Source organism: Candoia aspera, chromosome 6, assembly GCF_035149785.1.
Source record: "Candoia aspera isolate rCanAsp1 chromosome 6, rCanAsp1.hap2, whole genome shotgun sequence".
NCBI lineage: Eukaryota > Metazoa > Chordata > Lepidosauria > Squamata > Boidae > Candoia > Candoia aspera.
This window is the reverse complement of record NC_086158.1, coordinates 4,026,176-4,264,880: the sequence shown is the minus strand read 5'-3', so window position 1 is coordinate 4,264,880 and position 238,705 is coordinate 4,026,176. Positions and strand designations below refer to the sequence as shown.

At 46.8% G+C, this 238,705-nt stretch overlaps 2 protein-coding genes across 3 annotated transcripts; both read right to left on the bottom strand.

The window, feature by feature from the left end:
• Positions 1-19,699: 19,699 nt before the first annotated feature.
• LOC134499844 (intestinal-type alkaline phosphatase-like) lies at positions 19,700-41,671 on the bottom strand. Its single transcript, XM_063306709.1, has 9 exons — positions 41,600-41,671; positions 23,914-23,970; positions 23,374-23,443; positions 22,375-22,509; positions 21,752-21,918; positions 21,632-21,656; positions 21,137-21,253; positions 20,179-20,220; positions 19,700-19,905 (listed from the first exon to the last, which is right to left on the bottom strand). Exons 1-9 carry the CDS (start codon positions 41,669-41,671, stop codon positions 19,700-19,702), a joined length of 891 nt encoding a protein of 296 aa, XP_063162779.1.
• A 992-nt stretch (positions 41,672-42,663) lies between these two features.
• On the bottom strand, positions 42,664-225,971 carry DIS3L2 (DIS3 like 3'-5' exoribonuclease 2). 2 transcript variants are annotated; one of them, XM_063306304.1, is made up of 22 exons: positions 225,898-225,967; positions 221,860-222,593; positions 204,469-204,621; positions 201,692-201,831; positions 195,472-195,525; positions 188,800-188,901; positions 158,772-158,982; positions 151,407-151,492; positions 150,466-150,713; positions 141,112-141,285; positions 126,396-126,475; positions 111,557-111,669; positions 100,237-100,344; positions 97,662-97,895; positions 77,491-77,570; positions 56,018-56,201; positions 55,251-55,337; positions 52,836-52,983; positions 51,034-51,164; positions 49,178-49,282; positions 45,757-45,858; positions 42,664-43,138 (listed from the first exon to the last, which is right to left on the bottom strand). In XM_063306304.1, exons 2-22 carry the CDS (start codon positions 222,572-222,574, stop codon positions 43,040-43,042), a joined length of 3,354 nt encoding a protein of 1,117 aa, XP_063162374.1. In that variant the 5' UTR covers positions 222,575-222,593; positions 225,898-225,967; the 3' UTR covers positions 42,664-43,039. The 2 variants fall into 2 exon arrangements, with proteins under 2 accessions (XP_063162374.1, XP_063162375.1); XM_063306305.1 differs by lacking the exon at positions 221,860-222,593 and having other exon boundaries at positions 225,898-225,971.
• Between the last annotated feature and the right edge of the window lie 12,734 nt (positions 225,972-238,705).

Genomic DNA, 238,705 nt, shown 5'->3' with positions numbered 1-238,705 from the left:
TGCCGCTGTTCACGAGCCCTTCTTGGTGCGGTTGCCCCTCCGCTCTCCTTCGGTTCCTGACGCCGTGGATGATGGGACATCCCACGGTTCCTCCGGGGTTCCGGGCGATCCGGGTGAGGATCCCTCCATCTCGTCGATGGTGGCCCACGTGCCTTGGGACTCACGGGTGGCGTTTGTCGTTGCTTCCCCCTCCGAACTCGATCCTGAGCTCTCCTGGACCTCGCGCCGTCGGGGCCTTGGGCATCTGCCGTTCTTGGGGATGGGAGTTCCGTTGCCGGTCACCGGGTAGCCGCCTCGCCGTGAGATGAAATCTTCCCTCACTAGCTTGGTTCCCTCACAGATTGGATCTGGACTGGTGCTAGTAGAAAAAAAAAAAATTGGATTCCCGTCTTTATGTCAGGGTAGCCTTACTTCGAGTAAGACATGGACTCACTTAGAGGGTCTAAGGTTTATTGAAGCAGAATGCATACAGAGAAAAAGACGGGAATGCGGGCGTGGTAGCAGGGTACCCCGTTTATACCCTGGTGGTGGACCTTGTCCTCCTCCACCCCCCATTGTTCCCCAAGCCGGGTCCGGATGGGTGACTTGAATTGGTATGGGTCTGATGATGGGCGATTCGGGTGATCTCCGATGGTTTCCTTTGTCTCTTTGCCTTCGTCCGGTGCAGGTGCGTCCCCCGGGGTAATGTGTGGGAGTTCCCCTGATCTGTTAATGGTTTCCATGTCCTGTCCAAGGTGCGCTTCTATTGTCCTGGTGATTGTTTTAGGAGTTTGGGTGCTTAAGGGATGATGTGTGTGTTTAAAGGATAATGGTTATCCCTTCCTCTTTCCTGATGGGCATGTTCCCCGTTGTGATGCACTTATGCCTTGCAACAGGGAACATGACACAGCCTCAGATGGAAGATGGAAACCCCAGAAAAGGAGGGGTGTGATAGAAGCACACAAACCTGGCCTGCTGCTGGTTTGCTGCTTTTAGCATAAAACAGGATCTCTTCATACATGCTTTGTAAAGAGAGCTGACACAATCTCAGTTAACCTGTTCATTTGTCAACCCAACGTGCCAAGCAAAGCAATTAGCTGGCCACAACCTTTGCTCAACAGACCAAGATTAAAATGTCAATATGCATGGTTTGAAGTTCTCTTGGGCTAAGAAGTCAAGGGTTGCACACACCCATTCAGGGATAGGCCAAGTCCCTGGAAATTCCCCAAATTCAGTTTCAAGAGACGATTTGACTTGTTGCTGGAATGCCCATAGAAGACCACAGAGAAATATCTTGAGTGCGATAGGGAGTCCTGGAGAACCGAGCATGGGAGAAAAACATGTAAATTTAATTTAATTAAATTAAATTTCAGACTTTCTAATGATATCACCCGGACTTTTTTCCCTACAGTTCTCTGCTGATAGTGGTTATGCTGTTGTTGAATTTGATCTGACCCTACTTGGCTTCCACGGTGAATTCAAAATGGCGACTGTCACCAATAAAGCCTTTCCCACCTTGGGGCCCTTTCCCACCCCAGGATGCCCTTCTCCAGCTGTTTCTGTCCACCCAGTAACATCTGGCAGGGTTGGCTCATTCCAGATCCTCTTGGCAAAGCCATGCCAACTTGCAAGACCTCAGAGACAGGGCTCTTCTCCAGCCATTCCTGGCCTTCAGCTGCAGTTCAGGATGCAGTTCAGGATGTCCAAAAAAAGGGAAGTTAAAGCGATGAAGAAAAGTGGGAATGAAGCTTTGTTTGCATGGCTGCGATTGTCATCTTGACTTGCCCCACCCTGTTGTGCTTTCAGAAAGCCTTGAAGGCCTGGGGTTTTCAGCAGGTCCAGAGGAAGGACAATCTGTGATCTGGCTCCCTGAGGGATGTTCTGGGTTTTTGTAACTGGGGGCCTTGTGCTTTTCCCAACATGAGTATTTTCATTATCACATTATCATTTACATGTTTCAGGGGTTTCTTTGATTCCTGGTTTAACCCTACTTTGTAATAAATGCCTATTCCACAAATATTCTCAGACTCATAAGGTAAAATAAGATCTAGTTTATTATAGAATAGAATGCAAGTACAAAGAAAGCTGAGAATGGGAAAAGCGCGCTTAAAATCAAACTAACCCCCCCCCCCCGATACAAATGAAGTCCCACCCCCCTGCAATCATCTCAAATTCACAATCCCAGGTGCTCCTAACGAGTTCTGCTGATCAGCGGGAAAAGACCTTGAACAGAGAAGATAACCCAAACACATTCCATCTTAACAAACACAGATAGAGAGCTTGGTGCAAGGTCCCTCAGCAGCTCCTTCTCAACCAGAAACGCGCGTCAGCGCCTTGGCATGTGAAATGTTACGATGTACAATGCACATTGAAACGGTGAACATGACATACCGCCCCCCCCCCCCAAAATGCTAAGCAGAAGGCTTGGAAGGGTAAGCTAAGTGAAAACGGTGCACCAAATCAGGAGCAGCAACGTGGTGAGCATGGACCCACTCAGGGTGGGGGAAGTGCTTCCAGCGAATGAGATATTGAAGAGTGCCTCGAAGCTTGCGAGAATCAAGAACCTCCTTGACTTCAAAGTGTTGCTGCCCGTCAATCATGACAGGAGCAGGAGGAGGAGGTTGGGGATGCCAGTTGGAAGATTGGTGGACAGGCTTGAGCAAACTGCAATGAAAAACAGGATGCAAATGTTTCAAATTATGAGGTAATTCCAACTGAACAGTTACAGGGTTGAAAAGGTCGTTGTTGGCGAAAGGACCTATGAATTTGGGAGCAAGCTTCTTGGAAGGCTGTGGTGATTTAATGAACTTGGTGGAAAGGTAAACCCGGTCACCAATTTTGAAAGTGTGCTGCAGGGAGCGGTGCTTATCCGCATGAAACTTGTAGGAAGCCTGGGCATCAGCTAATGCCTGTTTAATCACTGGCCAAGAATCAGCCAGCTGAACAGCCCAGTCCGCAGCAGAACAAGAGTGGGGAGGGGATTGTGGCAGCTCAGGGATGGGAACAAAGTCGTGCCCAGAAACCACTTGAAAAGGGGTCTGGCCAGTACTCTGATGGACAGCATTATTGTACGCCACTTCAGCGAAGGGCAGCAAATCAACCCAATTGTCCTGATGGTAGTTTATGTATGCTCTAAGGAATTGCTCAAGTGTAGAATTTAAAACCTCTGTAGATCCATCAGTCTAGGGATGCGAAGAGGTGGACAACGCCTGTTTGGTGCCAATCAATTTTAAAAATGATCTCCAGAATTGGGAAGTAAATTGTGTCCCGCGGTCGGTCACCAAATGGGAGGGGCATCCATGGGGACAGTAGACATGGACAAGAAGCAAACGGGCCAGTTGTTGGGCTGACGGGATGGAAGCACATGGAATGAAATGTGCTTGCTTAGAAAAAAAATCCTTAACAACCCAAATGACAGTTTTCCTCTGACTGGGAGGCAGATCAACAATAAAATCCATAGAAATTTCCTCCCAGGGGCGGGAGGGATTGGCCACCAGCTGTAAAAGCCCCTGTGGCTTACCTGGTTTCCATTTTGACATGGCACAAACAGGACAGGAAGCAACATAGTCTTTGACATCACGACGCAAAGTTGGCCACCAAAATTGGTGCCGAACCAAATGCAAGGTTTTTACGAAACCAAAGTGTCCAGCAAGCTTGTCATCATGAGAACGGTGTAAAACATCAGTCCTCCAAGCCTCAGGCACATACAAGCAGTGACCCACCCATGCCAGACCGTTCTCAAAATAAACTTTGTCTTTATTAGCCAGGACCCAAGGATCGGATCGCAGTGCCTGGAGGAAGTCCGATTGTAATTGACAAGGAACTTGAATCCGCCGCTGCCCAGCAGGGGCGGAAGGCGAAGCTGCCTGTGCACGGGTCCTGCTACGGGTGACAGCAACCAACCCTAGTTGAGGTTCAGTAAGAACAGTCCCCACTATGTCTGACACCTGCCCAGAGTCCTGAGGCATACGGGATAAAGCATCAGCCAAAAAGTTTTTCTTACCTGGAATGAACTTCAGTTGGAAGTTAAAACGACTGAAGAACTGAGCCCAGCGAATCTGTTTAGGACTGAGACGCCGGGGGGTGCGCAGGGCTTCCAAAGCAGCCTTTACAGCAAAAGCCTCTTTTTCCCAGACATGCTATCGCCGCTCAGTTTCTGAGAATTTCCGGGACAGATAGGCGCAAGGTTTCAAATGACCGTCAGAATCTTTTTGAAGCAAGATTGCCCCAATTGAAAAATCAGAAGCATCCACCTGGACCACAAAGGGGCGTTCAGGGTCAAGATGCAACAAAATAGGCTCAGCAGTGGAAAGGGGTTTTAATCGCTCGAACACAGCTTCGCATTCAGGACACCAATTAAGCACTGCCCCAGGATTGCGCGACCTTGCGCGTCTCCCCCAAACCCTTGGTGTGTAGCAAGTCAGTGAGAGGTAGCGCAATCTCAGCAAACCCCTGGATGAAATGGCGATAATAGTTACTGAACACAAAAAACTCTGTAGTTGCCACCGGGTGCGGGGCTGCTCCCAATTCAGGACCGCCTGAACTTTTTCAGGGTCCATTTCAATGCCTTTCTCAGACACTTGGTAGCCTAGGTAATCAAGGCACGTTTTATGGAATTCACATTTAGAGAGTTTAGCATAGAGTTTTGCCTCCCGAAGCTTGCTCAACACCTGTTTCAGAAGGCGCTCATGCTCCTCCAGTTTCAGTGTAAATGAGAACATTGGCTAAATAAACCAGGACCCCCTTAAACAAATGATCATGTAACGCTTCATTAATCAATTGCATGAAAACACCTGGGGCCCCAGCCAACCCAAAAGGTAGGACTTTGTACTGAAATGACCCCAATGGGCAATTGAAAGCCGTTTTCCACTCATCGCCAGCTCTAATGCGAATGCGAAAATACGCTTCATGAAGGTCGAGCTTGGAGAAAATTTTCCCCATTGACAAATGGGCTAACATGTCTTTCATGAGAGGCAGAGGATATTTGTTGCAAACCAAGACGGAATTTAACCCACGATAGTCCGTACAAAGTCGAAGCGTGCCATCCTTCTTTTTGAGGAAAAGTACAGGGGCCCCCACCGGAGAGTTAGCAGGTTCAATAAAGCCCCTTGACAGATTCTTGTCAATAAAGTCCCACAATGCGGCAAGCTCCTTCTGGGTCATCGGATAAATTTTTGGCTTGGGCAACTGAGCGTTGGGAAGCAGCTCTATTGCACAGTCAGTCTTTCGATGGGGGGGGGGGTAGCTGGTCCGCTTCCACTTCCCCAAAGACATCTGCAAAGTCCTGGTACAGGTCAGGCAAGCCCTCCAGATGTGGTGAGCTAGGGCGTGGCGTGGCGATCGCAGCCCTCCCTACCCCCACCGTTAAAGGTTTCTCCGGTGAAGGAGCTTGGTAAAAGCCATCCTCAAAAGTAACAGTCCGATGCGCCCAATTAATGTATGGGCTGCGCCAAGTCAACCAGGGGATTCCCAAAATCACCACTGGATTGCCAACTGGGGCCACAATGAATTTTAAAGCCTCCTTGTGGATGCCCATTTGCATTGCTACAGTTCCCGTGAAATGAGTTGCTGGTCCCCCACCCGCCATCGACCCATCTAACTGGGTGAAAACTAAGGGCTGCCAGAGCGGAAAACTAGGCAAATCCAGCACAGCGACCAGGTCAGGGTGGATGAGACACCTAGAACACCCCGAGTCAATGAGAGCCCAAACCTCAGTAGTTCTTGTGCGGGAGCCCAACTTCACTTTCACTGCTAAAATGGGGCAGTCAGCACTCACCATCTCGTCCTCATGCCCATCCTCTTCCACCTGCCTACAGGCGCTGTTTAAGGCAGGTGGCTGGCATTTCCCATCAGTTGCTCAGAGGCGGCTTGCACCTCGCCGGAGAAGTAGATCTCTTCCTCCTCATCCGCAGCTCCCTTGGCCGCTGTCATCCGTCGCGAGGGGGTTGGCGATTTGGTCGGTACCTTCAGTGCTCGATCTCCAGCTTTGGTCTTCGGGCAGTCTGCGGCGCGATGTCCGCCTTTCCCACACCGGATACACTGGCCACGCGTGAAACAGCACTGTCTCTCCTCATCCCACGTTCTGTAGCCCGATGGTGTAGCAGTTGCCCCTGGTCGGGGTCCTCGCATCGCGGCCGGAGGTCTTTCGTGCCTCCTGGCTTGCAGGTAGGTGCGCTGGGCATGCTCTGCTTTCCCAGCCAGACAGATCCAATCGTGCAGTGACTCCGGGTCATCTCTGCCCAGCGCCCATTTTAAGACGTCTCGATTGAGCCCATCCTTAAACCGATCAACTAAGTTTGATTGAGACCACTCGGGGACTTTGCCTGCCAAGGCTTTAAATTCCAGGGCATAGTCAGCCACTGACCTGGGACCCTGGATGAGATCCTTTAGCGCTTCTTTAGCCCTTGCCTTGGCCAGAGGATCTTCAAAAAATAGCTTTAAGCCTAGCAAAAAGTCCTCAAAAGACTCGAGCTCAGGGGCTTTAGCCTCGGTCAACTGGACATACCAATCCGCTGCTCTGCCTTTCAGCTTGGTGGCTACCGCCATTATCTTAGCCTTCTTGGAAGGGAAGCAGGGTTCGAATTGCTCCATGTAGCTCTTTGCATTTGTGAGGAAAAATGACAACTTGGTGGGGTCTCCATCAAATTTAACAGGAAAGTCCTTCACCACCCCTCCTGCTGGTGTGGAGCTGGTGGTGGGTTGGACGGGGGGACCCCACGTTACGGTAGTGGACCCTCTTCGGGGCGGAGAGGCATCCCAAAGTCATCCGCGGCCCCGCGTTGGAGGTGGTTCGGAGGGGAGGATGGGGGATGATTGATTGAAACCAGGGCTCCCATTGTATCTTGCCTGGCCGCTCACCGCCAAAGACAGGGTTTTCAACATACATTCCATCGATTCCAGCTTCACCTCCAACAGTCTCACCCTCTCAGGGGTGACAGATTCTTCCTGTCGGCGAACGCCGGTCTGTCTTCCCGTTGCTACTGCGGTAGATTCCACCTTGGGGGTCAGCAGGAAACGGAGCTTCCAGGATGCCTGGGACATCCCCGGCTGGGGTTCCCCCATCGTATCCCAGGTCATCTCCGGGGGGGAGCCAGTCGGTACTGGTTGTTCCGGCTATCCCCCCTCGCTAGATCCCCCCAGCTCAGGGCTGGAACTTGAACCCCTCAGGTAATAGGAAATTTCAGGGGGGAGGGGGCTCGGTTCTCTGCTCTGGATTGCTGATTCGGGTAACTGGTTAGTCGTCTCCTCAAGCCCCGCAGACGCTGGTTTCGACTCTGCCATCGCTAACTTCTTCCCTCGCAATAATTTTCTTGGTAGGAACTAGCGAGGTATATTAATGGATTCTCAGCTTTATGTAATAAATGCCTATTCCACAAATATTCTCAGACTCATAAGGTAAAATAAGATCTGGTTTATTATAGAATAGAATGCAAGTACAAAGGAAGCTGAGAATGATGAAAGCGCGCCAAAATCAAACTAAAAACCCCCCGATACAAGTGAAGTCCCACCCCCCTGCAATCGTCTCAAATTCACAATCCCAGGTGCTCCTAACGAGTTCTGCTGATCAACGGGAAAAAGACCTTGAACAGAGAAGATAACCCAAACACATTCCATCTAAATGAACACAGATGGAGAGCTTGGTGCAAGGTCCCTCAGCAGCTCCCTCCCAACCAGAAACGCGCGTCAGTGCCTTGGCCTGTGAAACATTACGATGTACAATGCACACTGAAACGGCGAACATGACACTTATTATAGTTCGTAAACAGCCTAGAGTTGCACAGGCTACAAATTTGATTAATTAAATATCTCACCCAGCCCTTCAGACTCTCTGTGATCGTGACGCTATCACTTTTCTCCTATTTGTATATGATGACTCCTGTAGGACAAGTGGGAGAATGTGTCATGTTCATCGTTCCAATGGTTTCCATCCATCGTAACGTTTCGCATGTCATGTTTCTGATCCGCGTCTATCATCTGCGGGGTGGGGAATTCCAGCCCTGCCAGGGTGTTATCTCTGTGCTGCCCTGAAGGAATGTGTGTTTGGGTTAGGACATGTATTCAAGGTTACTTTCCCAGGCAGATGTGTGACGCTTGCCAATGCTGGGAGGGGGTGGTTGCGATGTTGGGGTGGGGGGCAGGATCGGCTTGGAGGCGAGGGTTTTTAGTTTGTATTTGGCACGCTTTTGCTTATTCTCAGCTTTCTTCGTATTTGCATACTATCCTTTCAATAAATCAGTTTTATTCACTAATCCCTGGTGAGACTGACTTCGTTGGGATAAGGCAATCATTACATAAAGCTGAGAATCATCAAAAGATTTACCCCGCTAGCCCCTAGCCAGGTTACCTGTGACGGGGAGCGCTAGCGATGTCTGTACTACGAGAAGCCGAGTGGATTGAAGAGGAGCCGGACACCACGGCAGTGAGGGTGGCCCGGAGCGCCCGCGTGGAGAGGGCGGCATGCCGAGAACAGCTGGGTCTACAACCTGGCGAGCAGTTGGTAACGTCGGAAATGACGGGCACATCAGGGGCCGAATATAGAACGGGGGACGAGGACGAGGACTCCGCTGTAGGGGACGCCCAAGAGGTCCGGAAACCAGGACCTCCGTTGTCACCTACAGTGGTAGTGGTAACCAGTGCGGCCGAAGAATCGGTCACCCCCGCGCGAATGAGGGCTTTAGAGGAGAAGCTGGAGTCTTTGGCGGTGATGCTAAAGGAAAGCCGTAGGAAGTCGGGGTCGGCTGAGGGAAGACGAAAGGGCACTAGGGATCAGAGCGCCAACCCTGAGTCAGGGTTGGCGGCAGATTGGTACGTCCAGCTGTGTCAAGCAGAGGCCCCAGAGCTAGGAGACTTCGAGGAGTTCCTGTGGGTGCTAAAACAACACTTTGAGGACCCTCTGGCACAAGAAAGGGCGAAACGGGCTCTGAAGAATCTTGCCCAAGGGTCGCTTTCAGTGGCAGACTACACGTTAGAATTCAAAGCACTGGCCGGAAAAGTTGAGGATTGGTCCCAGTCTACCCTAGTAGAGCTGTTTAAAGATGGGCTAGAAACTGAGGTCCTTCGGTGGGCTCTGGGGCGTGATGACCCAAAGACTTTGTATGGGTGGATTCAACTAGCGGGCAGTGCTGAAAACGCTCTGGAAACCTTCGCACATCGCAAGGCGGTGAAGCAAGGCAAAACAAGCAAAAGCGCCCGCGCTCCGATCTCTTCAGGACAACCCAGCCAGCGTTCGTGGGAAGAGGAGAGGGAGCGTCGCTTTGCTAAGGGGCAATGTCTGCGCTGCGGGAAGGAAGGGCACCGAGCGGCAGCGTGCCCAAAAAGACGAGCCGAGGATCGCCCAGCTAAACCGGCTGGGAAATCGCCATCCCTACCAAGGAAGATGAAAGCCGCCCTGGCCGAGGCGGAACCTGAAGGCATCCCCTTCTTTGGAGAAGAGGGGACAGGAGACCGAGGAGCCGGCGGGAAACGCCAGCCACCTGCTTTGAAGGGCGCCGTGGGGCAGGTGGAAGAAGAAGATGGGCGCGACCATGTTTCGGCGAGTGGGGATTTCCCTACCCTGACCATTAGGGTGAAGTTGGGGTCCAGCACCCGAACTATAGAACTGTGGGCCATGATTGATTCGGGGTGTTCACGGTCCTTGATGCACCCCGACGTGGTTACTGCGTTGGGGTTACCCACGTTCCCTTTAAAGCGGCCGATGATTTTTACCCAGTTGGACGGGACCATGGCAGGGGGGAAACCAGTTACCCACTCTACCGGGATGGTTGCATTGCAAATGGGCAGCCATTGGGAAAAATTACCGTTTATTGTGGCACCGGTAGGGGGGCTTTTGGTCATCTTGGGGATGAAAGCCAGCTGGATGACCTTGGGCCAGTCCCTCTCGCTCAGCCCAGCCCACCTCACAGGGGTTTTGTTGTGGGGAAAATAGGAGGAGGAAGGAGTAATAGGCATGTTCCCCTCCTTGAGTTATTTATAAAAATAATAAAGGTGGGATAGAAAATAAATAAATAAATAAATAAAATTAGCTTGTTTCTTATATTTCACCTTTTTAAAAAAAAGTAATATGGAGTTTGTTATCAGAATCAGATCTGATTGGAGTGACATATAAGCCTGTAAATACATACAGGTAGTCCTTGCTTAACAACCATTCATTTAGTGACAGTCTGGACTTATGATGGTGTTGAAAAAACTGACTTACAACTGGTCTTCACACTTATGACCATTGCCACTTCCCCGCAGTCATGTGATCACATTGGGAGCTTGGCAACCAGTTCACATTTATGACCATCACAGCATCCCTTGGTCATGTAATCACCATTTTTGACCTTCCCAGCCAGCTTCTGGCAAGCAAAATCAATGGGGAACCGCATGATTCACCTAACAGCCATGTGGTTTATTTAACACTCCTGGTGATTCACTTAACGACCACCACAAAAAAGGTTGTAAAATTGGGTCAGATTTGCTTAATGACCACTTCACTTAGCAACCAAAATTCCAGTCCCAGTTGTGGTCATTAAGGGAAGACTACCCATAAATACATCCTGCAAGCCGATTAGGCAACTTCTGCATGACGTGGAGGTAATCTAAAACCTTACTGAGTGAAGGAATTCTCTGAAAAATGTTACCACATCAGCATCTGGGTAATAATCCTGTTTGCACTATTTAAAAGTTCACCTGAAAGTCAACCTAAATCTCCTAATTGGGAGTGGCTGATTCTCATCTCCAAGACAGACCATGAATCACCATCGCAGAACAGATGGGCAGTTTTGTAAACAGGGATTATCAGCGAGAAGCATGGTTTGGGGTCATGTAAACTTACCACAATCCACCTATGAAATCCTAGCCAAATGCATAGAGACTCACCCGCATCTCCAGCTGCCTTTGTAAGGCAACGGGATCCTCCTTTGCAGATTGACAGGGAAGAATTCATTCACAACCATGTCTTTTCTCCTTATGTAAGTGTGGCAGCAGTCCTGGAAACTTTTGAACTGGGTGGGAATCGTTTGCAGCACAATGCGTTATAAACTTTCTCCTCTTTGTTAAAACACGCAGCACAGAATCTGAGAGCTGTTTAAGGCATTCTGTGCAATTACTAACTTTCACCTACACTCTGCCACACTGCACTTTTCCTGGCTTGTTACAAACCTGTAGAATTATGAATAATCTAAACCAGGGTTTTTCAAACTTGGCAACTTTAAGATGCGTGGACTTCAGCTCCCAGAATGCCCATGCTGACTGGGGAATTCTGGGAGCTGAAGTCCACGCATCTTAAAGTTGCCAAGTTTGAAAAACACTGCTCTAAACTGTCCTTTTATGCAGGCATGTATAAATTTAAATCTCCTTTGGATGAAGGATTCCTGCTGACCTGAAAACAATATGGAAGTGCTTATTTCTTGTCTTCTTAAAAGTTTCTTCAGTTGGCTTGCTTCTCAACCAATGCAGCAGAAATCACAGCTGTGAGACTTCACAGCTTAGCTCAACTCCTCCACTTGACTTGGCTGAGAACTCTCAGACAGGGCTCAGGTAGAATAGTTGTGTTCTTTGCAGACAAAATAAGGCATCCCTCAAAGGAGTCAAAAAAGTCAACCATGGAAGCCACAACCCAACCAAAGGCCCATCCCTTTTTTACACCTGTTGCATCAGGTACAATAGCAAGGAATGCAACCAGTGAGGACATTGTGCATGCTTTCTATACAATAACATACCAGGAAACTAGACTTATTTCTTGTCATGCGCTGCCTACCTCTGAATAATTCTCAGACACTGGTTCTGTGGAACAGGCTCTGATTTATTCACAGTGTAGGTACAGTATAGGAAAAAAGCTGAGAGTGACAGGAGCGCGCTGGTGCGGGGTTTAAATACCCCGCGCCGGTCAGCGCCCCCTCACTCGCGGTTACGTCACCCCCCTTTGTCCAACACGTTGTCCTGCCGGTAGGTGAGGGGTTGCGAGGCCCCGCTGGCGTTCCGGGATCGCCCATCATCGGTTTCTCTATTCCTCCGTTGATTGCTGTCAGCTGGGCGATCTCCGTTGCGTTAGCGCTAACAGCTTGGGTGTGCCTCGCGATCCGTTTAGCCATTGTTTCTTGTCCTTCAGTCTTTGTGAGTTGATGGCTACTTATCTTGAGCCCCTTCCCCTGTTTCCTTGCTATTGTCATGTGTGCCATTGCGCTGATGTCTTCAGCTCAACGGCACTCATGACATACTGCCCCCTGTCCGAATAGTGCCCCCCCCCCGGTTTTCTGGTTTTTTTTTTTTTTTTCCAGGGGAGCTGTCAAAGTAACTTTTTTAAAATTCCCGCCAGAGTGTTCTTCGCCCCTCCCTTTGTTCCGCCCTCTGCCACGTGCTTTCCTAGGGTGTGTCCTTAGTGCGCATGCCCAGGTCACACCCTGGCGTGCGCATGCTCCGGCCACACCCTGTTAGTTTGGCTCAGTTCGGCGAGGAGAGAGGCATGGCTGGTCGGGTGCTTATCGGCTCCAGGTAGGGCCCTTCTTTTTTATTCAAAGTGCGTCGCCTTTGTTATGTGTGCTCCTGGGCGTTGCCCCCAGGATGCCCTGTTGACTTGCTTGCCACTCCCCCGTGGGCCCGGGGTGGGGGGAGGGTGCTGGCGAACGCTTGTTACTGCCTCGTGGGCCCGGGGCGGGGGGAGTGAGTCCCGGGGGGGGAGGTCCACCCAAGTCGCGGGCTTGGGGGGGCCCTTTCCCTTGGGGCACGGTAGGCGGGGGGGGCGCGGGGGAGGGGTTTTGCAGGTGACGGCTTGCTAGCCTTGGTTTTGGCTTGTCGGGGTATGCCCAGTGAAAAGCCCGGGTCAGGTCAGGCGCGTTAACGTTGTGCGCCGCCACCCATTCTGGGTGGGGGAAGTGTTTCCACCTGACCAAATAGTGTAAAGTTCCCCGTTGCCTGCGAGAGTCGAGTATGTCCCTTACGTCAAAGTGATGTTGCCCGTCGATCATCACCGGTGAGGGCTGTGGCATGCTTGGGTGCCATCGTGAGGTGGTTGCCGGTTTCAGGAGGCTGGTGTGGAACACCGGGTGGAGTCTCCGTAGGTTGTGTGGCAGGTCCAAGCGTATTGCCACCGGGTTCACTATTTGCGTGACTCGGAACGGCCCGATGTACTTAGGCCCCAGTTTTTTCGAGGGTTGGGGTGACTTTAGAAATTTGGTGGATAGGTAGACCATATCCCCCGCCTGGAACGTCGGTTGTTGGCGCCGGTGCTTGTCGGCCTGCTCTTTGTAGGCCGCCTGTGCATCCTTCAGCGCTGCCGTGATTATTGGCCACGATTCCGCAATCTTCCGTCCCCAGTTGCTAGCGTCCACCTGGGGTTCCGGGGGTTGTGGTAGCTCCGGTATGGGGACGAAGTCGCGCCCCGAGACTACCTCGAACGGAGTTTTCCCCGTGCTCGTGTGGACGGCGTTGTTGTATGCGACTTCGGCAAACGGGAGCAGTTCGGCCCAGTCGTCTTGATGATAGTTGGTGTATGAGCGTATGAATTGCTCTAGGGTGGCATTAAGGACCTCTGTGGCTCCGTCCGTCTGGGGGTGCCAGGCAGTGGATAGGGCCTGTTGGGTCCCCGTCAGCTTTAGGAAGGCCCGCCAGAATTTAGAGGTGAACTGTGTGCCCCTGTCGGTCACCACACGTGCGGGACATCCGTGTAACCTGTACATGTGGATGAGGAAGAGTTTGGCTAGTTGTTGTGCGGACGGGACCGACGTGCAGGGGATGAAGTGGGCCTGTTTCGAGAAGTAATCCTTCACCACCCAAATGGCTATTTTCTTCTGGCTGGGTGGGAGGTCCACTATAAAATCCATAGAGATTTCCTCCCATGGGCGGGAGGGTTCTGCCACCTGTTGTAATAGCCCCGCGGGTTTGCCTGGTGCCCGTTTGGCCCTAGCACACGTTGGGCAGGACGCTACGTATGCTTTCACGTCTCGTCTGAGCGCGGGCCACCAGAATTGACGCCTTGTTAGGTGTAGGGTCTTCAGGAACCCAAAGTGTCCCGCTTGCTTGGCGTCGTGTGACCTATGCAAGATCGCTTGGCGTTGCGAGTCCGGGACATAGATTCTGCCTTCCCCCCATGCCAGGTCCTGTGCCATCGTTACCTTGTCGGGGTTTGCCAGGAACCAGGGGTCGGTTTTGAGGGCGGCGGCGAGGTCCGTGCGTATTCCCCCTGGTAGTTGTGGTTGGCTTCGTCTGGTCGCAGGTTGTCCCGCCGTCGGCTGCGCCATAGAGTCGAGCTGCCTCTGAGCGCCGCTTTGGGTGGTCACGGCCATCCCCAGTTGCGAGGCGGATAGGACCGTCCCAATGGTGTCTGGGGCGGGTTCTTCGTACTGGGGCAGTCGGGAGAGGGCGTCGGCCAGGAAGTTCTTTTTGCCCGGCATGAACTTCAGCTGGAAATTAAAGCGGCTGAAGAATTGGGCCCATCGGACCTGTTTTGGGCTAAGGCGTCTGGGCGTTCGTAGGGCCTCGAGGTTCCGGTGGTCGGTCCAGACCTCGAATGGTTGGGTGGCTCCCTCGAGTAGGTGTCACCATGTTTCTAGCGCCGATTTTACCGCGAAGGCCTCTTTCTCCCAGACGTGCCATCGCCTTTCTGTCTCGGAAAATTTCCTCGACAGGTAGGCGCATGGTTTCAGGAGTCCCGTGGGGTCCTTTTGGAGTAGGATGGCCCCCAGGTAGAAGTCTGAGGCGTCGGCTTGGACCACGAACAGCCGTTCTGGGTCCGGGTGCGCGAGGATTGGCTCCGTGGTGAACAGCGCTTTCAGCTTGTTGAATGTGGTCTGGCACGCGGGAGTCCAATTCAATACTGTGCCCGGGTTCTTGGCGCGTCGGGTGTCCCCCACCCCTTTGGTTTTGAGGAGGTCCGTTAGGGGGAGGGCTATCTCTGCGAACCCCCGGGCGAATGACCTGTAAAAATTCGCGAAGCCGAGGAAGCTCTGGAGTTGGCGTCTGTTGCGGGGGCGTTCCCAGTTCAGCACCGCCTCGACTTTTGCGGGGTCCATTTCTATGCCGTCTCCGGAGATTCGGTACCCCAGGTAGTCTAGGCGCGCTTTATGAAATTCGCACTTTGTAGGTTTGGCATAGAGCTGTGCCCTTCTGAGCTTGTCGAGGACTTGCCTGACTAGGGTCACATGTTCTTTGTGCGTTTTAGTGTAGATAAGGATGTCGTCTATGTAGACAAGGACCCCTTTGAACAGGTGTTCATGCAGTACCTCATTGATGAGCTGCATAAACACCCCGGGGGCCCCCGCGAGTCCGAACGGCAGCACTTTGTACTGGAAGGCGCCTAGGGGGCAGTTGAACGCAGTCTTCCATTCGTCCCCCTCCCTGATTCGGATGCGGTAGTACGCCTCGCGAAGGTCCAATTTGGAAAAGACTTTGCCCGTGGACAGGTGGGCGAGCATGTCTTTCACCAGGGGTAAGGGGTATTTGTTGGACAGGGAAGCCGCGTTTAGGCCCCGGTAGTTGGTGCAGAGCCGTAGGGTGCCGTCTTTCTTCTCCCGGAATAAGACAGGGGCTCCAACCGGTGAGCATGCTGGCTCTATGAATCCCCTGTCTAGGTTTTTATCGATGAACTCCCGGAGGGTTGCCATCTCCTTCGGGGTCATCGAGTAGATCTTCGGTCTAGGTAAGGGGACGTCGGGCAGCAGGTCGATCCGGCAATCCGTCTTGCGGTGGGGGGGTAGTTGGTCAGCTTCCTCCTCTCCGAAGACCTCGGAGAAATCGGCGTATTGTTCCGGTAGGTCTGCTGTGGTAGCGGCGTTGTCCTGTGTAGTCGCCTCTGCTCGTCCCACAGTGGGGTTGGTTCTGCCCGCTGGAACTGGTGCCCGATACTTGCCGTCGCCAAATGTGAAGGTGCGGGTCTCCCAGTTGATGCGCGGGTTGTTTGTCGCGAGCCATGGCATTCCCAGGACTGCAATGGGCCGTCCGATGTGGGTGACGACGAACGATGTGCGTTCGGTGTGAGTGCCCATTTGCAGGGTGACCGGCTCGGTTTGCATCGTAGCTGGTTTCCCTCCCGCTGTAGAGCCGTCCAGCTGGTGGAATGCCAGCGGTGTGGGGAGGGGGAAGCAGCGGAGGTCGAGTTTGGCGACTAAGTCGGGGTGGATGAGGTTTTTTGAACATTTCCAGCAGGGTGGTCTCGGACCAGTCGCTGACCTTCCCCGCGAGGGCTTTGAACTTGAGGGCGTAGTCTGGGACAGTGCGTGTGCCCTGTTTAAGTCTTTGGAGTGCGCTCTTCGCCCTCACTTTGGCTAGTGGGTCTTCGAAGTAGCTTCTCATCTCCTTGATGAAGGCGGGGAAGTTGGCGAGGGCGGGGGAGCTGGACTCGTACAGTTGGACGTACCAGTCTGCCACCCGGTCTTGTAATTTGATCGCCACGGCAGTGATTTTGTCCGCTTCGGAGTCGTAGGACTGTCCGTGCCTCCCCATGAACTCCCTGGCGTTCGTGATAAAGAACGACAGTTTCGCGGGGTTCCCATCAAAGAAGATGGGGAAGTCCTTTGGGGCCCGGGCGTTTTGTGCGGCCCTTCCTCTCGCTTCCCGGCCTGTGGTGTCGTCCGCCTGGGCCGTCTGTTGACCTTCATTTGGCCCGTGGGGGTTCGGCGCTTCGCTCGGGGTGCGGACCTGTGCGGGGACGTCGTTGGGCGGCGCGGAGGGCATGAGCGACTGAAGCATGGTCCGGAGTTCCTCCAGTTGGGTCTGCATGGCCGCGAGACCAGCTCGTGCTTCCTCGTCCACGATCCGCGCCGCCGCTGGGGCCGGTTCTGTCGGTGTGTCGGCGGGGGTGGGTTGCCGGTGGGGTTCAGTCTCTCTCGGCCGTTGGTCCGCTTCCTCCGCCGTCTGCTGGGTGTCTCCATCGTCCTCCTCCGTGCTTACCGCCGTTGGGCTGTCGCTCCACGCCCGTTGCTGGGGTGCGATGTGGGGCGCGGGGTTCTCCGCTGGTTTCGGAAGGTATGTTGCTCCCTCCTGTGGTCGGGTTGCCTCCGTCGCCATCTCCCCTTGGGGTTGGAGCTGAGGCTCGGGTTGGGTCGGGTGGGCGTCCATGGCTCCGGGAGTCCGCGGTGCCTCTGGCCTCGGTCGGTCCTCCTCTGCTTCTTGCCGTGCGGCTCGCCCTCCTTGTCCGCGTCGCGCCGGCCTCATCTTCCTGGTCTTCTCGCCGTCTACTCCTCCCGCGGCTCGTTGTCGTCCGGTGGGGCTCGGCGAGGCTGAGTTTATGACTCTCAGCTTTATGTCATGCGCTGCCTACCTCTGAATAATTCTCAGACACTGGTTCTGTGGAACAGGCTCTGATTTATTCACAGTGTAGGTACAGTATAGGAAAAAAGCTGAGAGTGACAGGAGCACGCTGGTGCGGGGTTTAAATACCCCGCGCCGGTCAGCGCCCCCTCACTCGCGGTTACGTCACCCCCCTTTGTCCAACACGTTGTCCTGCCGGTAGGTGAGGGGTTGCGAGGCCCCGCTGGCGTTCCGGGATCGCCCATCATCGGTTTCTCTATTCCTCCGTTGATTGCTGTCAGCTGGACGATCTCCGTTGCGTTAGCGCTAACAGCTTGGGTGTGCCTCGCGATCCGTTTAGCCATTGTTTCTTGTCCTTCAGTCTTTGTGAGTTGATGGCTACTTATCTTGAGCCCCTTCCCCTGTTTCCTTGCTATTGTCATGTGTGCCATTGCGCTGATGTCTTCAGCTCAACGGCACTCATGACATTTCTAAACCCAACAGGCACGTTTATGTCATTGACCTGAAAATGCTAGATCCCCACACCGAGCAGCTGAAGATGATTTAAAGGCACAGGGTTACATTAAGCATAGGAATGCAAAATGATTTTCAGGGCCTCAATCCTCGATTCTCTTCCTTACTCGGTGCTTCATGCTGCCTGGCATCTTCCCTTATTTTAAGTATTTCTTCTGCCAGACTTCTGAATCAGTAGCATCTCTACAATCGATTTTTTGATGCAGAAAAGCACCATCCCTTTTAATCCCGGACAGCCTAACATACATACATACATACATGTTGTTGTTGTTTATTCATTTAGTCGCTTCCGACTCTTCGTGACTTCATGGACCAGCCCACGCCAGAGCTTCCTGTCGGCCGTCAGCACCCCCAGCTCCCCCAAGGACGAGTCCGTCACCTCTAGAATATCATCCATCCACCTTGCCCTTGGTCGGCCCCTCTTCCTTTTGCCCTCCACTCTCCCTAGCATCAGCATCTTCTCCAGGGTGTCCTGTCTTCTCATTATGTGGCCAAAGTATTTCAGTTTTGCCTTTAATATCATTCCCTCAAGTGAGCAGTCTGGCTTTATTTCCTGGAGGATGGACTGGTTTGATCTTCTCGCAGTCCAAGGCACTCTCAGAATTTTCCTCCAACACCACAGTTCAAAAGCATCGATCTTCCTTCTCTCAGCCTTCCTTATGGTCCAGCTCTCGCAGCCATATGTTACTATGGGGAACACCATTGCTTTAACTATGCGGGCCTTTGTTGTCAGTGTGATGTCTCTGCTCTTGACTATTTTATCGAGATTGGTCATTGCTCTTCTCCCAAGGATTAAACGTCTTCTGATTTCTGATTTCCTGACTGCAGTAATCTTCCCACCTAGAAATGCGAAGTCTTTCACTGCTTCTACATTTTCTCCCTCTATTTGCCAGTTATCAATCAAGCTGGTTGCCATAATCTTGGTTTTTTTGAGGTTTAGCTGCAAGCCAGCTTTTGCACTTTCTTCTTTCACCTTCATCATAAGGCTCCTCAGTTCCCCTTTGCTTTCAGCCATCAAAGTGGTATCATCTGCATATCTGAGATTGTTAATGTTTCTTCCAGCGATTTTAACTCCAGCCTTGGACTCCTCAAGCCCAGCATGTCGCATGATGTGTTCTGCGTACAAGTTGAATAGGTAGGGTGAGAGGATACAGCCCTGCCGTACTCCTTTCCCAATCTTAAACCAGTCCGTTGTTCCCTGGTCTGTTCTTACTGTTGCTACTTGGTCGTTATACAGATTATTCAGGAGGCAGACAAGATGACTTGGTATCCCCATACCACGAAGAACTTGCCACAATTTGTTATGGTCCACACAGTCAAAGGCTTTAGAATAGTCAATAAAACAGAAATAGATGTTTTTCTGAAACTCCCTGGCTTTTTCCATTATCCAGCGGATATTGGCAATTTGGTCTCTAGTTCCTCTGCCTTTTCTAAACCCAGCTTGTACATCTGGCAATTCTCGCTCCATGAATTGCTGAAGTCTGCCTTGCAGGATCTTGAGCGTTACCTTACTGGCATGTGAAATGAGTGCCACTGTTTGATAGTTTGAACATTCTTTATTGTTTCCCTTTTTTGGTATGGGGATATAAGTTGATTTTTTCCGATCTGATGGCCATTCTTGTGTTTTCCAAATTTGCTGGCATATAGCATGCATTACCTTGACAGCATCATCTTGCAAGATTTTGAACAGTTCAGCTGGGATGCCGTCGTCTCCTGCTGCCTTGTTATTAGCAATGCTTCTTAAGGCCCACTCAACCTCACTCTTCAGGATGTCTGGCTCTAGCTCACTGACCACACCATCAAAGCTATCCCCGATACATACATACATACATACATGCATATGCAAATAGAAACACAGAAGTAAAATCCAAGGGCCCCCTCCTTGCAGCTTCTGGGGGCGTCTGGAGAAGCCCTTTGGAGACCGGCAAGAGGTCCGTCTCTGCCAGTCACCCTCCCAGGAGGGAAAGAACTAACAGAAGTGCTAGGAGAGTGAGCGAGGGAGTCCCAGAGAAAGCGGGGCTGCTGGAACAGTAACCCAACAGATGACCCAACCCTCATGATACAGCTGGATGCATCTGGCAAACGCCATCACATGAGCAATGTAACTCTGCTCCTGGCGGCCATGAAAGAGATGAGCCATGGGACCCTGGGCCAGGATGGCTACCTCTTCACCGCTGTGAGTCTCTGTAATGGTATGTGGGAAAGACCTTGAGGGACAAGGAGAAGAGATGCTGCCTAGGGAACAGTCAGATAAGAGGGGGCACAACCCACAGCTGCATATTGGGTGGAGAAAGAGGCTCAGAAGGGACCCTCCCTGGCTTCTCAAACTGTAAAAGAGACAGCAGCAGGATTGTACTTTCAGACTTGCCAGGTTCTGTTAATGAAGCCTTGCAATAAAGTAGAATTAGCTCATCTGGTCATGTTTCCTGTCTGGTCCACATGGGAAGGCTCAGGGCTTGGAACTCAGGGGCAGGACTGTCTGTTGCCTGTAATCTTTGTCCTCTGGGGCCAAGAGGAAGAAGGTTGGTTGAGTGCAAGGGAGGTGAGAACAAGACTGCCCTGCATGGAATCGTGGAGTCACTGAATCATAGGGTTGGAATGCCCTTAGAGGTCTTGTAGTCCAAGTCCCTGCCCAGGGCAGATCCTCAGGCCATCCCAGACCAGTGACATCCAACCTTTGATTGAAACCCTCCAGTGAGGGAGCCCCCATGGCTCCAGGAGGCAGGCTGTTCCCCTGCTCCATAGCTCACTGCAGACAGTTGGATGCAACAAGCACAGCATGTCAAAAGTCCCTTTTCCTTTGCGATTTGAGGCACCTCCGGCACAGGAAAAGTGATACTAGCAGGGGCAAATCTGGGAAAAATTATGCTAGAGCTAAAGGCAGAGGAGCAGAGGCAGGGAAAACAGTTGGCACTACAAGTTGTTTTAGAACGCTGTTGCTTTCAAGGAGGGCACACGTACAGGAACAGAAACACATCTTCTTTATTCCATTTGGTTGATCCTAGCCAAACAGGTTCTACAGAGAATTTAAAGAAAGAACTGCTTTTCCTGCCCCTGCTCCTCCACCTTTAAAAAACATTGATAATCAACAGAACCTTTTTGAATGAAGTCAGAAGTAGAAATAGTATTCAACAGCCTTGATACAGAAGTAATTGTCCACTTCTGCTTACGTTGGGGGATAGATAGATGATAGATAGATATGGATGAAGGGATGAAATAACTAGCTTGTAACTAAGGCATTTAATTTCGCCATCCACTGGCTAGCATTCCTCTGAAATCACAATGGTGGCTTCACATAACCCTAGCCCTAAGAAGCCAAAGAAAAAAAATGTTTGGGACAAAACAGTTGGCCAATCCTAAGGCAAAGGGAGGAACATTGATAAAATCATCACAGCTTGAAGGTCACAGCCTCGCTCACCAAAGGCTTCTGAACTCGCATCCAGATGATGCCAATCCTCAAGGCTGCAGCTCGGCCCCTTCCCATAGAGGATGCTGGTGTAGGAAGCTTTGTCTGTTGCCTTTTTGGGTGCCAGTCCTGTTCACACATGCACACACACACACCAGGCAGTCCTAATGCCAACCTGACTGAATGAAATTGTGTTTAAGGCTGAATGAAAGCCACGTGACAAACTTGGCAAGTTGACTAAACAAAGAAACGTACATGGTATCCCCCTGGCTTTTTTCAAATGGAGAGTCTGTTAGGTCAGAAGCCATGTGTGATGGTGTGGTTTAGTAGAGGGGTTCAGGAGTGGGAGCACTTGGTGATGCCAGTTGGCCCCAACGGTTGCCTGAATGCAACAATGCCATAGATGTATGTAATTAGTTAAGTCTCCCCTGTCTTTTTGCCATTATAGTTTTTAACTGGTTTTTAACTGGTTGATGGGGGCTGCAGTCCAACATATCTGCAATCCACCTATCAAGCTGCTGCCTTGAGGGGTCTCCAAAACTCAGGTGACTAAGGATGGCTGAAAGATGGCCCAGTCACTGCGTCCTCGCCCAGCCACTCATCAAAAGTGCAGTTCCAGCATGGCCTATTGCCCCCAAAGGTGAAGATGTGTGAATGGTCAGCAGTAACTACAGACAGAGTGTCAGAGGCACTGGTCAGTCTGCTGGCCTGCTCAACTGCAAGGCCCATCATCACTGCCTCCACCACAGCTTGCTTCACTTTGCTGTTGTGATGTCTGTGGTCAGTCCTGCCTCATGGAAGGAAAGAACGAAAATGTAGGACACAATCCTAGGAAAGTTCCCTTCCACAAAAGGACATTGGTCTAGCTGACACAGAGGTGGCACACTTTCAGAGTGAGGAGTGCTTGGCACAGTGGAATCTCTTCCCAAGAAATTCATCCTGCGTAGCATCTAGGATCTCAGAAGAAGAGTCCCAGCCTAGCTTTTTCCCCTGAAGTGCTAGCTTTCTATGTGCAAGGCTGTTTGGGGTATAGGGTAGGATTATTTTAGTTGTACTTTGGGCCAACTGGTATTATCCAGGCCCAGATCTCTCTTTGGTGAGGAGACTCAAGAAGGAGACTACAAGAAGGTTCCTTCTTGTAGACAGGAGATGTTGTGGGGCCCTTCTGCAAGCAGCTTTCTGGACCTATTTCAGCTCCACTCTGCCTCTCCCAGGATGGAAGACAGGCCTCCCCATCCTTTGATACTCCTCTTCCACAAAGAGGAAGAAGCCCCTGGGATTCCTGCGGAGGGTCCGGATGGCCTTGTCCACCATCTCCACTATGGAGGGGTTTGTCTCTCGGTTCCAGCTGAGCTCATTCGCCGTGTCCTGGGGCTCAAAGAGGCATAGACAATGGGAGGAGATGGGCGAGGGCGTCACCAGGAGCACTTAGCGCCCTTCACTGTGGAGCATTGTTGACAGACCAGGCAGCAGAACAGAGCTGGCCCTGCCATGGGGCATATAGAGCCTTTCAGCTTGGGTAGCGGATTGGAGGCCACTACAGCCCCACCAACAATTGTGTGTTGTTTCTGTGGGGCTCCCCAAAGCCAGCTCCTCCAGTTATCCCCCTTCCTTGCTCTGGAGATGGGCCTTACTCCATATCTTCAAGCAGGACCTTCCCCAAGAACGAGGCACGAAGGGATGAGCAGATTCCTAAGCTGAGCCTTGTGCCACCTTGACTTTGCCCCAAACCACGTGGCAGAGTAATGGGCCCCTCAAATAGTGAGCCTGAAGAAGAACCCCATCCAGGAAGCAGAAGGTCCTCATTCTCTCACTCTTCCCATGCTGACCTCTTCCAAACGTGAGAAAAGCATGGAAGCCTCATTACCACCACCTCCCTGGTTGGCCAAGGATTTTCATCAGTGACTTGGACCTTTGGCAGATGATACAGCTGCTCCTATGTTAGAAGTAAACACCTGAAGCTGCCTTTCTCTTTCATCGTATTTCTAATTATGGACATTTCATGGAGGCACACTTGATTTCCCAACAGAAGACAAGGCCAGGGGCATCCACAAAGGGTCCAAAACAGTCAAGATGGTAGGTGCCACTGTGCAATCAAAGCCCTGCCTCTATTGTTTTTACACGTGTTGACTTTTTCGACCAGCCCCAGCCTCTCATCCTGTGGATGCTTTGAATGGGTTCCACTTTGCTGTGATCTAACAAGGTCATGTTTTCCAGAAGCTGGTCACCTCCATACGTCATGCTCTTACCCATGAGATAGTCAGTAGCGTTTTCATTCACAGCTGCCAGACCTGCTTTATTCCAGACCAACCAAGCATCCTAGAAAAAAATGGAGAAGTCCATAAACATCGCAAAAGGGGCAGCACAACTGCATGCACCCAACACATTCGTTGCATCTTTAATTCACACGTTAAATGTGTTGTGTGAACAGGGTTACGTAGGGGGACCCATCCCAAATATGAGTCAATATTTGAAATGGTCATCTATTAACCAGCGAGCAGTGTGAGGGACATGCAGAGAGACAACATTTACGCATCATGTTTAATCTAATTATTTTCTGGACTCACACAGTGTGTGGCATCATCCAAAGCTACAAGAGGCCTAATCAAAGTAAATTCTGTGTGCGTGTGGCACGCGCACATGCAAGCATTCAGGAACATTTCCAGCTCAAAACAGAGTGTTTTGCATTTTAAACAACTTCAGCAGACCCGAAATGGAGCATTTTGAATTAAGAACAATTCAGATTTGAATGGTCTGGCATGCTGTTCCTCAGGTCTCTGAACCCTCACCTGTTTGTCACTCAGCCACTTTTCAGTGAGGTCCAGGCCGTCCTTCCTGACTCCATTCTGCTTGGCATTTATTTATTTATTTATTTGTTTGTTTATTTATTTGTTTATTTATTTATTTATTTATTTATTTTTCAAATTTATATCACTGCCCATCTCCCCCAGACGGGGGACTCTGGGCGATTCTGGATCAGAGGTCTTCACAGAGATCACGTCCTTCCTTCCTCCGCCCAGAATTACCTGCCGATAGGTAAGCAGCACCAGATCCTCTCCCCAATGTTGGAACCTCTCCCTTACCTGGCTAGTGGGAGATGGCTAGTTCAGGCGCTCTGCCCATGTATATTGAAGGCCGCTTCTACGTGGAACTGGGATTTGCTTTGCACAGATTTATTTCTGCTTTTAGGAAAATGGAATCTATCTTAGCTATTAGCCTTGAAAGCTAAATGAAGTATCTCTGGGTATCCAGGCAGGAAGTACGATTACCAGCTGATGTGAGTGAGGAAATAGGGTTGGCATCAATATTTTGTTTGTATGCCAAGAGCAGATGCTGCACTCACCAAGTTGATCAATTTAATCTGTCGATATGTTCTTTTATTGGCAGAACGAAGCCTGCACCAACCGCCACTTACAGTTATGGTAAATGCAATGTTTCCAGATACGGAGACTTTCTTTGGCACTAATAAATCTTGAATACAGTTGTGCAAGGGGACAAAAAGGGAACTGTCTGGGGAGAAAAAAACCTACATGGATGCTTTGTTTGATCATTCAGATAATAAGTAAGCAACTCCAAGATTCACAGAATCCTTGGAGGGCAACCCCAATGTATCTCAAGGCGTCTGGTTCAGAAAGGCGATAATAAAGCAGAGCAAACTTGTTCCTTTTCCCTTCCTACAGTGAATTCATGAGTTTGCCTGGGTATTTCATCCTGGTTAAAGTAAAGTTGGTTCACCATTGCCTTCTTCCACAATTTATTTTCAACTTCACCATCTGGGCGGTAGTACCTCCTGCTGGTCTCCCATCCAGTCCAACTCTGTTTAGCTTTGATGAGCTGGGCTTGTCTAAAATGGTAAAGCCCTCTGTTAATCCTGCTTGACTCCAGATTGTTGTTGTTATTATTGACTTTGTAGACACATCTGTGGAGTTTTCTTAGCCAGAGAAGCTTTGGCACCGCTTTCTCCCAGACACTCATATTGACGATCTCACGTTCTCTGTTTTAGTTGGGTTTTATACATTTCTTATACTTTTTAATGTATTTATTGATTGTTTTTTAACCCTGTCGTATGTCACTTGGAAAAGTGAGCTGGGCGGCTAATAAATTGAGTAAATAAATAAACAAATAGTCAATCACACCAGAAGATGAATGCTATTGGTGTCAATGGGGCATGGCCTATCTGCTTGCAGAAGCATAAGAACTTTACAACAGTGCCCCTAGTGGTTATCTAGGGGACAGCAACAGGATGCAAAAGGCTAGAATTACGTTTAGGATTTGGATTAGGAAATCAGATATCAAGCCAAGGTCAGTTTCAGGATATCCCCTGAAAGTGGATTGTCATCTGGGGAGAGACATTTAATTTTCATGCATATTAAGTCAATCTGCAAGAGAGGTCTTTGGGGGAAATGGCCCTCTTCTCGTGTGTGATGTGCCTGAAATTTCTTGGACCGTGGGGACACGTTCAAAAGGATTTCAGCTCCAATGGCTGCACTCACACATCACACTTAACTAGTTACTGAATTCACCCACTGTTTGGGCTCGCACAATAGACAGAAATTGGCTGGGTTTGCAGCCAACATGGTAAACAATAAACGAAGTGAACAAAGGTTAACCCAAACCAGGTTTTTCATCCTGTGCAAAAACATCTGTGAGGTTGCTGTCTGATCTGGTCAAACAAGCTGTAGGAATGCAGCAGGCCTGTTCATGGAGGGGAGGTTTAGCAAGTCAAAATGGTGCATAATGTGGGAGTCTTCTGGGTTTCTCAGCTCCTGTTCAAGGAGCAGGTGGCAGCTGTGGCCATCAGTAGACACACAGAGATCAACCACATTTGCATACCATTCCAAAGAGACAGTAAAAACCTAGGAAGAAAAAAAAGACTTCAACATATCCCCTCCAGCAGCCACATGGAGAGAAACAGGGGTCAACACCGGACAAGCCATTTGGCAGAAGTCCCGGCTCTAATCACGGGGCCAGCAAGGAGGAAACCTCCCCTCCACCCACACTGGCAGGGCAAGCTTCTGCACACGTACAGACAGCACCCCCCACCCTCCCTGGCGCTGACGAGGTTACCTCGTTGGGCCATGCAACGTCTGCAAGGAACCCACCAAGCTCAGGGAGCACCAAGGACTCACAGTTCAAGCCAGAGCCACAGAGGTTCCCTTCTGTTGGAGTCACCCATGCCCTAGTCACCCCTTGACTTGGCTACTGCTATGCTATGCTAGTATGCTATGGGGCTGTCCTTGAAGACCACCCAGAGGCTTTAACTAGTCCAGAATGTGGCAGTGTGGGCAATGATGGGCATGCTGGCTAGGGAAATCTGGGATTGGAAGTCCACATAAGTTGCTCAGGATGGGAAAGCCTGGTCATTTTGTCAGAAATACTATTTATCTTGAAAGAACTGGTAATTGAGCTTGGTTTTTCCTCTTCCTTCTTCATCCCATTATTGCTTCAGGGTCATGTTACATGGATTATCATCTTGCAGGCAAAAGCTAGGTTTTCATCTCTGATTTTAACACACTATTCTGGAAACCATTTTTGACTGAAGACTTGAATTTTTAAAAAATGGGACTCAAAGAGAAAAGGGAAAGAATAAGATAGCAATTACTCGATGGAAAGAAGGGCAGAAGTCATAATTCTATGTACATTCCTTTTTTCATTTTTTTCCCCTTTTTCTTATTTTCTTTAGACTTTTTTCTTAATCTTTTACTTTTGTAGACTTTTATTGGACTGAATAATTCTAATAATAAAAAAAGAATGTTTAAAATTGGCTTAAGCTATGAAACAGATTGTGGGTAGCAGCTGGGACTGATGCAAGTTTAACTGCAAGATGCTGCAAAACTGAAACAGTGAATTGACTCTCAGATGCTGTTTCAGAGAACCTGGTTCAGAACCAGATCAATGACTCCTATAAAATTTTGCTTCGCAGTCCCTGATTCCCTAAAACAAATTTCCCCAACCTGTTGCACTCCAGGTGGTTTGGATTTCAGTTCCCACAATCCTCAACCAAAATAGATGATGAAAACTGTAAGGCAATTCATCTGAAGCCTGGCTTAGACCAAAAAATGGATTGAGTGAAAAGCTCCAAGGTGATTCCTTCTCAGGATGACCAAAGCAGCCTGCAGAGACACACCCTTTCTTGGGATACCCTCCCACCTTTGACAAGGCAGCACAGGGGGGGGGGGATTTTTCCATAGCTAGCACATTCCCTTCTCCAGAGTTTCCTGCCGGCTGGCCCTTGTAGATGTGGGCTGTGGAGAGGGTGGGCACCCCCATGACTTTATGCACAAGTGGGAGGGAGGGAGGGAGGGAGGAAGAAAAAGGGAGGGAGGGAAAGAGGGAAGGAAAGAAGGAGCAAGGAAGGGAAAGACAAAGGAAGGAAGGAAAAGAGGGAGAGAGGGAGGGAGGAAGGAAGGAAGGAAAGGAACAACAAAGGAAGGGGAGGGAGGGAGGGAAAGATGAAGGGAGGGAGGGAGGGAGGGAAAGAGAGGGAGGGAGGGAGGAAAGGAAGAAGACGGGACAGGAGAGGGAGGAAGGAAGATGAGAAAGGAAAGAAGGTAGTCATTGGTAATCATTTGATTACCAATATCTATTATCTATTATCTATTATTATCCATTATCTAATATCTGCTGTCTCCTGCCAACCTAGCAGTTCAAAAACATGCAAATGTGAGTAGATCAATAGGTACCGCTTCGGCGGGCAGGGTCATGCCGGCCACATGACCACGGAGGAAGTGTCTATGGACGAACGCCGGCTCTTCGGCTTTGAAACGGAGATGAGCACCGCCCCCTAGAGTCGGACACGGCTGGACTTAGTGTCAAGGGAAACCTTCACTTTTACCTTTTAATATCTACTGTATATCTATTAAAGTCTGCAGCAGAAATGATCATCGCCCCTTTGCTGCTCTGACGGCTTCTGTGTCACTGCCAAGAAAATGGCAGGGGGAATTCCCCAAAGTCCCCAAGAGCCGAGGCTCAAGCTGAGAACAGGTTTCCCTCTGGCAAAGATCGCCAGCACATGTGTGCAACGCCGGGAGCCTTCTGCAAGCTTTGTTTTATTCCCCCCAGGAACTGAGGGGGGCATCCGCGCACAGAGACCCCCTTCCCACAACAACCCTGTGAGGTGGGCTGGGCTGGGCTGGGCTGGGCCATATCACCCTGCGTGCTTCCACGTCTGAGGGTGAACGTGAACTTTTGCCCCCCACCCTATTCCAACATTCAGCGCTGGGGCGAGTGCCCCGTTTTCCTTGGCTGGGCTCGTGTGCCATTCCCAACCAGGATGTTTTGAAACGGCTTCACTGACTCCGATGCGGGTGGCTCCCCTCACACGCCGCTCGAAGCCACGAGTGTTGGCTGAAGAAGCACCCGACAGGGTGTGCGGTGCCTCCTGCCAAGCCAAAATCAAACAAAGCGCTTTCTGAGCCGGTGCAGAGTGTGAACCCAAAGCGGGCCTTTGTCCCCCTTTCCTTCATCACTGGATCACGTCTCTGGATGCTGCCCCACGCCTTGGACTTTTAAAAACAAACAGTTTCAGCCTTCGCCAGTCCTCCACTTCTCCCTGCCTCCGTTCCTCACGGCTCCAGCAACAGCGGGGCTGACCCAGAGGAGGAGGGCTCTGGCCCTGCTGTGCCTCAGTTTCCCATGGGGAGAAGCGCCAGCGCCGGGCTTTGCTTATGGCTCTAAAGGCCACAGGCCCGGACCCACGAGAAAATTTGGTTTCTGCCTGCAGCCCTTTTAGGAGGGGGCCTCAACAGCAGGGCCGTGGCCGCCATCTGGACTTTTTGACCCCCTCCCTGCAGCAACCCTGTTCTCTTTCTCAACAACTTGGTCTCCCTTGCACCCCCAAGACCAACAGCCCAAAGGCAGGCAGGACATTTTGGCCAGGGGTGCTGTGGAGTGAAGCGAAGGCTCCCACCCTCCCCGACTCTGGGAGAGATGACCAGCCTTAGCAAGGCTACGCAGCCCTCGCACTGCTTGCAAAATCTACTTTGCTCATGCTCAGAGTTGAGTTGTAGCAAGATGCTGCTGAGAACATCAAAGCCGGCAGCTGCGCCGGGGAGTGAAAATCAGCATGCAAAGAGTTGGTGGGGAGGAGGGAAGGCGTAGCTGGGGAAGGAAACCACCACCCCATTCTCTCTTCAGTGAGCAATGTTCAGTCAGTGGGAGCAGATAGATAAGATCGGGAGAACGGGCAGGACGCAGCCGAACTCTACTTGGTAGGGATTGGGGCCCCCACCCAGTCAAGGGAGCCCTTGATGCTCAGTCCCTTTTGATTACGAGCACAGAGATTCAATTAAATGGAAGGTTTGTGCATAACACCTCTGCGCATTGTGCAAGCTTTGCATGCTCTGTTCAGGGCCTGCATTTTTGACGGATTTGAAGAAGTCAAACGGGGGTCTTCGGCCCCCTGCTCTGTTTAAAGCAGCGTCTCTCAATCTCAGAGCCTTCAAGATGGAGGACTTCAACTCCCAGAATTCCCCAGCCAGCATGCCTTTAAAGCAGTGTTTCTCAACCTTGGCAGCTTTAAGATGTGTGGACTTCAACTCCCAGAATTCCATAATGAGCAAGTTCCATAATGAGCAGCCAGCACAGGCCCATGGAATCCTCCCAATTAATGTGTTTATTTGTCAAATGGCTAGCCTGCCTCTGGTTCTGGAGCACAAAGCAGCATATATGCATGCCCTCCTGCTTTTTGCCCCTCAAAACAACCCTGGGAGGTAGGCTGAACTGTGAGAGAGAGGGAGGGACAGGCCCAAAGCCCCCCAGGGAGCTGCTATGGCTGAGGTGGAACTTGAACCCAGGTCTCCTCATTCCTAGTCCAACCCCATCTTTGCTCCACCCTCCTAGGGTAGTCTGATCCAGACACTGCTGATGTTCTCATCTCAATAATCAGCAAGATGTCTAGAGGCCCAGGGCATTGGTGGCCCTGGACCCCTGGGCAGCTCAACTTTGCACATGGGCAGATGGCCCACTCTTGGCATGTTGCTGCCTGGAATTTTTATGTATGTATGTATGTATGCATTTATTTATTTATTTATTTTCTATCCCACCTTTATATTTTTTATAAGTAACTCAAGGTGGCAAACATACCTAATACTCCTTCCTCCTCCTGTTTTCCCCACAACAACAACCCTGTGAGGTGGGTTGGGCCAAGAGAGAGCGACTGGCCCAAGGTCACCCAGCCGGCTTTCATGCCTAAGGCGGGACTAGAACTCACGGTCCCCTGGTTTCTCACCCAGCTTCTTAACCACTAGACCAAACAGGCTCTGCCAGTTTAATATTAACAGTAATTTTAAAATTAATAGTAATTTTATTAAAGTGTACAATTGCAAAGATAAAAGACTAATACCAACTAGAAAAATATAAAAGAATAAAATGAGAGAAAGGGGGAAAAAATTAAAAAGTGCAAAAGGCAAAGGAAAAAAAGAGATACGATTATTAAAGAAAAAAGATATACGAAGAAATAACTTCTCCCTTCATCCTGACAAGTACAAACAATTTCAAAGGCTTATCACCTTCTCTAATACCGCAACGAAAGCCCTCTTCATCCCATGACTCATCTCTTATTTATAAACAAATTCTTAAAACCTCGTCATTTAATTCTAATCTGTCCAGGATTTTTACTAACCTGTGCCTGGGCAGTGAGAGGAATCCAATCTGCCAGGCTGGATTTGTCAAGAAAATTGCTGAATGCCGGCGGATGGGAAGGAGACTTGCTCAGTTCGCTTCCCTGGGGTGAAGACTGAAGCCACACGCAGCTGCGGGCACTTCCAGTTTGCAGATATGCCCACCAGAGTCAGTATTTCAGGGACCTTTAAGTCCTTCTCTGCTCTGTTCTAAGGAAACTTTAATGAATGAATGAAATAACGACTTTTACATTTTATGTTAATCGTAAATCCTTTGTTTATTTACTGATTAAATAATTGTTTATTTACTCTACTCTACTCCTCTATATGGGAATAGTTTTTCCTGGGGGTGGCTGGCGCCTTAGAGCTCTCCTCACTGAATTAGATCTTATCGCCACTTGGATTTTATACTTATTTTAATCTTCTATTTATATTTGGTAATTTTTATTTATATTTTTGTACGTTCACGGTTTTAATGTTAGCTTTATTGTAAACTGCCCAGAGTCCCTCTTTTCAGGGGAGACGGGCAGTGGTAAAATTTGAAAAATAAATAAACAAGCAAATAAAAAAGTTTTCCCACCTTTCTTTTTCTTTCATGTAGCTATTCATTCTGTACTTTAAATGTTTTAAACAGATAAATAATTAAAAAAAAAAAAAACACAGGTACAGCTTCAATTGCAACGTGGTGGCCAACTTTTTTGACCACGCCCTGTAGATCACTTAAATCATTAGTATCTCCTGCTTATTTTTAAATCCACTTAAAATCTATTTTAAAGTTATGATTTCTCTCTGTCTTTCACGCGCATGCATACACAATCGATTGATCGATAGGAACCCAGATAGTGAAAGAAAGCAGGTTAATTAGGACCTAACATTTTATTGACAGTCTTTGGGACTGCCCTTGGATGGAGTTGGGGTAAGAAGGAAAACACAACTTTTACACCAGGGCAGTGAAGGACAACTCAGGGCTTTCTCCCTCCTGGGCTGGGAAACTCAGGGAGACAACATCACACAGACGGACGTGGCATGAAAATGGGGTTGCTAAGATGTGTTTGCACAGAGGTTAGGTGCAAATGGGGAAGGAAAGGAGGGGGTGAGTCATCTTACCTAGGATCAGAAAACATCCCAAGCACGCTGAAGTCATTATGCATCCCTTTAAATAATTATATTTTGGATATCCTACAAAACCTCCCCTGTTGTGTTTTTCTTTCCTGCATCACATGAAGCAGCAGCCTGTACAATTCACACACTCAAAACTTCAAGCAGTAAAACACACTGGGATAAAATACAGAGAACCAAAAGAAACCAGCATTCCTGAGCCATGCGTTATTTTTAACAGAGGATATGTTCTGGAAATGCCCTCTGCACATTCTCAGAGGCATGTTTGCATTGGACCGTTACTGCAAACAGCAGCCACTTCATTGAATGAGGGAAAAACCCATCGTGTGCAGATCCTGTCTTGGATCCCTAAAAGCAGGCATGGGCTTCTGAAATGCAGTTGGCCAGGCCCGATGTCAGCATTGCGAGGTAGTCCAGACAGGAAGCCCACCCAGATGAACTAATTCTACTTTATTGTGAGCTTACATTAACAGAATCTTTCAAGTCTTGAAGTACATCTCTCCCCCTTCACCTTTATAGCCCAAGAAATGAGGGAGGGTCCCTTCTGAGACGTTTGCCATGCCCCATTCCTGCTGTGGGCTCAGCTGCCTCTAATCTGACCATTGCCTAGTCTGCGGCTCTTCCTCCTGTCTCCCAAGGTCATTCCCACATACCATGACATCCAGCCAGCAGCAACCTTGGCACTGGGGCTGGCTTCTGAAAACTAGTATATCAGCTTTCTAGCCTGTCACCCTCCAGATGGCTAGACTCCAATTACACTCATCCCCAACCAGTGGGATCAGTCAATATCCAGTCACTTTGAGAAAGACACACAAATGTGTCTGAATCCCTGCCCAATCCACTCAATTCCAGTCTTTGGGAGAGATTGCAACTCCATGGATGGACCTTCTATGCTTCTGTGAAGTAACACAGCTGGAAAGACCTCAGCACCACTTGCCCACCTATTCCATTATTCTCTAACCAGGTGCCCTCCAGATGTGTCGATTACAATTCCAATAGGCTAGTAGGGATTTTGGGAATTGTAGTTCAAACATCTCTTGCAGAAAGTATCCAGTTGGGGAAAGTTGACTTACTCAGCAGAAAATACTGGATTAGCGGATCAACTACTCTCCAATTCCTGTATATCCACAGCTGTGTTGGCTTCAGCTCCCAGAATTTCTGGCTAGCATGCTAACTGTGAATTCTGGGAGTTGTACTTCAACCCATCTAGAGGGCATTAGGTTTAAGGAAAGATGGATCCTTGGCTGGGAGTCCAAATAGCCAGTGTAGTCAAAGGAGTGCAGCCTAATCAATCATCAGATTCTGCTCTAATCCAGATTTTCTGGCAAAACAAATGGGGTTGGTTTAACGAGAGTTGGCAGCTGCTCACCTCCTGCCCTTTATCATAAATGGAGATGCCAAAGACCAATTACACCCCTTATTTATCACTGAGTAGGATGTCCACAGAAGTATCAGTGGTAGTTCTACTCCAGGGAAGGTCCCACGTTCTTCAGAGAGAAAAATCCCACGAAGATGAAGAACTGATCCCTAGAAAGCTAAACCTTGAAGTCACACTGAAATTATCTTTGCTGCTCGTCTGACATGTCTGTTAAATTCAGCCCCATCTGCTAAGTTCTTCCTCTGCAACTGCCTGGGCTGGCTCAGGTCGCAGAGGGTCATCCAGAGGCCTCCCATGGCCTCTTTGCTCCAAGGGAGAGATTGCATGGAGGCCTTGACTGTGCCTCTCTGCTATTTTTCTTGATAATAAAATAACCGGGAGTTGCCCATCCAAAAGGAAGTGGGCTGTGTATTACGGGGAGGAAAGAAAGCAGCAATGTCAGCTTGCTAGTCATCAGGACAAAATCCTGGTTAAGCCCATGGTGTATTTTTGCAGATAACCCAGCAAACTAAACAAGAACAGCCTAAGTCCCAGGATATGGTCTGCAGATATGTTGTTATGTTAGGCAGCAGCTCTGCAGAAATGAAGCCAGTCCAAGTCTGAACTTCCGATGGGAAGGAAATGATTTTTGAAAGAAGATTTTACACGTTTTTCTGAAGTGCTAGCAAAAGGCAAGACTTACTGCCAGTAGCCTGGAAAACTCCTAATGAGATCTGACAGGAAAGCCGGTCTCCTGGCACCCTCCATATAGGATGTAATTAATGATACCATCCATTACATTAGAGGCTCGGTGCCTGCGGCCGGAGTTCTATTCTTGATAGATCTGGATTCATTGCTGGCAGATAATCGCAGATGAACCAAGAACCATTTTGCATAGAAAACAGACTGGCTGAAAGCCTTTGCTATCAATTGGATCGCTGAGCATTTTTTTAGGAGTTCAGGCCCTGCTCTTTGTGCAACAGAAATTATCTGCAGGGAGCGGGATTGGAGACCTGGCCCGAGGCAATTTCAGACCAAGGATCCAAAAGGAGACATCATTTGAGGGAGCAAGAGATGTCTGAAAGGAGGTGGACAAAAAGTCACAGGGAGGGATGAGTTGTAAGGTGATTGTGCCAAGATCTGCCCTGGGACCATTGAAGCAGCAGTTGTAACGGCAGACCATTACGTCATCTCAGAGGCTTTTGAAGACCATCACGTAAGCCACAAGGTGTGTTTGTGTGTGTGTGTGTGTGTGTGTGTGGCTGGAGTCTTGGGTGATTGCCAGCTCATAGAAGAGGTTGGTGTTTCCATTCCAAGTCTTATAAAAGTTGGGGCAAGAATACAAAGACCATGGGATCACCATCATAGAATCAGAAAGTTGAAAGACCCCTTGGAGGTCTTCTAGTCCAATCTTCCATCAGGGCAGAACTTCTCAGAACTACCCCAGACAAATGGCTGTCCAATCTTTTCCTTAAGCCCTACAGTGATGGAGACCCCACAACTTCAGGAGCCAAGCAGCTCCACGGCTTGATAGCTCTCACAATCTGGAAATTCCTCATTAATTCGAGTTTGGATCTCCCTTTGTAAAGCTCCCACCTGTTGGTTCTTGTCCTACCCATGTGAGCAAAACTGGCTGGGGAATTCTGGGAGTTGAAGTCCACACATCTTGAAGCTGCCAAGGTTGAGAAACACTGCTATAGAGAATAAACCTACTCTCTTCCCTTGATAGCTTTTCATATCTCCCCTCTGCCTTCTCTTCTTTAGGCCAAAGACACCCACTTCATACCATTTCGCCTCCAATCCCATCTTTGCTGCTCTTGTCTGCACTGTTTCCAGTTTCTCAGCATCCTTTTTCCTCAGTAGTGACCAGAACTGGACACAGAATTCCAGATGTGGTCTGACCCGTAAAAACCAGGAGATGGTGAGTTTATCCATCCATCCATCCATCCATCCATCCATCCATCCATCCATCCATCCATCCATCCATCTATCTATCTATCTATCTATCTATCTATCTATCTATCTATCTATCTATCTATCTATCTAATTTATATAGCCACCCATCTCACTTTTACAAGTGACTCTCGGCAGCTTACAAGTTAAAACAGCAATAAATACCTAAAAACACTATAATAATGCACAATTAAAAACACTGAAACTATAAATATTACCAAGCTAAAACAAAAGGTGAAGGGATATTAATAGGAACGGAGCTGCCTTCACTGACTCACCTGTCCTCTGGAGTCCCCAGGCCTTTAATATTATTAAACAGCAACATCTGCCTATCCCAGGTCCTTGGGAAGGCCTCGATAGGTGGACAAAAATGCCAAATCCAGTCTAGACATCTGGCTGACTGTGCGATTAGCCATAATAATTCCCTGCAGCCTGTTGAGATATGGATCCAATTATTGAGACTTTCAAATCAGGGATCATTGACAATAACCTTGTCTATTTCCAGAGATTCCTAGAATTGGGAGCCTTGATAGCTCTAAAGGAAAAAGTCAACTTGCTATGCTGGACCGAGCAAGTTCAAAATTTAGCAACCACTTTTTGCTTTGCATCCCCCAGATGTTTCTGAATTTCAATTCCCAGCAGCCCTTACCAGCTGCTGAGGGATCCTGGCAGTTGCATTTCTGCACCATCTAGAACAGTGTTTTTCCATCTCAGCAACTTTCAGATGCATGGACTTCAACGCCCAGAATTCCCAGAAGTCTGGGAGTTAGTCCATACATTTGAAAGTTGCTGAGATGGAGAAACATTGATCTAGAAAGTCCCTGGTTCCACTCCTGGCCTTAACCCCAACATTGCTGAAAATTACTTTCCATGGTGGGCCAAATGGACCAATTCATGGCCACTTCATGAAGGTCCTGGCGATCAACGGCTCTTAGACTTGATGGCATGGGTCCACCTCTGAAGGCCATCTGCTGGGAGACCAGGGAGCTTCCTTGGGCAGTTGGTGGGCCACTATGGGACAGACTGCTGGACTAGATGGGCCAGGGGTCCCATCCAGCAGGGCACAGCCTAGATTCTTATGGTGCTAGTCTTAACAAAGCCCAATTCAATTAAAGAGCCCTTGCAGTTTTGTCTGACATTGTTCGAAGTCAGGCAAACATCTGCAGGCTTCAGTGCAGCTGAAGCTTACTCTGAGGTGGACTTTCATCCCTGCTAGAAACTTGGAGATTGCTTAGCACCTTCACTTAAGGACAGTGGCAGTAACAATGGTCAGATTTCCTGGTAGCATTTCCACATGAAACATTCAAGACAGCAAGAAGAGATTTAGAAGGGGCGATTTTAACAGTTTAGTTTCTGCCTCCAAAACCAAGCCCCTTGTTTGTTAAAGAAAGCAGTCCAGTCCTCCAGTAAGCAGACTCTTCAAGGGCCTGAATACTTAAAAAAAAAAATTGTCCAAAGTCAGCTTTGTTTCTGAGATTTTTGTTTCTTTGTTTCTCCATTCCACCTGGCCTGTGGGAGAAAGGGGTCCCAAGGTTTGGTTGTCTCCAATGGAACAGCTAGAATTTGAGGGGAAATGGTTCATAGCTAGAACCGTAGAATTGGAAAGGTCCTAAGAGGTCATCAAGTCCAGCCCCTGCACACTGCAGGATTCACAGCACCAACCCCGATAGATGACTGTCCAGCGTCTGCTGGAAAACCTCCAGCGAAGGGGAAGAAACCACTCCATGCACAAACCTACCCTACTGATTGGCAGCAGTTCTTCCTGTTGAGAAGTTCTTCCTAATGTCTCATCTGTATCTGCATCCTTAAAGTTTCACCCCGTCCGTTCAAGTCTTCCCCTCTGGAGCAAGCAAGAATACTGTAAGTCCGAACCCTCTTCCGATATTTGAAGACAGCTACCCTGTCCGCTCTCAACCTTCTCTCTGCAAGCGAAACATACCACGAATCTGCAGCTATAAATCTTATTTACTTAAAAAGAAATTTGCAAATAGAAGTTTTAAAAGCGTGCCAGTGTCCAGGCATTGAATCTTTGGGGATGTGAGTCACTCAGCAGCTCTTCTGGAGAGCATTCTTCTGATGTCAGGCCAAACCATGGTTTATTGTTAGGAGAGCACGTTGCTGTTGGCCTGGTCTCGGCTAAGACGCTTTCTCTCTCTCTGAAGCATGAAGGGAGGGAGATCTTCAAGTTGGAAGGGGCTGCTCAGGCCTCTGGGTCCAGCCTCCTACTCTGTGCCAGTCAAAGATGCCAACTGAAGGTTGGCTGGCAAGATGCAGGAAGATTTGCAAGGAGGGTGGAAAGTGGCAGCTCGCAATCGTGGCTTAGCCACAACATCTGTTAGCACCCCAGGCCAATCCTGCTACTTAGATGACCTCACAGCGTTGCTGCAAAAATAGGGACAAAGCTGTAATAACATTCATTGTCCTAACAGATCCTTTCCTTCTGTAGAAGTATCATTCCAGGTAGAAATGATACGGGCTTTTTAAAAATGTGTATTTTTTTCTTTTAAGACAATACATTTCTTCATACATGCGCGTGCACATGGGCAGAAGGTCCAAAAAACTCAGAATGGCGTCTGCAACTGATGGATGTAAAAAAGGAGCAGAGCTTCGATCCTGTGGTCACAGCTGCCATCTTGACTTTTCTGACCACCCTGTGTATACCCCTGGTGTTTGTGCTACGTTCCCGGTTTCTTTTTTGCCCCCTCCCTTCTTTTGCTTTGTTTTCTTCCTCATTCTCTTTCTTGCTTCTGTATTTTTTTAATTTTTATTCTGATATTTGCTGGCTTGATCCAAAAAGGAACAATTTAAAAAAATCTGTAGATACCCCACCTGGAGTTTGTTGGGATAACAAGCTGCAGTTTGGGGCTACATGCAGTTCCGGGCTGCAAGAGTGTGGCACGCTCAGTTGTAAAGAACCAGCTCACTTTTTCTCCTGGGCAGCTGACTACTGGCAACTACATTCATAACCTCAAGCTGGCGTTGCCATCACACTTGAAGCTGGTGGTGAAGGCTTCATGTCCTCTTCCTACAATTTCTCTCTCCGATGCCCCTTCGTGATAGAAAAGGATGTTAGGCTTGTTCCCTTGCTCCCAGCAAGAACTTTAACCAAGCGGGAGCCAAAACTTCTAAAGTTTGGGGGTGCAGTTTTAAGGGTTTATCTTCTCGTCGCATGTAAAGCTCGTCCTAAAGCAGGCAAGGAGTGCGCTTCAGCCGTCTGCCGATGAGATAAAATTATGTTCCCTTTTAGGTTGCTCAGCTGTGATGGCAACAGCATGCTAAGTGCCCAGGTTATTTGGGGACCCACCGCCTATCACCCATGGTTTCTGCCCTTCCAGTAAGATCAGGCAGAGTGGATATGATCCTTGCAATTAAACAATGTCATCAAGCATGTCTTCTGTCTGGAAGAGCATTCCCCTAGAGCAGTGTTTATCAACCGTGGCAACTTTAAGATGTGTGGACTTCAACTCCCAGAATTCCCCAGCCAGCACAGAATTGAAGTCCACACATCTTAAAGTTGCCACGGTTGATAAACACTGCCCTACAGATTTATGTGGCTCCCACCATGATGGTGCTTGAAGTCTTGAAAGGTGGATGTTCTTCCAGGCCCCGGGGTAGTGTGGTTGTTGTGGACCCCTGGTTGATTGTTTGAAGGGTCCAGATGCATTTGTTTTCCTTCTTATGGTTTCTCCTTTTCTAAGTGTAAGTTGCCCAGAGTCGCTCTGGAGTTGGGCTACCTCCAAATCAAATCAAATCAAATCAAATCAAAGTATAGATGCATAGGAACAAGGTGGCAGAGGCTATGCATATGGAGGATCTCTGGGCGACTCTCTGTAGATTACTAAGAGATTCTAGGGGCCCACTTTAACACAAGCAAATAAATGTGACTGGCCAGGCCTTCAAGTTGCTTATCGTAAAACAGGACGATTGAAGTGCTGCCAGCAGCAACAGGCAATTGGAGCATTTTGATAGGTAGTTGAAAGGTAAACGTGCAGTTGTGAATCTTACTTCATGGAGAACGGCAGATAGCCAGCTTGGCAGTCGGTTGCAGTTGGCTTCTGTCCAGTGGCACTGGGCCTTAGGGGCAAAAATGAAGTTAAAGTCCAGTGGCAAAGCAAAATTCTGATTTAGCTTCTGAGGTGGGCAGCGCCATCCAACCGGCCTGGACGCTGCCACTTAAGACTGATGGGTGTTGAAGTCCCATGATACCAGAAGGGCCGCAGGTTGTCCACCAATCCTCCCTTTCACGACCTTATTTTAAATTCATTGGCAGAAATGTGGGATGAAAAACAACATAACAAACCTACGTTTTCACCGGCACCTTTGAAGCCACTGCGGGGCTGGGTAAAGCTATTTGTAGACATTTTTTTAAAAATGAATGATGATACCTGCAATAACTAATAATGGCTGCCTGAGGCTGAAACCTGAAATTTTCTGCCTCATTTTGTCTCGTAGTAGGGCCAGTTTTGGAACGGAGATATGACAAGAGCGGGATTTTTCAGAAAAAATGCTGGTACTTCAAAACCCACCGTGTAAAACTGAAAAATAGGATTCTCCCCCCAAATTCTGCTTGGTTCCTTTCCTCTGGGTATTAGCTCTCTTAATATACGGCATTTATAGTCCCATTTTTTAAAGAGAACTCTCCATGTGATTCCAACCACCACAAAGAAATTGTCTCATGAAAAAAGGCAGAGAGGACGGGAGAATGGAGAAGGAAAGTTTTGCTTCATGTCAGAAAGTGATAGAGGGAAAGAGGGAGAGAAAAGCTTTCTTGCTTTCAATTGCTATCCTCAAATAACACCCCAAACTTGAATTCTTGGTGCCGAGGTATAAACGTTAGGCAGCCTTTCCGAAACTGATCCGCTCCAGATGTCCTGGATTACAGCTTTCCTGATCGTCTCCCAACTGGCTGAGGATGACTGGAAGTTAAATTCCAGCCACCTCCAGGACTAAAGGTTGGGGAGGCTGCCTAAGGCACGAAGGGGCTGCTAAAATGTTTGCTCCCCCCATCTTCCGCTCTCGTGCTGCAAAGCCGCTTAGTTGTCGAGGTGGGAAGAGGCCAGATGGGGATGGTGCTGCGTTTCTGCAGGACTGGCAATTATTCGATCAAATTATTACCCCTTGATTTTCCCCAGGCAAGTAATTATTATCAAGGATTATCACTGGCATCTGCAATAATCACCCCAGTGAGACCTGAGGGTTGGCAGTGAAGCCTCAGGGCCTCTCAAGACCATCTTGAGCCTTGGCTAAGAGTTGGCTTTTGCTGTTCCCAGAGAGACTAGCGAGGAATCTCAAGAGCAGGGGAAGGTAACAGGATGAGTGGATTTCACATGCTTGCATGCAGGCCAACTCTTTCCTAACTTGGCCTCAACAATGCACACTGCGTACGGCAAGGTAACTCAGGCTTCACATGCTGATGGTCAAATCTCTCCGTATCAGGCTGGAAAGATGCTTGTCTGAAATCCTGCAAGGCTCACAGATGCATCCAGAGCAGTGGGAGATGGCACAGTGGCGGCTCTGCTCAGGATAAGGCAGCTTTCAGGGATCCATGTGCAGAACAACTTTGCATCCATCCACCATGGCAAGGGAATCTCACAGCAATAGCATTCCCCTACCTCCACCCCACCATAAGGGTATGCGCACACAGGCACATCAGCCACCATCTAAACCAGCGTTTCTCAACCTTGGCAACGTTAAGATGGGTGGACTTCAACTCCCAGAATTCCCCAGCTGGGGAATTCTGGGAGTTGAAGTCCACCCATCTTAACGTTGCCAAGGTTGAGAAACGCTGATCTAGACAGACTTCAAGGTCACCGCTGTGACCATTAACTTCCTAAACTGCTTGAGATGAAGATGCCTTCTGACCGCTTCCTCCTCTTGTTCCAAACTAGCTCAGGTATTAAAAGGTTCCCTTGGCCCTCTGGTCAACCCAGATTTCTCACTCAGGGCACAAATGGGCAGGCTCAAATGATCCTCCTTCGGACACACTATGTGAAGACCCAGCTCTCTGCAGAAGGTCCTAATGCTGGGAAGGGTGGAAGGAAAGAAGATGAAGAGGCCGACCAGCAGCAAGGAGGATGGAATGAATTACAATGGCAGTGGGGAAGATCTGAAGGACCCAGCTCCCTTGAGAAGCCCATAATGCTGGGAAAGGTGGAAAGGGAAGAAGAGGATGACCAGCAGCAAGGTGGAGGGACTCAGTGACAGTGGTGATGGGGGCACTGTTGGAAGTCCTGAAGGACCAGGTTAGAGACAGGTCATCCTGGAGAAAACCCATGTGGTCGCTAAGGGTCAACAACTTGATGGCATATAATCAGTCAGTCAGTCTGCCCTCTGGAATGAGATGAGTGCTACCACACAGCCTTCACACCAGTCCACCCTTTCAGAAGGCTCAAGCGCTTTTTAGAGGGCTGGAAGTCCTACAAGTACCCCATAGAGAGGCCCCTTGTAGGTTGCAGTCTGGGCATCAGCACCTGGCCGAAGGGTTCCTGAGACGTTCATGACTACGGGAAGCTCGGAACCACAGAATCCCCCAATGCATCTCCTCCCTGCAACACCGACGACACTCAACTGCTATTCAACCCTGTCACAAGGGTACACTTCGTTGATGTTTCCTAAAGGAGCTGCTTAATTCAGCCATTCTGGCGCAATTCCCTGCCATCCCTCAAGAATTCCTACCCGCAACGCTTCCATTTCAAAGTCTGTGCTGCCAGCAAGGGAGATAAACTGAAATGGAATTGGGACATATAATCGAAAGATAAAGACGTTTCCCCCCACAGGCTGCCGTGTGAGAAACAGCACCTTCAGCTGATTTTAGAAGGATTCTGTCATGAGTAAGGATGGCGAGCAGGGGGCTCCCATCCAGACTGTTAAGCGCATGCGTAGCACTGAGGAATTAGGTAGCCATTCAAAGAGACACAGATCGGGCCCGCCTTAACCTTTGGGGTTTATATGGCTGGGTTTTTCCCACGCTTCTTCAGTTTGTTAGGATTCCTGTTATGTACAAGCAATAAAACATTAGAGACCAGTTCCTTGTCTCAGCGTGTTTCCTGGCAGTTAGGACAGATTCCAGGAAGTTACTTCCTTTGCTTTACTAGGGTATTTGGGTGAGAGTAAAGAGGGCTGAGTCCTCTGGCCACGTGTGGAGTCTCTCAAAGGCTCATGTGCCCGAACAACAGGTTGCAATAGCAAAATCCTGCTTAAGCAGCCACTTCGGGAGAAGCGGAGAAGTGGAACTAAAAAGGAAGGGCGCCGCTCCTTCACCAGATTTCAAGACTCCCTTTCCTGTTGCAATGGAGAAGGTTCCAGCAAAGCCAGTGGACCCAGGAGCCACGGATGAAAAGCCACACAAGGGGACACAACCCTCCATGACTGAGCAAGTGTTTATTACACAATGACAGAGTGCCCGACAGACCAGATACAACCACCGTGTCCCTCCCAGTCTTAGGCCACAAATTTTTAAAAAAAATCTAAAAAGATGGAAACCAAGATGGTTCACATTTCCAAAGGATTCATTACTCTTTGTTGGAAATGGCTGAGACCTGCCAACCAGCTTGAGTAAAAACCAAGGATGTCTGCAGTGAGACGGTCAAAAAAGTCAAGATGGCAGCTGCAGCCATGCGAGTGAAACCTCACCCTTTTTCACGTGCATTATGATGCTTGCAGGGCTGTGGCATCTTGACCTTTTTGACCCCCTTCCTGAGGACAGCCTTGTTAAGAACCCAGAGACAAAACAACCCCCGTCTGCAAAAATAACATGAAATGAAATAAAAAGTCTTTGTTCTTTTCCCAGGGAGTCAGTCAAGGATGCTGCCAGCAGAAGCGGCTTTGGGCGAGCAGGCAGGATTTGTCTCTGGACGCCGGGCCCGGTCATCCTCCACCACCGGGCCTCTTCAGCACCGCGCTGTACTTCGTGGGAACGTTGTCAGATCGCAGGACGACGTCCACCAAGGTGAAAATCGTAATGACCTTGAGCGGGAGATAAGCCGAGCAAATATTAGCTGGCCGATTTAACATTGGCTTGGATCTCCTGAAAGGCAACACCTGTCCGGTCTCAAAATTCTGCACCAAAAGGCATATCTATCGTTGCCTGGCTATATAACGAAACAGAGCCTTCCTGCTCTGGGGCAGTCTATCTCTAAACACCAAATTTAAGGGATCAAGAGAGGGTAGGCTTATGAGCCCTCTAAACCGTGAAATTCCCAGAGGGCCCCACGGACCTTGGTCTGAGCATTCCTGATGCAGTCTCATGTGTGCGCTAACTCCACAGAGCCCCAGTGGAGATGTGGGTAAGTGGATGATGGCCAGGGGCATGCCAGGGAAGGAATGCCTGTGCTTGCGCCAATGGATGTGGAGGGGATTCCCGAATGGTGGTGTTCTTCTCAGAGCTCCAAGGAGATCCTAACTCCATCAGTAGATACCCTGGCTATGGAAGTTGCCGCTGCCTCCTCTAAGCAGCTGCTGCCCCAGAATGGAACAGGTCAAATCAAGAGACAGGGCCAAAGGGTTAGGATGATGCTCCTGGCCATCCTTGGAGCTGATGGTTGCTGAGGGCCAAAGATCTATTGGCTAGAGCAGTGTTATTCAGCCGTGGCGGCTTTAAGATAGATATGTGGACTTCAACTCCCAGGATTCCCCAGCCAGCCATGCTGGCTGGGGAATTCTGGGAGTTGAAGTCCACATATCTTTAAGCTGCCAAGGTTGAGAAACACTGAAAATAAGCCTCTCTGTCCAGATGGAACCCCCTTCCCACCCCACAGTGGTGGCGGATGCCTGCTGGAGTTTGTTAGGGAGAACGGAAGATGCACAGAGAGGCTCCATCCATCTCAGGGCGCTGCTTTTCCAAAACTGATGTGTGGGGCTGACGCATGCTCAGGTGGGGCCATTTCTGACAGCCTGGCTGCCCCTGCCTGGGGAAAAAGGGAGAGGGGACACCGGCAGAAATGATTCCCACGACTCACTGCATCAGAGCCAAGGGCTTCCTGAGAAGATCAGGTGCAGGACAGGAACACAGGTGCTCCCTCTTGCAACTGGTCCCCAGCACCCTCCAAGGGGCACGATGGATGGGCCAAAGTCCATGTGGTTTTATATAAACAAGTTGCAGTTTTGGTTAATTATTTCTGATGCCTTTCCAAGCCAATGTCAACATTTGTCTTTTTTACAGCCACTTTACCCTGGGGTTAATGTGTTCACATCCCAAGGAAATTAGCCATGGAGGTGAGATGCATACACAGGGCAGGAGAATTGCCAGAGGAGGCCCCGTAACTGGTGCATCATGAAAGCCAAGCGCAGCCCAGCTGACCATCCCAAGGCTCACCTGGCTTCTGCCTGAGCTTAGCCCTGGACCAATGAAGAATGGATGAAAAGGCTCTGAACGTATGCAGAGTGCCTACAATCCTCACCCCCAAGCGGAGGGGAAAAGGCAGGGGAACACAAGGTGGCCCTCCTGGACCATGGCAATTCCCTCTCTGAAAAGGGCATGGGCAGATTTCCTCTGCTGAAATCAAGAAAGACAGCACTGCTAGATCAGGCCAAAGTCTGCTGCTTTTTCAACAGTGGCCAAGCGGTTGATTAACTGCCTTCGTCCACCGAGACAACCAGCCACCTCCACTGACACATTTTACAATATTGTCTTGGCCCCTTTTTACACACCACTAAAAATGTGGGCAAACGCCTGGGACCGGCCTCTGACTCTGCTTCCTCCCCCAGGGCTGTTCCAATCACTCAGTCGTCCAATTTGGCCTCGTCTTGCAGAGGGCAGTTGGTGCTGCTGAGCACTTGCCCAGTCCCTGGAGAGGTTACACAGAACCGAGGGGTGCCCATAATTAAGCCCCCCTCTGCTCCCAGCATCCCTCAGCCCCCTCTGCCAAGCACTTCAAAGCAATTAGCTAGGGCATCTCTGAGCTTGGCACCCAAATAGAATTTAATCAAGTCTGGCAAATGCAGAGTCTCCCCATGGTTCAGTTATTGAGTTAATGCACGCGGAGGAGACAGTGAGGCTCTGTTTAAAGCATCTTGGAAATCCAGGCTGGCAGGGGTAGAAATGCTAGAATTGGATCTGAGTGATGCCAGGGGAGGGGGGGGAGGCGGGCGGAGGAAACGGCAACACATGGTGGAGAGGTGCTGCGACAGCCCAGGAGATGTTGGCCTGCCTGAATGCATCAAACGTCACAATTAGTAACCTGGGGAGGGGAGGAGCAGGCAGCCTGTTAATTACATGGCGGGGAGCTGAATCAGGGGGCATCGCAAAGCGGGAGGGAGGGAGAAGTCACAGCTCTCGAGGGGATGCGAACCAGCTGGAAGGAGCCCTCCTGAACTGGGAAGAGGCTTCGAGGTCCTGGGCTGGAGAAGGGAGATGTCCCCATGGCAAGGCTCCAGAGCAGTGTTTCTCCACCTTAGCAACTTTAAGAAGCATGGACTTCAACTCCCAGAATTCCCCAGCCAGCCTTGCTGTCCTAGCTCTGCCAGCAGTCCTTGGCTAGAAAACACCATGGCCTGGCCCAGGACGAGGCGGGTCCAAGACAGCCAGCCAGCCAACAGCAGGGTGGCAGGGGGTGTGGGTGGAGAGAGGGCAGGGCAAGGGTCACCTGTCGCACAGCGTCCTGCTCTGGGCTCTCTGGCTCCCACACCAGGGACAGCTGCGGCTTCTTGCCCAGTTTTTGGAACTGGAACCCCACCAACGGCAAAGCCTGCAAAGGAACGGGGAGATCCAGTCAGGGGGACAGGATGCAGATGCACGCTGAGCTGGAGGACCCCACCAAATAGGAGATGCCCCTGCACACGTAGGGAAGGCCGACCGACCATATCCCCCCAAGTCCGCAAGGCTGGCCCACAGGATCGAAGGCCCTCAGGGTTCAGGTTCAAGGTAGCAACCATATCTTCTCTACAGGTAGTCCTCGACTTACGACCACAATCAGGACCAGAATGTCTGTCACTAACCAAGGTGGTCATTAAGTGAGTTGTGCCCAATTTTACGAATTTTTTGCTGCAGTCATTAGGCGAATCACATGGTTCTTAAGTGAATCCAGCTTCCCCCATTGACTATGCTTGGCAGAAGCCGGCTGGTAAGGTCGCAAATGGCGATCATGTGACCCTGGAACACTGCAACCATTGTAAATACTTGCCAGTTGCCAAGCGCCTTTTTGATCACATGGCCGCAGGGACACGGTGGCAGTCGTAAGTACGAGGAGCGGCCGTAGGTCACTATTTTTGGCACCATCTTAACTTCGAACAGTTGCTAAATGTATAGTCGGAAGTCGAGAACTATCCGTACTCTCTGTCTGCTGGCACTTAAGGCAGCAAATGCCAGTTTACATCAGAGCACATACCGACAGAACTGGCTGCGAAGGTGGATGAGGCCACAGCTGGCCCATGACCAGGACCTGGCTTCTCACAGTGGTCAGTCAGGAGCCTCTGGGGAGGAAGCTGGGAATGCGGGGTTCTTCCTGCACGCATCTCCTTGAGATCGGCACTCGCAGATAGACAGCCATCGCACATGGAGGCTGCACAGTTGAGCGCAACCCACATCACCTTCCCCACTCTGTGCCCCTCCTGCTTAGCCTTGGCCTTCAAAAGTAGTGTGTTTCTGCTGAAGGCCACAAACAGAGGTTACGGTTTGGCCAGCAGTCAGTCTCTGTCTGCCTTAAAAACAGGATGCTCCTTGGGGATTTCATCTCTTACTCACACATCACCCCAAGATCCCAAGCGGGCCCCGAGCGGCCCAGCTCTGCCCTCTGCCTGCCCGGCCCAAGCGATCCTTGGCAGCATTCCCAGTTTGGGGAGATGGCGATTCAGCAACCTCGACCAAAGGCTGGGTCTGGGAGGGAAGGGAACGTGGAGCGTCTCTGGTTTAAAAAGCAGAACTGAGTGTCTTCTGCGATCCCAGCAGGCGGGCAGAGGGAAGGTATGTAAGTGACCACCGGTCAGCCCTTTCAGAGGGTCTTCTGGAAAGGATGGCATCTTGTCCAGGCCCCAGCTCCTCCCCGCCTCCTGCCCAGCACTGCGACTGGATCGCCTTGGGACTGGCATGACCTGCCACCTGCTGCAGATGAAGGGCCCCTGGATGCCACCAAGTCCCGTTTCTGATGGTGGAAATCAAACCCAACGTCTCCCCGCTTCACCGTTTCGAGAGGCAGAAGTGCTTGCTCGGCTGCGTCTGCTCTGCTTTGACTACTGTGCTGGGAGGGGGTTGCCCCGTCCCCTGAAGGGGCAGAGGGAGGCCCAGCCGCTCCCTGGAAGGCAAAGGCCCGGCGTCCTCAGGCAGCGGTTGGAGACGGCAAAGGATGGATGGCGGCACACAGAACAAAGCAGGCAGCGTCCCTGCCTTCCCTCTCCTTGGAGAGGCTCCAGGAAACTGAGCCGCCCCGCCTGGCCCTGCGTGGCAAGAGACCTGCAGCTGTGATAGGGCAGAAGGACTCTGGTCTCTAGGGCATGTACAGAGCGCCCACTGCTCGGACCGCTTTACCCAGGGAGGAACTGGCAGGAGGATACAACTTTGAGGAAGGAAAGAGACATTCTGCACCAAGTGGGAAGAGAGGCCTGAAGGGCAGAAGGACAAGCTAGAGGGCACCCACAGGGGCAACAAGGCTTGATGTGGCACACCCAAAGCCTTCCTGTACAATCAGGAGCATGTGTGTGTGCGTGTGTGTGTGTGTGTGTGTGTGTCAAAAAAGTCAAGGTGAGGGCGCAACCACATCCTGGAAACCCGATCCCTTTTTACACATACCAAGGTACACATAAAAATGGGCAGGGCTTTCATTGGGTGGCCGTGGCTGCCACCTTGACTTCTGCAAAACAACCCCCCCCCAGACACACATACCCACTCTTGGTTGGACTCCCCTCCTTTTGTTTACATTTCCTGCACCCGATTCTTTTCTGGGAATCAGGGATGCAGCCGACCCACCACATTGGCGCTCCCTCTTGCGGTAAGGGAGAGGGTGCCACTGAGCACGAACGGAGTGCTCCTCCCAGGGCTTTCGTGCTCTGCCCGGGAACATGGCTGTCAAGAGGGCAGGGTGCTTCTCCTCTCGGATTAAAGGGAAGGTCTCTATCCTTGCTACGCTTAATTTCAGCCTGCCTGATTTAATTTAAGCCGGGCCAGAAATTGTCACGTGGAATCCCAATGCCTGGAGAAGGAACTCCTGTCAGAACCAGCCCTGGGTGGGCAGCGGGAGGAGAGGAAAATGGTTCCCTAGCCTGCAGACCTCATAAAGAGAAAGCAGGCAGGTTCTAACACCAAGGGCAGAATTCTGCAAATCCTCCATCCATTTCTCAGAGGAGAATTCTCAGAATTCTGGATTTCAACTTTGGGTGGAATTCGCATTGCCAGGACACAGAGTTTGCTAATGGTTCTCCTCGTGGGGAACGTTCGAACCGGGCCTGGGGCAGCCCACGCCAACAGCTGGGGTCCCTGGGGGCCTGGAAGGGCCCACAGTGACTGGAAGAGGAAGTCAGCCAAACAGCTGCCGCGGCCTTAGAAACTGCTCCTCGGCCCCAGGGACCCCAAACTGGGACTGGCAGCAGGTTAACAGGCAGATGGGCCGTTAAGTTGCTTCGTGGAAGCAAGAAGGCTCGCCGGGGAAATCAAGGCAGGATTCTTTCCATTCCCTTTACTGGAGGAGTGCGTGGGGTGGCCCTTTCTGCTCGCCCTTGTACTGCATCTCCTACCACATCTGCATCCATATTTGTGCACGTGTGTCCCAGGAAGTGCGGGGCGGGATTCCTGCGCTCCGCCCTCGGCTACGTAACTGGGGCTGAGAGAGGAGCAGTCATCGGCGCTCTGATCCGCTGCCCGGCTGCCTCTCCCATTCGGACATCTGATTTATTTATTCCTTGCAGCTGCCAGCCAAATCTTTCCTTTTCTCTTTTTCCCCAGCCTGCCCAATTTTGTCTCATTTGGCTCGCCTTCGGGGACCCTCCTTTCCAGTGCTGAGAAGGCTAAAAATGCAAACGGTTTCCCCAGCTAAAGCCCAGGCCCGCCTGGCCACCCTGGGAATCGCCCGGGCTCACGTTGCAATAGACGCGCTTTTGGACTCCAAACCGCAGCACAAGGACGTCAAAGGCCTCGCTGAGGACGCCCATCACCATGGCCTCCGACTCCAGGGGGCCACACTCCTGGAAGAGACAACGGGGGGGGGCAGGATGAGCAGAGGTGCCCCTTCGTCCCACACTCCAATCCAAGCCTGGTCCCCACCCAGCCCTGCTGTGCAAATGCTTGAGCAAAGCCTGGAGAGGAGATGGACCAGAGGCCCTGGCTTGGCCCAAGCTCTGATGAGTTGGGAGAGCAGATCCAGCAGATCTGTGGGGAAAAGGGGCAAGAACAGATCGCCAAAAGCCTTAGATCAGAGCTGGATGCCCCTTGCTCTTATCAATATTTGCACTGAAAAAATTCACAGGTCTTTTTTTCCCCAAGAGAAAAACCTTCCCTATTGCACATTTGGGGATCTAGGAGACCTTGTCGGTTCTGTGTTGCCCTAGGGCAGCATTTTTCAAACTTGGCAACTTTAAGAGGGGTGGACTTCAACTCCCAGAATTCCCCAGCCAGCTATGCTATGCTGGCTATGCAGCTATGCTATGCTGGCTGGGGAATTCTGGGAGTTGAAGTCCACCCCTCTTAAAGTTGCCAAGTTTGAAACACGCTGCCCTAGATCACTCATAGATCTAGGGAAAAAACATGTGACTTGAAGGTTATATACTCAGTCAAGCCAAAGTAGTCAAGGGGTGGATTCCAGGGTTTTTTATATGCAGAGCAGTCAGTCTGGACCCTTTTCCTTTGATTTCTGAGGCATGTGGGGATGGTCAGGGCACAACCCCTTTGGGGAATGAGGACCCGGAGCTTTGATCTCCAGCCTCTCCATCCAAGGAAGGCCAGACATCGTCTGATCGGGGTGCGTGGAGGAGAGTTTACCTTTCTGAAAATGGGTCTGGCCTCAGAGTCTCTTCTACCTGGGAAGCGGGAGAGGGCCTTCCCCACGTCATTCCCAACCTAAGGAATGCACTTCCCCAGGAGGTTGTGCTCAGTCCCTACTTTGGGGCAAAGCAGGAGTTCTCCCTCACTCACTGAAGGTCTTCAAACAAGGATGGCCAGTGATGCTCTAGCAGATCCCATACTGAGCAGCGGGTTGGAATAGATGACCTCTAAGGTCCCTTCCAACTTACAATTCTGTTTTATGCCTTTAAAAGAGCAGCAAAGATGCATCTCTTCTACCAAGCTTCTGCTAATTAACTGTTAAGTAATGACTGCACTGGCTTTAATTTATATCTCTGGATTTTAATGTTTTCCCCACTCTGTGCATTCTATTGATTGCAATAGCAGAGGATATACATAGCTCAGAGTTGAACTGTTAACATTCTTGGTGGTCTCTGAGCCTGCCCGTGAAATGTCTGCAAGAAGAAAGGCAAGCTCAGGGACCACTAAGAAAGAACCCAACAGACATAGAACCCATAGAGTCACTTGTTGAGATGGGCAGCTCTAGAAATCAATCAATCAATCAAGTAAATAAATAAATAAATATTGGTTACTAGTCACCTTCAGGGCATAAAACTGTAGAGAGCGAGCATATAGATCAGCGTTTCTCGATCTCAGCAGCTTGAAGACGGGTGGACTTCAACTCCCAGAATTCTCCAGCCAACACATGTGGACTTCAATTTCCACATGCTGGCTGGGGAATTCTGGGAGTTGAGGTCCACCCAGCTTCAAGTTGCTGAGATCGAGAAACCCTGATATAATCAACCGAACAAGTAAACGGGGGGTCCTCTTCCAGCAGACGGGTGCTCTGCAGACACAACGCCCAGCCGGTTTTCAAAGACCCCCCCACCACGCGTTCCGCTCCTCCTGTGCCACCAGCGGCCCCCGGGTGCCTGACCTTGATGAACACAGCGAAGAAGAGATCGACACTGAGCTCCTGCACCCGCTTCGAAGCCATCTTCCGGTCATTGCAGTGCTCTGCTTGCTTCTGGATGTCAGCCTTCTCCAAATGTGGGGCAGGGCCCAACCCTTGAAAAGACACACCCTCTGGTTGGAAGCAGCAAGGGGAAGACACCTGCCCCTCCGTTTCTGTGGGGTGGCAGGCACTGTACTGCAAACGAGCGCTTGCACAGCAGCGGGAAACCCAGCTGGTGGGACTGAGCTGCCCCATGGAAGGAAGGGCCTTTGTCATGTTCACTGTTTCAATGTGCCTGGTACATCGTAACACTTCACATGTCATTTACTGATTGCATGTTTGATTTACAGGGAAAGGAGGTTTCCATTGCCCGGACTGTTATCTCGGGGCTGAGGGAATGGAATGTGTTTGGGTTTTCTCAAATGTTCAAGGTTGCTTTCCCAGGATGGGTGAAGATGGTTACTGGCACCTGGGAGGGGGTGGTTGGAACGGCTAGGTGGGGGGAGGTGTTACGTTTTGAGCCGAGGGTTCTTAATTTGTATTTGGCGCGCTTTTGCTCATTCTCAGCTTTCTCTGTAGTTGCATACTAATCCTTCAATAAATCAGATTTCATAAAGTCACACTTGTGAGTCTGGTTCAATTAGGTTAGGCAACCATTACAGCCTTTGGGGGTGTGGGGGAGGAACCTAGGCTGAGTCTCCCCCATCCTACACTCTGAATTGGGACCTAAGCTGCAACTCGCGCCTTCCGTGCCCGGCGGCCCTCCTTAAACGTCACTTAAGACAGCTTTACCACAGTCCCAGAAGCCAATCCTCCAGTATGGAGAACGAGGACCAGCGACACGATGGATGTCTGTAACGTGTGTTTTCAAACTCAAGACACCTCAACTGGTCAACTGTTGATTGGCCAATATGGACCAATCACATCTGTTTAGCCCTGTACATGAAGTGGGTGGGCAGGAAAATAGGATTTGGGGGGGGGGGTTCTATTAAGCCAAATATTTTCCATTGCTTAATTTAACAAATAAACAACTGTTTGCATGGGCTTAATTTACACAGCCAATTCACCTTACAGAGTTATATTTAACCTCAGAGAGAACCAGCTTTACTTACACTAAGGTAACCCTCCATAGCAATGTTTCTCAACCCTGGCAGCTTGAAGATGTGTGGACTTCAACTCCCAGAATTCCCCAGCCAGCATGTGTGGCCTTCAACTCCCAGAATCCTGGGAGTTGAAGTCCATACATCTTCAAGCTGCCAAGGTTGAGAAACACTGCTCTGTACTCTGCTGCCAAGGGGCTGCAGGACCCAGAGATGCCCTGATTTCCACCCCACTGTCCTGGTAGAGATGGAAAATGAGCAGGAATGCGTGGAGGCCCCTCTAACTTGTCTGCAGGAGCACGGAGCTTGACAGTGCCAATTTTCTCTTTCATTTGTTCTGGGAGTTGTGGGGGTGGGGGAGGGAAAGAGGCCGGGAGCAGACCCTCCCAGCCCACTGTGCCCCCACAGAAAGGACCCGACGATCACGTCTTCTGCAGCGTAGGAAGGTGATTTGGCTCTCCCAAGCCAGCTCACTGTTGCATGTCTGCCTAGTATCTTACAATCTACCCAGCACCACCATCAGGATCTTTCTGGTCTTACCTGGCAGGAGAGGAGATCCAGTGCCCAAGTTTCTCTATGGGGGCTGCAGCCTGAGACCATCTGAAGGGCATCTGGTTGGGGAAGGACGCTCTATCCTTTCCTAGAGGGGGTCGGCCAGCCTGCCCTTCGTCCGGAGAAACTCACCCAGCGAAGCAGAGAGCAGCCGGTGCACCATGATGTCCGGAAAACGGCGGATGGGGGACGTGAAGTGGGTGTAGAGGGGCACGTTGAGGGCGTAGTGACGGAAGAGGGCCTCGTCCTCCAGCACACCGGTGCAGAAATAGACCGCCATCTGGAAGAAAGTGGGACAGATCAGAAGCCACGGGCAGCGAGGCTGGGAAGGAAGACGACAGCGTCTCTGGTCTGAATGGCTGGTGGTGCAAGAAGCTGCAAAGCTTTAGAAGAAGGGGTGGGGGGACAGGACACACGCTGAGTTCTCTCTCCTTCCTAAGGAATTAACGTTGTGGATCGGAGAAAAAAACAGCTCCCCTTTTTGAAAAAGGCCTCTGGCGGCCACCACCAACAGTTCCGGCTCTTTTCCACACTCACCTGGGGATAAACATTCCAGAAAACGCAGGACCCTTCGACTGACGGGCCGAGCCAGGAACGGAAGTTCCCCATTCCAACGTTAACGTTGGCCTCAAATGGCACAAACCAGGCTTTCTGTCTTGGTGGCAAGGGGCCGGTTTTTCTTCTCCGAACCCCTTCCGCAAACTAGGGATAAGGCTGACGTACCTCGCAGGGAGGTTGTGAGGAGGACTGACCTCAAAAATAAGTATTTGGAACACTTCCGAGTGCTGGGACAGCCCCGACTATTACCAGCGTTAAGGTGACCGGTGTTCCTCAAACAGGAGGAGGAGGAGGAAAATCAGGGTGGGCCTCAGCGAGCCCAGGCGACGGATGGAGCGAAGGGGCTGGCCAGGGCTGAACAGATGGGACTTCCATATCGGGCAGGACGAGAACTTCCGCCTCGGCCTCCGACGTCCACCCAACCGAGTCCAGAGTCCTGTTGACCTCTCTGAAAAGCTTGGCTTCTGTTTGGCAGAGTCGCCCTCCGCAGACGCGGGTGTTGGGAACACCAGGTCCTCCTCCATCTCCATGCAACATTGGCCACTGAGATTAAGGGATGCGCTCAGAGCTCTGAGCTTGTCCCCAGGGTATTCGGTTTAAAAATGGCCCATAAAGTTCAGCAGAGAGCGCTCAAACCCGACATAATCTCACAGGCTAACTTGGGGCTCTGGGTTTATGAGGTCCAAACCGCAGGGCTTGTGGCCTTTGAAAGAAAATAAAATACGCTACAGGTAGTCCTCACCTAACAACCATTTGTTTAGTGCTGGTTCAGACTTACGGCAGTGCTGAAAACAAACAACTTACAAACGGTATTCACACTTACGACCGTCATAGCGTCCCCACAATCATGTGATCGCAATTTGGACGCTTGGCAACCAGTTCACATTTATGACTGTCGCAGCATCCTGTGGTCATGTGATCGCCATTTTCAACCTTCCTGGCTGGCTTCTGGCAAGCAAAAATCAATGGGGAACCGCGTGACTCACTTAACAACCACATGGTTCGTTTAACCTCCACAGTGATTTGCTTAATGATCACTGCAAAAACAGTTTGTAAAATTGGGTCGGATTCACTGAATGACTGCTCTGCTTAGCGACTGAAATTCTGATCCCAATTGTGGTCATTAAGCAAGGACTACCTGTAAAGAAGTGTGTCTCTCTTAAATTAGAAGGGAGTGACCACATCACGCTGCCCACCTCGTCTGTATATCCTGCGGCTGATGTTCCTATCGGGGTGCGGGTGGCTGTGTCACATACCAGATTCCATGGTCTGAGTCCGTTCCTCTCTCAGTTTTGTCAGCTTTCAAGCGAAGGCGAACTGTTCCCTGACCCACTTGCACCCGGACCCAGGCCATCAGTGGAGGCCCTTTCTGGTGTGTTTCCCCCAGTGAGGGATAAGGCCGTTCCCCACCAGAGACTGGGACGGGGGCTCTTCCAGCCAAGGGGCCCACGTGGTGGACCACTCTCCACGAGGAGCCTTGCCCTGTGCCATCCTTCACCCAGAGTCGTTCACGGTTCCTGTGCATTTCCCTTGTGGCTTTGCTTTGTACTCACACTTTCGTTCCAGCTTCCCGCACTACAGAAATGACGGGAGGCACGCACATTTTTCAAAACAGAGAACCTCGCCTTTGTTGAAGAGGTAAAGTGATTCTCCATTGGCAGAATCTTCCAAGTCGGAAAGTACAATCTGCCTGCCGTCTCCTTTACAGCCCGAGAACCTAGGGAGGGTCCCTTCTGAGCCTCTTGCCCCACCCACTATGCAGCTGTGGGCCATGCCCTCTCTTATCTGACCGTTCCCTGGACAGCGTCTCTTCGCCCTGCCTCCCAAGGTCTTTCTCACATGGTGCCTCCTCCTGCCACTTAGCTCAGTGCTGCTCAGCTCTGCACCAACTGCAGCTGCTGAGTGGTCCTTAGAGGCAGTCCCCATGGCACGCATTGCTACAGCCCAACCGGGTGGGGATGGGCTACTTTCGTGGTAGCCCCTCCATACCTGCATCGGACGAGAGAACATGCTGATCAGCACCTCCCTCCTCGCTTCGGTGTACTGGTCATCCCCAAAGGTTTCATTCAGGCTTCTCTGGAGGAAAGAGAAAGAGACCCAGGAGTGAATGCCACTTGCCATTCCCCACCACCCCTCACGCTTTGTCCAAGCTCGCTAATCATGACCTCAACACGGGGCAAAAACAGGCAGCCTTTTTTGTGGCTGTTTCTCTGGCAGCCCAAAGTGGCAGGTTACATCTTGCAATAAGCCTACGAGATTGAAGGGGGAAAAGGCAGGGTGGGGTGGGGATCCAGGCCTGGGAAACCTTGTCACTGCTTATTTGCTAAATTTGTTTGCAGTGCCACCTTGCAAGACCTCAACACCCCCAAGAAGTGGAGCCACCAAATGAATTGGTTTTGGATCTGAAAGTGGTACAAATCTGGCTTCAGCCACAGGCTCACCAAGCGGCCTGGGGCAAGCCCTCTCCCCCTATTTGCCCCCCTGCATTAACCACAGCAAGGAAGTCAGACTTAGGGGTGAATTAAACGTCCTTGCATTCTCATGTTCAGGCAGGCAGAGAAAGAGATTCCCTCACTCCTTGCGTAAAGCTTCCTGCCGGCAGTCACTCCTTCACTTTCTTTAGCAGAGTGTGCGGGGTTCCCTACAGTGAAAAATTCTCATAAGCAAAAAAAGCCTTGCTGGATGCAGCGGCAGCCCACAGGACGACCCCCTTGGAAAAGCTGCTCTGCCCCCCGCCCGCTCGGGCCCTCACTCACGTGCAAGGCGCCAGCACTGCTGCAGTCAACCTCCAGGCCCATCTGGCCGCAAAACGCCATGAGGTCGTGCAGCATCTTGGTCTGGGGAGGGGGATGCCGGCGCAGCAGGGCTTTGGCGGGGAAGGAACGGTAAATCCGATGGGCGACCGCCATGTTTGCCAGCAGCATAAATTCTTCCACCAGCCTGGTGTGAGAAGAAAAAGAAAAGAACCGTTAGGCAGAGCAGACCACGCGGAAGGGCAGGGTGGGAGTGGGGAGAAACAACCACGTATTTATGATTATTTCAGGAATTGCCAAGAATACAGGGTGCATCCCAGGAAGTGCCTAGGCCTCAGAGCAGGGTTTCTCAACCTTAGTAACTTTGCTTGCTGGCTGGGGAACTCTGGGAGTTGAAGCCCACCCGTCTTTGCTAAGTTGCTACGGTTGAGAAACCCTGCCTTAGAGCCTTGGACTATGCTATGTTCCCTCTCCTGCCAAGCCATTTCTGCTCTGCCTCCTTGGATGTGATTATCTCCATGTTTCTGAACAGAAATTCCCATGCAGCACAATGCCCACAAGTTGTGTCTGTCCCGTCATCTCTCCTTTCTCCCTTTCCTCTGGAAGCCCTCTCTGGCGCAGGAATTGTGACATGCTGGACGGGCTGCAAAACATACTAAACTAGCTTCACACGAGCATGGGGCATTTGTGGATCAGCATGCTTTCCGGCAGGGCGTGGGAACTTGGCGGCCACGTTAAGACATTGTACGCTTTACCGGTTGACCTGTGGGGTGAAGATGGCCGGGTCTTGAAAGCCTGGGCTGGCTCTGCGTGTTGTGCGAACCCAGGCAACAATGATGCAGTGTGATGGGGAAAGCCATTCCTGGACAGATGCCGGTCCTACTCAGAAGCCTCTTTTGCTCAGGAGAACCCCGTAACTTCGGAGCTTCCCCAGAGACCGTGGCTTATGACGCTAGGAACCCCTACCTAGCATTACGAACACCCCACATTTGCCTTCTTTCTCATGGCAGAGTTCCTCCAAATCAGTGTTTCTCAATCTCAGTGACTTTAAGACCTGTGGACTTCAACTCCCAGAATTCCCCAGCCAGGGAATCGGCTATTCTAGTCCCAAGATTCTCCTATCACTTGCAACAGAATTCTATTTGGTATACTGTTTGCTCATATTTCACGGGTCTCACATCAAGAACGGATAATCCACCAGGTACCTTCACGCGAAGAGGAAGCCTTGAGGGAGGACTTTATTGAAAGCCGGTGTCCCTGAGTTAAGGTCTTCTGCTGGAGACGTTCAGACTGCATGGTCCAGGCACTCAAAAGTAGATCACTTTCAGATAACCAAACCAGCTCTTAACCGCTGCATTCTAGCTAGGTATTCTCCACACATTTCTCCGGCGCGTTCAGCATTTTCTTGACACAGAAAATGTCCTGAGGCTGATGCTATTCAATGGAACCACCACTGGGTGGCAGCATTGCTCCCTTTTTGGACCAACTCCTCTTCAAAGAATCCCACAAAACAGGGTCAAGTGAACCTGCTCCAGTTTCCAGCTGCATTAGACACTCCAAAGACTGATGGCAAACAAGGACACGTCTTTTTAGCTCATCTTGCTATGAGGATCCCCAAACTTTAGTGGCCCCTGAGCACATCTGGACTTTGGATAGCCTGTTGCAGGCACACTCACAAAATGACTGCCAAGGGGAAGGGGCTGCCTGTTCACAAGTTGACTGCTGTTAGAGGTGAAATGGTCATTTAGAACAGAGCTTCTCAACCCTGGTAGCTTTAAGGGCTGTGGACTGGGAGCTGAAGTCCACCCATCTTAAAGTTGCTCAGCTTGAGAAGCACTACCCCAGTGAAGGGGAGGCTACTGCTTCCAGAGTTCGTCTGTTGCATTGCTGAACAGCTCTGATCATGAGGACATTTTTCCTGGTGTTCATCCAAAATCTACTTCCTTTAATGTAAACTTGAAGAGAGAGTGTCCTGGGAAACCTTTGTCCCATAGCTGTGTTGGCTGTCCACAGCCCTCTGCAGACTAAGTGACAGCTTCTTCCCAGTTTTATCCCTTATCCTCCATACCACATCTAAGGCTTGGAGCTCCAACTTGCTGGAAAATGCTTCTCCAATAACAAGGTTTGGGATGTGGACGACCGCTAGATCCAGCTTGGATGCCCTGCTGATTCGGTAGATCCCGATATCTCGTCATTTCCATGTCCTGGGACGGGACGGGCATTCGGAGGGCCCGGATCCATCATAGCCCCTCCATCCCTGGACCATCGGAGACCAGCAGCAGCTGCTGGGAAGACTCAAGAACATCCCTGCCTGTCCGTGGCCCAGGGTAGAGGCCCCAAAGCTCTCTCAGTGGGAGAGAGAACAGGAGGGGTTAAGTCGGGAAACGGTGCTCGGTGTTTCCCCTCCTGTGCCCGGCAAGTGGGTGTGAGGAAGACAATATTTCATGGCAGGAGTGGGGAGGAGGAGGAAGGGAAAAAGCAGAGATGGAGAGAGCTGGGCCATCTGAAATCATCCTGAATGAATCCCTCGCATGCACCCAGGCTGCAGCTGCCATTTCCACCACTTCAGCCAAGCCAGACCTGGCACCCGGCATCCTGGGATCCCGCCGAGCAGCGAGACCTGAACTCAGTACTTTGGGGGAGCTGTGCAATGCTTCCAAGGTGTCAGTCAGACAGTGTTTCGTTTCTGTGTGTGTGCATGCGTGCGCACATGCTGGGCATTACAAAGGACTAAAAAGAGGACGCCATGGTTCTTTGACCTTTTTTTTATGACGCGGCCTGCGATTCAAATCCGGCAGACAAGGCATGCTGCAGGTCCCACCTCCCAGGGAATTACTTTTGGTGGTTCCAGGGAGATGGGCCTTCTCTGCCGTGGCCCCCACCTTGTGGGATCTTCTCCCCCCCAGAATTGAGGTTAGCCCTGTTGATGTTTTCCTACTAACGATTAAGACTGCTATTGTACCTAATCATTTTGGCCAGGTGAAGAGGTTGTATTTGATTGTCTCCTTTCACCTGCTTGATGCAAATCGCCTGGGGGGAGGAACCTGCCCGGACTTGTTTCTTACTTCCTCTTTTTTCTCTGTGCCGATATGTAGCCAAGCTAGGTAGCTCTCAATGAGAGCTAAGTCCTTTAAATATATTTTGCTTTTGTTTTGCTTTTTGTAAATAAATTATTTTTATAGAAATGCCTGGTGTGTGACTTTTCTGATCTCTCCTGGGCTAAAGGCTTTCCCAGCATTCTGCAACAAGCCCCCTCCTCCGCATTGCACAAGTCCCGCAAGACCAGGTTACACGATCAGGCCTGGGGGGTCCCGGGGGAGCATGACTGAACCCTCACCAGATGTGCAAGAGGATAGGCTGGCCTGGCAGGTGCGCAACTACACTGCGTGCACAATTATTAGGCAAGTTTTTGAGGATGAATTTCATTATTGAACCACGACAGTGCTCTCGGTCAATCCAAAATGTTAATAAACCTCAAACCTGAATATTTAAGAAAGTAAAAGTGAGGTTTTGGCTTTCTTAGGAGCATATCTATGTGTGCACAATTATTGGGCAACTATTAGTGTGCAGAATTATTATGCAACTAAATGAAAAACGAAAATTCCCCCATCTCACTCATTTATTTTCATCTGTTAAAGTGAGAATAATAAACAAACAACTCAAAATTTACAAATAAACATTTCTGACATTTCAAACAGAACATCAGTGACCAATATAGCCGCCCTTCTTTGCAAGAACAGTCATAAGCCTTCCATTCACGGAGTCTGTCAGTTTCTTGATCTGTTGGCGATCAACTTTTTGCGCAGCAGCAACCACAGCCTCCCAGACGCTGTTCAGAGAGGTGTACTGTTTTCCTTCACCATAAATCTCCCGTTTGAGAAGGGCCCACAAGTTCTCAACAGGGTTTAGGTCAGGTGAGGAAGGGGGCCATGTCATTATTCTTCCATCTTTGAGGCCTTGAATGGCTAGCCACGCAGTGGAGTACTTCGATGCATGCGATGGAGCATTGTCCTGCAGAAACATCATGGTCTTCTTGAAAGATGCAGACTTTTCCCTTACCACTGCTTGAAGAAAGCGTCTTCTAAAAACTGGCAGTAGGTTTGGGAGTTGATTTTGAGTCCATCTTCAACCCAAAAAGGTCCAACTAGCTCATCTTTAATAATACCAGCCCATGCCAGTACCCCACCTCCACCTTGCTGGCGTCTGAGTCGAAGTGGAGCTCTGTGCCCATTACTGATCCAGCCACGGGCCCATCCATCTGGTCCGTCAAGAGTCACTCTCATCTCATCGGTCCATAAAACCTTTGAAAAATCTGTCTCCGGATATTTCTTGGCCCAGTCTTGCTGTTTCAACTTATGTGACTTGTTCAGTGGTGGTCGAGTTCCAGCCCTGGCCATGTCTCTGAGCACTGAACACCTTGTATTTCTGGGCACTCCCAGTAGGTTGCAGTTCTGGAATATGACAGCACTGGAGGATAATGGGTTCCTGGCAGCTTCACATTTGAGTCTTCTCAAATCTTTGGCAGTTAATTTGCGTCTTTTTTTCTCAACACGTTCCTTGAGACCCTGTTGACTATTTGCAACAAAACGTTTGATGGTTCTGTGGTCACGCCCCAATATCTTAGCAATTTCAAGAGTGCTGCATCCCTCTGAAGGACTTTTTACAATTTTTGGCTTTTTTGGCCCATTTTGCCTGAGGAAAAGAAGCTGCCTAATAATTATGCGCACCTTGATATAGGGTGTGGATCTCCTTAGGCCACACCCTCCCTCATTACACAAATACATACCACCTGATACGCTTATATCCAATAAGCATGCAGGTTGATACCGCTCGGAGGTGGAAAATATGCATAAAAATGATGATATGGTCAAAATGCTCACTTGCCTAATAATTGTGCACACAGTGTAATGTCTTATAACAGTGTTTCTCAACCTCAGCAACTTTAAGGTGGGTGGACTTCAACTCCCAGAATTCCCCAGCCAGCCATGCTTGAAGTCCACCCATCTTAAAGTCGCTGAGGTTGAGAAGCACTGTCTTGGATACTTGACTCATACATTCTGTGAATCTCAGCTTTTGACTACAAGCTGGCTGTACATCCCCCACCCCAAATTCAACTTTGAGTTTGTTGCACAGTTAGCCCCTTCTCATCAAAGCGCAACACTTGGCTAGCCAGCCTTCTGCTGCAAAATCTTTGCACAATTGCCCTCTTTGCATGGAGGGAAATAATGGAAAGGGGGGGAAGGGCTCTTGGGATTATCAATTCGCTCTCCATTTGGGCCCGTTAATGCCAAAACTTGATAAAGAAGTTCAAGAGCTGATGGTTTCCCCTGCTAATGAAATCTTACGCAAGGGTGGAAAGCTGGCACAGTCAGCAAGAACTGTTGCTCCACACAGAAGGCTTATGGCACAAGGTGGGGACAGGAAAGGCTTTTTCCCACCACCTTCCCAGGAGAAAGAGAAGGCAGAAAAAGGCCAAGGAAGTCTTATGAAAATCAGCAGGTGTACAATCCACCCGGTCCTAGAGAGCTAAATACAGGTAGTCCTTGCTTAATGACCAAAATTGGGACCAGAATTTAAGTTCCTAAGTGACACGGTCATTAAGCGAATCCAGACCCAATTTTATGACCATTTCGTGGTGGTCATTAAACGAATCATGCAGTTCCCTATTGATTTTGTTTATCAGACGCCAGCTAGGGACGTCCAAAATGGCGATCACGTGACTGCAGGATGCTGCGACCATGGTAAATGCAAGATGGTTGTCAAGTGCCTGAACTGCAATCACAGGACTGCAGGGAACTGTGACAGTCGTAAGTGTCAGTTTTTTCAGCAGCTTCATAACTCCGGACAGTCACTAAACAAATGGTCATTAAGCGAGGACTACCTGTATCCTGTTCACTTCTCATTACCCTCAAATGATGCCAAGCATGTTGCAAGACACAGCAAGGAGAGACCCAAACTGGAGGATCTGCAGGAAGTTAGAAGCAACCACCACCTGGTCTCTGGTCAAACACATCCAGGGAAAGGGGGCTCTGCATCTCTCAGGGTCCTCAATTCTACTGGGCAACTGCTCTCCCGTTAAGAAGTCTATCCTAACATTCATCAGAATCTGCCTTCCTGTGACCTGATTCCATTATTCTGTGTCCTGTACTCTGGAATGGCAGAGAACAAAACTTGTCTTTTTTCCACTTTCAGGTATTTGAAGAGGGCCATCTTTCATATCCATCCGTTCTCTCTTCTCGGAGTTGCTCGAGTCTCTCTTCACAGTTTCACAGGACTTCATTTTCATCACTCTTGCTGCTCTCCTCTGAACCCGTTTCGGTTTGTCTGAATCCTCCTTTAAATGTGGAGCCCAGAATTTGACCCAGTATGCAAGGTGGGCCTGGTGAAAACAAAATAAAGTAGAACACTAACTTCCTGTGATTTGGAACTTATACTTTTGCTGATGCAACCTAAAATGGCATTTGCCTTTTTTGCAGTCACATCACACTGCTGGCTCATATTCAATTTGTAACCGGTTATCTTTCCAAGATCTTTTTTGCAAGTGGTATTTCCCACTCTATACCTGAGCACTTGATGTTGTTTCCTAAATGAAATCTATATTCATCTCTGTTAAATGTTGTTCCATTAGTTTTATCCCATTTCACTAACCTATCAAGATTATTTCTGCCTTCCTGTTTATTAACCATCTCATTCCAGTTTGTGTCATCTGCAAACTGGAAAAGCATTCCCTCAACATCTTTATCCAAATTATAAATAAAAATATTGAATAGTTCAGCATCCAGGGCTTGATCTTGTGTGTCCCTCTCATTACCTCTCTCCAGTGAGATGAGGAATCACTGAACAGCAATCTTTGACTATGATTTTTGAGTCAGCTATTATTCATTTAATTGTCCAACCCATACTTAAGTAGCTTGCTAAATCGGAATGCCACAGGGTAAAAATGCTTCACTGAAAACATTCCCACAATCTACTAAGGAAGTAATCCAATCAAAAAACGAGATTAAGGTTAGCCTGGAAAGATTAGTTCTTGACAAATCCATTCTGGCTTCCAGATGCTTTTTAATCAATTGTCTTATGACAGGGTTGATGTCAGACTAGTTAGCCTGCAAGTTCCTTCAAAGATTCCCCACTTTTTAAAGTCAGAGACAACATTTGCTCTCCAGCAGTCGTCTGTTACCCAACCATTTCTCAAGGGTTTCTCAGAGATCTTGCATAAATGTTCAGCAAATTCTTTCAATAGCCTAAGATGAATTCATCTGGTCCTAGAGATTTAAACTCATTCCAAGTAAAGAAATACTCCAAGTTAAGGTCATGCTTCTGGTGTATCGGTGTCAAGCACCAATCCTGACCCTTACAGCTTCTCAGTGGGACACATAATTTTTGGCTGGCAAAGACTGGTCCAGAATAAGGCTTGATCAGCTCTGCCTTTCCTTGTTACCCGTCAGCATTTTGCCCTATTCACTGAGCTGCTGGTAAGCAGATTCTTTTCTCTTCTTCTATTTTGAACGTGTCTAAATAAATGTTCCATTGTCCATTTACCAAGCTCAGCTCAGACCGACCTCTAGTTTTCATGACGCCCTCTCTTAGGCCATGTAGATGTCCTCCTCCTTGACCAGCTATTCCTCCTTTTACCTCATCGCTATGTCCTTCAGAAGTCGCAAGGCATGTGTTTGCTCAGTTTTTGTCCAAAAATCAAGAAGTTTTTCTTCTTAAAATCAAGAATTCCAGCATCCACTGGCCACCTTCTCCCAATGTTCCTGCTACTTCACATCTCCTCAAATAAGTCTTTCCTATTGATCAGGATGATCCTCTTAAGCCTTCCTCCATCCTTCGAAAGAGAAAGTTGTCGGCAAGACAGGTCCGGAATGTCCTGGAAGGACCATTGCTTGGCAGAGTTTGTCTCCCAACAGATGCTGGAGTAATTGAAGTCTTCCATCACAACAACTTCATGCCTCTCCTTCTCCTTCCTCTTCTCTTTCCTTCCCAACAAGGGTATTGTTATTATTCGTTCCTCCACTTAGGTTAGCTCCAACATTCTCTACAGCATTGCCAAACTCATTCACTTGGATTTCCAACCAGGAATGGATATTTTTAACTCCCTGACGATTTCTCTTCTCGTTCCACCACATCAACCGCTGAATCCATTCACGGGATTCATCCCACCGTAGCTCCAGTTCAGAGTAAGGAGATATTTTGCCCCAAGCAATGAAGTATTATTAAATCATTTACCACCTGCCTTTCCAGTGATTCAGCTGGTGGACAGGAAGAAAAATAGAAATGAATCTCATTGGCTCACAAAACCAAAAAAACTGCACCAGTAAAAAGAAATTAAACACGAAAGCCAATACATTTTGCACCCCCTCTGGTGGATTAATGGAGCAGAGACTCATGGCTGCTTCCGTTCTATTTATTAATATTATTAATTGTTACCGCAATGGAATTGCAAGGTCTGTTGACTCGTTGCCAAAGGCAAACACAGAGCCTGCACCCACCTGCTTATTTTCTGGGTTCACACAATACGCGGAGCCGTAAACTCACCAAATAGCCCAGGTTCGTGTAATATGCTAGGTCACAAGAAGTAAATCGAACTTAACCATAAGCAAGCTTGTGCTGCTTAGCTGCTAGATCTTTAGCTGATGTGGCAAAGCGTGCGACGCCAAGAACAAAGACAGCCTTCGATCGCCAGAAGGCTGTGCTTGGGAATCTGGGTGCCAGGACTGAATATTCTCAGACTGGGCAGCCCCTTCCTAATTATTATGCAGCGCAACCTTTCTTCTTTTCGTAAGTTAGGATCCGTGAGGGTGGATGCACGGTGGTTGCTGTTGCTGTTCTTATTTTGCTGCCGTTGTTAAACTATTTCGAATAAAAAAAAGCTTTAGCAGTCCGTTGCAAATTACCAAGAGATCCATCTGTGGATCCCAACCTACTTGAGCCTCCTGCTCCTCCCCAGGCCCACGGATGGCCCTTTGGCCTAGTGCTGGGAACAGAGTTGAGCACAAATTTAAGCCCAATCAAACTGGGTAAGCACAATTCAGCAACAGGACCAGGAAGGGAAGGCTAACGATGCCACTTGGGTCTTGAGGATGGTAACGCCATCCTTCCACCCTTTCTTTAACACGACTGAGGGCAACCAGGGAGAAAGAGATATGGACACCGTTCATATCACCACAAGGGCACTTCCATCATAGGAATGCATTTTTTTTTCCCAGAAGAAGAAATCCTTGGTGAAGCCTTTTCTTTCTTCTCCCTCTGCATCCCCCAGTGCTTTCCCGGTAATTCTGTAGCACAGTACAGCCTGCTGTACTGTAAGTAGTGTGACCACCTTTTCTTTTTCTGCATCTCATCCTCCTGACAAAAACAAACCCAGGATTCCCTGCCCTACATCTGATCACTGTTTGCCTTTTCGCCCAGCTAGCACTGCAGCCCATCCTCCATTCCTCATACCCACATGCAATTTCTAGCCCTCCATGTTGGATTCAGTCGCGCGCACGCATACAAGGACGTGATTCATAGGCTAGAAGAATCTCAACACAGTTGATACAAAAATTGGTTCCGATGCTCTCATAAGCATTTAGATCTGGGGAATGAGAAGGAATGCAGGCCCACATTGCTGGCATTCTCCCATCCTTATTTTGGATGTGTTTGGTTATGCCCAGAAGATGGGATGTACCAGATGCAGGCATTTGGCTGAAGATGGAAAGGTACAAGAAGTCCTTGACTTACAACCATTCGTTTAGCGACCATTTGAAGTTACAACAGTGCTGGGAAAAGTGATTTGTGATCAGTCCTCACACTTACAACCATCGCAGCCTCCCTGTGGTCACGTGATCAAAATTCGGGTGCTTGGCAACCAGCATGTATTTATGACGGCTGCAGCATCCAGGGGTCACATGATCGCCATTTGTGACCTTCCCAACCAGCTTCTGACAAGCAAAATCAATGGGGGAAGCCAAGATTTGCTTAACGATCACATGATTCACAACCACAGCAAACAAGGTAATAAAGTCAGGCACAGTCACCTGATGCCTCACTTAATGACTGCATTGCTTAGCGACTGAAGTTCCAGTCCCAACTGTGGTCATAAGTCGAGGACTACCTGTAACAGATATCAGCCTACCACGTAGACCAGACCGGGAAACCAACTCCGTAAGATGGCTAAAACTACTTTTATTGACTATAATACCAGATCTTGCAAGTCTGACTGTGCCGCACCTCCTCCCCTTCTTACACCCATGTGAATCAGGGAGGTACGTGAGCTGCTTCCTCATATTTTCTGCTTGTGGTGGACCTTTTTCCCCCCGCTGCTTTGGTAATAGATCTGGCATATCTCTGCCAAAGCCATCTTCCTTACTCTCTACAAAGGCCTCTATTTTTTATTTTGTGCAGGATTTTTAAAAAAAATATGTCCCAGACCTTAATGGTACCACACCCAATGCAACACGTGAGTAAATAAATAAAAGAGCTATTCTTAATCTGGCTTCAACTCTTTCCCGCGGCTTCCAGCATTACAGCCTTTTTCACCCAACAAACTGCTTTTGGAGGAGGTCAAAAGCCTTTTCCGTTCCTCTAGAAAAATGCCACTTGCCCACCGGATATTTTGACAAAGCCTTTTTCTCACTCCCAAGGTCTTCAATGAAATGAGCCAAGCCAACAAAGTGACCCACAACGCAGGCAGCAGATTCAGACTGATGTAATACCCAGCAAATGGAAGGGAAGGACCTGTCGGGAAACGGGTGACCGATTCAGGGGGCCTTGCCCCAAAGTGCCCCCTTTGGCATTGCGGAACACCCCTTTTCAGAACAGCTGTCGCCTCTCCAACGGGGCACCGGGGGCCTGCCTACGACCAGCTCTCGAAAGGCCGAATCCTTGGGATGAAAGGAGACGGTTGAAGCAAAGGACACAGAAAGAGAAAGCACCAGAGAGCACAGACACAAAGCGGCCTTCAGGAATGGGTTAGGAATCAAGCTGGCAATCAGGCCTGAAATTAAGATGAGTTAATGTCGGTTTCAGTTCCTCCTCAGGGCATTTAGGTTCTCTCCCCAGAAATAGTTATTTGCCCTTTGCCCGTCAGTGCCACCTTATGGGCTCAACCACCAGGCGAGTAGGTGGGGCATTTCGAGGTTCTTTCGCGGGAAAAGCGGGGCAGCACCTTGCTCCTTCCACCATTCTTCTCCCATGTGCAGTTCTTTCCATGCACACGGGAAGGGACACAGTTGAAAAATCACAACCCACCCTTTGGGCGGGGGGGAGAGAGAGAGAGAGAAAGGGAAAGATGGAGGAACAATTGTGAGCAGACTGGCTAAGATCCCTTGTCTGACCTGGGCTCTCAGGCACTCTTCCTTTAGGGCAGTGTTTCTCAACCTTGGCCACTTTAAGAGGTGTGGACTTCAACTCCCAGAATTCCCCAGCCATCCACGCTGGCTGGAGAATTCTGCAAGTTGAAATCCACACCTCTTAAAGTGGCCAAGTTTGAGAAACATTGCTTCACAGAAACAATCATGCAAAAAGTAATCACCCTTCTGCTGGACTTGCCTTTTCTATCAGTCCCAACTCCACATTCTCGAGCATCTTAGCCTGGCGGCCTCTTTGCCAGTGCCCGCAAAATGGGGAAAGAAACCCCAAGCAGGGGTCAGTGGGTCAGGCCCATCAGGCACAATGAAAGACACCACAATGCCTGAAAATCAGAAGTGTTAACAGGGGGTGCTTAATGCTGGAGTTAATTCCTTTCTTTCCTACCAATCTACAGGAGCGGTTGCTGCATCAGATTAAGGGTCCAGGCGTCCAGCGTCTGCCTGACAGCCAGATGTTTCCAGGTATCCCAAAAGCGGCAGATGCTGGCAACAGCCCAAGGCTTTCTCCCAGCATCTGGTTTTCAGGAATTACAGGGCTTCTGAATGAGGAAACTTCATCTTATCCCCCGTAAGCCGTGTTCAGAGATGGATCTCTTTTCCTCTGTGAATTTGTTGGACAATCCAAGATGCCCTTAGTAGTTATCATCATCTCTTGTGTCAGTAAGTTTTGTAATTTAATAATCATGCACTGGCACAATAATTATTTCCTTAATTCTGCATCGTAATAACGTTACGAAAGAAAAAGCCTTCATTTTCTCCACGCTATAATTTAATGAAGCCTCCACCACACAGCTGCATTCCGGCTTCCTTTCTCATTTTCAGCCCCCTGGAATAAAATGCTTCAGCTCTTCTCCTTATGAAAGGGGCACTAACTCTTTCATCAGACCTGATGACTAGCTGGGTTCTGCTTTCACCCCTGTGAGCCTTGTTAATCCAAAAGCCACCCCTATCGTTTTTTCCTTCCAGAAACTGAAAATGGTTAACAGCAAGCCAGCCAGCCAGCAAGCAACTACAGAACCACTAGCAACAGCAGCTAAAGCTTCAAAAGAACGGCCATGCTAAAAAAAAAAAAAATACAGATCCAACCATTCAAATACATCTCCAGAATTGGGTTGCACATGGAGAAAAAGAGGAGGGAGAGCTTTTATATCATTTCCGGAAGAAATGTAGATGTCCTTATGGCTTTTAGGGCTCAGCTGAAGTTCTCGGCCACGTCTTCAGCTGGCAAGTCAGGGGCTACAGAAAGTGTCCCCCTCTGCTGGCACTCCTAGAGCACGTTAGATGTGGGCCTGTAGCCTGACGTGGTAGAGTCCAGCTTTCTGGGCTTTTCAGTGGCACAGCCCTTGCCCAGCAAGGTGGTCCTGGCCAGCTGCTTATCAATTGGTGGTATGGACCAAGCCGGAAGGAGAAGAAGGTCCTGGATCCCTATAGGTCCTAAGACAAGTTAAGACACACCGTTAATGTTTAATGCTTAAATTCAGTTGGGTGGGGAGACGTAGAGACCCACTGTTAGTGGTGCTAACTCTCTCAGGTCTAGGGGCCCGGAGGATGTAGCAAGACCTCACCTCTACCTTTTTCTAAAGCTCTCGCCCAACTGTAAGGCTCAGCTGATTCCTCTGAGAGCAGGCTTCCAGAAAGACACTCCATCATCACGCTGAACCCCGTTTCCTCCTGAGACAGCCAGATGGCACGGGCCTAATGAATTCAGGCTGGGTGATGGGTGCACAGCATGGAGGGCGCATTGACCCCCTTCTTGAGCATGAAGCCCATTTAGATGCCTGCAAAGCTGTCGCTCTCCCCCGTAGCCAAGCTGCAGGAGCAGGAGATGAGTAATTATGTTCCACAGTTATTAAATGTTTCCTTGCTGGCCAATTTAGGAGCTAATCTTTGTGAAATGCTTAGCGGGTCCCTCAGCAGCCACATTTGTACAGCGGAGCCAGAACCAGGCTATTAAATCAGGATTTGCTACAGTGGGTATACTGTCGCATCCCGAGAGCTGTAATTTGCAACTCTCTCTTGGTGTTTACCTTAATGACCAGCAGTTACACAGACACACTCGTACACACACACACACACAGAGGGCACTGCAGCACCTTGTCTCCTACAGGAACAACAGGCCCGGGAAGCCACCCCACTGCAGATCTTAGGTGGAGCTCCCATCTTCTCATCACACACCAGGTCAACGTCCCAGGAGCCCCAGCAGCTGTCTTTTGGTCCTCAGACTACAGAACACTGCCACAGCTAAGCCGGAGTTCACTCCCTGCCAGAAACCATGGCCGCCAGGGGCCCAGGGATGCTCTGCCTACGTCTATAAAGCCCTCTGGTGATCCTCTTTGGTGCCAGCAATCTACCCCTTGAGAAACAGCTACACTGCAGGCAGACTACTGGGACCCATCTCTCTGCCCAACTGCCAAGCTCCACCACCCATCCTTGGCAAAGCACATCTCTGCTTCACAAGGAGCCAGATGCTGGTGTCCCACCTGCAGAACTGGAGGGCTGGCTGTGACCTTCATGCCACTTCCCCCCACCCCCCAAGTTTGTGCTGCTGAAATTCAGTGCAAAATAGCTAAGCAATTTTGCCCCCAGGGGTGGGGTGTGCCACCTCTACCTCTGATGAGGAGGCTCTGTCAGAAGACAGTGGCATCTAAGCAGTCAAGGAAGAGCTTCTCCTAAAGAGGACAGACCTGGAGAGGACAAATGGCTGGAATCCATGCCTCCTCCAGGTCCAGGAAAGTAAAACATCCTGGGAGTTTCAGGCCCACCTTCTGATTTCTTTCAGAATTGCTTGGAGTAGGGAGTTTTCCCTCAGCATCTCATGAAACCAGACCAAAAGACTAAGTCCTAAACCTCTTCTTCTGACCAGACTGTAGCTACTGAATTAAGAGAGACCTGGAGATCAACAAGGGACGATGCTCTCCGTAAGAGGCAACGAAGCTCAGAATTCCTCTCGTTTCCCTTGGCTTTTTCTCTGCAGCTACTTTAATCTCTTATGAGTGATTTTTTTATTACAGCAGTCAACCAGGATACTCGGTTTATTTGAAGGGTGGGAATGACAGAAGGCTTTCCATGCCCGTCCAGACTCTCAGAACTTAGCAAAAAAAAAGAGACTGCGGCATCTTCAGGAGGCTGGGGCCCCTCACCTCTCACACACTTGCCACTAGAGAAACCTCTGGTTGTGAAAATCCATCTTCTGCCTTTCTGTCTACCCCAGCATACAATTAATAAAGATTCCACAAAATAGAGATATGACTGCCTGCTTCCTTTGGCCTCCTTAAACCCCCTCATCCTTCCTGTGGTGGGGTGAGGGCAGTGGGGTGCCAGGACCTCGGTGGAGTGGGAGAACGCACCTCCCGGAGAATGCTGCAAACAAGTGGAGAACAAGGGCAAGAAAAACTCCAGGAAGGAAGATTTGGAGAGGACCTGGAGGGGGACACCCCTTCAAGGATCTTTCCTCCACGGGCAACGAATTCTAGCCAGCTACTTGAGATGATGTTCAGTGGCGTCATCTCCGCCAGGCCAAAAGGAAGCAGTCTAAAGATGTGTCTTTTAGCAAGATCTAATGCAGTGTTTCTCAACCTTGGCGAGTTTAAGATGGGTGGACTTCAACACCCAGAATTCCCCAGCCAGCAATGCTGGCTGGGGAATTCTGGGAGCTGAAGTCCACCCATCTTAAACTCGCCAAGGTTGAGATACACTGGTCTAATATGTTCATTTACACTTATGGGGAGGGACAGCCAAAACAGCTTGTAGATTGCTGGATCTTGGGTTCCACTCTGAGGGCTGAGGAGCCCTCTCTCATTGTCTGAAAGGTAAAATGAAGCTCTCCCCGCTGGGTGGGCTGCTAATTCAGCGGAGGCAAGAAGGGCGACGCACGGGAACTCCAGATGCAAACCTAGAGGGCCAGCTTGGGTCAGATCACAGCCAGAACAGCAGGGGCAACGTGTCCAGTGGGCCTGCACCTGCTGTGTCTTTATGCGTGTGGCCGTTGAAGCTCTTTCTCTAGGTGAGAATCTCCTTCTGCAGGGTGTGCGTGTCAGAAAGAGTACTACGGCAAAGTTTTGCAAAAGCAACAGCCAAACTTTTCCTCCCTGAAGCATATTTAAAAAGGCAAAATCGATTTTAGGTGGCCTCCACAGAAATAGAGGAAGGTTCCAGGCCTGTTCCACCGTGCGTTGATCAGACCCCACCTGGCTAACTGTGTCCAGATCTGGGCTCCACATGTTGTGAGGGAGAGGGACCAGCTCGAAGATTCAGAGAGAGTGGAACGGAAGCTTGCAGAAGGGCACAACGGGGCTCTTCAAGTATCCAATGGGATGTCCGGCAGAAGAAAGATCTGATCTGTCGTCCGTCGTTCCAGAGTGCAGGTTGCAAGGAGAGAGGTTCCTCAGTTCAGCAGCGGGAACAACGGCCGAGAGAGGCGTTGGGATCCCTTTGCTGGATGGTTGAACAAATGAAAAAGCAATCCGTGATGGCTTGAGAAAGCGCCTCCTTTGCAGGCAGAAGGTACCACGCCTGATCTGGAGCGCAGAGCTTCCCCTCTTAGGCAAACCTGCCCGGCTGCGTTCTGCTTCTTGTGTTTCAGGCTTGGCACAAGTCTTGTTAAGCTCATTGCTGCTGGTCTGGGGGAGGAAAATCCAAAAAGCTTCCTTTCTCTCCCTTTTTTTTTTTAAAGGGGAGAAGTCCTTGGGGCTGAGGACTCCCTAGCCGGACAGGCTGAATGGATCGACAAGGCTGACCCGTCCCAAGTCTGTCAGATGGCCTCCTTCAAGAGAAGGGGCTGCCGGTGTGGAAAGGGAGGTGCTTATCTACAAGTCTGGGGTGCCAGCTGTCCCACGCAGCCCGCAAAACTCCTTCAATCTCCCAAGCCCAGGGCTCAAAGACGCAGACAGCGAAGGGCCTGGGAGACCCCCGGGGGCTCTTAGAATCCTGAAAAATGTAGAAACGCATCTCAGGCCACCTCTTCTGCCTACAGGAGGAGCCGGTCACTTGGTGCCCTCCAGAACTTCAGAGGACAACTCCCTTAAGTCCAAACGGATGGTCTGAATCAGGTGGACATCTGGAGTTCATTAGTGTGGAGCACTGCAGCCCAACGGAGCCTCCTCTTCAAAGCCTAGATATTTTTGAATACCAAATATTGGAGAAACTCCACTCTGAGGGCTTTTCCTAGAAAAAAGGATACTGGACGAGGTAGGGTTTGGGGCGGGTCCAACAAGTGAGGTTTGGCTTCAAACGCACACCTCTCTCTTGGGCAAGTGAGCGTTACAGAGCTGCAGTCTGCGTTGAGTCCAGCCGATCGCCCACCACGCTCTGAGCCCGGGCTTAGCACAGTTGCCACTGTAGGCAGGGTGAACCCTGGCAGGGCAACGTCTGCTCAGCCTGGTGATACTTGGGAACTCCACCTCAGAGCTGTGATAGAGGGACTCGGAATGAGCCTTACTGGTTTGCGAGGAGGACGGCCGATGCTGTGGACAACCATGAAGCCATCTGACCCCTCCAGACCAGTACTGCTGGTGTGGCTGCTTATGCCTGGAGCTGGGGTTAATCAGAGGAGGGGGGGAAAAGAGGGGGATACTCTGCACACACTCAAGGATGTCAAGTCGTGGCTTCAGGAGAGCCGAAACCCCAGCAAAAGGCAAAGCCTCCGTCAACCCTACGATCCTTTGAAATCAAGCTGGGCTCCTGGTGACTTCACGTAGGTAGGTGTCTTGGCAACAAGATGGAAGCAGTTGGTTTTTGCTTTCTTCTGGGAAGTTTAACAGTCTAGCCCTCGGCCCTAGGGTTTCCTGGTGGTCTCCCATCCAAGGCCCAAACTTGCCTGAGCACGGCCAAGCTTGGCTAGGGGTTCCCATCTCGCTGGCCTAAGCCCCAATAAGCCCGTGCACCAATGAAATCCTGCCTAGCCGTATGCAGCAAGACTGTGCGGGATGGGATTTCCCGAAAGCGAAGACAAGTACAAGTGACAGCCTTGAAACGGGCGAGAGCAGGAATGCAGCTTTCGTACTCCTCTTGCTGGAAAGCTATTTTAAGGCAGTGTTTCTCAACCTTGGCCACTTTAAGACGTGTGGACTTCAACTCCCAGAATCCTCCAGCCCCCAAGTTTGAAAGTTTATAGACTTCAACTCCCAGAATTCCACAGCCAGCCATGCTGGCTGTGGAATTCTGGGAGTTGAAGTCCACACATCTGAAAGTGGCCAAGGTTGAGAAACCCTCTTTTAAGGTAAAAGCTGACGTGGCAATTGCTCTGTCTCATGGCATAAGCACAGGTTACATTATCTTGAATATTAAAAAAACAGGCACCCGTTACAGGAAAGCACAAAACCGCCACCCTGTGCCTTCTGTGGGGGACTCCTGGCCCCTCGCTGGAGCTGTGATGGAAGGGCATCTGTTCGTTGCCAGAAGTCTCCCTTGAGTCGAGCCTGACTCCTGCCGGCCTCAGCGGACTCTGCTCGTGGCTGCAGCAAGGAAAGCAGGCAGCTTTTCCGCACTTTCGCCTCCCTGCCAAGATTTCCAGGCTTTGTTCTGAAGAAGGTTAATTAGCAAGGGAACGCACAAACCCCTCTCTTCGCAGCAGCCGCAGCCGAAGTCTACCGAAAGTCTAAGCATGTCGCACCTGCCCCGGGTCCACAGGCTGCAGGGACAGGATCCACCCCACAAGTCAGAGGTCTGGGGGCGGATTGTCAAAAGAGTCAAGATGGCGGCCACAACCATGCGATGAAAGCCCCACCTCTTTTGACAAAAGGGGTGGGGTTTCTATGGCATGGTTGCGGCCGCCATCTTGACTCTTTTGACCCCCTTCCCTGTGGACCCCCCCAGCCACAAGTCTTAGAACAACAAACAGAAAATACACGCTTTCCTTCTAGGCTGCCAGAAGAGGAAAAACAAAGTGGAAGACACCCAAACAAGCCAGGGTTGTTTTGACTATAAGACTTAATAGCCACTGAAAGAAATCTTGGGTTAGTGCTCTGCACGCACGTAGGAATGCCAGACTCTCTGACTGCCTCCTTTGGTTGAGGGAGAACATGAGGGCTGGCGGGGAGCACAGGCATGGTGTCCGTGGAAGCCCCTCCATGAAAACGTTCCCAGTCCTGAAATCTGATGAATCCAGAGCCTAACACAAATTCCCCGTTGATGGAATCAAGGGAAACAAAAAGAAAATAGGAGCCTGCCTTTTTCTCCAGGCAGAATGCAGATGCTCAATAAAGCATCTGAATTTCTCCCTAAAATGTTCCCATCAGATGCAAATGTTTTCTCCAAGTTACAGTGGATTTTCTTGCCAGGCACCAGGCAAAACTGGAAACTACATGGTATGCCAACAACCTCAACACTTTTTCGTCTTCATCATCAACAACAACAATCACTATATTTGATTGATGCTTTTCCACTAAAACAATGTTTCTCAACCTCAGCAACTTTAAGATGTATGGACTTCAACTCCCAGCAGGGCTAGCTGGGGAATTCTGGGAGTTGAAGTCCACGCATCTTAAATTTGCTGAGGTTGAGAAACACCCCACTAGAAAGGCTCAACAATAAATACAGGTAAAACAAGAAAAGTTGTAAAAGGACCTAAACAGGGAAAGGCAACAGCCGCCCGATTAACATGGATTTCAGCAGCAAATCAGTTTAGAGGCTGGCAACTTCTCTGAATTAAAATGCCCTTGCTTGCCCCTGGAGCAACCTCAGTGCAAAAGCCCTCTGTTAATGGAAGCTGTTTCTAACTTTTTGAGATGCTGAGTGTGTGGAGTGCACCATCTCTTGGGAGTGTTTAAATGAGGGCAGTCTAAATTGTTCCCCCACTGCGCACTGCATTTCAACAAATGTCTAAAGCTGCAGGGAATGGGGGGCGGGGGGTTGGAATTGGCTGCTGTTGCCCCACATCACTGGAGCAGTCAGAAAGTCTTGCTGCTTCAAATCACCTTCTGTACGTCTCTGGGTGGGAAGGTGGAGCATCTAAATACTCTATTTGGATATAGCAGGAAACATTGGTTTTCCGGCTAGATGCGCAAACCTGCAGGCTTACGTGCGCCCCCTCCCTTTTTCATTTACAGACTGGCAGCATCCACTTTACCTTTTAAACAAAGCACTGTTTCCCATTCTGATCAAATTCAGATAACTGTGATTTAACCGAAGTTCAATTAGGGAACAATTCAGGGTCAGAAACAGTGGATGGGCCCTTCCTTTCTCTAGGTAGCTAGCTAGAAACAAATTACAGTTCCCGAGCCTAGAAGTTCAAAAACAAACAAACAAAAAACCTCAGACAGATTCCAATCTCTTCCTTGGAGTTATAAAAGGGAAGGAAGGAGAAGACGAGGAGTATCAGGGTTTAAAGTTTATGGACCTGGTTCAAATAGACACTAATTAATGACATTTTTCTGGGGGTTAGGAGATTTTGTCTTAAGTGAATTCAAGCAAAGCTGGGAGCCCAGGATGGTCCTAACACAAAGGGGAATGTGCCCCACAGTATTGAATCTCTGCTGCACCAGGGACCCACCAATATTTGAACCTCTTTGGAAAACACTGTAAACTTTGAATTAGTTTAGGTCAACTGAGAAATAACTGATTTCCTGCTCCCCCAGGGCTGCTGCCCATCTGCACAACTCCCTGAGAGGGCCTGGAATGAGAACATATCCATACGCAAAGGCACTTCAGCTCAATTTCTCCATTCTGTAAACTCTTCCAAAGCCTTTAGTATTAGGAACAGTAAATTAAAGAAACTGAATGCAGATTTGGCGCAGTGACTTGCGACTGGGGACTAAGGACCCCAGGAAGGGCAGGATGAGTTCATGCACTCCCCCTCCAGAAGTCAAGGACTTCCTTTGGGAATCCTTCTGGGTCTAACTTCATCTATCTATCTATCTATCTATCTATCTATCTATCTATCTATCTATCTATCTATCTATCTATCTATCTATCTAATTTATCACCACCCATCTCCCCCACAAGGAGGGACTCTTTGCTCATGAATATTCAAGGGGCAAGCTTCAAGCAGCTCATCTCTCCTACTAGTGCCAGGACATTGGCATGGATGAGTTTCTTGTCTCTATCTCTAAGAGAGAGGGCAATTCAGTCCATTGTAAGGGAGGGGGCGGGGACTAGATTTGCCAGGGGTAAAAGCTTTCATAATGTCTCACTTCCTTGGGCATAAAGGGCATGACACTCCTTAAGGTATGGTTAAATGGACTCACGTTCTTGAACGGCCTGCAGCTTTGTATGTATCTGGTGCCCCAGTTCATTGACTGCATTTAGAAAGCCTCCTCATCGCCCTTCTGTAACCTGGGGAAATGTTTTCTCAACCCTCTCCTAAATGACTGATGCTAACGAAACACGGCGTGGGTGCTCTGATAGGAAATGCAGAGCCGAGCTCCATTCTTGCTCTAAGCCTTGACCAGGCTAAGCTGGTTTTTGATAAACCAGTCTTATGCCCTGGGTCATCCTGACTGGGGACAGTGAACTTGCAAGCCCGTGGTGGAAAAGGGAACATTTTCTCTGCTGCAAGCTGCCTTTACCTTTTTGGCTCTGCCTTCAGCTTTGGCCGACTCCCAGCCTGGTCCAGATCACAGGATTCTTTCTTTCAAGAGGTCAAGAAAGATAGTCCAACATTTACTACGCCCTACCCATGTGAAAAGTCCTCCTGACTTTTGTCAGTCTAGGTCAGTGTTTCTCAACCTTGGGAACTTTAAGATGGGTGGAGTTCAACTCCCAGAATACCCCAGCCAGCCATGGATAGAGTTGAAGTCCACCCAACTTAAAGTTTCCAGGGCTGAGGAACACTGGTCTAGCTGATCTTCTTCAACCCTTGATGTCCATTTGCCTACAATGGAAGGCTGAAACACTGGATACTACCAGCCCAGCGTCAAATCCATGCTCAGTTGTGAAGCTCGCAGAGCCATCATTAGTCTGACCTATCTTGGAGGACTGTTCCTGCAAGACTGAACGGCTTCTGGGCAGGAGGTGGAACGCAAAGAAAGGGAAACGAGGCAAAACCCCTGCCTTTGTGTCTCATAAAAAAACGGCCACGCCCCTTTGGGGCTGAAGACTTCCAATTCCTCCCACTCCTTCCCCACAAGTGAGTGGGAAGAAGGGGACTCCTACCACATTTCCTGCAAGGGAACAATGTTTGGGCCTTACTTGTTGCTGTCCCGGTACTGATAGCTGTAACAGCCTTGTGGCATCCCGCTCTCCTTGTCCAAAGTAAACGAGAGTTTCAGCTGTAGGAGGAGGGGAGGGGAGGAAGAGAGAGGGGAAGAAAGAAAGAAAGAAAGAAAGAAAGAAAGAAAGAAAGAAAGAAAGAAAGAAAGAAAGAAAGAAAGAAACAAAACACATTTAGGCAATGTTCTCAACTGCAGCAGCAACCCAGAGAGGCTGACGGGAGCAGCCACTCTCACCAAAGCTGACACGCAACACCAAGGTCTGGAACATCACTCTAAGTTCCAAACCTCAAGAAGGAATCACATGCCCTGTAGGAAAAGCACTAGTTTTTTCCACTCTTTTGTTACGATAAAGTGTTTGTGGTTCTTCTGAAATGGCATGGGTCAGGACCGCTCCCCCCTACACACACACACACACACTGCAAACTCACCACCCACACATCAGCCCTGCACCAGATGAATGAATGGGCCCCGTGCCCTACAACCGCAGATGGAAAGGAAGATTCACCACGAAGCCACTGGCGATCTTGTGAACCTCTTTCTCAGAGGCCCTCCAGCAGATTTCTGGAGGGGAGAGGAGGAGAAGGCAACGGCCAAAGGAAAGGTGAAAACTTCTCCCTTTGGCATGGAGTTACCCAAGGAGACGCTGGAAGGTTTTTCCAGTTTGGCCCTGTGTTCAGCAAGGGGCTAAATATGATCTGGGGGGAAAAAAACGTGGGGAGTCAAGAATGGTGGCGGGGAGGAACTGGAGATGGATTATTTGCTGGAAATCCAAGAAAGGATTTAGAAAGAGTGTGTCAATTCCGATGTTATCCAGCAGCAGTTCATTTAAGGGAGGGAAAACTAATTTGGCTGTGCCGTCAAAAAAGGAAATCCAATACGGTTCTGGACAGATTGTGTTTTAAAACAGCCTTGTCCAACCTGGTGCTCTGCAGACGTGCTAGACCCTAAGTCCCACCCTCCCTAGCTGGCGTACTCATTCTGGGTGGTGGTGCTGGTCGAAGCGATGGCCAGTCGCACGGGGTGGGGGGCAAGGCTGTTGGAAAGAATCGTGCCAGGCTCAAACAGAAGCCCATTGCCGGCCTAGCTCTGATGAGAAGAAATGCCTTGGATCCAAATCCACAACTGAAAGGACAAGAACAGGATGGGCTGTAAAGGTGGGCGCTCAAACACACCTCTGATCTCAGGAGGGGGCAAACTACTCCCGATTCGTTGGCTAGGTCACCCAACAGCTGCAAGCAACTAGTCCCAACGGTTGAGCAGAGCAAGTGAGAAAAAGGAAAAGGGAAAAAAAGGTGGGGGGGCGGGGAGGCAGTGGAGAGGCAGCCCAGATTCCATAGCCCCAGGCAGAAAAATTTTTCCATGCCGAATACAATCCTTCACCCACCGGTGAGCAAGGACCAGGCTGGACAATTCCAGACCACACATCTGCATAAAAAGCTAGGATGAATGCTTCCCTACATTTGTGTCAAAAGGACCTGGGAGACGTGGATCCACTGGCACCATTTTTCTGTAAAAGGACATTTTTCTGCATGCAAGAACCCTTTCCCCTTTGGGGAACATGCTCAGTTATGGGATCCCAGGAAGTTCATCTGCAGTCAGGGGTGGTGCAGACCAGACTCAGGTTCCAGTGACTACCGGCCAGCCGAGGGCACAGGACTGGGGAAGGCTGCCCTAGAGAGGGAGAGACTATGATGCAGCAGCTCTGAGGAAAGGCTAGGCTGCATTGTTCGCCTGGGAGAAGAGGGAGGGGTGCTTAATTGAGTCGGTAGGGTGTTAATGAAGCCATAGTCTCATGAAGCCCACCTACAGCAAGTCGGAGTTTGTTCTAAACTTTCTTGGACCCTCAGAGGAGGGAGGAGAGACCTGACCTTTATGAACAAAGGATCACTACAGAGAGGCTGGCTTTCTTTGCAAACATTTCTACTTCTGAGCCCAAAAGAAAATTGCAAACTAAAATTAACAGCCTATTAAGGAGCAAAGGCTTTATTGAGCTGCTTTTTTATCGGTTGGCATTTTATGCAGCCCCCACGTTGGCTCATTAGATGCTGTGCCAATTCTTGGCTTCTCTGCGGGACATCAGACGGAAAGCAAGACAAGCCAGGCTCGCTGACTGAAATTAAAATGGCCAGATCCACTGCCACTGTGAAGCCTGAAGCAAAGGCAAGGGCGGGTCTGCGCTTGATTCATCCACGGGTGTACGTCAACTGGGACACACGCCCATCCTGGGATCACTGACCCAGGCACTGATCAGGTTGCAACCCTTCGCAGGCCAGCCAGGTGAAAATTGCTAAATGGCCAATCAGTCTGCAACGGCCGTGTTGTGCAACAACAGCGCTGGGATAAAGCAGGTCTGAATCCATGTACCAGATCTTTCTGACTGTTCGCTAAAGCTGCCACTTCAGGTATGGATGGGTGTGACCATTTCTACCTTCCGAGAAATCCAAGCCAGACTTGCAGCAGGAATCCAGCCCACCCTTTCCTAAAATGTCCTTTCTACAGCAGGCCGTGCATTCAGCCATAGGAGTTCTCACTTGCATTCAGAAGCCCTTCAGCCTGGAACGTATTATGCAAATACTAGGGTTTGAAAACAGAAAAGAACCCAGCATCATCTGGAAGGGCATGGGGTCAGGCCCAGCCACTGGCAGGGCTGGGGGCTGGGGTACAGACGAAGGGGACCGGTCGCCTGCTGCCAGAAGCGACCAAAGCATTAAGAGTGACGGCAATGAACAAACTCCGTCCCTGCAATTAATTCTTGGAAACTGAGGCCAATTCCAGACAGCCGTGCAGGGGGGTCACTGCTAGCACACAAAAGCAAAGCTCACACTTCTGCAGAATACAGAAAAGGCAGTGAGGCAAGAAAGTCCTAGTGGGAGGGAGGGAGAGACAACTGGCCAATCCATCACCCAGCTGCATTCTTTGCAGGAGTAGAATGCTGCACCCGGTCTCTGTGTTTCACCCATCGTTCTTTCTCGTTGGCTTCCGGCACAAAAGGACTGTTCTTTGTGCAAGGGGCTGGATTCTACTGGGAATGGAATTTGGGGAGGCTGCAGGGCTGGGGACAGAGAGCCTCAAATTCTGAAGAAGAGGGTCAATCAATGAAGATGGTGGTGAGGATGTGCCCTGGGAGGAGGACATCTGAGCCAGAGCTAATGGAGGGCTAATGGGGGCCTTTGACAGTGTCAGGAAGGCACTGAAGCTGGCTTGGCTTGGCTTGGCTTGGCTTGGGAAAGCTGTGGCACAAAAATTCATGCGCAAAATCATAGCCCCCAATTTTTAATTGCCCACCTGCCCACAAGCGGCCACCTCCGGCAACTCGTCCCTCCCCAGCTTTGTTTCAGTTGACACCAGCTTTGCCAGTCTGGCACCTCCCAGTCTTCTAACTGTATCCAGGCCACAACTCTACAGCTTCCCAGCCTAAATCTTTACAAGACTTCTATTGCTCACTGTGTAAATGGCCCAGCTGCTCCCCTGCTGAAATCCTGGCCAGTTCTCCCTCCCCCCAGATTATGGCGATCTCACCAAGCATGGTTTCAACCTGGTCTTCCAACGGGCTAGGGCTACTTTGAAGGGACAAGCCCAGGTTGGGGCATCAGCAAAAAGGGACTGCAAAGGACAGCAGGCATTGCAGATGTCCCAGGGATCCATTAGAGGGTATCAGGGGGTATCGTTCCTCAATGAGGAATGGCGGTTAGAAAAAAGTGAGGGGAAAGGGGAAAGAGCACCAGGGCAAAGATTGCTAATTAAGCTAAGCGGCCGATGAGTGGACTTTACACCGAAGAGGCTGCTTGGTGGGATGCTGAAAGTATCTGTTCGAAGGTGATGAGGTACGTTTGGCTGGAGGCGATGTGCCCTTGAATGTCTCCCAACTAGGAAACAGCAACCTAGGACCGGCTTCGTTGTGAAAGTCCACTGTCTAAAACTTTTCCATTCACACACTGTTACCTGAACTGTGATGCCTGGATTTGAAGGGAAGGCAGCCCCAAAGGGAAAGGACTACCTGGGAAACTGCAGAGGAAAATCTGCCTCTATCTCATGGAGTTCAAACAACAGGCTTTTGCAAGGCCCCCTCTGCTTCTTGCTATGTACTAAAGCAGTGTTTCTCAACCTTGGCCACTTTAAGACATGTGGACTTCAACTCCCAGAATTCCCCAGCCCCCAAGTTTGAAAGTTTATAGACTTCAACTCCCAGAATTCCACAGCCAGCCATGCTGGCTGTGGAATTCTGGGAGTTGAAGTCCACACATCTGAAAGTGACCAAGGTTGAGTAACACCATACTAAAGGGATATTTTAGTTGTTGGACCAAGTCCATTACTTAATAAATAACCTGAGGTTTGTGTGAGAAGCAGGGAATGGAGTGGTGTTTAGATAACGCTTTAGAGCAGCCTTTCTCAACTGGCATTTCATGGGTGCTGTGAGAGATTGTGATTGAAAAAAAAAAATAAACACTGCTTTTTGAACTCTGGGCACCACACAGGGCTAGCACTCGCAGTGGTGGGAATTTTTATGAGCTGTGACTTAGCTGCCAGCCTGCTGCTTTGCTGCTGTTACAAACGTTGTCAAACACGAATGGTGTAGAGTAGAGGTGACTTGTACAGGTAGTCCTCACTTAACCATTCGTTTAGTGACAGTTCGGACTTACGACGGTGCTGGAAAAAATGACTTGCAGCCAGTCCTCACTGTCACAGCGTCCACGCAGTCACATGATCACAGTTTGGGTGCTTGGCAAACGGCTCGCATTAATGATCACCGTAGTGTCCTGTGGTCACATGATTGCCATTTTTGACCTTCCCAGCCAGCTTCTGGCAGGCAAAATCAGTGGGGAACCGTGTGATTCGCTTAACCACATGGTTCACTTAACGCCATGGTGATTTGCTTAATGACCTTTTTGAGGCCATAAAAGTGGATCTGATTCGCTTAATGACAGGTTCACTTAGAAACTGAAATCCCAGTCCCAATTGTGGTCGTTAAGCAAGGACTACCTGTATTGTGAAATTGTGTGTGGGGGGGTTCTTTTTCACAATTTTGATGCAGGGGTTCCCTGAGCCCTGAAAATTATTTCAAGGGTGCCTCCAGCCTAAGAAGGTCAAGAAAGGCTGCTTTAGAGGGTTTAAAGCATTTTTAGCCTACTGTTTTCATTTCATTTTTAATTTTTAGCCGCCCAGTCCTGCATTTGAGATGGGCGGCCATACAAATTAAATAAATAAATAACCAATCATTCACAAGCAGAGCAATCTCTGTGGAAGGGAGCTACAGTTCAGAAAAGTTTACGCCTTCTAATAATATGTGTTAGTCTGAAAAGGTGCTGCCAGTCTCCTCCTGATTTTTGCCTCCCATAGACTAATAAGCATTTAATGTATCTCATTTTAATCATGCTTGGAAAAGTCTTGCCAGGGAGGCAGTATCACCGATACGCTACTGATAAGAGAATATGTCACGGTATCTTTTACGAGAACAGGTAATTTATAACTATTTTTCACAGGTAAGTATATCTGGAGGGCATCAGGTGGAGAACGGGTGATGCATGGCGTTAGGGGGAGGAGACCGAAATCCAGCTTTTCTCCTAGCAGGTCATGGGTCATCTTGACAGCTGAGAGTTGGGCAGGAGATGCAGCTCAGCAGCAGAGGCTTTCTTTTTTAAGTAGGTCAGGGGTAGCTCAGGACTGTCGGTTTCAAGTAATTCTAGAGGACTGTGGAGTCCTTGGTGCTCTCTGGGCTTGGTTGTTTGCCTGCAGATGCCTCATTACCCAACTAGGCAGCATCACAGTGCGAGGGAGTGTGAGGTTTGCTCCCTGTTTCTATACAGCAGCTCGCCCTGCCAGTGTTAGTGGAGGTGTGGTTTCCTCTTTGGTGGTCCCGTGATTAGAGCATTGCCTCTGCTTGAAAAAAAGAGCTTCTTTTACTGGCTCTCCCATTCCATCACTGCAGGTGGGAAGTCTCTGCCAGGCTGATGCAGCTCTTCTGGATATCATGTGGCTGAAAAGAGACAGCTTGGTTGGAAGGACCTCCTGCTTAGGGAGGATCCACATATGGTGGGGGGGGGGGAGAGGAGGAGCGAGGCAGGCAACAAGAAGAACTGCCTTGCCATCCTCTGTTCCTCTCAACCTGCTTCCTTGCCTGGTCAAAGCAGCCAACCATTGCCCCATACGAGGGCAGTGACTCTACTGATCTTGTTCCAGAGGAACACTGTGGGGGCAGCAGTTCTTCAAACCAAGATACCTTCCTCCCATCTCAAGGACAAGAGGGAAGCACATCGCTGGAACAGGGTGGATGAGTCCAAAGAGAAAACTCATATTAGTCAGTGACTCATTACTATGAGGAAATGAAAGAACTGTATGCTGTCCAGTCCCCTCAGCACATGAAGTGTGCTGTCTGCCAGGAGCAAGGATCAAAGAGTATCTGAACAGTAGCCAAGACTTACCAAGTCCGCTGACAATCGACTGCCTGCAAATATATGTATGTCATGTGGGGACAAATGTTCCTGCAAAGAACAGCTACAACCACATCACCATGGATTTTGTGAAAACCTTGGAAGGAAGCTCAAGGTTCCAGAGGCTTATTCCTATCCATCCTTCCCATCCATGAACGAAGGCCAGGAAGAGAAAGGAAAACATTGCAAGTCAATGACAGCTAAGGGAATGGAGTTAGCAGGAGAGATACAGTTTCTAAGACCAGATTCTGAATTATCTACATGATGGGCTGCTGCTATAAGATGCATGACAAGCTTGTTCAGCAAGGCTTGAAACTGAATCCTGGTGGCAGGAGGTAGAAATGAAAACCCTGAAGTTAAGAACTGTTCACTGTACAATGTGGAAGCATTGTTCAAAGTTCAAAAGCACCAGTACTCTTCCCATCTTGCTTCTTCAAAGTCCAACTTTCACTTCCATAGAGTGTCACAGGGAGTACCATGACTTGCAAGATTCTGATCTTCGCAGGCAGAGACACATCCCAGCTTCTGAATATCTTCTCCAAGGCCTTCATGGCTGCTCTACCAAGTGCTAATCCAGGGCTTATTTCTTGACTGCTGGTTCCTTGATGGTTGATCCTAAAAGGCAGAAGCTACCCACCGCTTTGATCTCTTCACTATCAGTTCTAAGGCTGGTTGTTCTACCTGGTGTCATTCATTTGGTCTTCTTTATATTTAATCTTAATGGACTCGAAGGAAACCCCCACCCCACCCCCCAAAAAAACCAACAAAAAAGTATATATTCTGGTGCATTATTCTGAATGCACTTCAGTCTCCAAGACAAGTGACTGGCATCCTAGGGCGCTGAAAGAACTAGCTGATGATTGGGCTGGACATTTTATGCATTATCTTTGAGAATTCCTGGAGAGTTGGTGAGGTACCGGATGACTACACTTATCTGATAGCTTCTTAAAGAGATAATGGCGATGCCGTAGATATAAAAGTATGGGCTCAGGAGTATGATGGCTAAGTAGGTATGTGTTGTTGTTAGTTGCCGTCGCCCTCCGCAATTCGGAGAGAGGTAGCAAGCGGTCTGCCACTAGAGTCAGTGCTGGGTCCTTCCATATTTTCATTAATGCCTTGGATGAAGAAGTGGAGGGAATGCTAGTTAAATCTGCAAATGACACATTAGTTGCAAGACTTAACCCTCCAAATAATTCTACTTTGGTCAGACCCTACCTGGAGTACCGTCTCCAGTTCGGGGCACCAGACTTTTAGGAAGGATTCACAAAAATCGGAACAGGTTCAGAAAACGGCAAGGGGGATGATCAGGGCCACTGGAAAGTCCTGTGAAGAAAATTTGAAGGAGCTGGGCATGTTTAGCCTCCAGAAAATCCAGCTGAGGTTCTGTCACACAGAAGAAGGTCCTGTTCTCGCCCCTTCCAGAATGCAGACCCAGAATAATGGGTGTTTGTTACAGGAAGGCAGATTCCAACTGAGGAGTAGAAAAGGTTTCCTAGGAGGAAGGGCAGGCTGGCATCGACACCAACAACCCAGTGGGGTGCCGGCCTTTCTTCTTTGGAGGTCTTCAAGCAGAGGCTCTGGGATGCTTTGTTTTGGAGCCCTCACTGAGCAGAGGGTTGGACTCAGTGGCCTGGGGGCCTCTTCTATCTCTAGGATCCCAGGTCCATCAAACGTTAGGTCTGATGAACCAGCATGGGGTAGTGATGGCTGTGTGGAAGACAGACGCCACCCACCCGCATCTCCCTGAGCAACTGGGGGCCAGGTCTCCTCCTCCTCAGCCAGTCCACCTCACAGGATTGTTGGGGGGGAAACGGAGGAGGTGGGAACGTTATCTACCACTGCCTTGAGCTTCGGGAGAAAAGAAGGCTATCCACCTGGGAAGCAAATAAATAATCGAAGGGCAAAGCCTCCTATCCAGAGCCCTGGAAGGCCCGGATGGGCCTGTGATCTGAGCAGAAGACAGCTTCCCGTGCCCTGGGCGCCTCCCTCCAAAGAAGGAAAGATCTTTGGATACTGGGAACCTGCAGCCAGAAACTGGAGATCGAAGCCCACTGGCCTGCTTCATGGCAAGGCGGCTCTGGATGGCAATTGGGGTGTGCGCTGCTGACTCGTTACATTTTTAAATTAAAACCATTCAAGCCCCACGCCTGTTTTCCATCTGACCCCTTCAGTGAAGAATGCTCTTCCCAAGACAAAGCGCTCTGTCACGGTAAGCTTGGCGCTCGCACACAGGATAAGCCTTCCACACTTGACAGAAATATAAGCATCTCTTTCCTAAAGGCATTCCAGCCTGGGCACCACGGAGCATCGCGAGAGCTCAGGGACAGGCGTATGTACACACACACACACACACACACACACGGTGCACACTCACCCCAAACGGGGCCGGGTGCAAGCCGGAGCGTGCAATCATTCCATCAAAGCTCAGCGTTGGGTTTTGCTTCCAAAGTCCTTAACATCTTGGCCCTGATTCGTTTTTTGAGGCAGATTTCCCACTTCTTGTGGCTGTGAAGGCAAGCTAAAAATACCGGCGGTGCAGAGGGGGGAGTAAGTGAGCAGAATTTCACTCAAAAGGGCTTTGATGCTCCTGCGTGTTTCTTTGTTGTGTTTTGTTTTGCCCCCAAGATTGGCAAAAGGAAGACATGGAAGAAACTGGTTTAGGGTGACTTTGCCCAAGTCGGCACCCTCTGGATATCCTGAACTGGAACCCTTGCCACCCCCACCTCCACGTAGGCTGGGGACGATTGGAACTGCAGTCCAACATTGGACAAGTGGGCCAGAAGGAGAAGCTTGGCTTAGAATATACTTCAGATCCCCAAATCCTACTTTTCGTGGGGTGAACTCTGGGTTTCCCTGGGGCAGAGGTCTGATTTCTTTTATAACCTCCTCTTTGACTTTATAATAACAATTATTTAAGCGGCAGCGGTCACGGTTTACAAGCAGGATCACGGCTCTTTTGCGCCAAGCCTTTTCCTTTTCCCTTTTTCTCCCCCCCCTTTTTTTTAAAAAAAGGTCTCCAAAATAAACGTGCTTTTAAAGCCACTTGCAAATTGAGAAACTTTGACGTCACCCTTTCTTTCACCTACCCCATCTCAACCACTACAAAGGAAGGGGGTGGGGGGAGTTCAGATGGAAAACCGGCAGCTGCCTGCTGAGGGTCAGCCAGAGGAGGGAATATTTATTAGGTAATCTCGACCGAAGCAGAAGCTTGTCTCTCAGATACAAGGCCCTGGGTTCAAGTTCCAGGATGGCGCCACGCCTTCTTGGAGTTTTCAAACTGTTGCCATGCGAGCCAATTGCCTGGGCGGCCTCGGGCCCCACTCAGCTTCTCCTCTGAGTTCTTCATTTGTTAATTGGGTCCACCAGTGAGCATTAACCACCTACTGCTTGTAAATCATGTTCAAGTGTGCCTGATGTTCAAATGACTAGCAAGAACCCTTCATCCCACTATGGGAAGAAGTAGCCAGAAGTAAACCAGGGGGCTTGCCAGTCGCTTGACTCTAAAAGCAATCGGTGTGGGCCAAGAAGTCCCTGTCTTTCTCCTGGCAGGTTCTGTCCATCCAGGGGACTTGAAGTGGGACAGGGAGCCTCCAGGCTGGTCACATGTCTTGTCAGAAGGAGTTTTTAAGCAGCAAAAACTAAGACCACATTTAACAGACACTCAAACTCTCAAAATGAGTTATTTATCCAAAAAAGTTTTTTTTCCCCCTTTAAAAAAGGAGGAGATTAAAGGGTTCTTGTAGCAGATTTTCCATCCATGATGTTTTCTTTTAAATTATCGACTTCATTCCCACCTCTTGCCCTGGAAAAGCTTTTGGGACGACATGCACAGGATGAGCAGAAGCTGCAGGGCAGTTTCATAATGCAGGCTGGGAGGGAAATGCTACTGTTGTCCTCCTCATTGCTGCGAACTCGACTGCTCTCTCTGAAGACAGACAGGGCTGTCAGAATAAAGACCACAGGGCTGGCAGGGCAAGTAAGCTCTGGGGTAGGTGCAGAAGACCAACCGAATCTGGTGATTCAGCTCAAGCAGGCCAAGAATTCATTATTAAGCAAATAGTCCACCAAAGTCTTTAGATGCAGTACCCACCTCTACATCTTGCACAGTAGATTCCAATTGTTTAGTTTCAGACGAAACCCTTTCAGCTGCATCCTGCTCCAACTTGGTTCCATGTCTAGCAAGGAAATCCTTGGCTTTAGGTATTGAAGTTAATCTAAATCTTGTTGGTAAGTAAAACTTACCCCTTTTAATTTTTCCCAATGGAGGGCAATCCTATTCTTTTTTCAGAACATCTGCACCTTTAATGAGACCAGCTTGTGGGGTTCAGAGACAGGGCTGCAGAAGCTCCAGCTTGGTAGAACCTCCACCATTCATGGAGGGAAGAGGACTCCGAGTCTTGGACGCGCTGCCAATCGAGCATGCAGGCCTCGGCGGCACTAAGTGATGGGACAAAGAAGGACAGTGCTCCCTGCTTGAGGTGTTCTTCCCACCAGCACATGGCCTCCGTGGGGAGAGTCCCCAAGTAGGGGCCCCATCTGACAGCCAGAGTGCACCAAGCCTTGTTCCCTTCCCCGCGGCCCCTCGACTTTCCAATGCTCTCCAGCCCGCCTGCCGCCCCGATAGAGCTGTGGCCTTGGAAGGAAGGAAGGAAGGAAGGAAGGAAGGAAGGAAGGAAGGAAAGAAGGAAGGAAGGAAGGAAGGAAGGAAGGGGGAAGAAAAGAGGGAGGGAAGCCTCATCCATCACTGACACGCTGTTTTCAAAAGGTCTGACATTCTGCAGTGGGAAAGACCACAGCCACGTGGAAGGAAGGGAGGGGCGGCCAACCGGGGCTCTCGGCTGCCAGGAGCCAGGGTAGAAGCTAGCAGAAGGCGGAGAAGGGGCTCTGGTTTGGGGGGGCCATGCTTCCCAGGAATCCCCTCCTGCCACCAGGATGCTCCTGCCCAATGGCTTTTGATAGCCGTGCCCTGATAGCCTTTCATTTGGCTTCAGACCAAGCTCTCAATGCAGAGCACCAGTCCGCTCTTCGGTGACCCAGGGGAATTTGAGACAGGATCCACTTTTGGGCCGACCTGGGAATTGGACTGTTTTAGGAGACGGTTCTTGTCATTGAAACATGAAGGGCCACACTGGCCCACCCAGTGACCGCAAACTCTGGGACAATTTTCCTCCCAGCTCCAAGCTCAGGAGAACACACTGCCATCTGGAGCAACTCGGAGCAACGCCGAAGTACAATTCAATGCCAGACCACCACCACCCCAATACTCCCCAGATCCAAGCTGGCACCAGAGGTGCACCAGAGGGAGTTCATGAACAACCGATTCAGCCATCAGGATTCTGTACAAGGACCCAAAAGCAGAGAACAGACACTGAAAGCAGCAACTCTGCAGTGCTCTCCAATGGGCTCCGTGCTGGTAGCCCGATGTTCCCTACTTCAACTAGCCAGTAGAAGTCAGTTCTAAGTTTTGAACTTACTTTTGATCTCCTCTTTGAAGAATGCTTTTCACAGCTTCCTACAAGAAATTAGGTGAGATCTGAGCCAAATAAAAAAGCCTGGTATCAAAGCAACTAGACCTGTATCCATCCATTCCTCTCTACCCTGAATTTGCTTCATTCCCCTTTTATCTCCAGATTGTCCAATTCCTTGTGTTGCAGAAGCTGAGCAGAATTCCACACCTGCAGAGGAAGCTGCCCACCGCATGCAACACCAATAACAATAACAACAACAACAACAATAAATTAAACTTGTATGCCTGCCCGACTCTCAATGGCTCTGGGCAGCTCACAACCATCAAACAACAATAAAATCAACAAAATCAATGAAACATAAAAGATAAAGATAAAAGATGACAAGCACAATGAAGCAAGGGGTCTCATTCTCCCTTGCCAAGGCCTGGGTGAAGACCCAAGTCTTCCCGACTCTGGTAATCGAAGGAATCTGGAGCACACCAACCCTGCAGGATCAAAGAGGATGGGGAGATTTTATTTTATTTACTTTTATTTATATTCCAAATATCATCACTGCCTACTTCACTCAAAGAGAAATGTTATGGGAGACAGGCTAACTAATTAAGTTGGGTAAAAACTGAGTGGCTGCATTCACCATCACATGCTAACCTTGGTTAATGTTAACTGTGCTTATTTTGGGAGGGGGGGAGCTTACCATGTTGTGGTTAGCTTAACTTACTCAATTGTGCAAGCCCATAAAATAGTTTAATTCAGGAACCAGGTTTCACGTGGTGCATGAATGTGGCCCATAGTAAACAGCAGTGGCCTTTGGCCTCTCTGTGAGTGGGAGGAGCTGGCGAGGGGAAAAGATGGCAGGCCATCCTCCATCTGAAGCACACTTTGAATTTTCAGCAAAAAAAAAGAAAAGAAAAATGCTGTCAGAAGTATGTGGAACACTCGTCCGAAGAGAAGGGAGTCTGATAACAATGGGAAAATTGGGTTGAATTCTTCTCCAAGCTCTATTCATGATGGAAAAAGCCATTTTTATCCTCTTCCACCCTGCCCACACCAGCGCCCACAAGGAGCAAGGAGTGATGAGTCACATCCACAGTCACTGAAGACCAGGAAAAAGTGGACCACGTCCTCTTTGTAGCTCCTTGCTCCATTTTTTCTTCAGCACAGCATGAAAATCCACCCAGACGGTGAATGCGGGCAATGGGGGCAGTGCCGCTGCCAATCCCAGTGTGTGTGTGTGTGTGTCTGTGTGTGCAAGGAGCCTCCCACCCCAAGACACCAGCTCCTGAGGACAACCCCCATGTTGTTCTGGAAGCAAAGACCAGGAGGATCATTCATTTAAAAAAAGAAAAAAGAAAAGAGCACCCATCTGGATGGGACTAAAGATAACACTGAGGCCTGTCTTTTAGGCACATTAATGGGGAGGGGGGCTGTTTTAAGATGGCAAAGCATTTCATCACAGGATTCCCCCACTCCTACCCACATGTTGAAGTGCTGAATGCCAGAACCAGGTTTTACTTCTGGCTTGTGGCACCTGGGCATTGCTGAAAAGGGGCGAGACGTTTGGGTGGCCAAATTATAAACCAATCCCAAAGCAGCCTTTGCTCACATGCTGATGGCTTCAAAAGGAGACTGCAACCATTCCTGGAGGAAAGGTCTGCAAATGGTTACTAACCTGGGTGCTGTGTCCAGCAGGGGGCTGCCCACCTTCATATACCGGGTGCCACAGGGAGCGATAATGGGGGAGGACAACTGCCTTTTCTCTCCTAGCCGTGGGTTCCTAGATGCATCTGGTGGACCACTGTGCAGACAGGAGGCTGGCCAGGTGGACCTGGGCCCTTCTCCAGCCCTCACACCCAGCCCACGCTGTCCAGCCGATCACCTATTCCACACTGGCTGCTGGGGGGAGGCTCCCATCATTATCACCCCTCCTAGAATTTTATTCTTCCTCCCTGGAAAAAGTGACAAGCATTCTTTAAAGAGAAGCAAATAAAGGAAGGCACAGGAAGAGAGGGGGAAAAAACTTGAGTTAAGGTGCTGAACCTGTTTCCTTCAGTGCAAAATAGAACTTGAACAATTCTGTCAAGGGCATGTGAGAAACCTGTGGTCCTGCAGGATGGGCTCCAGCTCCCAACTCTCTCCCAAGTCCCAACTCCAGATCCCAACTTTCCTCTGGATTGGCTGGGCCAGCTGGAACTGGAGGGAATCCTTGAAGTTCTGCAGTGCCTGGACGGCCACCGCTCTCGGATTAGGGCCAGCAGGTCAGAAGGCCAACTCTCCAACCAAAAGTCCCTTACAACGTTCCATCAGCTGCCCCTGAACGTGGCTGACCGACGTAGATGAACACGTCACAAACCAAGCTGCATTCTTTGCAATGGCCGCAAGGAAGATTCGAAAGCAGATGTTGACAAATAGTGCTGTCAATATTAGAGGGGATGTATTGGACTGATATGGGTTGCTGTCATTTTATATGAATTTTGCTAAAACCGATTGTTACAAATAAACGTACACACACACACAACTGCCCCTGAACACAGCTCATGTTTTCAGGCAGATGAACCAATCCCCCTGCCAATTCCTGATGCCACCAAATGCCACCAGCTGGGCTTTGGGATGTGACCCTGACTCTCAGGAGGAGCTATGTTCACAAGACTAAAAGTCAACCATGGCTACAGAGCGAAGAGGCACCTGGGCTTTACGCTGGACATCCCAATCCCGAGAGAGACGGGACCCTTTGAAAGAAGCACCCCTCCCAGCCTTTTTCCTCCTCACAAATGCGGTTGGACCCACTGCCCTTGCGCAGCTACACATCTGGGTTGTCCAAGGCCTAAGTTGTGGGGATGGGCAGAACTTTGCAGGTGCTGCAGGGAATTGGGAGTTCATCCCCTGATATTTGAAAACATACACACACGCAGGATGCCACCCTGCTTACTTGCCCCTTAATGCTTGGCCTTTCCCCCAGGGCCAAATCTTAGGCTTAGCCCTCCTTGGAACAGGGGCTGTTTAAAACGCTAGGCAAAAGCATGAAATTCTCTCTCAAGCGATATACAGACGAAGGCGTCCCTGTTGACTCAAGCAGCTGCTGAGCAGCACCGACTCCAGAAAGTAAAGTCTATCTTTCAGACTCCACCAACTTTGTTCCAAGCTCTGTATTTATTTGATGATAAATGGTGTTATTGTTATCTGCTTTGAGGAAGTGGGGGCACGTTTTGCATATCAGCCTGGGCTCTCCTGGGAGGAAGAACTGTGTAGCAATAAAAACAATGGCCCTGCATACCCTTGTCATAATCTAAAAAACAAGGGGCTTGAGAGGCAACCATAGGCATTAAAAACAAGCTGCGGATGAGGTTGCACGTGCTTTATCCAAATCCCACGTCTCTGTACAGTAAGAGGCCCTTCTATCTGCCCATTTACCGGCAGGTGAAACAATGCGAACTTTGGGACATGAGCCGTCGCTCGGCCACTTAAGGCGGCCCCCTGTTTCCTTCACTCAACAAGGGATGACTCAGGGTGACAAAAAGGAGGGGCTGATTGGCTGTACAGGGCCTGTGGCAGTTGATACTTGGAAGACCGGCAGGGCAGGAGCCAAGATCAGGCTGACAAAGGAGAACTGAAACAGCCAGGGGCGTCCCAGGGTTGTCTGCACCCAACTGGCAAGAAAAGGCTTGGGTGCGCCCGCAGGGCAACGGGTTCACCAAAATTGGCCACCATAGCTGGCTTGAAAAGGAATTCCTCCTAATTCTGCGGTTCACCTCTCCCCCAGCCCCGCAGCAGGCTGGGCTGCCTCCATTCTTAACAGCACCTCCAGGGCTTTCATGGACTGCAGCTTCTGGAGCTGCAGGCAAGTTGCAATAACTGGAGGACATCAAAGAACAAGGGTCTCCTAGTGTCTTCTCTTCCTCTTTTATGTAAGGATTGGGACAGCGTGGTGCTGTTGCGTGCCATACGATGCACAATGGCGCCGGAGAACATGGGGTTCTGTTCTGAGTCCCCCATCCCCTCGGCCTGATCCACTATTGCAATGTCATTCAAGCAGCATGGAGGTCTCCGTTCCCATTACTCCATCCTGCTGCAGTTATGAGACTAAATGTGCTTTTCAAAGTTTTCTTCTGCCGTAAGCTTGTTTCACCTATCGACGTGCCAAAGAAGAACGAAGGGAGCTCCAAAAGGGATGTCCCATCGAAATCCCTACAATTAATGGAGGGAGGGCAGGGCGTTCTGGGCCCCTGTAGCCCCTGGGACTGTGGCGCCCAGAGAGCTGTGAAAGTCAGCATCTGCCAGCAGCTTCACCTGCAGGGCTGGGAAAGGCCTTGGGGAATCCGACAGCAACAGTGGGTTCAGCCAATCGAGAGCTACCTGGAGCTAAGAACCAGCAAGCGTTCAACGTTGTAAGAATCATCACCCTCCGGTGCAGGAGTTAACTAGGCATTTTTTTTTTTTTTTGGCAATACCGAGCTCTTTCTTTCATTGGAGTTTTTTTTATGTACATATCAGCATTTGTACGTAAGCTCCTAAAAATGTACGGTCTTCACCAGAACCACCTGCGCTACTCTTCCACCCTAAGCAGATCCCTCGACTGTTACTTTGCTGCAGGTGGGAATCCTACTCCTTCATTTATTCATTTCACACACTGAAGATTAACTCACTGCTCCCGTGCAGTGGCCAACTTAGTCCCCGTATTTAAAAACACCAAACTGTTGGGGGGCGGGGTTGGTTCTGGCAAGAGGAGGACTTGCCGTTTAAAGTAAGAATACTTGGTGTCCTCGCTATAAAGAAATAGCTTTCTGCCCCAGCTCATTTAAAGTGATCCAGGAGAGGGTATTTATATGGAAGCCGAGCATCCTCAGCAGCACACCAATGCTCCAGCCAGAAGACCTGAAGCTGCTCACAACACCTGCGGGCTCTTCATTCCGAATCCCCACATATTCTGTGGGCATGGCATCTGAACAAGGTCTCCAAGGAGAACACAGCAAGTCTGCAAACTTCAGAGGAATGTTTCCTCGGCCATCCTTCTTTCGCCCTGCCATAAACGCTCGCTGTACTTTTTATAGCTTCCCAGAGCGAACCCCCCGTTAGCGCCCAAATCATCCCCAAGAAAAGCGTTCTTCGTGAAATCAATCTTGCGCAGACAGATTGGCTGGGAGGGCTTTTCAGAAGCCTCAGTGCCGTGACTAATGGAAAACAAGAGGGGCCCGGTAACTCAGACACCATGGATACAACAGTGCACGGTAGAGAAGGGAAGGGAAAAATAGCAAAGCTGTCTCCCTGCATGCATCTGGAAAGCCACCTTGTTTCTTGCATCTTTATCTGCTCAGTGGTGTGCGGGCAAGGAGGGGAACCAGCTTTTCCGTTCATTCCTGCATCATCAGTTAGCTGTGGGAGCAATGCACCCTCAGGTTAACCAGGCCGAAACATCGAAAGCAAGATTCAAGTCCTTGCGTTCAGAACTCCCTCATCCCCTCCTTCCGAATCACAGAAGGTGTTAAAAGGATCTTTTCTGCCTGGCTGCAGGGGCAACTTGCTGTGGAGACAGATGCAAGCCCTGATGTGCTTCTAGATGTGTTGGGACTGCCTGCCTGAAATGCCCTCCTAGCATGCCTGAATGGTTAAAGCCTCGCACCGCAGTCCGGTGGTGCAGCCTGGTCTGCACAAGAGGCGCCTTCCCATGGTGGCTGAGGACAAAGGAACCAGGAACCGTTGCAGTGATCTAGACAAGGAGATCTGGATGCACACATGGTCCAGACTAAAGCTGAAGCATCACTGAAAGGAAGCTTAAAGGCTCAGATGAAAAAGAACATATTTCCTGTTGAACATCTGCAGGTTCGTAGTTCCACTGGATCTTCCCACAGTACCTTCGGGTAAATTTTCAAGGAGGGAAGCTAATATCTTGTGAGAGAGGAGAGATACTAAAATCACGGAGAGAGCCCAAAGGAGAAACACCTCTAGAACCAGGCAATGCACCTCTACCTAGAATTAACGCCTACTGAATTCAAGGAAGTTCATTGCTTAATGGAAGGATGAACGATGAAGCTCAAGCTTAGGTATTTGGGATACATAAGGCAAAGGCAAGAGTCACTGGAGAAGTCCCCGAAAAATCAAAGGCAATTGAAAAAGAGGCTAACAGAAGACAGGGTGGCTAGATACCACCCCTGATGATACAAAAAGGAGCTTACACGCACTCAAAGAAGCTGTTACTGACAGACTATCTTGGCCAAATAATGTCCACCGGGTAACCAAGAGCTGGAAGGGACTGAGCAATGGAGCAACAATTCTCAGACTAGCCTATTTACAACTGCAGCCTTAGGTCCTTGCTGTACCAAAACGCCAGTAAAAATATTTACTTCCAAGGAAGTACATCAGCCAAACCTCTGAAAGGCACAAGCCCTTTTACTGATTTGGACTGAACGCAGACGCTTGATTATATGTCCCAGTCAACCACTAAAGCATTGCAAAGCAACTGCAAAGAGGGATCTGACGGTGTTCTTAAAACCATGCCAGAAGCACAAGGAAAGCTGCAAACGGTCAATACAAATCCATACTCGCTTAACTTAAGCCATGGAAGCCCAGTAATGACAAAAGCAATGCATTTTATTCCTTCCCCCAGTACTCCCAAGGGATGAGACAAGGGTTGCAGTGGGTTTTTTTGTTTTTTTTGGCACAACCCATGAACTGCTTCCTGCAAGATGAGAAATGGAGATCAGAGAGCTCCCAGACAGAGAAATTGGTCAGGAGGCCCTGATAAGATGCTTACCCACCTCGTAACAACAAAAGCATCCATAAAGATTAATGGCTGCGGTTAGCTCTGCTTGCCAACCTGACAGATTGCCCTCTTTTCAAAAGCTACTGCACCAGCCTCCATTTTCACACGGCCAGTTGCTTCGCAGAGATTTAATCCATCAAATCGTGGGACCAAAAACAACCTGGACGAACACTTTAGAAAAACAGGCTCGGAATGAAGATGGTACAAAAGGGAAGAAACACCGCTTGCTTCACCACAGTTAAAAGGCACTCTGGCCCTTTCCCACCCAAAATCTATCGTGCTTGAGGCTGATGGAGAGAGACTTCCAGCTAATGCAATTCCTCGAACAGCAGCCCCTCACCGCTTCCCTTATTTATTCAAAAGGAAGGTGGCTGGGTTCATCCAGGATTAAGCTAGTAGTATACTCAGCAGAAGTATTTACAATTTCTCCCTTTCCCTGTCAGAGGTTCCCTCAAGGTGCCTAGAATCACATGCCAAGAAAACCAGTTCAATAAAAATAAGAACATAAAGAAATATATAGAAATAAATGTTGGAAGAAAAAACACCTACCTGATAACATTTTAGTAAAGCCTGACTGAAAAAGGCGTCCAGGCCAGGGAGCAACAGAGCCATATTTAGGTTTCCTGGTATCTGAGTAACAATGAGAATCAAAACCCACTTCCTGGGACAAAGATTTCACAGCTCAGATATACCCAGAATAGACATCCGCTGCATTCCTACTTTAGAAGAGAACCCCTACCAGGTAATTCTTTAAGTGTGCTGTCCCTGAACCGCATATTCCTGTTTCTTGGTTATATTAACATCCATACATTGCTTATTGGCAGCCATGTATATTTATCTTGCATTTATTTTGTGTTTTAATGGTTTTAATTGTAATTGTTTTAACTGTTTCATGGTTTTATTGTTGTAAGCCGCCCAGAGTCACTTGCTGAGATGGGCGGCTATAGAAATTGAATGAGTGAGTGAGTGAATGAATGAATGAATGAATAAATAAAATTCACTGGAAGGCTGGACTCTACTCTCAATCCATCCTTTGCCACCTGTTCTTTGCTCCACCTGAGTTTCATTCCAGGTAGTCTCTTGATGGGTTTTTGAGCTGTGGATCACCATTGTTCCCACCCCAGAGACCACATCCCAGTCCTTCTCAGTGGCATCTTCTTCAGGTCAGCACCCAGATGGCCACAAAAGATAAACTAAATGCCTTTTAATGTATTGTGTGATACCATACTGGGATTTTAAATTGCAAGTGGCTTTGATTGGCTCTTGGCAGTAGCTAGAGAGGAATCTCTTACTGCCATGCTGCCAAGGCTGAGAGAGAATGCCTTGCCTGAAGTCCCCTTAGTCCAAGAATGAATGCCCCCCCTGGTGTCTTCAAAGGTCAACGTATCTGGCCCACATTCACCTTTCTGCAGGTTTGATTTTCAGAACCAAAATGGAAACTTGCTACCCCCGATCGAAGTACAATACTTATGCTCCTACTAAGGCCGGTTAAGCTGACCTGGTCCAAGCGAAGAGCCCCGTCCGTGAAGCGTTGCTGGCGCAGCCGCTTGGCAATCTGGTGGAGGTTGAGGACAGCCTGGTGAACTTCAACAATGGAGTGCCAGGGAGAGACAGGGGGGAGCTCCTCTGCTGCAAACAGCTTTTCTGGGTTTTCAATCATGCTTTGAGCATGGTCGTAGCTGAGCTTCGCGCAGGACTGGATCACGGTCCGCCCAAACCATTCATCGAGGATCTGGAACATAAAGACGAGAAAGAAGATACTATTGTCTCTGAACATGGAAGAGAAACCTCAAGGAGAAAAACAGTGTCCATTATTATGCCCAGAGAATTTTAAAGCAGCAGGACTTTCCTTACCTACCCACAGGGTCCTCCCATAAGAAAGAACAGGTGCTCCAGGCAATTCCTGGAGTTGACCACCTGGGGATTAGAGAGAGCAATCTTCTCAGGGAAAACCTAAAATTCGGTTTGCCCATCAGGGAAAACTGGTACCCAAAGCCGGCATTCCACAAAATGCCTGAGGCTCAAAGGTATGCAAAGGCAGGAGTCAAATGGGGCCGTGGGAAGCACCCTGTCTCCTGCCAGATGCTGCTGGATAGCCCAGAAGAGCACCAAGGGAGTTAGCTTCTCCCCAGTGACACAGCCATCCCGCCTAAAGGCTCTATTTCGCTTTCGGGGCAATAGCCATGTTCTGCGTCCTCAAGACCTTCCAAAGCCATCAGAACACAACCAATTGCTTGCACAAAATACATCATTCACATTTAACTGTTAAAATCCACCAGCCAAGGTGAGGATTAATACAGAGCATGCAGCACTACAATTAGGTGGAAAACCTTTACATAAAAATAAAGGTGATCCAGGACCCAGAAGAGAACATGGAACTGGCTCAGCAAGGGATCCCAGAACAGGGAAGGAAGATCCTCAGATGTCTTTCTTTGACTACAATTCCCATCTTCCCTTTGGCATGCTGGCACTTTAAGAAAGATAAACATAAAGGGTTTGCTGTAACAAGGTTACACAGAGCAGTTGTCCAGCGGAAGCCCTTCCCAGCCTTGCTGTCTGAAGCAGTAAAGTTCAGAAAAGAATGCACACAATTGTCCAAACCCAGAGAAAAAGGGGAAAACAGATGGTAGGAAAATGAAGGAGAGAAGATGGGAAATGAGAGACAGCAGAAAACTGCTCTTTGCCTATTGGAAATTTTTTGCCATCAGCCAGTGGGAGACATAGAATTAGCTAGCTAATGAGGAATACAGGTAGTCCTCTCTTAATGACCATTCATTTAGTGACAGTTCAGACTTTCAATGGTGCTGAAAAAAACAACTTGTGGCCGATCCTCACACGACCACAGCGTCTCCGCGGTCACATGATCACCATTTTCAACCTTCCCAGCCAGCTTCTGGCAAGCAAAATCCATGGGGAACTGCGTTGATTCGCTTAATGACCACGTGGCTTGCTTAGCACCTGCAGTGATTCACTCAACGGCTGCCACAAAAAGGTCGTAAAATTGGGTCAGATGTGCTTAATGACCGCTTCACTTAGCAACTGAATTCCAGTCCTAACTGTGGTCATTAAGGGAGGGCTACCTACAAACAGTTCATATTTTTTGCCCTGCATACACAGCAAGGCACTTTTTTGAGGTCCTAAACTTGCTCGGGAGTCAAAGTGAAGCATTATATAGTTGGAAGAGCTCTAACTGCCTGCAGCCATAGGCATACGTCAAGAAAGAAGACATCTGCCCTTGTGGCACGGCACATGAAAGGTCTCCATCCCCTCCCTCTCCTGTTCACCCTTCTAATTCCTGGTTGTTGGCAATAGCTGAGTTCTCATTAATCTTGCCCAGGTCATTACAGCCCAACAGATAACATCTCAGGCTATTAGAAGCATTAATGCTGCTGTTGTATATGGGAATGGATTCCACCAACGTCAAGGGGAATGTTAAGTCAGATGTATTACTGTCTGAGTACAGTCCTGGCCATAGTGGGGATTTCTGAGGAACAGCTGTTTTCCAGAACCAAGGCCAACCTTTCAGCAAACTCTAATTAAAAGGATTGTGCAATTTGCTTCCACCTCAACATGACCTCTGCAGAGGACTGAGTTCAGGCCAGGTAAACTGGTGGAGCAGCCATGACGGAGAGGGATTGAAAACACTCCAAAGGTATTGAAGAGAGCCATGATTCAGAGGGATTTAAAACCTTCTTCTGTGGAGTGAAGACCCATCGCTGCTAATTATGAAATCTATAAAACGGGAGGCCATCTCCCTTTGAAGAGTTGTTGCTGAGAAGGGACAACAAGGGGAAAAAGGCATCTGTCCTCATGCCCTGAAGCTAGATGAGACAAACTCTGGGTTTGGATGGAAGCATCCCACCCAGAAACCGGTTGACTTGGAACAGATGGTTCTGTGCAGAACAATGGTGCTTCCCAACGGGTAAGAACCAGGAAATCTTTGAGCCAAGTGCCTCTTTTGACATAGCCACTCCATCTTGCAGACTTGGTCCCTCTCTCTTCTGATTAATCAATCCATGGACCGTCAGGACACGATTATGCCCAGCTAGTATCACCAAGCAATTCCGGCTTACCTTGCCTTGTGGAGTCAGCTTCCAAATGACGGAGAAGGTGAGTCTATCTGTCATGGGATTAAGGCTGCAGAGTTCCTCACAGAGCAGTGGGGGAAGCATGGGGATCACCTGGGAAGCAAAGAAGCACATGGACATGTGGACCTGAGTTTCTGGGTCCAATTTCAGAAATCATCTCCCCGGCCAAAAGCGGGACTAGCTGAGATGAGAGGAAGGTATCTCCACCACGGTTGAGTTTGTGGTGGCCACTAGCTCAGCACTGCTCTGTTCAGTGGCTGGCGGAGACCTTGAAAAAGCTCTCCAAGGCCAAGGTGAGTCAAGAGGGAGATCCCCTTATAATCCGTCATTGCTACATCACAGTGGTGAAACAAGGAGTCCGACCACAAGCCAGCATCCGTGGACCATGCAAGCAAATAACCAGCATCGTTAGGCCTGAGAGGCAAAGGGCCAAAACCTAGATGTTACCCATGTGGCTTTTTCTCTAGTCGTTCTCTATTGGACTGTCTCTTCTGGAGGGAATCTGTCTGTCCCACTTATCAGCCCAGGAGAGATGCTCTGGATCAGGGTTTCTCAACCAGGGTTCCGCGGGAGGTCACTAGGGGTTCCCTGGGAGATCACCATTTATTTTAAAAATTATTTCAAATTCAGGCAACTTCACATTAAAGAGGTTCGTTTCCTTCTTTATTTTCAGCTTAAGAACACTGTTAATGAATATTTACAGGCCTACCCATGAAGCGAATATAATGATTTTGTAACTTCTGGCGTATGTTTGAGCCTGAACGTGCAGGGGTTCCCCAAGGCCTGGAAAATATTTCAAGTGTTCCTCCAGGGTCAAAAAGTTGAGAAAGGCTGCTCCGGGTCCTCCTTCCATGAAATGAAGGTGGGTGAGCCCAGAAGTCAGTCTTCTATAAAATATACCCCCATGGATTTTTGTAAAGCCACAGAGGCTTGGCTTTTCATTGGCATATTTGGAGCTCAAGCTCTTAACAGTGTCAGCCCTTTTTAACCCTTCGGGTGTACTGAATTTATGTCTTGTGATTCACGTTGTTTTTATTACCTTTACATTAGCTGCCCAGAGTCCTGGGAAACGAACGGGGGAAAATATTGCTATGGAAATAAACAATAAATACTCAGCTGCTCACAACTCACATACTGTAGCGTTTATAAACATGGCAGACGGTGGCAGCCTCACACTCAGTACTGTTGATTTGAACTGGAGAGTCCCAGGTTCAAGGCCCCTCTCGGCCACAGAAGCTCCCTGGGGGACTTTGGGCTAGTCGCTCCCTCTCAGCCCAGCCGACCTCACAGGATTGTTGTTGGGGGCAGGGAATGGAAAGAGGGAACACAATGTCTGTCTCCCTGCGCTCTTGAAGGAAAGGCAAGATATAAACCTAACAAATAATTAAGCCTCTGTGGTATAGCGGTTACGGCAGGGTTTCTCCACCAGGGTTCCGTGGCACCCTCGGGGTCCGCGAGCGGTCACAAGGGGCTCCCTGGGAGATCACAATGCATTTAAAAAATTATTTCAAATTTGGGCAACTTCACATTAAAGAGGTAAATTTCATTCTTTAGTTTAAGAACACTGTTCGTGCACCTATACAGGCCTGCACATGAAATGAATAGAATAATTTTGTAACTTCTGGCCTATTTTTGAGCGTGAATGGGCAGGGGTTCCCCGAGGCCTGAAAAGTATTTCAAGGGTTCCTCCAGGGTCAAGAGGTTGAGAAAGGCTGGGTTATGGTGTTGGACTGGCACAAGAGAACTGAAGTCTGAGGTCTCCCTCCACCACGGGCACATATCGTCGGCCTTCTCTCTCAACCCTTCCTTTTTAATTCTTCTTTCCCAGCCAGGCAGTGGCTGTGAACACCCCCAATAAAAGGTAAACAGATCCTCGGTGCTGGCAAGCAAAACTGCCCAAAGCAGACAGATATGGAACACCTTCTACATTTCTGGGCTTTACCCTGATTTTAGGGTTTATTCATTAATTTCCTTGCACTCAATGCAATTGGTGAGCGTGCCATCAGACAATAAACCCTTTTGCGGCCTATGCCAGGCAAAGCAAATCCAGCAGCCAAAATAACGAGTACAGGCTTGTTGGATATAACAGGTCCTGCTTTGTTTAGTTGGGCCATGGCTGTGCAATGCTCCGTGGAGAATGACGTTAAATCCTGTCCGCCACCTGCTTCCCTCCTCCACCAGCCACTTGTGAAGGGGGTTTTCCAGGTATTCCTGGATTTGCAGTCAAAAGGAAACCAAATAGGGATGCTTAAACATCTTGAGGTTACGGCCTCTCGGTTACACTGTTTGAAACATACATGGAAAGTGCTAAAGAGAGCCAGTTTGGCCTAGTGGTCAAGGCGCCGGGCTAGAAACCAGGAGGCTGTGAGTTCTAGTCCCGCCTTAGGCACGAAAGCCTGCTGGGTGACCTTGGGCCAGTTCCTCTCTCTCAGCCCAAGAGCCATTCAGGCGCGGTATGAGAGTTCTAGTCCCACCTTAGGCCTGAAAGCCAGCTGTGTCCTAACAGCCAGGAACCACGCTGAGACAAGGAGTAGGTCTCTAGTGTTTTATTACTGCTACATAACAGAGAATCCTAACAAACTGAAGAAGTGTGGGAAAACCCAGACATATAAACCCCAAAGACTAAGGCGGGCCCGATCTGTGTCTCTTTGAATGGCCACCTAATTCCTCAGTACTACGCATGCGCTTTACAGCCTGGATGGGAGCCCCCTGCTCGCCATCCTCACTCATGACAGCTGGGTGACCTTGGGCCGGTCCCTCTCTCTCAGCCCAAGAGCCAATCAGGCGTGGTATGAGAGTTCTAGTCCCGCCTTAGGCACGAAAGCCTGCTGGGTGACCTTGGGCCGGTCCCTCTCTCTCTCAGCCCAACCTACCTCACAGGGTTGTTGTTGTGGGGAAAATAGGAGGAGTATTTGGTATGTTCCCCCCCTTGAGTTATTTATAACAATAATAACTTGTTGTTATATGCCCCCGGAGGTGAGACAGGCCCCTTCACTCTCGGCCTTCCGGAAGAACTTGAAAACCTGGTTCTGCCGCCTTGCTTGGGGTGGGAGGGGCACCAGTTCTTCTTGCGGGTGGCTAGTACCATAGATCTCTCCCCAACAAATAAGATCTTCACCGCTTGGATTTCAAACCTATTTTATCTTATTTATTGTTTTATTGTATTGTAATTTATATGTTTTTAATTTTGATTTTATTGTAAGCCACCCAGAGTCCCCTTTTTGGGAGAGATGGGCAGTGATAGAAATTTGAAAAACAAACAAACAAACAAACAAACAAAGAATAAAGGCAGGATAGAAAATAAATAAATAAATAAATAAATAAATAATATATATATATATATATATATATATATATATATATATATATATATATATATTGCGACACGCCCTTGACTTGCAGCTAGAACTCAAAAGGAAGCCACACAACCAGTGTCAATGGGCCAGTTTAAATTTAAGACAAATCCTTGTTTTCTTTAAAAGGAGAAGGAGACCTGGAAGTAACTCAGTCCAATTCTTGCAACGGTGTCCTAGAAACACACCCCTTTGGTTTGAATGGTCGTGGGCACGTGTGTAAGACTGCAACTCAGAGGGCTACTTCTGCACAAGAGGAAGCACAGCATCTGGACTCTGACCCTTGTGAGGGAAGGCACCCTCCTCAAATATCCTAGAAAAAGAGGGGTCGGACTTTCAAAGGCTGCAGAACAAGTGGAAGTGCCATGGCCTCAAGAGTCTGCAAAGTGCACAGCTGCCCAAAGACCTGTAAGATGCTTAACTCTAAAGGTAACAGGCACGGAGGTATGGACATGGATCAGCTAAGAAACACGAAGCAGTTCGTAAAAAGGAAGCACAGCTGTGCCCTCTGATCTGCTCCGGCTTAGCCCCAGCTGTAAATGAAGGGATCTGTGGGTCAACACAACGCAAGGGCGTGAGGATGCACCAAAGCTTCTGCTGCTTTCGCTGGCTTTGGAAATCCCTCCCAGGGCACCTCCACTGGTCAAGGCTCGGGGGATGCTTGCCACCAGCAAATCACCATAACCCCAACCAGCCATTTTTATTTTTTACTTTTCAACAATTTTATTAAAGATTATATTATACGAATAGAACCTGCACAACTCCAAAGTAGAAAAACACATTAAAAAAAGAAAAAAAAGGAATCTGAAATGAAGAAAAGGGTGCAGATAAATAAAAAAGAGGAAAAGAGAGGAAAGAAAAAGAAAATATGTAGAGAAAGAAACCTCCCCCTTCGTCCCCAGCAAGTATAGTCAACATTAGCTACTTATTGCTATCTCTTAAAATACAACCAAACGTCTCTTTAATCTATACCTGCCCCCACTTTCTACAAACACTTCTCTAGTACTTCATCTCTCCATATTAAACAGCAAAACTCCAGTAAGGGTTCTTAGAAATAACAAGATAAATATTACAAATTGTGTCCATTACACCCAAGTCGAATCCCTCCTCTCCATTTAAACAAATCCCCTCTGTTTCCTTTCTTCAAATAATCGAAGTTCAATCCCACTTAAAAAAACAATTAAACATTACCAGAAACCACCGGAATTAAACATTACCAAAAGATGCCTATCATCAGCCAGTCCTGATCGAGAAACCATGAAGCTTCCGGTTTTACAACTAGTACAAACTGCTCTACGGCATAAAGAGAAGCCATTGCACAGGCCCTTTCACACAAACTTACCGACCTGCGTGACTGGGAAAAACACATGCATGCGAGTGGTGCGTCGAAGTTGTAAAACAGAGGGCAAACGCGACAGAGAAAAAGCTTTCCAAATTGTAAACCGCCCAGAGTCCCTCTCTTGGGGGAGATGGGCGGTGATTAAATTTGAATAATAAATAAATGAATGAATGAATAAGATGAATAAATGGGGGGAGGGCAAACATGCGTATGTTTTATATGTATCTCATGTAAAAAAGAACGGAAGTTTGATCATACAATTACGGCTGCCATCTTGACTTTATTCACCCTAGCAGACATTCCAGGGCAAAGATGCCAAGTGGTTTAGTTGGCATACTCTAAAGCAGTGTTTCTCAACCTTGGCAACTTTAAGATGTGTGGACTTCAACTCCCAGAATTCCCCAGCCAGCATGGAGACTTCTGGGAGTTGAAGTCTACACATCTTAAAGTTGCCACGGTTGAGAAACACGGCATTGAAGGCCTGAAGCGGCATTATCCATGCAGTATTTGCTCGCGTTCTGCCCATTATTTCTTGCTTCTCCTATGACTATTCCTCCTCCTGCTTTTTCCTCCGTTGTCAACACCCAGATTACAGACTCAAAGGTTCTGAATTGCTATTTCTGAATTGTAAGTTGCCTTGCTAATGCCCAAGCCGAAAGGGAAATTTCACTAAAAATGGAAACGAATACTCAACAGCGCACTTATTGCTGGCATATATGAATGCTCTCGCAGTAGCTGTCACTGTCATCATCTACGCCATCTTCAGCAAGTTTGGGCTGCAAAAGCCTAAAGATAATCAGTAATTTTTTTTAAAAAATCAATCATCCCATGTATAAGTCTTGGAAAGCGCCAATTTTCATCTTCACGCCAAGCCTTCATGGGAAAGCTCTTAAAATATTTAATCACGTTTGTGGCTTGGCATCCGATCCCCCGCTCATAAATCCACTCTAATTGCCTGGCAGAGGTTGGGAGAGAAGGCCTGGCTGTTGAGTCTCGACTGGGAAACAGAATCGCTTTCCATATGAATCAGCAGGGCTGCCTGAACTGGAAGGTCAGGAGGTACCGGAATGTGATAAGCTGGTTCCTTTTGATACAGAAGGCCGCCAGCTGTGTTGTTCCAGTGGCAAAGGAGCACGTTGACAATAGAAGCTCGGGCATAATTCACAGATGTCCTACGTGAGGCTGGCCATGCTTCAGCCCAACAATGGGAGGCTCTCCCGCTGGGAAGGGGCAATGCCCTTGCGGGGCAGGGGGTAAAAAGTCCTTCCACTTCAGTATCAGATAATCACATGGAGGCACACAGACCCAGCAGCAGCAGATGAAGAGAATATCCAGCCAAAGTCAAGAATGCTGCTGGAACACGATTTCAGCCCATCCAGTATAATGTATTAAGCGAAAGAGAGAAGAATGAAAGAGGGAAACCCCAGTGGCCAGATGGGGCATTCACTTAAACCAGGGTTTTTCAAACTTGGCGACTTTAAGATGTGTGGACTTCAACTCCCAGAATTCCCCAGCCAGCATGGAGACTTCTGGGAGTTGAAGTCTACACATCTTAAAAGTTGTCAAGTTTGAAAAACACCAGCTTAAACTGTCACCTGGTCACTTAGCTGTGGAGAGAAATTGAGATCTCCTTTTCAGAGAGAAAAGTGGGAAGACAGAAATGAGGAGGGGCCCATTTTGCCTGATGAAGAGTCTTTTGTGACTTTGCTTTGATTAAGACATCTATTACCTTAGCTGACATTTTGGAATTTGTCTTAATACCGGTCATGAAATCAGCTAAATTTGCATTGTATATGAAGTTTATACTTTTGAGGACTTCTGTGTCACCTTGGTTAAAAAAAAAGTTTATTTACATGTTTAAATGCTTAAATAAAACAGATCCAATATTGACAGACTGTATGGCTTTTGTGTGGGAAGCAGAAAGTCAATTTCCTTGGTGAAAAAAGGGGTTCTCGAAAAAGAAGGGCTTTGAGGGATCCATACAAGGAACTTCATAGACCACTTCAACCCAGAGTTCTCAATTGGGGCACAAATGACCAGGAATCAAGTTGTCCTGCTTTGGACAGATTATGCAAAGACCCGGCTCTCTGGGGAAGGCTCTGATGCTGGGAACGGTGGATGGAAAGAGAAGAAGGGGGAGGGGCTCAGTGACAGTGGCAAGGGGTGGAAGGCCTGAAGGACCAGGTTAGGGACAGACCATCCTTGAGAAAGTATATATGTGGTTGCTTGATATCACCCTGATGGCATATAATTCAACTAATTAGTAGAAGGAAGTGCTGATTTTATGACTATGGACATTATAAAATGTCACTGCAACTCCTGCACTAGAGAGTTTCATTTGTTCTCTGTCATCGTCTGAAGGATGAAGATATCCTACAAAAATAACCTCACAACGATTGGTTCTCATCCCAACCATCTTTTGAGAAAGCTTTCCGGGAGTTGTCCAGTAAACTTCCTAGCTGAGCAGGGATCTAAGTGCCGGCCCCTTCTGTTCAAAGGCATTTACTGCACTACACACGCTTTGGCCTCTAACTTACCCACAACCCCTTCTCTCGTAACACACTCATACACACACACTTGCACGCACACATACGCATAGATGTTGCTTTTCCCTATTTTGCTTCCAGGTCTTGGAGTAGTTCCGGGATAACAAGGCTTAGGAGAGCAGAATGCAGGGGAGTCCTGTGGGGTTTGGTGACCGCTGAGTTGAAACAGAGGCCAGCCAGGGGAGATCCACCATAACGGGGAATCACAGTGGGGAGGCCTGAAAGAAATCGATGAGGCTAAGGAACAGAATGCTTTCAAGGAAAATAAAAGCCAACATTTCCACTGAGTCCCACCAACAGTCTTGTTCCCATCGCTCAGCCTTGGCAGTCTGCCCATCCCTGCTCCGTTTGGGCTCATTCAGACTTCCAAGAAAGTCCTCCACCGGTGGAGCCAGGTTAGGAGTCTGATGGCTCCCAGGGCTTTGTGCCCTCGATTTGGGGAGGGTGGGAGGCTTGGGGGCTTAATCAAGGGGTGGCCTCGCCCATTGAAAGAGGCTCAAAGGAAGCAGGCAATCTGTTTATGAGCCAAGACTTTCGGCTCAAGGGCTTCCTTTCTTTCCCCCCACCTTTTTTTTTTGTATCAACACTTCCATGAATTCAGACTTCGATCACTTCTTTATTATTCAGCTTGACATTATCAAAATATCAACACCCTGACAACCTGCTGGTGTCAGAAGTGAACGTCTCAAGGCCCTTGGCCTCAAGACGAAGACGAGCTTCCAGTTCCAATCTTTGATCTCCATTATAAAAGACGCCCCGCAAAATATTACAGGGGATTTATGGCTGACCTTCCCCACTCCAACTATTTCACACCTAAAACAACACACAGGGATGAGCCAGAAGGGAGAAAATTGTTTAGGTTTGCCTGCTTTGTAGAATCCGATACACTCATTTTCAAGATTTGCACTTTCTCAAAACAAACCATTAGCCTTTTACACAACTACTCAGGCAGGCAATTCAAGAGAATTAATTATGCAAAGCTATTCAGTTTCCCTTCTGCCCCACACACACAGCACTGAGCCTTGCATAAGCCAGAAATTTAATGCTTCCCGTGTCTATCTTAGCTTTCTACATGGCTGTGGCCCCTTCTTACTTTCCCGAGAGACACGTTTGGGGATAGAATAAAATATTTACTTAGAGGAATACATGCATTAAAATGTGTTTTTAGAGGTACTTTTGCTTACTAATCATTCACTTTGGGGATGGGCAGTCTGCTTATTTACACTTTCCCCAAGGAACCGTGGGTTAGGATTTTGCTTAATAGTATGAAGCTCCTTTACTCTAGCCGGGGATTATAGGATTTGAAGTGCAACACATCCAGAGGGCACCAGGTCAAGAAGACACTGATAAACCATTGCTGTTGAACGGTTAGCTGCAGACTTAATTCATGCCTTGATTCTATCAGAGGATACCATACATTTCCCACATATATTTGCCTATGTTTCTTTCATATCAGTCTGACTTTAGTATAAGAAGTGAAGGCATTATAGTTCACCAACTGAAGGGGCTGCCACTTTAATCACCCTTAAATGCCAAGATCTTAAGCCATGCTAACTAGTTTCTCTGCCTGTTTTTGCTTAATGAAACTCTCCTGATAGCTAAACAAGCACAGCCCCCCTGCCACTGCTTGTCAAGGGTGGAAGGCAGAGCACCCCCTCCACCCCCAAAATAAGCAGTCGATCGGAGAAAGTAGCTGTGGAATATTGGAACAACTGCTTCAAAAAGAAGATCTGTCAATCAACAGGAAACAACAGCCAGTAATATTGGAACTCTGCAGCCTGGCAAGAGAAGGGAAGTGGGTGGGAGGGAGGGAGGAGGTCAACTTGGGAAAGAGAAAAAACTGCCAGAGCTTGTTAAGAGCCAGGAAGCATTCTGGAATACTGTTGGGGGGGGGTGTTGGGGGGTAAAACAGCCTCAAGGAGTCGCATCAAGTTTTAAGTCTGGCCTTCGGGATGAGAAAATGTGCTGGAAGAAAGTGGAGGCAGGGCACACATAAGAAGAGCCACAGGATACTCACCACGAGCAACTTAAATGTAGGAAGAAGAGAAGTGCATGAAGAGGTCGCCGGGGATGAGCCCTTATCCACCAGTAAAACACCAGAGATTTCAGCTCTGATGGGAAAATGTTACCAGGGGTCACCTTTCTGGATGGCAATAGTAACGGTGAAAGCATTTACAGGGAAGAATGTAGCCCCCACTGTATTTTTATCATGTGCATTCTTCTCTTCGTAGGCAAAAGTTATACTAAAAATCAAGGCTTTCGTTGCACAGAGTTTTTAGGTTGCATTCGAGAAATTTGCATTATAGTATTCGAGAGGTAAACGCAACAGGTCCTATAGAACTGCAAAAGGTTTTCTTAAAAGCTGACACCAACTTGAGCACACTTAATATTCTGGGAACTTAAAAAAAAAATTGAAAATGTTAAATTTTTATAAAAACGATGAAAAAACGATACTTCAGGTTGCTAACATGAACCACCTTCCTATAATGGCAATGACGGGAAGGCAATTTTTTTCTGAATGAGCGTATGGCATTATAACCTTCTTTGGCCCTGTGCCCACAACATATTTAATCCAGTCAGCCACTAAATCAGTCAAGTGTCTTCAGTGTAAGTATCTTCTGGGTCAAAAACATCCCAACTGGCACCCCATGAGGCCTTGCAGCAGCCAAGTATTGGCAAGGCTTCATGACATCACTAGCCCCCTATCCCATTGGTCAGCCAGAGAGCAGCAGGCGTGGCTTGTGCCCTCGCAAGCAGGCCAGGCTTTGACAGGGAGTTCTGAAACTGCCTGGTCCTCGTGAATGGCTGTGCTTACCTGGCTTCAAAGAGCAGTAAATTTGTCAGCCTTATCATAAAGTCATAAATTCAGTTCAAGTTTCATTCATGCAAAGGCAGCCTGACCAGCAGACAGTATTCATGGAAGGCACGAGAGAGAGAACCTGAGGACAAACTCAAGTCAAACTTCCAGGAAGTTGTGAATGATTTTCAAAGACTGACCCCATTCTCTTCTGAAATAGGAATCGCTGAGGTCTTCCAGGAACAGCATTCTTCCAGCGACCTCAATGAACCTGGCTGCTGCTTAATGCCAGCAGATGCTGCCCCTGCCTGAGCACTGCAGGCCTGATCAGGTCTGGCTCAAGTTCCTCCTGAGGAGCCCTGCCAGATCCAGCCCTCTCTTGGCATAGCTCAGCTCTTCTAGGCCATCTTTTAACCCAAAGACGGTTTCATTCTCAAAGGTTCAATGGCCAAGGCTACTGGTCAATGGCCAGGGCAAGGTCCAGGACAGGACGGTGGAGACAAAGGCCTCTTGAGATGCCTCCTCCTGTTCCTCTTCCATATCCCAGGACAGCTGTTGAGATCAGGCTGTGCCAAACCCCTTATTTACCCTGCTAAGTGTATTGTGGGAAAAGAGCCTTTCAATGGCATTTTTATGATGGAAGGGAAGGGAAATAAAATTGTAGAAGCGCAGGGTTGAACTGCTGGGCTCTCCGAGCTTGGTTGTTTTCCTGCAGATGTTTCACTACCAGGCTAGGCTGTATCATCAGTGCCAATAGATAAAAATACAGGGGCACTACTTAAAAATTGATAGGAAAAAGCAAATCTGTAGAGATAGTGCTTGCTGAGAAGGTTATCCTAATGCCACCAGCCAAGAGATAACTGCCTCTCTTCCTTTTCTTTATATATGAAAGGTACTAATGGCATTTAAACCTCTGGAGATCGTTCAACTTTCCTGAGAAAGGCCAGCTTTTCCAGCATGAAAGAAGGCAGAGGGAACACTGGGAGAGCACTGGAAGATTACAAATGAGTAGTAATGCCACGCAGTAAAACAGTGTTTTTCAAACTGGGCAACTTTAAGACGGGTGGACTTCAACTCCCAGAATTCCACAGCCAGTTGCCCAGTTTGAAAAACACTGTCATAAAAGAAGAGCAAATGATCCACAGCAAATCTTTAGCAGGGGGCAGCCTAATGTTGCTCTGGCCTGCCTGGATCATCCGCTCAGACCTTCAGACAACGTCCAAAAGAGCATGACTTTTGTTTGGCTTTGAGGCCTGAATCTCATTCTCACCTTTTGCACAAGATAAACACTTGTGGCTCTCTTGCTTGCTACTTCATCCAGGGCTGTTCCTTCCAGGACAAAGTAACTCACATCCGCAATATGAACACCAACTTCCAAGTTACCTGCAATGGCAAAGGGACCATTAGTTATGCTGGGTGGGGAATTCTGGGAGTCGAAGTCCACCCACCGTAAAGTTGCCCGGTTTGAGACACGATGCGTCAGGTCCTGCAACGCTGAGGATATACCTCCCTGTCTCCCGTTCCTCTGAGGCCGCGACTTGCACGTATAATAAAACGAAGGCATTGCGCTTCCACTTGAGGGTTGGAGGTCCTACAAGACTGCGGGTACATTTCAGGCAGCGCTCTGTCTGTTCAACATTCTGGCACAAACCCTTTAACGTCCTATAGCGCCCACACTGAACGGCAGCAGGTAAGGCCAATGAATTTCAGAATTAAGGCAGTCAACCAAAGCATTTCTGACTCTGGGTAGAGCCCTGGGCTTTGGGAAAGGAAACGGATCTGAAACGACATCTGCAGTTCAGCTGAGAGCATGGGGCTTTGCGGTGATGTGGATTCGAAGTGGAAATGGATTTGGGGTGTACCTGGACGTGCACATCACACCCACCAGCAGTTTCCTAAATCTGAAGTATCTTTTCCCGCAATCACATGGTCTGTCCAGGAAAATACGCAGCTTCTTCAAGGAGCTGCTAATAGGTGTGAAGAGCGTTGCCCCTGCACGCTCCAAATCACATTTTCCCCTTGGAATCTGGAGTTTGCTGCATAGCCCTATTGTCCAGCACAGCTGGGATAACGAAATTAATAGTCACTTTTTAATCTGAGCTGGTAAATAGCAATGAGGCCTCCCAGCAACGTCACAGATCAGTTGGGTGATTTTGATAGAATCTAAACAAATGGAAGGCAAGCCGGGTGCATCTAGCTGTCTTTCCTTAAAAGGACATCTGGATGCTAAAGAATTGCAGATGAGTTCAGTTGATCAATTCCTTAAAGAGAGAATCCAGGTGGTGGATATTTGGATGAAAACACCAAACTTTATTCTCACCGGAATGGGCAGCTGAGAGAATAACATGCAAGGCAAAAGAAGGAATATTTTTCTCCAGGGACATATTCTGTATTTATTTTTATTATCCAAATTTAATTCCCGCCCATCTCCCCCCAAAGAGGGACTCATTTACAGCACTGGAGAGGGGCAACTGCAGACCGGAAATCATATGGCCCACCTTTGAAAAGGTCCTGCAAGCCCAGGGCCTTGTTATCATCAGCTCAGAAAATCTCCATCGGGAAGGCTGGCCCGTCAAGGCTGGAACCAGGCAATAGGTCTTTAGAATAAACGTTTTAATATTACAAGCAGCATGAGCCAAACAGTCGCAAAAGGCTAGAAAAAACTATCTTCCTTTTTGAAGTCTGAATTCTAATACACTGACCCCACAGGACAAATATTGACGGAAGGAAAAGGAGACGGTCATTACATCATGGCATTAATCGCAGCCGAATCAGAGATGTGCCCTCTTACAGGCGTGAACTTTCTGTCCTTAGCAGAATGTTGACAAACCAAGAGAGATCCCGTTACACGAGATAATAAAACAGGGAAGCTGCCAGCCACAACGCCCTGCCCTGACCGGAGTTCATTAACCATTTACGCTCAGGATTCCCATCAGAGCTTCGAAAAGCAAGGGGCTGCCCAGGGCCTCCTCCCTCTTCCCTCCCCACTTGAACTTGTAAAAGCAACTCTGGTTAGTTACGTATATGGACTCCACGTGAAAAGGGACGGGGCTTCGATTCAGACCATGCTGAGATCCACCCTTCCCGAGCCAGGAGAATCGTACGATGCGGCCCAGAGTGTTTGGGGAACACGATCTAAACTTACTTTTTTTTCTTTGCTACACGTGCTGGGTAACACTTATTCTCAGAGCAAAGTCTACCTGTTTCTAAGATTTGGCTATCTTGGATGCATTAAATTTGAAAAGAGCTTCCTTAGAAGAGGGCAAATGTTGTTAAAATCCCCTGCAGGCTGAACTGGCCAATGCTGTCTCCCCATGGACCTAAGAAGAGAAGGACGGCGCGGCGCATCTGCCTTTCCATCTCTTTTGCAACTGGATAAACATTCACATGTTGTGTGGTGTGCACGTGTGTGTGTGTGTGTGTGTGCGTGTGTGTGTGCATGTGACGGATTCCTGACACTTTGCGCCTGCTCAGGACAGGTAGAAATACATCAAGGCCGTGCAAGGGGACTGTGGCCCCAGCAGTCACTCCAGGCACATGCAGTGGACACCCTGGTACCCAAAGCTACAGGAGCAGCCTGCACTTTCATGCCCAAAAGCAGACCTGTGGCAGCGGAAAGACTGTTTGCCAGACTCGGGAGCACGCGATGAAAGGAAGCAGAGCCAAGGAAAGGTATTTCAAAGAGCCAAAGGAAGGTATTTCACAGCCAACGCAAGCAAACTTCCTAGGCACACAGGCATCCCGCAGAAGCACAATCTGACTCGTTCAGGACCAGGGAGGCAAAGAGACCCTTCTGATTAAGAGTCTTCACCGCCCTCTTCTAGGTGAATCTAAGTGGCAGCAAATAGACTCAAGCTTGCCCTTGGTATTTCCCAGTGGTCAGTGAAATATTCAGTGTGATTCAAGGACAAAAGATGCTTTAATATTGCAGGAACATTTGCCATTCTCCTAGCGTGGAAGGCCATGCCTGATATCTGCACCATCCTCAGCATGAGATCCACCACCTTTCTCCTGGTTCAGTGGCATTGCTTGCATCCAGTCATTCACAATGACCACACTTTGGACCAGCATTCCGAAAGTGAGGAGTTCTTCCAGGTGTTTGGGACTATAATTCCAAGAGGCCAATACACCTGGAAGTCCTGTTAGGGAATGCTGGGCTAGTTTGCAAAGCCCAGGATGTCGACAAGAAAAACGTTCTGAGCAAAAAATTCAAGCACTAGGCCCGGTCTAGTCAATGAATGATGTGTAATTCAATTGGCGTTTCCAAGGTTGACTGGTAATCCAATCAGACTTATCTGACAAAGCTAATGTGAACTTTCTCAAGATAAAAAGCTTTCTTTCCTGCTCCATGCTTCAACCACATTCAATCTGAGAAGCCCTGCAAACCAGAGGAAAGGGCCAACCCAACCCAAGTACCTAAAATTTAGATTCCAAATGTAATACCCCGATGAAGTCGGATGTTGACTAGGCACGCTGCATCAATTCCAGGCCCAAATCAACTCGCCAATGTTATCTTTGTGAAAATAACAGATCTGGAGTGTAATGGGCTGTGAGAATGACCTTGGGAGACAGGAGGAAGAGCCGCAGCCTAGACAACAGTCTGATAAGAGAAATCAGGGTCCAAAGGAGGGGTGGGGATGGAGGAAGCATCTCTGAAGGGACCTTTCCTATTTCTCTGTAAAATAAGGACAGGGAGGGGGAAAGCACATTTGGTCTTGCAAGGTTCCGTTGCTGTAACCTTACAATAAAGGCAGTGTTAGTACTCATGGTTTTGGTGTCCTGTCTAGGCTACCTCGAAGGGTTGACATGAAGAAAGGAAGAGAAACATGCCACCCAAAATGCTACACACCCATGCATTTGATGCTACTTCTTCAATACGGTGCTCCTTCAGCAATTTTTTCCTGAGTACCTCCTTTTTCACAGCAATTGCAACACACACACACACACACACACACAGAGAAATGTTTCCAGAACACTGCCAATAATATACCACGTGTTGACTCACCCTACTTTACTCAGTGGACAAGGACTGAAGTTACAAATCACAACAATCTGTTTCTTCTTGGGTTTCATCCAATTACACAAAGGGTTTGCTGATATGGGTCTGATCCTTTTCAGGTTGGAGTGTGTAACTCCACGCCTATGTTACAACTGCATGAGGAGCGATTTATACAACACACCTATGAGAAGCGTTTTGAGCAAGCTGAGATTCCAGCTTCTCCACGGATTGCATCATCTCCCTGAAGAAAGCAGCCCAGAGAACTCCATTTTCTTTTATTACAGAAAAGAAAAAGATGAAGAGAGAAAGGAGGAGGGTTCTCTTACTCTGTTAGTACTCCGCAAAAATGCCAACACAGCAGCCTGAAGTTAGGGTTCCCTCTAAGAATTAAGAGACAGACTTTGGGTTAGGGTGAACAGCGTGAAAAGGAGGTGGGGATGAAAAGGAACACACCGGCATTAAATTCACATCCTTTTCCGGGCGAGAGAATAAAGCAGAAGGACAATTCTGTAAGAACAGGTTGGGCTTTGAGACACTACAGGGTGGAATACGCCCAGAAGTATGAAGCAGTGTTGGGGCTAATTCACCATTAGTACAGAGAATAACATTTTCATTAATCCTAACTATTTCTTATCACAGGAGGAGTTAATCTTCTGCTGCTGGCGGGCTAAAGGGTTAGGGGACAGAAGGTAGATTGGGATCAACTGATACATCTCTAGGTGTTTTGCAGTTCATCAACAAAGATTTTGACGTTCCCTGATATAGCAGGGTTATAACTGTAAAACTCTGTCTCTGCCCCAACATATTTGCTTACGCAGAACATGAAGAGTGGAGTTTTTTTGGCAAAAGCCCAGCTCTGGTACTGATTACAAATTCCTGGACCAAACACGTGCACAGGGGCGCCCTGTGCCTTCATCTTCAGTATCTGCCTTGCAGTGCGACCACAGTTTTGGTCCTGGCACCAGTTGCTGGACCTCAAGATTCTGCAGGCTTCAAGTCGTAACTCCCGAGCTTTTGAAACATATAACACTGAAGTTTTTGGGCAACAACTAGAGGAACACCTCAATTGTGCATAAGACTACAAGTATACACACTTCCTTTCACTTTCAATTAGCTCTCAGATCCAGAGGCAGATATTCTTTTTGTAATTACAGGAAAAAGAGCTGAATCACAGCTTCAAGAATTCTATTCCATCTTTTTTTTTCAGCCTGTCAGTCAAGACACAGATACAGGATGCTTCTGGAATTCCCCATGCCTGTCTCCTGCAGGGTACAGCATGTTTGGGAACCCCAACAGGTCGACCTTCCTTCTCCTTTTGAGAAATATCACTGCCCCTGTACCCATTGGGAAATGTTAGGGCTGACTAGGACTTCAAACTTTATCCATTTTCTAATTCACTGGCTTGGTTTGAAAAACTCAGGTTAGCCTCATCAGCCACTAGAAAACGCAAAAAAAATCACATCAGGCCGTTCGAATCCCAGGGTTGAAAATGACCCTTGAGGCCATCAAGTCCAACCCTCTGCTCCATGCAGGAATTAAAGCATCCGAACAGATGACTGTCTAGCCTCTTTTTGAACACATCTAAGAAAAGGAGCCCACCGTCTCTCTGTGACACACACAGAACTCTGGCTGGCAACCATTTTGGGCCATACTCTCATTCCTATATAAGGCTAGCAATTTATGAGAGCCACCATGAATCTATATGGACTTGGTGGCATAACCGATTTAATAAACAAATACATCTGATTTGGCTTGCCAGTATAAGAGGGTCAACAGCAACAACCAAGGTCTTTTATGCAAATCTCTCCGTTTCCATCTCAGAAGAGTTTTTTAAAGAAGAATTGTAGTCATATCCCAAGAGATAAGACTATATCGCAAGAGATATCACAGAAGAATTAAGAGAGGAATGAAAGGGGGGGGGTGTGCGCGCGCGTGCGCACTTGTGCACATTCACGTCTTGAAATCATTCCCCAACACCACCTTTTCTCTGTTGGAACAGAAAAATGGTAATCTATTTCAAAAGACAGATTATCAAGCTGGAAACCACCCATTACACCTAATACTTTGGAACTGATTGATGCTTGCCTCAATTTAGATATTTATTTATCTGCTCTGGGACTTGTACTGATGAAACAGAAAAAAGTGTGCTTATGGCATTGCACATCCTTTTTTTATACCCAGCATTTTATAGATGCTTTTCTCATTTAACTTTCTGGAAATGGGATAACAGGATTTGTGTTGTTCAGTTGCTGGAACAGACAAAGGGGGCTGTAACAGATTACTTTTAAATGTGCAAATCATTTCCCAACTGCTCCAAACATAGTGCATTTTCTTTATTATTTTAAGAGAACACTGCAGACAGTACAGAACAATCTTTATTGTGACCAAAGGCTGGTACATAATAAAAGTCAGTAGTATAAAGCAGGTTACATATATATATAAAGGAACAAACTGTAAAATTAACTGGGCATATCAAGAGGCCGGTTGTACATTTTTCACACCATGTAGCAGAATGTTTAGTATTTTAACTGCTCTATAGCCAATGAGTCAGTCCTCCAAGCAACTTACAAGGACAGTGGCAGGCTTACAATCTATATAGGATATGCAGCACAAGAGAGGAGGAGGGAAGAGGAAGGAGCCAAGCAGCTTATTTTACTGAGAAGGTAGGTAACCAAGTCACCCTGGGCGAGTTTCTGGAAAGAGGTAGCAACAACCAAGGCTAAGAGAGTCCCTTACGCACAAGCAACAGCACAGTTTAGTGAAAAATCACACTAGAACACACGCGGTGGAAGGAACGTCTCTCATCTCTCAGTGACCAATCTGGAACAACAGCTGTAGCGCTATTAGTAAGATACGGTTCATCTGTTTTGTCAGAAGTTACACAGTGGTCCAATGCCCTTAGGATCATCATGGTAGGAAGCTGGTGAAGTAACTGGATCTAGCTGGCTCTGCCTATGGGAGACCTTTGGGTCCAGCTGCAGAACCGCCCCCCCGACATCTCGCTAGCCATGATGGCTACGGCCCCCTCGTGCACAGTACATTAAAAGCTAGCATGTCATAGATAAGGATTTACAACTAGCTGTCTCCCCGAGCTGCTCATGTTCACCTGCTATCTTAAAAAGGCTGCTCTCTGCACTTAGGCTTAACGGTCCCACGAGCAAGCCACCCATACTTTCTGCCGAGGAAAAGTGGAAGCCTGCGAGCCACGTACGGTCAGCAAAATCGAGCAAGCCCATATAATTACTCATATTGCGTATTACTTGTTCTGAAGCATTGACCTCAGCTGAACAAGTCAGAGAAAAAGAGAAAAGAGCTACAGTACATCCAACATTTTGTTCAGCAGTTCCACTGTTGCCTTTGACTTCAAGTCTTGCTTACCCCCGACTTTCTAAATCCAGGGCCCTCAGGATCCATTCAACTACAATTCCCATCTTCCTAGCCGTGGCGGCTTAGCTTACCTTAGCCTATGGAAATTTAAGACCAGTCTGTCTGCTACCACTTGTTTTTATCTCTTCTTTTACTATTTTTGTTCAATCTTGTAGATGGAAACTGGATAAAAATTCTCAAAACCCATGAACACATGACTTGAGAGCTGTTGATTCTTTCTCCCACCAGCCAGTGAAAACAACAGCATCTTAGAAACCTGAATCTTGTACTCCAAATTATATTCTGAGTTGCCATGTAACTCCAACACAGCTCTGGCAGAGACTAATCCACTAGATATATTCAAACGAGGTCGTTCTCAATTGCCATGGACAGAGAGCTCTGTCTTCAGAGAGCTGAAGTCCTTGAGTCAACCATGCATACAGAATCAGATCCAGTCCATCCCATGCCTCAGCAGGCTAGCTATATCCATTTGTTTTTTCCATGGCCTGTAAACGCATCCCCAGTGATACTCAAGATTTGCAAACGACAGGTAGCAGGTCTCTAAGTGCACAGATTGAGAGAGCAAGCTGCTTAGGGAGGGATACTGTATTGTCCTGCCCTAGGTCAGGTTTAGGGGAAGTACAAAGGTGAATTCTTCCAAGGTCTAAATCCATGAAAAACGTTATTCGTGGGAAGAGAGACACATAGATGAGCAGTCAGTCAGTCAGTCCAGATATCAGAAGCCAAACCAGTCTGGATCCTATCCAGATTCCAGATAGTAAGAAAAGGACGCAACAGAGAGGATCCAGAGAGCAAAGAGTAAATATACCAGGAAGGTTTGTCAACTGCTCAAGGTTCAACATACAAAAGTAACCGCATGCACAAGTTACAAGCAATAGCCCATTTCATGAGTTAGTCTCAATCAGAGAGTTTTATATTAGAGACTACTGCTATTCCAGCCATACTCAGATGATGCTCGTTAACTTAACGCAGCCTCATGGCCATCCAGGTATGTGGATTACTCTCAAGTAGGCTTTCATTACAAGACCCTCTCCCTGGTAAGTGAGTACTGGTGCCTCTCTTCATGTGGGCAGGGTGGCTGAGTTCGATTCCAGTCCTGGGCACAGGTCCTGAACAAGGAAAGGTTGATTTGGAGCTTTGCTGGCTGGAGAATTCTGGGAGTTGAAGTCCACACATCTTCAAGTTGCCAAGGTTGAGAAACACTGGCTTAGACATTTTCTAAAGTTTTCTAATGGTAATAAGATTTACCAGGTGGTTCAAGCATTTGCAAAACTCCACCTCCAGAGCATCTCTTCCCCTTTCTGAAGGGAGCCAAGACCCTTGTGATGATTATAACTCATTTATTTTACTTCATCTTATGTACTCCTGCACACTTGGGCAGGATAGTGCCTGTAACCTGCTAATGCACACTCTGCACACCACCAGTACATCAGCATGGCTCCTTGATGCTCTGATGATTAGAAATGCTCTAGTTTTATGAAAAGCAGAACTGATGAATGGGTGTGTGGAGAGACAACCAAGACCAACATGTATGCATGAACGTAAGCCTTTTCTATCTGTTCATGGAGATCTTTAGTCCAGGTGAATAGCAGGATCAGACCCCCTAGAAAACCACCACGCAGTCGAAACAAAAAAGGGGAAAAACATTACACCCTTGAAAGACACATTTCACAAGTTTTCCATGATGTTTTGGAAGCTTTTCAAGCAGGTACTACACAGAGGAAGCCCCACCTCCATACATTATCAGATTAAAACTATTATGGGCTTACGTGTGGGCTGTATCTGCAGCAGCTCATAAATTAGGCCTCCAGACTCTTCAAATCCATTATGAAACAGCTCTTCCCATTGCAAAACTAGAGGGGTCCAGCCGTTCCAAATCCATGTGCCAGCAACAGCTTAAGCCTACGGAATAATTTACATATGGGACAGGCACGGCCTTTGAAGCCCCTCTGAAGAGCAGTTTCCACATGTAATGGCCAACTCGAGAGCACATGTTCAAAGTGACTAGGTAGAGCGCATGGCCTCGGAACAGCCAGCATGTCAGGTATCATGCTGCAAGCGCTGGAATGAGGGGAATGGCTTGATCCCAGGAGACTCATGCGGAACATCCAGTACCTGAAATTAGCCAGTTTTCTACTCTATAAATATTTCACCACCATATGAAACAAGCACACGGGGTGCTGTGTGGTTGTACAAAGCCGTAGTCCTCAGAATCTGAGTTACTTCAGAAATATGACGTGTTTCCAGAAAGTCAGATAGGAAAATTGCAGAATCACTTCCAAGACAAGAGACTGAGCGAGCCACATCTTAGTAAGATCAGGGGCAGGGTTAGGGAGAAGCCAGGCCAATAGCAGTGTAGTTGAGATCAAGGGCACACACAGACATGGCTGTAACATCAGGCTAGATCATCAAAATGAGGCCACTCCTTTCTGGATTAGCCCCTTTACCCAGATAGATATTGCTCAGATCACAAGCCCTTCTCTCTTGGATCATTAGCACAAAAATTACCAGTGAAAGAAGCCTGCAGCTCAGAAGAAAACAGATGCATGTTCCTGGTTACTGCTAGAACCTCTTTGGCTGCAATACCAGCTTTCTAATACTGACAGCTCTGTCATATCGGTCAGAGCCATGTGTGAACGAGGAAGGCTCAGGCATCTTGCCATAGGCACAATCTTCTTCTAGGCTTCCCAAAAGCCAACGTTCGTTGAAACTCCTGGACCACAAATCCCATCAAAATATCATAAGCACTGCCAGGGAGAGTGATTGTGGTCATTAACAACTCCAGAGGCCACCACGGCTGGTATCACTCGCTCTGAGCCCAGGACATAAAAATAACCAACTTCTCAGATCCAAACCCCACTCAGCTTCCAAATTCATCAACGCCCTCTCCAGGGAGAACAGCTTGGTCTTTTTCTTTCTATCCCACCTGCTGCTGTCTTCTTTCAACCCAGATTTCTCCTGCCTGTCAGGTTTTACAAGTCGCCTTGCTAGAGTTTGGCCTCAGCTTGGCCTCAGACCTCTTTCTCAATACAAGCCAGCAAAATTCAGACCCCCCCTCCCTGCCCCCCCCTCAAAATCCCACAAAGGCAAGCAGTTTAAAAAGTCATAGGCAAGAGACCACGATAGTTCTGTGAAGATCAAATTTCTCTCTGTCTCTCCCATACAAGGGGAGGGGAAGGGGGAAGCAACAGCTTCTTGCTAATGGATAGAACTTACAACAGGAGAACTTTCTGAACTTGGCTGATGTTATGAGCCTCCACTCAACACTAAGTCTCTCAGCCAAAGAGATGAAGGGAGAAAAGGCAATTTCTGGCAAATCACGCCACAAGCTGTTTTTATTACTATTCCATGCTCCATTCAAGAGGGCTAAATCTAGCAGGAAATTAATGCCCTGAATGTACAGAAATGGGAAGTGGCCTCCAACAGTCTTCGCAAATTAGAATTAAGGCGAGGACCAACAGGTAGAAACTGCAGAGAAGCAGATTTCGGTTAAACATTAGGAGGAAACATTTGCTGATGGGGAAAGCTGTCTAATGGAGAAGCAAAGTGCCACAGGAGATGATGAGCTCCCTTTCAGTAGGAGGACTGAAGCCCGGCATCCTATATCACATCTCTTCCACTGAGCACAGGATGGGATTTTAGCAGCCTTCTCCTACGAGGTATTCTTCAAATGCATGGGAATCCATGTTGGCAGGGAAAGTATGGGAAACCTTGCCCCACAACAGCTGAGAAACATGGGAGGGATAGCCCCCTCCCAAATCCAGAAGGCACAAGGTTAGCAGAACCTTTGGACATGAGATGGAGAATTATAGTCTACCGCAGTGTTTCTCAACCTTGGCAGCTTGAAGATGTGTGGACTTCAACTCCCAGAATTCCCCAGCCAACCTTGCTGGCTGGGGAATTCTGGGAATTGAAGTCCACACATCTTAAGGTTGCCAAGGTTGAGAAACACTGGGCTATCACCTCTGGAAAGCACCAGGTTGATGAAGGCTGGTGTGACTTGAAAAAGTCTTCTCAAACACTGCTATTGTAAAAACAGTCAGCTCATACATAGTGCATGTCCTTCAGTCATCAGAGATGCTTTAAGTTCCAGAGTATCAGATGTAAATCGGATATCTCTGGATGGAACACCATCATAATTTTTTATGCCTTTCTATTTGAGTGGTTCCTTTTGTGCTCCTTGGAAAAGAGGCCCAGTAGAGCCTTTTGTGGGGGAAGAAAGCCAGTTTTGATCCCACATAATATTGGTGCTGATGGAAACTCCTATCTGGTGACAGGGATGGGCATAAAAAAAAAAGGAAGAGCAAATGTAAGAGAACTCTGCCAGATCAGGACAAAAACTCATTAAGACCTGGAGCGAGTCTGTCCCATACCAGATGCCATTTGGATTCCTACCCAGTAGAGCTCAAAGATTCTGCTCTGCAATGTAATGAAGGGAGGATGAGCCTTCTAAATTTAACATGGACAGACTGGAGGTATCTTGACTCAACTTAAAGCCCATCTAAGATCATTGCCAGTAGCACACTATGTGGCAGCACACTCACCACTTAATTATATGGTGCTGTCCTGTCCAAAGCAGCGTTTCTCAACCTTGGCAACTTCAAGGTAGGCGGACTTCAATTCCCAGAATTCCCCAGCCAGTTCTGCTGGCTGGGGAATTCTGGGAGTTGAAGTCCACCTAACTGAAAGTAGCCAAGGTTGAGAAACGCTGGTCTAAGGGAAGCTTTGGGCCCACCCACCTTTTCTGGCCACACCCACTTTTGGACTGTGGCTCTCAGCGTGTCATTCAAGACCAGACGAGGCCCTCAGCCCAAAGGAGGGGCCTGAATAGATAAAGTATCACCTGTTTTTCTCATGAGCCTTTCTTAGGCTCATAAACGAGCTGTTCTCTCCTCCTCCTCCTCCCCCAAGGTGTGCTTTTTGGTCATTTGGACAAGAAAAAATTAGATAGGCAATAGTTGCAGTGGACTTTTAACCTGCCTCTGACCAAGCCTGTCCTCCTTGATGTGGCCGGCTTTCTGGCTCCTTATTTGACATCGCTCGGTGTTTGCTTTTTTGAAAGTCGTTTACAAGGTTGAGGGTTGGAAATCAAGGCTTACGGCAATCCGTCTTTGAAAAAGGGGCACGCTGGTCTCTCACAACTCGGCAGCTTCCTAAGACGTCCTTTGCAGTGAACGAAGGTTCAGCAAGGCTGCCTTAAGTGCATTAACTAGGCTTGCCAGAATCTAACTCAGGCACAACCTGATCCAATTTTGGCAAATTGCATAAATGACATTTCAAATTGAGAATAGAAAAAAAACAGCATAACGCAGTAAACCCCAACCAGAGACAGCCAAAGGCTGCATGTCATTCAAGAAAAATTCCTAACTACGTAGATGCGGGAATCTGCTTTCGATCTTCATGAGGTACTGGCGCCATCCTTTTTCAAGCGACAAAGCACAGGCCAGTTTCCAGAGCAACCTGGGGCTCAGACGGCCACCTGAGCAATCCAGTCATAACCCACAATGCTTCTGGGCCCTCCCCACCCTAACTGTTGCCCCTCCCTTGTAACATTTCACTCTCTGATAGAAGCATTCTGTAGTCCAACATCACTCGTGATTTATCTTCCTTCTGCCCGAGGTCCCAAACCATTTGGGGCCATTAAGCACATTTGTAACTCCAAGAATAAGTTACAGGCACTCCCCCAAAATGTCCACTATCTCATACGACCAGCACTGCAAAATCAAAAGCAGCCACTAGATGACAGCAAAGAGACACCGATAACTGAATCGTTGCTGCCAAGCAGTGGTCATCCTAAATCTTGCAGCCCTGAACTGCTCACTGCTGAGGTATCCAGAAAGCATCCATTTCCCAAAAGGCATTCCCCAGAAGCTTTGCTGGCTGGGGAATTCTGTGAGTTGAAGTCCGCACAGCTTGGAGTTGCCAAGGTTGAGGAATGCTGCTCTAAGAGATCAGCTGGGGCCAGAGCCATCCATGGGTCCTCTACAGGCCAGATGTTCCTGCTTCTTTCCTTGAAACCGTGGGGCTGAGAAGAGCTTCAGAGCAAGACAGGGATGCTTCTGATAGCCTAGATTTGGGGCTGGCAGCCCCTTCCACGTGCAGCGCCCTCAAGTCCTGTATACTAGAAAGCCTTTGCCCCCACATGAATGCGCAGGCTCCTGAGAGACCGACACTACAATATTCAATTAGAGATTCCACTCCCACGTCGATAGGTGGAGAGTCATTTGGTTTCGATTGGCCTGAAAAGAGAAACGGATCCCTCTCACCCATTACATCCAGTTTCACCTTCTGTTCACCATCTCTTGGGGCTGCAGAATAGCATCCATGTAGGCTACCGGCGGGATCCATGGGGGTTATCTTCCCAGCAGCACAATCTGGCTTGTTCTGCTTTTGTCTGAGCTATCTGTGTTATTTTAGCTTCTTCAAACCCTTCCTTCTTTTGCTGTGGAACAACTGGCAGGCAAGATGGAAAACAGGGCAGCGCTCTAGGAGATATCTTGGGAGAACTCTTGCACAGCAGGGGATCCCATGTACAGTGGGAGATCTCTTGTGCCAATATTCATTTATAGAGCATTTATGGCTTAGGGAGAACTGTAGTTTTCCTTATTCTTCTGCTTACTCTCCAAGTACTCCTTTGAGTGTGCACTCCCTAATTTTGAGGTGGGGTAGGGCTATCCTAGTTCCAACCAATAGGTATTCCATCACCTGAGCTTGCTGTTAGAAGAAAACATCATTGGTCTGTGATCAAGTGATGAACATCTTTATTTATCTGCAAAGCTTTATTTCTCTGCCCAAAGATGGGTCCCTTGGCAAGGATGAGAAAGCCCAGGGGTAACCTTCTAGAGTCTCATCCAAGCAGCTCCACTACTTCCATTTTTCCATTAATTTTTTGCTCAGAGAAAGCTCTCCTCTCCCAATCTTCTGTGGCAGCGGATCATCTTCATTAAGAAAGGCCCAATTACCTTCCTTAGGGATTTGTAACAATGCAGGGGTGGTGAGACAAAATGGCAGGTGAGCATTTGAGTTGATTAGTAAATAGTCTGGGTTTATTTCCTTTCCATAAGTGACTCAGCCCAAGGAGAAAAAAAAGAAAGTGCTTTTCCACGTGCTTGAACTTAAATCCCACTTCACAGACATCTACATTAGAACAGGAGGCCATCTCACCCTGAGCCAGACCTCCATTCCATCTTGGTGAAGATCATCTGCAACCGTCCAGGTTCAAACATGAGTCTTCACAGCCCTACCTGTAGGACTTTCTGCAAGGAAATCAGCACCTCTGACATGAAAATCAAGCTACTGTACTCCAGTCTTTTCCTCAAATAAAAAGCAAGGTTTTGATTTTCCTGATTCAGAAGGACACGAGAAGCTGAATTATTTGAGTATGGCAACTAGATATTGACCCACCAACTCAGTCCTGATTAAATTACAATTGATGCAATGAAAATTTTTAAATGTTATGATTCAGATGGTGGAGGACTCAGGATCAAATTTCCAATCACGTTGCTCTGCCCAGGCTGATAACCTTCTCCCTCCCTTGCACCCAGAGCCTTATAAAAAGGTGATGCTACAGACCAGACATGGGATATTCTACACACACTTGATTGACTATCCCCAGTTAAATGCCCCATTCAAAATCTCAGTTTCCAGGATAAACATCTTTCAAAAGAACATGGCAGCAGCTATACATGACCATAAGCAGAAACATTAAGGGATACCGTCATACCATCTGGGAGCGGCTTGCAAGACAGAGCATCATCAAGATCCTTGGCAGTTGATGGGTCAATGGTGAAGATGCATTCTCTCCTATCATAACAGAGGAGAAAAAGGAAAATTTAGTCAAGCAACAGCAACAACTGGGAGGAAGGCCCTGCTTTCTACAACATCCAAGAGACACAAAAAATATCATGAAGAAGAGATCTCTTAGTGGTCTCTCTACCTTGATGGCTACCTGGAACTGCAAGATGTAGAGGCAGCCTGCTGCAAAAAAAAATAGGGCTAATTTCTGGACCTATTTGTGAGACCTTGAGAAAACAGGATATGGCAAGAATCCTTCTGATCCAACATGGATCTTCTGATGAGATTTTAGGTGCCAGCCAGCAATACATGTAATTCAGTTTTTAATCACTGACCAGGACAGCTTTTGGCCATGCTATCTGGGAACTACAGGAGCTGAAATTTACACATCTGGAGGATTCTAGCCTGGGGAAGGTTCACTTAAAGATTGGTCAAGACACAACTGCTAACTGCGGCAGACACTGCAGATTTAAAAGCTCCCCTTCCTGGAACAAATTGGTCTCTTCCTTGCCTTCTCAGTCTTTATTATACAGTATTAAATGATTCAATCTGAAGTTGGCTCTATTAGTCTGAATAAACAGAGATGTCGCAAGCTCCAAAAAGCCTCCAAAATCAGGATCTGTGAACTGCAAACATATCATCTCCAGCCAGTTCCTGGGTCCTGTCAAATAGTGAATTGAAAAAAAAAACTTACTTCTACCCTGCTTTTCTAATCAATATTGACCGCATTTGATTCTTTGCCCTGGGCACTGAGGGATCCAGTAGCTACTGGGGCAGTTCAAAGAGTGGGAGGCCTGGATGTCCTTTTAATTTCACTTGCCAATCCTGCCTCCGCCTGGTTAAATGATCAAACCTGGGGAACAACAAGAGTCAAGGGGGACTCGGGGTCCCCTCCAGCAAATTCTAAGGCTCTGACACCTTGTTGACGTGAGATTTTGAGACCAGCTCTGAAAAGGAAGATGGTAAAACAAAGCTTCTCCCAAGAATTCGCTAGGAGGTTTTAAGCAGCCCTGCCTGTAGTAATCTGGGCTTTCCTGAAACATGGGCTGATCAGGATTACCAGATTCTGAGCATAAAGTACTTTGAACACTCAAAAGCAGTGAATAAACACCAGTATACCCTAATATATAATTTGTTTACATGTTTACCACAAGCACGGGGTTATCTGGGGCTTCCTTCTATTTTTTTATTGTTTTCTTTCAGTGTTGTTCTTTCCCTTTTCATTTCGCACAGCCTGACTTCCTTCGGCAGTTAGATACATAAAGAGAAATGGTTCCACTCCAGCCCTGCAGGGACAAACTGACTAGAGCTATAACCTACAAAGGATCCCGCTTCCATAAATGCGTACCCCTTCGATTAAAAGCCCATTAATGAATGGAATTTCAGAAGGGCAACGGCGCTCCAAGGAACACTCCTTACATAACACTTCAATTTACAGTCCTCGGTAGAAACGCGTCCATATGGGAACAACCCACACATCAGGCTTTCTGGGTAGCCTTAGGAGGCCAGATCAGGTCCCAGGTATGGCCGGGGTGGTCCAGAAGCCAATGCTGGGACTCCCTGTAGCTGGCTGGGTAGGCAATCTTTCGCTCTGGGCGCTCTTACGCTGAACCATTCTAAAGAGCTCCTTCCAAAATGAGAGGCCGCTGGGATTCTGTTTCAATGGAAGATGTCATGAGTAAGGATGGCGAGCAGGGGGCTCCCATCCAGACCGTCAAGCGCATGCATAGCACTGAGGAATTGGTCAGCCATTCAAAGAGACACAGATCGGGACCGCCTTAACCCTTGGGGGTTATATGTCTGGGTTTTCCCACGCTTCTTCAGTTTGTTAGGATTCCTGTTAAGTACTAGCAATAAATATTAGAGACCAGTTCCATGTCTCAGTGTGTTTCCTGGTTGTTAGGACAGATAAAGGTAAAGGTAAAGGTTTCCCTTGACGTAAAGTCCAGTCGTGTCCGACTCTAGGGGGCGGTGCTCATCTCCGTTTCAAAGCCTTAGAGCCGGCGTTGTCCATAGGACACTTCCGGGTCATGTGGCCAGCATGACTCACGGAACGCCGTTACCTTCCCGCCGAAGCGGTACCAATTAATCTACTCACATTTGCATGTTTTCGAACTGCTTGGTGTGCAGGAGCTGGGACGAGCAACGGGAGCTCACCCCGCCGCGCGGTTTCGAACCGCCGACCTTCCGATCGACAGCTCAGCGGTTTAACCCGCAGCGCCACCGCGTCCCTTGTTAGGACAGAAGAGGTCACTTATTCCAGCTGTTTGGTCCTGCAACCGCAAAGGACTGCCACCTATCGCGATCTGCAGCTCCAGGCAGCTCAAAAATTAATAGACTGGCAGCAGGGAGGGCCCTGTGCTGCAAATGAACAAACACAAACACGCGAGTGCCAAGACTCTGAAAACTGAGCGAGGGAAGAGCGGCAAGCGGCAGAGGAGGTTGGCTTTAGGAGTTCAGCCCGTCACATCTATTAACAAGGAGGTCAGCAACAGGCCGGTGATTCACCACACTCCACGGCTGCAGCGTGTCCTGCAGATGCAACAGGCCCCGTGGGTCTGCCCAGGTAAAGAAGATAAGCAACGTGGAATTGATCGGTTGGCTGGCTAGCAAGGCCAACTGGAAAATTATGGAAAAGGTTCCGAGATGCAGCCCTCCATGGGACTGCTCCCATTCATAGCCTGCCCCATCAAGACATCTCTGGGTAGGTTAAAAATCAACCACCCTCTTTTGCAGCCAAGTATAAGATTTAGTCAGACTTTAATAATACAACAGGATTGGGAGGGAGCAAAGAAACTTATTGCCATTTTGACCTCTGAATCAAACACATACAGTTGTGGGCTCACATCCCTGAGCACACAAACATTTCTTTGCATACAGAAAGCTAAGACACTAGGGAGCTATCTTGCTGGCACGCTTGCTTTCTCTATGCCCAGATCTGAAGCATTTCCTACGTATACAGCTTGTTTTCTTCACACATGACTTTGAAGCATATAAGATTTTCTATTAACCAGGATCACTCTCAGAGGCTTTGGGGAATGCCCTAACATAGAGAGAAGCTTCACTGAGGTAATGGAATGTGGGAATGACCTTGGGAGATAGGAGGAAGAGCCGCAGACTAGACAAAGGTCAAACGGCAGCTGAGTCCACAGAAGGAATGTGGGTGAGGCAAGAGGCTCAGAAGTCACTGGTCTATACAGATTGCTGATCCCCATGACCCCCTAACCATGGATTGGAGATGTTGGGATTAGAAGACGTGAATGGCTGTCATCATCTTCAGTTCACCCTGGACATGTCATGGTATGTGGGAATGACCTTGGGAGACAAGAGGAAGAGCTGCAGACTAGACAAGAGGCAGCTGAGCCTTCAGTTGGCAAACATCTCAGAAGGAACCCTCCCTTGTTTCTTGGGCTGTAAAGGAGAGGGGGGAGAGGTGCACTTGCAAGATTCTGTCAATGTAACCTTACAATAAAGACAGTGCTATTGCTCCTGAGTGTGCTTCTTGTCTGGACTACCTCACAAGGCTGACAGCTGGGCAGGGACTTTCTAGAAGCAGCACTGCAATTCTTGAAGGAGGAGGGGATCTTGTCCTTCCCTAATTTTAATGCCTCTCTCAAATTTAACATTTAGGGTTTATCTCCTGTTCTGGGTTTTGTGGTAAACGTTAATAGATATTTTTATTGGCCTCAGGCTCTCAACAGAGGGAGAGTGCAAAATAATATGTTACGATCATTATTGGTAATAAAAGAGATCTGGTGAAAAGGGAGACCTCACCTGTAGTCTGAAATAAATTCCACAAGATGTTCCCAGATATTGTAACAGCACCAGAGATTCTGCTCTTTCTTCTCATGGAAAATTTCAGATGGTATAACTTGGGGATGGTTCCTTTACAAAATGAGAGACGCTCTTCCTTTCCTGTATTATTATTTTATTGGACTATGATTAACAAACATTCTCAAGTAATTAAATTAATATAAATCCAAGATGCATAGGGTGAAAAAATACAATCCAAAAAAACTATTACAAGGGCGGGTACTGTACATGTACACATTTACCACCTATGTAAAGTATACGAAGATGAGAGATTTTCTAAGAAGCCTTACAGTGATGCACCCAGTTCCACTGCTTTTCCCTATCTATATGAAACTCCTGGAGGAAACCACTAGAAACTATCAAGATGGCCGATGGAAGCTAAGCTCATTCCTCCACGGCTCCCCGAAATGCCTACGCAGGGAAGACTGAATAACAGATTGCGTAAATTGATTCAAGCCAAGATAAAGATGCTCACAAAGAGGATGGAGGAACGTCATAGTTCTAGGAACCACAGTAAGTATCTCTACGTTGGATGTCACAGGAATAGCCAAGGGTGCAGGCAAAATCAGGCAATGTTTCGGTCTATGGCTTTTTCTAGAAGGAAATGATCTTAAAACAGTGGTGCAACAGACGGTAGCCTCTAAAATCCAGCTCTCTTGAGAAGTCCATAACGCTGGGAAAGGTGGAAGGAAAGAGAAGACGAGGATGACCAGCAGCAGGGTGGGGGGGACTCAGTGACAGGGGTGATGGGTGCCCTGTTGGAAGACCTTGGAGGGCCAGGATAGGTGCTGCCAGCCATGAGGTAGGACCAGACTCCTTGGCCACTTGTGGCCAGCACTGCCATTCCCTTTTAGCATGGGTCAAGGGTAGCACCTGCTCATCACTGTTACCTCTTCCCAGGCCTCGAGGAAGAGTTTTATCTGTATTGCTGGATTAAGAGTGGGGAAACAGGTTCTAGTCTATGCTCAGCCATGGAATGTCATGTTCATCGTTCCAATGGTTTGAATACATCGTAACGTTTCACATGTCACTCTCCTGTTCCGTGTCTGTCATTTGCGGGGAGGGGAATTTCAGCCGTGCCAGGCTGTAATCTCCTTGCTGTTCTGCAGGAATGTATGTTTGGGTTATGACATGTCTTCAAGGTTACTTTCCCAGGCCGATGTGTGACGGTTGCCAACACCTGGGAGGGGGTGGTTGCTATGGTGGGGCGAGGGGCGGGATTGGGTTTGAAGCGAGGGTATTTAGTTTGTATTTGGCGCGCTTTTGCTCATTCTCAGCTTTCTTTGTATTTGCATACTATTCCTTTAATAAATCAGTTATCTTTAAGCCCGAGCTTGTGAGACTGAGTATTTGGGTTTAGGCAATCATTACATAAAGCTGAGAATCATAATGAAATTTTCCGCTAGCCCCCATCCAAGCCTTTGGTGAAGGGGAGAGCTAGCGATGACTTTAACAATGGATGGACGAATCGGGGCGCAACAGCGCTCCAGCGGGGACGGCATGGCGGAAGCTCGGTCGGGGCTAGCTCATGCCACCTGGAGACCCCAATACCCCACGTTTCCGGAGGTGGAATTCGCTGATCGGCGGGTCAGGCCGCAACGGGCAGAGTCGCGGGGGAGCGACCTCAGCGCGGTGGCCGGTAGCGATGTTCCGGAGTCGGGGATGGGTTTGGAGGTGGAGAGCGGCGCCCCGGTGTGGTCCCCGGAGTGGCTGGCATCCTTGATGGCCCAGGCTGGGACGCGGCGTGGCTGCATGGTTCCGGCGAAGGAGGGCGGCACATCGGCATTTTCGTTGGAGTGGTGGGTGTTCCTGCTGACCGAAGCCGAGCTGCGGTGCGAGCGCTCGGAGGCGCAGCGGGACTGGATGAGGAACTTCCTGTGGCTGGAGATGGCGCTGCTCCACAGGATGCAAGCGCGGCAGGAGAGAGCCATCGTTCCTGCCTGTGTCAGCGCCAAGAAGGGTGCGGCCTCGAGGGGCCTGGGCTGCGTGGAGAGCGGCGGCGGTCGGGCGGGATGCAGCGGAGAGGCTGAGGTGAGACAGCCCGCCTTGGGGCCCGAGGAAGAAGGCGACGCATTCATCGCACTGAGGGCGGAGGAGGTGGACCCACCGAGCGAGGCTGGCGATCAGCGAGAAATCCTGGATTTCGGGCGAGATAGGGGTGGGTTTCAGGGCTTTGTTTGCTGGAAGCATGTCCCTCCGGACTGAGTGGAGGGGCGGGGCTCTGTGGTTTGCTTTAGCATTCTCATGCTGTTTAGCCTTTTGCATTTATATGCTGTTTAACCACTGTAACCTGTTCCTTGCGTTTTGTCATGATCAATGCTAATATCTGCATCGTGAAAATTTTCATGCCAATGCTTAGATCTTGTGTAGAGATGAATGGGAGCGTTTCACATGTGGATTCTTTGATGCGTGTCTTCCTATGTATAGGTGCTGATGCGTGTCCCACACTGTAAAATCACTTAGCCCGTCTTTATTCTGCCTAGCCGCATGAACTTGCTGCTTAGTTTAGTTTCTTTAAGGGGGGCGATATGTCATGTTCATCGTTCCAATGGTTTGAATACATCGTAACGTTTCACATGTCACTCTCCTGTTCCGTGTCTGTCATTTGCGGGGAGGGGAATTTCAGCCGTGCCAGGCTGTAATCTCCTTGCTGTTCTGCAGGAATGTATGTTTGGGTTATGACATGTCTTCAAGGTTACTTTCCCAGGCCGATGTGTGACGGTTGCCAACACCTGGGAGGGGGTGGTTGCTATGGTGGGGCGAGGGGCGGGATTGGGTTTGAAGCGAGGGTATTTAGTTTGTATTTGGCGCGCTTTTGCTCATTCTCAGCTTTCTTTGTATTTGCATACTATTCCTTTAATAAATCAGTTATCTTTAAGCCCGAGCTTGTGAGACTGAGTATTTGGGTTTAGGCAATCATTACATGGAAGCTCACTGGAGGACTACGGCTGGCTGGCTGGCTGGCTGGCCGACAGATTATGTGGCATCGAGTCAGTGTTGACTCTTAGTAACCACATAGGTAGATGTTCTCCAGGATGATCTGTGTCAACCTGGCCCTCTTTTATCTGACCAATGACTTGGTGGCGGCTCTTCCTCCTGTCCCTCAAGGCCGTCCCCTCTTCCCTCTATAGCATCATAGCTCAGGTCCACAGCAAAACTTGTGTTTGGAGAAGAAGGAAAACGCTATTTTAAAACCAGAACAGCGAAGGGGAACTTTAAGTCGCATCAGCTATGAACTGGGGATAGGACAAGGCAATCTCACGGGGAAATTAAAAACTGCTAATGTGCTGTCAAAGCAAGTGTCAAGTGGCAGCCCATTTTACACTTCCTCCAACTTCCTCGGAAACAGGCGAAACATTATTCTGGGTTGGAATTCTATCCAGAACATCCACTCCACCTTTCATAATATTTATCGCTGTTGAAGGGAGAAGATAGGCGTTTTGCACCATTCCTGCCCTCCCAGCAATGAATGGAAGAAGGCTCAGCTGCTTCTGAACAGGAAACAGAAAAAGGCGTCCATTCTGCTGTTTCAATCTGCAAGGCCGATTCTGCTTTAAACAACGGCTCGCGTTTTTCCTCTCCGAGCTTTTGCAAATGGTTGAGAGGGGTAAGGAGCAGAAATGTGGAACTGCATGAATGTAAATACCAAGAAGAAAAGAATGTCATGCTGCAAATCGAACTGTGCCAACTGAGTAAATGAAACCTTTGCTTCATCAACAACTTTTCCGGCAGCAAATAGAACCGTCAACTTTTATGGGCCGGTAACACTTTTGTAAATAGCTATCAGGAAAAAAAAAAAGGAGAGATTGGTTATTGCATTCTGTTTATCCCCTCTGACTATTGGTGGGTTTCGCTGGAATTTTAATGAGGTAGACTATTACATTTAACTGCAAGGAGTGATAACAAGTGACTGCATGTCTAAGCAACTACATCTTTAAGATGATCTCATTTCTTTTCTCAACAGTGTTGATCGGCTGCAATTTCCAGACCGGCAAAAGAACGCAGAAATAAAAGACGGAATTAACTGCCACCGCGTACAATGGCCACTGGCTTAAATCGATGTTAAAGCAGTTTAGATGCTTTTAGAAAGGGCTTAAAATAGTTCCAGCGGTGTAGGCTCGTTTCACTCCCAATCGCTAGTGATTCCTTGGAACAGCCAAACCCTGATACCTCTATCTCCCAAAAGGAGAGGAGGCATAATGAACCGGCACGCAATCTAGGAGTCAGTGCCTCAGTTTCCCTAGAGAAGCAAAAGGTATAGGGGAGGGCCAGAGAAGTGCACAATTACCTTTGGAATTCATTCCCACAAGACATGGCGATTGGATAAATTAATGAGGGTCTGTCTATTATGGGGTATTCACATCCAGGGTCAGGAGCAGGATGTCTCCAAATACCAGTTGCAGGGGAACGAGAGAGAGAGAATGGTAGGTCACCATCTCTTGCTTGCAAGCCCCCTTGAGGCATCTGCTTCTTAGCCTCTGTGAGAAACAAGATGCTGGACCAAAAGGGGCTTTGGCTACATGCAACAGGGCCGGTCTTACGTTCTGTGGAATCCATTACCACAAGATGTGGTGATGACCGCTAACTTGGATGGCTTTTTAAAAAGGGACTGGATAAAGTCATTGAAGGGAGTTTGATCAGAAGATACTGGTCTTGAAGACCCAGCATTCTCTATGGGTTGGGGAGAGCGTGCCTCCAAATACCCACGCAGAGTCCATTTGGACTGTGGCAGGATACGCACGCAATAAATAAAGAAAATTAAAATGAACAAATAGCTGTACACCTTCTTCTAGGAATGCAAGTTTTACTCTTCATAGGGTTAGCATTATTTTGTGATGTGACTCTACAGAAGAAGCCCTTCAACATTACATGGTTTGCATTTTCCATCTCTTGAGAAGGACCATCCGTCTCTAGGATTCCTCCCTCCCCAAGTGCCTGCTGCTGCTGCTGCTGATAGTACTTGCTCTGTCTCCCCACCTCCAATTCTGCAGCAAACAGGACCTTCATGTATGGCTAATTTCTCAAGAACAAGAGAAGAAACAGTTGGCAGTTAGTGTGGCAATGCAGGGACTATCCCGTTGCCCTGGTTTCCAGTTACAAACAATGCCAAGAACAGCACCTCCATGTCTAGAACAGAACAAAAACAAGGCAGGATGTCCTGTTGCCTACTGCTTCTACTGGAGCCCCAAAGTTTTGGAGTGACAACCGAAGTTCCCACCTGTAATTAGAGGGGAGGGAGAAACAGAGTCACCAGCATCAAAGCTAGGAAGCTACAGAGCTTTCGGCTCAAAAGCTTGATCAAGCATCTGCCCTAATCCAATTCCAGCCACCTCTTCCTTGCTGAATCTTTCAAAGACTGCTCTGCGTTGCTAAAAAAAACCCTAGCCCCTTCTTGAACTGTGTCACCTTCTGCCCTGAAGGAAACGGTACTGAGCTAGGGCACACAGGGCTCTTCGTCAGCACAGATTAAATAAGCCTGATGGAAGACCCAGCTTTGTGGAGCTCACCCCACCTCTGGGATCCAGGACAGGCGACTGTAGGGGGTCTGCCTTACAAGAAGGTTCAGGAACAGCAATGGGAAGAACAACGGGTTCAGAATTTGGCTTGATACTTGAACAATGTGATGACCACATCACACAGATATTATGCCACTTGTATAGGCTTTCAAGGATATTTTCCTGCCCTGTGCAATGGGCTATTTTTATTTATTTTATCAGAGTAGATTTAGAAGGCTGCTCAGCTCCCAGTTGCCTCTGGGCAGCTTAGGTAAAGGTAAAGGTTTCCCTTGATGTAAAGTCCAGTCGTGTCCGACTCTAGGGGGCGGTGCTCATCTCCGTTTCTAAGCCTTAGAGCCGGCGTTGTCCGTAGACATTTTCCGGGTCATGTGGCCAGCATGACAACTCGGAACGCCGTTACCTTCCCGCTGAAGCGGTACCTATTGATCTACTCACATTGGCATGTTTTCGAACTGCTAGGTGAGCAGGAGCTGGGACGAGCAACGGGAGCTCACCCCGCCGCGCGGTTTCGAACCGCCGACCTTACCAACCAATTAAAAAGAACACACAGTGTGCACCCAGAGAAAATACATGTTACATGATAAAAAATCCACAGGGGCTCAACAACCAACCGATTTGTTTGTTTGTTTGTTTAACAAATTTATATGGCCGCTCATCTCACTGAACGTGATTCTGGGCAGTGTACAACTAACAATTAAAACAATGTCACAATTGTTAAAACACTTTAAAAAATAAACAAACAAATAAAAGTGAGATTGAGGGAGAAGAACATCCATCTAAACACAGTACACAGTACCATCATTGCATAGGCTCCGCCAGGTTGCTGGAAGAACCACGTTTTCAGGGCCTTCCAGAAGGCTAACCTAACCCCAGGCCTGGGAGCACAGTCACATTTTCAGAGACTTGGGGAATTCCTGTACATTTAAATTCTAAAGACTTTCACGGCTCACATCTGGAGACTTGAAAGACCACCCACCTCCGCATGGCTCTCTCCACGCATCCAGATCTCCTATCCTGTGTCGACCAATCCTACCGTGCGGGTCAAAAGCTGCCTTATTTAAGGGCAGTCAAGGACAATCATTCAGGTTAGCAGGGGAGCTGTCCAGCATGGAGCACAACAAGACAGATGTTGCTTTAGCGATGGTCAAGCTACATCAGAGGAGCTGTAGAGCACCACAGAGATGAACTAGGCAGAGATAACAATGGTGACATACACAAAAGCACACTTTCGGCCCGGGAAAGAGTGAAAGCGTGAGAAGGAAGCTCAGACTGACTCCTCCTCAATTCACTCAGCCAAACTTTTCCCCCTTCCCACCGAACGATGATCTCAGAAGGACTAACAACATCCTCTGACTCCCCACATCCTCTGCACTGCAGATCCAAAAAAGGAACCTTCTTCCTACTCAAAGGTCTTGTTCCATGCTAGAGGATCTTGCTGAGAAGCTAGTAGGGCTCAACATGTGTCAGCCTTTCAAGGTAGTCCAGACAGGAAGCCAAACTAACACTGCCTTTATTGTAACAGAGTAACAGAGTCTTGCAAGTCTGAAAGCACATCTCTCCCCTCTTGCCTTTACTTTCCAGGGAACGAGGGAAGGTCCCTCCCGAGACACTTTCCACGCCCCAATTCCGTCTGTGGCTGAGATATCTTGTCTGACCATTGCCCAGGTGGTGGCTCCTCCTCCTGTTCTCTCCCAAGGTTATTCTCACAGACCATCACAGTGGGGACCAACATCCTGTTTCTCACGGCAACCAACCAAATCCTTGAGGAAGCTTCCAAACAGGACCAGAGTATAAGGAAGCCATCTTGCTACTATTCCTCAGCATTTAATATTGAGGGACACATACTGCCTCTGACGCTGCAGAGAATAAACAGCATCATGACTGTGCCTTCCCTAGATACCAGTGAGAATCCTGGCTGCACACACAGCAGTTCAGAGACCAGCAGATGTGCCAATGACGCTTTACATTTCCATAGCAATTTCTGAAGTCTCCAGAGCCTTCCTGTGAATTCTGACAGCAAACCTAACCAAAAGTAAGCAAAGTTGGGCAGTATTATCCCCATACTACAGAGACTGAGTTGGAGGCTGGGAAGCAGAAGCTTGAATGAGGCTGCCTCATGATTTGAGCTTGAAGCCTAGATCTAAAGCATCAGAGTTCATGCTCCTCCTAGCCACAATAGCAGTCTCCTAAGATTCAAGAGCCTTCTTCTAATAGGTCTCACTGCCTAGAGCAGTGTTTCCCAACCTTGGCAACTTTAAGACGGGTGGACTTCAACTCCCAGAATTCTCAGTTGAATTCAACACCCAGAATTCCCAGAATGCTGGCTGGGGAATTCTGGGAGTTGAAGTCCACCCGTCTTAAAGTTGCCAAGGTTGGGAAACACTGGCCTAGAGGTATCTCAAATAAGAAAAAACTCCTCTGAACCATGGGGAGGGGAGGAGTCTCCTTGGAGATTCTCATTTATAAAAGCAACAGTTAATTAACTCTGCCTACTGGGAAGCAGCATGCTCATTTACCCAATGAATTGAGATTTTAATCAAACTTCTCTTCTAGGTTCAGGCCTCTCAGGCTACAGTGCTCATTTGTTTGCTTCAGGCATAGTCTCCCGTGTTCCAGGGTAGATACCCGGAATATTTCAAATATGGTTCAAGGGCCGTATAAAACACCGTTTCATTTGGACAGTGATCCATCACACAGACCCTTCAAAATTCCTTGCTGCAACAAAGCCGGGTATTTTTAGTTCATTGTTTTCTCTTTTGGCAGCTGAGAAAGTGCAGGTTGTAATTCTACCTCTAGTTTTGTAGTCCTTTTGAAAAGTGAATGCAGCATCCTGTTTAGAACAATAAAATCACTTGTTGGCACAACAACACTGCTTGGAAAAAAAGAGGGGGGAAGGAAGGGAGGGAGGGAGGGAGAAAATTGAGACCTAGCCATTTTTGAGGCTAAGTTTCACACTTGTAATGGTCTAGACCAGTGTTTCTCAACCTTGGCAAGTTTAAGATGTGTGGACTTCAACTCCCAGAATTCCTTGGCCAGCAACCCTAATCCTAACCCTAACCCAGCATGGCTGGCTAGGGAATTCTGGGAGTTGAAGTCCACACATCTTAAACTTGCCAAGGTTGAGAAACACTGGCATAGAGGAGGTCATCAGTTTCGTTTGCAACTGAAGACAAGGAAAAGAGAACAAGTTCCAAAATATCTCCTTTATTAGACAGTGTAAGTTGGAGGACTTCGCCCTTTTGCCCCTTTTCAGGAAAAGTGACACAAGGCTTCTCCCATCATCGCCCCTCAGCAGCTGGCATGGAAAAGGCAGCACGCGCCACCCAGAGCAAACCTCTTCTCTCTCCAAAATGCAGGATTTTCCCCACTAGGTCAAGGAACCAAAGCAGAAAGATCTGAACAAAATTTTTAAAATACTTGGAACAAACCACGGAATGCTTTGGGTTTCTAAAGTTCACTTCAAGTTCCCTCCTCTAGCATCATCTCTGCATCTCTGGAAGAAGTTTACCTCTCTGGGTTTGTTCTGACTTACTTCCCCCCCCCCACTTCTGTGCTGTTAAGCTGACATCATGAAGGGAGAGAAGGGGAGTGCAAAAGTGCAAAATATTCAAGGAGAGGAAGGAAGGAGCTCCGCAGCCTTCTGTCACTCACCGCACATCTCCAAGCCCTTTAATGCTTTCTTGGGTTGCAAACCCCACTACCCAGCTTCACTGCTCCTAGCTTGATCAATCTGATCAGCGTTGGCCAGCAGAGCAAATTAAGATTATCCTTCCTTCTTTGTGTGTTATCCAGAAGAAGGAAATATCAAATAGAAGATGAGCTGCAGCACCTAAGAACAGGGCAGGGGTGAATGGGTTCCCATGATATTATGTCACTTAATTTAAACAGAATTCCTCATTGCACAAAGAAACAGGTGCCTTCCCCAGAGGCTTTGAAAGTACCAGAGTAGCGATCATATGCAAAAACACTCAAGGAAGCCTGGAGAACAAGGGGCTGAGCCATTTCCAACTCATTGGCTCTACAGCTTTGGTCATCACTGAAACGCGCTGCCTGCAGGAGCCTTGGATTCTCCTCTCTTGAAGGAGGAAAGGTGTCCATCTGGGCTGTCCCACCTCAGACTGGAGGTAGGTCTTCACAATACTCATGCACCAGCTCTAAAACTAGCCCACAGGAGAGCAAAGCTCACCTTCTCTTATCTTGTCCCTCTCTCTGACATCTTTGATTCAGTGGGTTATCTACTATTTCCCCAGATGGCAGGATTAGAACCAAGGGATCAACATTACAATGAAGGAGCTTCAAGCCTGACGCCAGGAGGAACTGCCTGACTGCACAAGCTGTCAGCCAGCGAAACAGCCTGCCGCAGGAGCGGTGACTTCTCCTTTGCAGAGATCTTCAAACAGAAGCTGGATGGCCATCAACCAGAGGTGATCTAATGGATCCTGCACAAAGCAAGGGATTGGACTAGATGACCCCTAAGACCCCTTTGACCTCTATGACTCTAAACTGTAGTCCAGCTTGTCCACAGAGACCAGCTTGGGAAAGGAAGGAAGGAAAAGTAATCTGTGGCGTTCCTACGAGCCCTCTGCACGGGCTGCTGAACTTGCGAGAGGGGACAGGTTTGTAGAGAGTACAAAATACAGACTGCCAGTAAGCAAAGCCAATATTTATGGATCCCAGAGGTGAATTTTTGGTTTGACCCAGAAGACAGTTCTCTGGCAGTTTATTAAGAGAGGGGATATGCGGCCTGCTTCCAGTTTTCATTGCAAAAACAATATACACAGAACCCAAGCTTACAAGAAAGATTCAATTTCTTAGAGGTCAAATAATTCTAACCATATTTCTTTCCCCAGACATGCACTATAAAATATGTTCTAGACAGCTAAAGGCTTTAGTCTAAAACAGGCCAGATGAAAAAAAATCCATGCCACCAAAAAGGTTTCTCCTGTCCCCTCCACAATTAGGGCCGTAAAAGAAGGTACTCCCTGACCATTTTACATCTTGTCATTCCAAAAGCTGTAATATTTCATGAGCTATGAAGAGCAAGCAAAGGAACTGACCATTCTGAGGTTCAGCCAGTCACACAGAGAGGCATTTCCCCCTTGCAGTTCCTCTGAAAGGCAGAGGTTGAAGGAAAACAGATCTTCTTTTCTCTACAAAAGAACGCCAGGATGTACGAACACGAGGGTGGGGGAAAGCGGTGGCAAGAAGAGAGCTGGAAAGCAACCTGCCTCAAAGCAAAGCATCCCGCATTTTAAAGGCTGTGCGGGGCTCTACGGAACTCGGCTGCAACCAGCAGAGGAAAGGGCAGGAGGTTACCTTAAATCTCTTCTCCTGGCAAATTCACTGGACGGGATACTCCAAGGAAGGCTTTGGGGAAGACACTGCAGGACGTCTGGAGAGAAGTCGGAGAAATCCACACCGTATTCTGCCAGGATGCCTTCTGTTTCTGGCTCGATTTCACCAGCCCGCCCAAGACTTTGGGTCAATTGCCTATGAAAAGCAAGAAAAACAGTCACATCGACAAGATGCCTGACAGCTACCATTAGAAAGGGGGACAGGCAATTGCCACCACATCCAAAAGACGACTTCAGTGGGTGTATCTACCGCAGTGTTTCTCAACCTTAGCAACTTTAAGGTATGTGGATTTCAACTCCCAGAATTCCCTGGCCAGCATGTGTGGACCTCAACTCCCAGAATTCCCCAACCAGCATGCCAGCTGGGGAATTCTGGGAGTTTAAGTCCACACATCTCAAATTTGCCAAGGCTGAGAAATGCTGCTTTTAAAGCAATGGCTCATATATTGAGCTTTGTCCTGATGAATAACAAGATTAACCTCCCCAGTATGGCAGCTTCTCATAATACCAACTCGGCGTAAATACTAACTATATAGGGTGAGGATGATGGAAGCTGAAGCTGAACACACCCAGCAGGAACGACTGGGAAACACTGGGCTTGACAACCACTCTGCAGGTTAAACTAAAGTGGGTCTGAAGATTACTCTTGACCTGCAAAAAGAGGCCTCCCTGAGTTAAACTACGTCCCGAAAAGGCAGAAGATGATTGGTTTCAAATGCGAGGAAAAGAGAATGATGATCAAACCATCTGAGCCCTTGTAGGAAAATCAGCAGAAGGATCATTCTGCCTGGGTGAAGGGTTGAATGATGGGAACCTAAACCAACCATAGGAATGTAACAGTGGGTGGCAATACAAGCCACGATGATGCCATGCGAGTCACGACATCACTGCACAAATAGCACAAATTATGTAATCTATATCAGTGACATAACTGGCATCATTTGCGTGATGATGTCATGACACATGTAATGTCACACTGCAGTACCCTAGACAACAAGTCTCTGAGCCTGTCTCTCTATGCACCTCTATCCTTCTTGGCCTCATAATACATCCTGACTGGGTTCCCACGTTGCATCAAACCATGGTATGCCTAATTGGGTGGACTACCACCACTCATTAAACTGAGAAGTGCGGTGCACGTGCACCAACTACTGGTTTTCAAACTGTGCAGTAACCCCCTAAAATGAAAAATGGACTTGCATGCCCCACCAGCCCCATACAAATAAAACTAATCATTTCATTCAAGTTATGAGTTGGGCAAGAAATACATATACCACTTAGCTGTAATTCCACCTCAATCTCTGTATCACAGGGGCTCTCAAACCTTGCGCAACTGCAGCTGGCTTCCATGGCCAAATGGGAAAGAAAACTCCTGCCCTGCCCCTCTTTTTCTGTTTCTCATTCCTGGCACCTTCATATCCACCTCCTTTCTCAGGTCCCCTCTAGTTCTTTCTATAGTGCAACACACATTTTTTCCCGGCCTCTTCTGCCCTGCCTCTGCTTCCCGATTCACTGATCTACTGTTACCCCATTCCTCAGCTAATATGACACTCCTCACACAGGGAGAGGAACAGGGAGAGGAAACAAAATAGACAAAATTAATTCAGCTTAATCCAGGAGACAGGAGAGAGAAAACTCTCCTCATACTGTTGCCACCATGGAAACTCGAAGAGGAGGTTTAGCAAAAACAATCACCTTGGGAGCATTTAGGTGGTGGGCTCCTGCCAGAAAACTCAGCTAGAGAACGTTATGGAACATTGCTTTGAGCGGCCACAAATCCGTAAATGTGATGCCCAGAGACCGCCAGAAAGAGCACACATTTCCCTCAACGTAGCTCCTGCACAGCGTGACACCTTTTTTAGAGGGACCCTTGTATCCGTTGCTCCAGCATGCAAGAGGTTAAAAAGGATGCAGAAAGGATTTCAAGGAGCGTGTTGCTAAACCAAGACCGGCAGTAAGAAGAAACACGTCAAATGCGTGGGGAAAAAAACCAGTGGGGTTCCTGGCTAAGAAGGAAATTGAAGGAACTTTAGTGGAGGATGACCCTGTAGAAAAGCAGAAGGAATTTCTCGCAGGAGTATTCAGAGCAAAGATGTGCAGAGCCAATCCCCATGCTTTCATCTCAATCTGTGGCATAACCACGCTTGGAAGACCACGCAGGGTTCTGAGCAACTCCCTTCCCAAAGGATGTTGCAGAGCTGGAAAAAGTGCAGATGAGGACAGCCAGGAAAAGGGGAAGCACTTCTTCACGCAACGGATAACTCAACGGTTGAATTCACAGCAGAACAGAACAAATTTATTACGGTCAGAGACTAGTGCAAAACCAAAAATATCCATGTAAATATCGGTAAGCAGGTAAATTAAGGTAGGAAAATTATAGACAAAAAACCTGTAACATCTACAATCTGTAAAACTATAACAATTATCTCCTTTCTTGGACTTCCGGGGAAGAAATGGTGGACAGAAGACAGCTCTGCTAAAAGTAGATCGGCTCTTCGTAATTCCTTTCCGGAGAAGGAAAGGAGATTGCCCACAAGTGTTCCAGACAGCCACTCCTTGCAAGGAGGCCACAAGACAGCGGTCTCCAGTGGGTTTTGAGCACTAGGAGATGAGGGAGCAGCCATCTTGCTCAAACCACGGTCGGTGCCCTTAAAGTAACAGTAAGTTCGCATACTTCCTTTTCTAATCACTTTTTGAAATTGCTTGTTAACTGCTTTTCAGATATTAGGAACCTTCAGAATGGCAAGTTTTACTGCTCTGGGTAAGTTTCCTTCAATCCTTAGCGAAAGAAGTTTTAAATACAAGTTTAAGGACTTAACAAATATATATATGTATATGTATATATATTGAATAAACAGCAAAAGGGTGATTAGAACATTAGTTTCTGTAAGTTACAAATGGACTAAGGGTCCAGATGGATTTGAAATAAGATTTTGAAATTAATTATAAGAATTCTTCCCACAGGAAAATGCTTTTATTTGGAATTCTTTAAAAAAAACAAGATAGGATGGGACTTTGAAGACTGGACACTAGAGGGAAGCAGAAGGAATTAAAGATTACAACTGAAGGAGAAGAACACTTCAGTTTGACTCACTAATACAGAATGGAGCAAAATACTTCAACACTGAACAATATTTTTGAGCAATGGACCCAGAAGTTAATTTTAAGAGTATCTGCCTCTGTTGATAGACTGTGTTTAAAATATATTATGGAAGAGAAACAAGTTTTACCGAACAAGACTGAGACTGATCTGAAAGTGGATTTACAAATGACAGGCTACAAGAATGATATGGAAAAAGATGCTACATTGGATATACAAATGAAACCAGCTGATATCTTTATAATTAAAAGGGATATACAAATAGCAAACCAAAAGAGTGATCTGGATAACCTTCCTATTTTAGATTTACAAAAGAGCTTTGAAGAATTTGTCCAGAACGGACAAAGAAAAAATGAAATCAAGTTCTAGGACATTATTTGAAGGGATTAAAGATCAAGATTGTTAAAAGCAAAAGGAAGGAATATAAAGTTGGTTTATTTGATCAAGGTTAAAATAGGTATGTTGTATCTCTGGTAACCCTTAATGGACTTTTGCTAATCAGGACTGAACAACGAGGCCTTAAGGATTTGTTTATAGATGAGACATGGGAAGAAGATATCATTTGTTGTATTTTAACAGAAGGTGACAAGTTAGTAAAATTGTACTTGTGATGAAGGGGGAAGTCATTTCTTTATATATTTCTTTTATTTTTCTTTACTATATTCTTACTTTTTTCTTTCTTTTCTATTTTTCTTTCAATTTTTTTCTTTCAGTTTTTTTCTTTCTGCACTTTCTATTTTTTCTTTTTATTCTTTTAATTTTTTTAGTTTGTATTAGTTTTTATCTTTTCAAATGTAATGTTTAATAAAATTATTATTAAAATTTATCTTTCTTAGTTACTTTCTAAAGCTTAGATGTATGTAAAAATAAGAAAAAATAAAATGGTTTATAGTATTAAAATTTATGGTTTATAGTATTATATTATATTATAATATACTATTTATAGTACTAAAATGAGATAGAACATAATTTTTTGTCTTGCTACGTCTTTTTTTTTTTAAGTAAGGCACTTACATTTTCGTATGGCTTCAGTTCAGAGCAGAAATTGCCATGTTGGCTACCAATCTGGAGGGCTAATGGGATTGTTTATTTATTTGTTTGCTTGTTCGTCAAATTTTATCACCACCCATCTCTCCCGGAAGGAGGGACTCTGGGTGGTTTAGATGAATTCAGAGATCTTAAGGTAGTCAGGATGGCTGCAGATATCAGAACTCTGTGTCTCTGAATATTGGTTGCTGTGAAAGAGGAAGGTGGTCCTCCTTGTGGGCTTCTCAGGGCAACTCATCAGCCGCTGATCCACCAAGGCTCTTCTTGGTTGGGTTCAGACAGTGCATTTAACTAAGTCAGGTAAAGACCTAGCAGCTGCATGGGGTCAACTCACTAATCAAAGTGAATATTCACTGAAGATGTTGCCTAGTCTGGCAATGAAACGTCTGCAAGAAAACAACAAGGCTCAGAGAGCACCAAGGACTCCACAACTCACTAAACTTGGCTAGTGCTAAGCCAAGTTGTGGGATTTGTTTTGATGGAGCTTGAGCACAATCCATTCAGGTTATTTTTAGGTGTCTTTGTGCAACCCAGAGAATGGGTTAAGTCAGTAAGCAAATTAAGTGTGTGAGAAGGCAGCTCTTAAGTTACACAAAGATGGTCCCAAAAGATCCCCTTGGGTCCCTGAAAAAAAAATCAAAACTTCTGGCTTGGCCTACCAAATCGTGTTATTGCTCCAACTCACTGTAACCTTAGCACCCCAAATTTATTAAGTGCAGCCCCCAGCCATCAAAAGGTTGACCATCCTTGTTTCAGATCCAGTTTCTCAGTCCTTGTTTTTCCTTTCAGTCTTGCTTTTACCTTTTTTTCCACATCTCAGAACTTCTTGAGACTGAAATGAGCCAAAACCTGCTTAAATGCTTTTAGTTACACAAAGGAGTAAGTCTAAAACGCTGAGGAAGGTAGAAGGAAACAGCAGAGACAATGATGACCAGCAGCAAGGTGGATGGACTCAGTTACAGTGGTGATGGGTGGAAGACCTGAAGGACCAGGTTAAGGACAGACTGTCATGGAGAAAATCTATCTGTGTGGTCACTAAGGGTCAACATCAACTTGATGCTGAATGATTAATCATAAACGTGGCAATCTGTGCTAATAATAATTATGAGTAATTTAAAAAGAAATTTGTTCTATTGTTAACTTGGGGATATCTCCAAGATGAATGAAGCAGCATCAAATTACAGGAAATAAAGAGGTTAAACAATGGAACAGGACTATCCTGCGCAAAGCTCTCTCATCAGTGAGCAAGCAGTGATTCATTCACTTTGTGCTGGAAGTAAAATTACACACTGTAGGACAGGAGTCAGGGTAGGTGGAGAGGTAACAAGAGATACTAGCCTGTGTGACAGATTACATCAGCCTTCTCCAAACACTGGGTTTTTAATCCCATTATTTCCAGTTAGCCAATGTACCTGGAGGGCACCAAACTGGAGAAGAATGAATGGGATTGTTAGACCCTTTGCATTTCCTTGAGCCTGGGGACACATAATTACTCATCTCATTCTCAGAGTCGGGGTCAGAACAAAGGTGGATATTTAGGTGTACTTCCATGCTCCAAGTACAGCTAGATTGGGGAAGAACATCGGCTCAAAGGTATCTGTGAGGGAGCCGTATTCCTTTCTCTTTTGGATGAATTGATGATTGTTATCCAAGGTTAAAGTATTCATGTCTGCTAGCAGCAAGACAGTATTCCAGGTCTTCTGCTGTCCTTGGACAGCTTTATGACTTCTACTCTTACTGCAACTGCAGCTGAATATCTAGAGTCCACTGTGAGTAGTGAAAGGTGAAGGAACATAATGGGGGGGAAGAGCCTCAAAAAAATTAATGTGAATCCCAGGACCATCTCCTGCTGGACAAGTCCAAGGTGCTGCACCTGGCAAACACGGGGCTGGCCACAATTTCTCACAGGCCTGGAGAGACTACAACAAAGACAACAACCTATTCAACTTTTTTGCAGTGCCAGGTCACAGCCAGTCTGAAAAATACACCCCTTTAGAGTGGGGAGGGGGGACAGGATCCACTGCAGCATCTCTCTGCAGCCCACCCTACTGTGTTTATTTAAATAGCAGTGGGACAGTTTGCCTCCTGGAGTGGTGGGTGCTCCATCACTGGGGGTTTTCAAGAAAAGACTGGACAACCATTTGTCCAAGATGGTATGAGGACTCCTGCCCTGGGCAGGGGGTTGGACTAGAAGACCTCCAAGGTCCCTTCCAACCCTGTGATTCCATGAATCTACAAAATAAAAGGGGACATCAAAAGGACGAGAGTGGAACTGCTTTGGCTGAAAAGGTGTCTGCCAGTTTGAGCCTCATTTCCCACCCTGCGCCATCCCACCAATCCTTTTTCGCTTGGAAGTTCCCCAACAAAAGATCCGTCTCGCACTTTCTCTCCCCCTTCGTTCTCTTTCCTCTCAACCTACATGTCCCTCAAGCCTTTGAATGAATTCTGTCCTCACCCTCAGAAGGGTAAGCACAACTTCTTACATTCATCCACTCCATTTTAGTTACCCGGTTCCACTGAGCAGCAGGGGGACGGTTAATCCTGTTTAAGGGACAAGTAAGAGAGCTAAAAAAACAGGAAGGGAAGCAGCACACATTTCCAAGCATGCACGGTGCTTCAGTGCCACTCAGCACAAGAAGGGCAGCGATTCTCATTTTTATTTATAATTTTATTTCTATTACCATTATTTGCAGACCACCTCCCTGAATGGCTCTAGGCATCTTTCTGATGGGAACGCCACAAAAGAGCAGCCAAGTTTTGGGAATCTCCTCTCACAAGAAGAGTGAAAGCAGAACGGAGGCAGCAATCTGAACTACGGAGCCATCTCTAGTCCCCAGAGGGCCCTTTAGCCCCATTTTTGGCTCCCAGAGTCCTCCAAGATCACATGGCCAAATTCAAAAGCCAAATACAGTTTTCAGTGATCCTCCCAGACTGACCCATAGGAACAAACCAGACAACCCTGAGTGCACTCTTCTCTCTCTCTCTCTCTCTCTCTCTCTTTCTTTCTTTCTCATTTGAAGGTTCGATGCAATAGAACATCCGGGTGGAGAAAATGGCAAACTGACATGTCTCTGAGCAGCAGAGACGATGCCGAGGCAGAGATGGACAACCAGGCTGAAAGCCCAGGTCAGTGGAGCTTCTCCAGACAAGGAGATCGCCAGACTGCTTGCACTCCGGAAGGCACCCGGCAAGTGACACATGAGTAGAGCACCAGGAGCCGAGGGAGAAATACCAAGCTCGCAGCCTCATGTGGAGCCTGTTTTAAGGACCCTGGGTTCGCCCACTCCACTTTCTAGTGCATCTTTGGATTATAACAGTTTTAAAAGCTGCCGAGATTTTCCGAGCAGCAGAGCAACTCAACCATCTGGTGAGTGATCCTTGGATCCAGATTCAAGTAAAAAGCAAAGAAACAATTACAAGGATTTAAAAAAAAAAATTAAAAGCAAAAAACTTGCCAAGAGTTTGAATTAAGAAAGTTTAAAACGGATAAGGGGACAGTAGAATTTGGAATACTGTTTAAAGTACTTTTGAATTAATTAAATAAATAATACATTCCTCCGTGGGAAAGAGGACTGTTTAACTTGCTAAAAAGGACAATGGTTGGTTTCATTAAACAAAGAAACAAGGGAAAGTTGCAAAAGATCATGTGACCATAGAACTATGACGTGCTGAACAGGACTGAAGAGTTGACCTCTTACGGACTTTTTGCTGAAAATGGGAAAAAAATGAACTGGTGATTGATGGATTTGCTGATTAAAAAGGGTTGAATATGGAAAGAAGGGAATTATGATGTAACTTTAAAGAGGGAAGAGAGATAATAAGTTTGTAACTGCTGTAAAGATGATCGGAAGTTGCTTCCTTATATAGCTTTTCTTTTTTTTTCCCCTATTGGTACTACTTTTCACACTTTTTCTTTTTCTTTTCCTTAATCTTACTTTATATCATTTCGTGTTTATCTTTTACTTCTGTGAAAATCTTTAATACAAATTATATTTTAAAAAGTCTAGTTGGTTATTTAAGCAAATCCCAAGCTTAAGAGGGGCCAAAAAAGATTCCCCTTTTTATTTAACTTTTAAATAAATTCTAGGGCACCATCTTTAACCAAAGGTTAACAGCATATCCACCAATAGCTGTTCTCTCGTACTCAGATATCAAGGCAACATTTCTGCCAGCTTGAATTGGTCTACAATATAAACCCTGAGCTTTGGCCACATGGTGGCCATCCCTAGTCAGCTGTACAGACTTTTCGAAGTGTACCCTGGCCCACCAGATAGCTTCATCATGAAATCAATTATGCCATCTCTCATCTACCTGCAGATGCAAACCACAAGAATGGCAGAGGTCACTGGCCTGTCCATGGGCTGAAAGCACAGCACCTATCTGGTACATCAAATTACTATCAGGTCCTCAGAAAGCAATTATCCTTTCTGGACTGGAGAATTCTGGGCGTTGAAGTCCATACATCTTAAAGTTGCTGAGATTGCAGGAGGGAAGGAAGGTTATTTAAGAAGGAGAATTGACAAGGCGGCATGTTACCGAAGGCAGGGTAGCTTCTGATGATTTGGTTATGTTCAGCCTCAGGAAGGGAGATCTCTAGGCAGCTCTCCTCCAAGGCAACACATCCATTGGAAGCCCAAATTCTGTTGGCAAGAACTGCCCTGTTAGCAGCACAATATGGCCTGAGTCCCTACTCTTGCCAAGCACCCAAATCACGATCACGTGACAGTGGGGGTGCTTTGACAGCCAGAACTTTGAGGATCAATTGTAAATACCACTCCATCAGCACCGTCGTAGCTTTGAAGGGTCGCCAAATGAGTGGTCATAACCTGAGGACTACCTGTAATCTTGGAAGGGAATATTATTATATTTCCCTTTGAACATGGTTGGGGGCAGTATGTTAACTCTGGCCATGGACAAAGCCCTTCTGCTATATGGGACAGACAGAATCCTTGTAAGGTAATTAGCTGAGATGAAAGGTCATCTCACCAACCCACAATTGTAGTAATAGGAGGATACCAGGCAGATACATTGGTGTTTGTGGCATCATGGCTAATAAAACTATTAAGGTGGAAACCGAAACTGAACCTGGAGTCCACTGAGTTCCACCCTTTTGCTGTGGGCTCTGCACAAGAGCCTCGTCTCACCCTCTTCCATCCAACGGCCACATACCCAAGGGCAAAGTTGCTGTCTTCCCTCCAGTCCACAATACGACAGATGAAAAGAATGTTGGAATAGTCTTCAGGGCGAGTGGCAAAATCAGGCGGGCAGTCGGCCAAGGCCACATATGCACGAGGTACACGGTGGTCCACCGGCGAGAACATGGCACACTTCCTGAACAAGTCACTGTTGCGATCTGTCAAGAGTCGGATAAAGCCCATGGCTGCCCTGGAGTGCTTCTTCTCCAATATGTAGACCACCTGGAAGAGCCAACAGACCTACAGTTAGGGATGCTTTTCCAAACCACACTGCTTCTACTGCTTTTGGGAGAGCATTCTGCAATTATGTTTTTACAGCGCAGATGCGTACATTCTGGGTCAATGGTTGTAGTCATCTTTGGAGAAGAGCCAGTCTCAATCAGAGACAGCACAGCTCTCCAAGTCAGGAGTTCACTGCACAACCCGTTTCCCATTCACTTCCACTCCCCAAGTGGGATGTTGAGGATAGGAAACATGAAGCCGCTCAGAGTCACTTGCTGAGATGGGCAGCTATAGAAATCAAAGCAACCAACCAACCAACCAACCAACGGAATGCTCCAATATCTCTTCCAAGGATGAGTATCATGGAAGTCACCCCAGCATAGTGAAAAAGTTGTATGGGTTTGTGCTCGGCACAACAACATTCAAATCTGAAGGACAACCATCAATACAGTCTTTATGAATATCCCCCTTTTCTTCTGAAAGCCTATGGCTGAGAATGTTGGACTGCAGCCATGAAGCTGCCCTGATAAAGAGTCCAACCACTGGTCCTCCTCTCACTTGACATGGACTATTTTGAATGGGCTACAGCTTTCCCAAATCCCAGGCAAGGCATTTTTCTTCTCCTGGCTTGCTATTTTTCTCTTATTAATTTAATTTATGAACTGAGGACCTTGGATAAAAAAGGAATGATACCTTTGCAGTCTTCTGAACACTCTGCTCTGGACTGGAGGACTCTTCCAGTTTTGTAGAGCGGCCACTGCAAGTTTCCACATCTTTTCCTAAAAAACACACAAAAACATAGAATACACCCATTGCGTTTGCATCAAGGTTGTTCCCTCACTTTGCCCTTTTAAATGTCCCATTTTGGCCATGTTAAGGGCCAAATGTGAGGGCTGGCACCAATGGAAAGGAGCAAAATCAGTATGTAAAAAATTGCCATGGAACAAATCGCAGCATTTCAAGATCCCTCTAACCAGCAACAGAGACAAGAATTACAGTCAACTTCCATTGTGCACATCTGCTAAAATCAAACTAAGTCGAACGTTTACAGAAAGTACCATACCAGCCATAATAAACATGCTGGTGGAAAACATGCTCTATTTATTAAATGCAAATAAAAAGTTTGGATTTCTTGGTGTTTCTTACATTGGGGTCATTTAACTTGTTATAGTACATAAGCAATCCCCTTTAAATGCCTGCATTCATTAAAACATTTAACTTCATTTAGAGAACATTCTGCAATGTCATAAAATGCGTATTTAGCCTAGAAACTGTAAACTGCACCTTGCAGTGATATCGTCTTTGGTAAGATGAAAAAGTCACAGGAGATACCACATTCAGGGAAAAAAGTGGGCTACAGAGCAAAACATGAACTGAGGGACAACAGTGGTTTAGATCCAGCACAGCGTAAAGAAATCAAATTTAGAAAGTCAGTTTTAAAATGCAATTTTAATTTCTTAGGCTTCAGGGCTGGAAGGCAGCGCCTGAGTGTCCAGATGCAAACAAAGCTCATCCTTTCAGCAGAAATCCATCTGCCCCTGGGCCAGTAACTGGAAAGCAGGATGTTCTCCTATCTCCAAGAAAGCTAAATGCTAATGGAAGATGTCACTCTGCCCCACCCTCCAATTTAAGGAGAAGTAGTTGTAGACTTTTCTTTTTCTTCTCCAAGCCAGAGGGAAAGCACGCAGCGAATCTTTTTATTGAAAAAATATGAGTTGAAATGCCAAAGTTATTTATGTCCAATATAGAGGTGGACCCACAAAAGATCATCGTCTGTATCCCGACATGCCTTGTGCCTGGTTGGGAGGGTATCACCTCTCTTAGCCTCCCAACCACTCCCTTAGATGCCTTATTCTCCATAATTCCCCCAACTGGGCAGCTCAACTGGGCAGGCCACCTTAAGGTTGACAGCAGGGCTACCTTTGCACTGTCTCCATGAGGAAAAAAGAAAGCCATTTGACTGCTCCCAAATGGCTGCATCTGAACCCACAACTCTGCTTTAAAGAGCTCTCAACAACAATGTGAATGGATGTGTGGTGGAATCTGAGACTCAGGGGTGAGATTACAGTAGTGAGGAATACACCAAAATCAACTGTCCATGAAAAATATTTCCATGAGCGACAACAGTCCAATCCAACCAATATTAAGGTCAACATATATACCAGTCTAGCCTAAACTGATGCCCTCCAGATGTGTTTATCTTCCATTTATGCTGGCTGGGGATGAAGGGAGTTGGTCCAACACAACTGGAGGACGCGAGGTTAGGAAAGGTTAGACAAACACATTCGCTGCCTGAGCTGCAAGTGAGGTGCTAGGAGGGGCCTTATTCTTAAATTCAAGCCAAGACAACGGCAGGTTTCATCGCTGAAGTGCCTCCACTGCAAAAGGGCAAAGAGTGCAGGGCAAACACTGGAGCTGAGAATTGGGTCAACCTTGAAGTAAGGTGGACCCCATCTGGCCTTCTACAAACACTATTCCTTGGCCCGGTCTTGTCAGCTGAAGTGCTCATGGGCTGAATGGAACTCCGCTTGAAGAACCTCAAGGGGCTACGCAGAGAAGCATGGAGTTGGAAAAGTCTCCCAAGGTCACAGTCTCAGGGCAGGAATCCAATTAAAACCTGCCAGGCAGAAGTTTAGCCTCTGCCTGAACACAACTCATGACCCAGGATACTGGGTTATTGGTTCCAATGTTGAACTGCTTTTACTCTAGGAAGTTTTCTCTAACTTTCCCTCAGAATCTGCCCTCATGTAACTTAAGCCCATTCTTCTGCGTTCTTTGCTCTGGAACAACTTCTCTAAGGTTTTTGTGCAGCCAAGTGACTTCTGCTGTACCCACCCACCCCGTTTCCCCTGACACCAGAATTCTGCCTTGCCTCCTCCATCTTGAGCTGCAATTCCCATTAGCTCGTCTTGCCAAGGGACCCCGCTTCTCTTTGTTTGGGGACTGGTACCTGTTGTCTATTGATAGCCCCAAGATGGCAAGAGAGGTGCCAACGACCCATGTGGGGACCCTTCTGAAGGTCTGCAACCATCGAGGCAAGTCATGACGAAGTGCCAGAGTCCTAGAAAAACTTTACTCCATTGATGTCGGGGGGGAGGGGCCCTAAGGCTTTCCGTACTAACACTGTGCCCAAATTCCATCTTGCAGAGAAATTTAGCTGAAATTTTTGAGTGAATAGAAGAAGAGGGAACTTCCATGGACTTTGCTCCCATGGCAACTTATGTTAAAATCATCCCTTTGTTTCCATTCAAGTCAGAAACCTCTCCCTGAGGTTTCTGGCAAATCCACAACAAATTAGAAAAGAGGTGAAGGATGGAATCTGGCCTCAGAATTCCACCTACCCAAGGGGAGAATGGGATGAGTCTTCTGCACCAGGCTGAAAAACTACGAGTTTGCTTTTCGAAAAGCAAGCGCAGGGGCTCAGGGACTACACTGAAAGTACCCACAGTTTCAGTGAGTTGAACAGGGATCTGTACGGCTTTTCTCAAAGGCCTGGGCTACCCTGTTCTTTATATGAACAGAAATGGGCAGAAGGGAGGGACCAAATTCTCCCATCCTGGCTTGCTCCCCTGTCCGCACAACCAGAGTCAGAGAAGTGCTGCAGCAGCAGAAGTGGGGAGGGAAAAGGCTTGCGGTGTCCCCATCCCCATCCCTGGCCAACGGGAAGCTTCCAAATCCATCTTTAAAATTCTAGGTCTCCGCCCCTTTGCTTCCAAAGATCCAAGAGCCGTAGGGAGGAGAGAGGCGCGGCGGCCCTTGGTCTTCTTTAAAATCCAAGTTGCCTTTTTTTGCGTACGTGGATATATCCACACATCTGTTCTGTTTTATTTATTTAGCAGATGCAAAAAGAATATTTCAGCATATTCCTTCAGTCTTTCTCAAAGCAGTCGATTGTTGGGCAAAACTTAAAATACTCTAAATTATGTGGACGTGTTGTAGTGGGGGGGGGGCTTTAACGTTGTGATTTAACCCTTTTGTATGATTGCCTCAGTCTGACACGACCCAAGCAAGCAACCATCAATCAGGAAAACAGGAAAATGAGTCCAGCTTTCAGACCACACGGAGGAGGGTTCCGCTCCTCATAGAAACAGGTTGCAAAGCAACACGTTGCAGCAAAAGGCGACGTGTTCCAAGAATGTAGGCAGAGGTGGCATGAAGCACCCTTACGACGCACAGCCTTATCGCAGCCGCTTTGTGCTAGGAAGCTGACCAGGGCCCGGAGCTAGAAATCTGAGTGAGATCGATGTCCGGGCAATTTTTGCAGAGGGGAAGTGAAATTCGATGGACCTTGCCAGCCCAGGAACCTACTGGCTCCCCCAGCAGCCGAAGAGAATCAGATGATGCACGGCCAGTAAGAGCAGGCCCGCCAAAGGATCTGGAGCAGCACCAACTTCGGCCAGCAAGCGGACAGGAACAGGGACCAGGAGAGACCCTGAGAAACTCCACTGAGTGGTATTGTGTGGGGAGGGGAGGGGAGGGAGGGAGGAGGGAGGCTGCTGTCCGTTGCCAAACCCAGAAATAAACTATGCCGAACCTTTGCTGTCGTGGTTATCCTGTGACTATTCAATATTTCCACCCTGGGCAAGGCTTTGTTTGCAGTGGGAGATTTACTGTGTTAGCTTGGGCAGGGCTCACTCAGCTTATCTTACAGTGCAAACACCCTCCAGCAGCATCAGCCCAGCAAAAAACACGACTCTAATCCCTTTAGTCGGTGATTACCTGACAAAACCAAAATGGTTATAGCTTTGCTGAAAAGAAAATGAGGCACTAATGGCCAGAAACCTGTCCAATTAGTCCTGTTATTACCAGCAAATTAAATCCAGCCCTTGTAAGGTTAGCACCCCTCCGGGACAGCCCGTTTGAAAAGTCTGGAGGCTTGGTCTGAGATGGCTTTGTTTAAAAAAAAAGTTCTTGAAAGTTCCTTGCACAAATCAAATTAATGGGGGCATCTGAAACGGCCCAAGCTGGTCCTTAAAGCCATCAGATTAAAACACTTATTAGCCATGACAACTCCAAAGAGATTTTTTCCACGCTTGCCGCAGCCACTGTGGAAATTTGTCACTCCCTCCAAGAAGAGCACAATTAAATGTTAGCGATTCCCACTCGTAAGTGAAAATGGAGTGTGTTTTCTGATTTATTTACTTTTAACAGTCAAGGGGGCGGGCCAGGGGGCGGTGGTGGAATGGGAAATGCATCTTTCATCCTGGATGGAAATGAGACCAAGGAAGTCCTAATTATTCCAATAATAATACAGCCTGGCAAGAAGAGGGACTCTGTGTCCACAGGATGCTTTTCCAGGCTGTTCTGGGGCTGCTAAGGCTAGGGAATTCTGCTCCGGGAGAAATGAAGGGCTGGGACCAGGGCGGTGGGCATTTCACACTTCATACAGTCCCGAGCGAGGCAACGAAGGAGCAGGGGCGAACTCCAGAGCGATGGGCAGCCCCAAGCCTTCCTGAAAGATGCAAGAGCTTCTTGGGCTGAGGAGCTACAAAAAAGCCCAGCATTTCCAGGGCAGGCCATTGCCTGATGTACCCACGCCTGGGAACAGAGGATGCAAAGGCAAGGTGAAGGAGTGTGATGGGAAGGAGGCATCTAACAGCTGTTCAGAGTGTCCTGCCCTCCTCCCCAATATAGGGATGATTCCCAATAGGTGTGCCTCTAGGAGCAGGTAATGAACGGCAGGCTTGGGATCACCCTCCCCAAGGAAGGTGGGGCTTTCATTTGATGCAAATTAAATGCACCCCAAATTAAGTGAAATCAGTAGCACAGCGAATATGGCTATTCCTCAGGGTTGCGGCACGGTCTGGTGGCCCCTGTTGGGGCGGGCTCTGGGAAACGCTCCCAAGGTTTTAAGTGACTGTATGTGACCCGACCCTGCTATAATACTACAGCCTGAGTTTATGGGATAAAACCAGCCGGCGGGTGATTTCTACTACACATTGTTACGCTGTGGGATTTGCTACTGAAAGGTCTGTTGCCAGCCGCCAGAATGGACAGCTTTAAATTCAAGGACAATGAGGCCATCAACACCTGGTGGTTAAGACGACTCCATCGTGACTGTTAGAGAACTCAACAGGGAAGTGCTCTCGAAATCACCCTTATTTTGGGGCTTTCCAAAGGCATCTAGTTGGCCTCTAAGTACGCTGGACCAGAGAGGCCTTGGAGATGATCCAGCAGAGCAACAACGTTCCAAACCGTTCCAAGGATTTGTTAGCCGGCTTTATATATCTACTTCTCCTTCCATGATCAGTAAAGACCTACACAGGAGCCCATGTAATCTAGTATCTGCTGTAACTTGTTTCCTTTTTTACGTAAGAGAAAGTTCAGTTCCAAAGCTTCACTTAAAGACAATCAGACTGTTCATCAGTGATCACATTCCATATCTCTCAGATCGGCTGGCAGAAACCGATTTCCTCCCTATGGCTGCTCGTAGGCCAAAGGCTTTCAGAGATACCCCCAAAATATGAATTGACGCTTCCCAGAGCCAGGAAGCACCGCGTGAGCATTCCGAAGCACACCATCCTCCTACCTGAAAACTCAAAAGTATTTCTCAATTTTAGAAAAACTGAGGTCAACTCACCCAGGAACACGCACCCTGTAGATTGCAACATGGAAGACTTTCCATGTTTGCGTGCAGACACTTACAGAAAAATGAAGAGGAGCCAAGCTGGGCAGAACGGGGATTTTGGATTGAACCTCAGAAGGAAAAAGGCCACTTGTCCAAAACTCTTTCCTTCCGACTCTTCCATGAGAAGTTTTACCTTGCTACAGCAATAGTTTAAGAGTTCTCAAGTTTGCCCCACCCTTTCTCTTAAACAGAGTAATCTGTTTAACCCATTAGGGACAGCTGACCAGTTAGACAAGGAAATCCAAACATCTCATTTCATTTTGTCCCCCATCTCAAAGGTAGAACAAATGTAGGCCTGCAGATCCATTTATCAAGACTGATACAGTGCAGGGGGCTGCTTCCTCCAATCACTATGTGTGAACTTTTTACTGTAAAAAGAGGTTAATTCTTACTTTTCACTTCTGGCATGAAAATATTTAACTAAATGCCTGCAGGTACCAGCTTCAGTAGCATCAGTGACTAAAACTAGGATCCTGGGGCTGAAGATGACCCAGAGTGTGAGTATTCCTGATTTCAACCCAGTGGTGCGGACTGACAACAACCAAGGCAGTTTGCACAACCAGGGTGCTGATGGTCCAGCTGTGGACAAGTGGTTAGAGCAGTGTTTCTCAAGCTTGGCAACTTCAAGATGTGTGGACTTCAACTCCCAGAATTCCACAGCCAGCATGGCTGGCTGTGGAATTCTGGGAGTTGAAGTCCACACATCTTGAAGTTGCCAAGCTTGAGAAACACTGGCTTAGAGACCGAGGTGGTGAAAATCCTCAGAAACAGGAGAGTCATGGGAATCTAGGTGGTGAGAATAAACTTAGAGCAGTTTGAGAGTGGAACCAGTGACCCAAAGAAATAGTGAGCTCTCCTTGATGAAGGGAAACATTCTGTCACGGGAAACAAATTCTGTAAATGCTCTACTGGGCAACATGTCCATTTCAAGAATGAATCTGAAGCACATCACCAGAGCAGCTGCTTAAGGTTGTGCTAGGGAAATTCTGCCAAATACCTTGCCTTCATGATAACAGCAACGCAAAAGCAGGAATTAAGATTGCGAGGGCATTCTGGGAGAGGACTGAAAAAGCCCAGGGAACAGGAGAAGACTGAGAAGTCTGCCATCTCCCTGGACGATGCTGAAATACTGGTTTGAGGGTTTCCAGTGGTTGTGGGATTCCTAACGAGCAGTCATGACCATTTTGCAGGCTGCAGCTCTCCGGCCTTAATTTTGCACACAACCTTTCAGAGTTCACCATCTTTCCTCTGCGGCAGATGTCCTGGCCTAGGCCATTGCCGGAGTCAGCTCTGCAGAGCTTCCAAGCAAGCCAGTAGTCGAGAAAGCAAACCCACTTGTGCCACCTTGACAGGCAGGGTCCTAAAAGTCGCTAAGGGGGAAGAATAAAAACAGATGCCAGGTGTGAAATTCAGGGTAGCAGCATCCTCACCTTTCTCACCAGCCCCCAGGGACAGCTGCTTAAAATCTCTTGCACTCATTTGTTCACTTCCATCACCAAGCTGAGCCTCTGTTAAGGCATCCGGGCTGCTGGCATCACCCTTGCCTGGACTGGGAAGAATGCAAGCGCCTGGTGAATGTGCAGGATCTTCTGAACCTGGAGTAGCTTCTGTTTCATGGTCGCAAGCATCTGGCTTGTTTACCTGGACAGCAAGAAAGGAGAAATGTTGGATTCGAGGCTGGGGGTGCAGGAACGGTCAACTGACCACCTGTTTGCCACCTGGACCCCTGCCAGAACTCCTTGCAGCCTCTGCTTCACTACATCCAGCTACAGGAACAGAAGAGGGTTTCTGACATTCATTCATTCATTCATTCATTCCATTCTGCTGCTGTTTTCCTGTTGGGAAAGGAAAGGAAAGGAAAGGAAAGGAAAGGAAAGGAAAGGAAAGGAAAGGAAAGGAAAGGAAAGGAAAGGAAAGGAAAGGAAAGGAAAGGAAAGGAAAGGAAAGGAAAGGAAAGGAAAGGAAAATATACCAGTGTTTCTCAACCTTGGCAACTTTAAGGTGTGTGGACTTCAACTCCCAGAATTCTGGGAGTTGAAGTCCACACATCTTAAAGTTGCCAAGGCTGAGAAACACTGGTATATACATATATAAAAATAGGAAATTGAAAACATACTGTAATCCCTGCCCTTCAAAGTCCTGATAAAAATAACTGCCCAGGACGAACTGATGAATCTTATAGTCTCCTGCAGCATTTCATGGCCAAGCAGATTCAGTTCTCAGATATTTATTATCACTGCCTTAAAATGTGTTCAGGAAATGCTGGGCTGGTGGCTGTGCAGTTTTTTCAACACAGCCATTATGTGTTTCCAGCACCTTGCCCAAGTTAGAAGAAGTCTAGTGCCGCATTTTGCACCAACTTTAGTTCCTGGACACTTTTGAGGGTATTGCAATGATCAAGGCAGGATCCAAGCAAAACCTGGCTTGAGTGTTGCCAAACCAGATCCCAATGGCCTTTGGTCCATCTAAACCAGGGTTTCTCAACCAGGGTTCTATGGAATTTTGGGGTTCCGCAAGAGGTCACGAGGGGCTCCCTGGGAGATCACGATTTATTTAAAGAATTATTTCAAATTCGGGCAACTTCACATTAAAGAGGTAAGTTTCGTTCTTTATTTTCAGTTTAAGAACACTGTGAATGCGTCTATACAGGTCTACCCATGAAACGAATATAATAATTTTGTGACTTCTTGCCTATATTTGAGCCTGAATGTGCAGAGGTTCCCCGAGGCCTGAAAAATATTTCCAGGGTTCCTCCAAGGTCAAAAGGTTGAGAAAGGCCGGCCTAAACATTTACGTCTGCAAGGGAGGCTGGTCAGGGAGAAACATCACTTGCAGACCAGACTCGGCTCATTCCCAAAGCAAAGCACCTTCATCCAGAGAGCAGGCGCATATACTCTGAAATCAGCCAAACATGCAGTTTGGGAGTCACAAGGTACTTCTTCCCGACAGCTGAAGCTCCCAATTCTGCGAAGACTGAAAGAGAGGGGGGAAAAGTTGCAGGGGGGAAATTGGGGGTGGGGGGAGGGAGGCATGTAGACCCTGTTGAGCTATTTCCTCTGTAGGAAGAGTGAGCAAAATGTTTAAAAAGCAACTGGGTAAAATAACAATTGCATGGCCGGTGCACCAGCTGCAACCACCCTCAATTCACTGCTAGAAGAGTTATGCAACAACCATTCGCTCCTCCCTCGGTCAGGATTAGGAGCAAGCAATTCCTGGAAGTACAATGTATAGTTTGAAACCACGTTGGAAGTCATGGAATTCAGGTCGTTGCCAGGATTGGGCTAAAACTAAGCACCTCCTATGCAACAAGCTGCTGAAACATGGTGGTCAGATCACTCTCCAGCCTCTTTCTATTCATTCTATTGAGAGAGTAATCTATGTTCTAATCCACTGTTTCTCAAACTTGGCAACTTTATGATGTGTGGACTTCAACTCCCAGAATTCTCCAGCCAGCCTTGCTGGCTGGAGAATTCTGGGAGTTGAAGTCCACACATCATGAAGTTGGGAAACACTGTTGTAACCCTTTGTCATGCAGGGCTAGAATGTTCTCTTCCTGCAACCGTTGTACTTTCATTCTCATTTCCTTCTTTTCATTCCTTTTCTTCCATAGCCATTTTTTCTGATCCACTTTTGACATGACAAAAAAAAGGGCTGTCCCTCACTGAGAACCTCACATTGCCCTTGTATCCTCCACTAACCCTCTCAGTCTTTCATCTTCAACAATAACATGCTTTAGATTCATATTATCTCTTTTGCCTTCTGTATCTATGAAGGTATTATGAGCATATAATGAACATATTGCTCATGCTTAAATCATGTATTCAACAAAAAGAGACTTTTTCTTAAGAGTTACTCACCAAACAGTCGAATAGGTAAATGGCTCAACCTGGGTTGCATTCATTCAGAAAGTTGCACCGTTTTCCCCCAAACCCACATCTGGTTCTTCCATTATCACCATTCGCTGGTCCAAAACACCAACTTATGAACTCCTACTATATACACACCCATCACCACTCAGATGGCACCAACTGATACTTTCTGGTATATATATTTTAGTCCTTTGATTCATAAACACACCGAGACCTTCATTCCCCTGCATTTATTCATCAGCTATGTTCTACAAGATCAGACCTTCATTCTGGTCTATGACCTCCTTCCCCTTTCTCTTAATCTCACAGACATACAAGAGAACTCTTTTTCTTCCTTTTGTCTCATTTGCTAATTCTTGCTCTTCACCATTTCATCTTTTTCCATTCCAAGTCAAATGGTCCTGATCTAACGGTCATCATCAGATGTGCCCACAGATATTCACTGACCATCAAGGCTTTGGGCAATCAAGGATCTGACATAATACTTCTTGGGTAAGATAGACATGGTGCAGATGAGGTTACCAGCCTTAGTTGTACCCGTAGCACTTGTGGCATTCCCAACCATCAGTGAAGGACAGAACCGGTCATTTGGGCACATCATTTGGTCTAGCTGGCCACAAGTGCAACCAAAACCCAGGTTTAACCCAAGCAGGCTTATGATGCTCTAGGCAAGCTAGGCTGTCTAATCTAGGGACTACCTTGCAAGCCAACACGTTGGTGTCCCATCCTCCCAAATCAGAGGCGCATGCAGTATACTGATGCTCTCAGGATGTCACTGTTTTCCAAAACTGAAACACATAATGACAAGAAGATATCAAGTTTTGGAGGGTTGTATTTTAAATTTTGTACTTGTGTTTTATTGGTCTCAAACCATAAAGAAATAATTTGCAGCTCACCAAAGCTTAAACCTTTTTTAAAAATGTGCTAATCAGAAAAGGGGCTCCTAGATGTCTTGGGTTTTGGCTACCATAGATTAACACAGCTCTCCTCCTACAATTACTGCTACTCGTATGTACAATATTAAAAATGCAGCAGCTAATTCTTTTTTTTTTTATTCAGGCAACTTTCAGCCCTTCTCGACAGTGACCAAATGGGGCCAAGGCCCTGCCCACAACTGGCTTTTCCTGCCTCAAAGATTCCTCAAAAAGCAGTTCCATCGTTGCACTACAGCAAATGGCCAAACAATCATTCGGGAAATTGCTGCCTTGTCAGCCATTAGAAATGCTAGATTGCTCTTCCTCCTGATGGTGGCTGCTGCTCCTAAGAGACCCATGCCTGGCTCCTTTCTCTGTTGTGATGCAAAATGCATTCAAGGAGGAGTCGCTTCAGTTAACAGGGAATTGGGAGGAGGGGGTGCGTGGGGGGGTGGCAGGATGGAAACATGGCCTTTAAGGCCCCCAGCACAGCTGTATTACTGAATTTGGCAGATGCTGCTTGCAAACTTCCTGGCCACCTTATTGCCTTGGGATGCACATGGAAGCCATCCAAAGGAGTGAAGAACATTTGGGAATACAGGTGTGTTGTTTATTCGTTCAGTCGCTTCCGACTCTTCGTGACTTCACGGACCAGCCCACGCCAGAGCTTCCTGTCAGTCGTCAACACCCCAGCTCCCCCAGGGACGAGTCCGTCACCTCCAGAATATAATCCATCCACCTTGCCCTTGGTCGGCCCCTCTTCCTTTTGCCTTCCACTCTCCCCAGCATCAGCATCTTCTCCAGGGTGTCCTGTCTTCTCATTATGTGGCCAAAGTATTTCAGTGTTGCCTTTAATATCATTCCCTCAAGTGAGCAGTCTGGCTTTATTTCCTGGAGGATGGACTGGTTTGATCTTCTTGCAGTCCAAGGCATGCTCAGGATTTTCCTCCAACACCACAGTTCCAAAGCATCGATCTTCCTTCGCTCAGCCTTCCTTATGGTCCAGCTCTCGCAGCCATATGTTACTACGGGGAACACCATTGCTTTAACTATGCGGACCTTTGTTGTCAGTGTGATGTCTCTGCTCTTGACTATTTTATCGAGATTGGTCATTGCTCTTCTCCCAAGGATTAAGCGTCTTCTGATTTCCTGACTGCAGTCAGCATCTGCAGTAATCTTCGCACCTAGAAATACAAAGTCTTTCACTGCTTCTACATTTTCTCCCTCTATTTGCCAGTTATCAATCAAGCTGGTTGCCATAATCTTGGTTTTTTTGAAGTTTAGCTGCAAGCCAGCTTTTGCACTTTCTTCTTTCACCTTCATCATAAGGTTCCTCAGTTCCTCTTCGCTTTCAGCCATCAAGGTGGTATCATCTGCATATCTGAGATCGTTAATGTTTCTTCCAGCGATTTTAACTCCAGCCTTGGACTCCTCAAGCCCAGCATGTCGCATGATGTGTTCTGCGTACAAGTTGAATAGGTAGGGTGAAAGGATACAGCCCTGCCGTACTCCTCTCCCAATCTAAAACCAGTCCGTTGTTCCGTGGTCTGTTCTTACTGTTGCTACTTGGTCGTTATACAGATTCTTCAGGAGGCAGACAAGATGACTTGGTATCCCCATACCGCTAAGAACTTGCCACAATTTGTTATGGTCCACACAGTCAAAGGCTTTAGAATAGTCAATAAAACAGAAATAGATGTTTTTCTGAAACTCCCTGGCTTTTTCCATTATCCACTGGATATTGGCAATTTAGTCCCTAGTTCCTCTGCCTTTTCTAAACCCAGCTTGTACATCTGGCAATTCTCGCTCCATGAATTGCTGAAGTCTACCTTGCAGGATCTTGAGCATTACCTTACTGGATGTGAAATGAGTGCCACTGTTCGATAGTCTGAACATTCTTTAGTGTTTCCCTTTTTTGGTATGGGGATATAAGTTGGATGTTTTCCAGCCCATTGGCCATTCCTGTGTTTTCCAAATTTGCTGGCATATAGCATGCATTACCTTGACAGCATCATCTTGCAAGATTTTGAACAGTTCAGCTGGGATGCCGTCGTCTCCTGCTGCCTTGTTATTAGCAATGCTTTTTAAGGCCCATTCAACCTCATTTTTCAGGATGTCTGGCTCTAGCTCCCTGACCACACCGTCAAAGCTATCCCCGATACTGTTATCCTTCCTATACAGGTCTTCTGTATATTCTTGCCACCTTTTCTTGATCTCTTCTTCTTCTGTTAGGTCCTTGCCATCTTTGTTTTTGATCATACCCATTTTGGCCTGGAATTTTCCTCCAATGTTTCTAATTTTCTGGAAGAGGAGGTCTCTTGTCCTTCTTATTCTATTGTCTTCTTCCACTTCCGCGCATTGCTTGTTTAAAAATAATTCCTTATCTCTTCTGGCTAACCTCTGGAATTTTGCATTTAATTGGGCACATCTCCCCCTATCTCTGTTGCCTTTTGCTTTCCTTCTTCTTGGGCTACTTCTAGTGTCTCAGCAGACAGCCACTTTGCCTTCTTGGTTTTCTCTTTCTTTGGGATGTATTTTGTTGCCGCCTCCTGAACAATCTTGCGCACTTCTGTCCATAGTTCTTCCGGGACCCTATCTACTAAGTCCAGTCCCTTAAATCGATTCTTCACCTCCACTGCATATTCCTTAGGAATATTAGTGAGCTCATATCTAGCTGATCTGTGGGTCTTCCCTAATCTCTTTAGTCTGATCCTAAACTGTGCAATAAGAAGTTCGTGATCTGAACTACAGTCAGCTCCAGGTCTTGTTTTTACCGACTGTATAGATGTCGGCCACCTTTGGCTGCAAAGGATGTAGTCAATCTGATTTCGGTGTTGTCCATCTGGTGAAGTCCATGTATAAAGCCGTCTCTTAGGTTGCTGGAGGGAATACAGGTACCATTGCCCAAACAAGGGCCTTTGTTTATTTTCCATTGTTTACATCCTGCCACCACCTACCGTACAAAATCTCTAGGGAGTTCACAAAACAGATAAAAATGGCTACAAACAAATGCACAAGTCACCGGCTGATACAATCCTGGGGTTGGAAGGAACCTTAGTGACCTTCTAGCTCAGAATCCTTGGAGTTGAAGTCCACACATCTTCAAGTTGCCAAGGTTAAGAAACTCTGGACTAGTCCAATATCCTGGAATCCTCAGGGCAGGATCAAGCCATTCCAGACAAAGAGCTGCCCAAACAACCAGCTTAGATCAAGAGATCAAAACAGCACTCTGCCAGTTAGAGTCAGACTGGGCGCAGGGTCTCTAGCGATCCAGCACCCAGAACCTTGGATTAAGCCCAGGGGGTTGGAAGATGGGGTAGGTACCCTATTTCTTACCCCTCTCCCCGAATAACAGCCTGCCCTCCACCTCATTTCGTATCTCCCTCTCTCCATCACTACCACAGCTTTCCGTTGGTCTCCAGCCCCACAGAAATCCTATCTCGGCAACTACTAGCCCCCATCCTGAGCATTTAGGTCAGCATTTATAAATCAGCAAAATAAGAGCCTTTCAGATTTCTGACTGGGCGCAAAAGCATGGAAGCTCATAACGCTGCTCGACACTCCACATTAAGTTAGCGCTTGGTCTATGGCATCTGTAGCAACATTCACAGAAACCTCAGGTTATCTCCAAGAACCGCTTCCAAGCACTATCCAAATATCCGAAAGATGAGCCCCTTTGAAAGTGGGAGTTTTCAATGCCTGTCCCTTGGGTCTAGCTTGGCCCTTGCCTTGGCACACTTTCGAAGGCCAGAACATTTCAGCTGGGGCAAAACAAATGCTGCTCAGGAAATATGGTGGGGTTGACGAAAAAGGGTAGGGATTTCCACAGCTAACTCGTATCACTGCTTGCCAGCCTGGCTCTTGAAATGGACAAAACCTCTGTCAGAGTGAAGAACATCTTAAGGAAGAGTCCCATATGCAGGCAGGCATCAGGAGGGAATGTCCTCACCTGTTGAGTGGGTTGGACATCTGCTTGCACCATGTAGCAAAAAGGGAGAGAGTTGGGTGGAATGGGAAAAGGTCTTGTCAACCTGAACTGGCTGGATTTTCCCAGGAACTGCACCTTACCAGATGGGCTCACTCAGCACCTGGACTGAGAGGTCAATTCAATCCAGCAAAATACACAATGTCACAACAGGGCACTGTGTATGTGGGATGTTGTCGTGGGCTATGACGCAGCTGCAGCACAAAGCTGTATGGAAAACACACAAACAAAATACTTTCTGTCCCTTAGATGTGAATGGCAACCTTTTCACTCCTAGGAGAGAAAATAAAGCAGAGGAGGCAGAATCTGATTTTTTTTCCCCCTACTTGACTCCAAATCAGGAAAATTCAGCTTTCTCCTCTCCCCTCCTCGGAAACATCCTCAAATCCAGTGAAAGTGACCGAATTAACAGAGATGGCAAAATTGACTTGTTTGATTAGAGAAAGGACAGTAACTCCATTCATTAGTGACTGGAAACCTCTTATGGACTTTTTGCTGAAAATAGAAAAAAAATGAACTTGTGATTTATGGGTTGGATGATTAGAAAGGGTAGATTACGGAAAGAAGGAAATTATGTTGTAAGCTTAGAGAGGGAGGGTAAAATATAAATGTACTTGTAACTGCTGTTAAGAAGACCAGAAGCCTTTTCTTTTTTCTTTTTCTCTATTTTTTAATTTGTACTTTTTTTCATTCACTTATTACTTTACTTTATTTACTTTTCTCTTTCAAAAACTGTATTTTTTTATTCTTTTAAAAATTTCTTTGATGCAAATTATATATTAAACATCCTCAAGTCTGCCTTCCCCAATCTGAACAATGTTAATCCTAAGAACAGATGAAACCTGTGTAGTCAGTGAACTGCAAAGAATTAGAACAGACTTGCAGCAAATAGAGGGACAACGGATGAAAATTCGGCATGCGCTGAAAAATAAAAAGCAAACTTCTGAGTCTGGATGATGCTCCTCCCAGAGCTGGAAAAGAACTTTTGAGGAAAGGTTACTGGGGTCTTTTTAGCTCAGAAAAAAAGGAGAGACTTGGTAAGACTGTGTACAACTAGACAAGCAATGGGGAACACGCGTAAGATGCTAGAAGGAAGGAGTATCAGTGAAACGGAATGATGGTAGGCTCAAGATCAAGAGAAGGAAGGGTTTTCTGACAGTCCATAGATAAATTAAGAAGTTGACTTCCATGGTGATGGTTGCTGATTTGGACAGCTTGAAAAGTGGATTAGACAGATCTGTGACTATCAACTGCTCAAGGTGAAGTGTCCACACTGACTTCAGTTGTTGGTAACTTCTAGGACTTCCCATGGACTTTCCTTGGCAGGAATCAAGCTTTGCCACTGTCTTCTTCTGGGGTGGTGTTGCGCTGGTTTCTTTGGTTTCCCAATCCAGCCAACAGCCCTGGGGTTTCCAGGTTGTCTGTAATGACCAGAGTGCTCGAGCATTCACTCGAAGACAGTCTAGAGACTTGGGCTCAATTAACTGTTTAATGAAGCGAAGCGTTCTGATACAAGGAAAAGTTGTGAATGGCCGTTTCCCGCACATTCTGCAGTTTAAAATCACAAACCTCTAATCCCCCCTCTACTCCGCGCCTAGGCATGCATCCCTCCCCAGTACCAGCAGATGGCTTGAACAGGGTCTGCCCGTTGACCTTGGCAGGGGCATCTAACCCAAACAATATAATTCACACTCCAATCTCGCTCCCCCTCCCTGCTGGCGACTCGCAGTCTGCTGACACGGGTTTCTGGACTTCTTCAAAATGGAAGCGAATTCAAGCAGATGTTGTGCTGACATTTTGTCAAGGAGTCTGACATTGTCTCCCATCCAGGCACTAACAAGGACTTGCTTAGCTTTTGGGACCAACCAAAGTCAGCGAGGTGCTGCCCTGAAGTATCAATAGCTACCTCTCTCAGTAAGGGCAGCTGTAGGCCACTCAAGATTGGTTTCTAGGGAAAAGGAACTGAGAGGGGGCTTCCCAGTGGGACAGCAAGATGGCTGCGGTGGGAACAGAATGCTAGACTAGATCTCTGGTTTGATCCAGCAGGATTCTTACATTTTTATAATACAATATTCACCTAAACACAACTACTAACAAAGCCAGGGTCCTAACCAAGGTGGAAATGACTCTAATTCCTATTACTGTTGGCCAGCATGATCAGTAAACACAATAGCTGGGCATAATGGGGGTTGACCAGGTTCAATCTTGGAAAAAGGTGGACTTCTTAAGGGAAGCGGGGGCCTCACACTGAAATCCGGGCCAGGCTTTTGGCTTTTCCCCATTTTTGCTACAAAAGAGAGCCCAGTTCAGTTTCACTTTGATGAGAACATCTCTCTGGCTCAGCCGGTCGGGGCAGATAAGCCACTGTAGTCGGGAGAGGAGGAGGGCTGTCTGGTGGGGCTGCAGTAGAAGACCTTCCTGCTGAGCAGGAAGTCAAGGATAAACCTCCCTTCTCCTCCGATAGCAGCTCTCTGGGGGCCTGAGAGGCAGTTTGGGAATCAGTGAGCCATATTCCAGCACCCTGGAGGTCACAACTACACCTGGTAGCTTTTAGAGCCTCTGCAAGACCCCGCAGTTGCTGCCAGTTTAGAGTGGAAATTAGCAACCGGATGAAAAATCCAGCCATGCAAAGCCAAACAGCAGGAGATGAACGGGTGCGGGCTGCTGATTTTGCCTTTCTCCCCAAATGTCACAAGGAATGTGACAAGCCAGCTGCTTCTCACTGAAACACACTTGAGCAGAAAGCAGGAGCACCATTAAGTAATAGATGAATGTGTGGCGTGGAGGAACAAAGAATCCAAACACTGATTTATTTAACTGACACCCTGCCGTTCTCTTCTGGTGAAGCTGAAAGACAGCAAATGGAACTTAGAAAACCGAAGGCTGGTTCTTAGCATCCCTTTGCTTATGCCTTGCAGTTTCCAGTGTATCTCAGAAAGGGGTTTGGAGAAGGGCTATGAAAATGATTAAACCACTATTTCTCAACCTTAGCAACTTTAAGATATGTGGACTTCAGCTCCCAGAATTCCCCAGCCAGCATGGCTGGCTGGAGAATTCTGGGAGTTGAAGTCCACATATCTTAAAGTTGCTAAGGTTGAGAAACACTGGATTAAACCATCATCTCTAAGACCATTGACTGGGGGCAGGTGCAAAATTATTCGGGGAGCCAAGAAGAGATTACACAACTGGAGCAAGCACCCAGGTAATGTGGTAGCTAACATAACAGTCCCCAGTTGCTCCTATCCCACCAACCAAAGAACACGATGATGGAAACAAAAGCCTACTTTTCTCAAGGAAGGAGACAGGTGCACATATGCCCTATTATTGTATTTACACACACTACACATACACACATGATGTTATAAAATATAAAATATACACACTTTAAGTTCTAAAACTTACTGTAAACGATACAGACAAGTCTATGACTGTGGACTTAAGAACTGCTGGGTTAAGATAACTGGATGGAGACCAGGGCGAGCTAATTGAGTGAACTGGGCCAGGCCTACCTCACCAGGCTGTTGTTCTGGAGATAAAAAGAGAGGAGACCACAGCCGTGAGCTCTCAGAGAACGGTTGGGAAGGAGATAGCCCCAAAAGAAACATGACACTCGCTAGATCAACACCCAGGCTTGAGATGCTGCAGTTCAAAGGTTCATAAAGTCAGTGGTAAAGATAGCTTGCAGAAAGTCATATTAATCTGGGATTAATTATCCTTCCCAGAGGATAATTTGTTATGCTGGAAGGAGCAGAGAAGTGCAAAAGTTATTATAAATAGAGAAGACAAAAGGAGGACTGGCTGGAAAGCTGGACTACAGCCAAGATTAAGAACATGTTGCCATTCTAACAATTTTACGAAAGCCACGGCTTTCCTAACCGCTGCACCTAAACCGCGGGGAAGGAGAATTAAAGTGATTAAACAACAGAAGCGGAGAAACTTAAGCAATGGTTTCACGATGGAAGCAACCGATCAGGCACTGGGCGGACTCATCTTGCTTTGATGCCTTCGCAAGAAAAGCTGGGCCAGGAGGAGAAGCGTTCTGAGCTCAGCACGGTCCCTCCCAACTGGAAACCAGGAGGAAGGCGAGAAGCACCAAGATTGCCCAGCTTCTCTGTTCCCTGCTTATGCGGCCATCCCATAAATGCCACGAGGGTGCCAAGTTCGCCCAAGTGAGGGAATGTGGCTCTCCCCACCCTAATTCTCAGGGTGAGCACCATTCCTGGGTCTTCCCCATGGAATTCTTTGCTTTGAGCTAACTTTATGGATTAGAGCAGTCTTTCTTGACCTTGGCAGCTTGAAGATGGGTGGACTTTGCTGGCTGGGGAATTCTGGGAGTTGAAGCCCATCCATCTTCAAGCCGCCAAGGTCAAGAAAAACTGGGCTAGAGATTTGCTGCAGCGACAAAACAAGCTGCATCCTGTACACGGCAGAGATGTTACAGACGTCTTTCAGAACAAGTGTGCGTGTGTGTGTGTGTGTGTGTGCGTGCACATGCGAAAGACACCTCTACCCTGGGCTTCATGCAAAGGGTGTTGGGATACCCGCCTGAAGCCTCTGGGGGAATCTGGAAAGGAAAGAGTTGGGATCCATCCAGCCCAGGTTGTTTGCCCACCTGTGTCTTCAGAAGCAGAAAGCACGTGCCATTCCCACCGCTGTTGTGAGGTGGTGGAAATGGACACCAGCGCAAGCACATGCGTCACACTGTCCTCAGCCTCGCCATTTATGATTGCTCTTAATGAAAGAAGAGGAAGGTACCTGGAACAGGACGTCACCCAGCCTTCGGTCTTTGCGTCCGCGTTTGCCAAGGAAGGTGTGTCCCACCGAACATTAAAGCAAGGCTTGTAAGGAAATGCATCAGCTTACCCCACCAAGCCTTCTGGCTTTCATTTCTGAATGTCACTGCCTAAATTTGTTTAACTCAGAGAAATAACACTTTCCATCCTGCTTCCATCTGCTCTGGTCCTTTGCAGGCAGGTTGGAAAAATGAGGCGCAGGGCAAGACCAGACTACCCGCTCTCGCGCAGAAAGGCGAGCCATGATCAGCCTCTGCCACGCTCAGCAGCCTTAATTTAACGTGGTCAGCCTGATGCTATTGAGAGATTTCCCAGCAAGGCATGGGTGTCATCTCCAGTCCCCGATGTCCCCACTCGCCTCAGGAAAACACTTAGCGTGCTTTAACTGTTGCAGCCGGAAGGCTCTATGTGGGGCTGCATGAGAAACTGTGGGGAGGCTGGGAACGTACCAGGAGGAACACTAGATTCCATCCGCCAACAGAGAGGAGTGAGGCTCATCAAGAGCTTCTCCCATTCGTGGCCATTCAGTCCTGGCTGCAAAAAGGCCCTGACTTATTCGTGAGTTCACTAATAAATGAGGGGTGGAAATCCTAGTGCTCTTTCCAGGATCCTGTGCCTTACCCCTAAACCTGGCATTAAAAACCCCTTTCAAAAGTCTGTGTAATTCTTACTTTCTTAATCATGGAGGGGGTCTTGGGAGGCTCCCCTGGAGGACTACCCAGAAACTCAACTGGTCCAGAAAACAACAGCTCATAAGAGATGGGAGTCACGAGGTATTCTCATGTAACACCTCTGCCCTGGGAACTGCACTGGTCACCAGTTATTTTCTGGGTGCAATTCAAGTTGCTGGTTGTCACTCCTAAAGCCCTAGGTAGCTTGGAACCTGGGTACCTTCGGGACTACCTACTCACATCGGATTCTCCCTGCCCAACAAGATCTGGAAGCGTGGGCTCTCTTCAGGTTCCTTTTCCTAAGGGAATGTCCTCTGCAAGGATCCTGGGACAAGCCTTCTCAGTTGCAGCCCCTGAGACATGTTGTGGAGAGGTTGGGAAAGGAAGGGAATGGAAGGTGTGGGGTGCCACAGGGCTCGGTACTCTCTCTGCTCCTCTTCAACATCTACATGAAACCGCCGGGTGAGATCATCCATCACCAGGGGGTGAGGTATCATCAAGATGCTGATGATACCCAACTACACACCCCATCCCAGGTGACTTAAATGATGCTGTGACCACCCTCTCTCGGTGCCTGGGGACTGTGGGGGCCTGGATGGGGAACAACAGGCTTCAGCTGAACCCTGGTAAGATGGAGTGGCTGTGGCTGTGGCTGTGGGCTCCTTGGCATCCAGGAACTCACCATCTTTGGTTCTGGATTGGGTCACACAGCCCCCAAATAGACCTAGTACGGAACCTGGGGGTCCTCCTGGACTCACAGCTCCTGCTCAAAGAGCACGTGGCAGCCGTGGCCAGGAGGACCTTTGCCCAACTTCGTGTTGTGTGCCAGTTATGCTCCTTCCTGGATCGGGAGGCCCTCCGGTCAGTCACCATTCTACATAGGGCTACCCTTGAAGAGTATCCGGAAGCTACAGCTGGTGCAGAATGCAGCCACGTAAGCAGTTTTGGGTGCCCCAAGGATGGCGCATGTAACACCTTTTCTGTGAGAGCTGCATTGGATGCCAGTTTGCTTCAGGGTCCAATTCAAGGTGTTGGTTATTGCCTTTAAAGCCCTACATGGCATGGGACCAGGTTACCTGAGGGACCGACTCACTCCCATTACATCAACCCGTCCCACACGGTCAGGCAACGAGGGCATGTTGTGGGTCCTGTCGCCGAAAGAATGTCATCTGGTGGGTCCCAGGAAGAGGGCCCTTTCTGCTGTTGCCCCCACCCTATGGAATACTCTTCCCCCAGAGGTGAGGCAGGCCCCCACTCTCCCAGCCTTCCGGAAAGGAGTAAAGACCTGGCTCTGCCATCTCACATGGGGGGTGAAGAGGGGTGGCCAACTCTGGGGGTGGCTGGCACCTTAAGTCACTCCCTGGAATTTAAATCCAGAACTTTTTACTAGCCATCTTTTTGGAATTCATTATTTATTTATTATTTATTAAGAAGACTGTTAAGAAGACTGTTTTTATTGTATCGTTTTACTGTTTTATTGTATTTTATTTATTTGTTTGTTTATATTTCAAATTTATTCCCCGCCCATCTCGCACAAAGCGACTCTGGGAGGATTTTAATTAATGTTTTACTCCTGTTTTACGTAACCCACCCGGATTTGCTCTCTTAGTGAGATGGGCAGGGAATAAATTTGATATATAAATAAATAAATAAAAATAAAAAGGTGTAATGGTCTGTGGGAATGACCTTGGGAGATGCAGGGAAGAGGTACTGCCTAGGGAATGGTCAGATGAGAGAGGGCATAGCCCACAGCTGCATAATGGATACAGAAGGAAGCTCAGAAGGGACCCTCCCTGGCTTCCCAGGCTATAAAGGAGACAGCGGGAGATTTGTACTTTCAGACTTGCAAGATTCTGTCAACGTAGCCTTGCAATAAAGTAGAATTAGCTCATCCGGTCGTGTTTCCTGTCTGGTCTACCTGGGAAGGCTGACATCAATCTTGCAAATCTGAACGTACAAATCTCCCGCCATCTCCTGATAAGTTAGGGAGCTTCCTTTCTGAGTTTCTTTCTACGCTCCTTATACAGCTGTGGGCTATGCCCCATCTTATCCGATCGTTCCCTAGGCAGCATCTCTTCTCCCTGTCTCCCAAGATCGTCCCCACATACCATTACAGAAGGGAAGGGAAAGGAGAGGAGACAGAACCAATCAAGAGGCAGAAGGTGGATCAGCTGGCTGTTCATCTCGCTAACAGCAACTTAGCCCAGGCGGCAAGAAGCCGGGGAAGACACATTACACTTCTTTCAAAACAACTCTGCCTTCATTAACTCCCTATACAGGGGGGAAAGAAATGCTTCTTGCAGTTTGCAAGATCCTGTCTTTACCCCAGTTGGCACTAAAGAGACCCGACTAAAGTTTGTGTAATTTTTGCTTCCTTGGTCGTACCCAGCTGTGCAGGGTTGACACCCTCTTTCTATGGAACAGCAGCATCTTGTGCCCATTTAGACCAGCTCCTTCCCTATTAATATTCTGGGAAGCTATTAAGACCTGGCTATTCCTAAGAACGGCGTTCCGTGTCATCATGCCGGCCACATGACCCGGAAGTGTCTATGACAACGCCGGCTCCAAGGCTTAGAAACGGAGATGAGCAGCGCCCCCTAGAGTCAGACGCGGCTGGACTTTACGTCGAGGGAAACCTTTCCCTTTACCTATTCCCAAGAACCTGGGGCGGGGGACTGTTGCCAAGAGGGAGGCTTGCTGCGACAGTGTCTGCTGATGCTTGCTTATTCCTCACTGCACAAAGCTTATTGCAACTGGAAGGTATCGTTTCATCTTGCTGTTCCTTTTGTTATTTATTTAATCGTCTCACTGGAGAGGGTTTCGGAAGCTATTCTGTGGATTAGAGCGGCACAGACGCCCAGCAAAAAAATAATAAAATAAAATAAAATGAAAGATTATGGTTGGTCCAACGTTGGTCAGGTGATTGCGGGCCAGACTAAGAGGCTTGCCTTTTTCCTTTTGAGAAGATTGACCATAGACAGACGACCGCTAAGAAACCCAAGAGCAGGTAAAACGCCGAGCGTCTCTAGACGGTGAAGGAATGAAGTGACAGAATCAATAAATAAATAAACTTGAAGCTTCACAGCTGACTCTGATTAGGTTTCAAACCTAAGCAATTAATCCAGAGTTCGATTTCAATTTGATTCTATTCTATTTTATTCTTATTTCCACACCAATCTGATTCTACAGGTCCTTTTGCACTTCTCGGTTTGTCCAAGACGACATTTTTACAGAGGAATTCCAAATCCCTTTTAACACACACACACACACACACACACACACACACACACACTTACATCGGAAAGTGAACTCTGAACTCCTGTCACTCAAGATGTTGGTGCAAGAGATGTTCTCTGCCTCATCTAAAAGAAAGGTAGCGCCTGCGAGGATTTGGTATCCGAAAGGATATTACAGAGATCAATAAGGACATGGGCAAACAGCAGTGAAGACCCTAAAGAGGCTAAGAAATCAGTAAGGCCAGGATGAGGAAACTATTTTAAAACCTGGACTGTGAACAGGGAAAGCACAATAAATATTTTATCTGGTTCTCCCCCACTCCACCCATCCACCAGTGAGATTCCTCCCCTTTTTCCAGAGAATCAAGTGCATTTAATCATCTTTCAAACTGAATAAATGATTAACAGGATATTCCATCATTAATCCAGTCAATTTTATTCTTTGGCTTCTGAGAAGCTTCACAGCTATGCTAATATTTACAGAAAAGTCCCAACTCAAAAGGAGTCATCTGATCCTCCCCCTTGAAAGGACAATGTCACCTGATGAAGCCCAACCCTAGCCTGGATTATTTATTAGATGCCGAAGGCAACGGAAGAACAAACAGTTTGAGATGATTTGTTCTGGAAATGCCAGAACTCGATTTTCACAGAGTGCCCAAAGGGGTTCAATCTCCTTGTCAGCGTTCTGAAAGGATCACAAAGGAAGGTTGAACGCACTGAACACGGATATAGCACCTCATGTCTGTTGGGGAGAACAAGGACTCTAGTTCCTGCGAGCCAGGTCATGTGCAGGTATTAAAAAGAAAATTAAATCCCCAATTCCAACAGCGTTAAGGACCTAGATGGTCAAGGACCACTTCCAGCATTGGGTTTTCTACTGTCAGATGTAGGAAGTTGTAGGTAAGCGTGAGAATCACAGCCCTCATCACAGCTGAAAACAAATGACAAGTTCTGAGCCCTTGCAATGATGAAAGAAATCAGCAACAAATACTGTCATTCCACAGGAGTACGGTATTGGGAAATACTGTAACTGCTGGCTCAGCCGAGGGACCTTTTTAGCCCAGCCTCCTGCTTCCACTTTGAGCAGACCGACACCTTGGGGAAGTCCAGGAGGAGCCCTCCTCCATAGGTTGTCCCTTGTGGGACAGTGTTCATTGTCTTTTCCACTCAGCTGTCAAGGATAAAACCTGTTGGCACCATTAACTTTCATCCTCAACCAATTCTATCTTCTGAATAGCTCCTTCTTTGGCTGGCCTTCATTCTCCCTGTTTTCCTCCAGCTTTATGTTCTTCTCCGAGGCCTTCTCTTCTAAACTAGAGGGACCTGCTCAAAATATGGCTCCTCTAACTACCTCGTCGGCCTGGGAACCCCTTGCTGCACATTTGTCGGCCCCAAAAGCTAGCGTTTCTCAACCTTAGCAACTTTAAGGTGTGTGGACTTCAACTCCCAGAATTCCCCAGCCAGCATGGGGAATTCTGGGAGATGAAGTCCACGTACCTTAAAGTTGCCATGGTTGAGAAACATTGGTCAATACAGATTGCTGATGCAGGAGGAAGCACAGAACGTCACGACTTCCAGCTGGTTTCCCCTTCGGTGATATATACCCCTTTCCTCCCAGCCTTCGCAAACTTTCCTAATAAAATACCCGCCACTCATATCACTGCCTTTTGCTGAAAGCAACTGCTGGGTTTCCTGTTGCAGGTGATTCCAAGAAGCCATTGCCAATCAGCAGATCCAAAACCAACTGAGGCGGCAACATGCAGCACCCACTACTGGGGATCAGCCCCGGCTGATGGAAAGAACGGAACGCTTGGCAGCAAACAAAAGGTTATCGTAGAGCTGAAGAGTCTTCTTTGTGTTTTTCGGGAGCAAGACACCTGAGCTAATACCGGTGGGAAGAGCCGCAGCTGGTTAAGCCTCCGCTTTCAGGCGAGCTCCAGTGGCCGCTCGCAGGGATTGCAAATTTGAAACCACGCACATGCCCAGCATGGCAGGCTCAGTAATTAACAGCAGAGCCACATCACGGTCCAGTTCTGCTGGGGCCTGGATCTGGGAAGGGCGGTGAAGACATCAGAAAGACGACTCAACAGAGAATAGCTTGAACCAAAGCATACAGAGATCAATAAAACACCTCTCTCTGGCTTCAGACAAACCTTCAGCTTCATCTTAATGCTGATCACACATTTGGTTTCTTCTGCACTTCCCAGACCACATGTGGTCGAGGGGATTCCAACAGGGGCAGCGCTTGTGTAAGCAGGTGTAATGGAATGTGGGGATGACCTTGGGAGACAGGAGGAAGAGCCGCAGACGAGACAAAGGTCAGACAAACGGCAGCTGAGTCCACAGAAGGAATGTGGGTGAGGCAAGAGGCTCAGAAGTCACTGGTCTATACAGATTGCTGATCCCCATGACCCCCTAACCATGGATTGGAGATGTTGGGATTAGAAGACGTGAATAGTTGTCATCATCTTCAGTTCACCCTGGACATGTCACGGTATATGGGAATGACCTTGGGAGACAGGAGGAAGAGCTGCAGACTAGACAAGAGGCAGATAAGAGGCAGCTGAGCCCACAGCAGGAATGGGGCACGGCAAACGTCTTAGAAGGGACCCTCCCTAGTTTCTTGGACTGTAAAGACGAGGGGGGAGAGATGCACTTTCAGACTTGCAAGATTCTGTTAATGTAACCTTTGCTGTTGTTTGTTGTTTATTCGTTTAGTCGCTTCTGACTCTTCGTGACTTCATTACTCCTGGGTGTGCTTCTTGTCTGGACTACCTCACAAGGCTGACAGCAGGAAGGGGAGAAAATGATTAACTACCACTGAAAAGGACTGCACCAGATGGAACCACATGCATGCCTTTGTGTGAGACTTAGGCTGCTTCCAAATTAAGAGCACCACGCAACTGTTTGATAATAATGGACAATTGTTTGATTTTTATTTTTAAGATTGATCACCACCCAAAGTCACTTGTTGAGATGGGCGGCTATATAAATTGATTAAACAAATAAATAAAAATTGTCACTTTATCCTGCTGGGCACGCTTGGGCCCTTGCACAGCCGCAGTCATCCCATTCTACATGTTGCTACTCCCCACCTGATGTTTCTGCCTAGATAACTGCAGACCAACCCCTAGCAGGGCTGGAGAACAGTGCCCAATTCATTCTTTGGCCCCTAGGCATTTAGCCCAGCAATTCCCTGATCCGCATAGCAGCACATCACCTATACTGGTGCAACATGTCAAACTTCATTTATTTGTTTATTTTTATCCCACCTTTATTATTTTTATAAATCACCTAATACTCCTTCTTCCTCCTAATAGCTAGTTTTTTCTTTTATTGCCTCCCTTCGCTTAATAATGTCCATAATTTCTAACACCGCATAACATCCTCCTCCCTCTTCTGTAAGCATTTCTCTAGAGCAGTGTTTCTCAACCTTAGCAACTTTAAGATGTGTGGACTTCAACTCCCAGCATTCTGGGAGCTGAAGTCCACACATCTTAAGAGAAGACTCTTAGCTGAAGTCCACACATCTTAAGAGAAGCACTTTTCTAGTGCAGAGAAACACTGTACTAGAAAGACAAGTTGTTACATGCCATGTCCTCAGATTACAGGGTCCATAATTTCTACCCTGCGGGAGGATTTATAGTACAGTATATATTGCTGTGTATTTTTCTCCCTTACTGGCCAACAGGAGGTGGTGTATGACCAGTTTCATTCTTAATGGACTCATCAGGTACAAGTAGCCACTCTTAACTATGAGACTCAACATAGGAGTCTCATCCCAGGGAGAGAAGAAGAATCATTTGTATATGACTGAGCTAAGAGGGGAGCCTAAAGCTCAGTACCAAACCACAGCTGTTTCACACAGAAGCAGCCTTCTCCAGCTGAACCATTTCAGAAAGGACTCCAGACAAAATTGACATTTGACGGTATCCCATATCTACTCTGTGCCCAATCAACAGCTGTTTAAATTGGTAAACTGGAATAAATACTATGTAATGAACTTTCAGCCTTTACTTGCCCTCACAATTCAACCATTAGGTCCCACTGCCTTTTAACAGGTGGACAACTGATGTCAGCCCTTCAAAGTAGGCCTGGTCAGGAAACAGACTTCACAAGGACTTCTGGAACTCTATTGTTATAGGGATTTTACAGAAATCCTTATAACAATACAGAAATAGTTACAGAAATAACCGAATGTTGGAAACTTCTCCCTTCCCCTTGTATCAAAAAGAGTCAATGCAGGGCAATCTTGAGTTTCTCCTGTACCGCCTCTTGTCTTTCCAGGCTTTCCGAATGGCTGCCAGATATCTTCTTCAAGGCGATCTCCATAGTCCTCTACAACTGGTGACAGCTACTTGCCCCAAGACAGAAAAGACAACTGTTGCAAAAGTGAAACCTAAGCCCAGTGCTGAATACATCCTTATATTTCTGCTGCAGTTAAGTCTCTGGAATCCAAAATAAGGAAACAAAGGGAGAAGAAGTCAATGGTTTGTGTGCCTGCTCAAACCAAAACCCAAGAATAAGCATAATCTAGCTACCATTGATACAACAGGATGTCCAGTTGCATTTGTCTCTGCTGTCAACCAACCTGCACTCTCCAGAGCAGAACCTTCTCCATCGCTTGTTATTCTCATCAGACTGCCAGTCACCAAAAGCACCTTCAATTGAAGTAATCCCCACATGCCCACCTACACAAAACATTCAGATAAGCTAGTGAGGACTCAGCCTTCCATCCTTCCGAGGTCAGTAATATGAGTACCCAGCTTGCTAGCAAAGGTAACAACTGGGGAAGGCAATGGCAAACCACCCCAATATAGTCTGCCATGAAAACGTCGTGAAAGCGGCATCCCTCCAAAGGGTCAGACATGACTCGGTGCTGGCACAGGGGACCTTTCACCTTTCCACAGTGAGGTTCCAGGTGGGGGTGCTGGACCTTTAAGAAACTTCTAGTTCACAACCCTGAGAGGTGTGAGCAGAAGAGAGAGCTTGCAAATACTTCAGGCCTCCAACAGGTGCAGAGCCAGGAAATCAACAGAACATCTGTCCTCCCAGGGAGCTCTCCAAGGTCCTGTCTCTGAAGGCTTTCTTATTTCACTCAATACTCAACTTTCTCATCTTATCAGCTGGGGATACATCCAACATCATTGTGGATCTTCCTATGATCACAGTGGCCAAACTAAATGAACACTTAGCCTCCTTTTGATGCCAGGAAGCTGACACAAAGACTTCATTGCTGGACAATAGGTATTCAGCAAAAAATATGAAAAGAATCCAGTGAAAAACCTATTTTCAATGTTCCCCTCTATTTCGGTTGTCTTACCCATGTTTCTAAAATCTGGTGGGTTGAACCTAGATGCATTGGTGGGATTTCAGATCAACAGAAATTCCTGGGATATGAAACTGGTAAGAAATTCTCCACCATGTCTTTCAGAAGTAAATAAAAATAGCAGAATTTGTTCTTCAAAAAGTCTACCAAAGCCATTACTGTACAGTACCAAGCTTAGGAATCCTTCAATCTGTCAGATGTCTGAACAGTGACTCCATTTTATTTATTTATTTACATCAATGTTTATATTCTGTCTCCTTTCAAATCCTGGGAAGATACTTATCTGTGGGACTGAGATACAATCTGATTTAAATACCATTAAATTTTACTATATGCTTTATATCTGCAGTTTCTACCTGATTTCACCACTTTATTTCAATTAGGATTTTTAAACACCTCTTTAAAAACATCTCAGCATTTAGATAAAGGATTAAAATCTTTTATTTAAGATTAAGAAAATTCAAACAAGTCTCGGAGCAAATTAACACAGGCTTCTAAATTGGTGATGTCTGAAAGCACATATGGAACTAAATTATAAGCTGATTTTATTTGTTGTTAGGTTTTTAATCCAGTCATCAGTCCCAATTCTCTGGCAATGTACAGTAGGTATATGGTATAAATGCCACACAAAACAAAACGACGTCTAAATAATAAAATAGCACCATTATCAAATACAAACAGAGATGATTTATGGGATTTCTAAACAGCCTCAATCTGTTACCACTCTGGTGGCTCACAGAATATAAAAATAAAAAACACAAGTAAAAACAAGGAATTGCATCATCAAAATGATGATGATGATGATGATGACGACAACAACAAAATTATTCAGCTTGCAAAACTACAATATCTCACCAAGGGTATCTGATTCCCTAAATAATCAACACTTCCTTTTTCCACCTATCTTGGGTTCACGAAACAAAGCATGGGGTAACCAGAAATGAACTTCAGGTTAAACTGAAACCTGAAGTAAATTCCTAGGTTCAGAATGTGTCTGGAGGTCCCCTGTGTTTTTTTTTTCCTCTGCAAATATATATTCTTTCAACTGGATCCTAAGAGTCCAGTTTTTTTTGCTGTTGTTGTTAGACAAGCCAGCTCCATCAACAGCAGGAGCATTAGTTCAACCAGCAGCTACAGCCAATTCCAAGTTTGCATAACCTGACCGACTGAAAGGGTTACTATTAGCCAATCAAGGCCACTTCAAGTCTAGAAAGAAAACAATATGAAATTAGAAATACTTCTGCCACTGTTACTGTACAGAGAGCAATGTTTGCAAGGATAGAAAGCTCTGAGGAAGTTGCTTCAAGGAAAGAATGACTTAGCCTCAACGAAGCCGGTTTCTGTGGACCTTGCCTTTCCTTGATTTCAGTTACAACTGGCACCACGCCTAGGCTGGATCTCCCCATATCTCAGTGACTGATGAGATGCAACCCTGGAAAGGGATGACCTCAGAAATTGACTGGAGATTTTTGTTTTCCCTCAGGCTCTACCAACCTTTGTACCACGGAGAGCTGGATCACCTGATCTGATGTCATTCTGAAACCTCTACCACAAGCATGGCACTTCTCAAGGGGCGTGCTGCTTTCTGTGAAGGCAGCCCAAAAGGTGAACTCTCGCAGTAACCAACATACCCACACCAGCTTATGTATGGAGCAAAGGTTGAATTCTAGGCCCTTCATCCTCCAATATGGAGGATTTCTCCAGCCACGATATTGGGGCTGGCATCAAGGAAAACCATCACAAAGCTAGATTTTTAAAAATCCAGGTTGTCCAACTATCCAGTACTGAAAGAACCTGTCTCAGGGAACCTCGCTGATCTCTGTAAGTTTTTTTAGAAGTTCAGTAAAAATAACCCTAAGAGAATTTCCCAGGGACTTAATTATCAGATAGACAGGCAGATAGATGTAGTTGTTATGGCCCATAATATCCCAGTCCAAACTCCTTATTGCAAACTGTTCCTCCAGACCTATAAAGAAGGTAAGGTCTTGCCACCTGCCACCTTCATTTGCAAGACAAACTTACCATCACTACGCCCCTACAAAAAAGTCACACTGCACTTCACTTCACTTTGACTTGATGGTATGACTAAGCCAAGGAAATGAAGGCATTCGCTGTTGCTATTTTTAGGGAAAGATGGAATATTACCTATGCCCGAAACTAAAAAAAACTAGCACTAGGTCAAGTACTAGCTTGGGGTAATAACACTTGGCCCAAGGTCAGACTTTATCAAGCTGTGCAGTTAACACCAAGATTAGTCAACGATGCAAAGAGTAAGCAGGAAACGCAGAAGATGTCAAGACATGGCCAGTTTAATCGTTACTGTGGACAAGGTCTACTGGCGTGGGCAGTCCTGTTTCATGCAGCTCAGACCAAGGTTGTGGGCTTGGCTCCCTGCTCATGGACCTTTCCGATATTACGCTTAGACAAGAGAGGAAGGATGCCCTTTGAGATACGCAAAGAGATGACTCGGGAAGTATGTCTGCCTCTTATACAGGCACACCTCGGAGATACTGACGGTTCGGTTCCAGACCATTACAATAAAGCGAATATCGCAATAAAGCGAATCACCCGAATTTTTTCATTTCTCAGCGCATATCATAGTTATGTTTACACTATACAGTAGCCCATTAAGTGTGCAATAGCATTATGTCTAAAAACAATGTACAGACCCTGATTAAAAAACACTTCATTGCCAAAAAACGCTAATCATCATCCCATTAATAATGAAAAAGTTTGAAATATTGCAAGAATTACCAAAACGTGACGCAGAGACACACAGTGAGCAAATGCTGTTGGGAAAATGGCACCAATAGACTTGCCCGATGCAGGGTTTCCACAAGCCTTCGATTTGGGGGAAAAAAACGCAACTAACTGCAAAGCGCAATAAAACGAGGTGTGCCTGTGTATGCGTGGACGTGATCGGGACCTGCAAAGATTTACTTTGTCCAACTTCTGTGCCATCTGATCAGAGGAGGAAAATTTCTCCTTCCACATATTTCACTACTTTGCACAAAATGTGTTCGTTGATTGATTGATTTACGTTGATTTCGGCAGCGCCTGGCTCCAGGCCGACTCTGGGCCGCTCACAATATAAAACAATATAAATGCAACAAATTAAAGAGAAATACAGTAAGGGAAGTAAACAAAATAGCAAATCCAGGCAAATACATCAGAACATGTACCATATGACAAGCCTATCTAGCCAAGGCTTCCATTCACCCTGCCCCAGGGTCTGGGAGAACAGCCAGGTTTTCAAGGCCTTCCAGAGCACCGTCAGGATGGCAGCCCCACAGATCTCAGGATGGACCTCATTCCAGAGGGCAGGTGCCGTGACGCTGCAGGCCCACTTCCTGGGTCCCAAAATAGGACACTGTTTGATCGAGAGAGTCAGCTTTCACCAGCCGGGCAGAAGTCATGGAAGACAGGCGGTCCCTCAAATCCACCTGAAGGCCTCTTGAGAAGCAGCTCTGAAAGGAGGCTGGTGCTGCTTCTCCGCTGTTCCAGAAGGCAGACACAGAGCAGGTTTAAGTGACAGAAAGGCAGCTTCTATCTGAATGTGAGAAAAAAATTTCCCCAAGGTATGAACAACTCAAAGGCGGAATTACTGACTTAGATTGGTGGTGGGCTCCCTTTCACTGGATGCATTCAAGAAAAGGCTGGACAATCACCTCTCCAGGATGCTCTGATTTGGATCCCTGCACTGAGCACGGGGTGGGCTTGGTGGCCTCAACAGGACCTTCCAGCTTCAGGATTTTAGGATTCTGTGAACACAGCCGGAGAACAAGGCCACTCTCTTGAGTTCAGAATCCTTTCTGCATGAACTTTTAACCACACAAGCTCACATTATCCCTTCACTAACTTCTAGCTGCCAGTTATCTCCTCTTGTTAACCTGAAACTCAGAAAGTGACCTAGCCCACTTCCTCGTTATGATGAAAGGAAAGGAAAGTTTGGGTTAATGGTGTCATGCCACACCTTTCGCCCTGGAAAAACACTTAACTAGTGTTGCTCCTTCTAAGGAGCTCCCTGCTGAGGAGCAGCAAGAGAGATCAGCTGGACTGTTGAAAGGGGATCCTTGAACTACAACCAACTACTGTATGTCAACGTGCATGAGGTATTCTGAAAGGACCTGGGTGGAAATCTTCAATGTCAGCCAAGCGCAAAGCGTACTGCGGATTGTCTCTGAGCCTCAAGAATCTAGAAGCTCCAACTATAGGCAGCCCTTGGTTTCCACTCAGGCAGGAGTGCAGGAAGGGCACAGCTCACTGGCGGAATGCATGTTTGCATGTAATAGATTCCTTGTGCAATTATAAACACACATATTGCCATACGCCTGGGAAAGACCCCTCCTTGAAATCCTGGAAAACCACTGCTACCAGTCATCGTGGATGACACCGAGCAAATTGCTCAAAGCTTAAATTTACTTCTTCGTACTTTCAGGAAGCTTTCTGCTCTCGCATCCAGATCTAAGGGTGCTGGATGCTGTTCCTCAGGACATTGCAAGAAAGAAGAAATCCAGTCGGGTGGAGGGCAGCACTCAGGATATTAACCAGCTAAGAGCATGTCCAAAGGGAAAGGTTCAAAATAAGATGAATTAAAAAGTGACCAACTACCAAGACAGACCATCAGCTGAGTTCCCTCCTATTGACATAAGAGAGACATACTGTACACAAGGGCACTGAAAAGAACTAATCACCACCTTACTTGTAAAGGTTCATGTCATAGAGCAGGGTTTCTCAACCTTGGCAACTTTAAGATGTGTGGACTTCAACTCCCAACTTCATGGCTGGCTGGGGAATTCTGGGAGTTGAAGTCCACATATCTTAAAAGTTGCTAAAGTTGAGGAACACTGTCCTAGAGGAAGGTGGTGGTAAGAGAGATGCAAGAACCATTTAAAGTCTGTACCAGGAGCAGAGACACATGGCTTTCTACATATTGTATTATACGTAGATTATAATTCCTAGTACCTCTGCTGATTAGCCCTATTGGCTGAGAACGGTATGAGTGGTAGTCCACCATGAGCAAGAGGGCCGTGCTTCAAGTGGCCAAGGCTGAGAAATGCCACACCAAGGGAACCCCTCCTCTTTTAGCTCCCAGCTGAGATCTAAATTCCACCAATGCCCATCTATGGAGGTCACCACTGAAGGTGAGGGAGGCAGCATAGGTATAACAGCCCCAGGATGAAAGAAAACCAGCACACACCAGCTACGTCATGTGAAAGAAAAGGGCCTCCCTTGGTGGTCAAACAGCAACTCCCACGGTTCTGCAGTTGGAAAATAGAAATGTATACCTGTTTTGACCACAGGGCCACGAGAGGCCAGGCTGCAGAGGACTGCTGTGGATCTGCTATAATTGTAATGGGGCAGGAAAATGGGATATAAAGCTTCTAGTCCTAAAGTAAAATGCCTTGGCAATCAGGTATTCCCTTACGTGGATTAAACACGATGTCACAAACTGCAGCTGATGGGAAACGAAACCACTTAATTTCTTCCCTAGATACTGCCTGCACAGATCAGTAAGCGATCTTTCCAAGTTCTTAGACATTCATTATCACAGTAGTTAACTCTGCAAAAAAATGGCTCTGTGGCACTTCCAGAAGAGAAAAGAAACTTTGAAAATTACAAGGGCAAAGAATTCCCACCTGGGCAGAATTAAAGCTTATGACTAAGACTATATAAGTGCTGCAGAGTAAAAATAATCCCAGGTAGCTGGGATTATTTTACAGGTAACCTGAATTCTTTCTGTGAAGTGTTGATTGCAAAACACTTACCCCTGCAAAAATTATCCGGCAAACAACTATCTCAATCCTCCGTGGAGACAGAAGAAAAACAATTGTAAAATAAAAAAAAACAATAATCCCATGAGAGCTGAAGATGTAGATAGGCCCAGAATAATAGCAGTAACATAAGAAATTGGATTAACCATAATCTAGCATAATTTGTCCTGTTTAGAAAAAGTTTTGAAAGAGTTATTTGGGGGGAATCGGGTTGTTCAAGGAAGCTAACAGTTCCTTGTATTTAAGACACCATCTACACGTCATTTCAAGCTGCAAAAGAGGAAAAACTTTATACAGAATTAATTCTAGCCTAATAACATACCATTCTCTCCAAGCAAATCACCGCGGAACGTTGCTGGGCACTTTCTCAGGGTGGGATTTTCACCCCAACACATGGTATCACTTAGAAAAGTAAATCCCACTTCCCTCTCTGGTTTACCAAACAATGATTGGTTGCCAACCTCAAAATGAACTGAGTTATTTATGGCACATTCAAAGCACACACAACTAACCAACTGAAAAGTGTTTAAGTAGTTTTGGTCTAGGAAACAACGTGCCAAGGAAATCCAGCAGCAGGCAGACGACGTGTAAGGGCTGAAAAGTTCATAAAACCACTCCCAAGCTAATTCTGCCACCTATTCAAGGGCAAAGAATTCCCACCTGGGCAGAATTAATGCTTATGACTAAGACTATATAAGAGTAAAAAAGACCAATATGGACTATTTCCTACAGCTGGTACAGAATTTTCATAAGATTCTACAAAGGGACAGAAAAAGCCAAAGCTTCCTTGCACTAAATCGCATTACACTCTGAATGCAACCTGTATGCTTCATGCATCTGTCCTAAATGTCCATTCCACATAATTCAATCTCCATTTCTTCTTCAGTTCTGCATAATTTATTCTGACTTTGCCAATCACAAAAAAAGGAAGCCGCTGTGGATGAAACTGAAACCCCATTCCCAACTATAAACATTCCCGCATGTTAGCAAACTTCTCTCCTGCACATTCAAGCAAAAGGTGAGATTTCTAGGAAGAACCTTTTGGAGTAGGAGGTTGTAATAAATCTAAATAATAATAATAAATCCACATTCCTGGAGAATCATAGCATGCACAGATTTTAGCCCACAAACAATTCCCTGGACAATTTAGAAAGGAAAAAAAAGTGGGAGTCTAAGGAAGCATTCAAGGAAAAGCAAAGAGGAGGGCTGAGGCAGCAGAAACCCACAGAGCTGTGCTTGGTGGCAACACTTTCAGGATTTTATTTACTAAAGGTTTGGCCAACTGTGACAGGGCCCTAGTTTGCCATCTCTATCATTTTGCCTGCAACAGTGAGCTAGGAAACAGACTCACAGGCAAGCATCTCCAACGAACAGCAGAGGAAGTGACATCTGCCAAAGTAATGCCAAAAGGCTGAGGATCTAATGTCAGTAGGTCAGTGTTACAGCAAATCCTCAAAGAAAGCCACAGGTAGTCCTCACTTAATGACCATTTGTTTAGCAATGGTTCGGACTTACGACAGTGCTGGAAAAATCAAGTTGCAACCGGTCCTCACAATTACAACCATTGCAGTGTCCCCCCAGTCATGTGATCACGATTTGGGCACTTGGCAACTGGTTCACATTTGTGACCATTGCAGCATACTGTTGTCATATGATCACCATTTTCAACCTTCCTGGCCAGCTTCTGGCAAGCAACATCAACGGGGAACTGCGTGATTCGCTTAACAATCATGCGGTTCGCTCAACAACCATGGTGATTTGCTTAATGACCCCTGCAAAAAAGGTCATAAAATTGGGTCGGATTTGCTTAATGACTGCTTCCCATAGCAACCAAAATCCCAGTCCCAATTGTGGTCGTTAAGTGAGGACTACCTGTAACATATTTGAATTCATGCACCAGCAGGAGCATTTCTGCACAAAGCCCTTCAGAATGTCCAACAAAGTCTTCAGTTTACATTTTAAATATGCAGCCAGTTCCCTGCTGTGATTTTTTGATAGAAGGGCTGGGAAGGTACACCTGCAGGAACACCCAGAGCTAACAAGAACAAAGCAGATGTAAGAACCCAGATCACTGAGTTCAATAGATAAAACAAGGAGGAGCTACAAAAAGCTCTTAGCTGGTTCATTTTCTTCCTGCCCTTCTCTTGCTACCTTTCCGCTGAAAGCAGACGGGGGGACCAGACCAGGGGGAGCTTGATCCATAAGAGGAAGCTTCCCAAAGGCATCTGTTGCTTGACAGAGCACTGGACCAGCTGGGTCAAAGGTCTGATCCGGAAGAGCCTTTCCAATCATACTAAATTTTATAGGACCGAGGGGAAAAGTTTACTGGGAGCAACAGGTGAGGGAGTTTACTAAAAGCCCAGAAAGGGACCTTGAAAAAAACAGGAAAACACAATTCTCCCTGGCCCTACAATGCTTAGCAGTAAGTAGTTTACCCACTGTGGTTTCTCTTTCCTTGGTCTCTGTGGAATTGCTGCTCCCTGGCAAGATAGAAATTATCTGTATGAGACCCTCATCCCACTTTGCATGAGTACTTTCATTCTGCATATTTTCAGAGATTTTTTTTTTTTTAAAAAGGAAGGAAATACACATGATCAGAACACCAGAAGTGCAGAGAAACGTATTCCTGACAAGACAGAAGAAACCCAAATAAAGACAACAATGGGAAGAAAAAGGAGGAACAGCATAGAGATTAAAAATTACCAAAATAATGCAGGGCTAACGTTACAGCCTTGTACCCTTCAGTTCTGCTGGCCTACAATGCCCGTCTTCCGAATGAGATACTTTTTTAATCCTTCACAACTGCTGCAAAGTGGGGTTTGAATTTTCCCAGCCAGCCATCACCAAGAAACAAAAGTGGGGAGGGAAGGAGATTAGGAACACCGACCTTCCACTGTTCTTTCGGAAGCAGCTTAACCACCACAATGTCGCCATTCAGAGCTCTGTTGCGAGCAACGACTCCATCAATGAAGATGTCCTGGGAGCCATCCTGCAAAAGAAACAATTCTTATACAGAGGACATGGATTTGGAACAAAGAAAGCAAGTCAAAACATTACACGCCAGCTTCAAAAAGCAAAAAGTCTACATTTAAGGAAAGAGGAACATGGGAAAACTGTGTCTTCAGACTTCACTTGGATGTTCTGCTGAAAAATCACTGAAAGTCCTTAAATATTTTCAATAGCCAACTTCAGTAGGCCCAGAGTGATGGATTCCCTCAAGCTAGTTTTGTGCTCGGTCGAGGCAGTAAGTCCTTTTGCCAGCTCTTGACTCTATGAAACCCTAAAGCAAATGGCACCTAGAGGAACGTCAGGTAAGACACTGGGTCAGGCAAACGAGGAGAAGAAAACTGGGATGTGTGCACGTGAGGGGGGAATTTCCACTTCTTCAGTACAGGACAAAAGGCACATCTTGGGATACATTTAAGCAGCAGATGACAACTTCGGGCATTCTGGCATCTAAAAAAAAGTGGGGGGGATGCGGTATCTCAAGGGCCAGCAAGCGATAATCTATCGTACAGGGTGCACAGCGTCTTTGATAAAAGAATTGTCTGAACGATGCTGGTTCCTTTGGCATCATCTTGCATTGCTGATTCTGGCCGAGCAACACTTGCTGCAAGCCAATGGGTTGTGCAGCTTTTTGGATTTGAAGGCAAAAGGGCACTTTGGAGCATGCAAGGCTGCTCACGCAGAACTTGCCTGCGGCTCTTAAAGTAAATGCATTTTTCCCTGGGAAAGAAAGATCCATTTGTTTTAAGAAGATGCTTTAAGGAGCTGCAGACAAATCCTACAATCCCAGGGAAAGGTGCAGTTGTTTTAAGGAGCGGCAGAGAGGCGGCGCATGAGCATTCCAAAGCCCTGTTTTGCCTTCAAATCCAAAGCGCTGCCCAACCCGATGGCTCGTTACCTTACCTTGCTTCTCGGCTTCCTTCAAGGTTGCTTTCCAGTTTCAAGAGCCCCTGGAGCTACTGATTTTACTCTCTTCCTCATTCATTTACTTGTTTTTTATATCTTGCATTAATCCCACAGATGGCAGTCAAGGCAATTAACCAAAAATAAGAGCATCTTAATTGAAACCCACTGAGGTGGCGTCCTCCTTCCATTATAATATCTCTATGGTGCCGAGGACTAGTGAAGTTCTTAATGCTCAAGTAGGCTCCTAAGGGAGAGCTTTTAGAAAGCCTGATCTCAGGTCAGAGATATTGTCCTCTGTGGCAAGCCACAAACGTCCAGCTTGGTAGACATAGTTCCCGAGCAGTGATGTATTCCAGGATCTCTGGTCCAAACTATCCATCCAAGCCCATAAAGACCTGCAGTGGAGTCTGCTCCCTTGCCTGAGCAATGGCCCTCCTGGTTCTGGTGTGCTGTGGCTTTGTCCCTCAACTCTGACTTACTGGCAATTCCTAACTCCTCTGACTGCTGTCAGTGTCTTCATCCTGTCTCTGGCCACGTGGCTCAACAAGGCCAACCTTTAGATCCAAGGAGATCTCCAAGCTTCCACTGCAGGGACTTTCTTCTGCAGGTTCCCATTGCTTCCTTACCGTTTTTTTCTAGCTTGCTTCTCAGCCCAAGCTAAGTCAAAGACTACCCACCAAAATAGCCTATCTTTTAGCTTCTAGAGCAGAAACGCAGTCCCTCATGATAAAGCTGGGAGGGCTCTGCCAGCAAAGAATTCCAAGTCACTGTGTGCATGAGATCCAGAAAGCAATGTGAATTGGATATTATTATTATTATTATTATTAAACTTTGGGCGGCTTACAACATAAGAAACAAAACAAAATGCAAGCAAAAAAACCCATATAACAATATACAAGATGGCAAATCTAGTCAACAACAACATATCCTACACCCTAACAGGGGCTCCAACCAGCCTCGCCCAATTCTGGGAGAAGAGCTGGGTCTTTAAGGCCCTCCAAAAGGTCACCCGAAACCTGAAAAGATGAACCCTGGGAAGATGTCTTCTAGCACGGAGAAGCTGGATCCTAAGTAAAAGCTAGCGATGACCCACTGAAGGTGTGAGATAGAGCCAACCGACAAACCCTGCTGAAAATGAGATGTCCCATTAGAAGGTTCTTCTGTTGGGACTGCATATGTAGGCACCTGCCCTTGTTTATTTCAGAGGCTCTCCCCAGCATTTCCTTCTGCTAAATCTCAGCATCTCTTCCTCTGCCTCCCCACAGCTCCAGAGACCTGCAAGAGTCACTTTAACCACCTCCCCTTCCTCACTTGATCCTGCTCTAACCTCCTCCAGTGCAGCACACACTTGCAATTGCACCTCAGCCATTTGCTCAGAATTCAGGCTTCTGCAATCTACTCTGTGTGCATGTGGTGGTACTGCCAACCCTCTTCCCAGTGGGACTCACTGGACTTTGTCAAGCTGTTTGAGAAGCCTTTGGAATAAGCTGATTTCTGCTTTCATAGGGATGATTTCCTCTTTTGTTTCACGGTGATGCTATTATGTTCTTTCCCTTTCACTGTTGTATAACCCTGGTTTGCACACATGGATGTTAGTCACTTTAATCTGTTAGAGGGTAACTGCTGTCAGTTCTATTTTGATAAGCAGGATAGAAATAAATAAAATGAATAAAACTTCTGCTATTGTTCACACATGGAAGTGGGAGAAGACCTCTTCTGCCAATCCTCTTGACATAACCCCAAACAACGAACATGCTTGCCGGGGAGGCATGGGATGGGGGGCAAAGTATTAGACAGTTGGGACTAAGATTCTAATGCTGCTAGGCTTCATTCACTACATAATAAGTGGCCTACTGTATAGGAGCATTGACATCAGAACTGGAAAAGCTGCCTTTAAGTTTGCAAGGGCGTACGTTTCTGTTAAGGACTTTCACCATGCGTATTTTTCTCCCATTAACTGCCCAGCATGGTATCATCAAACAAGCTCAGGACTCAACTCTCACACAACGGGACGAAGGAGCAAGATGGCTTCTGCTTCAGAGGTCTAGATATTTCAGCGTGTAACGCAGGGAGCAGAGAACAAAAGCTGTGATGACATCCCAGGAAAGCACACTGCAATTTCGCTTTGCACCATTGCCTTAATCACGAGGGTCCTCCCTTTTCATTCTGATCTGCTCAGTAAACGTTTTGGGAAAGAACAGCATCCATTATCTGTTTGTTCCCTAGGCAGTCATTGCTGGATGGTGTCAGATTCCCTTATTCCCAGGCTTAACCAAAAGCAAGTGCTTAAGTCGTCATCGCCTGAAGTTTCTGAGGTGGAGGTGGGGGCTGTAAAACTGCTCTCAATCCTGAAAGCCTAAGCATTGCCACTCTAGGCCTCAGGATCTTGGGCCCAGAACCCTCGTTGCCCTCGTGGCTATTTTCAAGGCGTCACCCCATGACGGCCCGCTGCACTCTCACTTCCGTGCCACGTTCTCTGTGGTAAGGAAAATCCCCTATGGGCAAACCACAAAAGCCGACATGCACTTAGAAGCGCCTGTGATCGTGAAGACCCAGGTCTGAGAGATCACCGGTCTTGGCCAATTCTCCTGAAATTGTCAATGCCCACTAGATTTAAGTAATCCCTCCAAGCAGATGAGGTCATCACCATGATTCATGCTGTACCAAGGCATGTTCGGAGCCAAAAAGTGTTCCTCGACAAAGGATACAACTGGGAGTTGTGTAAGGAAAGAGTTGGGCCGTACTTCAAAAGCCTTCTGCTGACTCTCTGGTGCAGACGCTTATCTCACAAGGGCACGGGAGGCAAAACTCCGTGGCTGCCCAGCCCCGGTGATGTCAGCACCAGCTAACAGGTGCTCCCGAGACAAGTACCGTGGCCTCCGTGCCAAATGGCAGTGGCCTACGTGTTAGAAGTGGGTAGAGGAAGAAGGGCATTTTTCTCATCACGAGGATACTGGGGAGGGAGACGTACTTTCCCTACAGCAGCTCCAGGGCGGAGCTTCCACAAGTATTTTATTTTCTAGCAACCTTAACAGTGCCGTGTTCTGACACTGTGCATTCTGCTGCGATGCTGGAATATTTTACGGAGAGGCCATTCAGTGGCTCTCTGCAGCCGGAGATCAACAGCTGGGCAAAGGCTGCCTCCCATGACAAGATGCAGAAAAATTGCAAACTTGTTGGACTGTATCACTCGGCCTGGAAGCCAGATTTCAGCTTTGCCGCCCCCCACGCCTCTCAGCCCCTGCAGTAATCCCACCGCAGACTTACATCATTCAGCACCCCAGTTGGGAAGTGCCGGGAGGTGACAAGAGGCAGTTTCTTTGCCCCACCTTTTTATGCTTTCCTCATTGCACCAGGAAATTAAAACGGGCAGTGTCGTTTGCCAGTTGAAATGCTGGATCATAGAGGAAACAAGAAATTCTCTCTCTTCATATGGCAGCTTTTCATGAATAATTGATTTATTTAACAGAATGGGGCTTAATAGATTAATTCACCGGTTCCTCTGGATTGTTCAGGATTTCTTATCTCACCAGCTCTCTCCAGCAAAGCAGTGTGGAGCTGCCTAAGTCTCCCCCCTCTCCCCATTCACCTGGGAGCAGAGCTGGATTTCACTTGAGACGTTTACAGTGCTGGGAAAGGCGGAAGGCAAGAGAAAAAGAGAATGACCAAGTGGCAAGAGGAATGGGCTGTTACGGCAGCAAAGGGCCAGGCTGGGGACAGACCATCCCGGAGAAGATTCCATCTACGCGGTCAACACCAACTGGAGGGCAGATACTCATCTTCGTAATTGGACTAGACAAGTGTGTTCAGGTCACAGGTCATGTCAACTGGCCTTCTGAGCACAGCACCACAAATCTTGCCCTTCTGAAACATCAACACTGGCCATTCTTCCCCCAAAGCAACTGAGACCATCAGCACAATTGCCTGAGGCGCTGTAGAAAGCCCTGCCCTCAAAATGCAGTGAGGGGAAGTTCTGCCCCTTGATTTTCCATCCTACTAGAAAAAACATCTAAATGTTGCCAAGAACTTTCCTTGGGTTTCTCTAAGAGTGATACGAAATGATGAGCGGTTTCTTCCAGAGTTCCCCCACCCCATCCATCCATCCACTTCAATATAGTCATAGGGAGAGATCCCCCCCCCCCCCCGATTTCTTTTCCTGCTCTAGAAAAAAAAGTGGTCCTTCCCTCTCGGGCAAATTGAGAGAAGCAATGAAAAAATTATTTGAAAATAAAGGTACAGACTCTGCTTCACAGAAGAACTCACTGTGTTGCACTGTGCTGCCCTTGTCCTTCCTAAATTAGCCAACCCACCTCCTTCTGCAGTTGCGCAGCTGAAATAAGGTTAGACCGAAATTATTGCTTTGTAATTACTCTGTGTTTCCTCCAAAGCAGCAACATCCAGGTGGTCTCCGGTTCTGTCACCTGAACAAGCCAACCCTGCACACGGCAGAACTGAGTTATCTGCCTCCATGTCCATTCTGGAGGTCATGTGGGGTTAGCACAGCTTCACACAGCAACTTCCTCCCCAGAGTTCGGAAGGAAACCATCCCTGTCCCTCGCATCTCAGCAAACACAAGGGGATGAGCAATGGACAGGCTCAGAGGAGTCAATTTGCACTCGTTATTAACAATGGCCTTCACCGGCCTGGTGCCCAGGACTGTGATTTCCAATATTCCCAGATAAACACAACGCTCTAGCATTTAAGGACTGTGTGTCATTTGGGAGTCTTATGCCCCTCTGAAGAATGAATATATTTTCCTTCCAAAATGCAGACGGTGGGCTTTTAGTGCATCAGACCAAAGGCGGAATACTGCGGAGCAGGCAACCTGCTAGCTCTTAGGAATCAATTCTATCTGGGATGAGGATCGGAAGGGTGAGTGTGCCAGATAGAGGGGTCTGCATGGAGAGGAGGGAGTTTGGCCCCCTTCTGAAAGAAGCAGAGCTGGCAGCGTGACGCCGTTCTGGTCCTTTTGACAAAACCATCAAATCCTGCAGATGCTTCCGATGCTGGACTTGGCCCAGGCTCAAATCCTGACTTGCTTATGAAAGTCACAGGGTGAGCCTGGAGCAACCACAATCTCAGCTCATGAGATCGTTGTGAACTTAAAAGAGATTGTTGTGAACTTAACTGGAAATGGGGGAAGGAGGGAGAGATGCCTACACCAAGTCACTGTTCAAAGTAAGAATTATAGCCACTTAAGAAGGCACTTAATTCCCATTAGAGTATGAAGCGCTTTCAGGAAATGCATCCACATAATCAGGAAAGGAGGAGGAGGAAATACAGGCTCACTTGAGAGAATGTGTGAAAGCACAACAGGCACTTGACATGGATAGCAATCAGCTCATTCAGATGCTCATTTCCTTGGGGAGCTTAGCAACTCCGCAGGGTTTCAGCAGGCTCGCCTCTAACCCCAGAAGCACAAACTGAAGCAAGCCAAAATTGTCTGTAGTCCACAGGCATTTGTGACAGAGAAGGTTCTCTGAATCAGAGGCTGACCAGGAGCAACGCTGGATGGATCGCATTCAAAGATTTCACAAATTTGGTGCACATCCTGCACCTTCATCTCTTGCTGCTCCATCAGGCCAGAGGGGAGGGATGTTCACTCCACCTGAGTCCACCAATGGCTAAACTTTACAGAATTACTTACTGGAGAAGGAATGAAGGCATCATGGTATTTCTTGGGGTTTATTCTTAGGGGTCCCTTAAAAGAAAAAAGAGAAAAACTGAAATTAGATTTCAAAAAGAAGTCACTTTAATGTGATAGCAGCAAGTCTAGTAGAAACAAGTGGCTGCCTCACGTTGAGTCAAAACTACCTGAAAGCGTCTCTCCCCTGCAAATAGGGCATTTTGTTAAGATCCTCCATAAAACTATTATAAAAAGCTGCACCTACAAGGAGAATTGAAAAAGGACTAAGGTCCAGGCATTCTTTCAGGAAACTCCACTCCTCGTTTGAAATGGGCCCCAAATCCAAGAGGCCTTTTAACTAATGAACACAAAGGTTAGTGGCAGCAAGAATGTGTAAAACGATGGGAGAAAGGATTGGAAACGTGGTCCTGGCTTATACCAAATATGGTTATCAAGCCCCCACCCGTGTTCTGAGACCCTAGACATGCATCGCAGTCTGAAGGACAGCCAGAAACTGGGGGTCTGTCAAAGAAGCACAGAAGGGTTACTTGGGAGTGAGTTGCCTTGAAGATAATTTAACTGAAATGCAAGGTATTTACACACCGAGTTAATAGCCTGTTTTTCTGCTCAAATAAACCCCCAAAGCGGCTGACAAAACGAGTCCAATGTTTCAAAACAAGAAAGTTCCGCAATCAAATAGAAAAATTCAGCGCTGTGTTATCATGAATGTAAAGAACCTGCAGGCTGATTCTGAATCTCTTTCGCCAGCGATTCCCAGTTTTCATGCCCATCATCCTCCAATCTGCTGTACACTTGCAATATGGAGCTGCACTTTTCATCTTACTGAGCCCATGCTGGCTAAGGATCAGGGGAGCTGAAGTCCAACACATATCAAGGGAGACTAAGAAGCTAGACTAGACTATTCTTTCCCAGCTATTACAACTTCAGCAACATTCAATCTATTTCAGTTTACTTCATCAGCTTTTTATTCTGTTAAGAGTTCAAAGTGGCATATCGGTTCCTGCATCAGAATCAACATCCCTTTACAGCCAATTTGACTAAAAACAAAAAGCCAACTGTTTCTGGCTAAACAAAGATCTGAACACTGGATAAGGTAAAGGTAAAGGTTTCCCTTGACTTTAAGTCCAGTCGCGTCCGACTCTAGGGGGCGGTGCTCATCTCCGTTTCAAAGCCAAAGAGCCGGCGTTTGTCCATAGACACTTCCGTAGTCATGTGGCCGGCATGACGACACGGAACGCTATTACCTGCCTGCCGAAGCGGTACCTATTAATCAATTCACATTTGCATGTTTTCGAACTGCTAGGTTGGCAGGAACTGGGACTAGCAACGGGAGCTCACCCCGTCACGCGGATTCGAACCACCGACCTTCCTATCGGCAAGCCCAGCAGCTCAGCGGTTTAATCTGCAGCGCCACCGCGTCCCTTGAACATTGGTTACTTCAATTCAAATACGTATAATGAGAAATGTTTAATCTTTTTTGTCTTCATGGATGCCACTAAAATAGGCAATAGATGTTAAAATGCACTTGCACAATGGTAAGACTGTAAGCCTGAAAGTAAAATAAACTCCCTGTTTTCATTTGAATTCAGTTATACCTATAATTGCACAACAGAAATCTGTAGAATTAGAGGCAGCTTTAGAAATGAAGCTGGAACAAAAGTACTTAAGGAACAATAGTGTGTGGTATCAGTTTAAAATGTCTATGGTTTATGAAAAAAAATAGTTTTTATGTGTCGGCATCTAGAATTGGAGTCAAATTTTAATGAGAGAATTTAAGGTTTTAAAGAAAATATTTTCATTCCACTTCTAAAATTATTCTATTTGCAACTAATAGCCATCATGGCCTCTCCTTGAAAGTTGATTCACGTGTAAGTTCACTGCAATGGCTTATTTATTCTTATCGTTATTCTGGATGAATTCTGGGGCATAAATTAAAAAAAAATGCTGATTTCTGGAGGAAGTGGCCAAACCAGAGAGCTCTTCTTCACAAAGGGAACCAAAACTTGGTTTTTTTAATAGTTTTGGTGTTTTAATTGTTCATAATCATAGTGTTTTTTTAGGTATTTATCGCTGTTTTAACTTGTTCTAAGCTGCCCAGAGTCTCTTGTAAAAGTAAGATGGATGGCTACATAAGATAGACAGACAGACAGACAGACAACCAGGATATTCTAGGAATTCCTTCAGCACCAACTCCATTGAAATGGAGATGCACAAGATTAAACACATACTGCCCATTTCCTCTCTTCTCAGGATCTGGACTTTCAAACTGATGACCTTAGGAAGTGAGGTCAGGTCAGCATTTAATCTGTGGCCAACAGCCAAGAAGGACGTTGACAGGGCTGGTCCAAACAACCAAGGAGGTCTCTGTACATTGATTGGGTAAGACAATTTTGGTAGAACTCCCAAAGATGTCTAGACTGGGCATATTCCATTTTAACCTCGTTCCCACCACAATTGCAAAGAGGCAGGTCTGACATTTTCAGTCATCTCCAGCAGTAATTAGCAGTCTCAGTAATTAGCATTTTGGGAGGATTTCGCCTTCCAAAACGCCACTCAGTTTCTATTCTTAATATTTTAGCAGTTCATGGGAAAAAGACTTTGTATCATTCCCATCTCCAACAGCAAGGCTGGCTGTTGTTGTTTTCAAAAATGGGCACAGACCAACCTGTAAGGGACAAGTAGCACTATATGAAAGTTCTGTATTGCGACCCCCAAACCAACAAATCAAAATAGAATGTATTTATTTATTTAATTTTTATCCCGCCTCTATTATTTTCATAAATCACTCAAGGTGGCGAACATGCCTAGTACTCCTTCCTCCTCCTATTTTCCCTACAACAACAACCCTGTGAGGTGGGCTGGGCTGAGAGGGAGTGACTGGACCAAGGTCACCCAGCCGGCTTTCATGCCTAAGGCGGGACTAGAACTCACAGCCTCCTGGCTTCTTCTGTAACACATACACGCACACAGCAACCATCCAGTTACAGTCAGCCGTAAAAGGTGATCTTCACCATCATTTGGTGGAAACAGAGGGGGAGGGGGGAAAGAATGATGAACCAATTATTAACAAATACACCCCTGCATAAGTATTGCATTTTCTCCGCTTTGGTGTTTTTCTTCTGAAAGGGAAGAACACAGAGGAACAGAATTTGTCTCCTTTCTCTTCAAAAGCAGATGGGACTTATAATCCGTGCCTCCGAAAATCCTATTTACCGCATCGCCCATTTCACGCTGTGATATCATATCTGGAGCCAGCCGTTCTCCCCATCTGCAAAGAACAACTGTTGGCACATGTGCATCAAGGGCCAGGGTTCTGTCCACCAAATCTCATGATGTCACCCTCAACCCCCATTACTGTGCAACCCTTCACAAACAATTGCTGCTATATTTATCAGGAAAGCGGGAGGGGTTCCTGCTTTCCTCCCGAAACGTGGAGACAGAGACCAGGGAGGAAGAGGGATAGGCTGAAGGAACTGGGGATGCCCAGTTTGGAGAAAAGGAGAGGGCAAGGAGGCATGACAGCCATGTTCAGGTACTGTAGAGAGTAAGGAAGATGACCGTGATGGAGATATACAAGATCCATCACCAAAGCAACGAGGGGTGGAACGTATCCACAATCAGACCTGCAAAATTAATGTCAGCTCCACCAGGTAGGCCAGGATATCAAGCAGGCTAAAACTACTTTTATTGAGAGTGGCTTTAATAACAGAATCTTGCAAGTCTAATTGGCCTCCTCCCCCTCCTCAACTTTAAGATAGGTGGACTTCAACTCCCAGCAAGGGTGGCTGGGGGATTCTGGGAGTTGAAGTCCACCTATCTTAAAGTTGAGGAGGGGGAGGAGGCAATTAGACTTGCAAGATTCTGTTTACTTCATCAGATTTTTATTCTGTTAGGAGTTCAAAGTGGCATATCGGTTCCTGCATCAGAATCAACATCCCTTTACAGCCAATTTGACTAAAAACAAAAAGCCAACTGTTTCTGGCTAAACAAAGATCTGAACATTGGTTACTTCAATTCAAATACGTATAATGAGAAATGTTTAATCCTTTTCGTCTTCATGGATGCCACTAAAATAGGCAATAGATGTTAAAATGCACTTGCACAATGGTAAGACTGTAAGCCTGAAAGTAAAATAAACTCCCTGTTTTCATTTGAATTCAGTTATACCTATAATTGCACAACAGAAATCTGTAGAATTAGAGGCAGCTTTAGAAATGAAGCTGGAACAAAAGTACTTAAGGAACAATAGTGTGTGGTATCAGTTTAAAATGTCTATGGTTTATGAAAAAAAATAGTTTTTATGTGTCGGCATCTAGAATTGGAGTCAAATTTTAATGAGATAATTTAAGGTTCTAAAGAAAATATTTTCATTCCACTTCTAAAATTATTCTATTTGCAACTAATAGCCATCATGGCCTCTCCTTGAAAGTTGATTCACGTGTAAGTTCACTGCAATGGCTTATTTATTCTTATCGTTATTCTGGATGAATTCTGGGGCATAAATTAAAAAAAAATGCTGATTTCTGGAGGAAGTGGCCAAACCAGAGAGCTCTTCTTCACAAAGGGAACCAAAACTTGGTTTTTTTAATAGTTTTGGTGTTTTAATTGTTCATAATCATAGTGTTTTTTTAGGTATTTATTGCTGTTTTAACTTGTTCTAAGCTGCCCAGAGTCTCTTGTAAAAGTAAGATGGATGGCTACATAAGATAGACAGACAGACAGACAGACAACCAGGATATTCTAGGAATTCCTTCAGCACCAACTCCATTGAAATGGAGATGCACAAGATTAAACACATACTGCCCATTTCCTCTCTTCTCAGGATCTGGACTAATTGGCCTCCTCCCCCTCAACTTTAAGATATGTGGACTTCAACTCCCAGCAAGGGTGGCTGGGGGATTCTGGGAGTTGAAGTCCACATATCTTAAAGTTGCCAAGGCTGAGAAACACTGCTCCAGTGAATTAGGGAGGTGTCTGTCTGAGTCTCTTCCACATATTTTCTGCCTGTTGTAGACTTAAGATATATTTCACCCCTCATCCCTCTGGTAACAGAGCTTGCATGTCTCCGTCAAGGTCATCTTCCTTCTCTGGACAGGTACATAAAGGAAAGCTCTGGTGAAGATAGCTAAGAGCTGTTTTCCATGGCCACAGAAACTACAACCAGAAATAACAAATGTAAGTTGAAGCTACCAAGATTTTGTTTGAAGGTAACAAAAAGCTTCCTGATGTTAAGATGTCCAACTGTGGAACAGTCTACCTGTAGAGGCTGTGAGTTCTCCATCTCTGGAAGTTGTCAGAAAGAGGCTGGACAGCCACCTCTCATGGATGGTTTCACTGGTTTTCCTGAACATCACAGAGGGTTGGACTTGATGGTCCTTCTGGTCCCTACCAACTCCCCAGTTTTATGATTCTATTATTGTTCTGGGGGGAAAGACCCTATATCTTATAGCTTTTAAAGAAACCCCCAAAGGAAGGAAATCCCACAGATTCCCAAGTCCAAGAATTCCACTGCTGAGCCATTTAGATTAGGAGCATCAAAGCTCGATGAGGCTAGAAAGCTCAAATACCCTTAAGGCCATGGACCATTTTGTTTCCCAGCAAGATCAAGCCCGCTGGGATTCACCATAATTGCTGTTCTGATTACCTGCACCTTAGCCTCTGGTCTTGGACACTCAGCTTTTAACTTTTACGGCATGAAAAGGTGCAGCCAACCCTGGTTCCTAGATAGGTGTAAAAAGCTGAGGTGTGTAGAAAAGACGCCAATGGGAATTCTTGAAGGATCCCAGGTCTGGAGTTTGCTATTCACAAGTTAGCAATATAATTTAATGGTTAAGAAAAGAAAACCCTCCTCGCTGTTTAATTTCAGTGAGAAAGATGGGCCATTTCTTTTGATTCTGATAGCCAGGTTGTTCTATCCAGCAAGTGAGAGTGGGAGCTTATACTGTTTTAAAATGTTAGCGCCTTTTAAGGTAAAACGGCTTTTCGTTTTGCTAAATTGTTTTAATTTGTGTATCCTACTTAAGAACTTCCATAAGTATAGATACAGCACACACGTGCATAAACATATTCCCTTTGGGTATAATTCTAAATACTAGATTCCAACTTAGTTTCGTCTTCTGCCTGCTCAATCACTCAGTATTTCTGGCCCAGCTTTAGATGATCAGACAAGCATTTTCTGCTTGTTTTTTGCACACAACGGCCCAGCCGAAGTTTCAAGCACCTGGATCAGGGTTTTCCTCTTCAGACCCTCCGATACGTCTTCCCTTGACATGTAGGCTTCAAATATTTTCTTTTGTGTGCGAGTTGTCTTACCCCAATTCTTTCTCTCTCCTGGAGTCGAGGAAGCAGCATGAGGGCCTCCTGAAAGCAAAGCCACCATCATTGCCTTCCCATTTATAAAGTCACAATTTTGCAAAGTTTAATGATGCAATTCAGATGTCACACCACAACATGTTTTAAGAAGTCAGCAAGCCAGAGAGGCTCGGGCCACATATCATGCTAAGCTCTGGTTTGCTTAACCATAATTTACTCAATAAACAAAATTATTATACCCCCTTTCTTCTAACCGTCAGCCTGAAAAAAGTTCTTGATCAGAAGACTGAATATTGTTGGCAGCTATTCTCATTATACCTCATAAAGGCATTGACTATCTACTGATTTTGCTAACAAACACCGCCCAGAGTCCACTGGAGCTGGGTAGCCAATAAAGAAGAAGGAGAAGAGGAGGAGGAGGAAAAGGGCAATTTTTATGATCATCAAATGGAATTAATGAAACTGCAAAAAGAGAGAAAAAAAGCACAGAATTCCTCTGGATGATGTAGACACTTTATATAAAGAATTTCTCATCTTACAGTTCTGCCAATTACATATCTGGAAGCCCAATTTTTAATTTGGGTTCTAAAGCACTGTTTGCGCCATAAAAAAGGAAGCCAGTGAGAAACAGGAAACCCTGGCGCCCAAACCTGAGGAACCCAAGCAAAGTTTTCTTAGAAGGATCCCTATATGGAGACCAACTTTCTAGAGAGGTGCAGTCTCAGTGGTGAACATTCAACAGCTGCTCTTCCAAGGGCGTAAAATGCTGGATTAGCGCAGAGAACAGTGGAAGACGTCCCACCCCTGAGAGCCAGTTGGGGGACGGAAGATCAGAGAAGGACAACGAGTGAAACAGCTGAGGAGAGAGTTCAGCCAAAGCAACAAAGTCAGGAAGCCAAGCATGAAGAGAAATGACAGATCACCTCTTTGAGAAGGCGACCTGGTCCAAATGGTGAGTCAGGCGGCCACTGGCTTGACTGAAACCTGGAACACAGGCCTAGATCCACCTGGATCCAAGACCTTCTTGGCACTGTTCCCTGCCCGCCCAGTGGTGGGAATGGGCAGTTGTAGTAAACATTATGGCTGACGGTGAGGTCCTCAGAGACCTATTGAGAAGAGCACCAAGGGCTCAGCATCGATCAGTTCAGTGGCTGCTATGGGATGAGCCGAGAGCACCAAGGAAGAGCGAAGAGTATCCCTCAGCTGTTGAAATGCTGATTAGCAGACCTAGCAGCAGTAGCAAGCAATCCTCCATAATTAACTGTAGTTTGGGTATAGTGTTTATTATTGGTGTTGAGTTCATTTATTCTTTTTCAAAAATCTTGGGTTTTTTATTTTATTTTTACTTATTTGTTTATTTTTTTTTCTATCCCACCTTTATTTTTATTTTTATAAATAACTCAAGGCGGCGAACATACCTAATGCTCCTTCCTCCTCCTGTTTTCCTCACAACAACAACCCTGTGAGGTGGGTTGGGCTGAAGAGAGGGACTGGCCCAAGGTCACCCAGCAGGCTTTCGTGCCTAAGGCGGGACTAGAACTCTCATACCGCGCCTGATTGGCTCTTGGGCTGAGAGAGGGACCGGCCCAAGGTCACCCAGCCGGCTTTCAGGCCTGAGGCGGGACTAGAACTCTCAGTCTCCTGGTTTCTAGCCTGTTGCCTTAACCACCAGACCAAACTGGCTCAGATTATACGGATTATAAGTTATTATCATTGACTTTTAATGCTGTCAGGGACAAAAGTCTAAACCAGTGTTTCTCGGCCTTGGAACTTTAACTCTCAGAATTCTCCAGCCAGCACAGTTCCCAAGGTTGAGAAACACTGGTCTAAACAATATGCTTTTTTTAAAAAATTAACAATGGGTGTCTTGGCCCAGATCAAGAATCCTTAGAAACCAATAGGGGCAGTTTGAAGGAAGCCAAACTAGATTCCTATCCCTCTAGAGCAGAGCCCAGGGATCTGTATCTCGTTCCAGAGATCCCAGGGAATTGCCTTTGCCCTCTGACTTATATTTTAGCATATTGTAGATGACTCCAGTAACCTGGAAAATTTGTGGAGCATTTTCCACCTAGATCACCTCACCTAAGGAGCTAGGAAGTATAAACAAAATGGGTTGATCCTTGAAAGCCCGATACAAGCCTTAAGGTGGTACAATCTCAAAAGATTCTCTTGGGCAGGCCGTAACATCCCATCAGTTACACTGAGTCAGCACCTCCCTACTTCACGTTCACTGGGACAAAGAAGTGTCTATGGATCAAGACCATGAAACTCACAGAGAAGACAGCCAGGAAGTACGGAGAGAAGTGGAAACGAAGGAAAGGAATGTAGAAATGTGTGGGGCAGGGGTTCTCTTCCGCTCCTCTCTGCTCTCTAATTTCAAGACCGTACGTTCTCACATGTTTCCTTTACAACCACAAGAACTGCCAACTTACTGTTGGTTGGGGAAATAGAACAAAGAACGTAAGTTCTGATGATGCCCAGTTTTCCACTAGATTTCTGCAAAGGACAGAGTGAGCTGAGCCACTTGAATTAAATAGCAGAATCAAAAAGGTACAGTTAGAAAGGAGCAGACTGCACGATCCAACACAACCCTATTCATGATATCCAAACAGTCCTAGCGCAACTCATATTTTATCAGTGTCTGAAGAAGCCTTTAAAAATATTATTTCGCTGCACGGCTCATACCTCTGGGAGTTCCTAGATGTCGGAGGTTCATTCTGCAATCCGAGCTGCTCACAGGGACAGCCTGGGATTCGGAAAGTTGTCGCCTCCTGTCCACATTTGGAGGGGCTCGTATTGATTCAGAGTTGTTTCTGGGCCTCGCCAAACCTCGCTTGTCTGCAGGGGGAAGAATCAAAAGACAAAATTCTCAAACTGGTGGGCAGGGCAGACAGTCTCTTCCTGAAAATAAAAAAGGCCTTCTCCATCTATTCCTGAAGGCTCTCCTTCTTCAACGTTATGCTGAGTTCAGAACTTCTGAAAACGACTGCATGTTACCAGAGGAATGGCCCACGTATTTGGATGCAAGTCAATCCCTCCAAAATCAAACCATGAGTTAAAGTCTGTCAACATGCCTGCGGTGGGAAGGAGAAGAGTTCTTCCTGGGGATGGTTAGCTCCATAGAATTGCCCTCTTTGCTTGCGGAGAGAGAGAATATTTTAGCCATCTGGATTTTATTATATTTTAACATATTTATATATTTATATTATTGATATTATTGTATATTATTTATATATATTAGGATTAAATGTTTTTATTGTGAACCGCCCAGAGTCCCTCCTTGTAGGGGAGATGGGCGGTGATAAATTTGATTGATAAATAAATAAATAAATACATACATTACAAAGGCTTTATAATGGTAAAGGCACCTAACCTAGGTTCATATGACAGTTCCAACAGAGGGATATGAGGGGTGGGTGCTTAGAACCCCCCTTTTCCCCCACCTTTCTTTAACAGCCCATTCTCAACTGCCAGTGAAAGGTGCCCTTTCTCTCTGCCCCGCCCCTTCCTGGCTCTCCTTGGGAGGGGTCTCCATCCTGCCAGCAGTTCCCCAGGCTTCATGGCCAAACCAACCAGCCAGATTCCAGGGTTGGGCTGGCAATAACCCCAAAGCACAAGCTGCAGCAGTGGCATGCAAACATCTGGGGGTGGCAGGACCGAAAGCCACCTTCGGTAATTCACTGGCTGCAAAAAGTGACTGCCATCTAGCAGTCCTCCAGATTATTGCATCCCTGATGTGTAAGTCATAACTCTAAAACCAAGCAGTTTATATTTTAAAAAAGGGGGCGCAGGGAAGAGGACAAAGAAATGGGAGGGGTCCAAACAAAACAAAACAACCCTTTGATTTAATTTGAAAAGACATTAAATCTAATTGATGTCATTGACTCCCAGGTGCTGAATAATTTTCCACTTCTGTCACAGCAGAAAATTATAATTTGATGGCAAATTTTAGAGGGGTTTTAAGATAGCTCCCAAGATCTGGGGTATTTGTGTGGTATAAGCATCCCTGGATCCTAAGGCCTGAAAAAAGGCCCCCTCTAATCTACTGTCACCAGGGGGAAAATGGCATGTATAAAAGGTAAAGAACTTGATCCTTAATCTTCCATTTTTTGATGTACAAAATATCCAGGTTAATTCATCATCACAAAGTCCTTTTTCACAGTGCTTGTCTGAATATTCTATATGCTTTTCTATACTTTGTATTTTAACTGTATTTTGAAACTTCAATAAAGTTCTCCTTAAAAAATTGTTCTTCTCAAACTGTTCTTTTCCGTGTTCATTCTTACCTTCCTTTTTATTTTTTTTTAAATAAAACTTAAAATCTACCATTTCCAGATCTACCATTCTGGAAATCTATTATCCCGAGTCAGGTATACAGGTGAAAACTAACCATCCATTGTTTAATATGAAAGAAATAATTATCTACACGTTCAACAAACAGTGAATAACTTGCAATAAAAATATGGGCAATTTTGTTCAGGGGATAATAGGTGAGGAGGAGGAAGTAAAACACTTTATGACAGACCATCACTGAATCTCATGATGTAATTTCTTCGTGTTAGAAGCAATTCCGTAAGGGATAAAAACTTGGATTTTGCAGAGCTGGGGAAAGGGGGCTTCAGATTTTCTGCAATTTTTCCCGCCAGTAGAATCACAAGTACTTGAACCTTCTCTAAAATCTAAAATCCCACCCTGCTATGGTCACCCAACCCATCAAGGACTGCTTGAAAGGGAAAAAAATCCAGAATGCTAAATAGCACCTGCTAAAGGTTTCCTCCCATCATGCGCTCCAACAGGAGGGGGCTTGATGATGAGTGTTCTTTGTGGGGATGCACCTCCACTGGAACAATTTGCCCCCCACAACCCCTGATGGTAGGGAGAGTGGAAGGCAAAAGGAAGAGGGGCCGACCAAGGGCAAGATGGATGGATGATATTCTAGAGGTGACGGACTCGTCCCTGGGGGAGCTGGGGGTGTTGACGACCGACAGGAAGCTCTGGCGTGGGCTGGTCCATGAAGTCACGAAGAGTCGGAAGCGACTAAATGAATAAACAACAACAACATGGTCTTCCAAAGGCTTGTAAAAATCTGGCTTTTCCAGAAGGCCTTTGCGGGCTCTACAATAGTCATTGGCACATAAATGAATTTACTTAGGAATCTGCGCCTTATCATAAATATTGTATTTTTTATTACTTTTGTATTCTCTACATTGCGTAGTCAGTTTGGGACTGAGGCAGTGAATAAATCTCATGAACAAACAAACCAGAGAGGAAGCCAATCAAATATTCAGAGAGCAGCACAGAATCCTCCCTCCTGGTGCCTCCCAGTGCACTGAATTTCAACTACAAGCATCTCCAGCTAGAAAAATCATCATCCACACTGATTTGGAAGGACACAGGCTGTTGGCCAAAATGCATGGAAGCGGTAAGAACAGCTAAATTCACACAACCAACTTTCTTCACTTCGGCGACTATCATGGTTCCTCCTGAGACAGGCAGCCTTTTCCAAGTTAGTAGCCTCTACGTGCTAACTGGGAACTATGAATGATGTCCAATGTACCTCCAGGTCATCAGCTTGAGATGGACACACCACAACACTCTCAGCTACTGTATTTTGGACAAGAGGGCTGTGTGGAACTGGTCCTGTCCTCTAAGAGGTTGTGTATCATCCACTCTTTGCATACAAAAAACACTTCTCCCAGGAATGGCTCGGCAGTGAGAAATTTCCATATGGAGAGCATGTCTGTTTTTCTTGCAGCTGAAGAACGGAAGACTACCATAAACTTTGGTTGGGAAGCCAACTGCTACTTGTACCTCGATAGGAAGTGTTGCCACCTACACATACTGTTGAATATTGTTTCCTGCACAGCAAAATAGCCTGAAGCAAGCTGAGGCTATAATAACATTTTCCAAACTAGCACCTTCCAGATGTGTTGGACTTCAGCTCCTGTCTTGCCACCAGTAGTCCAGTAGCCAGGCTAGGAATATGGGGAGTTGTCTTCAGAAGGCCACCCGTCTGGGCAAGGTTTTCACAAATTATAGGCTCCCTCGTTTCCATTTTTGCAGTTGTAAAAGGGGTGGAGAAGCAGAAACTCATAAATATCCTGGAAAAAAAACACTACCAGTTCCTTCCCCACCCTTTCAGGTATCACAAAGTTTGGAAAAACCATCAGAAAGTCTTCCCCATGAAAGACTTCCCTACATTTATCCCCCAATGTTCTTTCTCAAACACAAGGCTCTTGCTAACTTTGGCAAACAAGTTTGGGTAATCTAGCCAGGTTCATCACCTATCAACCTTGTACAAGCTGAATGGATAAAACCAAATTTTGTAATTTTTTTTTTTTAATTTATAAATAAATAAATAAATTTTTGTAATTGATGGAAGTATTTATTTTTTTATCCTGTGACAATTCAGTTCTCTTCTCCTGATTCCTTCCTCCATCTTCACAGAAAAAAATGTTCAGACCTATTGCACCTCATAAACTATTCTCAAAATCTGAAGCAAGATCTTTTTTTAACACCATGGGAAATTTCTGCAGAAAATATTTGATTGAATGGACCCTGAGCTCACCTGGTTTCATTCTTCCAACCCCTTTCTCCAACCCTTCAGCTTACTTTATGCAAGGGCCAGACCATCTAATAAATGGGATGGATAAAACCATCTTCAAAAAGCATGGCTGAACTGAGAAATAAACAAGTGGTGAACTTCCAGGGAAGCAATGATGGAATGAAGATGGCTTCACTTTTTGTGTAGCCAATGACCATGGCAGAATGAGGAGCTGGCAAACAGAGTGGCACCTCAAAATTCCTCCCCAGATAAGGGGGAGGATGTGGGATCACCCATAAGTGCTCCATACAGATGCTCCCCCCGAGGAGACCATAAAACAGCAGTCTCTAGCAGGTTTTAGAGCTCTGAAAGCTGAGGAAAAGTCAGCTTTGCCCATACAAACACATAAAAATGGGTTTACAAAAGGAGATAGAAGAGGGTACAACTGAGAATCTGGCTTTTTTGGATATGGATTTAAAATGACAAGCTACAAGAATGATATGGAAAAGGATGTTACACAAGACTTACAAATGAAACCGGCTGATGTCTTGATACTAAAAGGGACACAAAAATAATAAATCAGAAGAATGACTTGGACAATTTTCTTATCTTTGACTTACAAAAGAGATGTGTTGTATTCATGAAGGAGTTCTTGAGAAAAGACAAAGAGAAAATGAAAAGAAATTGGCTTTTGGGACACTATTTGAAGGGAATAAACATCAAGATTTTTAAAGGCAAAAAGAAGGAATATAAAGTTGGTTTATTTGATCAAGGTTAAAATATATATTATGTTCTTTCTAGTAGCTTTTTATGGGTTTTTCTTGACCAGGACTGAATGACAAGGCTTTAGCTTATAGATAAGATATGGGAAGAAGAGAATGTGTTGTATTTTCAGAGAAAGTAATAAGCTATGGTGTTAAAAGGAAAGGATTACAAAATCGGCTTATTTAATTAAGGTTAAAATATAGATGTTATTTCTGATAGGTGTTAAACTTGTGAAGGAGTTTCTGAGAGGATACAAAGAGAAAATGGTAAGAAATTAACTTGTGGGACACTATTTGAAGGGATTAAATATTTTTAATATGTTGCCATTTCTGGTAGCTCTTAATGGATTTTTCTTGATGGTTCGAATGATGAGGTTTTAGATTTGTTTATAGATAAGAGATTAGACATGGAAAGATGATTTTGTTTTATTTGTAGAAAAAATAAGTTACTGTGTTAAAAGGAAACAAAAGGAATATGAAACTGATCTGATTAAGGTTAAAGTATATTTGTTGTTATTTCTGGTAACTCTTAATGGACTTTTGCTGATTAAGATTGAATGACGAGGCTTTGTTTATAGATGAGAGATGAGATATGGAAAGAAGAGATCTTTGGTTGAAATGCTAGAGAAGATAAGTTACTGAAATTGTTTGTACTTGTCTTGATGACGGAGGCAGTCATTTCTTTATACAGTATACCTTTTTTCCTTTTTCTTATTTTTTTTTCTTTCCCCCTTTTTTTCTCTGAACTTTTCAATTTTTTTTACTTTTTATATTTTTCTTTGTATTAGTTTTTTATCTTTGTATTTTTAAATGTTAATAAAAAATTATTAAAAAAAGAAATAAGCGGCCATTTTTAGATTTTCGCAGGTCACTGAATCTCAAAACAAATACGCAGAAACCTCTTGTGGGCAGATAATCAGGAAAAGCTAGATGATGATAAGGACACCCGAAACTCCTAGTGTGAATTTAAGGTTTCTCCAAACATAACTGTGCTATTAACAACAGGCTGATGTATATCAAGCAAAACATCATTCTGCCTAAACCAGGGTTTCTCAGCCAGGGTTCCATGGAACCCTAGGATCTCACAAGAGGTCACTTGGGGTTCCCTGGGAGGTCACAATTTATTTTAAAAAATATTTCAGATTCAGGCAACTTCACATATAAGAGGTAAGTTTCATTTTTATTTTTAGTTTAAGAACACTGTTAATGCATATATTGAGGCCTACACATGAAACGAATACAATAATTTTGTAACCTCTGGCCTATACTTGAGCCTGAATGTGCAGGGGTTCCCTGAGGCCTGAAAAATATTTCAAGGGTTCCTCCAGAGTCAAAAGTTGAGAAAGGCTGATCTAAACCATCCTTCCTCCACTTCATGACCGTCAGATATTTGCAGCCATCATGGCCCTTGTTGACATCCAACCCCATGGCTGGAAGAGAACCATACCGGGGACAACTGATGTAATCCATTCTGCTGGCTGTGACAGACAATGTCTCTCCTCAGACTCACTGAGGTCCTTCTTGGCTCTGCTACCGGAGAACCTTTCAATGGGGTTGAGGTTCTGAAATTACAACAGGGACAGCTCCCAGTGCAAAGCCACAACACCATGATTGGATTGCTCATTGACCCCAATTCTAGTTGGCCAACCACATCTTCCTGGGAAACCTTCAACCTTTAAACTGACACGCAGCTTCATCACTACTTCAACCCCGAGACACAAGGAGCTAAAGTCCGTGAGAGAAAGGAAGGTGGTTCCGCGCTCATTCACAGCCTCAGGACTGAAATGCTGGCTGTTTTTGTGTGTCAATGAACTTTCGGCTTGTTTACATTATGGTTATTTATGTCTTCAAACCAGATCTCCCCTGGAAAGAGGAACCACACAAGGGCACTAATAGTGGTACGTGACTTCCCAGGTAACAGATCTCCTACCTACTACCACACCATATTCCCACAGTTAGGTGACAGCCCTGAATTGTTCCTGTTGATTTGTAACCCAGTTTGGTGCAGAACTGCTTGAATGAGAGAGAGAGAGAGAGAGAGAGAGGACAGTCTCCCACCGTTTATTAAGTTCTCTATCAAAATGCTCCCATCCACCTCTAGTCCATAACTACAGATGCAGCCAAAAGTCCCCCTCCACTTTTTCCCAAAGAACCCCAATTTGCCAAGAAGTACGTTGAAACTGACACAAGAAAACGGCATCCACAATTCTTTATTCCATAGTCCAGTGTTCCTCAACCTCAGCAACTTTAAGATGCATGGATTTCAACATGCTGGCTGGGGAATTCTGGGAGTTGACATCCACACATCTTAAAGTTGCTGAGATTTATTTAGTTTTATTTTATTTATTTATTTATTTACTATCCCGCCTTTATTATAAAATTTATTATTTTTGTAAATAACTCAAGGCAGTGAACATCCCTAATGCTCCTTCCTCCTCCTATTTTCCCCACAACAACAACCCTGTCAGGTGAGTTGGGCTGAGATGGAGAAACATTGCCATAGCCCATAGAGCAGACACTCTGCTTTTGACGTATGACATAACATACTCTCGTAAATGGTCAAACAAATGAAAATGGCATGGACATACTTATTGGTTCCCCTTAGAAGTTGAAAGACATCACTGGATTTTAGTGATCTCTCAAGCAGACTATTTACTTTAATTAGTATCAGAGATGTCTTCACTCTCATAATCAGTCACTCAGCCTCTCTGAATGAAGAAAAGTACTCGCTCAAGCGTTTTGTGCCGTTGCGTGCAGCGCAGTGAACATGGACAACAGAAGGAACAGCGGAGAGTTGTCCAAGGAGGGAAGGAAGAAGGTAACAGCCAAGCATGGTAAAGATCAGGGCTACAAAACCATCTCCAAAGAGCTTCATGTTCCTGTGATCACAGTTGCTAATATTACCAAGAGACTTAAGGACTATGGGACTGTAGCCAACCTCTCTGGATGTGGCCACAAAAGGAAAACTGACCCCAGACTGAACAGAAGGATAGTTCAAATGGTGGAGAAAGAACCAAGGAAAACTTCCAAACAGATCCTGACTGACCTCCAAGATCAAGGTACAACAATATCAAGTCGCCCGATTTGTTACTGTCTGACTGAACGTGGCCTCCATGGTAGAAGACCCAAGAAGAGTCCACTCCTGGAAGACAGACATAAACAAGCCAGACTGGAGTTTGCTAAAATGCATGTTGACAAGCCATAGTCCTTCTGGGAGAATGTCTTTTGGACAGATGAAACAAAATTAGAGCTTTTTTGGTAAGTCACAGCAGCTCTAGGTTCACAGAAGAAAGAAATAGAGGAGGTTCCAGATGGGGTTTATGGGGTTGCCTTGCTGCCTTCAGCACTGGGTACCTTGAATCTGTGCAGGGCACAATTGAAATCAGAAGGTTACCAAGTCATTCTGGAGTGAAACATAATGCCCACGGTTAGAAAGCTCTGTCTCAGTCACAGGTCATGGGTCCTCCAACATTTAGGAGAACTCAAGAATGATTGAAAAGCAAACATTGGACTGTTCTGAAGTGACCTGCTATGAATCCTGATCAGAATCCATAGATCTTCTATGGAAAAAGCTCAGACTCACAGTTGGGAGAAGGAACCCATCAAACCTAAGGCAACTGAGAGCTAAGAGTCCCCCTTTTTGGAGGGAGATGGGTGGCAATAAAAATTTGAATAAATAAATAAATAAACTGGACCAGTTTGCTCAAGACAATATGACAAACTGCCAGTTGAGAAGTATAGAAGTCTTACAGATAGTCCTCGCTTACTGACCACAATTGAGACTGGATTTCAGTTGCTAACTGAAGCAGTCATTAAGCAAATCTGACCTGATTTTATGACCTGTCTTGTGGTGGTCGTTAAGTTAATCACTGCAAGCATTGAGCGAACTACCTGGTCATTAAGCAAATCATGCAGTTCGCCATTGATTTTGCTTGCCAGAAGCCGGCCAGAAAGGTCGAAAATGGCAATCATATGACCATGGGATGCTGCGATGTGCATATATGCAAACTGGTTGCCAAGCACCCAAACTGCTGCAATGATCTTAAGTGTGAGGATTGGTCGCAAGTCACTTTTTCCAGCACTGCCATAAGTCCGAACCATCAGAAAAAAAATAGTTGTTAAGTGAGGACTACCTGTATTCAGAGCTACAGAAAGCCTTGATTACAGTTATTGCCTCAAAAGGGTGCACTATGAAATATTAGGTTGGGGGACCAATAATTATGTCCATGCCATTTTCATTTGTTTTATTATTTACAAGATTATGTTGAGTCAGTGTTTCTCAATCGTGGCAACTTTAAGATGCGTGGACTTCAGCTCCCAGAATTCTCCAGCTAGCCATGCTGGCTAGGGAATTCTGGGAGCTGAAGTCCACCCACCTTAAAGTTGCCAAGGTTGAAAAGCCCTGTGTTAAGTTATACCTCAAAAGTCTGCTCTATGGAATAAAGCATGGTGGATGCCATTTACTTGGGTCCATTTCAACATGCAGTATTTCATGGCAAATTGGGATTCTTTGGGGAAAAGTGAAGGGGAACCAATACTTTTAGCCATGCCTGCAGGTGTTTATACAGCGACCCTCTTGACATTTGTCCACTTGTATTCTAATGGAATTTTGCTGTATTCAGAATCAGATCACAACCTTAGAGATGAACTTTAAAAAAATGAAAGCAAGCATGCTAAGCTTTAGCTGGTAAAGCATAAGAAGAGCACTGATTTTACAAAAATCAGATAATTCCCCTTTAGATACCAAGTTGCTTTTAATACGCTGTCCCCAGTGAGGAGAGCTTCCATACCGTGTCCTGCTATTTCCTGCACAGAAACAGAACTTAAAAGTAGCGAGACCACTCACTGTAGGCGCCCCTTGCAAAAATCAAGATTCATGTGAAAAGGCAAAATATTTTGTGAAAATATTTTTGCGAAAAATCCAATCCCACTCGGATTTTATATTTCTATTTATTATTTTAGTGTGGTAGATGCTGATTTGGTAATTTTAGGTGTTGAGGTTTTAACGGAGTATATTATTGTACACCGCCCAGAGTCCCCCTCTTTGGGGGGAGACGGGCGGCAATAGAAATTTGAATGAATGAATGAATGAATGAATGAATGAATGAATGAATGAATGAATGAATGAATGAATGAATAAGCAAGCAAGCAAGCAAGCAAGCAAGCAAGCAAGCCAGGCTACGCATTCACTATGCTACAGCCTTTTCTTAGGATGACTTCCTAATGAGGAATTGAAATATTTTCATACAATATTGCATAGTAGAGAAAATCTACCATACATCTACGTGGGCATAGATATCTGTCTCCCAGCCACCAGCACACTGGGGTATCTTTTAACAGTAGTAACTGACAAAGAGCTGGTGCAGGTGAATTTTTATATTATGTATTATAAAGAATACATGGAGACGGAGAACTTTCCAATGCTCAGACCATGTTTCCAGGAATATCTACCTATGCATGGTTTTTAAACAACTTGACAAGCTCCAGCCCTATTTTCTAGATGGGCTGGACTTCAACTCCCAGCATATCCAGGCAGCATAGTCGCTGAGGATTCTGGGAGTCGATCCAAGAGACTGCAGAAATAACAGGTCAGGAATGCCCATTATAGCTCAGTGGCAGAGTGCAAATTTTCTTAGTTTCTTAGACAGACCCTGCTCTGCTTGCAAATCACAGAGAGCTTCCAGCCATCGGGGTTTTTATCATATTTATTTTATTGTGTATTATGGTGTTTTATAGTTTTATATTTTTATTCATGTTTTATTGTAAACCGCCCAGAGTCCCTTTTGGGAGAGGGGCGGTGATAAATTTGATTAATAAATAAATAAAATAAAAATAAATAAATAAATACTTTGTAGGCAATAGTTCCCAGGTTCATCTTGGTCGATTCTGCCAGATCCCTTTTGAATTGACCCAGACAACCTGGGTTCACTGGATGGTCCAAACTTTGATTCATACCCTGCGCAAGAAAAGTGGAAAGTCACAGCTTTATAATCAGGTTTAAGGCTCAACCTCCTAAGTGCTAAAAGGATATGTGGCCTTACTTAAGAGAAAGTGGTCAAATTCAAACTCCACAGAGTGTTTAATTAATGTTGATGCACTGGGGTATGGTATCAAAGAAACAACCACAGCAAGCTGTACAAACCACACCAAATAACAAACACAGATAACATGATCCTCAATGTGAATCATATCAGGTAAACACAAGTCCTAGAAGATCAAATGTGTTTGTTTTATCTAAATAAGGTGAAGGATCAAATGTCCTGCTGTCTTGCAAAAACAACACAGATAGTGGCTCACTGCTGGTTTGACAGGAAGGTCTTGGGCGAGTTTAGGCCAAAGGCCACCCAAGCATCCCACATCAAGCTCAGATGCAACATTTCTTTCAATTAGGTCATCTCCGTTCCAACACAAACATGTGGCAGTGGCTACTGATAGTCCCAAATGTCCTTAAAGAGGGACCTGATGTATTCATGGGAGCAGACTGATTTATCAATGTCATTAGTCAAAATGGCTATGAAGAACATCAGTGCTTTGAAGCAGTGGACCTCTGGATCAACACAGAAATGGAGGAGCTTCCTAGAAACTGGATTCTAGACCAGGCAAATCTTCAGTCTGATCCAGCCTGGCTGATACATGTTTACTTAAAGCCATATTCACAGTGATCTGGTTCAGATATGATTATCCCAGGCCGAGAACTTGATTTCTGAAGACACATCTTTGAAAAATCTGAGGTCGTGGCTACCTTCTCTGGCTCCTTCTCAGAGATGGATCTTTCATATCAGGAATTCTTCAGGTGCTCTAGTCATATTAAATGAAGAACATGGCTTGTAATGCTAGTTCTGATAAGAAGCTACTCCAAAATCTTGGTTGGCATGTATCTAATATGAGATCAGTGACAGCAGCTGAAAAACCAACAAATGCTTATTTCAGTGACTTTCTTCTAAAACTGCTGCCGCTTATTTTCCTTCTCACAGCATCTCCGTTCAAAAATAATTGACCAAGCTACCTTGTCCATTGCTTGGAGCTGGAGGGAACCAAGGGATGCTCTGCATGTGCAATTATTAGTCTGTTGGGAATTACAGGTGCAATATTAAAAAAAGCAACAGTTCAACACTGCTGCTCAGGTTGTTATCTGCATCGATTACGATTATTATTGATACTGAGGGCGATATAATGAGCAGCACGTTTAATAATTAAAAACACCTCCAGCTGATGAAAAGGCACCTGCAATTAACTGGAACATTTTCCAAATGACTCACCACATTAAGTCAGAAAAACAAAGACTTGGCAGCATCTTGATAAAGACTTCTTTAAAGTCTTGAGGATCTCTTTTTACCATGATTTTTTTTTTAATTTGGGGGGGGGGAAACATTTTTTTTTCACTTCAGGCATTTTATAAAAGAATATCAGGTAGCCAAAAACTTCTGTAAAGAGGCACTGCCTCAAACAGGAATGAAACAGCCCTCGCGGTAAGGAGATGCATGGCATGAAAAATAAGGCTGTGTAACTTTTTAAGAAAATACCTTCCGCAGCACACAAACGATGGACTTCAGCAGCACCCCCGGCATCTGCCCCAGATATCCCAAAGTCTCCAACTAGCCAAGTGCAAGCGAGATTCACAAGGGCCAAAGATTCTGCTCACTTTTGGCAGCTCGAGTGGGATTTGGCCCCCAAAGCATTTAGTAGCAGGGGACTAAAGGTTTATCCAAACAATTCCCGCGCTCTCGCAGAGCGGCACAACATCTGCATTGGCAGGGAGGGATGGCGGCGCACCAGTGGCTCTTCAGGACTCTCTGTGAACCGGCTCCACCCTGCTTATGACCCACAAGCCACCTTCTCTCCCTGCAAGCTGCCTGCCTCGAGCGCCGGGTGCTTCAGTTTTCTGAAAAGGTGCCTCCTTCCCTCTTTGTCCAGCTGCCACACATTTGCCACCCCCTGCTCCCTGCAAGACACTGTGAAACACTTCCCTTCTCTCCCTGCACTGAAGGGAAGGCCCGCTGTGCTATAAAAAGATCCAGAGATGCCTTAGAATGGACTTCAGGGGGAAAAAGAAGAAAAAGGAAAACATTGTCAAAGATATTGCTTCTTTGCTATCTTTGGACAATCTTTGGGAGAAAACAACTGGAGGCAGCTCTTGAGAAACTTCCAGGAAAAGAAAGCAGATGGGGCGATGGGTCTATCTGGGCACAGGTGAAATCAGCATTTCCATGGGAACAAAAGCTCCCTTCTGTCTGGGAAGGGATGGTGGGGGTCAACGGGCTCTGCAGGACAGGCCATTTTTTACATGTTTGACCTCTGAGTGACACGGTGTCATGCGCTGCCTCCCCCTGAATAACAATCAGACACTGGATTCTACTCCAAAAACGTGTGCGGAGCAAGGAAGGAAAAAAAGAGCATTAATTTATATTTCATTCTCGTGGATGAAATGGGTTGCTTGAAGCAACTGATTTGCAAGTGTATTACTCTTACCACTGTAACTGCCTCGAGTTGAACGAGGCAGGCAGGCCGGAAGTCATGGTCAAGTAAATGAATGCATGGACTAAAAACAGTTACTGTGATTATTCCCCATGTGTTTACTAATTTGCCTCTTGTTATAAAATAACTAACACCATTCTGACAGGTTGTTTTCAACCCAGAAAGCCCTGGGACTTTTTTCCGCTCTTCTTTGCATTCAAAGTGATTTTCATCTTGAGGGCAAATTCGGTCTCATCCTACACCTTGCATGAAAAACTCCAGCCTCCCTAGGAACGAGACTCTGCTTTCAGCGAGGGCCAACATTTGAACCTTTTCCGCTTACATTTTGCTAAACTAGTGCACCAATTCCTGCAGAAATCTTCAAAGCCCAGACCATGTTTTCTTTACAATTATTTTTCGTTCCACATGACATTGCTTTTAATAGCTAGATATGGAAAAGAAGAAAACTTACTGTGCAGCCCTGTCTAGAAGAGAACTTACGTCCTTCTCGAGGACTTTGAGAATGTCTTTGCAAATGCCTATCCTGATTTCTTGATAGGAAAAATTCCAAATCCTTGTACTACATGTGTTGGGCCCGTATCAAGATCAAGGGTCAACATAGTAGGTTAGGAGAAGATTAGATCCTGCTCTTGCACAGGCTAGCAATTTTTAAATTCACGCAAATTGTCTCTTGTCCAGACAACCAAATTTTGGAAGACTGGCCCTTCCTAGTACCCTCCTGCTTCCCAGAGCAGCTGTTCAGGAGGCTCCAACTGACCCACTGGCAAGGCTTGGGGCTGGGGGAAGCAAATGACAGAAAAGCTTCTTTGAGCACTTGAGGAATCCAAGCCAGTGCCCAGGCTGACCCTGGAAAGGAACCTGAAACTCACATTAGCTAAAAATAATCCCTAATTTGCTCAAAAAACAATGCATTTCTTTTTTCTTTTTTTGGTGCTGGGAAACAGCCTCCTCATTTCAGGATAGTCTCAGCTGCCAGCCTTATGGTGGTGTATATGCACATTCATAATAACGCAGGGCAACTGCTGAATGTTGTACTTGATCACAGCAGGATATTAATGCACTAAATTAACAAACCAACCAAGCCGGTGCACTATTTGGCAAAATGTCCATAGAGAAGGAAAGTCACAGAGAGCAGATCTCCACCCCCTGCCAGAGCTTCTGCAAATCATTGCCAATCCCAACTCCGGTTTCACACTCACCCAGCCAAGTTAGATTGCCTAGGTTTTCCCAGGCACTTAGAGCTGTCCAGGAATTCAAATGAAAAGAAATCCAAAATCTCAGAAAAGATGGGTGCAAATGCAAACAAAACAGATTTTGAGCCAAACTGTTGCTTTAAAAAAAAATCCAGAAGCCATAATTTAGAAAGTACTAGACGGATAAAACTAGACCCATTCAGCCCACTTGCAAAGCCAGCACTTCAAAAACTCACAAATATTTATCTGTCAAGTGCACAAGATCTGCTCCTCGGCTTTAAAGCAAACTCCACAAAAACTGATGCATGACCGCTCATAATTGAACAAAAGTGTGCCATTTCGCAAGACCAAAGTGTGTTTATTTATAATTAGATCTGCGTCCCAAGCTACAGCGAGAGCCGTCACCATAGTTCAAACAAGTCACAGATGACAACATGTTAATTTTACCGGATTAAGCCATCACAAGAAGCAGGTTCTTTGCTCAAGCAGTATCCCAAATACCTTCCCACAAAGACCAGCTTTTGTGGACATGGGAAAAAGCTTTTTATTGACAGGATGGGTTGACTGTAAAGCAATCCATGTCACCAATTTAAATCCACCAGGAAAAAAAATTGAACTGTATCACTCAAATTAATCACTTTCTCATTCAAATATTTGGGCAGACTAATTAATTGCCAAAATTATTATAACATACCTTCTTGACATTAAATCAGGCTTGTAGGTTGCCCGGGAAAAAAAATCTAAAATATCTAGTCATATAGGCCACAGATTTCTTGCACATCCAAATTCTATTGCTTAGAGATGAGATTTCTGTGGGGATGTTTTGTGGTTTTGGTTGTTTTGTTTTGTTTTTTTGCTGTAAATAGAGAAACTTATTTAGCAGACCAAGGAGGGTAGAAGGAAAACTCTCCACAATAGCATAATAAATCTTGAACCAAGAAATTACTCATTTATATATTAGGACCTTTTTTGGAAATTTGTACTTTCTATGCAGTTAATGAAATCCAAGGTCCCTCCTCCAAGGGGAAGATGGGCAGCAGCAAAATTTGATGAATGAATGAATGAATGAATAAACAAACAAACAAACAAACAAACAAACAAATAAATAAATGTCTTTTCAACAAGAAAACCCAAATTACAGAATTCCCCATTTTTTCGCTGAATCTGAGTAAGACTATTACAGCCAGAGGGCTGGAAAAAAAATAAAGATGCTGTCAGGCTGAGCTGCTGGTTACACTTATGCAGCTTTTTTTAAAATATTTTTTTATCTGCCTTTATTGTTTTTATAAGTAACTCAAGGCATTGAACATACCTAATACTCCTTCCTCCTCCTATTTTCCCCATGACAACAACCCTGTGAGGTGGGTTGGGCTTGACAACTTTACCAAAGTGATTTCCCATTGCTGCTTCCTTGGACATTTTGTCTGCTTCCCGGCCTAGCTGACTGCCCTCAGACTTCCTAGTGGTCTCCTATCCAGGCACAAATGAGTGTAGCTACCAGGTACTAACCTGTACCTGCAAATGGTTTTGGGCAACTTAGAGCAGTGTTACTCAACCTTGGCAACTTTAAGATGTGTAGACTTAACTCCCAGAATTCCCCAGCCAGCATGCTGGAATGCTGGTTAGGGAATTCTGGGAGTTGAAGTCCACACCTCTAAAAGCTGCTGAGGTTGAGAAACACAGTGATCTCTAGAGATAAAGATAAAATCACTGCAGTGCTGCTGTAGTTGTTGGCTGTTACCAATTTTTACTATGCTTTCAAACTGTTGGTTAGCTGCTACCTGGAAGAAGGCTGCTGCTTTAACAGGCAGAGAGACTGAATTTTTAAAAAACGAATGAAAGAGATACCGTGAGCACTTCCCACACCACTTTAGCTAGCTTTTATTGTAAACCGCCCAAAGTCCCCTTTTCGGGAGAGATGGGTGGTGATAGAAATTTGAAAAACAAACAAACAAACAAACAAACAAATATCAAGGCTTAACATTCAGGAGCACTGAAGACACTAAAGGAAGCTAAACATGCATCCATCTCACACCCAGATTAATCTGTCCAGTTGACTCCCCAACAGAAAGTCACAAAACCCACGATGCCCCACCCAAGCCAAGGTGAACTCGTGAAACTGAAACTCCTCCACGCAGTTCAACTGTCTGCCTACTTAAAGGAGAAGCAAAAGTTGTAAACACGTGAGGCTGCTCTGACACCCCTTGCCAGCCAACTGGAAAGGTGGAGCTCGTCACGTGCAGAAGCTGCCAGACAGTTTCTGGGTTCCTGTCCTTCTTTGACCTCTAATTTGGGGATGGTGTCTTTAAAAGACACATTATTAGTGCCTGCAGACTTGAAATCGGGGATCTATTTGCAAATGTGGAGTCCCTGGTGAAGACCAAGGACTCCACAGTTCAACCCTGAGCTATAGACATTCTCTTTGATTGATATTTGCATATCTGCGCATCAACAACATTCCCGGTCATCTGCCGGTTCGAGGTGAAATATCATTAATATAATTGATTTGCTCAGCTATGCATCTCCACATTGGGTCCACTGGGAGATGTGGTGGAAGTCACATCCTGGAATTTGGAGGCTGTGAGGGGCTGTATGGAAAAAACAGACTTAAACGCAACCCAAACCAGATGGAGTGGCTGCTGACTCAGAAGCCAACTGATTCGAAGATCCCACCATCTTTGGCTCTCAACGGGGTTCTACACCTCTGACTGGATTTAAATCCCACCTTTATTTTGTGAAATTCAAGATGGCATATGTAATGTCCCCACCCTGTATTTTCCCCACAACAAGAACCCCAATCTCTTTCACCAAAGATGTTACAAAGCTGTGGTTGTCTGCAGGGCTAAAATAAGAGCAGGTGCTTGCCGGCCATTTTGAGAGGAATCTCTGAGTCCCGCATTATTCCATCATCAGGCCAGGACTGATGGCAGATTCCTCTCATTCCACCAGCTCAGGACTCTCAGTCCTAAGCAGCTCTCAAGCAACCGCGTGGTGCAATCACAGGGCAACAATGGGGGGGTCACCAACTAGGCCTTTGGGGGCCATGGCTGCTCACGCACACAACAAACCCTTGCAGCTATCTGAGACATAATCAACTCACCATACATCTGCCGAGGCGGTAAGAAATTGGTGTTTGCTGAAGGTTCCTCCATGCTCAGTTGTCCTGCAGGTGGACAGACACCAGTTCCCTCCAGGAGAGTCAGAGGGTTGCTGCACTTGTTTCTCCAGAGCTCCTCTTTGTCCCTCTCTCCAGAGTTAGAGGTCTTCTGCTGAAAGGCCACCAGTCTGGGCAATGCCTCCTGGCCACCCAATACAGGCCTGGTTCTTAAGAAGCCTGATGGATCTCCATACTGGTTAGGAGGCACATCCTCCTCTTCTACCATCACCTCCTCTTCCTCCTCCTCCTCTTCATCCCCACTCTTCCCAGCACCAGGATCTCGTTGATGGTGTGGCTGCCTGTTGGCCACACTGTCCTCTTTGCTCCCACTCAGCCACTCAAAGCTTCTCAGGTCTGGCTGGGAAGATTGCAACGTTCCAGCAGGTGAGCCCCTGGCTGGTTTCATCCCGTTCTTCATCAGCGCTTCTCTCACGAGCCCCCCTTTCAGGGACAGCTCCACCTCAGATCCCAGGTCCTGAAAGAGGTTCTCTTCCAGCTGCAGCTTCTGAGCAATGTGGTTCAGGTAGGAACGGAAGCGGCCACTGTGGTGCTTCTGCACAAGCCGGGCATAAGCATTCTTGTACGGGGGAGCAGGCTTGCCAGGACCTTCTCTCCCAGCATGGGCAGGAGCGCCTCGGACACACCCTTGTGGTTCCATATTCCCAGAATACTACTGGCTGTAAAGGAGCACAGATATAAAGGTACACCAGGGCGGTATATAAATTTGACTCTTTTTTAACCTTCAGATAACAATTACACAGCAGAAGTATGTAATTAAATGCAAGCCAGCAACAGGCGAGGTATTAAACTGAGACAGGAGGCCAAAGGATGTTCTAAACATTATTTATTCTGATTCTGTCCCTCAGTCCTATCTGAAGCTCTTCTGCCTTCTTGCTCCCACACCCGAGGCCTCCCAGCTTGCTGTGTTCACACATCTCCCCTAAACATGATATAAATTTAAAGAAACAAAGAAACAAACAAAGCTCCTGTCCTGAGGCTCTGTGAAGGCTTCTTTCACTTCTATTTCTCCCCTTCCTTTATGGCACTTGGGAAAGGAAGGATCATCCCAGGTACCACACAGAAGAGCTCAAACAAGAATACCAGCCCAGACTAACTGGAATGCTGCAATCACACTGGGCGTGTTTGTGTGTCTGTGTGTAGCAATGGTCTGGAGGTACTTCCATTTTTTCTGTAGTTTTGTTATATTATATCAGAGGAGATACACTGCTGAGTGGAGAGGAATAATCTAGCAGCTACCTGCTGATGACCTGGAAGGAAGACAGGTTCTTGAGCTAAAATATCTCCATCTGCTCGCTTTGCCTCTAACAAACGGAGCCAAGCTAGACAAAACATGACTTTCAGGTGCTCAAAAACAACAACATCCTCTCTTCTCCAAGATATGAATAACAGTTTCGTCACGAAGGGTGGACCTTTTCTCCCACATGGCAAGCCTTGCCAGCTGAAGAGCCTGATTCCCACGGAAACATCACCCTGCGAGGACACTTGGCAGAGGAACTTACAGTCCAGACTAGGACAGAGGAGGCAGAAGGGGAACTGGGGTTCGGTGTACTGATTTTACACTCACAAAATTTCCTACCTTTTCACAGCCAGGACTTGTTATAATTATCCGCTAGGAATAAAATCCAATAAACACACAATGCAGGAGGCCCCACATTTTTGCAGCACCCCCACCACAGCAGGCGAGTGGAACGCACCACTCATCCAGATCCAACATGAGACAGGGGTGGCTGCAGGTCTTTAATTACATGCCGGCTTTATCATTTGTAAGATGCTTGGTATTAATATTAAAAGGGGCACAGAGATGAGGAAAATTGGCTTCCCTTCTTCCTGCTCAACAATCTGTCAGTGACAGGTTTATTCTTCAGGCTAGCTCTCTCCTTATACCCTTATCATCTCTCAAATCAACTATTTTGATTGATTTGCAAGAAGCTGGAAGCTTGTTGATACATCTGGACCTCCCCCCAGCAAAAACACTAAGATTAGATTAAAACACATACAAACACACCCTTTTCTCAAGCTCTGAAATCCTCTGCAATAAAAAAAATACAACCGCCCAGGTAGCAAATTAATTTTTAAGAAAAACTTAGGTTATATGCTCCAACAATAGGGGTCCCTGCAGAGAAGGTCAAAAAGCCAAGATGGTGGCCACTGAAACCCCACCCCCTTTTGACACTTGTTCATCATCTTAATAATTTTTTTTTATCGTACAGCACAGCCATTCGGTGTTCATGCTGCTTTTTAATTGCTGGGAAATCCTTGTGAGGACTAGCAGCCAGATGTGCAGGCTATTTAGCCATGACTCATGCTAAGAGAACCCTTTTAAACAGCTGCTTAATAAAAGGTTCCTCTTGCAAGAGCAGTGCAACAATTGAAACTGCTACAGTATTTGAAGAGAAACAACTTACTAAGAGTAAAGACAGTGGCTTTTGCTCCTCCCTTTCAGCTTACTTAAATCCAAATTGCCTGACAATTGCCATATATACTCACGAATATGCCAAGAATTTTAGGTTCCAAAAGACACCCCAAAAATTTGATTCAGCTTATCCGCGGACAGAGGTCAGATTTTTTTTAAGCCCGTCACAGCCTTAAAATTGTGTGGTTTTATAAATGAGGACGCAACAGTTTGTAGTTTACTACCTGTCACTGTGGTTAAAAATTCAAGGGTCGGCTTATCCACGGGAGACACATTTTTCATGGTATTTTGGTTGAAACTTCAAGGGTCGGCTTTTTTGCAATAATAAATGGGTATGGAAGGTAAAGCCCAACATACCTATGGAGCACCAGGTTGGAGAAGGCATGAATAGAGGCTCTCATTCTTAACACCAAAAGTATTCATATTAATTGGAACAAAAGAAGAGCCTTCATAAAAAGTAAAACTGACAACAATTTACTGAGGGCAGGACAACTAAGGAGCTTTCCTCCTTCATAGGCTTTTATTTTAATGACTGGTGAGTATTTTTAGTTTCATCTCCATACACTATTCTTTCTATAATAAGGCTAGAAGAAGTCTCATTTTCTGTTTGTTATTACATACTCCAGGCCAATCTGAGGAATATTATGTTAATATCATCAGATAAGAAAAGCCTTATTATGCACAATGTAACAAATAGTTGACTTCTGCTCTACATAAGTAACATTTTCATATTTATTTCATCAATCTTTGGTCACGTATTAACGAATTATGAGCATTTATGTGGTGCTGGTCCTGGGCTGCCATTTTTGTTGGAATTTTTTAAAACATCACTATGTTTGGGGGTGAATTCAACAGCGCTGATTTAAATTGGGATGTGCTTAGCTGTGGGTTGTCTTATCACGTATATTACTGCTCTAACTGCCCTGTGTCTTTCAACAGGGATGGCATATCTGTTTTTCTAATAACTAAACAACATAACATTTAAACCTCCCTCCAGGTCACCTCCTGGCCCCAAAGGGCCACATGCATGTAATTTCCTTGGCAAGAATACAGAAAAGGTTAGCTACCAGCCCCTTCTGAGATTGTTTTTCCTGTCCTCCCAGCCTAGCCCAAACTCTGGGATTTCCCAGTGGTCTCCCCTCCACTTCCAGCCAGATCCAACACCATTCAGTTTTCAAGCTCAGCTGGGTGCTACCACCTAAGCTGCCCTGGATTTTGGCTTGGTTGTGTTTGCACGTGGCCCATATCCATATCCCCTAATTTTAAAGATGCCAACGGGGACCGTTGGAGCGAAGGGAAATGGGGGGGGGGGCGCCGAGTGGGGTAATAATTCATGAGGGCTTTGGGTGTCCGGAGCGAAGCGAAGAGGCAAGGAAGCCTGCGAGGGGTCTCGCCCCATACAGCCTCGCCTGGCAGCCTAGCAGGGCTTTCCCACGGCGAAGGGGCGGCGTGAGCAGCTCACCCCCGGGGGGAAGGAAGAAGGTGGAGGCAGGGTCCCATTTTCCCCACCCCCAGCCCCAACGAGGCAAAGGAGCCCCCTCGCTCACCTCCCCAAACTCCGCACTGGCCTCAGCATCGGCTTCACCTTCCCCACTTCCGGCTTTCCTCTCCTTCCGGGTCACGCGGAGGTCGTTCTACGGATGGCGGCAAGGCCCCAAAGCTCCTGGGGAGCGAAATCGAACTCTGGCGCTGCAGCTGCCCTTGGCGGGACGGGCTGGTTTGCTGGGACGGCGCCGGGGCCGCGCGCGCGCGCGCGCCTCGTTGCAGGGTTTTCCCGTGGCGCTCCTGGTTGTGCAGTGAAAGCAGCCGAAGCGTCGGTCGAAGAGCTGTTACATACATGCATACATACATACATAATATTTTAATTGCTTTCAACCAATTGATAGCCTGCTTTTGATTAAAGCTTGCCAGAGCATTTTAAAACCGAATGGCTTTAAGCTATCCTCAGTGACGTGAGGGAGATGCCGATGAGAGGGTCCAAAGGATTTGCTTTTCTCCACTTTTTTTTTTCTTGGTCGTATGCCTTTTCTCAAAGGGCAGGTTGCAGATGCATCAAATAAATATCAATCCTGCTAACTGCTCCAACTGCCAGTTGATCTGGAACGACAGCTGGGAAGGGGAGAGATCTCCAGCTGTTGTCAGTGGGGGCTGCAGAACACTGCTTGATTTGATTGTTGTGTTAAACCAGAGTTAGTTGGATAAACTGCAACTGGCTGCATTTGCATGGTGTGTTATGCTGTAAACCTTGTATGGATTCTCACAATGCATGAATCCTTAAACACAGATTTCTTTGATTGATTGATTGATTGATTGAGTGCCATGTGCCATCAGGTCAGTGTTGACTTTTAGCAACCACACAGATTTCCTCCAGGATGATCTGTCCCCAAACTTCAGGTCTTCCAACTGAGCCCCTCCCCCTTGCAGCTGAGTCCCTCTTCTTCTCTTTCCTTCCACCTTTCCCAGCATCACAGCCTTTTCCAGAGAGCTGGGTCTTCTCATTATGTGTCCAAAGGAGGATAATTTGAGCTGTGGAGTCAGATGTTTCCTAGTACGGTAATGAAATGTCTGCAAGCAAACAGCCAAGCTCAGAGAGCAGCCTGGTCATTTCTGCCTGGAGTGAGACCTCTGGGTTGATTTGTTCAATGATCCATTGCTTTGTTTTCTTGGCTGTCCACGGTATTCTCAAATATCTTCTCCAGCACCAAAAGTGTCAATGCTCTTCCTATCCTGCTTCTTCATAGTCCAACTTTCACTTCCATAGAGTGTCACGGAGAATACCATGGCTTGCACAGTTCTGATCTTTGTAGGTAGAGACGCATTGCGGCATCTGAAGATCTTCTCCAAGGCCTTCATGGCTGCTCTACCAAGTGCTAGTTTGTGGCGTATTTCTTGACTGTTTGTTCCTTTACTGTTTTTGTTGTTTATTCGTTTAGTCGCTTCCGACTCTTCGTGACTTCATGGACCAGCCCACGCCAGAGCTTCCTGTCGGTCGTCAACACCCCCAGCTCCCCCAGGGACGAGTCCGTCACCTCTAGAATATCATCCATCCACCTTGCCCTTGGTCGGCCCCTCTTCCTTCTGCCCTCCACTCTCCCCAGCATCAGCATCTTCTCCAGGGTGTCCTGTCTTCTCATTATGTGGCCAAAGTATTTCAGTTTTGCCTTTAATATCATTCCCTCAAGTGAGCAGTCTGGCTTTATTTCCTGGAGGATGGACTGGTTTGATCTTCTGGCAGTCCAAGGCACGCTCAGAATTTTCCTCCAACACCACAGTTCAAAAGCATCGATCTTCCTTCTCTCAGCCTTCCTTATGGTCCAGCTCTCGCAGCCATATGTTACTACGGGGAACACCATTGCTTTAACTATGCGGGCCTTTGTTGTCAGTGTGATGTCTCTGCTCTTAACTATTTTATCGAGATTTGTCATTGCTCTTCTCCCAAGGATTAAGCGTCTTCTGATTTCTGATTTCCTGACTGCAGTCAGCATCTGCAGTAATCTTTGCACCTAGGAATACAAAGTCTTTCACTGCTTCTACATTTTCTCCCTCTATTTGCCAGTTATCAATCAAGCTGGTTGCCATAATCTTGGCTTTTTTGAGGTTTAGCTGCAAACCAGCTTTTGCACTTTCTTCTTTCACCTTCATCATAAGGCTCCTCAGTTCCTCTTCGCTTTCAGCCATCAAAGTGGTATTATCTGCATATCTGAGATAGTTAATGTTTCTTCCAGAGATTTTAACTCCAGCCTTGGATTCCTCAAGGCCAGCTTGTCGCATGATGTGTTCTGCGTACAAGTTGAATAGGTAGGGTGAGAGTATACAGCCCTGCCGTACTCCTTTCCCAATCTTAAACCAGTCCATTGTTCCGTGATCTGTTCTTACTGTTGCTACTTGGTCGTTATACAGATTATTCAGGAGGCAGACAAGATGACTTGGTATCCCCATACCACGAAGAACTTGCCACAATTTGTTATGGTCCACACAGTCAAAGGCTTTAGAATAGTCAATAAAACAGAAATAGATGTTTTTCTGAAACTCCCTGGCTTTTTCCATTATCCAGCGGATATTGGCAATTTGGTCCCTAGTTCCTCTGCCTTTTCTAAACCCAGCTTGTACATCTGGCAATTCTCGCTCCATGAATTGCTGAAGTCTGCCTTGCAGGATCTTGAGCGTTACCTTACTGGCATGTGAAATGAGTGCCACTGTTCGATAGTTTGAACATTCTTTAGTGTTTCCCTTTTTTGGTATGGGGATATAAGTTGATTTTTTCCAAACTGATGGCCATTCTTGTGTTTTCCAAATTTGCTGGCATATAGCATGCATTACCTTGACAGCATCATCTTGCAAGATTTTGAACAGTTCAGCTGGGATGCCGTCGTCTCCTGCTGCCTTGTTATTAGCAATGCTTCTTAAGGCCCACTCAACCTCACTCTTCAGGATGTCTGGCTCTAGCTCACTGACCACACCGTCAAAGCTATCCCCGATATTGTTATCCTTCCTATACAGGTCTTCTGTATATTCTTGCCACCTTTTCTTGATCTCTTCTTCTTCTGTTAGGTCCTTGCCATCTTTGTTTTTGATCATACCCATTTTGGCCTGGAATTTACCTCCAATGTTTCTAATTTTCTGGAAGAGGTCTCTTGTCCTTCCTATTCTATTGTCTTCTTCCACGTCCGCGCATTGCTTGTTTAAAAATAATTCCTTATCTCTTCTGGCTAACCTCTGGAATTTTGCATTGAATTGGGCATATCTCCCCCTATCACTGTTGCCTTTTGCTTTCCTTCTTTCTTGGGCTACTTCTAGTGTCTCAGCAGACAGCCATTTTGCCTTCTTGGTTTTCTCTTTCTTTGGGATGTATTTTGTTGCCGCCTCCTGAACAATGCTGCCAACTTCTGTCCAGAGTTCTTCCGGGACCCTATCTACTAAGTCCAGTCCCTTAAATCTATTCTTCACCTCCACTGCATATTCCTTAGGAATATTAGTGAGCTCATATCTAGCTGATCTGTGGGTCTTCCCTAATCTCTTTAGTCTGATCCTAAATTGTGCAAGAAGAAGTTTGTGATCTGAACTACAGTCAGCTCCAGGTCTTGTTTTTACCAACTGTACACCACCGCCACCTTTGGCTGCAAAGGATGTAGTCAATCTGATTTCGGTGTTGTCCATCTGGTGAAGTCCATGTATAAAGCCGTCTCTTAGGTTGTTGGAAGAGAGTGTTTGTTATGCAGAGTGAATTGTCTTGGCAAAATTCTATCAGCCTATGTCCTGCTTCATTTTCTTCTCCCAGGCCATACTTACCTGTAATTCGAGGTGTCATTTGACTGCCCACCTTAGCATTCCAGTCTCCCGTGATGAAAATAACATCTCTTTTAGGCGTGTTGTCCAGTAGGTGCTGTAGATCCTCATAGAACTGCTCTACTTCAGCTTCTTCAGCATCTGTGGTTGGGGCGTATATTTGGATCACTGTGATGTTAGATGGCTTGCCCTGAATTTGAATTGAGATCATTCTGTCGTTTTTGGGGTTGTATCCAAGCACTGCTTTAGCCACTTTACGATTAATTATGAAGGCTACTCCATTTCTTCTGTGGTCCTCTTGTCCACAGTAGTAGATCTGGTGGTCATTTGATGTGAAGTGGCCCATTCCAGTCCATTTCTGTTCACTGACGCCCAGAATGTCTATCTTTAACCTTGACATCTCACCAATAACCACATCCAATTTGCCCTGGCTCATAGATCTTACATTCCAGGTTCCAATGGTGTGTTGATCCTTAGAACATCAGATTCCCCGTTCACCACCAGCACCGTCGGCCGCTAGCCGTCCTTTCGGCTTTGAGCTAGCTGCGTCATCACGTCTGGGGCTAGTTGAGCTCATCCTCTGTTCCTCCCCAGTAGCATTTTGACCATCTTCCGATCTGGGGGTCTCATCTTCCGATGGTATACCGACATATCTCTGGTTGTACTGATCCATTTAGTTTTCACGGCAAGAATACTGGGGTGGGTTGCCATTACGTTCCCCAGGGATCACATTTAGTCTGACCTCTCTGTCATGACCTTCCCGTCTTGGGTGGCCCTTCACGGTTTAGCTCATGGCATCACTGAGGTGCTCAAGCTCCAGCACCACGACAAGGTAACGATCCTTTGCTGAAGTCCTTTACTGTTGGTTGATCCTAAAATGCAGAAGCTCTCCACCACTTCAATATCTTCACTGTCAGTTCTGAGGCTGGTGGAAGTACCTGTTGTCACTAGTAACTCCTTAGAAACCGCAGTCCTTATGTTCATATAAGATGCTATGTTCATATGGTGATTTCTGGCTCACGCAACATGCTGAGATGATGGCTGGTGCCTACAACAGGCCAAACTAAAATTGCCCAACCCCACTCTAGCTAGTTTAGTGTCCTGGGTGAGCCCAGCAGTGGTTCACACCAACTACATGATGTTTTAAACCAAAACTAAGCCAGTTGCTTTATGCAGTTACACAGTGGATGACTTCAACTATCTCCAGGAAAATGTCCTTCCATCCATCAGGCCGAAGATGAAGGCTGCCAGGTCGAAGAGTAAGACTGATTGTGAACCTCCTGGAGAATCAGTTGATAGGAATACAGGCTATAAATCACACCCACTCAGGTTTGGTCCCTCCAGGCCCATGAGAGCTGAACCTTTCTCAAGGTAAGCTAAGTGATGCCTCTCAAAATTTGGACCCCTCTCCGCAGCATTGCTTTGGGGAGAGGGCTAACATTTGCGGTTGCAATGCACTTTATAAGGGGTGTAGCCACTGCATGAGGCTGTGACTCTGATCATACAAAACACTTTACTTGGTTACCGAATCTATCCATTTTCTGCCGGGAACAACATGTTAAGCTTGGTTAGCATGTGCCTTGATTTGGTTTATTGCAGCTTTGCATGCTATGTCAAACTTGTCTGTTTGCTTTGGTGCCATGTACAGTTCAAAACTGGAACGTGGTTTAATTCTATAGCCTGGTGCGGTATGTTGTCTGAATGCAATCGGGTTAGGAAAACTCTTCGCCTTTTTGAACCCACCCTGCGGACACCCTGTTGAAATGTATAGGAAAGGCAAGAACATGGACACCAAGTTAAGACAGGGAACAATGGGCAATGCACTGGAAGGAGAATGCAGTTCGTGTTTTGTTTTGTTAGAAGCCAGTGCAGCTGGTTATTAAAGCAAAAACATGAGCCAGCCACAGGAAGTGGGAGTAAATCTCAGCATATTTCAGATTGCCCTTTGAGATTGTGCTGGATAGCCAACTGGAAACCCCAAATAATTATTTCCTCCCATGTCAACAAGTTTGGGAGACAGGAGAAGCAGCCCAGAGCAATTATCAAGACAAGACAAAGGAGTTCCACGAGGTGAATCGTCCAGATTTTCCAGAAATGTAACATGGAGGATGTTAAATGTTTCAAGACAATAAAAGAACACTGGTTTCTGCTCCCGAGATGAAAGGAGTTCTTTGAGCTCCCCTAATTTTTGTTTCGCTAATTGTTGTTCATTTGCGTCTCGGCTTTGTTCATCTGCAAATGGCGCAGGAGCATTGGTCTCGTTCTTATTAATTGCTTCATTAGATTTACGTCTCTCCTTTTCCTTCAGAAGCTCAAGGCGACATCTGGAGCACTCTCTCCACAACAACCCTGCGAGGTAGGTAGTTTTCCCCACAACAACCCTGTGAGGTAGGTTGGGCAGAGAGAGAGGCAGTGATTTGCCCAAAGTCACCCCAGGGGCTTCTGTGACTGATGGTGGTCTATGACTGGGCCTTCCTGTTCCACACTCAGCTGATTGCTCCACCCTAGCTGCCTTATTTGCTAGATTTATATCCTGCCTTTCATTCAGGAACTGAAGATAGCATGCACTGCACTCCCTCCTCCTATTTTTTCCCCACAACAACCTTGTGAGGTAGGGAGAAAGGGACTGGCCAGTAACTACTGTGCCTGAAGATTGAGTAGAAACTATGCTTCTCCACTTAGTCCAACCTCTGAATCCTACACCACACCAGCTCTCCTTTTTTATAACCAGCTGTTCCATCTTCACAAGACTTCAGACAGGTTCCAGTCTGGGCACAAAATGCCTTGAATAAAAACAGGGATGGCATCTGCCCCCCCAACCCCCTGGCAAATTATTTTATTTTATTCATTATTTAATTTCCCACTGGTATAAGCAGAGTCGCTTAATTAGCTCTCTGTGGAATCTGTGATTCTGAAAATACTGTTCTTAAAAATAGGGCATTTGATGAAGATTTAAAAGCTAGTGAGGGCATTTACATAAATAAATGAAGTTGCTTCTAGCTGGGAGCTGTGCATGTGGCAGACACCACATCATAACACTTGCCTGGTCTTTCTGTTCTGATCTACTCCCAGCCTCCACCCCCACCCCGGACCTTCAGATCCGCAGCACAGAAGTAAGCAGGGAGATCTAGAACTGAAACATCTGACACTGTGTTTGGGCTGTCTTAATTGCAGGATGACAATGAGATAGAAATTGCATGGTGAGGACATGTCCCCAGCAAGCTGTAAGGGTCTCTAATCGATGAGCTGGGTTCAAACCCCATCTCTGCCACCCACACTTTTGGGTTCACAGGAAATTATCCCAGCACCCCAAGAGTTCTTCTCATTATTTTTTTCCCTCTTAACTGAGCAAGAAAGCAGCTCTTCTTTCAGTAATACCCATTTCTTTAAATCAAACAGGCTTTAACTAAGGCATCTACAATGGGCTCTCCTGGATTCCCCACCATCTCTCAACTCCCTGCAGTCTGTCCGATAGGCTACACACCAGGACAAAGAGGCTACGTAAAAGGTTCATAGACAAAGTGTTGTGTGAGCCCCTCCCTCCCACTGCTGTGTTCAGGAGGAAAGAGAAATCAGGGTCAGCCTTGGGGTGGGGGAACCTTGAGCTGCTAGCAGAACAGGATGGTGGGCGATCCTAGTGACACTCTCAGAGAGAAGTGTACAGATTAAGGAAGATGACTTTGACAGATATGCAAGAACCATTGCTTAGGCAAGAAGGGCTAAAACATTCTTTAAGTCCAGAACAACCAGATAAAATTCAGAAGCGGCTCAGGCAGACACCTCCCTGATTCACAGGAGTATAAGGGGGAGGAGGTGCAGCCCAATCAGACTTCCAAGATTCCAATATTATAGCCAATCTCAATGAAAGTCGTTTCAACCTTCCTGTGGAGTTGATTTCCTGGTCTACCTAGTGGGGCTGACAGTTAGGCAGGTAGTTTGCAAGGAATTCCCTGTCTTAATGCCAGCTCCAGCTTATGTCAGCCCTTTGAGGTAGGCCAGATCATAAGACAGACATTGCAAGGATTCCAGGAATGCTACTTTATTGTTGTAGGGTATAATAAGAGATCCTCAAAAGCTTGCCAGAGTTTTCCTCTGCCCCCTGTTATACCCAACAGAATCAAAATGCTTTTTATAACTTCTTTCTCACACCTTCTCCTTTCCTAAGACTGATCGAGGTCATCTTTGCTTTCCTCTACCACATACAACAGAGCACATTTCCTTTGCCCACTGGCCAGCAAAAGATGGAGAAACATTTGGCCATGTGTGGGCAAGAGGAGAACCAACTGTGTGGTCAGCAAACAAGTGGCACCTTGGGACGAAGGGGGGGAGGCGTGGCTTGAGGAGCCTCCAAAACTGGGAGCTGGCACTTACAGGTTCCCACCTTGAGAAGGAAATTCTGTCCTTGTCCCTCGCAGAGACCATGGGGCAATATTTGGAAGGACACCTTGCTTCAAGACCCTGAAACAGGTTCTTCAGAGAAATATCCTTGCCATGAATACCAAAGGGTAGTCCTATGTCTATTTTGATTATTCCAGCCCTGGAACGGCTGCTGGCAAACATATTTTAGGCAAAATTCCATTGTGCTGTCGTAAGAGGACATATATGAAAGGATCCCCAGCTGAACCCCTGGAGCATCTGATCCCCCAAACTCTGTGCTGCAATTCATTTGTTACGCCTGCAAGTTCTGTTTTCCTTCCAGTGACTCAGGGGCTTTTTCCTGAGCAACACGCGCAAAAAACAGGCGGAGCTTCAATCATGCTGTTGCAGCTGCCATCTCTACGGTTTTTGGCCATACCCTGTGGACACACCTGGTGCAAAGGAGATTCCCCTCCCATCTTCTCAGAAGACACAAAAGGCAGGAGGCATCTCATAGAGAAGCTCAGCCATCGCTGGTCGATAGAAGGAACCGGAGGAAGGATCGGTTCTCCAGCCCAGGAGGATCATCATCCAGATGTCTCGAATTACAACTCCCATCCCTGCCAGGGATGCTGGAATTTATAGTCCAATCAGGGGTGGAATCTGCAAGGTAGCGGTGCAGCTGTCCAGCAGTAAGCCCAACAGCACCCTTCCTCAGCCTGATGCCCTCCAGATGTTCTGGGACTGCAGCTCCCATTGCCCACAGCAGAGTTCTGGGAATTTTAGTCCCACCCTAACTGGAAGGTGCTAGTTGGAAGAATGAACACATGGTAGCCGAGGCCTTTCAGGGGCTCCTAGGCTGCAAACAAAACACTTTTAAAATCATTCTCAAAAGCTGCCAGAGCTTGGAGGGAATGCTCTGGGCTTTGCAAGGCCTGCCAGGCGGTGCCAGCAGCTGGGAGGGAAGTGTGAAATTCTCCTTGGCTGGGCTTAAAGCTGCTGCTTCCTGGGCCCAGGGAAAAGAGACGCAGGTGGGAGAGGGTTACCTCTGGCTGTTGCTGGCAGCGGGTCAGGAATTTGTCTGTGGTGACCTTATCTGCAGGCTGGACGAGCCACTGCTGCTGGATTGGCATTTGCATCCCTCCCCTTTCCCTGCTCAGAACTGGACCTGTGGAACTCCCAGCTGGTTCTGTTCGAGCTGCGGAGCAAACCCAGGCCTCCTCCGCAGTAGACCTCCCAGGAGACCTCCTGGCTGCACCATGGTAGGTTTTCAACAACTAATCAAGCATCCAGACCAGATGGACCTCCCCAAATGTTGCTTGGCAGCAGTTCTGTTCCTTCTGCTGGGTCCATGTACAATGAGGTCTAGATTCCTGCATTATGACGGTTGCCTTTACTGTTTCATGACACTCTGATCTCCAGGTCAGGCAGGGAGGGCATGCTACGGACCCCGTCCATGAGAGAGTGTTGATTGGCAGGGCCCAGGACGAGGGCCTTCTCAGCCACAGCTCCCGCCTTTGGAATAAGCTACCCCCAGAGATAAGGCAAGCCCCCAGTCTCCTGGCCTTCCGGAAGGGCCTCAAGACGTGGCTGTGCCAGCTCACTTGGGGTGGGAGGGGGGATAGTTCGTCGTGGGGGTGGCTGGCACCCTGACACGGCCCCAGGAAATTTTAACAAGCTTGTGATTTCACCATCTTGGGTTTATTTTAGAGTTTTTATTATACTTGTATATTTATATTTTTATAATGTATCTTTTGAATTGCTATTCAACTGCTATTGTTTTAAATTCTTTGTAAACCGTCCAGAGTCGTTTTCGAGATGGGCAGTGTAAAGATACAATCAATCAATCAATCAATCAATCAATCAAATGTTTTCCACTACGGCTTTGCAGGTACAATTATGCTGCCCCGCACTGCTTTCCACAATATGTGTCTTATTATTTAAAAAAAAAGATGGTAAAATAAAATCAACATTATCAATTGCAGTCTGAAACCCTTATCTGGGAAAAAGTCCTGCTGAAAATGTCTTCTTCTTTCTTTTGGGAAGCAATGCTTAGAATTCCACTGTGAATCCACATCTGCTTTCTTCCACGGAAGCTTTTCCTGAGCAGCTTTCTCTCAATTTGGCTGTTTACAATTCCCCTCATTCTTGGACAACGTTGCTTCCCCAGCTTCCTACAATATGACTTTTGCTGCACAACATCTCTGGGGACCAGGTAGTTGTTGTGTGGAATAATATAAGGGATTTGAATATCAATACATATTACAAAACAATCAGATTTTCAAGATTCTGTTATTACAGCCAATCTCAAAGTAGTTTTAGCCTGCCTCGGGAATTGATTTCATGGTCTAATCTCCCTAGTAGGGCTGACATCAATCTTGCAAATAATTGTGATCGTGTTGCACTTCATGCTCCTCCTTATACTCCAGTGAATTAGGAAGGGGTCTGCCTGAGCCACTTCTGGACATTATCTGGATGTTGTGGACTTAGACAATGTTTTACCCATTGTGACCTTGGCAGTGGAGCTTGCCTATCTGTCAAGGTCATCTTCCTTACCCTCTTGCTGCCAAGGAAACTGTATGGAAACTTCCATGAAATTACTAAAAGTAAAAAAGAAGGAGACTTGATCTTTGTTGATACAAGTGTGTGTGTTCTGTACACATGCAATTGTTGTACCAAGGTGTAAACCAGCTGTGGATCATCTGATGCCACTGGATTGTATAAATCTCCTGAGATCCTTTTTTGTGCCCTTGGAGGACCTTGAGACGTTGAGTCCAACCCCTGCTCTGTGTAGGAATCCCCATGAAAGCTTCCAAGATTGTTTTTGTAAGTCCAGTTTGCGTTTCAGACTGAAAAACAGAATGAAAAGACTATCAAGACTTTTCAGTTTTAATTCCATCTTCTAGAGCAGTGTTTTCCAAACTTGGCAACTTTTTCAAATGTTGCTGCTGGCCGGGGGATTCTGGGAGTTGAAGTCAACACTTCTAAAAGTTGCAAAATTGGAGAAACGCTGCTCTAGAGTATGTGCCGTCCCACCCAACTTTGGGTCTTGATAAGCATTCCCTCCACTTCGTCATAAAAGCCATTAATAAAAACAGTCACGCCTGAGCCTCCTGGCGCCCCATTGCACATTCTAGTCTGATGAGCGTGCTTTGTGAGTAATTTTGAGGCCAGCTACACATACATTTTCATTGATATGCCCTCCAGCCCACACTAACTTGCTGATCAGAATGTCACAGGGCACTTTGTCAAGAGCTGTGCTGAAATCCAGATATATTACATCTGCAACATTCCCACAATCTACTAGGGAAGTAACTTGATCAAAAAATGAGATAAGCTTAATCTGATGAGACTTGTTATTGACAGATACATAGTTACCTCTAGTAATTACCCCACTGTTTATAGACTGCTTGCACACAGATTGCTTTATGACCTGCTGTACAGCCCCCCGGCTATACTGATGTCAGCCTGACTGGTCTGTAGCTCCCAGGATCCGACTTTTTTTCTCTTTTGAAGGTAGGGACTTCATCTGATGCTGCTGCAGAATTTTGGCAGAATTTCTCAAAGATTCATAAAGAGTCATCCCAGCAGCGTCCTTTAGTAGCCTAGGAAGCAATTCATCCAGAACTAGGGATTTACTCTGAAATTCATTTAAAATAGAAGAGATACTCCCTGACCACGTTTCTGTCAGTCTCAAATTTCAGGGCAGACCCTTGGTTCTGCTTCTTACAATAGCCTGGTGGAACACAGGCCCTTTTTGCAGAGAATAATGAGACAGAGTAAGTTTTGAATAGTTTTACTATTTCTGTCATTAGCTGTCAATGATTCTCTGTTTTCACCAACCAGCTGGATTATGAACTCTTCCTTCTACCCGCTTTCGAAGGTAGTTGAAAGGACCCTGTCTGTTGTTGTTAGGATCCTGCGCCACCCAAGCTGGTGCTGATGCCACGCTTCTTGGCTGCCTGTTGGCATTCTCCTTTGGCAAGGTTTCTTTCTGTCCACCTACTCTTCTATTCACATCTTCACTTCTTTTGTGCAGCCGTCATGAAGTCTTCTGCTCTCCTCTTTTTCCCTCTTATTAGAGCAGGGTTTCTCAACCTTGGCAGCTTGACGATGTGTGGACTTCAACTCCCAGAATTCCCCAGCCAGCAAGGCTGGCTGGGGAATTCTGGGAGTTGAAGTCCACACATCGTCAAGCTGCCAAGGTTGAGAAACACTGCATTAGAGTATTTTGCAGCTGTTTTTCCCCCTGCCTCTTTTTTTTTAAGGAACACACCCCTGTTTTGAGCCATTCTTCCCATCAGCTTCTCCTGTTGATAAAAATCACGGCCTCTTCAAGGCAGGAAGGGCAAGAAGACCGTTGTGTCAACCCTAAACAGGACTGTCTGGAAAAGAAAGAAGAAAACCCCAACACCGGGGAATTTTACTTGGATTTCTCAAGATCTGCAGGATGACCTTCATCCTTCAGGCATCCTTGAGAGCCACCCTAAAACTATCCAGAACAGGAAAACAGAATGTCCTGATCCTGCCCATGTGCAGGTTACAGCCATGTCCTGTGGCTGTTTGGGTCCTTGTTCACTACAGTCTTCAAAAAAGCATTAAGTCTGGTCCTGGCTCAGAAAACGTTGCCACCTCTTGTAGAAGCGGCAATCGGAACAGCATTCGCACAAGCCACCCTCATCCTTGTAGCACACCCATTCCTCATTCCTATAT

Excerpts from the sequence above, each read along its gene's own strand:
- DIS3L2 (XM_063306304.1), bottom strand. The coding sequence starts at position 222,574 with ATGGAACCACAAGGGTGTGTCCGAGGCGCTCCTGCCCATGCTGGGAGA. Across the intron at positions 100,345-111,556 it reads GTGTTTATCTTGTGCAAAAG|GTGATCCCCATGCTTCCCCC; the intron begins GTGAGAATGAGA and ends TTTGCTTCCCAG. Across the intron at positions 45,859-49,177 it reads AAAAGCGCGTCTATTGCAAC|GCTTTGCCGTTGGTGGGGTT; the intron begins GTGAGCCCGGGC and ends GTTCCTTTGCAG.
- LOC134499844 (XM_063306709.1), bottom strand. The coding sequence starts at position 41,671 with ATGAACGTCTCAGGAACCCTTCGGCCAGGTGCTGATGCCCAGACTGCA. Across the intron at positions 23,444-23,913 it reads AGTGGCTGAGTGACAAACAG|GATGCTTGGTTGGTCTGGAA; the intron begins GTGAGGGTTCAG and ends ATTTTTTTCTAG. Across the intron at positions 19,906-20,178 it reads GACAGTCCTGCCCCTGAGTT|CAGAGACTCACAGCGGTGAA; the intron begins CCAAGCCCTGAG and ends CACATACCATTA.